This window comes from Oryzias latipes, chromosome 17, assembly GCF_002234675.1.
Source record: "Oryzias latipes chromosome 17, ASM223467v1".
In the NCBI taxonomy this organism is placed as follows: Eukaryota; Metazoa; Chordata; class Actinopteri; order Beloniformes; family Adrianichthyidae; genus Oryzias; species Oryzias latipes.
The window spans coordinates 24,100,898-24,385,768 of NC_019875.2; the positions used below are offsets into that span (position 1 = coordinate 24,100,898).

The 284,871-nt window shown below is 38.9% G+C and overlaps 18 protein-coding genes and 1 long non-coding RNA gene across 39 annotated transcripts; 7 read left to right on the forward strand and 12 right to left on the reverse strand.

The window, feature by feature from the left end:
• Nucleotides 1–1,303: 1,303 nt before the first annotated feature.
• Nucleotides 1,304–31,000, reverse strand: LOC101173579 (fibroblast growth factor 12; the record flags this gene model as incomplete). 4 transcript variants are annotated; one of them, XM_023965235.1, is given in 5 exon segments in its annotated part: nucleotides 1,304–1,502; nucleotides 10,532–10,635; nucleotides 15,776–15,886; nucleotides 18,862–18,909; nucleotides 20,119–21,146. In XM_023965235.1, coding segments are annotated over 5 exon segments (658 nt in total), but the record flags the coding sequence as incomplete, so codon positions are not given.
• Nucleotides 31,001–33,531: 2,531 nt separating this feature from the next.
• LOC111949084 lies at nucleotides 33,532–42,668 on the forward strand. 6 transcript variants are annotated; one of them, XR_002875118.1, is made up of 10 exons: nucleotides 33,532–33,563; nucleotides 34,082–34,189; nucleotides 34,330–34,401; nucleotides 36,225–36,398; nucleotides 36,475–36,562; nucleotides 36,678–38,633; nucleotides 38,706–38,788; nucleotides 39,886–40,031; nucleotides 40,451–40,580; nucleotides 42,217–42,668. It is a non-coding gene; the product is annotated as an uncharacterized LOC111949084 (long non-coding RNA). The 6 variants fall into 6 exon arrangements; XR_002875120.1 differs by lacking the exon at nucleotides 33,532–33,563 and adding an exon at nucleotides 40,191–40,259 and having other exon boundaries at nucleotides 33,829–34,189; XR_002875119.1 differs by lacking the exon at nucleotides 33,532–33,563 and adding an exon at nucleotides 40,191–40,251 and having other exon boundaries at nucleotides 33,829–34,189.
• Nucleotides 42,669–46,184: 3,516 nt separating this feature from the next.
• Nucleotides 46,185–50,714, forward strand: LOC101173974 (presenilins-associated rhomboid-like protein, mitochondrial). The gene is made up of 10 exons (XM_004079232.3): nucleotides 46,185–46,341; nucleotides 46,962–47,145; nucleotides 47,408–47,512; nucleotides 47,595–47,727; nucleotides 47,816–47,911; nucleotides 47,997–48,146; nucleotides 48,363–48,433; nucleotides 48,521–48,622; nucleotides 49,408–49,505; nucleotides 49,901–50,714. Exons 1-10 carry the CDS (start codon nucleotides 46,262–46,264, stop codon nucleotides 50,031–50,033), a joined length of 1,152 nt encoding a protein of 383 aa, XP_004079280.1. The 5' UTR covers nucleotides 46,185–46,261; the 3' UTR covers nucleotides 50,034–50,714.
• Nucleotides 50,715–51,070: 356 nt separating this feature from the next.
• extl2 (exostosin like glycosyltransferase 2) lies at nucleotides 51,071–53,331 on the reverse strand. Its single transcript, XM_011486799.3, has 5 exons — nucleotides 53,164–53,331; nucleotides 52,393–52,838; nucleotides 52,229–52,299; nucleotides 51,999–52,114; nucleotides 51,071–51,908 (listed from the first exon to the last, which is right to left on the reverse strand). The coding sequence occupies exons 1-5, from the start codon at nucleotides 53,166–53,168 to the stop codon at nucleotides 51,512–51,514; spliced, it is 1,035 nt and encodes a 344-aa protein (XP_011485101.2). The 5' UTR covers nucleotides 53,169–53,331; the 3' UTR covers nucleotides 51,071–51,511.
• A 164-nt stretch (nucleotides 53,332–53,495) lies between these two features.
• On the forward strand, nucleotides 53,496–56,568 carry LOC101157888 (uncharacterized oxidoreductase ZK1290.5). 2 transcript variants are annotated; one of them, XM_020711068.2, is made up of 9 exons: nucleotides 53,496–53,645; nucleotides 53,733–53,803; nucleotides 53,902–53,982; nucleotides 54,340–54,588; nucleotides 54,740–54,841; nucleotides 55,057–55,148; nucleotides 55,481–55,663; nucleotides 55,752–55,811; nucleotides 56,184–56,568. In XM_020711068.2, exons 1-9 carry the CDS (start codon nucleotides 53,620–53,622, stop codon nucleotides 56,277–56,279), a joined length of 960 nt encoding a protein of 319 aa, XP_020566727.1. In that variant the 5' UTR covers nucleotides 53,496–53,619; the 3' UTR covers nucleotides 56,280–56,568. The 2 variants fall into 2 exon arrangements, with proteins under 2 accessions (XP_020566727.1, XP_004079383.1); XM_004079335.4 differs by having other exon boundaries at nucleotides 53,506–53,645; nucleotides 53,879–53,982.
• Nucleotides 56,569–56,767: 199 nt separating this feature from the next.
• LOC101158138 (roquin-1) lies at nucleotides 56,768–74,396 on the reverse strand. 5 transcript variants are annotated; one of them, XM_011486803.3, is made up of 20 exons: nucleotides 74,250–74,396; nucleotides 72,690–73,086; nucleotides 70,915–71,035; nucleotides 69,525–69,764; nucleotides 69,213–69,388; nucleotides 68,855–69,055; nucleotides 68,601–68,733; nucleotides 68,344–68,462; nucleotides 65,644–65,756; nucleotides 65,268–65,504; nucleotides 64,900–65,105; nucleotides 63,522–63,931; nucleotides 63,289–63,432; nucleotides 62,968–63,126; nucleotides 62,475–62,697; nucleotides 61,700–61,787; nucleotides 61,478–61,565; nucleotides 61,059–61,259; nucleotides 60,861–60,964; nucleotides 56,768–60,760 (listed from the first exon to the last, which is right to left on the reverse strand). In XM_011486803.3, the coding sequence occupies exons 2-20, from the start codon at nucleotides 72,918–72,920 to the stop codon at nucleotides 60,607–60,609; spliced, it is 3,348 nt and encodes a 1,115-aa protein (XP_011485105.1). In that variant the 5' UTR covers nucleotides 72,921–73,086; nucleotides 74,250–74,396; the 3' UTR covers nucleotides 56,768–60,606. The 5 variants fall into 5 exon arrangements, with proteins under 5 accessions (XP_011485105.1, XP_020566730.1, XP_011485104.1 ...); XM_020711071.2 differs by having other exon boundaries at nucleotides 60,861–60,967; nucleotides 61,059–61,232; nucleotides 61,700–61,790; XM_011486802.3 differs by having other exon boundaries at nucleotides 61,700–61,790.
• A 2,359-nt stretch (nucleotides 74,397–76,755) lies between these two features.
• Nucleotides 76,756–86,919, forward strand: kiaa1614 (KIAA1614 ortholog). Of its 2 annotated transcripts, XM_011486806.3 has the most exons (11): nucleotides 76,756–77,197; nucleotides 77,539–77,687; nucleotides 77,765–78,959; nucleotides 80,929–81,001; nucleotides 82,694–82,843; nucleotides 83,475–84,631; nucleotides 85,060–85,207; nucleotides 85,494–85,713; nucleotides 85,857–85,969; nucleotides 86,070–86,260; nucleotides 86,340–86,919. In XM_011486806.3, the coding sequence occupies exons 3-11, from the start codon at nucleotides 77,798–77,800 to the stop codon at nucleotides 86,531–86,533; spliced, it is 3,408 nt and encodes a 1,135-aa protein (XP_011485108.1). In that variant the 5' UTR covers nucleotides 76,756–77,197; nucleotides 77,539–77,687; nucleotides 77,765–77,797; the 3' UTR covers nucleotides 86,534–86,919. The 2 variants fall into 2 exon arrangements, with proteins under 2 accessions (XP_011485108.1, XP_011485107.1); XM_011486805.3 differs by lacking the exon at nucleotides 77,539–77,687.
• Nucleotides 86,920–88,484: 1,565 nt separating this feature from the next.
• Nucleotides 88,485–93,356, forward strand: LOC101174459 (T-cell acute lymphocytic leukemia protein 1). 2 transcript variants are annotated; one of them, XM_011486807.3, is made up of 4 exons: nucleotides 88,485–88,641; nucleotides 89,624–90,279; nucleotides 90,572–90,690; nucleotides 91,490–93,356. In XM_011486807.3, the coding sequence occupies exons 2-4, from the start codon at nucleotides 89,744–89,746 to the stop codon at nucleotides 92,017–92,019; spliced, it is 1,185 nt and encodes a 394-aa protein (XP_011485109.1). In that variant the 5' UTR covers nucleotides 88,485–88,641; nucleotides 89,624–89,743; the 3' UTR covers nucleotides 92,020–93,356. The 2 variants fall into 2 exon arrangements, with proteins under 2 accessions (XP_011485109.1, XP_004079282.1); XM_004079234.4 differs by having other exon boundaries at nucleotides 88,486–88,641; nucleotides 90,572–90,660.
• Nucleotides 93,357–103,140: 9,784 nt separating this feature from the next.
• Nucleotides 103,141–114,712, forward strand: LOC101174949 (protein phosphatase 1L). Of its 3 annotated transcripts, none has more exons than XM_011486811.3 (5): nucleotides 103,141–103,905; nucleotides 103,980–104,439; nucleotides 110,877–111,051; nucleotides 112,273–112,434; nucleotides 112,657–114,712. In XM_011486811.3, exons 2-5 carry the CDS (start codon nucleotides 104,041–104,043, stop codon nucleotides 113,010–113,012), a joined length of 1,092 nt encoding a protein of 363 aa, XP_011485113.1. In that variant the 5' UTR covers nucleotides 103,141–103,905; nucleotides 103,980–104,040; the 3' UTR covers nucleotides 113,013–114,712. The 3 variants fall into 3 exon arrangements, with proteins under 3 accessions (XP_011485113.1, XP_011485115.1, XP_023820728.1); XM_011486813.3 differs by having other exon boundaries at nucleotides 103,141–103,887; XM_023964960.1 differs by having other exon boundaries at nucleotides 103,141–103,674.
• A 993-nt stretch (nucleotides 114,713–115,705) lies between these two features.
• Nucleotides 115,706–118,373, forward strand: LOC101174698 (ADP-ribosylation factor-like protein 14). Its single transcript, XM_011486810.3, has one exon. It carries the CDS (start codon nucleotides 117,600–117,602, stop codon nucleotides 118,194–118,196), a length of 597 nt encoding a protein of 198 aa, XP_011485112.1. The 5' UTR covers nucleotides 115,706–117,599; the 3' UTR covers nucleotides 118,197–118,373.
• A 1,814-nt stretch (nucleotides 118,374–120,187) lies between these two features.
• Nucleotides 120,188–123,427, reverse strand: LOC100049336 (ZPC domain containing protein 4). Its single transcript, NM_001104750.1, is given in 8 exon segments — nucleotides 120,188–120,392; nucleotides 121,059–121,324; nucleotides 121,402–121,487; nucleotides 121,965–122,082; nucleotides 122,159–122,336; nucleotides 122,423–122,526; nucleotides 122,813–122,928; nucleotides 122,992–123,427. Coding segments are annotated over 8 exon segments (1,380 nt in total). The 5' UTR covers nucleotides 123,400–123,427; the 3' UTR covers nucleotides 120,188–120,288.
• Nucleotides 123,428–124,806: 1,379 nt separating this feature from the next.
• Nucleotides 124,807–128,167, reverse strand: LOC101158636. Its single transcript, XM_004079338.4, has 7 exons — nucleotides 127,575–128,167; nucleotides 127,333–127,484; nucleotides 127,171–127,257; nucleotides 127,044–127,085; nucleotides 126,803–126,919; nucleotides 126,606–126,650; nucleotides 124,807–126,527 (listed from the first exon to the last, which is right to left on the reverse strand). The coding sequence occupies exons 1-7, from the start codon at nucleotides 127,639–127,641 to the stop codon at nucleotides 126,396–126,398; spliced, it is 642 nt and encodes a 213-aa protein (XP_004079386.2). The 5' UTR covers nucleotides 127,642–128,167; the 3' UTR covers nucleotides 124,807–126,395.
• A 1,109-nt stretch (nucleotides 128,168–129,276) lies between these two features.
• On the reverse strand, nucleotides 129,277–137,223 carry LOC101175351 (schwannomin-interacting protein 1). Its single transcript, XM_011486808.3, has 8 exons — nucleotides 137,093–137,223; nucleotides 135,403–135,515; nucleotides 134,228–134,337; nucleotides 131,285–131,402; nucleotides 130,987–131,193; nucleotides 130,551–130,674; nucleotides 130,225–130,318; nucleotides 129,277–130,147 (listed from the first exon to the last, which is right to left on the reverse strand). Exons 2-8 carry the CDS (start codon nucleotides 135,430–135,432, stop codon nucleotides 130,102–130,104), a joined length of 729 nt encoding a protein of 242 aa, XP_011485110.1. The 5' UTR covers nucleotides 135,433–135,515; nucleotides 137,093–137,223; the 3' UTR covers nucleotides 129,277–130,101.
• Nucleotides 137,224–138,026: 803 nt separating this feature from the next.
• On the reverse strand, nucleotides 138,027–139,620 carry LOC101175599. The gene is made up of 4 exons (XM_020711072.2): nucleotides 139,332–139,620; nucleotides 139,113–139,238; nucleotides 138,917–139,035; nucleotides 138,027–138,818 (listed from the first exon to the last, which is right to left on the reverse strand). The coding sequence occupies exons 1-4, from the start codon at nucleotides 139,591–139,593 to the stop codon at nucleotides 138,090–138,092; spliced, it is 1,236 nt and encodes a 411-aa protein (XP_020566731.1). The 5' UTR covers nucleotides 139,594–139,620; the 3' UTR covers nucleotides 138,027–138,089.
• Nucleotides 139,621–141,048: 1,428 nt separating this feature from the next.
• Nucleotides 141,049–143,826, reverse strand: LOC101158888 (protein PELPK1). Its single transcript, XM_011486814.3, has 4 exons — nucleotides 143,472–143,826; nucleotides 143,166–143,303; nucleotides 142,973–143,091; nucleotides 141,049–142,298 (listed from the first exon to the last, which is right to left on the reverse strand). The coding sequence occupies exons 1-4, from the start codon at nucleotides 143,740–143,742 to the stop codon at nucleotides 141,084–141,086; spliced, it is 1,743 nt and encodes a 580-aa protein (XP_011485116.1). The 5' UTR covers nucleotides 143,743–143,826; the 3' UTR covers nucleotides 141,049–141,083.
• A 4,536-nt stretch (nucleotides 143,827–148,362) lies between these two features.
• Nucleotides 148,363–151,572, reverse strand: selenot (selenoprotein T). Its single transcript, XM_004079240.4, has 6 exons — nucleotides 151,366–151,572; nucleotides 150,686–150,796; nucleotides 149,885–150,011; nucleotides 149,410–149,497; nucleotides 148,930–149,096; nucleotides 148,363–148,856 (listed from the first exon to the last, which is right to left on the reverse strand). Exons 1-5 carry the CDS (start codon nucleotides 151,497–151,499, stop codon nucleotides 148,972–148,974), a joined length of 585 nt encoding a protein of 194 aa, XP_004079288.2. The 5' UTR covers nucleotides 151,500–151,572; the 3' UTR covers nucleotides 148,363–148,856; nucleotides 148,930–148,971.
• A 164-nt stretch (nucleotides 151,573–151,736) lies between these two features.
• LOC101159137 (kinesin-like protein KIF2C) lies at nucleotides 151,737–161,028 on the reverse strand. 4 transcript variants are annotated; one of them, XM_011486818.3, is made up of 23 exons: nucleotides 160,924–161,028; nucleotides 160,673–160,763; nucleotides 160,480–160,574; nucleotides 160,075–160,179; nucleotides 159,902–159,950; nucleotides 159,794–159,823; nucleotides 157,661–157,813; nucleotides 157,406–157,522; nucleotides 157,186–157,283; nucleotides 157,001–157,096; nucleotides 156,151–156,205; nucleotides 155,881–156,043; nucleotides 155,609–155,699; nucleotides 155,464–155,527; nucleotides 155,209–155,300; nucleotides 154,981–155,123; nucleotides 154,656–154,869; nucleotides 154,430–154,540; nucleotides 153,020–153,087; nucleotides 152,619–152,697; nucleotides 152,438–152,518; nucleotides 152,263–152,356; nucleotides 151,737–152,097 (listed from the first exon to the last, which is right to left on the reverse strand). In XM_011486818.3, exons 2-23 carry the CDS (start codon nucleotides 160,731–160,733, stop codon nucleotides 152,036–152,038), a joined length of 2,121 nt encoding a protein of 706 aa, XP_011485120.1. In that variant the 5' UTR covers nucleotides 160,734–160,763; nucleotides 160,924–161,028; the 3' UTR covers nucleotides 151,737–152,035. The 4 variants fall into 4 exon arrangements, with proteins under 4 accessions (XP_011485120.1, XP_011485119.1, XP_011485117.1 ...); XM_011486817.3 differs by having other exon boundaries at nucleotides 157,406–157,519; nucleotides 159,794–159,829; XM_011486815.3 differs by having other exon boundaries at nucleotides 159,794–159,829.
• A 13,088-nt stretch (nucleotides 161,029–174,116) lies between these two features.
• ptch2 (patched 2) lies at nucleotides 174,117–201,434 on the reverse strand. The gene is made up of 23 exons (XM_023965163.1): nucleotides 200,894–201,434; nucleotides 199,645–199,837; nucleotides 191,786–191,975; nucleotides 191,621–191,690; nucleotides 191,443–191,534; nucleotides 189,243–189,351; nucleotides 188,815–188,901; nucleotides 188,559–188,680; nucleotides 187,632–187,779; nucleotides 186,686–186,817; nucleotides 186,450–186,605; nucleotides 186,195–186,287; nucleotides 185,987–186,112; nucleotides 184,898–185,285; nucleotides 184,290–184,814; nucleotides 183,638–183,780; nucleotides 183,366–183,546; nucleotides 183,006–183,286; nucleotides 181,805–181,942; nucleotides 181,242–181,384; nucleotides 176,061–176,466; nucleotides 175,426–175,975; nucleotides 174,117–175,314 (listed from the first exon to the last, which is right to left on the reverse strand). Exons 1-23 carry the CDS (start codon nucleotides 201,038–201,040, stop codon nucleotides 175,280–175,282), a joined length of 4,455 nt encoding a protein of 1,484 aa, XP_023820931.1. The 5' UTR covers nucleotides 201,041–201,434; the 3' UTR covers nucleotides 174,117–175,279.
• A 9,912-nt stretch (nucleotides 201,435–211,346) lies between these two features.
• Nucleotides 211,347–237,295, reverse strand: eif2b3 (eukaryotic translation initiation factor 2B subunit gamma). The gene is made up of 12 exons (XM_004079241.4): nucleotides 236,986–237,295; nucleotides 236,009–236,174; nucleotides 234,416–234,573; nucleotides 229,038–229,197; nucleotides 228,842–228,953; nucleotides 225,000–225,089; nucleotides 222,575–222,705; nucleotides 222,231–222,421; nucleotides 222,031–222,093; nucleotides 221,741–221,889; nucleotides 215,788–215,891; nucleotides 211,347–211,557 (listed from the first exon to the last, which is right to left on the reverse strand). The coding sequence occupies exons 2-12, from the start codon at nucleotides 236,154–236,156 to the stop codon at nucleotides 211,505–211,507; spliced, it is 1,359 nt and encodes a 452-aa protein (XP_004079289.1). The 5' UTR covers nucleotides 236,157–236,174; nucleotides 236,986–237,295; the 3' UTR covers nucleotides 211,347–211,504.
• Between the last annotated feature and the right edge of the window lie 47,576 nt (nucleotides 237,296–284,871).

The window sequence follows — 284,871 nt, forward strand, 5'->3', positions numbered from 1 at the left end:
TAGGTTGTGTTCAGAAATGGGGACATTGGGGAGCAGATTGAGAAGGTGGGTGTGCAGACACAGACAAGGTCAGGTGTGAGGCTGGGACAATTATACCAGGCTGACAGGGGAGATAAGGGAACGAGAGCTCTGTCAGCGCTTTTTAGCACATTGCTTGGCAAGTTTTCATGATACAACTGCTCTCATCAAAAACCCAAACAGGTGACATTTAATATTCAGCATGCAGTCATGTTGGTTAAAATAAACGAAAGTGCATTACAACAAACATGCTTAGCTTTGAGAATAAAATCAGACCATATAAATCTTAAAAGACCCACTCTGATGAAAATTGCACACTCTGATGAAAATTGCATCTTGTGAAATTTTTCTGATGAAAATCAAATTGCATTTCTGGGTATTTCTTCATTAAAATTTTTGTGAATCAGGAGCAGATACAAAACTGCTGTTTGAAAAAAAGCTTATTTGTTACATTCAAAATACTCTGGGTCGGCTACAAGCTTCCTTTTCTGCTCAATTTGGATACATTAGCCCAACTAGATCAATGTATGTCAAGGTTTTTCTTGTCTGAGCTGGCATCTCGCTAAAAAGTGAACTGCTGGAGCACCAATATTGCTCGCCATTTTCGTTGCATCAGTGATGTTAGGTTGGGGTTGTGAGTGGCTGTCAGCTAATGAGAGAGCATGTAAAGAGCTCAGTTATGGGTGATGGGTAGGGGAAAAGGGGTTAATCCCTGCCAACAGTCCCGCCCACTACTCTGAAGCAAATTTCTAATAAGCTTTTGCTGTTATATGTTATGTTTTTTTGGCAAAAAAAGGCATAATCATAATTAAAAGACCACTGGGAACTCTTTTACAATAGATCCACAGATAAATGGAGTGGCTCTTTAAAAAAACATTTATTCAATTTTGTTTTAAAATGTCATTATTTTGTATAAAATAAACAAAGAAAACAATGGCAACACAAGCAAATAATAATCTATGAAAAATCATCAAGTAAAATATATTTAATGCTTCATGTTTGATAACTCTTGTTTTTTGGGGAAATTTTACAAAGTATGGGGACTTTTTTTTATCTTTAAATCTCTAGATCCTAAAATCTAGTTATCATTAATCATTAATAAAGTAACAAAAAAAAGTCAACACCACTACATTATTTGAAAGCTGATATGAGGTGAAGGTGATCGCTTGTTGTGCTCCAAAGCACCTGATATTTTCTGCCATTAGAGGATCGGTTGTAACCACCGACAGAGAGCAAAAAAGCATTAAAAGAAGACATCAGATCTGCTTTCAAGGCACTTACTTACCTTCAATGGGCCTGGGCACAAAATGTGATGAGGGCTTAGTCTTCTTAACCCTGTTGCCCTTCATGACCTGCCCCTCCTTGGTAAGCCCAAGGAACCAGGCTCGGCCTGACTCTTGCTGTCGGTACACAGTGGATGAATAGATCACATAGTAGTTCTCAAAAACAGACTCCTTGAACCTGCACTCTGGTGTAAACATCTCCTGCAAAGAGTGAAGAGCGGTGTGTAAAAATAAAAGCAGCACAGAGACAGTCTATCTCTTGTCTGTTCAATGCCAGCTTTGACCCTCAACAGTGTGGGGCCATTTCTCAAGGTCAGAGAACAAACACTGTCCCACACAAAACACAGACACCCACTCTCTCAGATCGAGGTGATGGGGAATTTATGTGTGGAAAGAATGCAGGTGAAAAAGGGAGGATCTTATCTTCCAGCTTCATTATCAAAGTGGTAAGTCAAACAGAAAGTCAAAGGGACACAAAAGAGATGAATGACAAATAGAAAAATCTTGGGCACAGTGTCATGACTGTTGGGTGTCTGCTCGTGACCATTACGGTGAAGGAAAGAATTTCTGTTTTTGCTGTAATCCATCACAGATCTAATTGGTCATTAAAGATATGTAACAAGGTTAATGAAGGCCATGTTACTAAAAATATTGCAGCAGCAGAGCGTGAATCTTCTCTCTATCAAAATCTTTGTGCATTCAGCAAAGTGCATTATTTCATGTCTGCTTCTGAGGGGAATGCCAGGCTCATCTTGTATCCAGCAAAGAGGCAAAACTTTAGTCCTTGATGGAGGCGAGGCTTAACAGCTGTTCTGAAGGACCATCCCAGAATTTGGCCGACTTTTCTGAGCCAGTGTGTGTCCGTGATTTTCCTGTATTTCATTCATTAATATCCCCATAGAGCTAGGTGTCCTTTTAAGGTTGTCTATTTGACTCACAGCCCAATTCAACTTGGTGCCGCAACTCAGGTTGTGTGTAGCATTGGTAGTTCTTCTAATCTGTGTTATGTTGGGATGTTTTTCAAGGGAAGGTGAGCTTACATGGTCAGCTGTATTCAAATGTCTTTTAGCAGCAGGGGAACGGACTCAGAGGAGGAGCGCAGGCTGAGTTTATCAGGACATGCTGACACACTGTCAAAAACCAGACATCTCGGTCACTGTTGGGGCACCAGGGGTCACGTAGAGCCTGTCTGCCTCTGCAAGCACCAACATATGGGCTTGGGTTGGGTGGCACGAGGCACGTATATACCAGCTTGTTTGATCTCTTTTTCATCTTTTTCAGCTCCAATTAGACAGAGCGCACATATGCATTCTTGTTTTTATTCTTACTATTAAGTCAGCGGCTTGGCTTTGCATACTTGTTGTAAAGTCCTATCCAGATTTCTCCACAAGGACAATGTTTGGGATGTTTATGGAGCGACTTGGAAAGTTCAGTGAGCATCCTGGCTGTAGCTCTGGAATGATAGGGGTGGAATGTAAGTGACTTTGAAGTCTTTGACAAACTACCTTGTTCGTGGATGGCTGAGTAGAAATATTAGGTGCTGAGACGGGGTAGGAGTTTCTTTTGATTAATGAGATCACCTTATTGGACATGAACCACAGAACCAAAAGGACAATGAAAAGAATAGAAAAGCACAATGGTGAACACACATACATGCTCCATGCATGACACAGGAGGTCACACATACAAGTACACCAATGAGTTTGCCCAGTCTACATCACCAAAAAAAAGGAAATTCAAATTTGGGAAAATACTTTTGTTTTTATCAAGGTTTGCTTTGAATTGTTTTTGCTTAAACAAGAAGTGTAGCTGATTTAAAAATAAACAGTACAGACCAAAAGTATGGACACACCTTCTCCTTCATTTGAATGAAAACTTTTGGTCTGTGTCTGTATTTGTCCTAAAGGCGAGGGGCACGTTTAAGTTCTGTTTTATGGGGCATGTGCATGGAATTACTGCAGCAGAAAAACAAACAAATGTATTAAAAAAAAAAAGGTAAACATGCTGAAACCTATCGTGAACAAAGCCTCCAACATAGACTACAGAATTTAAAATTATTCGCTTTTTAAATCATCTACCACAATTCTTAATTAAACAGATATTTAAAAAAAATGTAATAAAGGTTTGAAAAGCAGATTAATTCAAACTTTATTTCAAAGCACATATGGGTTATTTGTGAAAATGTAAATATATATATATATATATATATTAGTGCTATACCTGAACTTTGAAGTAGAACTGGGAGTAGTTAAAGTTAAAACCTTTTGTTTTATTTATTTTTTAAATACTAAAAGCTCTAAAACAGTTTTGTTCTTCAAACTTTTAGTGGGATATTTTAAAATGAAAAGATGCTAAAGCAATTCCAATTTCTAAAAATAAGCAGAGTAAAGAGCAGAATTTCAGTCCATAAAGCAAATTATTATTTATTACAGTTTTTCTCAGTCGCTTTACTACAATTCTCAGATCAGAATTGAAGTTTGCAAATACGTGTGTGCATTTCTCAAAACAATTTGTACAAACAGCAAAACACTATGGATTTCTTGCAAAAGTCTGTAACTTGCTCAAAATCTTTAGTTCATCTCTCAAAACTAAGTCTTTATGTCATTGAACATGGCAGTGCCATCAGAATGTCAAGTCCTTGTGTCATTGTCTACGAGCAAGACAGTCAAATTACTTAGTCATGTTGTCAATATAACTGTGTACTTTAGAGGGAGGTTCTGATGTAAACTATGGCTAAAGTTTGGATGAAAATTATTGTAAAATGGAAGTTACACCTTTTTTGTTTGATTGCAAGAGACTGGACAAGATTCCCATTTACACTTTTATTGTTCGTATTGTAATTTGTTGACAGACCATGTCATACCAACATAGAAAAAACCCACTGCAAACAGTAACACAAAGGGAAAAAAAGATAGGACAATATTCTGTACAACAGTACAGGCAGTGCAGTAGGAATTGGTGTGGTCTTCCTACACCTCTTGTCGTTCCTGTATGTTAGGACACAAATTCTCATCCACATCACAGCAAATATCCTCTCTCACAATGCAGCGAAATATGTTTGTCACATTATGACAACTTGGTCAACCATTTTGCAGTTAATGACTTATACGATGAACTAATGACTGGGTGTTTTGAGGAGAAAGACTATTGCACAATGAACTATATAATACATTTTGATCAACATGACATAAACAATTGATAATGTAGCAAAGAGCAGAGAATTGTACATAATCATTTGCATGGATGAACCAAAGCAATTGCAACTTGTTCAAAGAAGTGAGAAACTGCTTATTTGATGTGCACAAGTGACATCATGATGTGAAGATTGAACAAATAGTTTTGGGAATTTCATTCTGATCTTAGAATTTTACTAAAGTGTCTGAGAAAAACTGTATTATTGCTTTGCCTATACAAATTGCATTTAAATTACTTCTATAGGAAGGTGCTCAGAACTCACAGTCACATTTAGCAGACGTCAAACATGTCTTATGGAAATGTAAAAGGATATAAAGGTTTCTTATTTACTCGTAGTTAAATGTTTTTATTGTTTTTATCTGATTTTGTTTCAGATTTTTCAGATTAGTTTAATCCAGCAATCATCCTGCAATGATAGTATAGTTTGTCACAGTCCCAGTGGAATACAATCTATACATTAAGAACAGTTGTGACACTGGCTAATCTTAGATTATAAATTGAAAATAAAATACTGTGTGACATCTTTTGCAAGCTATAAATAAAGTCTTGGTTAAATGACAAAGCTGTTGTGGCAATGCTAACTGTGTTTTGAAGAACTGTAATTTATGAATAAGTAACTACAAATGTCAATCACAGAAAAACAAAAAAAGAAGCCGTGTCTTATCTGATTTTATATTTAAACAGATGGTACCAGAGTGATTCATGAGACCTTTAAAAGAATCATAAGAAATAAGAAAGAGATAAAATATTTATAGATTTAACCACAGTCTGGCAGAGAGGTTGAGAATCTCATTTAAAACATGACCTAGGAGAGGATGGGAAATTACCCAGAATACCAATGTTTTTTTCCATTAAAGTTTTTCAAGAATATGAATTTTAAACAAATATGATATCAGGCACATTTTAACTATCCTGTGGTTAAACTTGATAAGAAATTTGCTTTACCTTTATTATTTTATGCTCTTATTCTGCAGGGCTTCCCATACATCCATCTTCTCTCACGGCACACAGTAAACACTTCAATGGAATTACATGATGTACGTGCACACAATCATAGATGGACAATGACTGATAATCAGTGGAGCCGAGGATAATTATTCAACAAAGCCATGATCCTCTGTCCAATGAGTTATTATTCAAACAACAGTTTAATAATACGTTTTCTAAAAGAGGTCATGGATGGATGGACGGATGGACAGAGAGACAGAGAGACAGAGAGACAGAGAGACAGAGAGACAGATAGACAGATAGATAGATAGATAGATAGATAGATAGATAGATAGATAGATAGATAGATAGATAGATAGATAGATAGATAGATAGATAGATAGATAGATAGATAGATAGATAGATAGATAGATAGATAGATAGATAGATAGATAGATAGATAGATAGATAGATAGATAGATAGATAGATAAAGAGAACAGCGGCTGCTGATGTGCAGTAAAGTAGGTCATATTGTGTGTTATAAATAATGGAGGGGAACTCTTCATTGTAGATGCTCAGCACCCACACACTCCTTCACTAAACACCCCACAAAAGCATTATCGTCACTCTCAGTCTTTGGTTTCTATCAGCAACAAGCTTCAGCAGAGAGCTATGAACTGCAAACTGTGAAAACAATTTAGAGCCTGTGATTTTTAAGCACTTAAATGGTCAACAGCAATCGTAAAGCAGCTACAAACTCATCATGTAACTGACATAAAGATGAAAAGAAGGGCATCTTCTGGCTGCATCTCGACTTGTCAGACTGATCGCAAAAGAAGATGAAGCATGCCACATTCAATCAGAAACACGACGCTGCGAAGGGTATCTTGAAGAAGGGAGAGGGAAAAAAAGAGAGGGAATGATGCAGACGTTGGAGGATATCCCACAGTAATTATCTCTCAAGAGGAGAAACATAGAGGGAAGCACATTCTCTCCAATGGCAGAAAGGGGAAACAAGACAAGCAAACAAGCACTGAGAAATTCCTGTAGTTTGCAGAAATCACAGAGTAATGAAAAACATGGGGAGGAAAAAGAAAGCAAGGGAAAAATAATTTAAATATGAGCAGAAAAGAAAAATTCTATTTGAAGCTGACTACACTATGCGAGTTTATATGTAAAGTTAAAAAAATTGCTGCCTTCTTTGTTTTATTTTTTCATACTGATGCATTAAAAATGGGAAATCGTGGAATTAGTGATACTTTGCCTTCCCCCTTTTATCAAAAAAAAAAATCTTGCTTCAAGGTATTTTATGTCTCAGTGTGGTTCATAAGCCTCTCTATGCTCCACTTGACTGGACATGCTGGACGTGATCAAATCATTCTAAAATTTAAACTGAAATGGTCCTTTAAATATTATTGTATAAATGTCTTACCTTTCCGAAAAAGGGCAAAAATTGGAACTTCCTCTTATAAAATGATGCTATAATTATATACTGAAAGCTGCCTTTTGACACTGAGGCACTCAATCCCTTGTGTTAATAGTAATCAAGGACTGGATGCAGCTGATGATTTCTTATATGGATAGAGATGAGTAGAGGTCATCCCAGTGACGTGCAGTCAGGAGAGGCAGGTGAGGCACAGCCTCACCTGTCATTATGGGAAGAAAAGAGAAAAAATAAATTCAATTATTATATTTAATCAGTAAGTTGTGCTTTGCGGTCATTTTCCATTTAAATGTACCATTTTTGGGTGTTTTTTCTTTTCAAAATCGCTGAATTCCCGCATTTGCCGTTCAGATACTAAGTGACCTGCGATGAGGCACCAGCCCGCTGAGCCTCACCTTGGATTGCGCAATACCTATGCAGTCAGACGGTACTGCTGTCTCTCTGTATGTCGGTTCAATCACTTGTACTATATGAGCTGAGTTTAAATAATTTAGCAGATGTATATGATGCACAGTGCTTGTTTTTATAAATAACTGTATGTGAGGGACGTGTTTCTTGTGCTGAGCGCTAAACGACGGCGAAAAAGCCGCTGGGTGAGGCCAGACATTCTCGTGCCTCATGTTGCAGTTCTCGTGCCTCATGTTAGGGGGCGCCGGTGAGCCCTGAGATTATGACGCTAAAAATACTAGAAGAAGTGATAGCAAGCGGCAAGTCATTTTCTTCAGAAGGAGCGGCGTATGGACTTTATTTACAACTAAAGGTAAGACGATAATAACGTTTGTGCTTTTTTCTATGCTGCAGTTTGTATATGAAAAAAAACATGTTGAAATTATATTTTAAACAAAACGTTAACTGTTGTCAATCAAATGGTGAATAAGTTACTCAGTTATTTATACTCATGGTTCATATGTTTGTAAATCTGACTGATGACGTCAGTGCCTCACCAGCCATTAACCTCACCGCACGTCACTGGGTCATCCATAAAAGTAATGAAATCCATCAGGTCTGCATTTAGGGGAGAATGTAGATCGGGTAGAACTTAACTTAGAATGGGCTTGACAAATTAAAAGACCCGAGTCTGGACATGATTAAACATTAATTAGACATGGATTCCTGGGTGGGGGGCTTGTTATAGGCCTTGTGATAGAACTGTGAATGCTGCACAAGCCTTTCTGAATAATAAAACTGTCTGAGTTACAACTGCGGTGAATGTTTGTCCTTCCCTGAACTTGGGAGTGGCTCATTTGTCCGTCAGGTTGTGCTCAGACGGAAAAAAGTAAAACATTTTACAGCCCATAAATGTGCTCGATGTAGAAATTATGCAGTTAGTATGCACTCTTTTTTTTTGTCAATGTAGAAATGGCCGGCAGTGGCTTTAGTGTGTCCTCCAAGTATTTATGAGCAGAAAGTTTGACGGGCAGTTTCTGAATTCAAGTCATGGGCGGTCGTTTATCACAGAGTTTTCAGTGGGACAGTCATTGCCTCTGTCTTACTGAGATTTGTGTGTAAATACGTGATCTGGTGGATTTCATTAAAGCCATTGCAAATTTACTGAATTATAGTCATGATAGTTAATTATACTTAAATAAAAATCAGTTTATTTTCATTAAGAATTAGCGCTGAATTGAGATCATCAACTGCAAGCAAAAACAAAACAAGTTGATTGAATTCTAAGACAACTGATTTCACCTCCATGTGTCTGTGAAGAGGGAAGACCCACTCTGATAAAAAACTTTTGTGTTTAATTTAAATCATTGTGAAACAGGAGCAAACAAAAAAAATGCCTTTTAAAAAAAAGTGTATTTGTGATGTAAAGAAAATACACTGTGTGGGCCACTTGTAGACGTCTACATTTAATGTATGTACGTCTGTTTTTCTCGTCTGAGCTGGCATCTGCCTCAAAACTCTACAGCTGGATGGCTCCAACATGGCTCGGCGTTTTTGCTGCACATGTATTGTTAGGTTGGGGGTGGGAGGGGCTGTAAGCTAGAAAGAAAGTGTGTAAAACATATAGCTCTCAATTATGGACAACAAGAAGGAGGGTTGGGGTTGCTCTGCGCCAGTGGTCCCACCTACAACTCAGAGGCAGTTTCTAGTGAACTCCTGACGCTCTGCAGAAACTATGCCCTTGAAAATTACAGGTTTTTTTTTATTTAGGCTAAAAATTGCATAATCATAATCAAAAGACCACAGGGAACACTTTTAAAATAGATCAAAATGTGATTAAAGTGTGTCTTTAAAGCTTAATAGCAAGCAAAAGTATAAACTACTGTAAACCTTGCTAATTAATTTAACACTAGACATGCAGAGCCAGTCATTATGACAGCTTTTAAAATTTGCCACATCATTGCTTGGTTTAGAAAAACTGCACAAGATCAATATGATCCTGGCTTTTCCAGTGTATGTTTAATTCTAAGGTTGTTTTATCACAAACATTTCAAAACACAAAGGAGATCTGAGTCTTACCTACCCTGAATGACCATAGCAGTGAAATTGGCTGCATGCCTTTTACAAGAGGTGTCATATTTCAGAATTTAATTTATTATTCCTGCTCTTTCCTCTGCTCTATCCTTTAGTCTTTCTGACTTTTTTATGCTTTCTGAATCTAAGACCTAGTCATAGCTTAACTGTAGACTATTGACTTTAAATGGGAACAGGATTGAGCGAGTGTAACGTCACCCATAGAAAATGACTTGCTTCCGTTTTCAATGAAATTAAGTAAATTTAGTCGGCATTTTTCGAGGTACAGATGTCGCAATGTAGGAACCAGAACTTATCAGTAAGCAGAGATTGATCCGAGTTGGTCTCAGTTTCTATGGCAACCGCTCTCGCTAATCAGGTGTGAGGTTGTTGGAAGTTCAAACCTCCACCACTTGAAAGCGGGCTCATTAGAATCTGCTTTGAATGTTCTACATGAAACCAGATACTTTTATTGAGGCATCTGATTTGGGCAGTTCATAACTTGGATAACTTTGACTACAGACAAACGTCATGAAAAAAAACTAGGATTAGCAACACCATGTTGGAAAAAAAAGGTAGCAGAGCAAAAAATGGCTTTTGGTTATTCTGACAAATATAATGACAGAGTAATATAATATTCTTTATTTCTCTATGGACATCTATGAGATTTAGGCCTCTTGGAGCCTGTAGCTACTTCCTATTTGGAATGTGAGGGGGGAAGGGCCACGCAGTCCAGTTTTCGTATACCATTAATGGTCTTAAGCCAAGAGTGGCAAAATAACGAGTAGAAAACGATGACATTTAAGGAGGTTGCCATGAACTGGAAAAGGCCTGATAAGGTGAATATTTCATGAAATAAAGATAAATAGGTTTAAAATTTTGGTGACAGTGGAAAACTGAATGATAGTTTTCATTTATTATCCCAATGTGTTTTTATTTATTCTCCCAAATAGTCTAATATATCTTTTCACTATAGTCCAAATTATACATAAATAATCTCGGAGCAGGCAAAATACTGTCAAGTCATTTTAGTAGAGCTCCAGTAGACCAAGTGTGAATGTAAAACCCTTCAGAGAAGTGGTGCAGTGCAATACAAAAGAACATCTGAAAGGCGCTTAAAGTGAGATCAAAGGCTTAGAAAGTTCTATAAGTAAATGTGTAAATAATTAATACTGGCAAGACACATCTTTACTTTGAACTTACCGAGCTGTAGAGCATGCCTTCCCCATTCATGCCAATGTATAATCCACTCTTCACACCTTGGATGGCCACCACTCTCAGACCCACAGGAATAAGATTAAACAGAGCTGAGAAAGGAACAAGAGTGGCAGTTAAAAACAAGCAGGGACAAAGGAACGACAGCAGCCAGGGAGCACAGGACAAGACATTTGACTTTTAACTTAACTCCTGCAGACACTACGGTCTCGATTTACAGTCTTTTGGCTGGGACATGTCAGTGGAAACCCAAAACTTTATTTGGACAGCTAACAAATCGGAGGATAATAAGGTTTTGAAGTTTCATCCACGTCTCTTTGCACATCAATTAACTCTGCTACTTAATTTTCAAAAAGTAATCTAAGTGATTAAACTTTTGGAGTGAAAATAAATGATGCACATAAATATTCATAATCATAGGAAATACATTTTTTAGACAGAAACCATGTTGTGTACTGTTGTGATACATCTTTCATAATTGGATTCAAGTCAATTTAAAAATATTTAACAGCGTGTTATGGGATATTAAAAAGATTTTTAAAAAATCACTTTGATGTCTCTTAGAAGAAGTGTATGAGAGAACTTTGATTAGTTTCAGTAAAAGGGGCATAGATAAAATATCAGCTCCAAACTGCCACAACTATTACACCACCACCATGATAAATCTTCACTCAGTAAGCTGTTTTAGCTGGGAGTTTGATTATTTTTGGCTCAATAAAGGTTTCAATCATTTTAATTCACCGCATTAGTAACTGGTACTGACAAAAATGATCCAATAAAGATTGTGGGAATAAGCAAATGTTTCAAAATGGGCCTGTCTTCTGAAAAGACTTAATTTCCCTCAATAAATATTGATGCAGTGTTGTTGCCTGCCAGAGGTTTAAATCGGCCCTGAAGGCACTGGAGTAGGTGATGCACACTGACCGCTTTTGCACAGCAGATCGGTGTCCTTGAAGCCTGCTCAGAAACGGATTCGCACATTCAGGCTTCTCAATCTCCTCCCTGGTTTTACATCATTTTTCTCCTCCTGTTTGTTCACCCTGTCCTCTTTTCATTAGCATTTGATGATGGTTGCCCTTGTTTTTATGTAACGGTGCCTAACAGAGGTACAACCCACAATTCACCTTGATGTAGAGATAAAAACAGCTTTCCGAATCATATTTTTTTAATCACTGCCTGCTTTTTCAGATCCAAAATACCTGTAAAACAAAACAAAAACAAAATAAACAAAGATGGACAGGATTCGCCACTTCCTATCCTACTTTTCAGTAAAGCTGAAAGACTTAATGGATTTCATAATTACTGCAGCATTGGCTGCTGTTACGAATGACTGTCCTCGGGGTGTTTCTCCTCTGGGCAGGAGCAGAGAGAGATTTCCAAGGATCTTCTGTTTTGTCAAAGGGTAAGACAAAATGGACATAGACACACAGACAGAGCAAAATCCTTAAAACGGCAAGTCATAATCAGCTTGAAACAAATCCTGCAGACCGACTAAGGGTAGAAATTCATGTAAGAACTACTGGTTAATGCAGAAACCCTGCAGAAAAAGTTTTGAAAAGTTAAGCCTAATTCAAAAAAGGCTAAAGGAAGTGAAATTTATTAGGAGACTAAAATAAAAGGTTTGGAAAATGGAAAGTCTACTTTTCATGTCAACATCCTTACTGACATAATTGTTGAAATTATCCTTTTTGTTCAACTTTTAAAGACCCACTCCGATGAAAATTGCATTGTTTTTAAGATGTTCTTGTTGCATTTTCTCATGATGGGGGACATATAGAAAATTATGCTTAAAATTGCATTTCTGAGTAAATCTTTTTCAAATCTGTGTGAATGAGCTGACAAAAAAAATGCCATTTGATAAAGAGCGTATACTTGTTTGATGGAAAATACACTGGGTGGCCAACAAGCTCCCTGCTCTGCTCCATTTGATTGGAGAACGTGGGTCTTCGTTTTCCTCGTCTAAGCTGGAATTGGGCTCAAAGTTGTAAGGCTGTATAGCTCCAATATTGCTTGCCATTGTTGTTCGTAGGTTGGGGTTGTGAGGAGCTGTAAGCTAGAGGGAGAGTGAGCAAACAGAGAGCTCTCAACAATGGGGAGGGGAAGAGGCCAAACTTAGAGGCGAATTTCTAATGAACTTCGAATTTTGGCTAAAAACAGCATTATCACAATTTAAAGAAAACACAGGGAAGACCTTTAAATTGCTCAAAAGATCTCGGAGTGAGTATTTTATATAAGAATGCATTTTGATCTGTGAGCAAATATAAGATATTCATGATTTTTTTTTTACTGTCAGAATCCCACAAAATTGCACAGGATAGAAAAATGGGCATTAATAAACATCATTAGTGAGTCAAGATTTTCAGAAAATGAATTGAGTTCATATGTTTGTACATAGGCAGAATATGTTCTTTAAAGGTGAAAATCCATCTTTAGTTACCTCAATCCTTTGAAGCCAAAATCTAAATCCACATAGTCAGTTATCATTGTTATCTTAGAACTATAGTATGTTTCTGGAGTCTGTGAGTGTGCAAAGTGTGCACATAAACTGCACTTGATCAAAGGATTGTAAACTAATTACAGCCTGGTATATTTCAAGGTGTCCATTTAATGAGCTGTTTTTCGTTCCTATAAAATCACTTAAAAACCACAAGCCATCCATTCAATAATTGAACTGTAATTTGTCTTACAGAAAAAAGACAAATAATTGTATACTTTTTTTTATCAAGCACAAGCTGTATTTTCATCCGAACAATTCTTTATTTCAGAGTCTTTCTGTGTGGTTCAATAAATGTATTAATTTTTCACAGAAATATGAGGTATGGTGAAGAAGCCTTTTTGTGTTTCTTAATGGTATCAGTTGCACTGATCAATTGCCTGAAACTAAATGACTCTATTCTATCTGCAGCTGCTTAGGATGCTGCAGGTCAGGGGGTGTTGTGGTACATGGGGGCAATCTATTATTCTAATAATCTCCACATTCTCCTTTTCTCTCCTCATGTCTTGTATGTCGTTCTCTGGTGCATCTTTAACTGTTGCTCTGAATAAATTCCTTTTGCAGCACCTCGTGCCCCCCCCCCCCCCCCCCGTCTCGTCTCCTCTGCGTCTTCCTTTGGACTGTCTGAGCTTCAGGCATCTCTTATAGAGAATTATTTATTGGGTACAAACAGAGAAGGTGGTATTTTTAGTTGTTTGGGGTTAAATTATTTAATGCTTTTTTTCTCTCTTCTGTGGCCAGCAGGACTGCTCAACTAAAGGATTATCTAAAGGTCGGGAAACCCTCACAGAGAAGAGTCCTTCACCAGCAATACCCTTAATATTTCAATGTTCTAAGTTGCACAGGTAAAAGGCACTTTGATGATCTTGATTCCCCCTAATGGTTTAATCTCCTTTGTCCTGAAGGCCTCCCCTTAATGCTGAAAGTACCTGAAGGCCTCTTTTATCATAAAATATAAAAGGACATGTGACGAGGAGAGACAGCTCAATTTTACTGCAACCGTCTAGCAGTTTGGCTTCCTTAAAGATTGGCAGGATGTTTCAGAAAAAGGAAGGTCGTGATTTGTTTTCCAGACAGGCTTCACTCCAGCCGAAGATGGTCATCATCATCACTTTAGTGACAATTCTTCTCTAACATATGTCTCTTCTTTGACACCTTACGAAAACTCTTCCAAAAGCCTGTGTTTTAAGGTAGAACAGTTACCCCACAGGCTTGATTCATTTACCCCCATTTTTGATTTTGAGGATGTGAACGGTGAATAAAAGATTACAGATAAAAAAACGATAAAACCATTTATTCACTTATAGGCTTCTGTGATAGATAATTTGCCTTATTTTTATCTTCTTCTTCCACTTTCGGCTTCTCCCATCAGGGGTCGCCACAGCGAACAAGTCGCATGGTAAATTTGGCAATGTTTTACGCCGGATGCCCTTCCTGACGCAACCTTCTCAAACCGGGCTTGGGACCGGCACAGAGGTAGAGAAGGGAACAGGGAGCAGCCCGGAGTCGAACCCTGGTTTCACGGACGGAAGGCGCTGCAAACCAGCACGAGCTAAACCAGCTCCCAATTTGCCTTATTTTTATATCGTGCATTTTTTAAATACCACACCATTTGGCACAGTATGATCCCAGAGGGATAGATAATTAATAACAATGTTAATAATAATTGATACTTTATTTATCCCACAATGGGGAAATTCTTCTCTGCATTTTGATCCATCCCCTGGGGGGAGCAGTGAGCTGCGGACTAGCCGCGCTTGGGCGGTGACAGCTGAATGGGGAGAGCGGGAATCGATCCGCTGTAGGTACCATAGCCGTTCGGCCTGGAACTTCCGTTCGGGGTCCTTTCGACTGAAGGTAACGTCACACTACGGTAACCCCACTTGGACAAACTACGTAGCGTCGACATCTGCTCGGGCTCTACAAATTTTCATTTCACGTTCCCTTTTTAACATAAAGTTTTTTTCCTTCATAAATTGTGTCTGACAATATTCTTTGTAATTTTTATAAAGACATGTTGCCACAATCCGCTTGTTATTCCAGTTTAAGTTCAGCCGTGGCTGAAAATGTTGTCAGCACAGCTAAATGTTGTTCTTCCGGGACCGTCCTGCCAATAATAAAGCACTGGGCCCACGGATTAAAAACTCTATAAGCGAACATGCATTCAATAATAATCATAACAATAATAAAGGCATGTTTAGAAGACAATCTCGCTCTATGTCAGAGCTCTGTTTGTTTATAAAAAGACTTCATAATATTTTCTTCTATCGTAGTATCGTAAGTTGTCCAGACCAATCACTATCTGACACGTCATCGGACCAATGTACAGCCAATCACATAATGTGATGTCAGCATTAGTCCGAGGACCCCAAACAGAAGTTCCAGCCCGAACGGTTATGGTACCTACACCGCCAACCCTTCGGTTGTTGGACGACCTACTCTACCGCCTGAGCTAAATTGCCACCCTAGATAAGTGATAAAATGCCTTTTCGTAAAGAAAATCTCATTAAAAATGCCCAATTTTGAAATATTTAGGATGAACTAAATGTCATTTGTCAAACAACAATGTAAAACCATGAAGTCATCAATTTAATGTTGTGAAATGTTAAAATAAATAGCTTTTGGAGCATGTGGAGCTGCAGCATGTGGAGCTGCAGCATGTGGAGCTGCAGCACGTGGAGCTGCAGCATGTGGAGCTGCAGCATGTGGAGCTGCAGCATTTGCGCCGCTCTACTCACTGTAGTCGCTGTTCTCGTCCTTGCTGCCGTCGATGGTTCCATTCGGCTGCATCTGCAGGTAGAAACCCTGCTGGCTGAACAGTCGTGTCACGATGCCTTTCAGCTGTGGCTCTGAAATGCACAGACACACACACAAACAACATGCGGACAAACACACACGCACAAACACAGATACACAACAGGCAGTAGGCCCCATCCCCACCAAGAATATATTAGCGCTCCTTACTTGATATACTGATCATTTTGCTCTTATCTTCAGAAATGTTCAAAGCTCAAACAATAACAGAGAAAAAAAACTGCAAACAGAAAATATTTTTTGCAACAGGATAAGCTGAAAAATAGACAAAGTATGGGTAAATAGCTGAGTGCTTTTCACTTTAAATGTTTTATTTTTATGTAAGATTATGTGTATTTAAGCCATTAAATGAGCTAAATGTTAAACATGTATACTAATTTTTCTTAAAATGGGAAAAAAGTGACTCAATTCATTCTACTAAGCTGCCAACAAATAAAAAAAGCTCTAGGCATCAGGCATTTACATTTCCTTCTTCCAGACACTGAATATCAACGGAGCTACTGTACATTCTCATCTGTCATGTGACACACATTCAAGGATGGGGTAAAAGCGCGTTCTTGAACATGCATAGGGTGGTCACTGGCCAAGCAGGGAAGGGCTTCTCCTTCTTTTTTTTGTTGCTGTTTGCTAGCGCATGTCTGCGACCTACAGTTAGAAGAGGTTTTGTTGCCAAATGTCAAAGCGGTACAAATCTTGCTCCAAGCATTTTTCTTTCACTGCTCTATTCCAATATAGGAAATATTTGATGTCATATGATCTGGTCAGACACAAATCATAATTATTAATTTCTCCTCTATGATCAAATTTCAAACAGTTGGCACTTCGTAAACTAAAATGGTCAGCGTCTATACGTCACTACCAAACCAGAGTTCCTGATTGGTCGCACGTTTTGTACTTAGTTTCCGAAACGCACATAGGCGCACATTTTAACAGACTTTTCATTGGAAGTGGTCGCTTGAACACGCGCTGCCAAAGATGGTGTGAAAGTAGATTCAAGCAGAAATGGAAGCTTTGTCATAACTAATCTGTTACCAGACATACTATGGTTTTTACCAAAGGATAAAGCCACCAGATTATGTAATGTAAAAAAAGCAACTGTTAGTTTTAAAAATATCTACTTTTATTGGAAAGTGATTTTTTTATCATTTTGCTCATCAGCTAACATCTTTACTCAGTCTGAGTCTTTGTGTTTCTTGACCTTAAAAGACTTTTTCTTTTTTTTGTAAGTGAAAATAACCCTAAACTGACCTCCAACTCTTGAAGGTGAGACTTCTGGAATATAGCCAGAGGGCTGCTCAATGCTTCTTCCACTTCAAGCGGAGCAACAAGATTTAGCTCTGGGCAAGAAAGGCCACTCAGCTTCAGGCAATGCCAGAGAAAAATACGTGTTCGGAAAATAATCTTTTAGTGTGGGAAAAAGTGCGCTCTGCGTCAATCTGAGGTCCAGCATGTCTTTTGACTTTGAAAACGGCATCAGATGTATAATTTTCAGATAAAGCTAAAACTATAAGAAAGATTAGTAAATACAGCATTTTTGTTTCCAATAGAAAATAAACTGCTCAACTAGACAAATCTAATGAGATTTAATCTAAAAAATGTGTTATTTTTTGTTTATTTGTGTGACCAAAGAAATAAATTCTACATGTTGTCACAATTTAATGGGGCTTATATTCTTTTTATGTCCGTTAATAAACTGCAAATGGCTGTCTTGCAGGTATGTGTGCTCTATTAAATGATGCATGTGATTGAGATTAAGAAAAATGGGTGAACCCAACGGTTATTCAAGGTCATAACAAGACTATGAGGACTCACAATTTATTTCAGTAGAGCCAGGCGCACAGTACACCAAATAATTTAGCGCAAAAAAAGATAAAACTTTCTTTCCTGAAGGAGAGAGTTGGTTTTAGCCAGATATGAATTCAGCAGAATTAAACAGATGTTACGTAATTGCTTGAAAGTTGATCACTGCAATGATTAGACGCGTATAAACTTTATTTATTCTGTACAGAAGAAGAAAGCTAGCTGAGGAACTACACCGAGCATTGACCCGCGGTGAAAGTGGGTTCATGTCTGCTCAACTCTACATCATCCTGACCATCAATTCCCAACTCACCTACCCCTGGGTTAGAATCATCAATCCCTGGGACAGGCACTTCATCATCCATCATGGGCAGCTTGAGAACAGCGTGGGTGTGTGGGTATTTATGTGTGTATGTGAAAGCACATGGGAGTGGACATATCAGTAAATCACATGTGATAACTACACTTCCATAAATTCCTGCCACACCACGTTCCCTGGGCAATTGCTGACGGCTCATCAGTTCCAGTCATTTAGCAGAGAGTGCGTGCACTGTGCATGTTTGTGAGTGTTTGTGTGCAGGTACCGCTGCTGTTCCATGAAAAATGGCGTTCAACGTTTCATGAAAAATGCCTTTCGCTGACAGGAAGCGTAAGATCTTTCTTTTGAGTCTATAATGGACCATTACAGCAACAATAGGTTTACATCATACCAATACAGATAAGACAAAAACATTCATGTACGCTGACAAATGACATCACGACTGTGAAATGGTGAATGATCACTCGTTCTTATAGAGTTTGACAAGGAGAAGAACATCATACCACAATAGAAACTGCAATCACTGTAGTCTAACATGTACAGACAGAACAAGGAGCGGGGAGAAAGACTGATCTGACATTGACAAAAATAATGAGACTTATAGGAAATGAAGAGACAGACAGCAATAAACGGCTGAGCCTTTGTTCGTACGGCAGTAAGAAATCAAGCATAAAAACTGAGAAAAGCCACAATAAAGGAGGAAAAGAAAAAGAATACCAACAAGGGAGAGCGTCATCGGCTGTAAGACAGGTGTTGAAGCCCCCAGCCCCTTCCCACCCTCTGCCTCCCCCACCCACTCCTCCCTGGCCGAAGGGGCTGACGACATGGGCGCGAGATGGGGTGGAGACGAGGAGAAACACAGCATACACAAATGGAGGCTGAGCTACTGACCTAGCCTGCAGCCCTTATGGGACACCTGTGGAGATTTCGAAGGTGCATCTTACGAGGGGGGAGGATAAAAGGAAAAACAACAGTCTTTTAAACAGGCAGAATTCATAAAGGCTTGAGTTTATCGGCTGTTTATTAGCAAATATAAGGCAAGGCATCAGTGGAAATGAAATCAAAGATAGGATATAGAGCATTCATCTGTCCATGTGTGAGTTACCTTCTGACCCAACCATATGGAGTCCTTACTTCTATGTCTGTCTTTCTGTCTGCTCGGTAACCCGAACATGCTTTGGCACAGAGGGTCTTATGAAGCAGCGGGCTTTTACCTCTGTCTGTCTGTCTGTCCGTTCGGCTGGCTGTCTGGCAGGTGACATGTCTCTGTTGCTGTGCATTAAACAGCAACGCAGCCCCCTCTCATCCATCATCAGTTTGTCTATAAAACTGAGAGCGGATCGTCCTGAGGGCAATTCATCACCAACCAGAACTGTCTGGATGCTGGACAGGGGGGGGGGGGGGGTTGCGGCGGCTTGCACTGCTGAGTTGTGCACCATGACGGAATAACCAGTGGACTAAAAAGAGAGATGTCTGTGTCGTGAAATGCTATAGGAAAGGGGCCTGCATGTGGCAATTAACTCTTAATGACAACGCCTAAACCTCTTTTCTCTGCAGCAAAGCTGCCTCTGCAAAAAAAGAAAAACCAAGACATCTACTCTGAAAACATTTAATCTCAAAGGAGCCTTGGTGCACTGCAGAGCAACTTATCCCCCTTCTATAACTCATCCTGCATTAATATAGAATTCTACCAGCTTTATGTGGTAAATTTAAGTTTCGTTTGTATTTTATGATGGGATGGATTTTCCTCATAGTGATGGGCTTACATACTGCTATAACCAGATGCATGAAATCAATTTGGTTTGGGAAAAAAGTGTTGCTTTGATCAGAAATCTGTGCTTAGAGGATGGCTTTTGCATGAATGCAGGGGCTCCAGCTCGGAATAAAGGGGGCTGCATCGTGCAGCACCGTTAAGCAGACAGCAAAGTGTCTCACAAGAATGGAACATGTGGATTTTTTCTTTTTCTTGCACCTTGGAAAGGGTCTACTTCTTCCCCGGTAAAAACGAAGCCCTTGACTGCAGTATACTATAACGCCTCTGCTGCTCCAAAAAGGGGAGGGGTGGGGGTGGGGGGCGCTTCCCTACACACATAAGAAACGTCGGTGGATGGGGGGGGGGTGAAAAAAAAAAAAATCTACCTCACTGACCTGGTCGCCGCCGGACGGGTCTTTTCTTGCCGCTGCAGAAACGGACTTTGCTGAAGACCCCCAAGAAATGCCTCTCGCACAGAGAGCGGGGGTCTTTGCTGGGGCTGGGGCGCCGTTTAGAAGTAGAGACCCGATCACTGTTGGACTCCCTCGCCTGGCGTTTCTGCCGGATCAGGGAGCTGGCGATCGCAGCCATCTCCCCGAACCGAGTTTCAGAACCGAGAGTCTAGTCCGACTGGTCTCGGATCTCGACGCAGCTTTTTGGCTCAAATATAAAACAAATATATATTTATAGATAAATAAACAAGTGCAGAGGGAGTCTTTGCTTGTTAACCAAATGTCATCCTGATCAGAAAATCCTCGGAGTCCTGCATGAGCCTCACGGCGCGCCAGGCATCCTCTGGACTGGAGGAGACGGACGGCAGCAGCAGCAGGGAGAAGAAGTCTGCTGCTTTTGGGTTTCAACAGCTCTAAATCTGCGCCTTCAAGATCAATGTCAGATGTGAAAACACACTAAAGAGTGTGGAAGTGAATGCGGCTGCATTGTCATTGAAGAGCCTCAGGTAAATCCAGGTGAACAGCGCCGCGTCTGACTAACACGAGTCCTCATCTGCACATCAGCCTGGATCCCTGACTTCAAACAGTCAACATGAACCCAAGCGCGCGCCTGTGCACCAAACATGCAAAGTTTGGGAGGTTTTGCGCAGGCTGCAGCTGATCTACAGGACCCCCCGTTAACTTAATGGTCAGATAAGCAGCAGGAAGCCCCCTATGTGTGAACCCATTCCTCGGTTCCGTCGATGTCACCCCCTCTTTTAAACGCAGTCCTGGAAAATGGAATCTGCGAGGATGCTGCAGAGCAGGAAGTGGAGCCAGCAGAGCAATTCCCGCTTGAAAAGCAACAATTAGTTGTGCCGAACACGCGCCGAACACGGTGTTTGGTCCCAGAGCCCGAACAGTAAATGCGCGTCCTGAACCAGCGCTGTTGACTGTCAGAGCTCCGACACAGAGAGCGCGCGTTCGGTCCAGAGCCTGCCTCCTTACCCCTCCTCCCCCTCCCCCCACCGCCGCCGCGCGCTCTCCAACTCTTAACGCAATCATACGTGATTGAGGTTTGTATTAGCAATTCTCACGGACGGCGGAGGACACAATTGATCATCTAGAAACAAAGTTCATGACAAACAGCTGTTAAGGAGGAAATGTGTTGTATAAGGTTGTGATAGGTTCTCTGTGGAGTGGAGGGTTTAAGTCCTCAGTTTATCACAACTAGACGTGACTGATGATCTTATCAGGAAGCAGAAAATACTGACGGTACCCCTTCGTTTAGTCTCATATGGTTGAGGTCAGAGCAAAAATCATTTAAATAAGATGATTTTTGGAAGACAATTTAACACCTTGATGCCTACATTTATTTCCAACTATAAAAAATAATTATCTTTTTGATTTCATGTAGAAGCCAAATTAAGGTAATTTTGGAGCCGATGTGGTTTGACGCATTAGCCTACAAGAAAAATATAAGCACTAATTTACTTCCATATTGTTTTAGGTGTGTAACGATTAATCAATTAATCTTTTAATGTTCCTACAATTAACCAGTTCGATCTGCCTGAGGCAAGTTGTTGATTGAACTGATATATGCCATTGTAAAATCATTTCAAAATGAAACAAATTGATTATAATCGAGATTGGAAAATACTATTTGGATTGAGGCATGGTAGGTTTATTTTACTGTAAAATAAAGCCGACCAGGTGTCATCACAGCGGACAATACACACCTGTGATGCAGCAAAAAATGATCAAGCCATCATTCCAGTCCAATTTGTGGAACCACTTTAAATATTGCAGATATGTGCCAGTGTGTTAGAATGTTCTTGTATTATATTGATGTGGAAAAACAACAGTGGGCTGAACTTTAGGAAACTAAAATTTGAATGAATTTGCCATTTAATTCCAATTTACGTATTTTTTTGTATTCATATTTAATTTGCACTTGTTTATCTACAAGAAATACAAGGAATGTGGAAAACTTCACCTGCACTCTTCAGTATTTATCTCTGAGTCACACGTGTTGATTTTTTGGCTAAAGATGTCCGGGATCGATATTAGTTCAGTAAATCGGATCTAATCGGTTCATTAAAAATGAACCAATATCGAATCGAATCAGCAACCAAAAATTATGATCTATATTGAATCGCTGTTAAAATGAATCATTACACCCCCAATGTATTTCAGGCCCTGCAACAGACTGGTGACCTGTTCAAGGTATACCCTGCCTTCAACAGTAACTGGGTTGGTGCCAGCGGCCCCATGACTCTGAGAAGGATTCAGCAGGTTCTGATAATGGATGGACGGATGGATAGATAATTCACAACAGCCAGCCACATATTTCAATGCAAGGAGAATGGAAAAGATTTAGACGGGATGTATGAAACAAGTCATCACAGAGAGCACATCAACACAAACATTTAACAAAACAGAATTTTGCTGCCCTTGTTTTTTTCCTCTAAAATCCTAACATTCATTCATATATTTTTCCCTTCATTTGAAACAAGAGCAGTTTCAAAAATAACCAGTGACCATTTCAAGTTTGGCCAAAAGAAGGTTAAAACCCCTGTAGGTACTTTGATGCACATGTGTGTGGGTGTTGTTCTGCGGAACATGGACTAAAAGAAATGTCAGATACTTTTAACCATTAAGGGCTAAAGGAAAAAATGAGCATTGCAAACCTCTTTCATCCCATGATGAAACTGAATGAAATATTTAGAGTCTTTCTCTGCGACTCTGACATTCTCTTCTCAAACCAAATCCACCGAGACAGCAAGAGAGGGAAAAGTTTTTCTTCTGACTTCCACCGCATGCTCCCCTTATGTAAGATTTGAACAAAGTAGACAAGGGGGCAGAATCTAAAAAGCTATTAGCCTAGTTACAGTTTTGCATCTTTTTCAGCATGTCTGTGTGTCTACGAGGGAGAAAGACTGACAGGTAGACAAGGAAAGAAAGGAGAGACAGAGTTTTTTTAAACATTTTTCATAATTTTATAAACTGAATCATTTTTTTATCAGTTATATATTAGTGCTTAAATCTCATAGCACTCAAGTATAACTGAATATCCATAAAATATCAATAATAATCATATTTGCAAATGTGTGATATATTTTTAAATGCTTTGAAATTAAAGTAAGGAAGAGCTTGTAGTGTAAATCAAAATAATCGTTTGTTTTTTAGAAAAAAAAAGTATAAAGAAGTTGTGTATTTCCCTTGTGCTATCCTATGGGGACAAGATGACCATTGACGTGTTCTCCCTACCAAGGCAAAGGTGGATGAAGGTGGAGAGGATTTCATGTAATCCATGGAAACCAGTGAAGATCACAAATAATTGAAGACAAAAGTTCAGCACACTGTCTTGTGGGGTCTAGATGACCCCACTCCCAATGTTAAAGTGCCTAGGATAGCACAAAGGATATACTTTATTTGAATAAAAAAAGAACTATTTTTGACCGCTTCCAATTGCTATTTCCTTCAATTCTGTTAGGAGAAATCAATAAGCTGTGAAAATACTGCTTGTGCTATGACATTCACAAAAAAAATATTTTTTATATTGTCTATTAAATCATCTTAAAATTAACAATCATCCCAGAACTAATTTTTAAAAGTAGTTCTAGTCTGAAGGGGAAGCCTGTAATATTTGCTGACATCATGTGGCCATCTTGTTTATGACAATCCCAGGCCTTTTAACTTCCAAGACAACAGTTTGTACCAAAGAAGCCTTATGCACCCCATAAAGGTAGCAAACAATGTTGGAGTAGCCTTAAACTACACTTTGATGTACTTTCAAAAACTTAGATCTGCATAAGTAGTTTCTAACCCTTGTTCCCTTCCAATTTTGTATGTATTTTCACTTTTGATAGCTGATTTCTTGATTTCCTGCTCTTGTACCATGCTACAGAAATGATCTACAAACTTAGGATCTCAAACAACACACATAACCGGTTGATGCTGATGGATTCAGACCTTTGGAAGCAATTGAGAAATTACTTTTCTTGTTGCAAATTGACATGGTTGTACTAGTTGTGTGTATGCAGCTGAGGCCTCTATATATGTAAGTACCTTTGCCAACTGCTGAGAGTTTGCTTCCATCTTGTGGGGGACAAATGAACCACAGACGCTCAAAAAAGAAACTGGTGTTGCCACTTGAAAGTTAACGTCCTTGAGTTGCCTCACAGCTTTGTTGATTCACAATGGCTGGAACTAGATTTGATGGTGTGTTCTTGTACTAATCATCAAGTCTGGAGGAGGTGATAAACTGACATGTGATAGAACAAGAGCTATTTTGTGACTAACTGCCCTTCAAACACAGTCTATTGTTTTGCACGAATTGTCCAATTAATGTAATCGGCTTATGTTATTAAAGAGTGCATCTAAAGCTAAATGGATCAAACATATATCTGCTGAACTGTCGACGATTTTCTAGTTAGTTCAAACGTGTCTTTTCTTTCTCTTGTTAACCTGTAAAGCACTTTGGTGAGCCTGGGTTCTTAAAAATTGCTATATAAATGATAATTGTAAAAAAAAAAAAATCCAATTGTGGTGAACTAAAAAACCTGAAACATGATGAGTTAAAATGTCATAAACCTGGAAATGTAAGAAGTCGTCAGGTATCTGTTTAGGGGGAAAAACAAAGCTCCAGAACAATAATATGTTACTGTTTTTAAGACAAAGGGTCAAATCAAGATTTAATTTTAACATTAAAAATGTATTTATGAATATATGTTTTGCCACATCAGACTTAGAAAAATATATCCAAGACGTATTGCTTTAATGTGAAGAATACTTTTTTTTTATTCTATGCCTTCTGATTTCTGACTGGTTGTGTGTTGAAAGATAGTAGGGCAGCATAGAGTGCAAAGTAAACTAACAGCATTGTGGAAAATTTTAACAAAATATCTATTTCATAATTATACTCCATTAGAAAAAAAAGAAGATTTGGTTTTTAATGGAATTTGAAATAGAAAAGCAAGTTCTTAGTGTGAAGAACCTAAAAATAATTACAGATTTAAAAAAATTCAATTAAAAAAAGGTAAATGATAGACTAATATCCCTACACTCATGTATTCTCGCATTTGGTATCTGACTTTATGAGCAGACATATGAAGTTTTGATTCAGGTCACAGGGTTCATATAACACTGAGATGCAGGATAAGCACCGATAGTACTTTCTGTGAAAGTCCTACAGATCCCAGTGTGCCACTACTATGCTCCAAAGACCTCAAAGGAAATCAACTAATGGAGTTTCTAATTGTCTGCCCTGAATTTTAGAGCTGAGATACTGTGAGAGGAGACAGGCGAAGGTGTTACATCTGTCCACCAGTTACACATCATTCCGTTTTGCTCTATAGATACAGCTCTTTAATGCAGTGGAAGACAGTGTGGAGCTTTATCAGGAAAGAACAATAGTAGCAATGCAGTCCACTACCTGAGAGATAGAGGACATGACATGCATCTTAGGCTTGATGCCAAATACTGCTAAGCGGTTGCGTGAACGTTTGTGTGAGCTCATGTACGTCAGTCAGTTTATAGATTTTTAGGCAGGTTGAGGTAAAAACAAGTTCTGGCAAACATGTAAACACAATTTTAACATGCTAAAAAAATAATGGTGACCTAAAATCTAATTTTGAAGGCATTTTCTTTTGCACACTATTCAATAAAAGGCATGTTTAGCTGCATTTCAATCAAATGTTCAAGTTTGCACAGTTTCTAAAAGGGTATTCTTCACAGTTAAAACAATAAATCAATCTATTGGATCACAGGAAAAGTTGGAGGCGCTTGGCAGGAGTGCGTAAACCATGATGCTATCCATGGTGCTGAAACGCTTGTTTTGGGGCCCTCACTGCTGCCGCTTCCGGTTCCTGGAGTTTAAGGACTTAATCTCTTTATTGTCCCTGTTTTGGCTCGCTTTGAAGGCCAAACTGACTCATGCAAATACAGCACAATCCAGTAAAGTATCTGGAACAGTCTTCTCTCAGGAGTAGTGCGGGTTTCTGCCGACTGGCAGCAGTCATCCGCAGCTAGATGAGACTGCACGCAAAACTCTGAGAAAGATATGAAGAACACATGAGTATGCTCTCTCTGCAGCAGACTCAGGAGATATTCAGTAAAATAACTCACCCTACTCTCTTTATACATTTTTTTCTATAGTGGAAAAGCAAATACAGCCGTGAAGCTGCTCCACTCTCACCGTCGGGGATAGTGGTCGACTTCGATCGTTGTCCACAGAAACACTGCAGCATATGCGCTCCTTTCTGAAGGAATGTCCTCAGAATCCTCATTGATTTGGGTTGATGGGAGCCTTCCTCAATCCAAACAATCGGACAGGGCTATCACAACACAGGAGGGTCAGGCTGCATAGCGTCGCCAGCCAGCCAGCTTCTCTCTTGCAGGCTCACACAGCAGCCCTCAAACCGCCGGAAGGGCACAGTCTGCAGGACAAATTACGCTAAAACGAGACATCTTCAGTGATCCCCCCTCTCTTCTTTGCCTTTTTGGCCTCTCTCTACGTCTACAGCTCCTACTGTCCACCGGCGGTCATTCGCGTTCACTGCACCCTCCTCTTCCGCCACAGCAGGCAACGCAAGGACGTTACAATGTGCTCTTAATTGTACACCCCCTACCCCCTACCCCCTCCCCTCAGCGTCTTTACCAGCAGCGGACGTAACAGCAGCAACGGAGGGGAGCGGGGAGGGAGAAGCGAAGGGAGCGCGCACGCTGAAGTTAAACTGCAGGCTAAGTGGCCACGAGTGTGGTAATGCAGGTGCGGAAGCTCCAAAAGCCATTCATTTTTTTCTTCCCTTTTTACAACACCAGAAAGAGATCCACGCACGCGTCGACGTCAGCTGTAGCTCATTGGTTCAAAGCCAACGGTGTTTCTCCGAGATGTTTGATATCATCAGAAAGTTTATAGTTCAGTTCTGATGACACAAAGGTCCACCTCATTTTGCAATTTTTAAAGTTTTTACTAAACTGATCCAGGTGCAAAAGACAATTTTTTTTAAAGCTGAACTGCTTGTTGCACGTTTGCTGCAGATTTCTTCCAAAAACTACACTGCAAACACTGAATCTAAAGTAAAAGGGCCATTGTCACAAAAAATGTCTTATATATAGTGTCTTCCAATATTTTATAGTTTTTTAACAGCAATTTCAAAAAAATATATCTTTAATATATCTTTTTCTTAAAGACCTACTCCAATAAAAATTGCGTTTTTTGTTGTCGTTTCCCCATAATGTTGGGTTGGGGGTATGAGGGCCTGTAAGCTAGTGAGGGTGTGTTAACAGAAGGGTGATGGGAAATGGGGGTGGACTCATTCTGCACCAACAGTTCCCCCCACAACCCAGGCAAATTTCCATTAAACTACAGCTCCTCTGCAGAAACTATGTCCAATAGAAAACCATGGGGTTATTAAAAAAAAGATTTTTGCTAAATATGGTAAAATCACCTTTAAAAAAAAAACATTGGAAATGCTTTAAAACTAGATCAACAGTTGATCAGAGTGGAACTTAAAATGAGGATTATTTGTAAGACCATTTATTACCAATTATTTTTCTAATTTTAAGAATTTCTGACCTATTTGTATAGTTTTTGGAGTGTAAGCATTCAAGGTGACACAACTTGGCTAACTTAACCAAAATAATTATTTAAAAAAAATTAACTAAACATTTAAAAAACAGAGAACTTTGCAGCTGTGTGATTTAGATAGACATGAAGTTGATCACCATGTTGAAACACCAAGCTATAGTCTATGTAGCTCAAGATTATAATAAAAACCAGACTGTCAGACATATAGAAATGGAACCAGAAACTTGAAAATTTGTATAAACCATAAATTTTTATCCAAAGATGATTAACAATTTCAAATAAACTTAATGGTAAGTTGATAAAAACCATGAGTTAAAAGCCAGAGTACACTCATTTTATTTTTATGACCAAGATGACTGTAGCATTCCAGCACTATGTGAATTCTGCTAGTTTTCCACTAGAGGGTGTCATGATATAAAATTAAACATCCAAAGAACAGAGAACAACAATTTTGGTAATAATTCAAATTACTTGTTTATGTTAGCATATCTAACCAACAACAATGTCTAAATCTGCTTTTATCATGTATCCCCCACATTTTTTACACTCTTCTAAATGATCTCTATGCATCATTGCACCAGAGATGCACCTCATTGTTCAGCATAAAATAATGTGAGAAAATGTTGGTGCTGTTCATAAAATGCACTATAGTAATATGCATAAAGAATGCAGCAGGTCAGCAAAATGCTTCAACATCAGCAGCAATGCAAATAACAAGAGGTCAGTGAAGAATAAAGGCATTTATTAAGGGCTGGCCTTAGACCCAGCGTGACAGTTATGATGATGCTGCTCTATATGTATAGCAATCATTATACTCTTATTGCAGAGCCAATCATAACAAAAGCTAAAGGGTAAGAAAAAGGTCTTCGACTTACCAATGAGTTTCAATTACAAATGAAGCTACATGTCTAATTAAAAGTGATCAATATTGAGAATTTGAAATTATCAACGTAAATAAATGATAATTTGTGTTCTTTTGATAAAAATACAATGAATAAAAAATGTATCAAAAAAGATCCGTTTAGTCTTTGTTTCCTGGAATAAATAAAGATAAAGTCTAAAATGGACACAATCAGTTCTTACCAGCTAACACTTCCAATAATCCTAAGCATAAGTATCTCAAAAAAGTGTTTAAATATATCATTTAATAGACCCAAATGTGTGCCGTGTTACAGTATAAGCTTAATTTATGTAGACTTTGGTTTTCTTTTTTTTTATTTTCACTTTTACACTTCATTTGTAAACTTTCTCTGATTTTCTCAAGGTTTCTCAGATTTGCAGCGTAAGCATTCTTCTGGAATATAACATTGATTGCTATTTTTGGACTTCTGCTTTTGGATTTCTGTACCTGATCTTAAGTATAACTGAATATGTTAAGTCATATCTCTGTTTTGCTTTTCCCTGTTGGACATTTCCGAGTTATTCCCTTGATGTCATTCAGTTGCATTCTTCTACACTGATGGGCCAAAAAAAGGCCAAATAAAGTAATCCAGGAAGTAAAAAGTTATCTTTTTGAAAAAGTCTATTACATCTTAAAAATGAGGGGGAGCAGTTAAGAGACATTGTACTCGCCCGGAGAGTAAGTTAGTGTAGAACCGCCGCTGTTTGAACCTAAAAAGTGTATCTCCACGACAACAATTATATCTACATTTAAACATGTAAAGTGTCAAACATCAATTAAACTTAAGAAAGATGTATTGTTTTATTATGTTAAATGCAGGCATGAGCCAACTGAAAGGTTTTTCTTCATCCTTACATGCTTATTAACAAATAAAGACTTTTCTGAACTTTTCCTTTTTTTGTATACCTAAATCAAACTGAAACAAATCAGGAGCTAAAGTGAATTGTTGTATAGTGCCAATAAAACTACTTTTTCTTTGTAGTTCCATTAATAAAAATGTCCCTTAAAAAGGAAAAGAAAAAAATTATATGTAAGCCACTATTCATGTTGAATTGCTTCTCAAATTTCCCAGAGAATTATAGACAAGTGTGCACTCTTATTTTTTTTTATTTGTTTTTCAATATGAACCCATGCTAATGCGACTAAAGTGCTCACACAATGTTCATTCAGAGAAATCCACGCAGAACTTTCAGCTGCCTTTTATAGACTTCAACACAACCATGTGAACACTTGGAGAAAAGGAGCCTTCCTCAATAAAAGATGTCATGTTTTTTGGGTAAATGCAGCTGTGACTCTATAAACTTTTTAATTTAGACGCCAAATTGAAACTGAGTAGGCAAACATTGCTGAGTTCCTTCTTCTGTCTATGGCTTTTCACTTTTTCACCTTGTTTCACTTTGACCTTTACAGTAAGCAGGGCTAAAACAACACATGATTAGAAGGTTACCCTACTTAATCAATGGCACTCTCTACTTTATCCACCTATGTGATCTGCAGGTAAAGTTACTTCAACCTCATTAATCTTTAAAACGCTTACAGCAGCACCAGTCACAACAAAGACAAGTAAGAGGGGAAACATTTGCTGCGTGCGGCTTCTATAGGAGGCTTTGACTTCACCCAGTGCAGCAGAATTTTGGATGGTTTGATGGACCATAGGACCCATTTCATACAGTCTAAAAGCTGTGTCAACAGCACGCCGAGGCCACACCGCCACCACTGCACAGGGAACAGCAGCGCACAGTGGCGAAAGTGGAGAGCCAGCAGTTTTTGCCCAAAGCAGCTGACAGCACTGACAGAGTAGAGCAGGGAGCACGCAGAATGAAACGTTTTCCATGCGCAACTCTCCAGGGGGAAACGGACACATTTCAACTAAAGTCGCATTTCATTCACAGTTAATGCATTTTAGTGTGGGGAAAAATGCGTCCAGGACGATGGTGAGGATGATATCTGAAGAGGTGAGGGTGCACGCAGGAGTGGGCAAACTATTCGAGGCTGCAAAGCAGGTATACAGCAGCAGAATCAAGCTGCAGCGCTGAATAATCCAGAAGAGAAATTGATTCCTTTTCTGAAAACGCATCCCTGTGTCTTTGATAATAGGAGCAGTGGGCGCGTTTGCAGCCTCTGAAAACTCACACGGCGGTGTAGTAAACATACATTAGATGATCCAATTTGTCCATAAGTTCTTTAAGAGCAGGGGTTTCTTACCGGCGTTTTTGTCACCCATGTCCTCGTGCTCTGCAGGAGTTGCTGCGTAAAGTGACGCTTGCGCGGCTCTCTGGACGGGAAGTTAGATGAAGAAAGTTCAAACAATAGATGGAGAAATTGGATCCTCAGAGCAAAGACTCTCGTTTATCTCGCAGGAGGAGCTTCACTGGATAAGCCTCCCTCTCTCCTGGTCTGTCTGGAGTTCTCCTGGGTGGACTGGGGACCCAGGTAAAGTATGTGGGGAGGGGCGGGGGAGGGGGGGGGTTGCAGGCTGGTCTTTGTCTTAATGCAAAAGTGTTGTAGTGTTGGCTAAACTAACATACTATAATATGATGATGATGATGATAAATTCAGTATGTCAAGCCATTTTTAAAATCTGCTGGCATTGGATGCCAATAAATATTTGTGACATCTTTTCAGGCGTAGAATTTAGAAGGTGACTAACATTTTATTTGGTACCAAATTCACTTTTAGCTTGGGTATTAATACACAAAAGGGCGTTTTTTTTCTCACATTGACCATATTGCTGAACTGATACCTTCTGAAACATCAGTTTTTCATGCAGAAATCAGATCATTTACATGTTCTAGTAATTTGATGGTGCATTTTTCCATGGTATTTGATCACAAAGCAGTAGAACTTTGTGTAATCAATGGCTGCTTATCCAGACTGAGCTTACTTTCAATCAAATTAACTTTAGTTGAACAGTGGGGAACTTGTCATGTTGGTTTCAGGAAAAACCAACTGTATTCATTTTGCTCTTCTTCTTCCAACTTTAAAGGCACTGCTATTGCAGTAACTTTCACTTTTGAAAGGAGTTAGAGGTTAACACCAGCTGGATTTAGTATCCTCTGAAAGAATAAATATTTGACTGGTCACCCAATGCCCATCTCTGCTGCCCCAAAATACCACAATTATGCTCCGAACACCAAAATTGCACAAAATATGCTGGACAGGACATAAAAAACAAGTGTGGTACTAACTGGCCCATTGATCAGTGTCTTAGAAAGCGCCCCGTCAGCACCCTGATGGGGCGCTATGACAGCAGCTAGAGTTTCCTATGATGGTATAAAAAGAAAGTGCTGCTGGTATAAGATGTTTCAGAGTTTGTGCTGAAATAGAAGCCTCAAGGCCAAATGACGTTGACAGCATCCCGTTCAAATCCAGATTCAAATCTCAGCACATTTGCAGGAGGAGAGCATCAGATTTGGCTTCATTATTTTGTCCGTGTGGATATTGTTGCAGTGGGATAAATGGTTGTCCTACACGAATGACAAGTTGTTCTGATTTCACACATAATGCTTCCTGTCACATGGACAGGTGGCCTTGCCTCCGTGCTGCCGCGGCGTCGGATCTCAGAGAATCAATGAAAGGAACTGAAAGAGGACACCTCTGTGAGGTGAGAAAGAACTGCAATGAACAGAAACTAGTTTGAGTTCCCACTGAATCATTCAGAAATCATTGTACTGAAGATTCTGACGTATTTCAATTAAAAATACATTTCTTTTCACTTGACTGTATTTTACTTCTAGATACCCTGACCTGTGCTCTGTTACAGTTTCCACTGCTGCTCTTCATCTGATCACCTCTAACTGCTCTTCCTCATCCCAGTGTCCTCTCTGCCCCAGACCTGCACCCAATATCATCTGACCTGCCTGTATGTCCTTGGTCTGTACAGTGGCAAAGGCATAATTCTCTTCTTTCCTTATATCTTTGTCCAACAATTAATTTCCCTGCAAACTCAGAGACAGTGTTGTACTGTAAACAGGGACACATTGTCACATTTAGTGAAGATAAATTACTTGTTTTGTTACTCCAAAGCATTAATTTTTTTCACACACACCCCCCTCAACACCATTACAGCAGTTCTTTGTGCAATGTTATACAGAGTGGAAGTAACACAGCGAGTGCAGATTTTGCATTAGGGGAGAGCTCTACTCTGCAGATACTGCAGTGCAGACTTCACCCCACAAATTCTACCTTCTTTTTCTATTTCTAGAGTCTTTGGCAAGTTGGTGGACAACCCAGTCTCATCCTAAAATGTGTAGTAGCTACATTTGTCCACATGGAAATGCGTGAGAGTTTTACAAAAACGCCCCCTAAACTGTGAGGGGGATACGTTTCATTTTTCTATTCATTTTCTACGAGCCTTCTCAGGATCACGTGACTTTGGAGGTTTGGCCTGCCGTGAGCAAAAAACATGGCGGATGCACGTTCATTTTTTCGGTGGAATATCCCATAAAACAAGATATTTTGAGGACTAATTTTTATTTTGACAACATTTCTAGTGAGAAATATACCATTTTCTTTTAAAATATGCTTTCATTTAGGACATACAGTTTGTAGTTTGCTTGTTTCGTTCAACTTTTTCTCCCAAAAGCTCTCTGTTACGTTGGAGAAACACGTTAACTTTCATTCATATCTGCAGACGTGCGCGTGGGTCACGTGACTAATATGTTTCTCTTTTTTTCCGCAGAAAATTGTAAAATATGAGTGAATATGGACTGATTTTTTTTTGAAAACATTTCTAGCAGTATATATCCCCTTTATTTTCGTAATATTGCAGACATGAAGTTGTTAGTTTGTTACGTTCAACTTTTCCTCAAAGGATCTGAAAGCGTCTGATCTTTTCCATTCATATATGCGGGCTGACGTGGGTCACGTGACGTGCCTTTCTCTTTTTTTTCCTGTGGAAAATCTCGTAAAAAGGTACGTTGCGATTTATTAATTTCATTTATTTACATATCTAGGGACCCGTGTATAGGTTTTCTCTTTCCGTGTTGCTGTTGCGGCGATCAGGCTTTGATTGACATGTGACAACAAACCGGAAAAATGTTGAGTTCAGGGACGGACCAAAGAGTTCTTTAAATTGATTTTTCTGCATTTTAATTTATTTACACTACGAGTCTAATGGTGTGTGATTAAAAAAACTATAAATATTATGATAAATGAGATGAAACAATTATTTTGATGGAGTTTATAAAATATTAGGATCTATTATATTCTTTTTTCTTTAACTGTCAATTTTTTTGACGTATCTCATATATTATAGTATTACAATGAAGTGCTCTAATTTATCTGTTAAAAAAGGTTTCATCACTGTTTCCTGTAGTAATTCTCAATAAATTTTTAAATAGGATATATTAAATAGGATATATTATCTAAAGTAAACAGGCTTTTAAGCCTTCAATTTGCCCCAATTGACATGAAGTGCGCATTTCGAAAAGCCAGTGAACGCAGCGTCATACGGGCACCCCCACCCCAATCCACCGGAAACCCCCCCGGATGAACCCGCAGGAAGGCGCGCGGCTGAAGAACTCTTGGACAGCTGGAAGGTGGGCGATGATTTGAACTTTTCTCTGTAGAAATGTAATGTTTAGATTTGGGAAACCAGAGATGGTTTTTAGTAAAAACGTGTTGGCTGTTTAGGATTAACGTTGAATGACGAGGCGTTTTTCCATCTTAAATTGAAAAGGCCGCAGGATCACGGTGAAGGCCTCTTCTGTATAGAGGACGGGGGCGGAAACGTCACGTGGTCTCCGCAGAGGTAAGTTTCCTTTTGGGTCATTTAGCCAGAAACGGGGGTCTGCAGCCCTTTAAACAGCTAAGAGCCTTTGTAATGTCTCACTGTCCAGAACTCAGTAGGACACACAAGGTGTCTCTTCAGCTTTTAGAAAATCAAACACTCATTTGCATTTATGTTATTTTGGAAACTTGATAACTACTGGGGTTTACAAAGGCTTTTTCTTTTTTACACATTGTAGATTTTATGTTGTTAGTACATCTCAGCCAGTATTTCTTTAAGGGCCTATATCATGCAATATCAACGTTTTAAAATTTTAAGTGTATTGTAATGTTAATTCCTCACAAAAACAAATCCACAGTAGTATTTTGATCCATTCACGCATCTCTCAGCATTCCTCTGAAACCCTCTGAGCACCAGCCCCTCCCAAATCACAATAAGAGGGTCCTCACATTGTGACGTCATCATAAGTGAGGAGCAGCCTCTTCTAGGAAGAGCCTGTGCAGCTAAACCGCCTCCAGGCTAACAGACACGCCCACTTTCTCAATGGAGCTAGCGGTGATCAGCAAAATGCTTTCATTGCACAATATTCACATCCATCTTTGCAAAAGTTTGGATGGAAGAAACGCAGAAACGCTGCCGACGCCGACTCTAGGTTGATGTCATGAAATAGGCGACACCCACAAGAAACGAAAGGCGGAGCCTCAGAGATCAAGGAAATAGTTTATTCTAAATGGCTAGCATGGTATAGGCCCTCTAAATTGTGCGTATTGACCTCAAATTGATTTTTTGTGGTACGTTGTCAGGTTTAAAAAAATTTGTCATAAATGCTGGAATTTCTTAAAATATTGTGCATCACCGCTTGATAGATTATTGAAGCATTATGGGTACTGTAGTCAGGAGCCTGGCACAGTAATACTTTGCTTCAACTGTTGAGTAGATCACCAAGTTGAGTAAAGTTTGACTTATCTGACTGTTTTGTTTTGCGTGATGCGCTGTGTCGTCTGAAAAATAGGATATTTGTTTGAATTAAAAACATTTTTATTTTTTGTCAGAGAACCGCAAAGGAGGGGTCAAGGAGCCACTTGTGGCTGTGGAGCCTCAGGCTGTAGACCCCTGGTCTAAACAATTATGGCTGATTTGGCTGACCACATTTATTTATCCTAGCGTTGTCAACAAAGTTAAAGAGCCGCTCCAATGGAAGTCATGTTTTTAAGATCAAACATTTTTCTCATTATTGAGAACATTAACAAAAATATAAACAGATACACAATGATATAAGATTAAAACTGTTTCTGAGTATTTATTCAAATCTCGATGGATCAGGAGAAGATGAAACTCATTGTCTCAAAAAGCTCTTATTTGTGACGCTCTAACTGCCATGAATGGGCCAAAGTCTCTGCTCCACTCCAATTCTGATGCATCCACTTGCAGACAAAAACCAGTAGATCCATTAATGTCCTGAGTTCCCTTGTCTGAGCTGGTATCTGGCTCAAAAGTGTACACATGGATAGCTCCAATGTTGCTCATTGATTTTTTTTTTTGCTATGCTAATGTCGGCTAGGGCTTGTGAGGTGCTATAAGCTAGCGGGAGAGAGAATCAACAAACGGTTTATGGGAAATTAGCAGAGGCAAACATCTGCACCACAGCTCTGAGGTGAAATTCTTATGAGCTGCTGTGCTGCAGAAAAATGTCTTTAAAAACAAAATGATCGTAATTAAAAAAAACACTGGGAACGATTTTATAATAGCTAAAAATTCTGTTAGAATGTCTGATTCCTGATTCTTTTGTGTGTGTATGTATATACATAAAAGAACCTCATGTTTTTTTCCCTTTCCTCTCTCAGACTGGTCAGTTATTTGGAGACAACATGTACAAATAGTTCCTGGACTGATCTGCTAACTTTGAGGTGGAGAGGCTGTCAGGTTCATCTGTTTCAGGGTCCTGCATGCTCTCCCTCCATGTTTGCCGTAGCAGTGGATGGAACTTGCAAAATGTACTGTTTTGAGAGCCAACTGGGGTGTGTAAATTTTTTTTCCACCTACATTTTTGATGGTATAAATGTTTTTCTTATGTAAACTTTTCTGTTCTTTTAGGCTCAGTGGTTATTTTGAAGATGCGTTTCTGACCAAAAACACTGTGGAGACCTCCTTTGTGAACTGCATTCATGGGGAAATAGAAAATGTAAAGCTATTTTCATGTCTTCTTCCTCAAGAAAAGGAACACGCCTGCATATATGTTTTATTGTATTTTGTGTCATATCATCATGTTAATATACGACATTCATTTGTTTTGATAGAATCCTGGAGATGGGAGATGTGGAGCAGGAAAGTTTGTGGCAGCACCAGAGTCCTCCAACAAGTCTTCTGGCAAAGTAAATGAGGAAGGATCGCAGTCTACCGTCGTGGAGTTTTGCTGAAAGGACTGAACATGTTCCATCCATCCATCCATCTTCTTCCATTCATTCAGAACCAGGTTGTGAGGGCAGCAGTCTTAGCAAAGATGCCCACACTTCCCTCTCCTCCAGCTCCTCTTGGGGGACCCCGGGGCCAGCTGAGAGACGTAGTCTCCCCAGCGTGTCCTGGGTCTCCCTTAGGGCCTCTGCCCAGTGAGACATGCATGTCAGGGTACAGACTACATTTTAATTGTAGCAAGACTGAAGTAAAATGTAGCAAAATGACAATGAGTTATCTTAAATTAGGGGTAAATGACATGAGAAATTAAGAATATTAGAAGTGTGGAGTGATACGTGTATTTATCAGTATGTTAGCTGCAGGAAGGGTGCTGTCCTTGACACGTTCCTTTACTCAGACAGGATGACAGGTAGGGAAGGGGGTAGCCGATGATCTGCTCCAGTATCTTCAGCACAGAAGCTTCTACTGCTCTTCTTCAGTTTGATCTGAGAGCCAGACCATGATACAGTTGGACTGGCTGAGCGGTAGGTTGCCAGCAGCTTCAGACGTGCTGATGTGCCTTGTTGATAACGTCCTGGATGTTAGGAAACCAAGTTAGATCAGCTGAGATGGGGATGCCCAGGAAAGGGAAGCTGTGAACCCTCCTCTGTGCCTACTAAAGTCCAAGATGACTTTCATGGTCTTTTATTTGCCGATCAGCCTTACACTATACAGTTTCCGCACTTGTCTACAAAGTTCACCTCAGTGACCTTTAATAAGTCTTTGTTATTGGCAAGTTAATTACTTATATCCAAGACATGGAGATGTGGGTCCAGTATGAGCAGGATTTGGGAAATGGCAGTTGCCAAGAACTCACATGAAGTTTCAAGGTTTTTGCCTTTATTTGGAGGAAAAAAAGTTTTTGTCCTTTGTTTGTTGTGCAGAATTGCAAACCTAGAAAGAAATCAAGTTGAAAGAATTTATATAAATGTATTTGCCCTTCTTTTGACCCTTCTACATCATGAATATTTGGTGGCTGTTGCTTGGCGACTGTGAGATCTCTCCATAGGATTGACATGGGCTGGGCCTCTCCATGACCTTGATATGATTGTTCTTCAGCCATTCCTTGGTTGCCTTGGCTGTAGGTTCTAGGTCACTAACCTGTTGGAAGACCCATTCATGACTGATTTGAAGGGTCCTGGCTTAAGGAGGGTAGGAAGTTCTCACTCAGGATTTTCCATTAATGGCTCCATCAACGTGGTGACGTAGCTCTGTGCAGAAAAATAGCCACAAAGCATAATGCTTCCACCTCCATGTTTGACAGTGGGGAAGCTGTTCTTGGGGTCATAGGTAGCAATTCTCTTCCTCCAAACCCAATGGTTGAGTTGATGCCAAAGAGCTCAGTTCTGAGCCAAACATTCCATTATGCAGAATAAACTGATAAAGCAAACCCTATTTTTCAGTGTGTGATTTTCATTTTTTCATAAATCTTAGGACAATTTAGATGATAAAAGTAACAAATAAATGAAAACAGTATAATACAGCAAATATGTAAATATTTGATGTGATGAACAATGCTTATCTGATTTAGACCCAACATGAAATATTTTTTGACACACACACATCAAGTTGTGTTATTTAATGCTCGTAATTTAGACACAAATGATAGAAATGTTAGGTTTATATGCCAAAGATATGCCATGTGAAAATTTTAGTGCAAATACGCATGCGTGCGCGCCGTGCACATAAAGCCACCCCACCCCCACGTATCCGCGCGCCGGTCGGTGGGTGCTGGGCGTCAATAAAGGTAATCTGGTTGTCGCGCGTTCTGCATCTCTGCACGAGCTAAAGAAGTCTCAAAGGTAAGAAATGTGAACACACGAGGCATTAATGAAAATACTTTATGATCATCTAAAAGTATTTTCATCTGACAGATGAATGCCGCTGTTGTTATCACTGTAGAGCGGGGCTGAAAAATACGGCCTCCATCGAGAGACTGAACGTAACACGACTGCAGGTTACTATGATCATCATAGAAAAATGTATTAATTATTTGTTTCGACTGTATAGTTATTGTGGTGGAGCAGAGGAAGGGAGGTTTGTGAGAATCGGGGTTACATTAGCTAATGATTATGGCAGCGCTCGCGCCACCGCCGGTTTCCCGGCAAAAAAAAGGAACAGTAATTTACTGATATATTAAAGTGTTATGATTGACCTATTTAGGGTTTTTCTCCAAATTTACACAAAAAACGTTGTAACAACGATCATCTGGACTTGGTTTTGTAAATATTTTAAAACAGTCTCTGTCTCAGAGACCTGGACTGACTGACTCCTCCCCCTCACGTTCCAAACAGGAAGTACCCGCTGGCTCCAAGGAGCCAAAATCCTATAGACTTCTAAAGAGAAACAAACAGCTGTTAGTCAGTCATTCTATGGGTCAGATTAACCATTCTTGTTGTGATACCCTTTTAAACATGTTTTTGCTAATTCCAGTTATTTGTTTTACAAAACTGTTTCTTTATCACAAGTTATTCAAATTATAGACTGACCAACAGATGCCTCAGTAATAGCATGTGCCACCTTGAATGTTTGTTTGACAAATTCCACCAAGCTCACTTTCAGTGGAAGCAGTGTGGACTTTCAACAAGCTTACTCCTGATTGGCGACAGTAGTTGCCATAGAAATGTTGACTCAGATCAATCACTGTCAACTGGCTCCAACGTGGTGACGTCTTTATCACAGAGAAACGACGACAGAATTGAATTTGTTATGATGGATCTGGAAGTAAATGGGTGACGTCACACTCGCTCAGACCTTTTCTCTGATCCAGTCAAACTGCTTTTTTACCAGTTTTATTCCAGAAATCATTTTGGATAAGAGGAAAGACATCTTCAGCTCAAAACCAAGTCTTCATGACCTTTTTTTTTTATAACTTTTCTTTTTAAAATTCAGAACTAATAACCTGCACATTCTTACAAAACTGTTAGACTTCAATTGCTACCTTAATTTAATTGTAAAACTAACAACCATTGTCATTGATATGGCAATATTTTCCCCAAATCTTATCAGAATGTGGAACTGGAGACATAAAAATTCTGCTTTTCCTATTTTCAGCTGAATCTGCCACGAGGCTCGACAACGTCTTCCATCAACTGCAAAGCGGTGATCGCTGTGGCCACCAAAACATCCAAATGTCAGGCGGGCTACAAAGATTTCAGGCCAAAAGAGAACGCCTCACATGTGATGAAGTGTCTGTATTGGTATGTATTTACCATCTGTGACTCAGAGTCATTAACCAATTGTCGATCTGTTCACAGTGTTGTATGATAATTTAAATTTTGACGATGACGATACAAAAATTGCTGCCAAACCTGCCAAAAAGTCCCGCCTCTTACCACACACATGTTGTGCCCCCTAAGGTGCCCTAAGTTCCCTGATCAAGCAGAAACGTGCTTTGACTGGATGAAGGCCTTGTATCAGGTATACTGGTAATAATAATTTTACATTCACCTCAGTCTGTTGTTGTTCCTCATTATTCATGGAAGCTTGATGACACCACATCTTCAATCTGCATGAACTCTAGTTTGATTAGAAACTTTCATTTGTGAACCGTCAGCAGATCTGGTCATGTCTCACCAAAACAACCACACTAATCATTTTATCATTTTCATCCATTAAGGTTGGAAAAACCAGCAGCCCTCCAGTGCTTCAGCCGTCCAACCATCAACCGTTTCAGACATCCATCCTCCCACCACTTCAGCCCCACAGCCGTCCACCAGTGTGCCAACTTCGGACATTTTACTATCCTGGTACAATCTTATTTTTCTGCACAGTTAGCAAAAATGATATGTTTTTTAGATATTCCTGTGTTTTTTATCCTCAACAAATGTTTCTCCAAAGAAATATGAAAATACAGAATAATTCATCTGGTGGTTATTTTTACTCTTTTCCTCAAATCTTTAATAAGAAAAAAATAATTCAGTTCAAGTTTACTTGTGCTTTTCTTTTTAATGGGCATTACAGTTGATATAAAACATATAACATGCAATTAAAATGTTTTGTAGTTAAAAACATTTTACACACTATTAAAAGATTCTATAAAATATTATTTAAATAAAAAAGGATTCCTTTCCAAGAAAATGTTGACTACCGTATATCTTACAATAGTAGCCCTGGCGTTTATTCCATCACAGACAGAACAGTGATGGTTAATGGGTTTATTTTGCAGCAAAATTTCATCAAGAAATGCAGACAAACACCAGCAGATGAACATTTCAGGATTTATTCAAATGATGAGAATATTGGATTGTGTTCTGATCAGCACTGGCTGTTGACGTTTCTTTTCTCCTTGAAGCATCAGCCTCCGTATCAAAAATCATCTTGGTTGTCATGAGGATCTCTTTCCTGGAGACACGCCCACCTTTCCGTCTTTGTGCAATAATTCATGTTCAAACCAGTTCTTCTAATTTGTCGCTTTTCTTTGCATTTCCACCAGTAAAAAGTAATACGACAAAATACTTGCAGAATTTGTAAAGATTTGGATTTTGTATTATTAATTTGCCTTTTTTAGTCTTTTATTATAAAATAACTATGCATTATTACTTTATTTTAACTAACACATTTATCTTAGTTTACAGTAGTCCTCTTAAACATCTCTTAAACAAGTTTACACTTTTCATCTTTCAGAATGCAGCCGTGTGATTGGAGGAAAAGATTAATATGCAATGAGGACATTTAAAGAAAAAAGGAGCAGTTTTTATTTTACATTATTACTATTTTAAAGTAGAACTCTAATGTATATAAATGCTTTTTTATTAATTTGTTTGGCATATTTACTGTGTTAGAGTTCTGATGATTGTTTTGAGTGGTAAACGTTTTTATTTTATTTATGAAACCCAGATGGAGTTAATGGAGTGCTCGTCATGTTTTATGCTGTATATATTATTAATGAATTTATTTATTTATTTTGAAGTGCCTATTTGCAAGTAAAGAAGGCGGGGTTATGGTTAAAATACGTACGGACAATCCAGCAACGTGCCTCTTCAACATGAATTTCCATCAGTTTTTTTGCTTGGTCGCAAATAAATAAGTCCAAATAATAATCAGCCTAATTTGTTTTTTTGTTTATTTAAAATTATATTAATATTTTCTAATTTTCTTTGTCAATAAAAGGACAAAAGGGGTAGATGATGGATGCATGTCCAAGTTTTATTATTCATGTTCTACAAGTTGTTAGATATTGATTATTTGATGCTTTTGTGCTATGCGTTAAAAATCAATGTAATATTGTAATTATTCATAAATATTTGAATAATACTAATATTTCCTACAAAGGATAACTGACACTAATCAAATTAAAAACAGTCGTCCTGTAAGCACTGAGTGAACAAACTGTAGCCCATCGTCTATCACTGTTTGATTGAACCTTCTCTACTTTTCTTGCAGGGGGGGGTCATGGCCTCTACGCTGGATTCCAAAAAAGAGACAAAAAAAACCCCGACCTCAACCCCCACTCTTAGTCAGACATGTTTATTTTTTTATTTACAATAATAAATAATATACTATGTACATTTATTTTGTTTTACTTTTTTATACTTAGTTTCCTTATTTCCTATAATATTTATTAGTAGTTGTTGTTTGTTGATGTTAGTTCTTTTTAGACCCTTTTATGTTAAAATAGACGTAAATGATCCAGATGCTGATATTCTAATATATAGACAGATTTATGAATGAATTATTCTCAACAGAAGTTCAACGCTACTGTGGTAGCAGTTTGACTGTTTTACTGTTTAGTTTTACTGCAATCTGTCGTGCCTCACCCACTGTCCATCCCATAAAAAGAACAATTCTACATCATTAACCTTTTATTATTTTTATTCATATGGCACATTCATAAATACAAAGTTAGAAATTATACCCCCCATTTTTCTATCTTTATCAATGAGTTCAAACAAAACATGAACACAATAAGAAACTCTGACCATAAGAAAGCATTTAAAACATTCAATCTGTGCGTCACTTTCAATGTTTTTGTGAAAAATTTCATAATAATCCTCTGGTTTGTTTCTTTCTTGTTGCTGTTGGGAATTGTTGTTTTGAATTGTTACAGTCAATAAAGTTTGTATAAAAAACAACTGCAATCTGTCATGCGACATGATACCTGCAAAACAAAAAGTTTGCATTAGTAATGGAAACATTAATTTCTGTAAAAAAAATAAAAATAAAAACCTGTTTGTCGCTGGGCTTATTTTTAGAACTTAACCTTCCCGATAAACGTGGGACCAATCACAAAACCAGCTTAGAGCCAAACGTCTTTTTTTATTATTTACAGTGTATTTCTAAACTCAACTAGTTGATGTTGAAAAAATACGCTTGCATGGACTTTACGACAGAGTACATCGGTCCCTAGAAATGTTATTAAACCTAAATATTAAACCTCAGACGATCTTATTTTACGAGATTTTTCCACAGGAAAAAAAAGAAACTCGCGTCACATGACCCCGCGTCAGCCCACAGATATGATGGAAAAGATCAGACATCGTACACAGCATTTAGACTTGTAGTGTGAATACTTTAACATGTAAAAGAATATTGAATAAAAAAATCGCTAAGTAAATTTAGAGAACTCTCCAGTCCGTTCCTGAACAACATTCTTCCGGTTTGTTTAAATGTCCTTCAAAGTCGCAACAACACAGCATGAAACCTATACACGGGTCCGTAGAAATGTAAATAAAAATAATTAATAAATAGCAACGTACCTTTTCACGAGATCTTCTATATGAAAAAAGAGAAACTCACGTCACGTCACGTGACCCACGTCAGGCTGCATATATTTATGGACAAGATCAAACGCATTCAGATCCTTTGAGGAAAAGTTGAACGAAACAAACAAACTACGAACTGCATGTCTGCAATGAATGGATATTATGAAAATAAAGGGGATATATACTGCTAGAAATGTTTTCAAAAATAAATTAGTCCACAATCACTCCTATTTTATGGCATTTTCTGCGGAAAAAAAGAGAAACATATTAGTCACGTGACCCACGCGCACGTCTGCAGATATGAATGAAAGTTAACGTGTTTCTCCAACGTAACAGAGAGCCTTTGGGAGAAAAAGTTGAACGAAACAAGCAAACTACAAACTGTATGTCCTAAATGAAAGCATATTTTAAAAGAAAATGGTATATTTCTCACTAGAAATGTTGTCAAAATAAAAATTAGTCTTCAAAATATCTTGTTTTATGGGATATTCCACCGAAAAAATGAACGTGCATCCGCCATGTTTTTTGCTCAAGGCAGGCCAAACCTCCAAAGTCACGTGATCCTGAGAAGGCTCGTAGAAAATGAATAGAAAAATGAAACGTATCCCCCTCACAGTTTAGGGGGCGTTTTTGTAAAACTCTCACGCATTTCCATGTGGACAAATGTAGCTACTACACATTTTAGGATGAGACTGGGTTGTGGTGGAACTTGTCAGGATGCCAGCAATTTTCCCCCAGGCCTGTCAATACTGTTTACCTAGTGTCCAAGGCTTACATCAGTGAAAAAACACTAAAAGTATTTAATTTTTTTGGATGTTGGAGATAATATAAAGAATTTCCAGATTCAATAATTCTGGTCAAAGCAATTGTGAAAAAAACTGTTTAGTGTATTCAGAGACGTTTTAGCCATTTTTGTGGTGAAAACTAAAAGGTGCATAAAAAACACATTGACTAGAAATAATGGCTCAAAATCGAATATAATAATTGATAATAATTTCTGCAATGCAACTGATACTTTGCCTGAGTTGTGGGGGGAACTGTTGGTGCAGAATAACCCCCAGCCTCCATGTCCCATCCCCCTTCTATTAACACACTCTTCCACTAGCTTACAGGCCCTCGTAGCCCCAAAAATCATATTTGTTTAAATCCTGAAGACAGCGATCTCTCATGATTTGTTCATCAATAGAGGTGTCATGATTAATCTTTTTATATTCCTACCATCCAACTACATCAATCTGTGCGAGGAAAGTTGTTAATCGAATTGACCAGTGTCAGTAACAAATCTGTTATAATCGATCTTGGAAAATACCATTTGAATTGAGGCACGGTACGTTTATTTGACTATTGGGAGCAAAAATGGATCAGTCCATCATTCCAGACCAATGTTTGGAAACACTTTGAGTTTAGCTAAGACGTGTGAACATACAGTGTACTACAATGTTCTAATAATGCTCCCTTTTACATTATTTTGATGTGGAAAAACAACAGTGGGCTGAACTTTAGGAAACTAAAATGTGAATGGATTTACAATTAACTCTTGTTTACATATTTAATTTACACTTGATTAACTAACAAGAAATACAAGGAATGGGAAAAAACTTCACCTGCACTGTTCAATACGTAGGTATTTATCACTGTGTCACACTGGTTGAATTTCTGGCTAAAGATGTCCTGGATCGATTTTAGGTCAGCGAATCGGATCAGTCCAGTGAAGCAATATTAACTATGAATTGTATCAGCAATGACAAATGACGTTACAAAATGAATCATTGTTTAAATGAAACATTACAGCCTTCTTCAATAAAATAATCTATGAACAGGAAATAATATTCCTCTTACAGTTAAGTGTTCCATCCTTGAATCCTTGAAGTTTTGTCTTCATCTAACTTTCAGCCTTTCTGTTCCAGATTCAGTCACTTACTTTGGTCACAGTTGTGAACGATCTTTGCAAATCATACAGCTTTTAAAGAGTAAACTTTTCCTTTTTCTTTTATTTTATCATCTATGTTTGAAAGCAACAACAATTTCAGTCTGTCGACTAATCTAATAGTGTGTTTATGTTATATTCTAATGCAATGACCCAGATTCATAGTATTTTAAGACTTAAAAGTCCATTTTCTCTCTCTTTTTTAATATTATGGATCAATAAATGACTTGAACTGAAAACTGAGTTAATCATAACAGCACATAGGATAAAAGAACATTGTAAATATATTTATTGACAGCATACTTATTCAAAAGAGTTGATTTGTCTTCAGAATACATGACTAAGTATCTTAATCCTTGTGCAGGTAATTCTGCTTTTGTGCTCAGCTATTATTTTCACGTCTTTTTTAATTCCTGCTCTCTCTTTTACCTATTAACCTCTTTTTTTAGATCATTTTAAAACAGAATGATTGTATTGCTTTTTGCTATACACAATTAATGGGGCACTCTTCATTAGATATTTGCTGCCGTTTTTGATTCATACAATTGAAACAGATTCAAACGCTGCTCTAAAGAGTAAAAAGAAGATATATTGAGAAAAGGGTGATTGGCGGAATAACAATTTAACAATCATATGTTTTATATAAGTCTATGATTTTATCTTATATGTCCGTGAATTTACCACGCAAAAAAATGAACTGCAAGCTTTCATTTATTGGAAAAGTCCGAGCTTTCAGGAAAGTCCGTGAATGCAGCACTACAAGTGGGAGTGGCTTCTTTGAGAGGTCACAACAACAATCATGGCGTGGAGGGGGTGTCTTGTGAAATGGTCCAAAATAGAGTCCATTAAATCGCAGAACACGAAGCCCTGTAGTTCGAGGTGAGTAAATGGAGCATCCCCTCAGCGGACAAACGTTAGATCGGGGAAAACGAAGACACGTTCGATGTTTGTCCGCGTGTTTGTCTCCTCTTCCGACAGCGGATAGTTATCTAACCGCACTGCTGCGTTCAGTCAGTCAGTCAGTCAGTGGGCTTTCAACAGCCATCAGGGTTACTTAACTGATCAAAGCACATTCATTTAAAATTAGTTCAATTATTATTTAAAAAAAACACAATTATTCAACGCATATTCATACATTTGTATGACTTTGGATCTCTTATGTAGCTGCAAGTGTGTCATAATCGGAGGTGCCATATACTGCCTTCTGCAATAATAGAGTTGGAATAATTAACCATGACCAAGCCAGCGATTGTATATTTTGATAATAATAGCAGATTAATGAACATACTTACATAGAGATTTTAATCAGACAGAAATTCATTACAAATAATGTGTTTTTATTTTTTTCTGGATGGAAAAATATATATATTTTTTTGTTTATTTCTTCAGCTTCCCGTTACTGTTCAAAAACACTGATGTAAAGTCATCAGACTAATCGTCCTGTATGTGTGCACATGATTAATTACGGTCTTTACATGCTTCCATTGTCGTAACAATAGATTCAACCCCTACCACCAGCAGAGGTTTGGTTTTCGTCGTGAAGCAAAAAGGTCGGACACCAAAAGAGGAAATGACACCAAAGAAACAAAAGCCTTGCCTCCCGAGGCGGGGATGCCAGGATCCCAACCTCCTCCCAAAATCCGAAGGCCGAGTCTCTTCAGACCGTTCATGTTCACGGTTGGGGTAGGTCGTCCTTTATTTTTACTGAAATCAGCTATATCTGGTGAGAAAACAAAAAAGAGGCACAAATGAACCACAACGGCTCATGCATGAAAAGAGCTACAGAGGTCATGTGATCACGCTCTGGAGGTTTGGAGCTAAGTTGATGAATTTCATTAGGAGCCAAAGGTCAGGGGCTTTTAATTTGGACTGGTGTGGATTATTTCTGATGACATTTAGTACCGAGGGGGGTGGTTCCCTTGGTTGTTTTCTTATTCCATGTCAGTTTACAGGCTGCTCCTTCGGCGCAGCGGCCATCCTGCAGTACGAGACCCTGAAGTCAAGAGCCCGGGCTGCAAAAGATGGAGAGGAGTTAGAAAAACTGGTGCTGGTGAGAATCCCTAATGATACTTGTAGTTTGTGGCGTTTTGTTGGTCCAGTCCTTCACTAAAATACGTTTTTTTTGTCTCCAGGGTTCCCAGGACATGGCATATTGGCACGACTGGTGGAACCAGCTCTCCGGTTTACAGCGACAGGCCCTCCTCCTGATGTCCATGTTGGATGATTTTTGGAGCAGCCTATCAGAAGGCCAGAAGACGGTCACCGGTAAGCCGTCGAGCTATTTCAAACTGAACTGATGCGATTATTGTGCAGCATGTGCCGATTAAAAGCATTCATTCCCTTCGTTTGTTAGGTATTATTGCAATAAACACTGCAGTTCTTTGCTGCTGGCGGATCCCATCAATGCAGAGAAACATGATTAAGTACTTCACGTCAAACCCAGTCTCAAGTAAGCACACCAGTTATTTACTCTGCTGTTCTAACCTCTGTCATAAAAATAAAGACGCTGTTTTGTTTTTTTTCTTTACTGACAGAAACCCGATGCCTTCCCATGATCCTGTCCTCCTTCAGCCACTACTCCATTATCCACATGGTGGCCAACATGTATGTCCTATGGACATTTTCCTCTGGAATCGTCTCTCTTCTAGGAAAAGAGCAATTCCTTGCAGTTTATCTTTCTGCAGGTATGTTTAAATGCATTTCTCCTAAAATAGTTCAACACAAAGGAATTATGTTATTGTAAACATATATTCAATAACTTTGTGCAATTGCTTTCTGTCATTTCAAGTCAAGTTTCTTGCCTTGACTTTCATTTTGCAGACACACTCTTCAGTCGGATCTAATGAAACCATAAGTCCGGTTGTCTTTAGGTAACTTCGTGTCTCTTTGTGTCATTTTAGGTGTGATCTCTACAATGGTTAGTTACATTTGTAAAACAGCAACAGGGCGATTCCATCCATCGTTAGGAGCGGTAAAGAATTGACATACGTATTTACATTTGACAAGACTTCAGAACATGAAGCACTGATTCTGACCCAGGACTGTGCTCTGTCTACAGTCAGGTGCTGTCATGGCTGTACTTGCTGCCGTCTGCGCAAAGGTACCAGAAGCCAAGTTAGGAATAATCTTCCTTCCCATGTTCACATTCAGTGCTGGAAATGTAAGTCGGCGTCTTTGAGCGTAAAAGCTGCATCAGTGTTTCTATTAGAACAGATGCAAAGGGTCTCATTCCTGTTTTTTTTTTGCTCTTTTTTGTCATGATTCCACGTCGCTGTTTGTCTCTCCTAAAGTGCAGTCATGTAGGCTAATCAATGAGTGATCAAATCAGGAAGGTGCAGGTTCTCATATAATAATATTTATTAATAATAAGACATTTTATTTAATTAGGTACCTTTCTGAACACTCAATGTCACTTGACCACTAAAAGAGTTAAAACATAAATAACTAAAATCAATTAAAAAATACATGGACATTTGCCTTTAACTATTAACCCATTGAAATTAAATCAGTTCAAACATATCATCTATTAATCAAATCCATCAATACATTTATTTTGAGGAAGTTCTCCTGTTTTTGAGGGCAAAAAAAATCCTTTCAGTTAGTTTTTGGGTGTAAGAAGTCCTCAAATCCACCTTTGGTTTGTTAAAATCTCTAGTTTTGTGACAAGTTTTTTGGTGGAATTTTGAATTTAGATTTCAAATGTATTTGAATCCATTTTTGACAGTGACACCCAGTTCTTTATTCTTTATAAAGTGTGCAGATTATGGGCAAACAAGGGAAAAATTAATAAAGAAGATGCTTAAATTTCACCTGATTTTTTTTTATATTCATACAATTCCTTTTACATAACTAATATTTGTTTACCGCATCTAAAATGTGTAAATCTGCACATCATTACAAGAAATCTTTGTGCTAGTCTGCTCATTGCCCTGCTTTTACATGTAGGCCCTTAAAGCGCTCGTGGCCCTGGACACAGTTGGGCTAATTTTGGGATGGCGGCTGTTTGACCATGCGGCTCACCTTGGTGGAGCTCTCTTTGGAGTGTGAGTCTCTTCTTACTTTTATAGTCAACTCCTCCCTGATTTGCATGTTCAGTTGGTATAAAACCCTGTGGAAGGTGGAAATAAAAGTCTAAAGTTAGGATCTGTTTAGCTTGTTTCTATAATGTATAACTCACTCATGTTTTTAAACTTATAAGCAAGTTGTTTTTGACTAAAACTGAAATTCCTAGAAAGCTCTAAGAAGAATTGAAAAGATAATCTATGATGATGTAGAAAAAGTTTTTTTTTAATTATCAGATACGTTTATTTGCTCCTAATAAACATGTTTTCAAATACATTTTTACCGTCTAGCCTCCATTCCAAAGAAAGATGTTAAATATTGTCGTAAATACCTTCCTGCAAAGACTCATTTTGACACTTTCTATCTTGTCACACAGATGGTACGTGGCATACGGTCACAAACTGATCTGGAGGAAAAGGGAACCTCTTGTAAAACTCTGGCATGACGTGCGTTCCCCAGGCTCTAAGGGATCCAAACCTGGCGCTGGTGGAGGAGCTGGAAACCCCTAAAACTCCCAGAGATCCAAAACTTACTGCTAAATATGCAAAGATTTTCATTTTCTTTAGTGACATACAATGGGATATCAGGGGATATTGTTTGAAAGGTCTGTTAAAGACAGAACCGCCTAAACTCATGACTTTTTCAGAGTTTTCTGTCTAATGGTTGCATGTAAACTGTTTTTTTGGCAGGGGACAGGCAAAGGAAACAGTGGTCCTATAATGTACAGTTGAAACAATTTAGCAGTTTGGTTGATTTTCAAGTGGAATATTCTTAAAAAGCCAAATACTATCCAACAATCATGCACCCCATTTTTTCTGCTTTTGGTGTCCGTGTCCAGTGCTCATGGCTTTGAGTGTAAAGTGTGACTTGTCACTGAAATGTGGCATTTTTAGGTGAAAAAAAAAGAAAAGATGCCTGAAGTTGGTTGGCTTTTCAATTCAGTTTTGAATAATTTGTTCTATCCCGAATGGTTTCTTAAGGTTGAATACTTACTTTAAATCAAGAAACCTTTAGATGAAAGACCTTAAGAAAAAGATGTGATGTTTAATGCTTGTCAATGCATTTCCAACTATTTTTAACAAGACTCTATGTTAAAGACAAAAATATTTTCTTTGTCTCAAAATAACTAATAAACATTAAAGTAACATTTTCCACTAAAAAACTAAGCTGATTAAACACACATGAATTTATCCTAACAGTCAGAATTTCTAGAATTGCCTCAACTATTAAAGTTATTTTTTCCAGTTGAAAGTGGTACAGTCCAAAAGTATGGAAGATGATTAGGGCCACAGAGAAACAAAAAGGGGCATAGAAAATTATGACTTTAATCTCAGAATTCTAAAGAAAATAAGTGAGAATTTTCTGATTTATTTTTCTTCTATGGCCCTAATCCTCTTCCGTACTGACAAAAAGTTTCTGATTTCAGACATACACAAAAGCCTTTTCCATGGAAAATGAACTAGATTAACTTCTCTACCAACTCTAATCTTTATTTTTGGGCTTCTGTTTACATTTTAAAAAACTTGGGAACACATTTTTGTTTTTTTAAAGGTTTTATTCAGCTCCAAGTTACCAAAATATAATTCTAAAAATCAGTCAATTTAAAAGAGAATAGCTAAATTGTTTACACATGTATGGCTGTAAACAAAGCTTTATTTGCTGGTTTTCTTTTAAATAAATGTACATACTCTTAACTATTTCAGTAAATCAAAAGTGGACCTTTTGGTTGTAGAGGTTCCTCTTCTCTCAAACTAACATTTCCCTGAAAAAACTGAAAACTTTGGGGGGGGAATTCCAAAAGGTAACAGCTAATGTTATTCCTCAAGTTTGTCTTAAATACATTTGCATTTTAAGAACATGGAGCTGCTCCTCAGAGGTCACCATCTTTGAAACACCAGCTGGTCACCAAGTGACACTTAAACTAACTTACCAGCGGGTTACTTCAGTTCAGCTGTTTCATCTATTTATTCTGCCAGAAGGCAACTCCTCAGCCTCTAGTCTTATGGTTGGCATAGCTTGGAAAACCCATCTGGGACACCATCAGGTTGGAGTAGCGGAGTGGCATGACGCCATAGATGTGTGTCAGCCTGTTCAGACAGTAGGACCTCTGGAGAAGGTGTTCCGGACGGTGCCACATTCCCTGATATCCACTGCTGGCATCTTTTTCCAGGTTACGAAGGTCTACAGGTTTGACAAAAACCCCAGAGGGTCTGATGCTCGCCTTTGACTGTTTCCCTACATGCAATGCTACAACAAAGTTCAGAGCAATGTCATCACAGTTCTGCGTTTGGTCAATCAAAGAAAGGACTTCCTGAGGTTGATCCTGGAAGAGCTTCAAGTATTGGCGGTGGAAGAAGGCCGCGCCGATTAAAACCATGGAGTATCTGCATATGAGTTCATGTCAAAACACGGCTGGTAAGAGAATGTCCAAGAAAAAGATTTAATTAATTAATACAACAAAGAAAACAACTCACTTATCTCCTCCAGCAGTTTCTGGATCCTGCAGCTCAAAGCTGCCGTAACTATAAACTCCTGCCGCTGTGGAAACATGTTTTCGCGGAACAAAACCAACAATTTGGTCTGTAAATTGCTGGGGGGGGAATGCAGATATTTTCATGCTTTACCCGTTAGATCAAAAGTGTGTATGTTGAAGATATTGTATCACAAAATTACAACATATAAGTCAGAAAGAAAAAAGGATTACCTTCCAGACGGAGAAAGCAAAACTGATGTCAGGAACGCTGATGAGCGTGTCATCATCCAGCATCAAAACGGCTAGAGGATTAGGAAAAACAAAGGATTCAAATACTTTTAAATATTTTTGGATTACCAACACCTATTGGGGTGAGTTGATTTAGATTTACAAACCATCTGTATCAATCTCAGAGAATGGCTGTAGTCTGTTCCGCATCCGGTTGCTTTTCTGTTCCTTAAAGATCACAGGTACTGGATGAGGACTGAAGGAGTCCCATAACTTTTCTGGGGTCTGCTCGCCAACGTTGTTCCAAATGATGATGATCCGCTGAAGATGAGGCACAGCCTGGTAATGGTTCAGAAGTTTGAGCAGAACATCTGTGCGGTTATAAGTCTGGATGATGATGGTGAACTTCTCCTGTGGGCCCTCAGGGCTGTGGCCCTGGGCAGACTCGGGCTTGTTCTGCAGCGATGCCCTCCTCAGAACTCCCAGAACACCATCACCTCCATGGTCTTCAGCGGGTGGAAGCAGAGAAGTCAACGCTGCTCCCACCAGGAGGATGAGCAGGATGGGGAAGACGACAAACTTGGGCCGAATTCCGAGGCAGCAACGGGAAAGCCTGCATAAACATAAGGAGTGTCTCAGATTCCATTCATGCGATGTTTGTGAGCACATAAATGTAAAATTTTGTCTTAATTATGTTAAATACCCAAGAGAACAACGCCACAACACAATAATTTGAAAATTCAAGTCGGTCAGTCTCAACATTTGCGATTTAATTTTAAAATGAATTTTTGATTCTACCAAATAATTTGTTCATTTTTGTTTAAATCTCGTTTCTTGCGGGATAAAACCCCGCCCCTCCCGTAAAATACACGAATAATTATTGTTTACGTCGCGCTGTCTTTTTTTTTTTGGTTTTTGTGTTTTTCCCCATAACTTACCTCATTTTGTGCACAATCTTGACATCTCAGTTCGCTACATGGACGCCATGTTGGTCACGTAGCCGCAACGTCACATCTGGCGTCAACTCTGATTTTTTATGGAGTCCCCCCCCCCCCTCTCTCTTTTTTTTTTTGTTTTTTCCCGTTTTTGAATTTTGAAGCTTCTCTGAAAACAATATGTTCGGTCAGTTCGGTCAGAAACAGGTATAAAAAGGAGGCGATGGTTTGTGTGTGTGTGTGGGTGGGTGTGTGTGTGTGTGTGTGTGTGGTGGGGATTTTACTTCCTGAAATGTGATTGGACAACAACGCGCCCCGCCTTCTGGCGTTGGATAACGAAATTTGTTTTTTGTTAGTATACCTTTTACTTTACTATTTTTATAAAGATTTTTTGCCTTTTTGTATCAAAAATAACTCTGGTGGATATTGCGGTAATTGCAATAACAATGCATTAACTTTATGCTGCTTTTTTTAAACACAAAACTGTGAGTCACCCTTTCTGCATAGCTGAAAGTTCAAATAATTCGCTATTTTAGAAGACACATTTTCGATTTTCATTTATTTCTGTTTAGGTTGTGGAAGAAGCAGATCCGCGTTCAGAAAGTAAACTATGAAAACTTTCCTTGTCCACAAATAATACCAGGTAAGTTATGCAATGTTACTTTAGCAGAACTTCCTGCGAGTTGAAAAGCAAAACAGTTTCCCCCTCCTTGACCAGCCTCTACAATCCTCAATGAACAGAAAATATGCCTTTAGTTCCGGAATTAAAACACTCTACAATCCCGCTGTCCAACGGTCTGCAGATCCCAATTCTTGGATTGGGTGAGTTTTATTTTGAAAGCAATGTTATTTAGGTCACCGGAAGTGGATGAATTCATACATTAGGACGTGTTTACAATCTGCAGAAATCCAAGACGTAATGAATAATTTTATGTGATTTTTTTTATATCCAAATTTTAAGTTGTGAGTCCTCACATTGATTTAAAGAAAAAGTGTTGCAAAGTTTGTTGCATGTTGTTTTGGCAAAAACATTGGAGGAAAACAGTATTACAAAGCTACAGCAAATGCTGGGTTGCATTAGTGGATTATCTGTTATTTAAAAAAAACAAAAACAAATTTGAAGTGAACATAACATTTCATGTTATCAAAGTACATATGTAATGACCTTGTTTTTTTCAGGGACGTCCCACGATGGTGGATATTCTCACAAGGCCATTGTTTATGCGCTCAATGAGTGTGGCGTGCGGCATATTGACACCGCAAAGCGCTATGGGTGTGAGGAGGATCTGGGCAAAGCCATTAAAGAAAGTGGACAAGAGCGAAGTGAACTCTGGCTTACAAATAAACTCTGGCCAGGAAACTATGGATACAGAGCAGCCAAAAAAGCTTGTCTGGACTCATGCTCACAGATGGGAGTTGAATATTTTGGTATTTCCATGTTAAACTCTATACTATACTAACCACAGAGGATTTTCAAGTAGCCCTTTTAACATAAAAATTCAAAAAAGTAGCCTCAAATAGTTAAATTCTGATTTTTTTTCTGTGTTCTTTATTAATCCCAGTCTCCTTTTTTTTTTAGATCTGTACCTAATGCATTGGCCAGAGTCACTGAGTCACGGAGGCTCCAACAGAGAGGTGAGAGCTGAGACTTGGAGAGCTCTGGAGGAACTTTACACAGAAGGTAATTTAGTAAAACATTACTTTTGATTCCTTCTAAAACAAATCAAAGTTGCTTCACAAACTTAAATTCACATTAAATTAAATTAAAACTCTCTAATAGTTAAATCCAATCAACCCTAGTTATATAATCACCGCTGCACCAACTGTTCCATAAAAACGTGGTACTGTTGGTGAGATGCATCTCACTGATTGATAAATACATTTTTGTCTTCATAGGTGTTTGTCGTAGTATTGGCGTGAGTAACTTTCTGATTAACCATCTAGAGCAGTTAAAAGAAGACTGTAGTGTGATACCACATGTTAACCAGGTATGTTTTTATTGTCACTTCTATTTAAATGGATTATTTGTTTTTAAGTGTCACATTACTGATTAATAATCAATGAGAATGATGTTTTTTCTACACTAGTAGGAACAAACACTGTTGGTTTTATAAATAAATTGGACGCTTATAAGTATCTTGGATCATAGAGATATATAAACTTTGTGCAAAAACTGTTTGCAAAAATGTCCCTCTGAAATAAGTCTGAAGTATTTATGAATACAAAAAGAGCAAATCTAAATGAAATTAATCAAACATAATTATGTTGGTAACCTTGTCCTCTGAATCTTAGAATATTGGTGGTTGTGCTGACCTGTTAGGTGGAGTTCCATCCATACCAGCAGCCTACAGCCCTGATGGAGTATTGTGCTGAGAGAGGCATTGTGTTTGAGGGTTATAGTCCTCTGGCCAAGGGTCAGGTCCTCAGCGATCCCACTGTTTGTCACATCGCACACAAGTACAGACGAACGCCAGCTCAGATCTGCGTCCGCTGGAGCATTCAGGTTGTTGAGGAATCCTTTTAGTTCCCTTGAATGTTTTTGAAAATACTTTTAAACACCTTTGCCTTTGGTTCTACATTTTTTTCCTCAGAATGGGGTCGTCACAATACCAAAGTCTACTAAAAAGAACAGGATACAAGAAAATTGTCAAGTAAGTCAAAAGACACTCATCTTTTCTTTTTCTTTTTTTATAATAAAAATTGCTGTAGTTACTCACACTGTGACATCTTTAAGCAGAAAAATTCTCAACTTAATTGTAGAGATGAGTTTTTGGTTAATAGGTTAATTGTTTTAAGATCCTCATTGAGCCAGCATCATGTAAATGCAGTTTACAGATTAAAAAAAAAAGTAATGCCATTGGGTAAAAGAGAAAAGTACAGAAAGCACCGAAGCAAATTCCAATTCTGTGAAACTGCTCTGTTCACTGAAAATGGCAATAAACACTCCTTGAATCCTTTTTTAAATTTGAATTTAAAAAGTTTCTTATTTTGCTAGTTCCCCCTTTTCCTCTGCTATTTCATAGGTATTTGACTTTCAACTGGAGGAGACAGACATGACTGCTTTAGGAAGTTTGCATGATGGAAGACGCGTCACTTGGGATCCAACTAATGTGAAATAAAAAACTGTCCTGAAACCCTCTTTCAGTAAGGAAAGAACTGATCTAATGTGTTGATACCCTTTCTGTGGTTGCTTTTTTTAATATAAAGCATTGTGGATAATGATAATAATCACAGCACATGATTATTCCTCTATTTCATGCGTTTTTCACAAAGTACTTCTGGTTTTAACTTGCTTTGTTCAGCAGAAAATCTACACTTACCATGCGTGTTTATGAAAATTAGAATTTGAAATTTAAAATGTGAATAATCCAAGTGTAGTGAATGTTAAAATAAACTTTTTTCCCACAATTACAAACTTTATTTTAACCTCGATCTGATAGCCAGTTCAACTAAAAAGCAGTGTGGGCCTCATAATCAGAATCTGAATCCAATCTATATATTTAAAAAAAAAGGACTTTAGTATTCATAAAGAAAATTGAACTGAAATGATTTTGAAAAAAATGTTTCAATAAAGCAAAAAGGTGAAATATTGAAAGACTCCCGGTACTCAAGAGTTAGCAATATCTTTTATTCTTTTCCCTCAGCTTAGAATCACTGTTGCACATACTTTACATTGTGTTCAATTTAACAGGATCTTTTTTTTCCTCTAATAAAACATCCAGTTTGACCTCCCCCTCATATCAAACAAAACAAAAAAGCAGATTGTATTATACAAAAATGCAAACCAATTTTCACACAGTGAATTCTCTTACAAAGTCATAAAATGGCATTATAATGGCTACATCCACATTGGAGGAAGATAATTCTAGACATTCCTTAATGGAGTATAATATACATATAAAAACTTTTCTTGTTGAAATCAAACCTGTACCTTAATTTAAGAGATATTTTACAAGGGATTCGTCATATAAAAAGCCATTTGTGAATTTTTCCCCAGGAAGTCCAGGAAAACACTGTGAGCCTTAAAGAGCAGTAACAGAGGTCAGTGGTCAAAGGCGACGGGAAAGGGGGTTCACTGTCTGGAAGAGGTGTAGGCCGCAGTTCCACTCAGAAACAAACAAATAAGACTGGAATACAGCTCCTTTTTCTTATTTACGCCATGCAGCCCTGTGAAAAGTAAACTACTTCTATCTTTTTTTATGACCACATGTGTACTTCAGATGAACACACACAACTTTGGGCTAAAGGTATTTCTATGCACTATTTCAAAATGGCATGTACACAGCTTTTTGCACAAACTGCCTCTGCCCCTTTTCTAAGCAGGTAAATAGCAGTGCGTTGCCATCCCTCTGAGGTCATTTCAACCCGATTTAAGGGCTAAAAGACCGCACACTCTCCCTTCACACAGCTGTGGTGAGCGTTCCTGTACATTACTGGGAGGAGATTCTCCTGAGCTAAAGGAATTTTAGTTTTAAGATGTGTAATCAGCTTTTCTGACGTTGGGGTTGACTTGCATATAGAAGAATTATTTAAATTATCATAAATTAATTTAGCCAATTTATAATAATAAAGTCCTATTCCTTTAATTATATTTTATGGTAAGTTTTGGTAGAATCATTTTATCCAAACAAGAGAAATAAGAAAAAAAAAAAAAACCTTAAGCCATTTACCTCACTCAAGTCACTCTTAAAGCTGTCGACTATGAATAAATCCTGACGATGCATTAAAGACTTGCAGGTCAGTAAATATACTCAACTACTGCAAAACAAGCAAAAAACTAAATTTCACCCCTCCAAAAAAAAGAAAGTTGTATCATTGCCATTTCAGTTTAAATTTGTACTTTTTGAAAGGAGGAAAAGATCTTTTAGAGTCCACCTATGTTGTACTATTCGGAGTCCATGATTGTATTGATCTTCCCCTCCAAAGCCAGGTAGAATGGAATGAAGCACTAAAGAAGGTTTTAGGACGACAACTTTAGCAGATTTTCTTCCTGTTCTTTTCTTGAGTCAGTTACTGGAAAACCCAAAACCTGCTTTCTATCTTCAACACTATCGACTGGTACAGCACACTTTCAAGGGAGTTAAGAAAAAAAAATAAAGAAAGCTGAATCAGGGTACAATTCTACAATACAGTCTAGCACACACAAGATATCTCCATTTAAATTTTCTGAAGTTACAGATTTTGTCGTCTTTGAAATCATAGCCTATAAAGAACAACTTTGTTTGAACACAAAAGTAAGTGAACAACCATCAATAAACACAGAGGTCCTTCATCTTGAAAAGGATAAAGTCTGTGCTGGCAACCACTGGACAGAATACAAACACGCACACGGCAAATAAAAAAAAAAAAAAAAAAAAAGGATTCTAAGTAGAGATCATTTAATATAAATGCTGAGCGAGTAGAGTAAGAGGTGGCACGTTAATAGTGCTTTAGTATATTAATGTATGAATACATACTTGTATGTATAAGTGAGCTGTGTACCTAAAAAATGTAGCAGAGCAGCCAAAGGCTTTAAGAGTAGATGGAAGTATGAAAGAAAAAAACATGAAAAAACAAAAAGGTAAAAATTTGCCATAATGATGGTGAAAAAACCATTGAGCACGTCAAACACAAAGATTTGTGTCTATTAAAAGTTACTCATTGGTTGATAGAAAAAAAAAAAATGAGTCAGTTTCTGAGGGCCCTTTGTTTGACCAAATGACAGACTCAACGTTTAACTTTGTCTCATCTAGAGTCCATCTTCTAACCGTTTAATCACAAGGACTCCTTTGCTCTTAGCAGGTTTCCAAACTGTTTACAAAAAGGCAAAGAGCTCCATGTTGAGCATCGGCAGTAAACAATTTATATTTAATGGAGAAAGAGCAAGAGTAAGTAATGATGGTGATGGTGACAGCACGTTACACAAAAAGCAAGGTTTTGTATAATACGTATAAATAAATGGTTTGGACATTTAAAGCACTGCAGTAAATCTGTTCGGAGCACACATAGCTTTGAAGATCTGGTTCTTTTTTTAATTTATTTTCCAGCTGCAAATATAAAAAAAGATGTAATGTGGTTTTCTGCACCGCCCAAAATCTTACTAATGTAAAACACAAGACCAAAAAAAAAGAAGTTTTAAACAATGCAACACCAATAAAGGCAACTTCATAGAAGTTAGGAGGACATAAGACAAGATGATCCCAATGGGGAGGCTTTTTCATGTGGCCAGATTAGAAGCTCTGAGGAGGGAAATGATCAACTATTGAAGCAAAGATCTGCTTTTTCTAACCCTGCAAATGCACATTTACTCAACAAAAAAAAAAACTTTGTAAAAATCAGACAATAAATTATGCATTTAAATGCAACACACGGAGGAAAACAGCTGGAAAAAGAAAAGAAAGATCACTTGTTTTTGAAGCTTTTGAAGTTTTGGTGACCATTTAAAAGCTTTGTAGTCACTCATACAGCAGCTTTTTTGCATGAGGCACTTTTTTTTCCTTCTTTTTTTTTTTTTACTAATTCAGTGCTTTTTTTGTTCTCTCCCATCAAACGCACATTAAGGGCAAGAGAAATTCAGTGCATTGCCCAAGGACCCATGACCTGCCGAGGGTGAAGAATTCAACTACAGACCTTCTGATGAGCAAAGTGCACCACCTGAGCTGCAGCTACTCCAAATAATTATTTTACAAAAAAAATATATATATTAGGTTGGCATTTATTGTTTGCCGCAATCTTTAAAACAGAATGCTTTCATTAAATGTCCTAAATAAGAACAGATTGTGTTTTCATAAAAATGCAGGAATCAAAAAATTTTTTTACCGTGAGGAATGACCAAGTCCAACTCTTAAGACCCCCTAAAAAATAAAACTGAATGTAGGTGGTACAGTCTGATGTTTCCCTCCTCAGAAATCTACGTCTGGAGAACCTCTAACGATTTTGGGGGCGAGTACGCAGCCATAGATGTCGGTTCGTTCCTATAATACCTTTGTAGACCTTGTGATGGTTAGAAAAGTTCTGAGTATGTGACAGGACAATGCTAGTTAACTTGTGAATCGCTACATTTAACAGGTCACTCACAGGAAAACGTCTAAACCAAACCTAGCTAGTGAAGTCCGATACCTTTGCCACCTCTGTTGTGTTTCAAAAATGCAATGGCCATTTCTACTTAACACTGTCAGCATCACCATCATTTGTTTTCTCCTTGTATATCAATCACAAGCTTTGCTGATCTAATCCAATACAAAACAGTTAAAGAAAAGTAACATACACAAATGTTGTCATATGCTCTGGTTTCCAGGCAAGGAAAGTCATTTAAAAAAAGCTCATTCACAGAACAAAAAAAAAGAAAATTCTTCACGGCAGATACTGCTCATCTTCTAAATAGAACGGCTGTATGTGTCCTGCTTTTTAATTGACTTAACATTTGTGTATTCATAAAATCTGCATGTGTGTGTAAATGAGTACTTCTTAAGAGCATGAATGGACACCATTTTTCTGCATTTCTGAACCAGCGGCATCTGGATCAGAACACAGGCTCAAAGCAGAAGTCTTGTTTGCCAGTGACAGCATGGACCCGCCCATTGCACTTTCCTGCAAATTGCTGGAACCATTGGACACCTCGCTGAATTAGGAGGAGAAAAACATTCCAACAAGAACAAATATGAGAAAAAATCAATAAAGAAAAATATATATTTATTATGTGAAGTATATTTTACACCTACCCAAGCGCCAGGGAAATTTCTTCCAGCTGAGTCTTGTGCTCTGGTTGTCCATTCTCTGCAGGCTTCATCTTGTACTGTTGAACATCATGGCTTACTTGGTTTTCCTGCTTTGTAAAACAGACAAAATTAACTTTCAGTATATTTGCTTACAATATTCCCTTCAGCAAAGCTTGGATTTGCTCAACAAGCTCCTCCTACCATAGCCATCTCACGGGTTCTCTTGCCAATTTCTCTCTCCACCTGGTGGAGCTCCATGCTGAGTTGCTCACTGGAAACGGCTGCTGCACTAGCACCACCTGCTGGCCACTTGGGCTGTTGCTGTTGTGAGGGCATTGCTGCCTGGCCCTGGCTGGACTGTGCATTAGCTTCTCTCTGCAGGAGTAGAGAGTTACTAGCAGCCTGGAATAAAGGGGAAATAAGTGTGATGGGGTGCAATTTAAGAATCATGAGCAATATTTACAAGAAGTTCAAAATGTAATATCCATTTGATCCAATCAAGGCGACATCCCATGAAAATGTACTTACCCCCTCACAAACCTTTCTAAAAATGTTCAAAGAATGTCAGACTTCAGACTTATAGCTGTTGTTTGCTTTTTGAGTTGTAAAGATTTACACACCTCCATATTGTGCAACTGAGTCTGTTGGTTGATTTGCTGGTTAACCTGCTGAAGCTCAATCTTTAACTGTTCTCTGTCAGGGGCAAGGCTGTCAAGAAAAGGCAAAACAAAACAAAAAAAAAAAACCTTTACTTTAGTTTTCAAACCCTTTTTAAGGTAAACATGTTTATTAGCAAAACTATTGAAACAACTAGTAACAGCAGACAGAAACAGCAGGCTCACCGGTCACTGAAATGTCCCTGAGAGGAGGTGGTTTGCTGAGGAGGGTATGACGGCCCACTCCATGTGCCATGACTCCCATATGAATATTCTGCTGTCAGCAAAGCAGTAAAATGAAAGCAATGAGAATTTTTTCAGGAGAAAGTTAAATTTTTTAGAGGGCAGAACCTCCTCGAAAGGCTCAGAAAAAAATCCTAAAAGTCCAGGAGTGTCATCAAAATTGTTTATGTACATCAAAGTTTTGGGTAATAGTTTTAATTTGTATATCTGTAAAACCAAAAAAAAAAAGGCTTCTCATTTTAATTCCAAAAAAATTCCAAAGATGAACGAATCTCCTTTAATATTGAGAACCAGTGAGGTTGTGAGAACTTAACATAAATATAATAGACCCAGAAACCAAAACATTGATTATTTATCTACTGATGTATTTAATAATATTAATAATAATAATGGATTTGATCTATCTGCGCTTTTCCAGACGCTCAAAGCGCTTACAATGTGTCCATTATTCATTCACTCCTCATGTATACTTAGTGATGGTTTTTATGCAAGAATCTCAGCACACAAATCTTCCAAGAGAATCCTGAAGGGGTTTCTGCATAGAGAATATGGTGGCAGCTCACCTCAAATCTTAGTTATTAATAAGACTTAGAAGGATTAAAACCACATCAACCGAATTGCCATTGATCTTAGTCACCAAACTTCATATTCTCATTGTACGATGGACAGTGACAATAAAGCAAATCTAAATCTAATCTAATATTTCACAGTAACATACCTGACATAGCCATGTGTTTAGAGCTGGGATTCTGCGGGGTGGAGGCCATAGTCTGCACAGGGAAATTGGTCTGGTAACCTGTCTTTGAAGTGCGAGAGATGGCGCCAAAGCGCGACACAGTGGGCTGGGGTCCAAACGGGATAATAGGGTCGTCATCCTTTACTTCTGTGCCCCTCCGTGGAACGTCCAATGTTAGATCTCTAGAACCTTTTGCGTCCACATTCTGACAAAGGAGAGGAGCGATGCAGACACAAGAGGTTACTGTGTGTAGGTCTGAAAGGGTGAAAAAACACCATTTGTGTTTTTCTTGCTCGTTTTTGTCAGAACGTGTAAAAGGTCAATTCTAACTATACCATCAGGTAAAAACATGATAAAAAAAAATCACAAAGATTGAATCAAACTAGTTTCACAAACTGCAATACTCATTTAAGATGCAACATTTCCCATCTCTGATGTTGACAATTGGAGCATTTAAATCTGTATCAGCTCTTACCATCATGTCCATGGCAACAGTAACCATAACATCTTTGGGTTTGGCATCCTTTGTACCAATATATGAGCCTATAGTCTCACAAGACCAAGGGGAGTACTGGCCCGCATAGTCAGGCTCTCTGAATTTCATCATCGGTTTGGAGCCATCATCATGCAAACGCTGCAAAGACAAAAATATAAAAAACATTTTTACCTCAAAGCAAACATTTGTACATCCCAACAGCACAGTGAGTGAATACTAAACTAAAGTTATCACTTCATTCATATTTGTGTGTGACCTGAAACAGTTTCTTGAATGACCTAAATGTGACTTTGCACCCACCTCTGTGGGGTAATCACTGGGAAAGGTGTGGGAAAGAGTGGGCGAGGGGGCGAATGGCGGTGGGGAGATGACTTTCCTTTCCTCAAGCTGTGATATCAGCTCCCGCCGACGTTGATGCAGGTAGTCAAGGCTGGGCTGTGACGGCTAGGGTCAAACAAAAACAGAAAACATGACAATGAAGCTGTAGTTTGGTTTACAAAAAATAAAAATGACTAAAGATAAACAGGCCTTACCTTGACAAAAGGCCTCATTGGGGGAGGCTGGGCTCCTGGTGCATAGTAGCCATCTGGTGGGTAGCGATCGCGGGCATTTGTCTCTTGGTGGTAGACGGAGCCGGACTGTCCTCCTGTGGGTGGGGCGACGTCTAGAGGTGCTGGACTCTGGATTCGGACATGGTCATCCCTCTGAGACGGATAAGGCTGTGGGGGCTGTGGTGGGCGGCTGTAGGAACCGGGGTGATTTCTGTCATAGTGAGGGTGGGGATATGGGAAATGCTGGCTGGAGTGAGGGGGCTGATAGTTATGCTCTTGGTGGTTGTAGTTAGCATAAGGGTCTTGGTAAGGCAGTCCTGACTCATTCGGGGGAGGCGGGTTACGCATGAACTCCCCATGAACATACTGTGGTGAAGGTTGGTATGGGTAACCTGAAGAAAGACAACAGTTGATATTAAAATCGCATTTCTAGGTGCAAAAATGACTTTTTGAACAGACAATTTTCAATAATAAAATAATCTTTAATATAAAAAAGTGGACAGGTATGTTTAATTTAATATTTTTCTTATTTTTAACTGCCACGCATACATATATATATATATATATATAGTTTATGTAATTTTTTGTCAGCTAGTTATTTTTTGACCTTTTCTTTTCCTTAGAATATCTAGTTTTTCTAAACACAACTTTGATTCTGTGAAAAATCTCTAAACTTTGGACGAGCCTGGAGTTCCCCATTCTTTTACTTTAGTAAACAATGAACTTGAGTCACACACATGCATGTCTTTATTTATTATTCTGTTATTGGAAGCACCAGCGGAAAAGATTATGTCACTGGTTTTCAGATAAAATATAAAAGGCTGATGACAAATCAAACAATGATAGACTACTGCGACTCATGCCTCTACTCAACTCATTTCTTCTCCTTTCCTTCCAGGTATTTTATGAAGTATTTCTTGGTGAGAGATTACATTTAGTCTTTTTCAGCTAAATGCTCTGATCCTTTTTTCGATTCTTTTGTTTATTAGAAGCTGGCTGTAGATTTTCCCGTTTGAAAAGGAACAAGTATTTGGATGCGAGGCGAGTCTCTGAAGGTGCATAGCCGACTTCATTTCTGGCACACATATGACGACATATTTAGTCCTCGCAGTTGCAGTTACAAAGGAAATCCAATTTCTTTTTATACCGTTTTGGTGGTAAAACACCAGAAAACGAAACAAAACTTGTGTTAAATGTCAGTATATAATTTTAAAAAAAGAGCAGAACTTGGATGGTAACCGTAGCAACTAACCACTAAGGGTAAGAACCACAAAACATAAATGTCAACATCCCATTTTTTCACTTGCTCAACCTTTTTTTTTTTAGAATAAATAGTAATGAATTCTTTTTATGGACTTACTTGGGGGGTAATGAGGGGGCTCATACTGAGAGGCAGGTGGTGGACGAGTGTCATAGCACATGTCAGGATGTCGCTGAGGATACACCGGCGAACCTCTGGCTACCACAGGCATATGCTTTACCGTTGGGAGGTGATCTGCAGGCATCCGTGGGTGGCCCATTGCGTGAGGTGGGATCGGCATGTGACTTTTCGGTCCATGGCCCAGGCTAGAGTAATATTTAAATAAATTTGTGGGTTTTCTTACGCATTTAAATGAGACACACTTTGGCATATTCAAATACGCTGTCACTAAAAATCACTGTCAAAGTAATGAGAGGAAAATCAGCGCAGCTGGTATTTTCATTTTTTAAATATAAGAAATAACTCACGCATCTGGTGGTGATCCAGGGGCATTTGAACTTCTTCCATCCATCTTGAGGGGATCAGACAGAGTCTTATATGGGACATTGTCGGTGCCACGAGGAATAAGTTGGGGTAGATTTGGTGTCCCAGTGCCATTGGTGAGGGGGGAGGGCTTCCGAGTCACTCCTGCTTCGAGAGGAATCCCCTCGTCTGACATAAGCCCACCTGACCGGGCTGCCAGACGCTTATTCATTTTACGATACCTAACAACAGAAAACACAAAATTAAATGTTGGACTGATGACAATAAATAAAAGAAAGAAATAAAACAAGAAATAAGAAAGAAATAAAAGAATAAAAGAAAGAATCCAGCATTATTGCTGTAGCAGTATCCTAGACTCACTTCTCCAGTTCTTCCTGAGAATGAGCAAAGGTACAGCTGGCTCCACGAGGACAGCCTCCCTTCTGCTTCATGTCACGACACATGTATGTCTTGTATTTGCTATGCTGAGGAGGCTGGAAGTAAATGAGTAACATCACACATGTTTACGACAGAGTAAGCATCTGTTGAATTAGGTTTTTGTTAGACTAATTGTATTCATCAACATGAGCACATGCAGCGAGTAAAACAATTAGACTAATTGTATTCATCAACATGAGCACATGCAGCGAGTAAAACAAACCAGCAGTGGGGTCACCACCAAATCCAGCTTCTCTGAAAAACTACCGTAATTTCCGGACTACAAGCCGCTACTTTTTTCCTGCGCTTACAGCCCTGCGGCTCATTCAGTGACGCGGCTAATTTATGGATTTAATTAGCGGCAGCCATGTACGTAATTTCGAACTCAGTGAATAGTTTGAATTCTTTATCTAACACCAAGCACAAGGCATTTATATTCAACACACCTCTAAGCAGCCAAACAGCATGGACTTGACTTCAGGTCTTAGACACTTCAGTCATGGTTCAACAAAATGAAACACGCATGCCCAGCCGCATCCCAGAATCCTTTGGGGCCATTAGACCCAACGTGCACGTGATCGCCGCTACAATATGATGAAGCTTTCAAGTTAAAAGCAATCGTTAAAAGCAGCGTAAAAAAGTCCACCGTCACCAACGGGTTTGGAAAAGCCGGTTTGCTGCGTGACGGAGAGAACAGCGCATGGAGTGAATTTACACTCCATTTACGGTTTCTAAGGAAACCGTAAAAGCGGAATTTTGCTTTGAAAAACTCACAGCCTCCGTGTGAGCTGGAGACATCTTCTCCTGCTGATTGAGCTGCGGGGCCGATGGCAGTCTGAAGGCTCCCACACGTAACAACGCACCCGCCCCTCATACACAAAACGTACAGTATTAAGTCCGATTGCTTTGCACAGAAACGATTTGCTCCATCCACCGGCGCAACGGGGACGAAGTGCTCCTCCTTGAAGCCGCCCTGGCCAGAGGTGTCGGAGTAGATAGGAAGGGGAGACAAGGAGCGCGCGGGGCGGGAGCGGAGCGCAGAGGCGTCCGCGGAGTGCAGAGGCTTCTGAATTCTGACGCACACGCCGCACGCGCCGCACTGAGGCGCGCGTATCACGCTGAGGCGCGCGCTTTTCAGTCGCCGCTGTATTTTACCGGTGTGTTTTTTAACCAGTCCTGTTACTCCCATAACGCTGCCGCGACACAAGCGGAAGGAGAGCTTTTCCCGTTCACCCCTCCATGCACTGCTGCTACTTGCTCATTCTTAAACACGTACAACAGTATGGCGAGCCGGGCATTGGCCCCGCCTTTAGCCCCTAAGACTCATGGGAAATGTGGAATCGCGGATGTAAATTTCCTCATCATAACTGAGGGATGTAATGTTGATTATATGGTTACTGTTTGTAATTTTATGTATGATACCTAGATTGTCAATAAGTTAAAAAAAATGAAATAAAAACACCATAACTGAGGAACTTGTGAACAGAATAGAGGTCCATGCTGTTTGACAGATGTCGATACTCAAATACGTGAGCCTGAGGCAAAGCTGGCACCACCCACAATGTGCTAATAAATTGCACTCACTCTGGGATGCTGGCCGTGATCTGTCAGGATGACAATATCGGCTAACACATGCGCGGCTTGTACTCTGACGCGGCTTGTGTATGTATAAAACTAATTAAACATGTGAAAATGGGTGGGTGCGTGCGCTTTGTAGTCCGGAATTTACGGTAATTAAGCTGCAAATACTAAAGATACACTGTTCCCTCTCTTTTTTCAACTTTTTTTCTTTGCAATGTTTCTTGTTTTTGCTTTTTTCTTTCACAGCACACTGTGAACGTGTCCTTCTGACATTCTTAATCCATCTTCTCTGTGCCATGTCTCATGTACAGAATACCTTCAATTTGCTAAATGTATATAAACCTTTGCTTTTGAGCAAATATTTTCATTCTATAAACACTGGACATATTTTTCTACAAAGCTTTGAACTTTCAAGAGTTTAAACAAAAGAGAAAAGTGTGAAAAAAAGCGTGAAAATGTTAATGTATGTTCTAAGAAAAGCATATAAAGTGTGTAGTGAGGAGTTTTATAGCCTTAAAACATCTGGACTCCAACTTTAAGGATTTCACCATTTGCAGGTCCTTTTTACAACATAACCCTGCGATAAATGAACGAACACTGACCTTCATTCCTGAAGATCCCATAATTTACTACAGCATCCATCTATACATCAGGTTGTAAAAATAATTATATTTCAATGTAACCGTTTTTTAGGTTTAAAAGCCAATATTTGTTTTAATGAAATCATTCTGCCGACATATTTGTTTTGTTAAGACTTCCAGATTTGATGGACAGCCACAAGAAGAACAACTATTTTTAAAGGGAGCTTTTGGCAACAGCTGACAAACTTTATCATTTGTGAAACATATTTAGTGGAAGCAGTGTGTTGATTCTCCAAAAGTCAACTTAACACATTGCCAATTGTTTTGCCCAAGATGCTGGTATTCAAGGAAAAGAAATTACTTAAAAAAAATGACTATTTAAACATGAATAGCGTTCGACCTTTTAGATCAAAAATCCAGATCCATCCATCTGACAGCGTTTCAATATTCTTTTGCAGTGTGCAGTCACTCAAACACTGACCTGTTGAGGGTCAGCTCCCTTCTTGCTGTGGTTCTGGATAAAGTCAACTAGCCCGTGTACCACTGTTTTCACTGCTACAAGCCCTTTCTCTAGCTGCTCCCACGTAGGAGGAGGAGCATCTAAAAAAAATTAAAATAAATCAGAATCAATCAGTTAGAAACCACTCAAAGTCTGCATTATGTCATGTAATTCCTTGAACTGGCATGCTCTTGCTTCACTGTGTAACACAAATTTATAAAAAAAAATAGTTTTCTAACCCGGGCTGGGGTCGATGTTTGCCAGCAGTTCCAAGTGGGGCCGCAGCCTGTTCAGGTTGGCTGGGTCTCCGGTCCTCTGCAGTGCAATTGTCAACTCCTGGACACTTTGGGCAAAAGATGCTGGGGTCTGCAGCTAAATGAGAACCAATTAAGTACAGAAAATGCAAAACAAAAAAAACTACAAGTGTAGCAAAACAGGCATATCTATGATGTATTTTGAAATAAACTGAATGCAAAATCAAACTGTTGTGTACCTTATCTATTATAGACTGCATGTGAGACTTGTGAGATTGATCTCCATATAACAGAGAAGACCACTGGTCAGGTGCTATGCGTAATCCACCTTCCATGGCAATCTGTACGATCTGAGAGTCGTGCTCACGTCTTAGAGCCTCGTAAGTACGAAACTCTTCTTTCAGCTGCATCAAAGATGAATCTTCATCACGTTTGGTGACCTAAAGGGCCAAAACAGACAACTCTGTTCAACGCTTAAAGAAATTATTTAATGACATGATTACTGAAACATTTATCTCAACACCAAGACAGAATGATTTTATTTGTCCAATATTTAAAAAAAAGAGACATTCGTTTAGTTGACGGATGGAGACGTACCTTAAAGCAGGAAGCCCTGTAAAGGAGCTGTACCACGTGGCCTATGCTAGTTTTAGAGGCCTGAGGGAAGCGAGGCTCCAGCCTCTGGACCACAAACAGAACCAACACTTTCCTGGACAAAGCAGAACCGTCTTCTAAAGCAAGGAGGACCAACTTAAGAGCTTCCTCTTGCATTGCTATGGGAGGAGAAATCCACAATAAAGATGTTACATGGCGAAAGACTTAAGGAAAAAAAAAAATCTTTAAAAAAATTATTAATTACATGCACAGTCGCATTCCCGGTTAAACTTCAGAAATTTTTAAAAAAATTACCTGGACCTAAGAACTGACATCCCCGAGCACGAACAGCTGCCCAAAGGTTGGAAGAGAGTTGCTGTGGATTCTGGTGCTGCAAGATGAGTTCAGTGACAGTTCGTTCACCCAGGGAGCGGGCAGCTCTCATGGCTCTGACGCGGCCCTCTTCCTCCACCAGCTGGCAGTGGACTAGAGTTACCAATTTCCTCTGCATGGGTCGACTCAGAATGCTTTGGGCTGTACTGCTCAGACCCACACCTGCAGACGCATCACAGGCTAGGTTAATCAAAAAATAACCAATAAGAAAACAGCTCAGCACAGAAATATCCCTCTACATTTAGGTCGATGCAAACATAAACGAGTGGAGCACCTAGAGTATAACCACAATGAGAGAACAAAAAAGTCAATAGAACATGAACCCAAGACTTGTAGTGGAAACGTTCTTGTTATGAGCCATTAGTATTAACATTGACATCACAATGCTTAAAGTAAAAATCTAGTTTCCAAAGTACAAAACTCCTTGAATTCCTTTTTGTGGACGAATCAACTAATTAAAAAATGCATTGAGCTCTTTCTAGACACTTAGTTTAGTCTAGATTTTTCACAGAGTAACTAAATATTATAAAAATAAAGTAATGAAACTGCACCATAAATTTTATAATAATGGCAAAAGTTAAATGAAAAAATACATTAGATCAATGATTTCTGACAAAATACACCAATGAGCAAAATGCTGCAGTTTATAAGTGTTGTATTTGGTCAAAGCACATTAAATTAAAAAAAATAAAAAACTGACTATGCAAGGAGAGCTACTTAAATACAGAAAGTGGAAAATGTCATCAAATGAAAGCAGCAAAATCAATTTGTTCTTCCTTGTAAAAAAAATAGATTTCATGTGTAAACAATATTGGACCAATAAAAGTGAATTTGGTCTTGAAAATATTTTGGATGTTTGACAATATTCAGATAATCATCAACAACCTTTTTTTATAACCATCTGATGTATCATATAAGTATTTTACAGATTTGTTTAGGAAAACTTTACAGACGCCACATGTCCTTTGTTTACGCAAAAACACTATTATTGTTTGGAAAATCATATTTATTTTAAAAAAAGCTATTAATTAAAGCTTCAAATCTACATTTATTATGCACCACATTAGAATGCTAAGGATAATTCTGCATTCCTTTTTTCCTCGGGATATTGAACTTTTGCATTGCATTTTGAAACTGCTTTTCTATTTTTGTAAACAAGTAGTACAATTGAAAACAATACTGTACATATAATGGCAGTTTCCATGAATGTGTCTGAACTTTTGTGAAGGTTATAAAAGAAAATGAGAGCAAAAGTTGTGCGTAAAGAACTAATAAGGATAGAAGGAGAAAGTTGTTGAAAGTATTAAAGTACCTCGGCTGTTACTGAGGGGTTTGAGATAAAGGGCCAGTTCCTCTACACACTGCCTGGCCACCTCATAATTCTGTGAGTCTTCTGGACTGGTAATCAAGGCAACTGGCTGAGCCTTTGGAATCTACAAGAGAAAAACAACAACCAAAATTTAGTGCAGGCTACACAAAATACATATAGGACAACTTTTTATTAAGCTTGTATGAATGAATGGGTCAAATCAACAGATACGTTTTTAAAAATCTAATTTAAAGGCTATATCCATTTTACTTGTGAACATCTCTAACTGAAAAGAGTTGTTTGTGAACCAACAACAACAAACATGATTTCAATTTCTCGCACTAGTTTGTAGCAGGCATGTCATTCTGCAATTTCACTTTCATTTGGACAAGAATTAGGATAAACTGGTTTCACCCAAAGCATTTTAGTACCGTCAGCAGAGTCTACAAACTCGCATAACTACTTTATTTTGGTGCTACATTCTAATGCATAGTATTTGCTCATTTGTGCAAAGAACTGGGTTAAGACATTAGGCTACGTTCACACTGCAGGGCTTAATGCTCAATTCGGATTTTTTGAAAGAATCTGATTTGTTTGCTAGACCGTTCACATTTCCAAGTAAATCCGAACTTTTGTGATCTCCAGTGTGACCGTGATACGACCCAAACGAGACCCGCATGCGCAGAAGCCAGAAGAATACTCAACGGTGAACGACGTCACTTGCTGTTTGAGGAGCAAACGTTACCAATGGATGTCAACAACAGTGTTGTCAAAAGCGGAGCTCTTTTTGTAATATTAAATTTATTTTCACGAAGGAGCAGCACAATTACAATCTTCTCATTTTAAGAAGGCATTGGAATCGAGATCGTCTGTACCCACATTTGTGGAAAGGAAATGTGCATGTGTTGGGCCCGCGCGCCCGCGTGTGTGTGCAAGCGCGTGCCGCGATAGAGAATGGGGGGGGGGGGGGGCAGTGTGTGCGCGCATTCATGTTGTGTGTTACGGAGGAAGGATGACGGTGATAAAAGAAGGTTTCCCCCAGAATAAATGCTATGGACTCTTTATTAACCCATTCCGGAGAATCTAAGGATCAGAACAGGGAGGAGGAGGAGGATCGCCTCGGGTCCCCTGCGCTTCTGAGCACGGTCGGAAAGGGAAGAAAGAAAAAAAAGTCATCGCGGGAAAGGTTAAACACCACGCTCTGCCATTTATCTGGAAATTTTTTCAAAAACCGCCCAGTTGCGATCAGAGCCCTGGAGTTTGGCCTGAAAAGAGCGATCAGCCCAAATATTAATCCAATCCGTGACCTCCCTTCTCTTCCACTGACTGATCTCAGCAGCATCGTCCACCATGGTTGATGTTTACGTTCTCGTTCCCGCCTACTTCAACGCAAAATGATGACGTTTGTTGCGTGTCGATGACGTACAGTTCGGAATCAAGTCGCCTGGCCGGTCAGACGGCGGTCGCAATTGAAAAGAACGGCTACAATTCGGAATCAGGACGGCAAATCCACGGGGCCTGGGTCGCAATTGAAAAGATCGGATCTGTGTCATTCAGACTGTCATGAAAAGATCGGAATTGGGCCGCTTAGGGGCAAAAAATTCGGAATTGGGTCGTTTCAGCCTGCAGTGTGAACGTAGCCTTAGTCACAAACATTTTTGTTCAATGAGCAAAACACTCAAGTCACACACTGCTGCAAAAGAGACACTGGTTAAAAATAGCTTTTGTGTCTCACCAAGGTGTTCCAGCTGTACGGTGACAAAAAAACAGTGTCTTACCTGGCCTCCCACCAGCTGTAACAGCGCTGTGTTCACAGGTAGCTGCTCAATGTCTGTGCTGATAACTGTCTGGTCAAAGGGACAGGCCTTTCGGTGCAGCTTGTTCAGGCACATCTTGCAGACAGTGTGTCCACAGCCCAAGCTGATCGGCCTACGGACAGTCTCCTCAAATGTTTGTGTGCAGATTGGGCACAGCAAGAACTCTGTCCATTGTGGTGCTTGAACTGGCATGGTTAAAGGTTAATGGGACGAGAATAAGACTTAACACAAAAAGAAAATATAATTATATATATAGAGATATATGAAAGATTCCACTGGAATCAATTTTTTTCCGAACTCAAACGTTCTTAAATCTCTTCACACATTGTGGATATGGGATCACATCTCGTGATGAGTCCTGAAATAAGAAAAGAAAAAACAGAGAAAAAAAATAGAAAATATTAAAGAATCTGCATTATAGAAACATGAGTAAACATTTTTTTGGAAACATTTAAGCATAACAATATTAAAACAAATTTGAACAGAATTTTACTTTAAATATGTAGAGGAAGTAGCTAAAAACTAAAATTAAGAGCAACCTTTTCTTACAACCTAAGATTAGTTACACGCAAAGGTTCAATCGATTATAACAAACACTTCTACAAGTTCATATTGTTACAAAAACAACAACAAAAATGGCTAAAACGACTGATGTCTGGCGTACTTGCAGAAGCTTGTTAACACTATGACTATGGACAAAGGGTCTTGAAAGAGCTAACATAGAAGACTTACTGCGACAACAAATGCATAAAATACTTCTTACTAGGAAGAACAAATTGTATGAAGTCATTTTAAAGCATTATACATTTCCAAGGAATGAGGGACAAATTCGCTGACCCGGTGACAAGCATTCGAATATTTTGTTGATAAAATATTATCAAGCTATGTGCTAGCTTACCTTTAGCCATTTCGGCTAAGGGTGGCTAGTTTGTTAGCATTGCTAACGAGTAAAAGTGAACAGATCAAAACAAATTAGTTCCTAATTAAAGCCCAGTCTTTTGTTGATCAACTTCTAACATTTTTTTAAATATTACTACTAAAGTAGCTTGGCTAAACTTTCAAAAACATTGATGGATTCTTGGCGTTGGCCGAGGAACCAGAAGCGAGAAATACGGGACCGTACTACAAACAACGACTTCAGTTGTAGTGATATTATGTAACGTTAGCATTTCAGGCTAACAAGCATATTTTGCCTATTCTACTGCAGCAAGGCAAACCTGTACGACCTAAATTCAATTCAACGTAGCCTACGCGTTATAGATTATGGTGGCATGTTACGTTTGTTGCATTCTAATAAGCTCAAAAGGTGCCGCTAGTTAGCACAAGAGGCTAAGAAGCTAACGAACAAATGCTAGTACTACTAGCTGCCGTCTAGCCGTTAGCTTGTTAGCAAAATTTCTTCATATTGGAAACAAAAAACATCGTTTTAATATTTCCATACGACTTAAAACAAAACCTGTCGCGTCTTGTCTTCACCTCCGACAATTAAGAACATCATCAACATTAGCATATATTACTCACTTATTCCAAAAGAATTGGAAGAACTTCATCTTTCTTTAGAAAACTGTTGCTATATTTTCTTGCCATGTCGACTGCCGAGGTTTTGGGAGGGTGTCATCTCGGCGACGGACTCCCAGCCGGTTACAGCAAGCTGAGCTGGGCAAGATGTGTGTACGTGCCCGTGTTTTTTTTTTTTTCTGTCCCAATGGCTCCATCTAGTGATGCTGGAATGCATTACGGGGCGGTTTTATGTCCCCATCTTTAAAAAGAGATTGTTTTTACAATAGATTGAATTTCGTAATTGATTCTTATTTGTGCCCAAAGTATTGATTCAACTCAGAAGTTTCTTAGGATTATTTTTGGGTAATCAGTCAAACAACACATCTTTAAGGTGGCTTTTGCTGGCCTCAATTAATCTTGTTTCCAAATATTCCCACACTTGCAGTGTATGCAGTACTTATAAAAATGTATATTTTGCATTATAAAATAAAAAATAAAAGTGCTTTTCAACCCGACTTGTTCAAACATTAATACTTTTAACATTGTTGTTTTGAGTTTTTATTAACAGAAAACAACATTATTTATGAGCCATATTTTGCCTATTCTTTTTTTTTTTCCATTCTTCTTCTGATCCCTTTGTTCCCTTTTGGGGTCTCGGGGCTCCTGGAGCCTATACCGGCAGGGGACATTCTGGACAGGTCGCCAGTGCGCAGATAAATCCAATGCATTATTATTATGATTATTATTATTTCTGTTGCAGGGCCAAAAATCATACACCCATGCACTCTCACATTCACACCTGTGGACAATTTGGAGTAACCACTTAACCTATGAAGCATGTTTTTGGACGGTGGGACGAAACCGGAGTCCCCGGAGAGAACCCACGCATGCACGGGGAGAACATGCAAACTCCACACAGAAAGGTCCCCCATTGATGTTCTGTTTCAGGTCCCCCAGCCGAGACTTGAACCAGGGGCCTTCTTGCTGTGAGGCAAGAGCACTAACCACCGTGCAACCCAGTTTTTTAAAATTTCTATTGAGTTGATGCATACATTTCGCTTATTAAGTTTTATTAAATAATATAAAAAAAAAACATGGTGTTTAAAAAAACACCATGAAAATCTGTGGCCATAAAAAAAGCTATACTTATTTTCCCTTTTACTTATTCTTCTTTGCTATTCTTCTTTCCTTTCCTGATCAGGTGTGTATTCACTATGTTTATTATTTATTTTCCCAAGCCCTGTGTTTAGTAAAGATTTTTTTTTTCCTGTAACTAACTTATATGATCAAGTAAGATTTAGAGGAGAGTAAAACACAGCTAACATCTGGTTTCCTGTCTGATTTCCATCCATCTATCCATTTATCGAACCTGATGAGTCCCTTTTGGAGTCACAATGTTGCTGGAGCCTTTCCAGCTACTGAATAACAGGTCACCAGTAAAACCATATTTAATCACGTGCACGCATAGAGGCGATTTAGAGAGACTAAATAATCCATGAAGCATGTTTTTGGACTGTGGGAGGAAAGCCGAGATCCCGCAGAATACCCACACATGCATGAAGAGAGGAAGCAAATTCCACACAGAAAAGTACCTGATGGGCTTTGAACTACGGCCTATCCTCACAGCTACACCAGTGTTTGTCAATGGGCCAAGGTATTTAACAAAAATCCCAAAAGCACATCACCAACCGAAAATATAAAAAAAGAAAGCAAGAAACCCTGAAGTCTGTATTAACAACATAAAGTCATTCTTATCAAAGTTTCCTCAGATAAAAGTCTTTTTTATGATCCTTCATATTTCTACCTTCATATTTCCACAGAACTGATATCCTGCCAATGGCAAATGTTTTTTAGATCAGTTAAGTAAAATTCAATAATTTCCCACAGCACACCAGTTGACAAAAACTGCACTACGCCACCGAGCAGGCCCTGTCTGGGCCCATCTGGTGAAAAGGAGTTGTCCTAAAGGCATTTTGACATCAAGGGTCAGATGTGCCATGGGCACATTGTTTGATTTGGATGTGTTCATGTGTGGATATGATGGAAAGAATGGACCTTCAGAAAACACAAAAGGTCCCTTTTTGGTCAATAAAAAAATATGTCAATCACAAAAAACGACATGTTCTTAATAAAATACAAACTAAATGGTCTGTGAGAAATAAATAGAAAAGAAAGAGTAAAGGAAACACTAAATCAATTAGTCTAAATGAATTAAGACTTGACAGAAAATCAAGAAGTGCAACATTATGAGACACAAAATGATCAAATTACTTTAATTATAAGCCAAAATATAAATCAAAATCCATTAAAAATCAAGCTGAAATAAAAAAAAAAACAATAAAAAGTGGATGATATTAAATAAAGGCTTATAGCACCTTTATCATTATAAGCGTTGGAAAGGTTGACAGAATCCATCTGACTGCTTTTGAGATTAGATGTGTGGTTCATTTTCTTTGGCTTCACATTGTTATGTTGTAATAAGATGTAAAACATTGTTGTTGTTGTTTTTCTACAGGGTGATTACTTCCACTTTGTCGCTCCCTAAACGCACAGGACGTGGTGTTATCTCTGCACTTACGTAACACAAAGCATCAGTCGGTTCCCGAGTCAAGGGCGAAATTAAAACAAGCATTTTTGAAATCCATTTTTTCTACATCGTTGTTAATCCCAGTGATTTCTGAAGGGATTACCGGACCAATCATGGTAGAGGGAACGCGGCTCGCCTGACGCTGCTCGGATAGGATGATGGACGCACAGAGGGACTGGAAACAACAGCCACCTTTGGACCTGGAGATGCTTTAAGAAATCTTACTTTTATTTACATTTTCGATTCGGATTACAACGTTTTTTCCTGCCTTTTTCTTCTTTCTTTTTATTCCCCCCATCACACCGCATGTTGGAAGTAGACCCGAGCTTGCGCGCTGCAACGTCTGCGTGGCTGCTTGGCGCAGGTTATGTTAACATGAAAGGTAACTTGAATTTGTGCAGCTGCTCTTCTGTTTCGGTAACTTTTTCTGGATGCTCATCACTGTAACTGTGCTTTAAGATCTCCAGACATGCAGGTATATCATTAATTGTATATTAGTCCTTTAAATTTATAGGTTGTTTACATAAATCACGTCGGTTTCAATATACTCTAAGTGTTTTGCATAATTCTCTGTGAATGAGGTTTGCTTAACGCTCTTATGTATGGATGAGTTTTTATGGGTGATTTAATTGCAATCTTTCTGTTCTTTTGACTGCACAAGTGACAGATTTTTAGGTCTTAAATTACTTGTAAAAGAAATATACCACATATTGTGTTCCTTAGGCTTGAAAGGTCTCAGTAGCAGACAGCAGTTGCTTATTCTCATTCTGAAGGATTATCCTGTGCCCTGCAAAGTAATCACAGGATAAGGCAACGTGACTGAATCCACAATACATATCTGCCCCCACTGTAAGGAGCAGGAGACAGTAAAGGTATCGGTGTTGGAAAACTGGTTTCACATTTTCCTGTGTGCAAAAAGAAAGCTAAATTATTTGTCTTCTTTTTTCAGACTCGGTCTGGACCTTTTCCCCATGACCAGCAAATGGAGGAAGAAAACACATTTAATAATACTGACAAAAAATTCAGCCCTGTACCTGCTGGGCTTCCCATTAACTGGGGGCTCATCACTGGCCCAGTTCCAGAACCAGTTTTCTCCGCTTCGTCCTTCAACACTTCACTCCCTCCTCAAAGTTCAGCCGTGCACGCGTTACAGACGAAGGTGAAGTCCCTCACTCAAAGAAAGACAAGAGGGAGAGACAGAGAGAAGGAAAGGGAAAGGCTGAGTCCATCAGAACAAAGTCCATCCGAAGTTTTTATGCGGCACAGAGCCAGAGAAAGAGAACAGCTATCTGTGCCGGCTCCTTCGTGGCAGTCAGGTGTCAAGAAGCACTTGAGCAGCAGTGATGAAGAAGAGGAGGTAGAGGTGCAGGTCAGGCTACAGATCCATAGTCCACCAGTTGATGTACAAATAGAGCATCAAGAACAAGATGATGAAAATGAAAAATTTGACAAAAATGAGCACCAAAGTGGTTGTCAGCAAGGGCGATCTCGTGGTTTCAAAAAGAGCGCCAGTCTGGAAAGTCTTCTCTCTGACAACTCTAGAAGGAAGGACAACCCATCGCCTCCTCCACCATCAACTTTGCTCTCCTCTTCCTCTGCTTCCAACAATTCTGCTTCCACTTCAAGCTTGTCCTCAGCAAAACACTGGGCACCTCCAAAGGGCTTCTGGAGAATTGCACGTCCAGAAACCTTGCTCCTAAGTGGTGTTGCCCCAGATAACATCTCTTCTAGTTTACCTCTAAAGGACTACACTCAGGTAGAAGAACGCACAGAGCCTCGGAGGAAATTAGAACAACCTGAATCAAGCAGCAGAAAGGAAGCCAGAAGTGGGTTGGATGACATCAATGCATCTTCAGAACTGAAACAGACAGGGAGTGAGGAGTGCCACCTGGACAGATGGAAGCAAAGGGAGTCAGATTTGGCTGAACCCGTCAAAGAACTGTGCAACTCAGACTCCTGGGAGAGCATCACTTCGCTACCTTCCCAGAGCGGAGTGCTCTGTGCTGATTTGAAGCTTCGGGTGAAGGAGAGGGCCTACGCAAAGTTGAGGGAACGACAACAAAACTGCAGGGAGGAACAAGATCAGTGTGAAGGAGAAAGTGTGGGCTACTGTGGAGACATATCATACAGAGTGGATTATAAAGGTAAGCTTTTCAATGCTTTAGTGGAACTTTATAATTATTCTTTGCCCATGTTTGAAGGACTTGTGAACTCCTTAGCTTTGATTTTATGCTTTAAGTCCCACTTAGATCATCTTTTGAGGTATTTTAAGTGTGCTGTGGTCTTTTAATTATGATTATGTCATTTTTAGCCAAAATCAAGTCTGTGTCTTTTTCTTGGACATAGTTTCTGCAGAGCAGCAGGAGTTCCTTAGAAATTCCCCTCTGGGTTGTAGGTGGGACTGTTGGCGCAGAGCAACCTTACTCCCCCTTCCCCTCCCCACTACTGAGAGCTGTCTGTTTACACGCTTTCCCGCTAGCTTACAGCCTCTCACACCCTCAACCTGACATTACCAGTGCAACAACAACGGCGAGCGAAATTGGAGCTATCCATGTTGCCAGCTCAGATGAAGGAAACAAAGACCCACATGGATCTAGTCATCTATATCCATGTTCACACCGGGCCTATAATGCTGGGTCAAGAATGTGCTAAAAGCACACATTTTACATACAGTTTTCACATCGGATTGTTGCTTCTCAATACTGGCGCATGTCCACCATCTGCAGTTGGAAGAGGCTTGATGCAAAATGTTAAAGTGGTGCAAATCTTACTCCAGGCTTTTCTTTTACAGCTCTGTTTCGATAAATTAATAACTTGGTGTCAAATAACTCTGGCATTTCTCCTTCTTGATCAATTGTCCAACAGTTGGCACTTCAGTTAAGTACAACGAACGCCATCCAAACGTCATTACCAAATCAGAGTCTCTGACTGGTCAAAGTTCAACCTAGCTTAACTTTCTACAAGCGTTCAATGGATGTGCGTTTTGTACGTAGAGCCCGAAAATGGCAGCAGAAAATTTACTAGCAAAGCATGAATAGGAAAGTTCAAAGTGTTTACGTAGACTTTTATTTTTGGAAGGGGCTCCTTGAACATGCGCTGCTGAGGGCGGTGTGAACGTAGCTTGAATGGATGCATCAGAATGGAGCGGAGCAGTGAGCTTACGGCCCACCCAGCATATTTTATACATAAAAAATACAATCTTTATCAAACAGCTTTTTTTCTTTAGCTACTGATTCACAATGATTTGAATAAAGACATACTCAGAAATGCATTTTTACCTTAAATTTCTTAATGTGTGTCCTCCATTATAAAAAAAATGCCAAAAAATACGTTGTAAAGTAAATACGACTTGCATAGAAGTGGATTTTTAAGCATTGATTCAGGATAAGCCTTCCAAAATAACATCTGCTATTAAAATGGTAAGTAAGCCATGACACATACATTATTGTGCATGTAAAATCATTATGGAAAAGTTGGAATATTAGTCTTTGTTGGGATCATTTATTTAAGACAACATAAACATTATATCAAAAGAGTTTGTTTATTTCCTTCATATGAGATGTTTTCCAGCTGTTATGATTTAGATTCTGTTGTCAACCCATCCAAGATGATGTGTTTAAGGGCAACATGTAACCTGGCAGGTTCCCAGCAACGAGCAGATGTTAGATGTGCACATGTGCGTGAGCCTGTTGCTATTATTAGCAGACTGAGCAGTGGGGGAAGTGCCCCTACATTTATATCTATGTCTGAGCCCTAATGGAGGGCTTTGTATGCAGGCTGGATGACAGATTATCTATTTTCACTTTTTTTTATTTATCATTTCTCTTGCTTGCAGTCTGTCAGTGTCACGAACTTTATTTGTTAGATCAAAGTCTGTCTTGTTGCAGAGCTTTTTCACTTCAATAAATGAAGTATTTAATTGTGATGGCTTAAAAAAGATAATTGACTGAATCTATGGGCATTAGGCTTTAAAAAATCCCTATGGTATGATGCCTAAGTAGTTTAATTACTAAGAAATCTTGTTACATGTTGTCACAACTTTTTAAAAACCTGTTTAGTTTCCCAGATCAGCTCGCATGACAAATGTTGTGGATTTTTCTTTTTTTTCTTCAGTTTCAGGTAGCCACAGTGTTTTGGACAACACCAACACTGCCTTTCTTGCTCAAGAACTTGAGCCCTATTTAAGGTAAGTAAACACATTTCTTCTTACATCAATTTTCATCAACCCAAGAATCTAGTTATCCTTATTTGATTCAATCAAACAATGTAAAAAAACCTCTTATTTTAAGGCATTAGAATACCATTTAAAGTCAGTTAGCTTGTTTTAACATGTTTATCCCCTCTGTTCTATTACACAATACGGCACGTAAAAAAAAAAAACTTTTACCTCTTTAGGAGATTCCTATATTAACCGGCTCCAAATAGTCTTTATTCTGGCATTCAATAAAAATAAAGCTGTGCTAGATTGTTTGGTTATTTCGGCAAACGCGTCATAATGTGCAGACTGACAGTGCTGTTTGATAGATTATCCTGTCTCTGTGTACTTATGTATAACTGTGAAAACAACTTTGTTTTGCAGAAATGATAAAAGATAACAATCTCTGATTACTGCAGTGTGTAGAAAAAGACACAGTATTTATTTATTTTAATTTAGCAACAAAATCTGTTCTGTACACAGAGATTTTTGGAATAGTTTGCCAAATCAGGCAAAATCATTTTTGGAATTAAATTGTAATGGAACAGTTTCTGTGTATTTTCAGTTAACCCTTGTGCTATCCTAGGCACTTTAACATTGGGAGTTGGATCATATAGACCCACTAGACAGTGCGCTGAACCTTTTTTCTTTTATGATTTGTGAACCTCACTGGTGTCCATGGATTACATGAAATCTTTCAACCTTTATCCACCTTGGTCATGGTAGGGAGAACACGTCAATGTAAGGGTGGGGTCATCTAAGATAGAACAATGGTTAAGTATTATTTCCAATTTGTTTTTTTGTTTTTTGCTAATCTGGTGGTGTAAATGAGAAAAATGCTTTTTAATAACTAAATTTAAAAGGTGAAGACCAAGACGGACATTTTGTTTCCATGTCAAAGTTTGGAATATCCTTAAAGTTTCTGTGATGTTGCACAACTTACAAACATATAATGCCTGCTGTGGTTATGCTGTACCACTCTGGGATTTTAAGGAGTTTTAATCAATTGAAACACAGTTGTCTTGTGTTTTAGTCTTCACACACAGGAGAGAATGAATCAGACTCAGTCCACAAGGATAATCCATGTGGATGGTATATCATGCTATCTTTATCACAGGACCAGAGGATAAAGGCAGGAACAGACCATGGAGCACAATGCAGAGCAGCTTAGTTTGGGAGGATAGAAAGATGGATGACGTTTCTCTGACCTGTTCACCAGCACAACCACGCCCAGGTCCATCTAGCTGACGTTACATAAAACAGCTTAGGAAGATGCAGCTTGATTCATTCTAAGTCAGTCTTTGGGAAATATAATACTACTGGATATGGATCAACTGAGACCAGACTCTCCCTATTTAACACTCAAGCACTAACTACTTTAACCCTTGTGCTATCCTAGGCACTTTAACATTGGGAGTTGGGTCATCTAGACCCGCTAGACAGTGCTCTGAACCTTTTTTCTTCAATGATTTGTGATCTTCACTGGTGTCCATGGATTACATGAAATCTTTCCACCTTTATCCTCTGTTGTCATGGTAGGGAGAACACGTCAATGTAAGGGTGGGGTCATCTAAGATAGCACAAGCGTTAAATGAATCATATAATTTCCTGATTTGTTAGAACGCCCTCATCTAAGTGGCATTAGTCTCTGCTGATTAATGATTTTTTTTTGTCAAACATCAGGTCACTTCTTGTAATTGGAGATGAACTACCTCTAAGCCCAAGACACGAGGAAGCCAAGCGTCTTCTGGAGCGTGCAAGACTCAAAGCTCGCTCCAGTCACATTAAAGGCGATCGCCCCAGACGCTCCCATTCGGATCAGAGGTCCTCTGTGTAAGTTGCACAGAAATGTTCATATTCATGACTTTTAACCTTCAACTTCTCTTGAACTTCAGTTTTCACTTATCTTTCTTTTTAACCCCTTTCTATCACTTCATGGTTTGAAAGAAAAGTTATTATATATGGGGCTCACCTTCTCTCTGTTTTGTCAGTCACCCTGTTGAACTTGCATTAGCATCCATTGAGGCGTTTTATCCTCATAATTACATCCAAAAAGTTAATGTAAAAAAAAAAGCATTTATGCCTTTTATGTAAGAGAGAGGACATCACGTGGTCTTGCTTTTAAAATCCTTTTTTTATAAACAGGAAGCCTTTGTTTAATTTAGGATTGAGATTATTTGCAGAGGATTTTACATTAAAAACAAATCTGGCCTACAGAAAGAGACAGAGGGTAAATCTTTGATCATGACATAATCTGACAAAAGATTACAGAAAAAGTAGGTTTTTATGTCAGATGTTAACGTTTCCTGATGCTTAGAGGTGGTTGAATCGTTTTTTTTTAGATTATCAGCTTTAGCTTTTCTTCTATAAAATCCCCAGTTGTGTCAAGTAACACACAAAAAACCGTTTTAAAAATGTTTGCCCCTTTTTTCTGTTTTTTTATGTTTATTTTCATTTTTTGCAGTAAAAAACACCATAGTGAATCATCATGTCCAACCACAGTACAGAAAGCTGTTCAAACCAAAGAGGATCTTTCAACCCAGACCGTCTCGGGCCCCTTCCTTGTCCCGCTGCGCAGAGAAACTTCCCCCACCGACCAAACAGGCCGTCCCAGGCGTCACGGTTGTTCACCGACACGTGTACGTTTCGAGGATGAATCAGAGAAAGAAGCGGAGTCTCGCTATTTGGACAGAGTGAAACAGCGAGAAAGGCCAGGGATGCCAAAGTTCAAGAGTAAGGAGAGCAATACAGATTCCAGCAGCAGTGGTTCAGAGAGGAGCAGAGGCCACAGAAGCGTCTCTATGCCCCCTCCTCCCAAGCAAAATGAGGTGTCAAAAAGTGAAGAAACGGCTACAGTTGTTAAAGAAATAATAGTGCTGGTCAAGAAATGTGAAGCGTGTGGCTCAGTAGTCCGAGAACAGCAGCCTGCGTCCACGCTAGATCCACAGAGCAGTGAGCCGCAGCAGGCAGGCAGCACAGAGGACATACGGGGAAAAGCCACTCCTCGCTGGGTACCTTTAAACAAACCAGATACAAGCACTCGTCCTAAAGCTTCACTCACTGTCACATTTGCTGGGGCGTATGTGTTGGGGGAAAACAAAGAGACAAGTTCAGGGTGGAAGTCTTCTGGATTTGGCAAACTTAGGAGAAGGAGCAGGAAAGGAGAAAGTAGATTGGAGTCTGGCCACGGCCCTTACGGCCCGTCATGGGCTCAGCGACGTAACTCAAATCCACGGAACAGAGTCAACTTGTGCAGAACCGTTTCATTCGCACCTGGCAGTCCCATTACCCTGGAGCCACACTCACAGCCGCCCTCGGGTGAGCCAAGAGAGTCACCTACCCCATCGTTGCCCATAAAGTCAGCCCTGAAGTCAAGCTCGAGGAACCGTTCTGCTGCAGGGCAGTCCTCAGTTCAGTTTCAGATGTCATCAAGTCAGGGAGATGGTGGATCGCCGCCCCTCCTGGACTCTTCAGAGACATCTGCGTCCCTGAGCCAAGGGGGAACAGCATCAAGCAACCAAGTACCCTGTGCCAGACCCACTACTTTAAGATACTCTCCAGCTAGAATCCCTGCAGATCTACCATCTGCTGACCTCTGGGAAACCACTCCAGATGCAGCAGGTGATGTGAAATGTATTTCCTGATGTGTTTTTTCCTCCTCATAGACTATTGTTATGATTCACAAAAACACGAAATTCTTAACAAAAATATCCATACAAATCAAAGGTGGAAGTTCAATGTGACTTCAGGAGCCTCAAGCTACTTCTGGGTTTGACAGGGAGAAATTTTGAATTAAGTTTATATGAGATTTCAGTTGATAAGGGACATATTGTGATAAAACCCAATCAAAAAATGGTTATTTTTAATGGAGAAAGAAGGAAAATATGGTTGAAATTGAGTTGAAGAAATCAAAATGTAAAAGATTTTACTGGACTTAAGTCTAGTTTTTAACACAGTGGAAGCCTTTACCCCCAACTCATATATATATTTTTACATCAAAGAATCAATATTTTGAAGTTGTTTTTTTTAACAACAGTTTTTCTCTTCAGGTCTGAGTGGAGACTCTGGTTTTGGTTTGGACAGCCGCTCTGTGCGAGGCCCGGGTTTGTCGAGGGCTGAGGACCTCAGAGCCGAACTGCTGCGAGCAGAACATCTGAAAGCTGAGGCCTTATGGGAGGAGAACAGTGATGGTTCTAGGTGAGCCTAGATAAGAGTGTTTTTTTTTCACTGCCAATTAGATCCCAAATCTCTGGTCCCCCATCAGTACAGGTCCTAACTTCAGCATGTTACAGGCAGCATTTGAAAGAGTAAAACCTTGACCTACAGTCCACAGGGTGTCGCTGTTTGAAACGTTTTTAATAATCTGGAGAACCCTGCCCCCTTTTGGTGATGAAAAGCAATGCACCTTAAAGCACATGAAGAGGAGAGCAAAATAAAAGGTTTTTAGTTTGAACTGGAATGCAATTGCAATGTGTTCTTTCAGAAAACTCGATGGGAGGCCAAAGCTGTTCCTGCGTCGCTTCTTCTCCTCCATCGGTCTGAACAGCGTTGGCAGACTTGTGAAAGGAGGTCGCTCCAGTAGTATGGAACAGCTGAGTATCCCTTCAGCTCCCCGAGCAAACTCAGCTTCACCGAGTCCTACACGCAGACCCCAGCCCTCCATTCGTATACAGAGGACACCGTCTCTGCAGACCCTCCACACGGTGAGCCAGACAACCTATATTTCTTTATACCAAAAAGGTTGCAAAGTATCAAAATAAACATTATAAATACACAATCTCTTTTCACAAAGTACACCTCAGTTCTCTCACCTCACATCTTTACAATACCACCCTCTTGCCACTAGGTGCTGCCGCTGGCCCAGCTGCGTAAAGCCTCTTCGGTGCAAAGTTTGGAGAGAAGAACAGAGCGGTCAACTATTCTTGGAGAGGTGCAGATACCATATGGCCTGGCACCCAGGTGAGTGTTACACCACCAAAGCAAGAAACAGGAATATATACAAAAGTGGTGTGGTTTAGTTGGACACATAGAATTTGACTTTCAGTATCTGCTTCCACAGCCCAGATAGCCCACAGCTTGAGCTTCACAGGACTTTGAGTGTGGAGGACGTGCTTGTCACTAGAATAGTGCGTCCGCTGGGCCGTGTGACCCAGGCTTTTCCGGATGGGTCCCTCCTACTGGAGCTCATTAAACCACCAAATGGTCCCTTTGGTTTTGTGATTTCAAGAGGAAAAGGTCGTCCAGACACAGGTAAGATTTGTATTGCATTTTCTAAATCCAAAATACATATTCTCTTAAATTGACACTGATTCATTTTCTGGCCTTGTAGGTGTTTATGTTGAAAAAGTGGGCGATGGCAGTGGAGAGGGCCCGTATGTCGGCCTCCTCGGTGTTGGGGATGAAATTCTGCAGGTGAATGGAGAAGCAGTGGCTGGGCTTAGTTTGGATCAAGTAACTCGACTCATGACTCGAGACAGCACTGCTTCTCTGCGGATTCTGCCAGCCCGACGCAATCAGCGCTGACAGGCAGGACAGCACGCCTCACAGATGCTTCTTCCAGCAACAAACTGACTGATGAACGGACTGAACAAATGAATTTATTTTGTAAAACAGTGAACTGAGGAAATAGATGCACCCAAAGGAGTTAGATATTGTTTTGCTGTTTATTGTACAAACAAAAAGCAGAATAATGGGAAACGTGTGATATCTATGGATTTTAAACTTATTTTTGTGATTAGAATGAATCAAATGCATAATTGTTTTTTAGCTCTGGACATGATGCAATTTTGACACACATTTAAATCTGTAAGATCTTGCTTCTATTGTAAAGTTTTTAAAAAAGTAATTTATTTTCGCCCATAGACTCCTTAGCTAAAAACATATGAAAAACTAAATCTTTTTAAAAACGATTTTATTGTTGTTTTGCTTGACTTAAAGTAGTGTATATGTTTGGCTATAGTATATTTTATTTTTCCAATGACCTAGCGTGAGATTATTGCTTCAAAATAAAACAACAAATAAAAAAACAAGTCTGATGCACATTTATGCCCACAAAGTTATCGAGCTTCATTTATATTAAATGAAATGTCAAGAATTAGAACTACACTGGGTCAAAAATTCTTACAATTGGTAAAATGTTGTCTAAATAAGCAACATAATCTGCCAATAGAGTAAAGAAAATACTCTTACCAAAATATGAATGGTATTTTAAGAAAAAAATTCCAGTTACTAAAAAGTGTTTTCTGAACTAAGATTATTGTGCTTTTCAAAAACTTTCTTGATAAGATTATTTTTTAAACGTAAATAAGACATTTTTTCTTGAAACAAGGGTTTCATAAGATTCCGTTTTTGCATTGTATGTTTTTATATTGATTGCCGCATATATCTGTTGGCCACATTTGTTTGATTGCTCATGTGCGAATGTTGCAAAGAAGGGACGAGTGGCAGCTGCAAAAAGTTAGAGCTCACGCCAAGTGGTTAAAAACGCAGGATGTAGGAGAAAGATCGTGACTGCTGTCGTGACTGAGAGCAAACTATCTATCTATCTATCTATCTATCTATCTATCTATCTATCTATCTATCTATCTATCTATCTATCTATCTATCTATCTATCTATCTATCTATCTATCTATCTATCTATCTATCTATCTATCTATCTATCTATCTATCTATCTATCTATCTATCTATCTATCTATCTATCTATCTATCTATCTATCTGAATTGAATAAACAGGAGAAAATTGGTGTATAAAATCCGTTATTAGAATGTCCATGTTCAGATTAGGGCCGTCCCGCGTGTGTCCCGATAGTGTGTCGGTTGATGCTCCGCTCCTTTATCTGATGTCTCCAGGGGCCGAGCGAAGTTATTTTTTATCTCCAGGAGCCATGACTCTGCATGGAGGCCAACGTCCCCGGAGCTGCAACAACGCCTCTGACACAGAAGATGATATTTTATTTCTTTCTTCCAGTCAGGATATGATGATTAATTAAATCGGGAGACGTATATATCATTGCGCATCATGGTTTAAAATAGTTAAGCATTAATAGACGAGCGTGGATTGATGACATACGAAAGAAACAGACAAGAAAAAAAAGACTTTTTTGTATAGTTAATTGTAAAATAAGAAAAAGGGAAAAAACATATGATTTGAGTATATATTGTTCAAAAGCTGCAATATTTTGTTTATTTTATAAAAAAAAGAGCCGACTTTAGTATCTCAGCCCTACAGTATGCAGTCCACTGCCTCTTGTTACAGGCCGTTGCTCTGTGCCTGTTTGCTTTTTTAAATGCCTTGCCCTCCACAAGACTATATAGCCCACGACAGCCAAATAATAATGAATCATTTCATAAATAATGGGTTTAGGGGCTTATCGGTAATGAAGAGGCCGCTGCCGTGCGCTTATCTCACTCGGCCACATTGCGGCCTGTGTTCCGCTCCCCATGCAGAGGGAGCGCACTGGATGCGGCGAGGAATAACTCAGAAAGGCGCGCACGCCCATACACACACAATCTCTCACACACCCTGCTCACACACTGCTCCTAAACTGGTGGAAAAAAACCTCAGACATGGATGACCCACTCACAAAATGGCTCCACTTACACAGTAACATCAACAACGCGTCTGGAGCGGTAAGTCCGAGAAATATGCGCTTTGTTGGAACCGTCGTCTTTTAACGCTAAAATCCAGCTGCTGTCGGACACTTATTAGGGATATCATGGAAGAAATTTGATGACATTTCCTTCGGTTTTTTGTGCGATCGTGTGAGAATGTCCTGGATAACGGATGCGCGGCCTGCGTATGCATTCACGGGGAAAAGGAGTGCGCTTTTTTCGACGAAAAACCATCCATCTGCGGTCTTAAACGCGTTTCTGTTACATTTAATCGAATATTTCACTCGAACACCTGACGCCGGTGTGTAGTGCAGCGATGACCCTGTTAACATAAGCAACACTGGCCTTCTTATTCTAACCAAATGGACGCAGCAGTTTTCTCATTTTGCGCGTAAAAACCCAATCCACCCGGGTTCTATAGGTTCTTCTAGGGATTTCTTTGGATTAAAAACGAAAGAATAGTTTTACTTTGACAGGCACCACTCGTTACTCAGCTCACCGTGTGGTTTTGCTCTCCAAACTGTCTCTACGAGGAGGTTTTATATCTTTGTTCCCAGCAAAACACAACGAATTTCGATTTGAATTCATTAACTTTAAATGTTATTTAAACATTAAATATATAGTTACATTTACACAAGTATATAAAGCGATAGAAACTGAGGTAATCTACGTTTTATTTAAAAATGTTTTTATATGTAAACTAAAATGTCACATTTAAAATATGTCTCCATTTTGTGGTAAAAACGTTCAAAGCTTTTCCGAAACTGTTAAACGTGATGGGCCCAGCTTTTAAACTGTTCCATTTTTTATATGTTCCAAAGAACCAAACCCAGAGAAATGATTTGGATTTTAACTTTAGCAGTGCAACTCTTTAAATAAGAACTGAAAGCAGCAGCACATCGTCGATTAACAATCATGTTCATTTGATTAATTATAGACTCGTAATTAACCGCACGATATAAATGAAAGTCTGGTGGTGACGATCTCTTTCTTTCGATAGGTCTGTAAGGACACTGAATGATGCTAATATTTGACACGGACGCCTCAAATCATCTTTTGATAATGAAATAATTGTTGAGAATTAAATGAAGGACTGCAGGGCGGACTTGAACGATTAAAAATGATGGAAAAACGGCAGCAGGAGCTTTGTCCTGGAAGTCCCGATGCGGGCTCCGGTCCTGGAAAGTGGGAGGATTCCGCCATCATCTCCAGACAAAACGGATACAAGGAGGACGAAGAGCCTCAGAGAGAGGAGGAGAGAGAAGAAGAGGGAGAGGAGGAGGAAGACGATGAGGAGAGGGGAGGGAGCTTCAAAGGCGCTGAGGAGACGGATGACGTTCCTCTGCAGAACTCGAGCAACGGGACCAGCATTATCATCAACGGCGTTGCCAAGGAAACTGCCTCTCACAACGCCCTTGACCTGAAAAGGGAAGTGCCGGTGATCGAGCTCTCCAGGAGGGAGGCTATAAAAGTGCTAGAGCCGAGGACTGAAAGCCATTTGGTGCCGATCACAGAACTTCGCAGACCTCCACCGCTGCCGCTCCCTCCGCCGCAACGAGACGACGCTCGAATGGTCCAACTGAGCCCAAACGCGTTTCCTGTCCCGGCGCGGGCGATGCTCTACAACCTGGCACAGCCTCTTGCAGCCATCAACAGGTAAAGCTGCAGGCAGGAAGAGAAAAAACTAATGATTTTATGAAAGCACAAGCATCTTTACTGTCGGTGTTCAGCATGAAAAATATTGTGGCTCCATTGTGCATTGCAGAAGTATTAAATTCTGCAAAAAAAGTGGTGCACTTGAGTTTTATTTAAAGTATTAAGTCACCTTGCTCTCTAAAGCTTCAACTTGTGAACAGGTTGCAACCTTAAGAGTTGGTTACAATATAATGAATGATGAAATGTATGTTTTTTTTTTTTATAATGCTTTTGTATTTTGTTGTTGTTATAGTCTTGGAGGGGAGTCGGAGCAGTACAGCATGTACCCCAGCAACAGGGTAAAGCGCCGCCCGGCGCCTTATGAGGTTGAACTCGACGAGGGTAGGCGCATTTTAGATCTTTATAAGTATGGTAAGATGCACTTCTGCTGTGTCCTCCTTCTGCCAGTATAGTTCCTAAATTTCCCTTCCCCATCTCCATCTTCATCCATCCACTGACATGGACCTGCTGTGTTGCAGAAGATGCCTCACCCAAAAAAAAGTCAACCAAAAAAATGAACAAAATAAATCATGACTCAAATTAGCTGCTGCTAATGCCAAATGTACCTGCATGCAATTAAAGTAAGCTCTTCTCTGGAAGATTTGGGGTTTATTTCAGAAATAACGTTTCCACTGCTGCCCACTCGCAGCCATGTAGGGGAGGAGAATGGGGATGCTGCTGCTTCCATGCCAAGGTTTTACTGCAGAGTGGGCTGAGGGATTAAGATAGACTGGGTGTGTTCCAAGGGCAACAATAGCCCAGAAGACATCATTGTTGGAGGTGGGAGGATGTGACTACCTGCAGTGAATCATTTCATTATGTCTAAATAAAAGGTAGGGTGCAGAAACTACTGAGTGAGTGGACACCCCCTATCAAATGTGGTTTGGCAACATGAACGTTTTTCCCATCCCTTTTAAAAAGTTTTGCACAGACTTTTGGCAAGAAAAAGAAAAAAAAATACTTTAATGGAGGACTAACTTTGCAGTTTTTCTCAAAGTTGGGCATTTGTTTTGGATTTGCAGCTAATTCTTCATTCCTTTTTTGCACTTGTGATGCTTGACCTCTTTGGCAAACCACATTTTCTGTTCCAGCTCTGCTGGTTGTTTTGTATTCTTTTCTATGTGTTCACTCCATGTCTCAATTTTCTTTTCCCTTATTCCGCCTCTTCTAGCCGGCCAGCCGAAGATTGTGCGCCGCATCTTCACAAACAGTCGTGAACGCTGGCGCCAGCAGAATGTAAACGGCGCGTTTGCGGAGCTCCGTAAGCTCATTCCCACTCACCCTCCAGACAAGAAGCTGAGCAAAAATGAGATCCTGCGGTTGGCAATGAAGTACATCAGCTTCCTCTCCAACCTCCTGGAGGATCAAGATGGTGGGAGAAATGTTGGCAGCACAACTGAAGGGGACACAGGACTGCTGGTTGGTGTTGCAACGCATGAGGGGGGCCCTCAGGGTGCGCCGCACCAGGACACTGTGGTAGACTTGGCGAGGGACGATCTTGTAGAGACAATGTCACCAGGTTCTAGCTGTGGAAGCCTCCCCGATGGGGATGCTGAAGGGAGTCCGGAGAGCTTCATGGAAGACCAGGACTCGCCTCCAGCTACGAGGACTCTAACAGCTTCACGTGGGGCCCCACTTCATCTAGCTGCTAGAGACCTAAGGCGCAATGGACGTCCATTAGATGGTTCCAGTCGCCGATGATAAAGATGCCAGCGAACCAACAACATGACGCAAGGCAATGAAAATAAGCAAAGAGATTAACTAAAATCAGAGGGAAATCATCAGAACACTGTTAGTTTTGGGTCATCAGTGTGGGAAGGAGAACCAAGGCACTTACGTTCTGTAAAAAAGTTGTCTGACTTGGATCCAGAACTGGCTTTATTCTCCTACTCCAATCCCAGACAGTACTCTTGAATAGTTTGCTTTAATTTAACCCCGAAAAAGACTTGTACATTCTGTTTGCATGTCCAACTTAACTGACCTGCAAATTACGATTTTCATGTGCTTAAAAGTTGCAAAGTTATAAGAAACTTCAAAGAAAAAACCAAGAAAGAGAAAACTAAATAGATCCAACAGCTTTCGTTGAAGATCGAATTTGCTCTAAGTTTTTTTTGAATGTTTAAAATTGCAAAGTTGAACCTCAATTTTGAACGGCAGACACAACAGGTCTACTTTGCACATAGAATCCCGCTGGTTGACACATAGAAAATTCCAACTAAAGCAAGAACAAGAGAGACTGTTACACCAGGATGGGGTGTTAGCTGTACTTTTACAAGCGCAGTTATGTATGTATTGTAAATAACATTATATTTCCATGGCACAATTTAAAAACTATGACAGAACTCAAGTCGTGGTTTCACATGTACCATAGTGCGCTTGTCAATCAGTTTACTGGGAGAGTAGAATGGAAATTAGAAGTAAAACAAAAACTCACAGTAAAGTACAGCAAATGTGGTACCTTCTTTTCCTTGTTAGACTTTGGTGATTGAAAAAAGAAAATGTTGGCTGACCAAATAATGATTTTGTTGTCTAGAATAAATATACCTATCAAAACTATTGTAGAGGTACAAGACGACGAGAGCTCGAAAAGTGTACAAAAAAATGGGTCAAATGAGATCACTAAATGGCTCATGCGGTCTTTTTGATATGAATGTTTCAGTGTTTTTTAAACTGTAATGCAGATGTAGTTTAGTAAGGTACACCGATGAATCCCTTTTTGACACAAACACACACTAACACACACACACACACAGCAGCAACACACGCTGTTAATACCCTAAGAAAACCAGCAGTTGTCTGACAGAGACAGTTATGTGTTGCTCACTGTTGCTGTTAATTCTGCTTTTTTCAGCAGGACCTAGTAGCCTATATTGGTACCTTTGACAATTATGGTATTTTATGAATTGCAGTAAAGGGACATTGTACATTTGGTAAAGGCATCATTGTTGTATGATAGCTGTATCTATAAACACTTCCAATGGTAAATTGGTGAATTTTATATAAAAGTCCTAAATAAAACCTTGATGAGAAAAACAGTTTATACTTTGCCATCTGTTTCAAAGCTCTACCTATGTTGTCAAGCTCATAGAGAGAATTAAAGACTGACTCCAGTCATCTTTTGAGGTGTTTTCAAAGCGTTTCTAATGGTCTTTTAATTATGATTATGAAGTTTCTAGCCTAAATCTAAAAACCTGTGTCATTGGAGATAGTTTCTACAGAGTGGCAGGAGTTCATTAGAAAATTCCCCTCCGAGGACCGCAAAGCAAGTCCACCTCCACTTCCCGTCAACCGTTGATTTAAACAATCTTCCACTAACTTAAAGCCTCTCACACCCCACAATCTAACATTACCGGTGCAACAAAAATGGCGTGCAATATTGCAGCTATCCAGCCGTACAGTTTTGAGCCAGATGCCAGCTCGGACGTGAGAAATGAAGATATACATGGATTATTCGCAAGTGCATGCATCAGAAGGGAGCGAAGCAGGAAGCTTGTGGCCTGCTGACTGTAGCTTCTACATCATATCCACAAGCTTTTTCAAACTGCAATTTTTCGTCTGCTCCTGATTAACAACGACTTGAATAAAAAAATACTCAGAACTGCAATTTTGAGTTTAATTTTCTTCATTTGTGTCCTTCATCATCAGAAAAATAACACGTTAAAAACATAAAAAACACTTGGTCTTCATCAGACTGGGTCTTTTGGTTATGGGAAACCACACAGTCAACTTAGTTTGGATCAAATCAATTCAATTCAATTTCAACCTACTCAGTATGATTTGATTTCTTTCGCTTTAACTGCACTGCGCATAGTTTCAGCCACATTCTCTTTGAGAAGCTGCTCCAATGGACGCTGGAATCCTGACTTCCTCTCCAACAAATGACAACTTCCTATGGAGGTTACCATGGCTCGATGACCCTCAGGATTTCCTGCCATTGTGAAAGTGGTTTCGACGGCCTTTACTGCGCTCGTTTACCCGCTGTTGTGCCTGTGCACTTTTCCAAACAGTCACAATGATAAAGGCACATTCCTTAAATGATTTAGTCATGTGGAGGAAAGGTTAAACTATTTGTAAACTTGTGTTTGCTGATGCAATGATAGGGGAGAGGACTCGGTAAAACGTGGCACTTTCTGAGGCCTACTCCTTTTGCTTCACACATACCAAGCTTGGCCAGCAGTCCCACCACCCCAGCAGACTCAGTACTCAGACATTTTTGAAGGCTGTAATTGCTTCCAGAGAGCATCAGAGACATCCAGGTGTTTGGAGACCTCTCCTGTGTTTTGCTCTGGCTGTGCTGTGAATCCACCGAAGGGCTCTCTGGGTAAATGCCTGCCAAACATTTACCTGCTTCAGTGTTCCTGACTCAGAAAAGACGCACAGCAACAAAACAGGGACTATTTGAGGGGTTGAAAGGCAGCGAGTTAGAGGATGTGTGTGAGAGCGTTCATGTTTATGTGAGTGAGAGTGCAGGCTTATGTGGATGTGTGCGCATTGCATGGATCTTTGTGTGTGACAGAGAGCTGGGCTGTATGTGTGCGTGTTTATCTGTTCAGTGCAGATGGGTGGCAGAGTGGCTCTTGCAGCCAAATGATTCAGTATGCTAATGAGTTGTTATCTGTGGTGCTGCAGGAACAATATACTGTCTTTCTCACAGTGGGAATCCAGCCTGCTGGGAACAGATTACACTGCACACGCCGCCAAGGTAGTTATTTATATTTTTCGCATAGAGTTGTTGAAAATACATAAAACAGAGTTTTCCGCGTACACACACACACACATATACAGATAGGCCTATAAACAAAAAGGGGGAGAAAAAAAATAAAAATTTTTGCAAACGCGCACACAAACCACCATCAGCACAAACAGTAACATAAACACAAAATGTTACAGAAATTGCGCCTCTTTTCCACAGCAGATGAAGATGTCATTCTCAGCTTACTCCTAAACAGGTATCAGTGATATGTTTCCATCACATTTACAGAATTTTCTCTGTGGCCTTGATTGTGGTAAACATTTAATTTATATAAAATACTTTAGGATTTACAAAATATAATTTTTTATCATAAAGAGTGAGACCTTAGCATGAAAGCACAGATGTTTTTGTCTGAATAGTTTAATAGAACTCTAAAGCTATTTATTTTCTCATTGTACTGTAAGCTTTTTTATTTCACTTTTCTGCGATTTGATATTATTTTCTTTTTTCCATTAATGTTGGACATCAGGAAAATAGATGTGATGCATTCTTTCATAAAGAACAATTTTTAAACCTTTTTAATATCCATAAACTCAGAGTTTCTTAACTGAAATGACAGAAATTAAATTAAAATATAATTTTAGATGAAAGAAGGTGAAAAGAAACATCTCAGGTAAGAGTCATTTCAGTTAAATAAGATTCAAAAACGCTATAGAAAATAAAATTGTAAACTATGATTAATTCAAATGCAATACAACAATACAACAAAAAATGGCTACATAAATTAATTCAGGGTGATTTAATTAAAAGGTGATACATGTCTGTCTAGTTTTATTTTACTTAAAAATTACAATTTGAGACAAAATGTCAATTGTTAATCATAAAAGGAAAAATTCAGCAAAAAACTAAAACCACTGGATTTTTTTTCACATTTATTATTGTTTCTTGATAGATTTAATACTGAATTATGATGAAATGTAAGATTTCTTTTTTTAAAAACTACATAAATAAATATTTATACAAGTAATGGAATTAAGACACATAAAGTGTAGCAACAATCGAGCTATTACTGTAATGGCAGTGCTAAAAATTTTAAAGAGAAAAACTCTTTTAAGGGACTTAAAAAAGTTAAACAGAAAAACGCCTAGGTAGGTTGATGTATGTGGTGTAATAGTCTGCAGATATGAGATTTTTTTTTCTTTCATTTGTGTCTAGGGAGGAGGCCTGTCGTAGATTGGCAGCACTTCCAACACGTGGCCTTCCTCTCACTCTCTGATCTATGACAGCCTAGACAGGTTCCAGCTGGATTTGCTGAACTGAAGTGAATTTGATGAGCTTAAAAGGTGCCAAACAAAAAAGAAGGTAGAGAAAGATAAAAGGCGCCCCCTTTTATAAAACGGAAAGTATCTTGAGATGCTTCTTTTGTTATTTGTGTCAAATAATGTGCCTGGATGAGGCTTTCAGCACCAAAGTAATTTCTGTTCCAGAAATGTTTGTTTTAACCTTTTAAAATAAGTGTTTGCATGCATAATTTATTTAAACAAGAGAACGCTCCTGAGCAAAATATTTAAGAATCTGCAATTGAAATATTTGTAGAAATCCAACAGAAGTTTTATTTGACAAATATATAATTTAATTAATTTGTAAAAACATTCATCAAGTTGGCTATGTCTGTTATTATCTCATAAGTCCTCACAATGTTGGACATATTCAGATTCAACGTTTGGAAAAGTCTAATTTAGTGCTTGTTAAACAAAGTCTGGATCAGGAAGTAAACCTGACAGTTAAGTTTAGTTTTGTTCTCTTATTCCTAGTTAATGTGGGCAAACATTTTTAAAGGGTGTTAAACTTCAACTTTTCTTTTTTATAAATCATCAACAAACAAGTTGGTGAGTTTAAAATTCCTTTAAAATCTAAAATGTATTTAATTCCTTTTAGTTTGCTTAAACTTTCACTTAGGTTCTTCTATGACCCCATATTCTCTCATCGTACAACACAAAATGCCACTGAACATAAATATAAAACTAAAAACAAACAAAAAAATTCTTGTTTCAATCTAATTCATGCCAGATGATTCAATATTGTTATTGTCCAGTTCAGTCCAACCAATAAATTTCAAATATTTGGATATCTAGCAGAAGAAAATAAAATAAATATGAACATGTTGGTACTTTTGAAAATAAAAATGAAAAATAGATTTTAAAAAAATACTCCTAGTTAACCTTTGATTTAATAAAATATTCACTAAAGTTTGGAATAGATGGTTCAAACAAAATAATTAGAAAAAAAAGTGAAATGTTGCTATGAAGTGGTAAAGATTTAGTTATAATACATCTACTCAAGTGAACGGTAAAAAGATGGTGTTGTCAAATTTCTCACAATTTTTACAAAAAGCTTCTTAAGTAAACTTTAAATAAGTTCATAATTATTAACTACTTCAAATTGTAATGTTTTGCCCAAAAACCCAATCTCCATAGTTTAGTCTAGCTTTTGCAGTTATGACATAAGCTAAACATAGTTAATGATTGTTTTTATTTCTGGCATTGAAAGCTCAGTGATTGCATTAACCTCTTGTTTTGTGCTAGCAATAGCCAAATACATGTAGTCTTTTAGTTTGTTTAGAAAAATGTAAATAGGAATTCAACATATCAGGAGGTTAAAAAACTGTGTTTGCTTTCATTTGCAGCTGTTTCATGCAGCCTAGTTGCAAATGAAATTTATCTCAAGTAATTGAACAAATTATGCCCTCTAGTGGGAGCAAAGACACATGATTTACCTGAATGTCTGTGGAGATTCACAGTCAGGTCATATTATCATATAGTACTCTGTTCTTAGGGGACACTTTTCAGTGTCTTTGAAAAAGAGAAAGTGATTTCAGAGGAAGTTCCACTGAAATAAATTCATATGTAAAGTGGTATGCTGGGCCAAAATAACTTTTATCTTTGTTTGTTTTGTTGTGTATCTGTCACCCAGTATGCCGTGTTTGACCAGTCACAAAGAAAACTTTTGTTTAGGTAGACATACCAGTACAACCAGTGGCACCTGTGTTATTGAATGCAGCTTCTACTCTCTGTCTTCTTTACATTTTCTGTATAAAAGAAACAAGATAAAAAATTAACTTTGTCTTCTTTTTGTCGATTCCAGAACCTTTACTAAAGAAACACAAACCTTGACAATCAGGAGAGTTTAGCTGCTGGTTCAATTCTTGCCCATTATATAGCTTTTGTCACTGATTGTCTTTGAGAGAGACACCTAAGGTCTTCGTTAACCTGGTCTCTTCAAAAATAACAGAAAAGGGAACAACACGCATTATTAAAGAAAGTGTATTTGGTTTAAACTTGCTGGTTACATTCAACTCAAATGTTTCCATCCCTATTCAGAAGCTGCTGATTCCCTTTTGGGGTCATGGAGCTGCTGGAGTCAGCCCAGCTATACTGTCGGGGGAAGACAGGGTACGCCCTGAACAGGTCACCAGTCAGTTGCAGGGCTCAGGTGTTTACAATTAACTTTTTTTATTGCTGTTATGTCATTATCAAATACGTGAGGTTAGGTCAAATTGAAGAGGTCGTGAGTCCATTAAAGTAATATTTTGGAGGCTTTTAAATCAATACATCATTATGAAAGATCGACGCAATTCATTCTATTTTTTACTGTCAGTCTCCTATTTTCTAAAATCTTTTTTGATCCTAAATATTTCTGTAAAATAATTTAGTAATCAGAGGTGAGGATAGTGGTCCTGCTTTTACAAGTCAGACTTTGTTGCCGAATAACTAAGTGAAATTAAAACTACAAAAATAGGCACCATTCTAGAACTGTTAAAGTGGAGGAACTCTTAAAAAAAAGGTAATTTTGATTTATTATTATTCTGTTAATTCTGTGATACTTCCTTATAGTTATATCATCCTTAACGTCAGAAGATTTGACTACATATGAATTATTCTTTATAAATTCACTAGATGGCAGCATAAAGTGTGTGCACTGACTGAAAGTGGGTACCGGTATATACAGTTTCAAGCAGCACATTTTTGAGCCAACATGAAAGAAATCAGATTACCCTGCAGGGCTTAACAGCTATAAGTTGTAAACCAGCATTTTAATTGACTTCTTTCTTTTTTTTTAATATAAATATAATTTTTAAAATCTTAGAATAGCTTTTGTCGTTAAAGTAAAAGTTCATTTGGTTCACTCTTAATTACCGGTATTTCTGTTCAAATCACAGATGCACCTAATTTCTTTTGAAATAAAATTATTTACTTTCAACGAGTTACAAAAAATTGAATTTTTGCACATTAAAACATGTGCACATTCAAATCATTTATAGTAAATTATACAAACCCGACAATCTGAAAAGATATAAGAACATGAAACGTCATTAAAATCCACTGTAAATTACACCCAATACATTAAATACTATATTGTCCATTGATATGTTAGTTCACTCAAAAAACATAAGCCTAACGTTGACTTAACATAAAAAAAGAAGGAATCCATCGTGCTTGCCTTTGTTTGGATTCACTCAACATAAATAAATAGTTTAGTCGGCTATAACATTTCACTTTATTTCCATCACTTACATTATAGTAAAAAAAACATCAGACACATGACATAACTTAAGAGGTTTAAGTTTAAAAAAGCAAATTAATCATTTTTTATGAATTCAATGAGGAAAAACACATACAAATGTTCTTCATTTTGTTGTAACTTTAAATATGTCCTTGAACTATTCATCAGTTCTGAAGAAACTGCTTATTTTATGAATATTTAGAAAAATACAGCACAAAAATACATTACAAGAGTCCAGCACAACCAGTGGCAGAGCTACAACAGTTTGTATGTTCTTAAATGAGAACGTGTTATTTTAATTTAATGATTTAATATAATGTTAATTTAATAATCTAGCCAGAGGGGTTGCAAGCCAGTAACTTCTGTGCCGGTCCCAAGCCCGGATAAATAGAGAGGGTTGCGTCAGGAAGGGCATCCGGCGTAAAAATTGCCAAAATAACCATGCGAATCATCCACAACACTTTAGACATACCGGATCGGTCGAGGCCCGGGTTAACAACGACCGCCACCGATGCTGTTAACCTACAGGGTGTTGGTGGAAATTTGACTACTGTTGGTCGAACAAAGAGGGGAGGCAGAAGGGTCCGTGGCCAGAGAGAGAAGGGAAAAGGCAGGAACATAGGTTTGAGAATAGGGACTCTTAACGTTGGCACAATGACAGGGAAAGGCAGAGAGCTGGCAGACATGATGGAGAGAAGGAAGGTAGATGTACTGTGTGTGCAGGAGACAAGGTGGAAGGGCAGCAAGGCACGTAGTATTGGAGGAGGATACAAACTGTTCTATCATGGTGTTGATAGGAAGAGAAACGGGGTAGGAGTGATTCTGAAGGGGGAGTTGGTAAACAGTGTTCTAGAGGTGAAAAGAGTCTCAGACAGGATGATGAGCCTAAAGTTAGAAATTGAAGGGGTGATGGTGAATGTAGTCAGTGGGTATGCGCCACAGGTTGGCTGTGAGTTAGAAGTGAAGGAGAGATTCTGGAGTGAGTTGGATGAGGTCATAGAGAGTTTTCCCAGAGGAGAGAGAGTTGTTATTGGAGCAGACTTTAATGGGCATGTTGGTGAGGGCAACAGAGGTGATGAGGAGGTGATGGGCAGGTTTGGTGTGAAGGAAAGGAATCTGGAGGGACAGATGGTGGTGGACTTTGCGAAGAGGATGGAAATGGCTGTAGTCAACACTTACTTCCAGAAGAGAGAGGAACATAGAGTGACATACAGAAGTGGAGGTAGGAGTACTCAGGTGGACTACATCCTATGTAGACGAGGTCATTTGAGAGAGGTTAATGACTGCAAAGTGGTGGTAGGAGAGAGTATAGCCAGACAGCACCGCATGGTGGTGTGTAAGATGACTCTGGAGGTCAGGAAGAAGAAGAGAGGGAAAACAGAAAAGAAGACCAAGTGGTGGAAGCTACAGAATGAAGAAACTTGTGAGGAATTTAGGCAGAAGTTGAGGCAGGTCCTGGGTGGTCAGGATGAGCTTCCAGAGGACTGGGAAACTACAGCAGAGATTATCAGGGAAACAGGTAGGAAGGTGCTAGGTGTGTCATCTGGAAAGAGGAAAGACGGTAAAGAGACTTGGTGGTGGAATGAGGAAGTACAGGAATGCGTCCAGAGGAAGAGGTTGGCTAAAAGGAAGTGGGATGTAGAAAGGACTGAGGAAGGTAGACAGGAGTACAAGGAAGCGCAGCGTAGAGTGAAGAGAGAGGTGGCAAAGGCCAAACAGAAAGCTTACGATGAGCTATATGACAGGTTAGACACAAAGGAAGGAGAGAAGGACTTGTACAGGCTAGCCAGACAGAGAGACAGAGTTGGGAAGGACGTGCAACAGATAAGGGTGATTAAGGACAGAGATGGAAAGGTGCTAACAACCCAGGAGAGTGTACAGAAAAGATGGAAGGAGTATTTTGAGGAGCTGATGAACGAGGAAAATGACAGGGAAAGAAGGGAGGAAGATGTGGTTGTTGTGGAGCAGGAAGTAGCAGAGATTGGAAAGGATGAGGTTAGGAAGGCTCTGAAAAGGATGAAGAGTGGAAAGGCCGTTGGTCCTGATGACGTACCTGTGGAGGTATGGAAGTGCCTAGGAGAGACAGCAGTGGAATTTCTAACAAGGTTGTTCAATAGGATTTTAGAGAGTGAGAAGATGCCTGAGGAATGGAGGAGAAGCGTTCTGGTCCCGATCTTTAAGAACAAGGGTGACATGCAGAACTGCAGCAACTATAGAGGAATAAAGTTGATGAGCCACACAATGAAGCTGTGGGAAAGAGTAGTGGAAGCCAGGCTTAGGAAGAAGGTGGAGATCTGTGAGCAGCAGTATGGTTTCATGCCCCGTAAGAGCACCACTGATGCCATTTTTGCTTTGAGAATGTTGATGGAAAAGTACAGAGAAGGTCAGAAGGAGCTGCATTGTGTGTTCGTAGATTTAGAGAAGGCGTATGACAGGGTGCCGAGGGAGGAGCTGTGGTACTGTATGAGGTCGTCTGGAGTGGCAGAGAAGTATGTCAGAGTAGTTCAGGACATGTATGAGAGAAGTATGACGGTGGTGAGATGTGCTGTAGGTCAGACAGAGGAGTTCAAGGTGGAGGTGGGACTACACCAAGGATCAGCTTTGAGTCCTTTTTTGTTTGCTATGCTGATGGACAGGCTGACAGACGAGGTCAGACAGGAATCTCCCTGGACAATGATGTTTGCGGATGACATTGTAATTTGCAGTGAGAGTAGAGAGCAGGTGGAGGAACAGCTAGAGAGGTGGAGGTTTGCTCTGGAAAGAAGAGGTATGAAGGTCAGTCGTAGTAAGACAGAATAAATGTGTCTGAACGAGAGGGATCAAGGTAGAAGCGTTAGGTTACAGGGGGCTGAGGTGAAGAAGGTGCAGGAGTTTAAGTACTTGGGGTCAACAGTTCAGTGTGATGGGGATTGTGGAAAAGAGGTGAAGAGGCGAGTGCAGGCAGGTTGGAGCGGTTGGAGGAAAGTGTCAGGAGTGTTGTGTGACAGAAAAGTGCCAGCAAGACTCAAAGGAAAGGTGTACAAGACAGTGGTGAGACCAGCTCTGCTCTATGGGTTAGAGACGGTAGCAGTGAGACAGAGACAAGAGGCTGAGATGGAGGTAGCGGAGATGAAGATGTTGAGGTTCTCCTTAGGAGTGACCAGGTTAGACAGGATAAGGAACGAGTACATCAGAGGGACGGCTCATGTTGCCTGTGTTAGCGACAAAGTCAGAGAAGCCAGACTGAGATGGTTTGGACATGTTCAGAGGAGGGATAGTGGATACATTGGTAGAAGGATGTTGGAGATGGAGCTGCCTGGCCGGAGGGCAAGAGGACGGCCAAAGAGGAGATATATGGATGTCTTAACAGAGGACATGAAGTTGGCTAACGTTAGGGTAGAAGATGTTCATGATAGAGTGAGGTGGAAAAGGATGATTCGCTGTGGCGACCCCTGATGGGAAAAGCCGAAAGAGAAAGAAGATAATGTTAATTTAATGTTATTTTTTATTTCAAATTTTATTTCTGCTTACAGAAAATTATATTGATATTTTTTAATTGTTGTCAATAACGATACCAGTATTGACTGAAGATTGGGAGGTAGCTCCGACCTTGTCTGCAACTTAAAACACATTGAAATACAAAATTCTTCTCAATTACTGTGCAAGATAGAGGAAGAGGAAGACAAATAAAAAATGACATTAGAGAATAGCATATATAAAAAACTGCGAGAGTGTGGTTTTAAATTACTAGCCCTCAACAGTTTTATCATTTGACCGAAACTACAAAATCGGCATCGAATGACATCACACACGTGTGTCTCACAGCTGCGCACTTGTCATTGGGCTTTGGAAACGAGGGTTCCTGCTACAAAACCTCTGTTCCGGTTTAGACCTTCAAAATAAAGGCGCGACGCAGAAATAACCAAGGCAATATAACGACCCCAACAGAACCTTGTTGACCCCTTTAATCCCTGTTTTTCTGTGAATGAAAAATTGAGTTTTTGCATTTGTTGGACGCTTTTCCTTCAGGATGTGAAACCTCACAGGAGAGCAGAATGTGAAAAAGCGCGAGGCAGCTGCGGAGGCGGAGAGACACACGAGACGAGTGGAGGAAAAACGGGGTCAGCCGCGGAGACCAGGACACTTCTAATTCTTTTTCCTCCCCCTGATGATTCCCAGTTGCCTTCTGGGGTTGTCGTTGTTGTTTTTAATCTAAAAACACCCTGTCTTCACAATGAGTCGTGGGAGAATGGCCCGACCAGAATCCTGGTTTAGCGCTCCAGGAAGCTAAAGGCGATCGGACACAAAGTCGCCTTTTGTCTGTGATCCTATAGGTGAAAGGGGAGACCGGGGTAAAGGAGAGAAGGAAAACACTTGAGGGGGGAAAAATCAGTCTCTCCTGTTATTGATTTCTCTCTCGTTCCAGCTGGCGGATGGAGTGAAGCGAGCAAAAGGGAGGGCGTCAGACTGCAGCTTGGTTGCGTGTGATGATAGGAGACACAATGACGCTCCTGTCTCTTCTGGGTCGGATCATGCGCTATTTTCTCCTCAGGCCGGAGACGTTGTTTCTGCTCTGCATCAGTCTGGCGCTGTGGAGTTACTTCTTCCATACCGACGAGGTGAAAACCATCGTCAAATCTAGCCGGGATGCCGTGAAGATGGTGAAGGGAAAGGTGGCGGAGATGATGCAGAACGAGCGGCTGGGAGGCCTCAGCGTTCTGGATGCGGAGTTCTCCAAAACCTGGGAGTTCAAAAACAACAACGTCGCCGTTTATTCCATCCAAGGGAGGCGAGATCATATGGAGGATCGCTTCGAGGTGCTGACCGACATCTCCAACAAGAGCCACCCGTCCATATTCGCGATATTTGATGGTCACGGCGGAGAGGTAAAAAAAAAAAAAGTGTTTTTTGTTTTTTAAATATATCCACTGCATTTAGTTTTACAGATGTTAGATCTATGAGCATCAGTCAGATCCAGATGTGTCAAAAAATGAGCGTTGGAAAGATCTCCAAAATATTTTAAATAAAAGCTCTAATATGTATTATTCCATAAAAAAACAACATAAGTCAGCATCATTCGTGAAACACTTGGTGGGTTTGGTTTCAAACCCTTCCCCTCCCCACTGCAGCATTGTGCTCCCCCCCCCCCCCCCCCTTTGTGCAAACCTCCTCTTGACTTGGGCTTCATCATAGCAGAGCTTTGTCTGGGTGCTCTGACAATGGGTGGGGGGTCCTTCATTCGCTGCATGGTTATGGGGGGTGTAGTTTCACATGATGGGGGCAGAACAGAACAAGCCACCATCTGTCCCCAAATGTGAATTTTATGACAAATGAGGTTCATTAGAAAACTTTGAAAATTCAAACTTAGAAATAAAAACTTCTTAAAAGTTGAAAAATCAATGTTCTTCTTTTCTTTTACTCTTCCTGCCAAAACTAGGAACTGAGCCAGAAGGATGAGGATGCTGTTGGTGCAGTTGGTTTTGATCATTTACTGTTGTTTGCTTTTGCAGAAAACTATGAAAAGTATTTCTGATATCATATTTTACAGAATTTGGGATCACCAAAGCCTCCAACACAAACCTATCAAACTTCAGCCTAAAAGTTTTTCCATTTCATTTATAGCAAGATTAGGTTTAGTTTCTGTGACGCAACAAATTAATGGAGCTAAGCCAAATCCTAACCCTAATACTGTAGAATACTTTTATATTAATATTTTTTAGAATTCTGCAAAATAGAAACTTTTAAAAACCCATCTTGATGAAAATCGTAGGGGGGGTTTGTGGGGGGTTTCTGATGTTCACCCTCATTTATGTAGTTTGCTTTTACTTTGGATGAAATAGTATTGATTTTTTAGAGCCTACTCACCTAGAAAACACTTCCAGAGTTAAAAACCCACTTTAATAAAAATTGTGTTTTTGGTGTTTTTAATGTGTTCTTGTGGCATTTTTATGATGACGGAGGACATATGTAAAGAAAAATCAGCTTAAAATTGCATTCCTGAGTGTGGCTTTTTTTTCCAAATCATTGTGAATCAGGATCAGATCAATGAACAGCGTTTAAAAAAGAGCGTAATTGTGACGCTTGGTGGGCTACAAGCTCCCTGCTCCACTTCATTCTGATGTATCCACTTGTAGACGACTAGATCCATGTATGTCTTAGTTTTCCTCGTCTGAGCGGGAATCTAGCTCAAATTATTTGTTCTTTATTTGTGTAATTTTAAACTTTCTTTTCTTCCTTTTATTTTGAAGCACTTTGGTACCCTCACAGAGATGTAAAGTGCTATATAAATAAAGTTACATTAATTTTTTTTTAATGGTTTATTTCAAGCAATCAAATAGAAATAATACACAAAACAATACAATCATCAGTTATACATTCATAAAATAACTAATCAAACTTGGGATAATTAGACATATTAATAAAAATTGCTTGAAAGGGAGTGGAAGGAAGCGAATTTATATAATCCCACCCCTGTTCTACTGGAACTATTTTATTACATGATTTATGATTATCCGGTTCCTAACTTTTATCAGACAGGATTAAGAATCTTGAAGTATCAATAAAACACATGACAAAGAAAATTCATTCAAAACTGTACAACTGGATAGCTCTAATATTGTGCAACATTTTTGTTGCACAAGGTTAGCATGTCAACAGATAGCTCAGTTATACTTGACAGGAAGGGGGTACGGGGCTGCTGCCCTGCCAACAGTCTCGTCCACAACTCAGAAGTGAGTCTTACTCAGAAACTATGTCCTAGAAAACGACACAGTTTTTTTATTTTTTTATTTTGGCTATAAACGTCATAATCATATTTAAAAGACCACTGGGAATAGCTTTTACAATAGATCAAAAGATAATCAGAGTGGGTCTCTAAACTTAGTTAAGAAGGTTTATTAGTAAGTAGTTTATTAGTGTGTTTTTTTTCCTGGCTTGGTAATTTTTTCACATTTTTTGTCCATCTTTTTACAAGTCAGACTTAAGCAGAGCTGTTCCAACATACCATAATATTAAAACAGACTTGATCACGGTGGATTACGGAGTCAACCCATTTACCTTTTTCTGTCTGTGAATGCAAAAGCTGCCTCGGCCTTTGGCCATTCCTGCAGACGGTGGCAACAAACACAGGTTGGATGGTGTTTACCCACCTGGATATCAGTCTATTCCTTTCTCATAAACAAATATTTACTTCTCTAACATCATCTTTGTTTTTTTGTCACTTTTCTTACATGTTTTTTTTTCTTTTACTATATAAAATTAACATAATTGACCTTCTATCCCTCACTTCCTTCCACAGTTGGAAGTGCTTTGGGTCATGGTGACATCTTCCTTATCAGTGGCTTTTTTAGTCAACTAAGAGCTCAAGACAGCAGATGTGTTGAACTCTCATTATTATTTTTAAAGACGCACTCCAATGAAAACTGTGTTTTTGGTGTGCATGTTTTTGTGGCATTTTTTCTCATGATGCAGGACAAAAAAATTAAGCTTAAAATAACATTTCAGAGCATTTCTTCTCTCAAATTGTTGTGAATTAGTAGCAGATGAAAATTGCAGTTTGAAAAAGCTTCTAGCAGTGTTATAGATGCTACATCTATAGCATCTATGGGGAGCCAGTTTAGCTCGTGCTGGTTTGCGGCGCCTTCCGTCCGTGAAACCTGGGTTCGACTCCGGGCTGCTCCCTGTTCCCTTCTCTACCTCCTCCGGTTCCAAGCCCGGCTTGAGAAGGTTGCGTCAGGAAGGGCATCCGGCGTAAAACACTGCCAAATTTACCATGCGACTTGTTCGCTGTGGCGACCCCTGATGGGAGAAGCCGAAAGAGGAAGAAGAGTGTTATAGATGCTACAATCAGCAGGCTCTCTGCTCCATTCCATTCCAATGCATCCACTTTCAGACAGATAAATTCATGTACATCTTTGTTTTTCTCGTCTAAGCTGACATCTGGCTCAAAACTGTACCGCTGGACACTTTGCAAATACAACAAAAGATGATCAGAGTTGGACTTTAAATAAAACCTTTTGAGCCCTGGTTCTTCCATGATGCATTTATTTTGACACTAAATATTTGTAGGTTTTTAATGGTCTTCTTCAACAGGAAGCTGACCCTCATTCCACACATGTACCAATTTTGTAATAATTTTAAGTCTTTGGGTCCGGATGTGTCAAAAGATAGAAGAGTGATCTTTATAGTTACTTTTTTGTTTGGTTTTTAACATCTGTATTCTTTTTAAAGGCATTGATTGTTGTGAATGAGTTTAGTTTTAGGATTATTTTTGATACATTTAAGAATGTGCAGGAGTCATCACATCCTTTTTTTTTCTTTCCAAATGTCGAGTTTATTTTAATCACCTTGAACTGTGCCTGCAGTTTGAACCTGCCTCCCCCTAAAGTGAATAGAAACGGTTTTAAACGTCACCATGTGTTTTACAGCCATAGATACAAACAAAAAAAGGAAATCTTTGGGGTTACCTTATTCTACAGTCAAATGTGTAACCAGATGTCTGTTAAACTAAAGCTGTAGGAGAAGAAAGTCAGTTAAACAACTGCTCAATGTTTTTCCTTTTTAAAGCAAACTTGGGATTGTTCATCTGTGGAGGTTCACACTCGTTCACACTTGTAGTTAATTTGATATACTTTGTCCAACGGCAATTAAATCTAAAAACATATAAAAAGGAAAAAAAGAAAATGATTATATCATTATTAAACCGGACTTGCATTTATATAAAGGTTGATTCTTTTTTAATCATTTACTGAAATGAATTAAGCATTAAAAAAGCTTTTTTTGTCCTTAGAGAACAGACTAATGCAAAAGAGCTGAAGTTATGAAATGAAATGATGTCTCTTTAACTAAAAGTTATTAAAAAGAGAAAAATCTTTTTGGATTTTGACATGATTCCACATCATTCGCCTAATGTAAACCTTGGCAAAAGAAATGACGAAGAAGCAGAAAAAGCTGGGGAGGAGGATGTTCAATAATTCAGCTCTTAACACCTGCTACATGTTACAGAAAAAGCACTTAACTAAATTAGATTTGTATTTCACCACATATATTTAGTCTTTCCGTTTCACCAAAAATCTGTCTTTAAACCAGAATATCTGCAAATAATGAGATGTAACGTATTCATTCCTATTTTGTGTGGACTTCTACTAAAATCTAATTTTAATTTTACTGTGAGAAAGTTTTTTTGGCACAAAGAACTACAGTTATGTTATGCACGGCAAGGCAAAAAAAAATGTTTGCGTAGCACCTATTGCACACAGAGGCAGTTCAAAACTTATTTTGAAGTAGTTTTAATTCAACCCAATTTTGTTTTAAACTGGTAGCCAGTTTAAAGTCCCCCTAAGACAATAAAAAGAAGAAAATGTTCCCAGTGGTATTTAAATTATAACTGTGAAATTTCTAACCAAAATCCCACAACCTAAATGCCTTAAAAAGCCACATTTCATGTTTATCTGAAACCACCGTTTCCAAAATCTCCTCTATATGGGCGTGGCCATTTGCCTTTGAGCCCTCCTTTCTAATGACGATAGCTGCAGTCTTGCATGAGTGACACAAGGGGGGCACAAACTACACCGACTGACAGTCTCTATTCCTACAGGTGTCTCTTTAGCGATAAAAAAACTGTGAAAAGTGACACATTTTTGGTTCCAAATCGACTCTTTTTGAGCAAATGTGCAGAATGACAAAACTAATGTGTTAACCAGACTCTGCAGTTTAATCAAAAGAACTTTGATAAGCCCATGATAAATGCTTTGAAATACATTATAATTTAAGCTACAATGGACTAGCAAGCAGCACAGGCTGTGGCTCAGAACTGATTTGATGCTTGCACATGCAGACTGTTGAATTACCTTGCACAGCAAATAAAATGAAATGCCAGAAAAAAAAGTGACTATTCTCACGCAATTTTCCAAATACGTGCGGCCAGTGCTGAACTTTTTTCTTGGCTGCAGGGACCCAGAGGAAGGGTTATGTTTAGGATTGTTGAGCTCCAGAAAGCCCCAGGCTCAGGAACCATTTGCTGGTTTAACCCGAACCGTAACTCGCTAATGGGACTTTAAGTTTAATTTGAAATTCGTGCAACCAACAACAAAATCCAGCCTTGGACGCATCTAAAATATGCCCAGAAAACGCAGCAAAGTGCCATATTTGTGCACGCTGGACGGGGCAGGGCATGGAGCTTGCACCCTTGGGCCGTTGTTGACATCAACAGCTCATTTGTTTCACAAAGAGCGTCTTTGCGACAGTTTGATTGACAGCAATTTCAAAAGAGATATACTCAGAAATGCAAAAATGAAATGATTTCTTATTACGTTTGTTCTCTTTCATAAGAAAAATGGCACACGTTCACAGCACAAAAAAACAACAACATGATTTTCATTTAAGAGAGTCTTTAAGGACTTTACAAAAGGAATGATTTGATTGTTTCCTCTAGTTTTGATTGAATCTCTGGCAGTATCGTTCTGGATAATCTGCCACTTTCTGAGTCTTTTGGAAAAGCAGACCAAACTGTTTACTGTGAAGGTTTAAATGCCATTCAGGAGTTTAGCTGCTCCAGGCACCAGCAGATAATAAAGCAAATATGCAATTGTAATACAATGATTGGAAATCACATCAATCTTGGATTTTATGCTCTCCAATGAAAAAAAAAAACATGTCTGCCCTTTGAGATATAATCTGACCCAACTGTGGACTGAACCTGATAATCCCTCCCACTTTTCCAGCTGATCAAGAAAATTTTATGCTCCAGTAAATCAAAAGTTGCTGTCAGATCAACCTTTTTTTTTCTTTAAAGAAGCAAGTAAAACCAAAATTCTAGGTGCAGTTATAAATGTAATGCTAAATTATGTGTAAAAAAATCATCATTTTTAATTCTATGGTGCAATAATGGCAGTGGTATTATGATACAGGCTTAACTAAATGGCTTACCATTGTAAAAAAATATAGTTAATTTGAATTTTATGAACAACTCCTTAAAAAAAAGTTTGGGAAAAACAGTGGATCACACAGCAAGATATTTGGTTATCGAGCATATTTTTAGTTAAGTTAATTAATTTTAAACTCATTTTTGTTAGCTTTGTTGGTTAAAGAGCTTGCATTGAAACCATTCAGTAGTATTTAAAAACTAGCAACAGGAGAGCTACTTGACACAAAATCTTCCATTTATTGCAGTACAGACATAACTGAAAATGTGGCTTTGATATTTTTTTTGTTTAAAAACCTGTTTTCAAAGAGGGCTCTGAATCCCGCCTCAGTCTATCCTTGGTCTTCTATCTGGATCTCTCTGTATCTCATTGTGTTTTTTTTTATTTCCTCCTCATCTAAGGCTGCAGCTGACTACGTGAAGGCCCATCTGCCCGAGACACTGAAGCAGCAGCTGCAGGCCTTTGAAAGGGAGAAGAGGGAGAGCTCTGTGTCGCACGCCAACATTCTCGAACAGCGCATCCTGGCCGTGGATCGTGAGATGCTAGACAAGCTCTCTGCCAACCACGATGAAGCAGGTCAGACGGGGCGAGGAAGGTGTTAGGAAATGTAATTATGTGGCACACTCTGTAAGCCAGGAAGAGGAGATGGCCAACTTCAACTTTTTGGAAAGTTTTACGACATCCCAAGCAAAACAAAGTAGTCAATACTACAAGTATACTTAGTCTGTACTAAAAGTGATGCAGTATGCTGGAAGTTTACTTTTTAAATATTTAAATGGTTCCTTAAGTCTGAAGAAATATTCACTTAGTATACTTCCTATACTACACCTACATGGTCTATAGTAGAGTTCTTATACTTATACTCAAGTATACTTGATAAAATAAATTTCAAGTATATTAATTTCTGCTATGCAGGGTGCTAAATTACAATTTAACAAAATATAATATACACTATATATAGTATATATACACTAAAAGCAGATTAAATAAATTTACAGAAACACCTTATGCCTTGTGACATTAATTAACATATAACCATTAACATTTATATATATCAATTAGGTACATAAATGAATTATTTTTTCTACAGTTTTTGTCAACCTATAAATTATGTTGCAGCATTTACCAGTAAACTTTTTTATTTTGCTTAAAGAGCTGCTGGAGAAGTAAAATAAAATGCTAAACTTAATTTAATCTAACTTTATTTTGCTTAACAGTTAGCTGTCTACTTTTTCTACTTCTATTCTTTCATCTTTCTTTCATCTGCTCCTGATTCACAAAGATAGAAATACACAGAAATTTAATTTTGAGCCTAATTTTCTTAACATGTTTCATCCATAAATCAGAAAAAGAATAAAGCAAAACATATTCACATGCACTGAAATGGGAAATATGTTTGGGGAAGCTAATCGAAGTGGATGATTTGATTTTTGATACAGACTCTTCAATTCTTAAGAATTATTTCCAACACCTTACAAAAAAATTCCAATTAAAAAATGTAGATGGGTTTCTTTTTTACAAATTGCACAATTCAAATAAAAATAAATGACATTTCTGTGTTTCAAATAGCACATTAAAGTTTTTTTTATTTGTTTTTATCATCAGCTTTAACAGTGAATAGTGTTAATTCTCCTCATAAAGCATTACCGTAATAACATCTGCAAAAGTCCCTTTTATCTAGCTTTTCAAAAACATTTTAAATATATCCTAAATGAGAATAGTAATATCATCTGGGTAGTTATGAGAGAAATGTTGGAATAGGCAGTATTTGGTGTCTTATCTGGGTTTCCTGTATAGGAACAACATGCCTGGTGGCGCTGCTGTCCGACAGGGAGCTCACCGTGGCCAACGTGGGAGACTCTCGCGGTGTGCTGTGTGATAAAGACGGAAATGCCATTGCACTATCGCATGATCATAAACCCTATCAGCTTAAAGAACGCAAGAGGATCAAGAGAGCAGGTACAAGCTGACATCTACTATGATAAAATCTATGCAGAGGTGGCCTTTGCTCTTCATTTGCAAATTAGAGTCCTCTGCTTCCACCTATTGGTGCAGTCTGGAAAAACAGTTTTGACAGATTTTGACTCTCATGTGCTTTTGCCTTTCCTGTCTTTTTTATTTTAAATTCTTCACGTCTTATTTTTTTTAAAAACTTTCTTGTCTTTTTCTTTTGTCTTTCAGGAGGTTTCATCAGTTTTAATGGATCCTGGAGGGTGCAGGGTATCCTGGCTATGTCCCGCTCCCTGGGAGACTATCCCCTGAAAAACCTCAACGTAGTCATTCCCGATCCTGATATAATGACCTTTGACCTGGATAAGCTGCAGCCGGAGTTCATGATCCTCGCCTCGGATGGGCTGTGGGATGCCTTCAGCAACGAGGAGGCGGTACGGTTCGTGCGCGAGCGTCTGGATGAGCCTCACTTCGGTGCCAAGAGCATCGTCCTCCAATCCTTCTACCGTGGTTGCCCCGACAACATCACTGTCATGGTGGTCAAGTTTAAAAGTGGAACTGGGGGGAGCAGCAAGGCCAGTGATTAGGACTGGATCATTTGGATGCGGAAATGCAACATAGAACAAAAGGAAAGCATCAGGAATCTGCAAAACAAACAGAAAAATATTGTAATTTTTACACACTAACACGTCTGAAAATTGAATTCATCATTACATCTAATCCACCTAGTGGAGAAAAGGGGCATTGAACCACAAAGCCCATAACCATCTTCTATATTGTTTTATTTAAAAAAAAAAAAAAAAGACTGAAACAGGAAACTTGTTTTAACCAGCACACATAAGACTCTGATTGCTTCACTTTAAATGTGCATGAATGGTACGGCTCCCCTTGGAGGCATTCATTTTTATTTATTTTTTTTCTTTTGGAGGAGGCTTGAAATGTGCCTACGCAATATTTACTGTGCAACGTACTGGAGGTGCTGAAAATGCAACTGCAAAAAACAAGACAAACAGCATCCAGCTTGCAGCGCCTCCATAAGTGTTGAACGAGTCTGTTCCCCTTCTGATCTAAAGAAATGTATCTTGTTAAGTCCTTTCCTAAATCCAGAAGGATGCAACTCCCCAAATACCGTATATCCTCTGGATATCAAACCTCTGCAAACTTTCTGTTATGGCATTTGTTTGTCGAAACTGAACAAATTAAAAAAAAAAAATAAGCAGCATGGAAATGTTAGGTCAAAAACATTTAGCAACGAACTATCAGTTCTCAGTAAAAGCTTGATCTGTCTTTGGTTTTTCATTGACTTACTGAATGTTTCAGGTGGCACCCATAAGGAAAAAGGTTACTGATACATTTAAGGAGTTTTTAAAGCCTTAAATGCTTGTTTTCTGAATAATGTATGTCACAGCAGTTTGATAGGTTTCTGTGAATATTTTCTTTCCTCTTTAAGGAGGTAAACTCTTTATCCAGCATGATTGAAACTTTGAGACCAAGGGTGTAATAAAGCCACATTTTAAGTCTGCAGAAGGAGTGTGATACCCAAAAAGAAACCGTATAGGGAGAAAGTTCTGCATTAAATGTCATGTTGAATTCATACATATCAACCCACATTAGCATCGTGCTGTTCTGAGTAATGCAAATGGGTTTTGATTTATGTAAAACCCGATTTAGAAGCAGAAATGACATTGCTCAAATGTAATGGAGCTAATGTGACGTGTTCCCTTCACTGTCGGTCGCGGGGTGTGCGTTTGGACCCTCCATAACAGAAACACTGCATTCGTCGCTGGACACTGGAGGCCGCCTTTGACCTGGAAAGCACACGTGACTTAAAAGTGACTTAATAAAAATGACTCGGTGCATACTCCCACTGGAGCCAGAAGGCAAACCTGATACGCTCCTGAAGCAATACAAACTGGCGTCATCAACAGGAGCCGCAGTGAGGAAAGTTCCAGTAAACCCATACTTGATTTACTACTGTTTTCAGTTCAGCTGTTTACCACTGTGTTTTATGATCTGTCATCAGCTGAGAGAAACGCTGAGACGTTTTCTTTATCTAATAATTTACCCCAATGCCTTATTTATTGAGGTTTTTTTTCTTCTTTTGGATGGAGATTGCCACATCAGAATATACCTACTGTGTGTTTTTGTTTTATTTCATTCTGCCTATGAGCAGAAGTTTACAATTTAAAAAGAATCATTTTACTGTGAAAAGCAGTTCATATCTAACACTGAGTGAATGATCTTCTGATTCATAAAAACAGTATTAAACAAAGGTCTTCATGTCAAATCTGTTTGTCTTTATTGTGCCAAAATGATCTACAGAAATGTGTTTAATGCTTTTTAAGGTGATTAAAGGCTTTGTTTAAGAGCATAACATATGAAATATTTCTCTGTATTTAATAAACTTTATTTGAGTTTAAATCAATTTTGAAGCCAAGAATATTAGGAAAATAGGAGTTTCTAGAAGGGGTGTAACAATTAATCGACAAATCCATTTATATTCATGTGATAAAATAAGATTGATCTGTTTGAGGCAAGCAGTTAATGGAATCAACCTGTAGCATTATACGATTGTTTCAATATGAAATAAATTGAATATTGGAAAATACTACAGTAGGTTAATTTTACCATAACCTAAAAACAACTAAGTGTCATTACAGTGGACAACACATGTGTAATGGCAACAACAAAAAACAGCCCCTCACAATCCAAACTAACAAAAAAGAAGAACACTAAAACAAACTATAAATAAGAAAAGATACATAGCAAAAGGATGGACAAAGAGACAGACATCAAAATAAACAAAAAAGATAAATGCTTCCTCAGCAGGACACAACATTTAAGACACGTCAAAAAGCTCAAAGGAGAATTTAGATATGAACTAATATGATGACAGTTTTCTATGCGTTTTAGGGGCTCACAGGGATATGACACTCCCAGCACACCCAGACTTGCCCCTCCTTGATATTCTGCCGACACGCAAACTGGATAGTGCTGCTGGCTAAATCCGGACTAGTTTAAAAGTACCACACATGACATACTTCTATAACCCTTATTTTAATTTATATCAGTTTTGACGGCAACAATTTTAGGACAATAAGAGTTCTCTTGGTGGCCACTTAACTTTGCATGGTTGTGCGCGTTTGCAGCTCTGAAGGGTGCGCAACTTGAAACCGCTCAAAGGAAGGAGGTTAAAGACAGCCAGCAGCAGGTGGGCACTCTCAGAATAGCTGGGACTTACCCAAGAGCTTTGGATCGTCATATATATGTGACTAATAACTAAAAGCAGGAGTCAGTCATCGTTACGGGAAGGGCGCGCGCAAACACTTTAAAACAGCTGTTTGAACCACAGGCACTTCAATTTGTTCAAAGGGAAAAACAGCACGTCATCTCCCTTGGAATCTACTTTATTTATTTTTAAAGTTCAAGGCATTATGGGGCAGCACGGTTCGAAATCCTCCTTCGAAGCTCGGGTGATTTTCCAGCGCGCCGAGGAAACGTGCGAGAGAACGGATTCATGCTCGACCCCAGCGCCGGTTGTCCGCATCCAGAGGGAGGCGTCCACTCCGACGGCCTGCTTTTGCTCCTCCGCTCGAGTCCCGGAGAAATCTTCACCCCACTCATCATGGCCTCATAGCCGCCGTGACGCCGGGGCTCTGGTGTATGTGATGGACAACCCAACCGGAGGCGTGTGGGTGAAACCCAGAGAGAAATGGACCAGATCTTGACACAAGAAAGTCTTGATTTGAAAAGCCACTACTCTGCAGGAGAAAACAAACGCATCCATGAGTTCAGCGTCTGGATGATTCCTTTGTGCTTCACGTTTGGCGTCCGCACCCACTTCTCAGTTGGTGGATGAAAAGGAACTCCATGCGTCGAGCTGGATGCTAATCACTTCCTTTTGGTGTCAGTTTGTGAGGAAAGTGCATAAAAATGACGAGTATATGCGCACTGGGAATCCTTGGTTCCTTCGAAAACGCTGTCTGGCATTGTTTTTTTGTCAGTTAAGGCGGCAAATGAGAAAAATGTAGAAAAAGTAAAAGGTGGAAACTTGGATCAAGTCAGCAGCAATGCCAAATATTGCACTTCAGTTTGTCTCAAACCTCGCCATTGGCTGACTAGCCCAAAGAGCCCTAGTCCTGTCTTTTATTTTACTTTTTCGTATTCTGTATTGTTTTATCACGTTTAAAGATGTTGGCTGCTTGATTTAAATCGATTTTAAGATTATTTTAAATGTCTTAAATGAATTGGTCCTTCATTTTCAAGAGAACTGCTTTTAGTTTGTGACCCTCCGCAGAGCCCCTCGGGTCCTCAGGTGAATGTTTGCTGGTGGTCCCACCGATAAAAACCCACAGGAGGGCACATTCCAACACTGGTTGGTGAGACCCACACCTGTGGAACACCTGAGGAGGTGACGGCTTCATCCACTGTGGAGGTTCTAAAAACTCAAAGCTCATCTTTTTATCTTATCTTTCCTCGTGTTTTAATTTGATTTTATTGACTGTTTTTCCACGATTTGTTTTCGTAGAATGTGTATGTTGGGGCATTTTTATTATGACTATTTTTACCATTACTTTTATTATTTATTTATTTTATGCAAAGCACTCCGGGGTTCTGTTGCAGCAAAAGTGTTCAAGATGATTTTGAAAGGGAATAGAGAACTTCCAGTTTAAACCACATCCACAAATCTTTTTTGTGAAAAAAAAGATTTGTGAGAATATTATTGATAATATTGGAATGTTTAAACTATTATTTATTAGATTTTTCTATTTCCCCTTTTTGTTTCCGTGCTGCTGGAAAACGTATATTTGCATTTTATTGATCACAAATGTGAAATAGGAATCTACTTCCATAAAAAGGATGAAAAAAACTTGTGCGTAAAGATTAAATCAATTTAAAATGTATCAAAGGCGATGCGCACATTTGTTCTATAAACTTCTACTTTGTTCCGTGTTCACGTGTGTATTAAAAGACACGTTTTAGTGGCGTTGATAAAGCTGAGTAGGGATTTGCTAATCTTAACCTTTGCTCCTGGTGTGGCACCTTATCATAGCGTGCGTTTTTTCCTGCATGGAGCTACTGGTTTATCTATTAAAACTCCGGGCAACGCATTGAGCAAACAGCAGTTGGAGTGAGTGCCCGGACCGAGCAGGGCGCACGCGTTTCCCGTCGCCATGGGGCATCTGACGTCTAAACAGCCAGAAGTTCATGTTCTTCTTCTTGGTCTGGACAATGCTGGAAAGTCCACCCTCCTGTACAAAATGAAACACGACGCGAGTGTCATCACCGTGCCGACGATTGGCTTCAACGTGGAAATGTTTGGGGCCAAGAAGAACCGGAAGAGCATCTCTGTGACCATGTGGGACGTGGGGGGTCAGGCGAAGATGCGGGAACACTGGCACGATTTTTACCTGAACGCTGCGGCCGTCGTGTACGTGGTGGACAGCGCTGACAGGAGCCGCGTGGACGAGGCCCGCGTGGAGCTGGAGCACATCCTGAGGAGCGAGCAGCTGAGCCACCGCCCGCTCATTCTGCTGGCCAACAAACAGGACGTAAGTGGAGCTCTGACCGTCACGGAACTGAAGGACAGGATCAACATGAGGACAATCTGCTCAGATCGGGACTGGTTCGTGCAGCCGTGCTCAGCCACCACGGGCTTTGGAGTTCAGGACGCTTTCAGGAGGGTGGTACAGATGGTCAGACTCCCATCCGAGGTCAAAGAGAACATCAAAGAAAAAGTACAATTCATCCGGTCAACCAGGAGGCCATAAATATATTTGAGCCAATTTTAAACATTGTGGATTTATCAACCTTTTATCCTAAGCAGAACTGATGAAGAGCTTTGACTGTTGAATGTTTGGCTTTAACTTCATGTTCTCATATTTATAATTGTGTGATCTTGTAAAAAAATATGTTCAGTTGGCATTAAAACCACTTTTATTGATCTAGCACCACTCCCACATCTATTTGCAAACATTCCCACTGATATCACGAAAAAAGGGGGAGGAACAAACAGATAAGTGGCTTGGGTTGATTGTATAGCCCTTCACATACATATCCGATAGAAAATGTGTTCAACAAAACTCCAACAGTTCCAGATCGCCAATTAACTTATTTCCCCATAAAAATTTAAGTGACAAGGCAGGAAGTGAAAAGAGCTTTCAAACATCACTAGCGGATTGGTAAAACTTCCTTTGCTGGTTGTTGTAAATCACAGACGTGTCCATGTATCCAGACTGGTTAGTCCCACTTTGGCGTCCTCCATCCCGCACAGTCTCCTCATAAGTTGGCAGTTGTTTGCACTCCTCGTATGTGGGCAACTGTGGAAGTGGATCAATGGAGCCGTCCGGTGTGCAGCTGTTCACCAGCAGCTCCTGTGATGCGGTGATGGTCGGCAGTCCGTGCTGTGGCGGTGTTTGCGTTCTGGATCTGGCGCACAGTAGTCTGTGGAACACGTAGCCCAAAGTGAAGAGGAGCAGCAGGATCAGAATGCCGGACAGCTTCCGAGTGACCACGCCAATGCTGTAATAAGTGTGGTCCACCACCTGCCGGCAGCAGGCGGGGTGTGTGGCGTTTTTCGGCTTGCAACACACCCAGTCGTCGGGACAGATATCCTCATGACACTTTCGGATGGAAGAAACAAACGAGATGTCGAGAAAATAGACGAGGAAAGCCGCCAGAGATGTGTGGAAAAACATGGTTGCGCTGTGCTGAGATGATCCAAACAAAGCCAGCTGGAAGGAGGCGGAGGCAGGACCCTACGGACTGAAACACTTAAGTATTCGACTCACCGCATACTCAGGAAGACTTCATCTGCGCACATTAAAACAGAACGCGCTGGAGATGAAGGCGAGCAGCATTCTACTCCCCCTCCCTTCCCCTGTGCGCTTTTACTGGTTATAAAGCTGCAAACCTTGAGGCTCATTTACCTCAAACATGGGGCAAGAAATATCCTAGTTATGTTAGAGACAAAACTCCCCAAAAGGGATCAAGTTAATAAATTGGGGATATTTCAGCACTATGGACAGCATCCAAGCCCTCCAAAGGGGGATATATATGCTAGACACTGTCCAAGGTGCTGACCAGCTGAGGCAATAACTCAAACGTCCTTTCTGGCAAGACAAAGAAATTCCATTTGCAGTAGCGCTTCGTGTCAACTTAGGTCATTGCTTTAAGAGGCTGCAGTGGTTTCCATGTCCACTTATCGTTTCCTGTAGAGGCTGCCAACTAAGTGCAGTCAAGATTTTTCTGCCAAAGCTCAATAAAAAAAAAAATAGAAAACAAGTTGGAATCTCATTTTCAGCTGATTTAATCATATGTTATAAAGGTTCCAGAAAAATTAAGGCAAAGCTGCGATTGATCACTCGAAGAAGCTAAAGCAAACATGTTACATCATAGCCTTTCAGATAATCAATACTGTGACTACATGATTAGGTTGTGGGCAGTAATGGAAGGAAATGCTCCCTAATAGCATGTCCCTGCAAGAGACATGAGCTAGGATCACGTTTCTCCAGTCGTCTTTCAATTTGTCATAATCCAATATCTAGTTATGTTCCAAAAGTTTAATGAGGCCAAGTGCCTGATATACAATACCAATGAAGTTGTTCGCTTTAGTTTTATAAAGTCCATGGACCAACAGCTTCTCCACACAAATTGCTTTAGTCGATATTATATACATTTAAAAGGTGACACAAACCAGTAATATTTACTGGAGAAAGAGTGGTCCACAGAATAAGCAGCATCATTTTTACAAATAAAGTTTACATTAGAAACTTAATTTATTGGATTGCAGCAAAATTCTTTAGCCCAACAAGACCAAATCTCTCAAACGAACTCAGACTCCTCCATCAGGTGTTCCAGGTCTCAGGAGGTGTTGTTCTTTTCTGACCATGTAGAAAAATTTGTTGCCACTGAAACTACTTTTCTTGACGGTAGCACAACGAGGGGCCCCAGTTGGACAGCTTGATCTGCAAAGTAAGACATTTTTCAAAACCAAGAGTCAATTTTAAATACTTTCCAGCTTTTACCATAGACAAACATCAAATTAACACAAACTCTTCAGATTTATTTTAATTAAAGGGGCCATTTCATGCTTTTATTAAGCCTTTAAAGAGTCAACTGTATCCATATGTATAACCTTTAGCAGACTCGAAAAAAACAATTTTATAAAATTAGTCATTTCCTCAGATCATTTTCCTACCCAGAAGTAATACACGATCTGATGCAACGACTTTCACTCCGTGTGGGTGCCGCCCTTTTCACGTCAACCTAGAGCCGCAGCATGTCTGTTTCGCCCACGAAAACGTCTGAACTTTTGCAGAGACAACTGAGCATATGACAATGAAAGCGTTTTTGCCGATCAACCAACACTAGTTCCATGTATAAAGTGGGTGTGTGTTAACCTGGGGGCGGTGCTGGCAGCGCAGACTCTTCATGGAACGGGCTGTTCCTCGCTCACAATGTGTTTTTGTGGATTGGCAGGGGCTGGTGCTCAGAGCAGGTTTTTAAAGGAATGCTCGGAAATGCGTGACTGCATCAAAATACTGCTTTGGAGTTGTTTTTTGTGAGGAACTAACAATTTAAAAGCTTAAAAAGTTGATTTGCATGAAATAGGCCCTTTAAGTTCTACTCACGAAATTTGTTGTCAGCATCCCTCTTCATAAATCTGTTGGACTGCTGAGGTTTGGAGTGATGGCTCTGATATGCTCCCGGCCAAAAATGGACGTAAGAAGCCGGTTGATGCTCGGCTTTATTGTGGACTATATTTTTCTGTGAAAGACCGATTTGGTCTTTGGCGTTCACTGGCATTTTAGGAGATGGCACAGCTTGCGGTTCCTGACCCCGCCTGAACACGTCACAGCTTCTGCACACCTGATCACCACCGTCTATGGATTGCCATCTGGAGCGAGATGGTAGCAGTTAAGATTTGGGCAACAAGTACTAGAACATTTTTGCATTTCTATTCCTATAGATCACCTGTTCTCAATAAAGGAGCAGGCTCGGTTCTGAGAACTGACGGCCTGTACAGCAGGAACAGCCTTCACAGCACAAGTAATGTAGATCTGAAAACAATTGGGAAAAGTGGTGACTCACAAGCAGTTTTCCCAAACCAGTCAGCAGTAATTTTGGATCAAGCACAATAATTAGACTAGTGACTGATCGTCCAATTGCTTAAGGCACACGGGGAATCAGGGTTCAATTCCCATGGAACACAATAAGCTTCATCCAACATGGGTCCGTGGGCAAGACCCTTTGCGCTACTGCTGAACTATAACCAACAAATAAAAATTGGCCAGGTAAAAATGCATGGTTGGCTGAAGGGCATCGGGCATAAAACTCTGCCAAACCACCTGTGCGACTCAGTGAAGGCTGATTTGCTGTGGCGCCCCCTGAAGGGATATGCCAAAGGGGGAACTACGCAAAACGCCAAGATCTGAGTTCACAAAGTGTCCGAGTTACCTTGTGTCGTGCAACGACAAAAATGGTTAAGCAGTATGAAAACTTGTATAAGCGTACAAATGTTTCATTTGGAGCCACACCTGGTTGCTGGGTTCTTGATAGAACCTGAAGGCTTCCAGCTGAAACCTCAGTTTATGTTCCTCAGTTCTTGGTAGGAAACGTGCGCCGGAGTTTGTAAGGTAAGCATCAACGAGGCAGCTAGTTTGGCAGAAATGTCAGATGAGTTATAAAGGCAAAAAAAAGTAACTTTCAGTATGCTTGACTTTAAGCTCACCCCTTATGTTCAATAAATTCATATCTTAAATTAGCCTCTGCATCAGGAGTTGCCGTAGCAACACAGTGGTCCACATACACCCGCAGAGGGACGTGATTTTCCACTATGGCAGAGACTTCAAAATTAATGGGATCAGCCAGGAAATATGTGTAAGACTCCCTCTCAGACTGCCAGTCACCTGTGCAATTGAAACAATCAGGGTGTTGAAGCCGCATATTGGCTTTGAACAGACAAAATATAATTTCCAAAGCCCGCCCTGATTACCAGTCATGAGTTTCAGATTGAAATCTATCTGGTCGTTCACAGAAGTTGTGGAGACAGAGGGAACCCAAGTTGATTCAAGGGAAATGCCATCAACAGAGTATCTCCTATAGAGAAAATAAAATTTAATGTTGTTCCATTAGTCGTCAATACAGCCAGGCGTGGGAAGTGGGAAGCTGCAGAGACAGCCATTATTGGGAACCATTTGGCAGTTTAAACCCCCAATCCAATCCCTTGATTCTGAGAGTCAAGCAGGTAGGATTTGGGTACCAGTTTTGGTATGACTGTCATGGATTTGAGGCTCACGACGTTCTAGTCTCAGGGCATTCACTCTTCCACAGGGCCACTGTTGCACAAAATAGGTGTATTTATAAATATGCACGCAGGACTCACCTGTCATAATGACATTCAACTGGAATAGTTGCAGCTTCCAATCTTAACAACCCATCAGCAGAAGGTTCGGGTGAGTAGATCAGAACGTTGGAATAAATGATCTTCTCTTCTGTTGACTAAGAAGACAGTCTTTTCATGCTGGACTCATTGCGCGCATGCCCGCTGTGTTCGAAACTTACTGAGAGTTTGGTTCCGCAGTCGGACAACAGGGCCCAGATGGTGAATTCGTCCTCTCCTTTCTGGACCGCCCCGCACTCACCGCCCGCGCCCAGAGTGTTGGAACCCAGTCGCAGATGTCCACCGTCCACATTCAGGCCCGTTTCAAACATGTCGGCCTTCACCACAACCTCCATGGAATCCGGGTGGCATATGACCGTGACGGGGCGGTGCTGTTCGGGTACCTCCGGGGCCGGCTGCTGCTTCACCGAGTAGAGCCGAGGCTGCAGACCGCCGTGCGTCCCGACTGGAGGTTGGAAGTGCCTTTCTGTAGAACCTCGGCTGTTCGTCTGGCGACTCTCTGTAAGAGGGGAAACCCAAGAAAAGACCATGATCCAGCAAGAAACGGCCAGCCGCAGGTTGCAGTCCATCCTCAGAGTTTGGAAGGAGCGACGAGGCCCTGCGCACTGAAAAAAGTCCGAGCAGCTGCAGGCGATTAAACCTGCTGCTCAAGCACACCTGTAGGAGCTCAGCAATCAGGGGCCCCTCCCCGCTCGTGTAAGTGCGCTTATACCGCGAGAAAGGGGCGAATAAAAGAGACCAATGATTGTTTACTGTTCACTCTTATTGTTGACTGTTTTTCATGGACTGTATATTAATTGAACCAGTTTAGGTCCACCTGGCAGGTCATTACCCTAAAAGTCCACAAGGTGGCAGTAAAACATGCCTGTACTTGAAATAATCCTTTATTTTTGTATAACTCGCAATCTGTTAATTTCTAGCTTTTCATGTCATAAATGAAAGTGCTATTAAAATGTATGTTGTTTTTTTTCCAACTTTGAACATAAACATAATACATTTTCTTTGGCAAAATTATTAAATATATATATATAAAATCTTGCTTATCTGATTTTAATATTAATTATATTAATAATAAAAACAACCAGAACAATAAGATCATTTGTAATACTGTATGACAGAAAAAAATTGTACCAATTCTAAAATAGCCCTTTATTTTATAAGTTAGATGATTTTGATTTTGCATAACAAAACATGTATCTCAAACGTGTCAAACCAATTTTAACTTAAAGTCCCACTCCAATCATCTTTTGATCTATTTTCAAAGCGTTCCCAGTTGTCTTTAGTTATGATTAAGACGTTTTTAGCCACAAAAAAAGCCTGTGTTGTTTTCTAAGGCATAGTTTCTGCAGAGCGACGGGAGTTAGAAATTCGGAATTAGAAATCTGGCTCTGAGTTGTGGGCGGGATCTTTGGCTCGGAGTAAGTCTGCTCTCATTTCTCATCATCCATCTGTTTACACGCTCTCCCGCTAGCTTACAGCCCCTCACAACTTTAGTGGTGCAACAAAAATGGCGAGCAATATTGGAGCAACCCAGCTGTACAGTTTTGAGCCAGATTCTAGCTTTGAAGAGAAAAATTAAGATGTCCACGGATCTGGACGTCTGCAAGTGGATGCATCAAGATAGAGCGAGCAGGGAGCTTATGGCCTGCCGACTGGAGCTTCTACGTGATACATACAAGCTTTTTCAAACAGCATTTTTTTTCTGGCTGCTCCTGATTCACAACAATTTGAATAAAGAAATACTCAGAAATTCAATTTTAGGCTCAATTTTCTTCACATATTTCCTCTGTCATCATAAAAATGCCACAAGAACATGTTAAAAACACCAAAAACATGTATTTCATGTATTTTGGAGTGGGTCTTTAAGTCAAATAGTTTTGTGTTTAAGACTGAAAAACTTTATTTTAATAAAAAAAACACACCAATAGGCTCCTCTTTGTTACAAAAGCAAAATGGAAGATACTTTTTGGTGAACCGGTAAATGTGTGACATAATGGAGCACATTAAAGGAGGCTTTGGAGCCAAAAAACATTTTCTTTTCTTTATTTTGCAAGAACTATTTACCGCTAATTGGACGGATAATAGAAAATGTACTAAATGGCAAATAAAACTTCCTTAGCTATGGTTTTCATTTTAAAGGTAGAATTATTTGCTGCGTGACGACCTCAGATGTTTATAGATTGAAAAGTATGTTGTGGAGACACAAAGTCAAAAGATGATTGCAAAGATTTTATTGTTTTTAATAAGGATTGTTTAGAGAGCGGACATATTTTATATATTGATTTTGTTCTTTTATACAGAGGAAAAAATGTCCATTACCTCCAGCAACAGAGGAAATACTGCCAGGCTCAAATACAAATACAAAAATACAAGCCACTCGCTTAAATGTTTACATTTCAAAACAAAAAGCACTGAAAGACAACATCTCAGAACAGTCAATGAATAAAAATAAAGTGTTTTTATGGGGAAAGGGAGAATTAATTCTTACACACATCTCAATCATCTTTTCCCAATGACATTAACAAATCTATTTTTTTCTTTTTTCTATTTATGTTTTAATGCCTCAAAATAAAATTCCATGCTCATTCTATTTTGACTGGCACCTTGTAATGTGTTTTCTGTGGTTTGGGTCTTTCTCAACCATAGAGGTCACAAAATGTTAGATCATTTCCACTTGACAGGAAATCTGTACAAAGTGAAACTAAGGCAGCACAGGAAGCTAATAACCTGATTAATGATAAGAAAGAGCATCTTTTCTGTCTTTCTAAGCTCAATTTTGTTGGGAAGAAAGATAGCTTGATTCTTAGATTCTGTGTCATTTTTATCTCTGTCATCTTTTCATATCAGACCTTTTTTATTTCATTTTCCAGTAAAAGACACAATCAAAGGATTAAGAAAATGTTTGCACCAGATGACTGATCACAAAACATTTGTGCAATTTTTAGACTCGAACCTCAATGACCCATTTTGACCTCCTTTCGCATAAGACTTTCTATTGGCCCAAAAGGTCAGTGATTGTTAGTTGATCTTTAATGTGTTGGACTTTCCAAGTGGAGAGAAAGCAAACACTACATTTATGCAAGTTAACTTAGATGTTCCTATGAGTTACACACATGTGCAGTCATTTGATCTTGGCTTTTCACTATAGAAATGTCAGATTCTTTTCTTTTTTTATCTGTCATAGGAATTATTCAAGCACAATTTGTCATAAATACTAGAAAATCAAAACTTTGAATCAGCAAAATCTTTATTTTATGATTTTCAGAACCAAGTTGATAACGACATTACAATAAATAGCATACAAATAAATAAATGTAATAAATAAAAAGCACATACTTTGTAAATATATTTCTTTGAAAAATACTCTTCCCCATCGTTTCGATGTAAGATCTAATTTTCACACAGATTAATAAATATTTGCCCTAAAAAAATAATAACATTTGGTGCATTTCACAGTGTTTTTGCATTTTCCACCCAATCTCACATCCCCTGTTTTTATAGGATCCAAGAATTTGCTTTGTTCTGAAGCTTGATGAACTGTCCTGTGTTGGAGCTCGGTGAGGATTTATTTAGTGTGTTCACCAGAGCTCATGTAGCTGATGGCGCGGCTGACTGTGATGGTCCTGACTTGGAAACCTCTCAGGGTTTTGCAGAGATTTAACCTTTCACTGTAGGTGCTCGCATGGTTCACAGGAGCCTGAAGCAACACAAATTAGATTATTAAGTTGATCATGTTAATATGACTAGGAAACTCGCAATGTGAAAAATCCCTTACCTCATTTTGCGTCAGGTTTGTAGGCAAAGACTCCACAAAGCAGTTCTGTCGAGAGTAAAATATCCTCTTTGTTTCATTTTTTTTACTAGTAATCTGAACAACGTGTACTTTTTCATTTTCTTTAAAAATTTAACAATTTTCATAGTGGCAAAAGAAATTATGCTGAACAGTGAACGACTGATGGGATAAAGACTCACCTCCATCAGTTTTCTGAGGCTGTGGATAACAGTTGGGACACGGAGGAGATCTGGCTGGGCCGTGAAGAATTTGTAGTAATGGCTCAGATCCCTCCAAATGTTTGACAAACAGGATTCCTTAATGGAAAGACAATTGAAACCTTTAACTAAGTAATAGTAAAGCCAGTATATACATGTTTTCGCTTGTTTTTTTTTCTAAAGTCACATGGACATTGTCTTGTCACAAAATAAGGGATGTTACCTGATTAAAGTCTACTTTGGTTTTTCCCAAACATGTTGCCTCCTATGGGAAAATATAAAAAATGAGTTAAAGCCACTGCAACGACAAAACTTTTTTTTTATCCAACAATTTTTTTTTGAAAGCATACCTTTGGTGCACACACATACGGTGTGTTTGTGTTGGTGTTCAGCTCCATGTTCTGCTCTGTGCAGTTGATTCCCGTAAAGAGCTCTGTCTGAAAAAAACACATTTAAACATTTAAAACCAAAACTCTGAGGCAAAAAAGTTTTTCCGTCAACTAGTAGGGTACCTGTGTTAGAGCCTGAGTGATGTTTTTCAAAAGCATCCTTGCAGAATTTACACAGGAGTCGTTCATTGGTGTCGTGCTCATCACTGGTAGGGACTCGCTGATCTGCCACACTGGCAAGCTAAGCATCAGCAGCAGCAGCGCAGGAGCAGAGTCTGGGAAAAAAACAAAAAACAAGAAGCTACACGATCAATCTTCTTACCTGAACTTGTGAAAGCATTTTAGTTAAGGTGCAGGGAACTCACAAAGCTTGAACAGATGCATCTTGTCAGCAGTTGTAGAATCAGATTCAGTCTGGCTCTGCTCTGTCATCCCAAAATGTTATATACCCATAGTGATGCAGGGATTTCCCCTCGGGTATAGCACTGAGGTGACAACCAAACCTTAAACTGAAAGTGGACAGTCAGAGCTGTGTGATTTTCCTTTTCTCCCACAATCACTGAATCCTTGAGTGAAACTGAAATGAACACACACAAACACAAAAGGGTAACAAAGGGCTATTTGTTTGACCTGAAGTAAGCAAAGGTAAAGTCGAGCTTTACAGCAATGACTACAATAAATCTTTCATATTTCAAATAAAAATGAAGTGGAACATTATTATGAGTTTTGAGCTTACACCAAGGTCTAAACATGTCTTCAGCACTGCATAAAAAAACAATAAACTTTAACTCAAATATCGATTTTAACAGGTGCAATGGAAAACATGACTCCAAAGTAATTCTTTGTGAAGACCTTAATTCTGCTGCCACCGATTATGTAAACTGACAGTTAAAATGGGTAATTTTCATTCATTCATTTTTCATTCATTCATTTTCTAGCGTTTTATCCCTTTCGTGGTCACAGGGCTGCTGGAGCCTATCCCGGCCACTTATGGGCGAAGGCAGGGTACACCCTGGACAGGTCGCCAGTCTGTCACAGGGCCACAATCACAAACCCATTCACACTCACACCTAGGGACAATTTAGAGTTGCCAATTAACCTATGAAGCATGTTTTGGGACGGTGGGAGGAAGCTGGAGACCCCGGAGAGAACCCACGCATGCACGGGGAGAACATGCAAACTCCACACAGAAAGGTCCCCCACTGATGTTTTGATTCAGGTCCCCCAGCCGGGACCTGAACTTGCTGTGAGGCAAGAGCGCTAACCTCTGCGCCACCATGCAGCCCTGGGTAATTTTCATTAAGGATAGATAGAAAAATCAACATAACATAAACATTTAAAAAATCAGAGCAAATTTAAATGTATTAAGCTTTGTGTTTATAAAATTAACAAGTTCCATTTTTTTAAATCAATACTTTTATCACCTGAACTCCTGAAACTCAATCTTCCCTTTACTTTTTGTAGTCTTTAATATCACATATGCCAATAAATGCATGTTGGATGGCTCAGTTAGTGGTGTGGAAAACCAGGGTTCATTTTCCAGAGGCTGCGGTGAGCGTCATCCGGTGTGGGAATTTGACCCTTCGCACTAATGCCTAACGACAGTATGTAGCCGTTAGGGGCTGGGTCTCCCTGTGCTGGTCCCCAGCCTGGATAAAATACAGGGTTGTGTCCGGTACAGCTCAGTGGAAGCCGATTCACTGTGGCAACACCTGAAGGGATATTCTGGCAGGTGAACAACAACTTAGGACGATATAGTTGTTTGATCTCTTATTTTTGTCACAATGTGCCTCTGTTGGTTGTGGTTGTCGTCCAAGACTCCCCAATGACAAATGTGTGAAAATGAGGTCAAATGTGTGAACGAGAAGTAGATTTACTTGATAAATTTGAGGTTAACTTGAGGTTAAGTGTCAGATGAATGTCTTGGCAGGAAGAAGCAGCACTGAAGTTCACTTTCAAATAGCTCAAAGTCATTGCCATCATTTGAAATGATTACAAATTGTTTTGCAGAAATGAAATCAAATATAGAATGAGTTTTCACATTTGAAACATTTATTGCCAGAACTGTTTTTTTTTTTTTACAATCATTTTCACTACAATTATTAGTAAAGCAAACACAAAGTGTATGTTTGTGTGAAATTACATTCTTAAAAAGCAGAGCAGGAGAACACTGAAACATCTCAAGGTGTGTTCTTTTATTCTTTTTTTAAAGTAATTTTTAAACATTTACATATAGAATGTGCATAAATCTCTTACACAGAAAATTATTTTAGCTTGTATAGTTTATGATTTCTGGTTCACCTTTTCCTAGATTAAGCATTTAAAAATAAAGTCTAAAAAACGATTTGCATATTTTGTGAAATTTCTATGATTAACAACTTTGAAAGCATATTTTGTCATCATTTTCCTGACTACACTGTGGCATACTAACAGACATAGGTGGTTATTTTTTGTGCAACATTATATATATATTTTTTGCAATGTAGTGATAACTGAAAATATTGTAATTAATTAAAAACATCCATTTGAGTGAGTTTATGTAGCCATTCAGATATGGTGCTTTTTTTAAACAGAGCTTCAGAGAAACAAGCCTCAACCAAGCTTTACCAAAAATATGTGTAAAACTGAAAAAACAAACCACAAAGCAGTAAATGAAGATGAGGGGGGTAATTAAGCTTAAAGAATTTCCCCTGACTCTCTGAATTACAACAATAACAATCATGCTGAGTGATAGTGAAAGCCACCAAAATAGATGATCTTTTGGATTTTATTGGTTGGCTTTGATGCAGTGGTATTACAGCTGTGTTTATCCGGTAATCGTTGCAAATGCCCAGATGTGATGGCGACAATCCGTCGAGTAGGAAGTTGAAGGAAAACAGACTTATGGGAATGCTACTTTGCTTTGTCCACTTGGGGCCTGTGATGGCTGTGTGCATGCCTGTCAAAAAACAGAGTTGGGGTTTGTAAATTTTAGGACATCTCTGTGGGATTAAGCCACATTGCTGAATGGTTTACCTGGTGAGGTCTTCTACGTCTACCAGCATGGCATCCTGCTCCACATGCAGCTCATCCCTCATCAGCAGCAACTGCACCAGCTCCTCATTTAGACCTGTGTTGAAGAGATGCTGATGTCACTTCCTCATCCAAAAAGGAAAAGCACAACTAGACGGTAAGAAAAAAAAAATGCATTGAAGAAGCTTCATTAATTAGTCAGCTTTCAGATCCAAGTTCTGTTTCCTCTAATTAGTGGGGGGGATGGAAGAAAAAACTGATGTCTGTCAGCAAAATCAGAGTCCAGTCCAGATTATGAGCATTTTTCTTTTGTTTTTGTCATAACTTACTCTGAATCTGGGAGTGGAAATCGTTTGTGATCACTTGGAGTTGTCCGAGGCTCATGTCTCTCATGTCCCCTCTCTTTAAATTCCTCTTCATCAAGCCCTCGCTGATGTGGGGCAGGTGGGGAAGCTGAAAGTAGATGTGTACAAGAAATGTACATGAACTTTAAAAGGTTTCGCATTATCAGTCAGTGGCATTGCTGTGCACATTCGGGTTTGCAAACACCCCCTAACCCTCAATCGAGGGACAAACACAAAACAATTTTCAACCAGTTTCAGGGGTTTTTTCCTAACACGTGAAAGCCAAATTAGTGACCTTCTGCTGAGGTTATGCAAGTCCCTTATGTCATCTTTGTTGTGTTTACTGTAACAGCAGCTTGCTTATTTTATTTTCACTTTGTGTTCCTTTACATTTGGATAATCAATTTTTAGTTGAACTAACCAGGTCTGCCACAGGCGAACGTCTGTGCAGCTGGATTTGCCTCTCCACCTCCACCTGCATTCGGGCCATGGGTCGGGCCAGAGCCAGCGCCACCCGGGCCTCCTCCTGTAGCCGTCTTTGCACTCGCCAAAACCCCCCACAGTCATCTAATGGATCGGAGTCCTCTTCTGCAGTGTCCCGGTCTGACAGCGATGAGCTCTGCTTGCTCTGTTCAAATGCATCGGCCAGAGAGGTTCAGTCACGCAGTTCCCATGTCATGTGACCAAAAACCGCACACTGAGACTCTACAGGTGCGTACCACAGGTGACAGCGGTGTGTCCAGACTGGTCTCCGTCCTGCTGTCCTCGGCATCACTGTCCTTGTCGCTGCTGCTATCATTGACAACACACACCTGGAGGTTCACTCCACTCTGCCGCCTGCGAAGAAAAAAAAAACGGGTTTTAGTCATAAAGAAACTTAAAAGGTGAAAAGGGAATTTACTTATAACAAACATTGCATGTTTGACATACAGAAACAATTTGAATGCCCAAAGCCACAGCAATGGCAACATGAGAGGACTTTAAGTTTCATTTCTGGGTTGGTGAGTGTGCTAAACACAGCAGCTCCATTGATAAAACAGAACAGGAAGTGCAGTAGGTGCTGTGGATAAAAATCCTCTTTTTTTTCAAGTTTTAAAACATCAATGAAATTATTTTCATTGTCAGAAGTCTAGATATTTGTTTAACTGTTGAGAGAGTGTGTGAACTGCAGTTTTAAAAAGCTCTAAAGAAGTAGCAACCAGTTTTTTTCTTACCAGCAAAATGTTGCAATTTCTCCAAAAATGGCACACAAAAGAATAGAGGTAAAATACCAAATTATCTTTGTGAATTTTACCTGGAAATTTAAGCTTTGATCCACTTGATTACACTTTTAAAATTCGAATGCCAATGAATTGCCCATAAAATTTATCTTTCAAATGTCCTGGTTCATTCAAAATATTCACAAGTATTCAAATTGGACCGGGCGGTGCTGGAATTTCCACCCACACTAAATGTCGCTGGATTCTCCTTCGCACAAGTTAAATAATGATTGGAACTGCTAGCTTACAGCAGGCATCACTTCCTCATTCATGCGCAGATAGAGAAGCACTTCCTCAAGCATAAGACAGTGCTCTGTGGGGGGGGAGTCCCACTGTTTGGAGTGGGTTCATGAGGCTAGATAGAAATGTCAAACAGCCAGAGGTTCATGCCGTCATGAAAGAGAAATCTGCAAAAGGTGCAAGGAAATAAATCATTGAATGGAAATATTTCCAGGCTGGGTGTGCAAAGAATTCTGTTGCAAAAAATAAATGTGATTTTGGAAACATGGGTAAGTGGGAAATGCCGGGTTAGGGTCTGTTTTTAGCAAACCAGCTTTATCACGTGTTTAGCCTATATTTTATCATTTTTTTCTAGGACATCAAAATTTACTTAACTGCTTAAATTTGCCGCATTTTTAACTTTTTGTATTGTCATGTGAATAAGATGAACAAACATGCTCTAAAGCTGACAGAACAATCCTACAATATTAATATGTTTTACATATTAACATACACAAAAATAAAACAGAGCAGCTGATTAAATACATACAAAGTTCACATTTAAATCAGATCAATTTAGTAACTCTCATTGTGCTGATGCGGTCAATAGAAGGATGGCTTTATGGCCATATTCACAATTCCTCATACTGACCAGCATTTTGGGGTCTTTGTTTGAATTTTGATAAGCCTTTTTTAATACTAGTTTTCAAACAAGTCTGGTCATCTCTCAACTTCCAATTCAACATCCTTTTTCCAGAGTTTTCCCATTACAACTACAGCGGTTAAGCGGTTTTTTGGTCACAGTTCCTCTAACATCAATCTGAACTTCAGCAGTTTCTCCTTACCTTGTTTTTCCATGCATCAGGCAGCTCGCCACGTGGCTGATCACCGATCAGTGAAACTTGCAGTTGAGGACAAAACAAGTGGCTGTGACCAAACATCCCACAATGTGGATATCTTTCCCAACAGCACTAGACGCATTCTAGGTTAACCACCGTCTCACATGAGGGATGTCTACTCTTCACATATTGAGTTCCTTTGTTCAGCTGTTGATTGTAATTCTATGACAGGCTGGCTGTAAATTAAAAGAAAAAATTCCAGGCAGCTTTTTTATTTTTGTTTAGATAAATGACACACACACACACACACACTTTTTTAGCCAACAAATGGAAAATTCCAAAATATACGTGACAAATATACCTCCATGATCTGGATAATTCCGTTGAACGCAATAATTTCAACTTCACTAATGCATTGCACAAAAAGTGCAAAGAGTTGGTCATCTTTTTTGCTCAATGTGGTTTTCAAATGAGGTAAATATATTTTTTATTATTTATTTATTACATGTATTACATGCGGAGCTATTATTCATGATAAATAGGATGAGAATTGTTGTATTGCTTTGACATTTTTATTTTAGTTCTTAATAAAATAGTTGTTACTCCTGTAGCTTCTGCACTTGGTCATGGACCCTGCCTCTGGCTCGCCCCGCGCCCCCAACTTTATCTGGATGAAGCCCATTACCTATTGAACTCTATGACTTCATGCTCTTTATGATTTCATGTTTATTATACAATTAGCTGTATGAAACCCAGTGAGACTATTGTTGTAATATTGGGCTAAATAAATAAAATTGAATTATGTTCATGTTATTGAGCCATGTACAACTAATCTGCAACATTTTAGGGGGATAAAGCAAAAAAAAAAAAACATCTGTAAAGGTTTCAATCTGACCTAACAAGGACAGTCTAAAATCCTTAACTAATTAAGGGGTTAGTTCCTTACTTTGATTCTCTCATTTTTTGTTTTTTTGGAAAGTGATCCAAAAATGAGCCAGAGCAATGCATTTGTGTTGTGTGTGTTCTATGACAATGTAGTATTCCATTTTTAGTTTTATTTTTTCTACTCCTAAGAAATTTTAGCAGTAACATTTTGAAACCAAATTGTTTTAACGTTAATGCTAGAACAAATACATGACTTATAGATTTTGGCTGTTCTGTTTTTTTATAGCACTTTCCTTTTTTTCTGTTCTGTGAAGAAAAGGCTCAAAGACCCTGGTTGTCAGCGAGCAGAAAAAAAGAACATTAAAGAAAAAAAAAAAAAAAAAAGGTGGTGTTGGACTTCAAAAGGTACATTGATCAAACCCTGAAACATGCACCACTAATGCACTGAACTGAAACGCACCGGGAGGACGGGCCGTTTTTGCTGCAGCTGGTGTAGATGACTGGCTCGTCGTCATAGAAACTGCCGAGTGCAAGTTTCTGCCTGATGGACTCTCTCTCATTCCTCTGTGCCTGACAAACAACAAAACAACACTTTACTAGTATAAAAAAAAAGACTAAATATGAAAGACATTTATTCATCTTTTTCTTGCTACACAATCAGATTGAAACAGTGCATTTACTTGAAATACAGGCAATGGAAAACATTTAATCTGAATAACTTTCTGATAATCCAGTTTTAACATGAGATTTCAATTAAGCAACTTTTTTTAAACAAAATTTTTTTGACAACGTTTTAAATTTTACATGTGATCTTCACGGCGGCGTTCAAAGAAATAAAACTAAAATCGCTGTTTTGTTGTGTTGTCTGCTCTGTTGGTTTTAAAACGCTGTGTCATTGTTGGTTTGACTACTTTCCCTCTTTGTGCTTAATAAATCACAATTTTTCATTTGTTTTTTTTTCCCTTTTTGCCCAAACTTTCCTCCTTTCCTCCAGTTTTCAACATAATTGACTTTTTTTGAGAATTTGAGTATTTTTAAACATAAATTCTGCAAATGTGCAATTTATAATTTCTTCCACCACAAAAAAAAATTATCAGCATATTAGGATTGTGCTACATACACTCTGCTGTTTCCTGATGAATAACACCAAAATTATATATTTATCTAGTTGCTCTCTGTAGATAAACTGCTCCCACAAATAGACACGCATGCAGGAAATGCAAATGAGTGTCCTCTTTTTTTTTGGTGACGCATTATCTGATGTGGATGTGACGTAGGTACATTACTGAAAAAAATGGCCTTCAGTCACAGAGGAGCATTTATTCCACCTATTTTAGACAACCGGATATTCTGCTTACTCACAGACCATCCACCCACTCACCCACCCATACAAACAGATACAGCGACCACAAAAAAATAATATATCAAGATGTTTCCTCTGAAACAAACGTGTGGATGCATGTCACAAAACATTCTCACTAAGAGCATAGAAACAGACAGTAATCTTAAATGAAAACATCCCCTCCCTCCTCACTCGCAAACTCATCCAGCATGGCTGACCCATCTCCACCACCCATGATGGATACCCATCCTGAGCACCTGCTAGACGCTTTCGAATCGAATGCCAGCACAAACCTGGTAAATGCGTTTCTCCTGGTGCACCATCCTTTCAGCGCATCGCACTAAAACAGCCGTCCTGCCTTCCTCTACGCTGCAGTGAAGCTAGACCCAGGAGACCCTCTCATATACTGCAGGTCCATGCAGGAGAGATGAGCGAGGATGGGAGGAGGAGCGAGTGTGGAGGAGAGAAAACGCATCGAGAGAGGAGGCAGTGGGAGGGGAGAGGGTGATGTGGAAGAGGCAGAGGAAAGAGTGGGAAGAGAGAGAAGCAGAGGAGGAGAGAGAAATGGAGAAGACACACAGAGATGCTCAGTGCTGCAAGTGCTTTCCTGATCTGATATCTGTTCCACCATCTTTGCCACTTTTCCTATCTACACATTTCTTTTAAAATGTAATAATGTGACTAAATAAAAAAACAGCATTCATAAATATCAACCAAAGTTAAAATCCCACTCCAATCACCTTTTGATCCACAGTAAAAGCACCCCCAGTGTTCTTTGAATTATGATTATGCAGTTTTTAGTCAAAAAACCTTGGACATTTTCAAGGACAAAGTTTCTGCAGAGCAGCTGTATGGTGTTGGGCAGCAAGCTTTCCTTCATTTCCTATCATCCCTTTGATTACACTTTCTCCCACTAGGTTCCAGACCCTCATACCACCAACCTAATATTACTGATGCAACAAAAAGCAATATCAAAGCTATCAAACAGTACAGTTTTGGGCCAGCTTGGATGAAGAAAATAAGGTGTTCGTGGATCTATTTGTAGGCTGATGCAATAGAATGGAGCACGGCAGGAAGCTATGGGGCCCGCCAACTGTTGATTTTTTCAAAAAACAACCTTTTTTAAACTGCATTTTTTGGTCTGTTTCTTATTCATAAAGATTTGAATATACATTACTCAGAAATGTAGTGTTAATCTTAATTTTCTTTTTAAATAATCATTAGAAAAATGACAAGATCCTGTCAAAAATACTATTTTTATTGGAGTGTTTTTTTCACATAGATTTACAGAAGGACAAAAAAAATAAAAAAATAATAAAAAAACAGTGTACCAAACAGACTTTTGGGACAAAACGAAACCCTGTCAGGCCAAACTGACACTGTAAAGACTTCTCAGATAAATTTCAGCCGCTTTAAGCAATCTGGGCCTGTCTTCTGTCTATCCACCATTTCTGTAAAAAAATAAAACAATCCTTAATTGCATATTTTCTGCCTCCTCTTCCGAAGAAAAGTCCTGCAGCCGCCATTCCGCATCACAGATTCAAGGGCTGTGAGCAGAATAGACCAAAAACAACAGTGCGTGTATACCCACACAATTCAGAAACACAGCAATTTTCAAACAGCTCTCACAAAGCTGTCCCACAGTCAAGCAGGGGGCTGAATAACAAAATAAACACTTTACTCTGTTGTCATTCTATTCCTTTAAAATTCAAGTAAAACATTAAAAAATATATATTATAAAAGGAACCTGAACGCACAAATTTTTCTGCAGGTCAAATCTAAAACAATTCTACTCATTTTATATTAGCCTAAAGTAGCAAGATCAACAACTATTGGGACAAAAAGCATTAACAGTTAATGGGTTACATGCATTACTTAGAGACTTATCGGAAGCTTTTCTCATTTTCTATTTTTTGCATCTCCAAAATTACTGGACAAAATCTGCTTCATTTAAAAAGGGTCAAATGTGAAAGATTTACTTACAGAAATGCTGGAAAGCCTGGTCCGTGCTGCATTGTAACAATCCTCAGCCTGTGCTGCAAAAATATCCTGCAGTTCTTCGGCCCAACTGCGACTGTTCACCATGCATCTCCTTAATCCTTTCTGGTGCCGAGTGTCACTGCTGCCATCACAGCTGTACCAACAGTGGTCCATTGTGTTCTCACTAGACAGGGCTTTCTTCTGTGTCCACATCATAATCCTCCATCGTGACAAACTGGAATGGTTGAATACATTTTAGGGTCATGTAGTCTGGAATGAAATAGCAAAATAAAAATTCTAATTGATTTTTAGTCTTGGGGCACATTTTAGGGAGTAACTATAGAAATTACATGTACCCCATACTTTGCTTTCATCTGGTGCAAAAAGATAAAATCTATATTCTATGCACCATTAATTGTGAAAAAAATATTCAGAGCATTTGCAAAAGACTTACCGTTCTTGAGCTTTAGATGCTGGAAAAATGAAACCTTAAAATTGTTCTGTAATTTTAATAAGTCATGGCTAATGCATGGTTGGTAAATGGAAAAAGATTCTGACCTGCATCTCCAGCTCTAGATAATACACGACTGAATAGTCACGTGTGACTTCGTGTCAGTGATGTGTGTAATTCTAACCATGCAGCATCAGAGGTTGCCTGAAGGAAATCGGACTGAGGAAAATCTACAGGAAGAGACAGAATGGGGTGTACAGCGTGTACATACTGAATTCTTTCCAGAACTGTAGAGGCAAGGCTTAACGCAAACATTTTTACTAAAAAAAAAGTTACAAACCAGTCATGACCATAATTCAGAAAGGTGTCACCTGTCATTTCATCTGCAGCCTAATCCCTCAATCTCACCAGGTTTACTGAATTTATTAAATATAAAAGTAGCAACCACCCCCAGCCACCCCATCCAGAAATGAAACAACTCAAATCTCAGTTACAAGGTTAAGGAAGTTTATTTACAGTCTGTAGGAAGATGCAGCTCCCCTAGTTTGGTTAGTTTTTAAACCAAGGAAGCTGATCCCAGATTACATTTGACTTTCGATTGACTCTACTGTAAACAGGTTTCTGGTCACCTAGGTCTTTATTTTTAAAAGACAGGCTTGAAAGAGGGAGGTTTAAGATTTGCCCAACCGAGTTATCGGAGTCCAGACAACTCCCATCAAACCAGCTTCTACGACAAGGTTTAGGCTTTAGTAGTGGAATGTTGGAAATTGCATTATTGAGAGGATGAATTTGTGGCTGAAACCCTAGTGCTTTATGCAAGTAATTTTGAAAAATTGCTTGCTGTGCCCGATTCCTTAGTTGATGCCAGTCTCCTGGCCTGGGACGGACATAACGATCTATAGTATTTTGAGGGATAGTATTCTGGTCACGAACAGTGTTAAGGTTAAGTACCCTGCGCCAGACATCAGGATTTAACAGTGGGCTTGTCGTTGTGGGTGGTGCTGTAGTAGTTGTAAGTGGCTGCATAACGAAACAAGGCACATAGGGCATGTAGGGCTGATAATAGTATCCTTTATAAGGACTATGCGGATAGGGATTCTTGAAGAATCGTTTGGTCCGACGGAGAGGCCATTGTTTGGGAGGCGAAGTGGCTTCTAGGAACTGCTGTACTGGCTCTGGTGAAGTGGATGGAACTGTAGAGTCAGGGCTTGGCAACACCGCACAGGCAAGCTTTATGGCCGTCTTTCGCCAGCTTAAAAACACCACAATGCTCCCATTCTGAAAATTAGAACATGCATTTAGAGTGGTTATCAAAATGTGAGCTAGTTTTGCTTCTGCCACTCTATATCCACACAAGAGGTCGTTTAAAAACATACCTCTTGTTTGACATTGCAGCCTTCATAGTCAACAATCAAAGTAAGGCTTGTGCTGTTCCCTTCTACTAAAAAGCCACACACCCGTGGCACTTTGCTTAGAGGTAAAGTGCAAGAGTCACCTACAAGAGAGAAACAAAGATACATGGACTTTCACATACAAGACAAATGACAATTTATGTGGGACTTTATTTCCTACCAAAGTAAAGCTCCAAGTCAGCAGAACCAGGTCCTTCAACTTCCAATTTCATTTCTGTACGGCCGCATTGGAGGGAGGTATTCAAGAGCCTCCATTCTGCTTCCTTAGTCAAGTAATCCATCCTTTCTGGAGGAGTGAAAAAAATAAACACATAATTACCGTTTATTGGCCTAAACTATGGCTGATAGTTCAGATTTTAGTAGAGAAAAGACATCTTACCAATAAGATCAGTTTTAACCAGTTCAGTTTCTCCAGCAGAACTGCAAAGCTTATCTAGTGGTTTCAGATCAAAAAAAATACTTCCTCTTGTCACCTCCACAGCTGAAGACTCCTTAGAATCACCAAGCTGAGCTACTTTAGCTGATCCACGCAAGCTTAAACACAAAGCACTAATGGCTAAAAAAGACACAAGCAAAGCACCTGCAAGAGTTTGCCATTTCTTGCATCTCCTCCCCCCTCCTGTTCCTTCTCCTGCTGCCATTTTAAAACTAGAAACTTGATAAACGAAAACTTCATTTGATCATTTAAGGCTTCATATGTTGAAGCAACAGGTGAGTCAAATGAAAGAGGAACCAATTAGATGTGACTACTCCACTCTAACATCTGTGGTAATCATGGTAACACAGCTGTACTCATTAAGGATCAAAATGTCTCTTGTTCCAGTTCCATCTACATACTTTAAGTCATGACAAACTTGATGTTCACATCATTTCCTGGCAGTTTTCCCATTGGTTTAAACATCCATAGCTATTACTAATATCTAGAGCAAGGATGTTAGCAAGTTTCAGATGTTTTGATTGATTCACTGGGATAAATTCAAAAAAGGAAACTGCTCGAGAAACCAGGAAATGACAGGATTTCAACTCATTTTGAGAAATCCATGCAACAGAAAACTCTATCAAACTTAAATTTAGGAAAGTATTTTTCTAGTTTTTTTCTAAATGGCAGACTTTCCAATGTTATTTAAATGTTTTCTAACCTGTTGCAGTGACTGCCTTGACTGCAGCTATGGACATGCAAGTCAGTCATTCAAGTCTTAGAACAATTCCTAGTGCTTGCAATGCTGATTAGATCTGCTTTCTGTTGTTTTCCACAAAAATGGCTCTAAAACTGACATATGCACTTAAGATTAAGTACTTTATTTTGAAATCCATTGTTGCAAGAACTTTTCCTCCCTACAGTTAAATTCAAAGTGTTGACATGTTCATTAAGAATTAAAGTCAATCCCCACTGGATCTAGACTACAAGAATACTTCAGGTATAATGCCGTACAATAATAGACACGTCAAAGGGCATTATTCCGCTTATACTATGGTGACTTACAAAAAAAAGTCTATTCAATAATTTTTAAGACTTTAATCTTTTTTTTTTTTACATTTTCAAAAAATGTGGACCATTTGATACAGGGTGAAACACAGTCATGGTTACAGCCTCAACTGCAGTGGCAAAGGAAAGCAATATGCTGATTTTTACAATTTAAAAAAAAAAAAAAAAAAAAAGTTCAGAGGGAAATTTCACCTCTTACCACTTGCTTTTGTCCAAAACTATAAAACCACTTGTCTTTTCTGACTTGCTGTTTTAATAAAATGTGGATCATATGACAACCTTTTTTAATTGTTGTAAAAAAATGTTGATTGGAACAATTGCCATTTAGGCCATGTGACCGGAAGCTTTTTCAGTGTGTAATCACTTTAATCCCAAACTTGCAGCCAATCAGAATAGTTTCACACAGATCATGGTATAACCCTAGTTAAATAGATGGGAGCAAGGTTAAATAATTGTATCAAGCCAAACTTGTTTTTATCAAGTACTCACTTTCGGAGAACTAAGCAGTTATTAGGTGTTAAATACTTTAATGGCACAACATATTCATTTAAGAATATACAAGAGACATGCCAGTCAGGCTTGTACAAGCCTCCCCACAACAGAAGACAAGTTGTTATTCAAAACATTTATTGCAGTCCTTTCAGATCAGCCTAGAAAATATGGATACATCTGGGAAAAAGGCATACGCTCATATGGAAAAAACTGCAAATTGTCAGGAACATAAAACTGTAAGGGAACATTTTTTGGAGTCTGTGTAGTTGTAGTTGGAGGTGCTGTCGTCTTCACTTCTGGATATTGAGCTTCAGGAGCCAATTCTGAGAGGTGGTGGCCATAGGACATGGGGAAATGTGAGAAGAAGGCATCCTGGGTAAGCTTTACTTTTGGTGCTGCAGTTGTTTCTGGTGCTGCAACTGAAGTTTGGCCAAAAGAGAACTGGAGATGAGAGTGAGGTGGATACTTGGAAAACTTTTCTGCATCAGGTGCCACGCCATAGAAGTAAGGGAAAAACGGGTATGGAAAGAAGTTACCTTGAGGAAGGTTGTAAACTGGTGGAGGAACGTTAACTTGAGGGCTCTGAGGCGGAACCTGAGGCATGTCATAAAACAGTGATGGAAACTGAATTTTGTTTTGGTCTTGAGCAGGTGGTAAAACTTGGACCTGGGGATCTTGAGGCTGGGGAAGATTTGGTGACAAAACCTGAATAGGAGGATCCTGAGGAGCTGCATTAAATGGTGGAAGAGACTGAACCTGGGGATCTTGAGGCTGTGGAAAGTATGGCGGTAGGATTTGAATCTGGGGGTTCTGAGGCCAAACTGGAGGAAAGCTCTGAATCTGAACATCGTGAGGCTGCGGACGGTTTGGGGGTAGGACCTGAATCTGGTGGTTCTGAGGCCAAAGAGGAGGAAAGCTCTGAACCTGGGGATCTTGAGGCTGGGGAAGGTTTGGGGGTAGGACTTGAATCTGGGGGTTCTGAGGCCAAAGAGGAGGAAAGCTCTGAACCTGGGGATCTTGAGGCTGGGGAAGGTTTGGGGGTAGGACTTGAATCTGGGGGTTCTGAGGCCAAAGAGGAGGAAAGTTTGGAACCTGAGGATCTTGAGGCTGGGGAAGGTTTGGGGGTAGGACCTGGATCTGGGGGTTCTGAGGCCAAACTGGAGGAAAGTTCAGAACCTGAGGATCTTGAGGTGAAACTGGTGGCACAACATGCAAGTGGTGCATTTGAGGCCAATAATGCCTACGAGGCCAGAGATGCTTATGAGCCCAGTTGTGGAAGAGGTTCGATAGAAAATTTGCTGCTCTTTTTGGACACATAAGTGACAGAGGATGCCCCTTCCAACGCAGTGGCAGCTTGTAACCTCCACCCTAGAAAGAGAAGGAAAATAAAAAATTCTAATATTACAATAATGGCCATTTATACACAACTCATTTTAATGTATAGATTTAATCCAGCATTGTGCCTAGAGAGACCATCCATTTAGTACAAGGGAAATTCTGACCTAATTTCTTAAAATCCCAGTCCAATCATCTTTAGAGCTCCTGTAAAAGGCATTCCCAGTGGTCTTTTAATTATGATCATGCAGTTTAGTAAGCAAAAAATAAATAAACTGTCGTTTTCTAGAATAGTTTGTACAGAAAAAAAAAAAACTGAGTTGTGGGTGGGACCGTTTCCCCCTTGCGCCAGCTCCCATCATCCGTCTACACTATCGCTAGCTTACAGTTCTTCACAACCCCAACCTAACTTTAGCTGTGCAACAAAAATGGCGAGCATCATTAGACCTATCCAGCCAAACATTTAAGCCAGGTGCCAGCCTGGACGAGGAACACAAAGACGTAAACTGATCCATTTGTCAGCAAGTGGATGCATCGGAATAGAGCAGAGCAGGGAGCTTTTGGCCCACTGACTGTAGCCCATTGACCCACATCACTGTTTGACCACAACATTTGAATAAAAAAAATCAAAATTAAGTTCGAAATGTAAAAAAACAAACAAAAACAAAAAAACATAATTTTAATTAGGCCTACTCATGAAAACGTACCTGATGACGCATGTGGCAGCCACTGTAAGGAACAGTCAAAACAAATGCCAGGGAGTTTCCAAGCATGTTGTAGCCACATTTTTGGGGTACCATGGACAGAGGTAGGGACTGTTTGTTTGCTAAAGAAGATGAAAACACCATCATAAGGGAAACTTTATTACCAATGCGTCAGTCTTTGAGAATCCTTCTTTACCTTGCTCGACTTCAAACTGTGAAGCACCTGGACCAAGTGACCTGAACTTCATGTGATCCCCAAAACAATACAGGGATGTTGCCATTTGCTTCCACTTGTCTTTGGATGCAGGATCCTCCATATTTACCTTATACCATCCTGTAGGAAGATGAAGAAAAAAACTAAGCTAAACCACTTGTAATGTTTCTTCACTTGATGGTCCCAGATTCATTCAACAATTTCCAGTTCTCATAACTAAATGTTAGTGTAAAGAAATTGTCTCATTGCAGAAACAAATGTCACTAATGCGGTTAACCTTCAAAGTACCTGGAAAATCTGCTTGGTAAGCCGATTCATCGTCTGCAGAAGCGTTAGAAGTTTTCTTGCTTTTATTATCTGTGACCTTCTCGGAAATTTCCCCAAAGATGACTTGCCCCTCCTGAACGCCCGCATCGGTGCGGGGCCCGGGCTCCCGCTGCGCTGCTCGTCTCTCCGTTTTCCTCAAGTGAAGACACTCTGCCGTTTGGAGCAAACAGGATATCAGGAGAAGAGCTGCAGCCACGCACACAGCGGAACCTGCCGTTTTAATTCTACGCATCGTTTATTTGTGCGCAACCCCTGGAAACCGCAGCACATGCGCAGCGATGCTTTATGTACGTCCTTTGATCTACGCCGCTTTCTGGATATAGGAACAGCTTAAATGTCATCGGCCAATCACAAGCTGCGACGATTTCTACACTATAATTGCCTGGGATTGGTTGCACCTGTAAGGTGTGACCAGTGAGAGCTCAGATCAAAAGAAAATAAACTTTTTTTCCCCAGTACAGCTGTAGAAAAAAGACCTAAAATGTAAAAAATTATATTAAAAAATTCGGCTTAAAGATGATTAAAATCTAAACCTAAGTTTGATTTTATAATCAAAAGATTCAATCAGGTATTTTTCGAATGAAATGAGTGGCTGCTCTGCCACCTACCGGAGAAACAGGAACAAAGTCTCAAAAGTGATGGTAAAATCATCCCAAAAGTATTTCATCACCAATAAAATTACAGAAATGTCTTTCAAAATTCTTCATAATTTTTATCCAGTGAAACACTTCTTTACCAGGTTTAAAAAAGATCTGAACATAAACTGTTCATTTTGTCATTCCTCACCAGAAACTGTGCATCATCTTTTTTGGTATTGCTCCTTCACTCAAGTATTCTGGAAAGATTACATTTTTTAAGAACTCATCTATGTGAAGATTAAAGATTATTTTATGAGCATATTATTTTTGGAAATTTTACACAAGGGAGACTTAATGCAGAGAAAATATATGTAGTTAATTTACTTATAATCATGGCTAAATACTTTATACACAAGTGTAAATATGATAACAAAAAACAGTATTTTATGTTTTCCAGAAAGAAATGGTACTGTATGTAAACAGTATAAAATCCTCCACTAACAAAAAACTGTCAGAACAGTTGAAACATGGTCTCTTTTGAAACTTTAACAGATTCCTTTGCCTTTATTATTTTTGCTTAACCTGTTTTACATTGTCATTATTATGTTTTTTTGATTTTTTGTGAAAATTGTATTTTGCACACTGTGTGGAGTTTTTTGTTTGGTATTTTGTATGTGTAATATTTGTTAATAAAGTTTAAAAAAACTCAAATCATGTGAGATGAAAGCATTCTGGGTAAACTTTACTGTTGATGCTGAGACTTTCCAGGAGCTGATCTGTAAAAAAAAAAAAAAAAAGAGTGAAATTGAGGTAAAAATAAATAGCTTTTTTAAAATTCAATGTGTTTCAAACATGTTAATAATTAGAATACTATCTTTATGATACAAACGTATGAGTAAAAACACAAAACCCCAAACAATAACAACAATGCAAAATACATGAAAAAGACCAGGCAGAACCTTGGCTTATTAAAGCCTGACCATTAACAAAACTCAATACTTTTACACTCAAAATTAATACAAATGTAATAATTATAAATAATTGTGTCCATCATCATCAACGATGTTAATAATAATCCTCATTATAACAATAATGAGTATCTACGGAAGCTCTGAGCTGCCACCGCGAAAAATATTTTTTGGAAAAGCTTCTCGTTATAACGTGATACGTTTCTCGTAATAACGAGAAGCTGTTCCAAAAAATATTTTTTGCGGTGGCAGCTCAGAGCGTCCGTAGATCTCATTATTGTTATAATGAGGATTATTATTAACATCGTTGATGATGATGGATTCCGTAAGTATCCATGTTTACCATTAAAATCTTTTTTTCTTTTAATGAAAATCTTTTAATGAAAATCTTTTTTTAATGTATTTATAATGCATTTTTGTATAGAGCCTATAGTGCTTGTAGCTGTTTTTATACTTCACAATACATTATTTTTGATCAACCCCAGATTTTTAAATTTTTTGTTGTGCACACAGACACTCAAAATCCCCTATGGTTGGTTTGTACTTTTGAAGCAGGTTGCAAAGCTAGTGGAGGAACCTTAACCTAACCCTCCTGTTATGTTTATTTGTGAGGAACAGAGATTATGTTCCTGGGTCAATTTGACCCGGTGCATGTATTATTAATTACAACAATGTCTGAAACCCAGAAAATCCTAACAAGCAGTGTGAATATATCATCTCTAACTCCATTACCAATTATTCTTTCAAAAACTTAGTGAAATGGTGTTCCTTACCTCTAACAGGAAGTGGTTAGATTATTAGATTATTCACTCGTTTTTCTTAAAAATATAATGTTCAAGCTTTTTATTTTTATTTTTCACTACTGTATTACTTTTGAAAGACTAACATTTAAAATAAAATAGTTTTACATAACATTGAAACATAATCTTGAAATGTTGTTTCACATACATGATCTATAAACCAGAAAAAAACAAAATCACAATACAACAGATAAGCAATTGCAATATGAAGTTGTGTGTGTGTCTGTACATATACACAGCACAAGAGTGACCAGGTATCACACTGTCCTTTGTGCAAATTAATTTTGCACATTTCGCACAGGTCATGATTGTCTTGACCTGGATCCTGTCTCCGGCTCGTCTCGCTCCCCCGGCCGTCCCCCAACTATATCCGGATGAAGCTCATCTGCTGGACTTTAAATATGTAGTTGTAGTGTAAGATAAATTCATTTCTCTTTATGAGTTCTGGTAAATTGCCTGTCCGTCCTGGGGGAGGATCCCTCCTTCATGTGTACACCCCGTGAGGTTTCTTAGTTTTTCCGGAATCCGTTTTTTTTATTAGGAGTTTTCCTTACCGCGAAGGGGGGTCTAAGGGAAGGGATGACCGTTTCAATTTAGTATTTTCCTATTGAATTCTATGTATTCATGATCCTTTTGATTTTATGTTTTACTTTTTCAATTACCGAAATGAAGCCCATCGAGACGACTGTTGTTGTGAATTTGGGCAATCCAAATAAAATTGAATTGAATTGAATTGACATGGTCACATGAGTCACTGCCATCCTGGTGGGCCCTGGCACTGTCTTTATTATGTTTTCTGCAGACAAGTTTGTCTGATGCATATTTGAGGATGAAGACCAATGTATTTCACCATTCTTTGATATGAATGTCTTGCTTGGAGGAACAGGATTAACAATTCCCTCATCTGGTTCAAAATCAGAATCATTAGAATCAGAATTTAGCTCAAGATAGTCTTCTTCTGATCATGATCAGTGATGACTTCCAGAGCCTCCTGGGCTGTCATCTTTCTGCTTTTGTTGCTCATTTTGTAAAGGTCTGCCTGTGTAATGTTGGAAGGACTCCCATACAGAGAATCTTTTAAATGTTATACCCCCTCCCCTGTTGAGTGTCGACTGAATGTGGGTTGAGTTTTCCCGCTGGAACATAAATGGTTCCTGTCAAAAGTCATAACACATATGCACCTGTGTGTGTGTGTGTCTATGTGTGTGATTGGGGTGAAATATGTCTCACAGCTGCAAATAAAGGAAAACTAATAATAATAAGACATCCTTGTACCTCCAGTTTGACTGCCGGGTCAAATTGACCCGAACAGTATTTATGTGATATAAACATGCGGGGGGGGGGGGGGGGGTTGCATATGTGTGAGATGAACCATTTTCATAATATATGTTGATTACGCAAATTAAGGCAAGCAGAAGTTTCATGCAGAAAAAAATAATTTTAACTATTTTTCCTAGATGTTCAAACATTTCTCAACACAGTTAAATACAAAACAACATATGGGCTTTTTGTTGAAAAAAAAAAAGTTATCTAATAATAATAAATCCTTTAAAATGAATTTGGTATAACTGTGGGATAAAGAACTATACTGAGTGTCCCAAAAAGTACAAAACATTGCAAACTTACCATTTAATAGAATGAAAAGCAAAAATATGTTGAAAGGTAAATTTACCTGAAAGCCTCTCGAGTTTTTGATCATTTAACTGTCCCCAGCACAGATATGTCACGTAACAAGCTGCAAAAGCAGTCAAGTGCTTTGTTTTGCACTTGACTGCTTTATTTTATGCTCCGGAAAACTTTCTACAGATGATTGCCAGGCAGTGTTTTGCAAATGCACATCTAAGAGCTTTGACAACACAAGTGTGCAATAGGATGCTGGTTCTTAGCTGTTTACCAAACACTTAGTCAAAACATTTTTATACTAACACTCCATTATCTGACAGGATTCTTTTTCATTTTAGACTAGAACCAGGTGGTTAATAGTTAGATTTAAGTCCCTTTAAGTCTAACATATTTCTATGAAAAAAAATGATTTACAATTTAGAGTGGTGATGCTGAAGTACGGACACAGATGTAGGTGAGAGTGTTGGACTAAATCCCTGTATCCAACCTTCCCCCTCTCCTTATATATGTGCCCGATCCATTTTGCAGTCTGATCCAAGAGGACTTGAGCTTAAAGATCTTTGAGCGACACGGTTAAGCTTTAGTCTCCACGACACTTGACTGTTGTATTCAAAGAGAAAGACACTCCAATTCAACTCAGCTACACTGTTTGGGTTTGAAATAATGGATGCATTTACAGCTCATGAAGCTCAATGTTTATATTAGGTTTAAAAATGTCGGAAAAAATAAATTGAGGGTGCATGATGCCAACACTTCCCTCAATGATCTGAAGTTTGGGCCGTTTCTTCATCCCTGCTTTTAAGTTCTCTGCGCTTCTGATTGAAAACATTTTTTACCTAATGAAGTATGTATGGATCTCCTTTAACAAACCACAGAATCTGTGTCACAGTTAAATAGTTATGATTTATTCTTTTTAACTTCATCCAACTTATGCAAATATAAAAAATAGTCAGAAATCATCCCAATACACATTTCTCCAATGACAAATGATGATGGCAAATCTTAAGAATTTTTTTTATCAGTATGGTTATTTGCGTTTTAGGACATTTAATCTGAATTCCACACGTGGCTCAATGGTACAAACAACACAAGTTTATACTCTCACTGATCAATTAAATGCAACAGGTTAGAGACTAGAACATAAATGCAAAATCTGTTCTCATTGGACCACTAATCTCCTGGGTGAAATCTGCAGTAGTTTGAGGAGGAGAAGAAGAAATGGCCAGCACTGTCCCCACTCTGACGTCCAGGGCAGGACATCTCCAGAGCCCGGTGAAAAGTGATGAGGGCATCCAGTCTGTGCCAGCAGTGTTCCTGCCTTCAGCGCAGACGTTCATAAACATCACCTCACAGCTCAGAGAGAAACCCGCCTCAAACCTAAAATAGAAGGAAAAAATTATAAAACTATCAACTGCTAAAGTGTAAACCCATGAATGTTGTTTTTACTTACAATGAGGGTCAATCAGCTCCAGCCAGGAATGGAAACAGTGGGTTAAGAGTGATGGTGTGGTCTGCTGTTCATGTGAACATTCATCTTCATCTCATTGTCCAGGATTTGAACCAGCTGCTGCATGGAGGGAAGGTGACCGGACTCCAATTTTGACCACACAGGTACATCTAAAATAAGAATATACATTTCCTTTACCTCAGTGGATCTTTGCCCTCCCCATACTTTACAGACATAATAGATTCAAAGAAAGACTTTTTAGGACAATTAGAATTATCTGACATAGCAAACAAATGAGTCAAATCTCGATTGTCTTATGTACAGAAAAGGAAAATACCTAGAAACGTTTGTTTTTTTTTGGATGTTTTAACTTAAACCTAAAATAAGCAGAACCTTTCACTTCATTCAGCACCCAAAACACAAATGTCTTCCCACCAGCCAGTTTAATTCCTTCACAGGTCACTTTATGGAACAAAAACTCACCATTTAAAGTGATTTCAAAAGCTCCTGTTGACAATAACTGGTTTTCAATCATATTGCTGAAGAAGAACACCATCATGCAGGCATATATCTAAAAGAAAAATAAAGGAACTGTTAAGGATTATAAACAGAAGAGGACTACTCCACTACTACTCTTATAATCTCTTTAACAACAAAAAAGTTCAAAGATAAAAATGATCAAATGTTGCAGCTCAACCAATGTTTTAGGGTTTTTTCCCAGCAAGAAATAGGGCTGTACATCTTGTTTGGACCAAATACTCAAATAAATTATTTAGCATCAGCCACTCAGACAAAAAAGAAGTTTAGCCTTAAGGCACCATCATTCAATTTCCTTTTTCAAATTAAATAATGGTATGAATTGTTGAACAACTTTCAAACGCAATCATTATTAACAAAACATTAAACTCACACTTGTCTTTTATTTTTTAAATAAATCTAAAGAAACTGAAAATCGTACCTTATTTCCCTGACCCCATTCCCAGAAACCAGGGGGCTGCATACCAAAGAGGGCAAACGGGTCCTTGCCAATAATAATCACCCCAATCACAAGCAGTTTGAACATAGACAAGAAGGAGGCAACATGTCTAAAGGAAAAATAAAAACTGTTACAACATGAAACACTTTTGATGGAGATTACCCTCTCCAAAGTCTGCAAAAAATATCTAAATAGACATTCTTCTGTTAGTCTGCACATTTTAAAAAGCCTAAATGTGGTCAAAAAACATGATCAATTTGAATTGCATGAAAAAGCTGTAAAATATTAAATTAGAAGATACTTTTTAGAATAACCTGTTTAACAGGTTCAACAAAAATTTAATCAGTAGATATGTCATCCCTCAGTAGCTGATAAAACACCAAAAAATGATAGAACATTAGATAGTAAAAGAAAAACAGTTGGCGACATGATGCACTCCTAAAAGTAGTCTCTGGTGTGTTTAAGGACCTGAGACTCAGGTTTAATCACAACACTAGAGATAAACAGACCTGCCTCCCATTAACTTAAGGCGCAGTCATGCAAACATAGCCTAATACAGATGGGACTGAGGCTTCAAAAAACCATGAGAGGGTGTTGTATAAGATTTGAATATATTCAAATTACAGTCTGTGACACTGTTCAAGACAGAAATAATAGTGTTTACAAGTTTGTATTTTATTTTTATTTAATAACTAAACTACATAAGCAAGAGGGATCTACCATTATAAAAAGATGGGGATTAAGTTATAATGAACACATACAAAGAATATAAGTATTTCTTACCGATACATGGGTATTGGCAGATAATTCTCCCCTTCGATGCGGATGTCTGGGTACCGCTGGTACAAGGCCTGCGTGTACTCCTCAAACACCCGCTTGTACCCTCAGGAAATGCTAAACACAAAACACGTGATAAGGGGAAATGCAACCAACACTACATTCATGGCTTTAAACAAAAATAGGCAACGATAACATTTACTTTAAAAAGGTACTAAAGAACCGGCTAGTGTAATGTTTATTTGAATTTTGTGTACGTGACTACGTCTATAGCTGCTTGCAAGATTTAACAAATCTTTTGTTTTTAAATAAAATACTAATAAAAATTAGTTCATACAGTCCCCGTGACCAATGACTTACCCTCTGCGCATTAGCTAAAATACGTCTATCCAATTAATTATCCAAAGAACAGTGCGTCCCTCGAAGGATTAAACATTAACAAACAAGTTCAACTCCGGAAGTGAAGTCCTGTTAAGCTTGTGCAATATAATTTTAGAAATTCATAGCATCAACCGACACAGATTGATGTTTCTCTTAAATAAAGAATCGCGTGTTTAACTGAAGTCATCTAAATTGATCTGAAAATAGTGATATGTCGGATTTCTGGCCTATTGCGTCGTTAGCCGATAAGTTGAGCTAGCATGGAATGACTCGCCAGATTTTCCACTTCTTCTTGGCCTACTTACCAAAATTGAAACTTGAGTAGAGGCCCCGTCGCAAACTGCATCTTCATCCTCTTTATGCCACTGCTGTCACCAGACGTGGAGCATAACAGCGAAAAAAAAACCAGAATGAGGAGCGAAAGACGCAACAGCTTCATGTTAGCCGAGTGCTGGTTGTCTCCCTCTGCTTCTCGGTTGGACACAGGTGGCTTTACGGTTCCGTCGCTGCGTTCCCTTCTCAATGGTAAATTGTAGGTGGCTTTGCTTTGGCGCCCCCTAACGTTGGGATGTTATACATGTTGCAAATGTTTTGAACTTGCGTCCTGCAAAATCATTTAATCAGATCTAAAAAGTGCTGCAATTTCAGTCTTAAAAAAAACGCAAATACAATTTTATCCACCGAAAATTGGTTTTATTAAACTATAAACACATGCAGAACAACAATGCAAATTTAATCAACAAATGGAAAAACCACAAACAGCCCTGTATATTTTGCCAAGGAAGTTAATGTTACAAGTAGTGTAGATGGATAAATTCAATGCAGGGCCAGAAAAAAGAAACGGATATGTATGAGTTTTTGCATATAGAAAAAAACACAGAAATCAACAAAATGTTCCTAAATTACTTGCATTTTATTCAAAAGTAATTAATATGATACAAATTTAATAAAATCGTTTTTATTTCTAGCTTAGTTTCAGTGGTTCCGTCTCGCCATCCGCTCCTGGTCCACGGCAGACTGAACAGCCAGAATGGTCTCTGGATGACAAAGACACCAAATGTTATTATTTAAACTCATTTACTAGTTTTTCTGAAAAGGTTGTAACACAAATTTCTACATTATATAACACATTGCACATCATGAAGGGGTTTCATTTTATTTATTATTCTATTAAAACTAATAGAGTTGGGGTTTGTACTAACCCATTAACTTTTGAGAATAATCCAACAAGTCTGGAAGTCCCAACTCAATGTTGTATGAGGTTTGATCCATTTCTTTGATGAAATCATTTCCCCTCTGGAAGTAAAAATAAATTATTAAAGCTTCTTTGCTTAAAAAAGTTGCAAAAATAAATAAATAAATAAAAAAAATTAATACCTTGAGCTCAGCATAGACTTTCTCCTCCAGTTCTGTCACTTTGGATATGGCATCATATACATTGGTGTCTAAAGGAAGTTCCTGAAACACATAAAAATAAAAATTTGTAATGATTTTTTCTTAAGTTTACCACAAGTTTTATGACCGATTATTTAGACTTGACAGTTAAAGGTGAACTCACCTCCTCAGAGGAACTGTTTAAAGACTCGTGTGTCTTGGGTGCATCATTACTTTTGGAACTGCCTTTCAGCTCCTTCACTCTGCCATGATTTCAAACACAAACAAGCAAATAAATAAACAACAAACAGTTGAATTGTGTCACCATCATGTCCCTACTCTAAAAGCAGCTTTCTGGAATGTTAAAACAAACCCATTTAAGAGACTTAAATTGACCCATAACTTGTATGTTTCTCACCTAGTATGGGTCTGATTTGAGTTCTAAATAAGGTTGAATGCATAAAATCTTGCAACACCAGAGACGAATGGAAGTACTGAGCCATTGTTTTTTATCGCTATATGCCCAACATTCTGGAGACCAACGATATTTGCCATCATTTTAAACCTGTACTGCCCAAACATTACCTGTCAGCATAACGTAGTGTATTCATGGTGTAATCACAGGAAGCCATCCCTGGAGACACCATGGCAATCTGTGCAAGGAGACAAGTAGATCAGATATAGATCATTATTGACAGCATGTGCATGCAGTGCGGCAAATATGCATTTGTCAGTCGTCCATTTTGCATGTTGTGCTAATTTAACAGATAAGGTCTGCAATGTTCAACTTTGTGAAACAGAATATAGAATCCAGGAAATCAAATTGTGTGATTTCTTAAAATAATTTATTTGTATAATGAACCAGAATTTAAATATTTAGCTCCAATAAACAAGGAAGATTTCTGTGCCTCACAGACATGTTACTTCTCTTTAAGAAACTTTTCTATCCTCTACTTCTTACCTGTATTTATGTCACCTGTTTGAATCTGTATAAAAATAAAAGACACCTGTCCAGAACCTTAAACAATCAGACTGCAACCTCTACACCATGACCAAAGAGCTGTCAAAAGACATCAGAGACAAGATTGTTCACCTGAACAAGACTGGGATGCACCAATCTGCAATAAGCACGCATCATGGAGAAAAGAGAGCAACTGATGGATGAATTATTAGAAGATTAAAGAAATACAAGATCACTGACAATCTCCCTCCACACCTGGAGCTCCGTGCAAGATCTCACCTGGTAGAGCACAAATGATCTAGAGAAAGTGAACTGTGAAGCATGGGGTGGAATATAATGGTTTGGGGATGCTTTTCCACAAAAGGGACAGGAAAACTGATGCGTCCCCTCAAAAAAGGATGTGACTGGGGCCATGTGTGGAGAGATTTTAGGATAAAACCTCCCATCTGTGAGAGCATTCAGGATTAAATGTGTCCAGATACTCCAGCATGACAAAGATCCCAAACCCATCGCCCAGGCAGCGAAGGAGTGGCTACGTAAAAAACATTTCAAGGTTCTGGAATGAACTGGCCAATCGCTGGAATTTAATCAAATAAAGAATCTGTAAAGAGAGTTAAAAATGGTTTCCCAGCGACAGCAGCAAAGCACCACAGCTCTTGAGAAGATCGGCATGGAAGAAGGGACCAAGAGACCAGCTACAGTTTAGACAAACCTGCACGGTGAAGATCTACAGGAAACCTGACCTTTGTCGTTACTGAAGAAGTACAATACAAAGTATTAAGATGCACTTTTGCTACTGACCAAACACTTATTACCTGCACTAATATAGAAAATCTATTTTTTAACATTGTGCCTCTCTCAGTTGAAGTGCACCTAATGATAAATATTACAGACCTCATCTTGAAGTGAGACAACTTGCACAATTGGTGATTGTCAAATACATTTCTAGTTATATTTCCATAGGTCTCAATTTTTTTACGCAGATCATCAAAAAATTTCTAGAGGTTAATGACATTTGTTGTCCGGGTGCTCACCATGCAGGTTCTGGACTTCTCCCCAATGAAGGAATCCCTCAGCACTTTGGTTAAAGTGCTCATTCTGAAAGGAATGTGATCACTGTTCATTCCCAGCGAGCGAATGCACTCCTATAGGAAACAGCATCGGGTTTAGTTAACAAGTTATGAGGCAAGAAAAAAAAACAACAAGTTGCCGTCTCAACCAATTGTGTAGACATCCAACACTCATTCTCAAAAAAACTACCTTGAGGGCGAGTAGGCTGCGGTTGATTTCTGCAGTCTCGACCAGAGTGCTGCGGTCATAGCTGTTGACATCAGTGCCACGCTCATTGCCAGCTAGATCAACCAATGAGAATTTGCCATGTAAGGTTGTAGCACGATCATTGCGCCGCAGCACAATCTGGAGGACGGCATGGGACCGTGAGGAGTTGGCATTGGCTGAAGTCTGGCCTGATGTTCTGAGAAAACAAAAAGAAGAGGGCAGAAACATATTTTTAAGTTTTACAATCTTAAATATGTTATGTGTTGTTATTTATTTATATCTATGGTATATAAAAACAGCTAAACACCTGCATGCACTGCCCGTCTGTAAAATCTTGATGACTTCTTCTGTTGTGGACACATAGACCTCCTCCAGTCCAACCACCTGAACCTGCTGACGGTCATCCTCCAAAACTCGGAGTTTGGTCTTTTTGTTCAGCAAATCGTACACCTGTATGTGATAAAATATACTTTGCTGGAGTTTACAACGAATACAAAATGTGAAACCTAGTTAAGGAAAAAGTACTTTTTCTTACTTTTCCATTGTAGATTTCAAAGAAAGTGACATAGACGGACAAATCCAGATTAGCAAACTTCCTGTGGTTCAGATGGGCGAAAACATCTTGGGCTAAACAGAGAACAAAATTATATTGAAATGAGAAAAGTTCAATACTTTCCAAATGTAAAAATGAAGCAGATGGAAAAATAATACATCTTTGGATCTTCAAAATTATTTTTATTGAGGATTTACTAAAGAATTCAGAGACCAAGCATTGAGGTTGTCCTCTAACCTGCAAGTGCATATATTCCTTTGGAGCTGTTCTGCTGCCTTCCTGTGAAATCTCCTCCCATTGTCTGCCATAAATAGAGAATGCATTAGTCTTTCAGTCAGAAAACCTTATTTTAAAGCTGCTCCAAATCAGAATGCAGACTTACATGCGTCTTTCCACTTCCAGTCTGCCCATAAGCAAAGCAAGTTGCCACACCGCCTTCAAAAATGGATTGCACCAAAGGTTTGGCAGTAAACCTATGCAAGGAAAAAGCAATAAATAAATTGTGCACATACTATTGGCATGTAAAGCAATGACAATGCATTTTGAAACATCTCAAAGCTTCAGTAAAATTAGAATGACAACATTAAAATAATGCACCCCCCCTCACATTAAAACCCACTTTTCGCTAATTACAAAGAGTAAAGGAAGGTTTACTTGTAGACAAGCTCATTGGTGGCACTGTCATCAAAGGAGTAGTCAAAGTGGAAGACTTGGTTGTCCAAGTACTTTGTAAGGTCCACTTTTTGTTTTGGTTCGTGGACCAACAATGTCCCATTTCCAGGAACAGACACTACGTCTATCTCCTTCTTCATAAGTTCTGGAACAGACAAACACACAACTCAAAAGCCAACATTTTTTGTGTGCATGTGTGAATGACCTTTAAATAAATTTACTACCACACGGATCTATAAATATTTAACAAACCTTGCTTGTTTAGGGGCCGCTTGCGAACACACACACAAATTCGGTGTGGCTCAATCTGTAAAAATTGAGAGAGAGCCATTTAAAATGTAAAAGTATCACCAAAAGAAGAGTCCTGCATCAACCAAAGAAAAAAAATCAATTACTTCAGAAGCTTGGGTAAAACCATTTTCTTCCAAGTGTAACAACAAAAATATCGTTTTTCCCCTACACCTTGAAGTTTTTGCACATTTTGGTCCAGGTGATTCAGATTGGCTGCTGGTCGTACATTAAAAAGTGATAATCCACAGTGATAACGCACGCCTAAAAAAGAAGTTCCGGTCACATAGCTTAAATGTTCTATATCACTGCGCTGGCTTCTTTAAAACAAACTTTAGCTTCATCATCTGGACAAAAACAAGCAGTAAAAGGGGGAACTTATGCCTTATTTAACCTATCGTGATGACCAGTGTGTGACGCTACCATGACACGACCCGCACCACGTAACAAATAGTCCGCTTTTTTGTGGGGAGAAGAAAAACGAGAAGAAAAAAAAACAAAAAACGATCCAAACCGAAAAAAATAAAAAAAAGAACAAAGAACTAATAACTGGTTCAATATGCATTTCTTTTTTGAGTGACCATGGTATAAGCGGGTGAATGGCCTTCGAAGTGTGCATTATCACAGTTAATGCACTTTGAGGAAGCAACCTTCCTCCGCTTCGAGTCGGATGCTTCAGGCTTCCACGACATGCGTTAATTTCTGGTAATGGCCACAAACCCTCATCTTAAAAATAAAAACCTTCAAATATTAACTCAGAATTCTAAGAATTAATTTAAATACTTTTGGTAACCCCGTCTTTGACAAATCTCACCAAGTCAGCTGCTGATAAGGGAGTTATTTCCAACGTTTCTCTGAAATCTTGGATCATATCATAGAATTTCTGATTTGGTCGAGACGGCTCTCCGAACTAAAAGAAAACAAGAGGAAACAACTTTCAGATGAGTTGGAATTTGCCTCGAAGCTTAAGTACGGTAAATATTAATAAATGTATCTAACCTTTCCCCTCTTGGTTTGCACGTCAGAAGGTTTTACGACACAAGACTGCCTTTTGTTGCCTTTATTTAAGTCCTGGGGAGCCACAGATTTCCTTCTGCCTATAAGGAAAGTAGATGGAAGATTTCTTCAACTATATTTGTTTAAGCTCTGCACGTTTGAGTGAAAACAAAACTCAAAGAAGTGCACAGTCTTTGATTTGTTTGATAAATCAGACGTGGACCTTTGGTTGAAGGTGGAGGCATCTCCTCAGGTTCATTCTCCTTTTTCGACTCCCGTAGAAAAGGCAGCGATGGCGCCGGTTTGGCCTCATTCCCTCTGCGATGCTGTTTAGGAACTGCTGTACAAAAAGAAACAAAGACAAGTAATAAATACATCGATATGGAAAGAGATTAATATCACAAATGTCTGCCGTTGAGATGCATCAAATATACTGTACAGACTCCATTTTTTAAGCTTTAAAAAGCGTGATACTAACCAGTACCAGAAACTTTGAGGGCGGCTGGCGGGTTAAGATCTTGATGAGTGGTCTCAGGGTGAGCCGAGGAAGACCTGATGGTTGTGCTGGGTGTAAGTCCAGGTGCTGGCGGCTGGAAAAGACACGTCTGTCTCACCTGGGATCGAGTGGCAACTAAAAGAATGTACAAATGACACACGCACACACACACAAAAAAAAGAAATCCAAGTTATTTCAAGGTGTGGGGCATCTCCTAGTGGATTTTAATACAGGCTGTTTGGTATAGGAATAAAGGTTGCACAATATTTGGAATTCTTTTCAATCCTTTTGCTGAATCAGCGTGAGGCCCGTCTCCCTGTCATTAGAACCTTTTCCACTTCTGTGCCATTTAGTGAAGACTCAAAGAGAAGAAGCAACTATTGTGTGAACAAGTGAACGGAAACATGCAACATTGCATTAAGATGGCTGCTTCTGAGCTGTCTTAATGCAAGTAGTGTTTAGAAGACAACCGCGAAGGGTTTTTATTCTAAGGTAGTTTAACTTTAAATCAAATCATCTTTCTGTTACACATTAGATATTATGGTCAAGATGAACAATTAGATCAACCACTGTGTTGTGAAAAATAGTCAGGTGTGCTGTGGGGAAATTATTCAAAAATAGTAAAGCTTTGTTTTCCAAGCAAGCCCAGGTGACCAGGTAGAAATATGACCAATCAAAGTACATTTTTGGTGTTATTTTGTTTTTATAAGAACGACTATAAAGGTAATACAGACATCAGCATTTGATATTTAACAGTTTCAACTGTCATTTATGCCTTGATATTGCTATAAAAAGGGATGAATTAACCTATGCTCAAAAATAAAAAAGGTTTAAAAACTGTGACTTAAATAATTTCCCAGGGCACACCGTTTTTGATTTGACTTGACCCAATCACAAGCCTCTAATTGTGCAGAGCTTGATAAAGCAATTAATCAGCTAATTTTATCTAGAGCAGTGTTTTTCAACCTTTTCTGAGCCACGGCACACTTTAACCTTAAAAAAATCCCGCGGCACACCAGCATCCAAAAATTAAAAAAAAGGAGAAACTCATAGTCTGTATTGATCTACAGCCCCTGCACAATCTCACATGCATTTTTGAGATAATTGTTACAGAAAAAGCTGGAAACTGCAGCTGTTTTTTTCTAAAAGATGCAATAAAAGTTAAGTTAGAAGATTTAAAAACAGTTTGTGTGTTCGTTAGTTTCAAGAAGTTTAGCAACAGATCTCCTTTTGCGCTGTCACTCTCACAACCCAATGTATCATGGGAAATGTAGTGCATAAAACGGCCGAAGATCGGTTTTCGGAGCTTCATTGTTTTGTTCACTTGTTCCACGGTCTGATACCGGATTCTGTGGAAAGCTACACCGCTAAAGACGAGCTTTAGCTGGTATTTTTGTTAGAACTGAACGACTTTACGAGCTAAATCGAGACAAGGAAGTGAAGACTTTAAGCACTTCTGATTGGTCAGACCGATGACATGTGATTAACCCCCCCAACACGGGACTTTTCCAAAATACAGCCGAAGGTGCAGCTGAATCGCGGTACGTCATTCTTATCAAAATGTCTTTAATAAAATAAAATAAACGCAAAGAAAAGGTATTTTACGATCTTTTATATTCCTAACTCCTCAGTGTTTTATCAGGGCCTGTTTGGATGAACACAGAGCTAAAATCCTGGAGATGGGAAATGTTTTTAGATCAGTTAATGAGGGCAATTTCCCACGGCCATCTCCCACGGCACACTAGTGTGCCGCGGCACACTGGTTGAAAAACACTGATCTAGAGGCATCATAAAAAACATCAAGAGCAGTGTGGTCTGTGGATCAGAGTAGCAAAACACTAAGATCATCTATCTGCTGGCACAGAGAAAGCTAGCAGTTTTGAGCAGAACTCCTTTACGCCTGCCAAACACCCAGAACCGAAAAGTCTGTAAAACACAAAAAGCTACGTGTGTTGTGTACTTAGAAAAGCCCAGATTTTGATTTTCACCCCAGTGATTTATTAGAAGCAGATCAAGTAAAAATCTAGTTTAGTCAGAGGCCAGCAACCTTTTTGCTCTTACAACCAGCAATTTGAAATACTTGTTCATCTGCTTCCAACAAAGCAATATGCTGACCTGACTCTTGAAGTTTTGAGTTCGCTGTATCTGTAGCTTTGGAATAAAATGAGCTATTAAGACAGGTCATTGATAGTTAGCATATTGGTGAGAAATAGATCTACATACAGGAGGAAGGTGCAGGAATCCTTGAAGATCGAAGCTGTCGTTCATACTTCTGCAAAAGTAACAGTTTAAGATGTTCCTGCTGTTATAGGTGACAAAAAAACTTCATCTTTTTTTATAGTTTTTGGTTGTAAATAAAATTCCTCCTTTCAACATAAACATGCTTCTAGACTTACTTTGTCAGTAGTAGCAGCAGTGGGAGGCTCAGCAGCTTCTTTGTTGGCAGTGTTGACTTGGTACACAAGTTCTGGATTTAGTGAACATATTTCACTTATTTCAATCTAAAAATAAAAACAAGAGACAATATCTATTAGTTTTTTTTTTTTATTCCTAAAATTAAGAAAGACCAAATTAAGGGACATTTTCACACAAAACAGGGGGGGGGGTACTTTATTTGTTGACAAAGAAAAAAATACACATTTTTTTTAAATTTTCTTTACTATAACTAAGATCTGTGTATAAGACCTATAATAACAAATATTACACAATTGTCACAGTAAACACTCGATGAAGCGCGTGATTTGGCAAACAGAGAATACAGTTCAGCTATGTTGTTTTGATGATTAGAGAAAGAAATCGACCTCTTTTCCTCGGCATACGTTCCTCTCCAGCCACTCCACCATAGCCGTGGATTTCACAGCATCTACGGATTTCACTGTGGCTGAATGGACTCGACCTGTTAGGGCAGGAAGAGAACAGAGAAAAACTAACGTCACGCAGGGACGAAGAAAACAACAACTATAATAAATATAATAGGTGGAAATATGAACCTACCATCACTGCGACTGATTTGAATAGACAGTCCTACAAGTAACCTGGACAGGTTCGCCTCCATTATAACTCTGGGATGCGATACGAATCTGATCTAAAAAAGATACCGATAAATAATAATTATGGCAACAATGCGGCGGTCGCTGTCAAGCCAAACTATCTTTATACTACAGTGATAGAATACTTCCACTTTATTGAGTTACCCGTTCTAATTTATTAAAAAGAAAAAATGTCTGAAGACGAAACTCACATACCTACGAGCTCCTTTTTCCAACAACTCTCAAGATTTGAAACTGCGCCGTTGCAAGTTTTTCTGTATTCTGATTGGCTACCCTAATTTGAAGCAGCCGGTGCATTTCTTCTTCTGTGTTAGCTGGTCTGTAACACGGAAGTTATAGCGCCACACAGTGGAACGAGGAGAAGATACTACTTTAATAAAATGGAAGTGGAATGTGCAATGGAAGTTTTTATTTTTTTTAATTTTCTTGTTAAACATGAGTACAATGCTCCTGGGTAGGCAATACAAGAAGTTAGACAATATGCTCTACAAAAAAAAAGAAAGAAAAAAAAGGTGTGTGTGTGTGTGGAGGGGGTACTTGTTAAAAGTAAACATACATTTTAAAAATAACTTAGTTATGTTTAAACATTTTTACCCTTAACAAGTAGTCTATTTAAATGAACTGCAAGCATACTTAATACTACATATACAATATATTATATTGTAAACCTAAAATGTTACAATTCAGTTTGAAAAAGTAGTTATTATACTTCTTACACTACTTATACACGGTCTGTAGAATACTTAGAATACTTATACTTAATAAAATCATATTCAAGTGTAGTTCTTTTTGCTATGGGTAAATACTCTTTTTAAAATATTTCTATAAGAGGCAAAAGTGTTTTGAAACCAGTTTTAAAAAGCATAGTTTCCAAACCAAAACATAAAAAGAGGCTCCAAGTAAATGCAAGTCCACGACAGTATATTGATACTGATAATGTATGATTACTAATATTATAACACATGAAAATACTGCTGGATGTTTGTAATATGCTGATAATATAAGAAGAAAATAAATTGGGATATGTTTTATATTTCACTAAATAAAAATTCTGTTTAAATTCTACCCAATGACGAAGCATTTGGCTCCATGCCTTCCCACCATGTGACCTCAGGAATCCTGTGTTTGTCCACATGCTCTTTATGTCTTCCCATGAGATCACCAATGAGGAACAGCTGTTGTGGCGGTTTAACCAGATAACACAAAGTATTAGAATTGTTTTTTTTTAAATCAATTACACTTATCTCTTAAGTTATGCATACATTAAATTCCTCTAGGAGGTGCACATGTTTAAGTAAATTGCCTTTACTTGAACTGAAATAATTATTCATCTTTGTTTTGTGAAACTTAGAGATGGGGTCCATCTTCAGACTAAATGTATTACATTTTTAATTAAATAAATGTATTTTTACTTGTAGTTTTTCGTATTTTTAAAGTCAATAAGTTTACAATAAAGTATTACTGAAATAAATTGTAAGTCAATGTCAGACCTCCCCCCAGCTAGCCTTTCCAAAGCATCATCATAAAGGGGTCAGTACTATTTAGTTCCTTCAGTCTTAGTTGTGACCAAGTGTGTGTTACTTTCCTCGTTTTGTAATCCACTGTTGGAACAAATTTCCCATCTTTATTCAAATTTGGACCACATTTTACACCTTTGTCCCGGTCCCTGGTTGTTTGAACCCCCACTCGGGCCCCCCATGACATCACCAATGAAGAACAGCTGGCAAATAACCTGTCATGCAGTTCAGCGTTGCCTTCAGCGTGGGAGGCTCCCAATTTTTCCTCTTTTTGTTTTTTTTTTGTCATTTTGCCCCCCATTACACCCTCTCAGCTTCCAAACCTGCTAACTATACACAAGCTGGACTTGTGTATACACATTCTCCTTAAGGGAACTCTCACACATGACAAATCAAAGGTCTAATAAACAGCTTGTGTGGAGCAATTTTCCTCCCTTCCACCACAGGATGAAAAATAAACAAATCCCTGTTGGTCGACTGTCCAGGCCATTTGGTGGGTCTCTCTGCTGATGACTGGGTGGCCCAGGACTGCTTGGTGTGAGGCCTGGGACGGAGCCACAACTGTTTCCTGTGGGCAGCCCCACCCCCCCTAACTTCCCCACAACTGCCTCAGTGGGTGGTATTCCCCTCCTTCTGTTTTCCTCTTCTCCCTCCTCCCTTCCTTAATTTTCTCTCCTCCAGGCACCTCCCTTCTTCTTCTCTCTTTCATCTAATTTGCCTTGAAAAGGTAAATTGAGCAAAACTTTTGTTCGTTTTTTTAATCTGTCTAATGATTAGCTATGTTTAAAGAGAGAAAAAAATGTCTGTTGTGTGATGTGGTCATCAATGACCTTCAGAGTTCAAATATCAAGGTGTTGAGGAGCACTTTCATACTATTTAGGATGATGAGTTTAGCAAGAAAGTCAAAGAATTTCACGTCATGGCTCCCTCAAGGCTCCCAAACTATATATATATATATATATATATATATATATATATATATATATATATATATATATACATATATATATATATATATATGTTTTTAAATGATAGAAAAACAGAATGACTGGTTTCTCAGGTGGGCTCATTTGAAGGAGAGTCTTGTAGGGCTCAAGTTTGTTTAACTCCAATTTTTTTTTTTTTTTCATCAGTCCAATTGCATTTTTCTAAGTGTGAAGAATATCATTCTTTTTCAGACCTTCCTCTATAGAGATTTAATAGATTCTGGCGAGGTGTTTCAGGCATGTCCCAATAGCGAGAGGCCCCTGGAAAGACCCAGGACGCTGGAGAAACTACGTCTCTCGGCTGGCCCAGGGACGCTTCGGGGTCCCCCCAGAGGAGCTGGAGGAAGTGGCCGGGGAGACGCAAGTCTGGGCATCTTTGATTAGATTGCTGTCCAGATGAAGAAGATAGATGGATGGATGGATGGATGGATGGATGGATGCCAAACCCTCCAGCAAAGATAAAATATGAGAAGGGGCAATGATAAAAAAAAGGAAAATAAATGTTGCACACTTTCTTAGTGTAAATATTGAACTTTTTTTTTTTTTAATTTCTTTCTTTCTTTCAGGATTACTCAAAAGATACAGACATTACATTGTTTTGGCCCAATTTCAAACATATGCTAGAGCAGGTTTGTTTTCAGTTCCTGCTTCCTTTCTTTAATGTAATATCTGCAAAAACAGTAACAAAAAGGATCTTTAAAAAATAGACTAGGCAAAAATATAATTTTTAACAAACAATTTTTTATCATATTCAATCAAGATGTTAATCTTCAGAAATAGTTAAGTCATAAGTTTGACAGTGCGTTTACCAACCAGGTTAAATAATAGTTTAGGAAATGTTTACCCTATAAACATTTTATGAATGAAATTTTTAAAGATTTGGTATTTTTTAAATCTAAATTTAATACCCCCAAAATTACGCCTATCAAACAAAAAATCTTCCATTATGAGAACTCGAGAGTTTTTGGTGAAATCTCTTCACATTGATTATTTATAAACTGTAAATATTCTTGTTTTCTTTGCCAGATACTTTGGGAGAAATTGTCCGGTGAATGATTTTTCTCAGCTTAAAATATAGACAGAAAGTAAATGTACATGTTTTTAATCAAAACTGTAAAAAATAATTTACAATACATATGTTTAAGTAATAAAAAAAACCCTCCTTTTTACATTTTTTAATTTTTTTGTTTTTTGGGGATTTAAAAAAAAATGCTGCTTAGGATTTTTGTTTCTATCAAGCACTCACAGCGTTTAACCTGCCTCACAGTGGCTGTTTGGTAAAAGTTTTCACTTACAGGATAAAAATGTAGAGAGCAACTGCTTTATGCAGCCCCGCCAGCAGAGTGCAATATAGAAGCAAAAGAGGACAGCGGTGGAGGAATGTTTAATTCTGAGTGTGATTCTCAACAACATGGGTGGGACTGAGTGCATCAATGCTGAATATTGAGTGTCTAACAAAGTTTTAATAAGGCTACAAGGCTAAGCAAGCTTTTTCTGAAACAATTACTCATCACTGAGTTTTAGTCTTGACATTTGAGAGTTTTAGTAATCTTAGCATGTTTGATATTCTAACACATCCTAGTGGGCAGTTATGATCCTTTTTTTAATCTTTAATGACTTACATTTCTTCATTTTGTACATTTTTACAACATTTTTTCTGTTGTAGCTTGAGTTGAACTACAGTGAACTGTGCATGGGTGTTGGAATAAGCCCCTGCACCTTCTATAGAGCAGAGCAGTAACAAAAAAAAAGATTCATGGATGAATTTTTGCTCTTTTATTCTTTCCAGTTACTGTACAGCTGAAAATACAGAACCACTGGGTCAAGTTTGAAATTATGATGACAAATGCTGGTAACATTTAAGTAAGCATTAAAGATACGGAAAAGAAAAAAACAGGTACAAATTATAATTTATTTATTTAGTCTATTAAATATGATCTAAACAGTTGATAGTTTTTTCAAATCCCCCCCTATAGAAAACCTATTGAACAGTATTGTACAAATTGCAAAATGCAAAATCTAAGCAATTACATCAATCAGTTTGAAACTTTAGATGGTCAGATGGTTGGAGGAACAGAGTGGCAATAGTGAAAGCCACATTGAAGACAACTTCACTTAGTTAAGTTATGACTAATTTGGCATATTTTCCTAAGAAAATGTTAAAACAGATCACCCTTTAAAAACCATTGAAATTGCAGGATTAAAGTTGATATTCCACACTAGAATTCATAGAATAAAATAGTTAGTAGAAACCAACTGTTTAGATACACGATATTTGGGTAATTCTGTAATTTAATGGATTTGTCCTGTGTACATTTTGCCCACAGAGCTATGAAATAACTAATATTTTCTTCCAACATTTTCCCATTTAAGTATATTAGCTTACTTCACAGCAAAAAGCTAAAGCAAAAATCAAATGAAGTTTTTGGGTAAAATGCAAACCAGAATTTTACAAATCTTGAGAAAAAAACGGTAGAAAACTTTAGAAAAATAAACATTTCTGAAACAAGGCTTTAGGAATCACTGTAAAATTAAGTCATAAAGTTCTATTCTTGATTTGAACCAGTTCCTCTATGTAGAGTGTGAAAACTGAAATACAGCAGGCCTGCACACAACCTCTTTAAGGGAACTCCAATGGAAACCACAAACCATGAATAGAGCAGAAATGTGTCAGTGTGCTTTTGAAATTAATCCTTAAACCCACCAGTGTTTCTCTTCCCCCTTTTTTTACAGGACTCACCAGGGGAGTCAGACATTTAACTGCAATGTCGTCGACTGAAACATGTGGACTCCAGAGTTTTCACAGAAAAACGTACACCTACACCGAGCTGAGATCCACCATGAAGCTTCTGTTGTGTACATTACCAAATTTTTCACTCAACTTTAGAAGTCCAACAAGTTTCAAATCCACCCGTCTGTGAGCAAAAATGTAAATACTTCATTTTTTAAATGCAAAGTTCAATGAATCAAATATTTATGGAGAGAAAAATGCCAACCAACTTCACAAAATGCGTCTGTAAATTAAAAGAAACCCTACTTTATTTTAGTAAAACGTCTTTTGCAAATCTAGTTCAATGCTTTGCTCACTGAGACAACACAAGTCTATGTTTAGTATAAAAGAAAAAGTTGAGAAGGCAAAAGCTAAAATTATATGATGAGGTGCTTCAGAAATTAAAGAAACCACATCATTGGCCACGCTGTGTTCTGATTTGTGGTTGGAAATCACCACAGCAGACGTTGGTTAGTCTTCAAAGACAACACTAAATCCAAGAACAAAGCAGTGAAAATAATAATTCCATTTTGCTACTGCAGGTTAGAGCTTTATAATTTTCAATAACATTTATCAAGCACATGCCCCAGCTTAGAATATTAGGAACAAAAGGGTTTTAAAACACAAAAAGTCTTGTATTTCCTTGTCATAGAGATACATTCGAATTCATAAAAAGCACATCAAATCAAACTATTCAGCTATAATCATTCTCAGTTCTGAAGTTTGGCTTTGTAGAAGATTCAGCAAAAAAACTACTCATACCCCAAGAGTGCAACAAAAACAAACTGCTAGCTCTATTTAAAATACACCTTCCGTCTATGTTTTGTTTTTTAAATTGATCATGTAAGTTTATTTTGTAATGTGTGATCCTTAGCTGATTTTTTTTAGTTTATTTTACACGCTACCTACAATGTGGTTTTACTTTAATGGCTCTTGCCACCTCCAGATGTGTTAATGCTATTGTTTGCCTTTTCCGTTGAGATTGTAATTGTCTGGCAGAGCCTGAGACACGGGGTATTGAAAAACCATCCTAGTGCATGGTGCCAATTATAGTATATCTGGTTTGCCAAACTCTCTGGGTCTGCCTTTTTGCTCCTGCTTGCCCCATTCCACCTCCTCCTCCTCTTCCTCTTCTCCTCTACACCACATGAAATGGCTGTCTGTGCCAGCCTAGCACTGAGCCTTCATTAGCTTTTACTACCCCACTTCACTGTGTTTAGTTCTGCTTCTTTTCTTTCACTCTCTGTACATTTCACTGTGTGTGTGGGTGTGTGTGCGGAAGAGAGTTTCACCCCTCATGTAAGTGTCTGTGTCTGCATATGTTTAATTACCAGCTCCCACTCTCCCTTTAGAGTACCCCTCAATGCCATGCTACTATATCATTACACCATGGCGGCAATTTCAGTCACACAACCATCAACACACACCGGCCGGAGACAGAGGGAGGACTGTGGAAAGCTGCCCCAGCCCAAGACGGAGCCCTCAAAAGGAGCCATACAAAGATAAAGAAAGCAAATGAAGGTCCGAATATGCAGAAAAAAACCCACTGTTAAGTTGTACACAACACATCACAACTGATCTACAGCTACGTCTAGTGCTCAAACTGTTTGAACAAAACAAGCCACTTATAAACACAAGGCCTCTGGCTTACGAGGCTCACATTTAGCCCTTCTGTAAACAGAAAAGCACAGAATGAATCAATTAAAATGGCATTATGCTGGTTCCTGTTTATTTAAAACATGTTTACACTATATGGGCCCTCCCGCCTGTCTGCATGATTGCCTGGAACTTCATATCCCTCCTTCTCCACACGACAGGCTCGGTCACGGCCCAAGGTGTACCACACTCACAATCTCTCTTCACACACACATATACACACAGGGAGACACAGGCATAGATTACACACACATATTTGTAATGCTGAGAAGATGTTTGAGTAAATATTGATCTCTACTTCCTCTGTTTCTGCAAGAGATGATTAGAAAGAGTTAGGTGATGCAGCAATGTGAAGCACTGTGAAGTCAGAGCACATGAAGCTCAAAGAAATGCAAAAAAGAAAAAGAAAAATGGACTGTCTGGGTTTGCTGTGGTGTTAGAACAATCCTTGCATAAGGAGTGAGCACCAAGGTCATTACATGTGCATTTCTGAAGGAAATTGAGTTAAGCACATCTTAAGAACTGTCTTATGACACATCAGACATGCCATCACACATAACATAACCTTATTGAAGCGAATTGTGACACCACAAATGTCCACTTTTCGCATGATCTTTTTACCACTTACTGTGTTTATCATGTACTACTGTTTTCTTATATTTACATTGAGTTTTTACACTTTTGTTCCTATTTCTCATTTATATTTATTTTGCATGTTTACTCTTTTACAATGTTGTTATACACTCTAAGTCTCTGTTATGTATTTACAATGCATTTTTGTTGTTAATTTTAACATACCCTAGTCCTTGGGGAAACAAATTTGCCACCCATCCAGGGACTATGGATGAAAAATAGACTTTTGGCTAACTCTGGAGCGTTTGTTAAAGTACAACGTCTCTTCTAAATAAACTAATGTGAAACAACATTCAAGCCTTTCATGCATGATATTCTATAACATTACTTGCAAGAACTGCACTCATTCTGACACAGAAGCACATCTTAAGCCTAACTTTAAATGTTTATCCATTGAACGGATTATTGTCATTTTGAAATTGGGGAGCCAGTTTAGCTCGTGCTGGTTTGCGGCGCCTTCCGTCCGTGAAACCCGGGTTCGACTCCGGGCTGCTCCCTGTTCCCTTCTCTACCTCTGCCGGTTCCAAGCCCGGTTTGAGAAGGTTGCGTCAGGAAGGGCATCCGGCGTAAAACATTGCCAAATTTACCATGCGACTCGTTCGCTGTGGCGACCCCTAATGGGAGAAGCCGAAAGTGGAAGTAAGATTGTCATTTTGAAATTGTTTAAATTAAGCAAAATAATATTAAATAAGTGGGATCACTTATTTAATAGAGTAAATTCTTAGAGAAATTTAAAGTATTTTGATGCAAAGTACATGTCCCTTAAATCTAAATTTCATCCATTTTCCCCCCTTTTCTATCGCTAATATTGTTGTAGAGTTTCAATAGCCAGAACAGTTAGTGAGATTTGTTCAATCACATCCACTAATGTGTACATGTCAAAACGAATTATTAGAGCAAAAATATCAGTTTTTTGTCAGTGTAAACCTGCTTCCTCTTAAATGATGCAATTGTTGGGGCTGTAAACACTCGCATAGAGATGGGACACACAAAAAAGTCGGACATTTTTACCAAAACATATTTTTGCTCCTAAAAAAATCACTCATAATGATGTTACTTGTGTGAAGTTTTTATACAATGGAGATGGTGTTTGTTTTTTATTGGCTTAAGCAGGATGGTGGATTGCAACATGTTTCAAGAGTACAATTGTCACCTTGTAAAAAACACTGCTTTCATCATTTGAATGCTACTTTACTTTTACATCAGTTTACATCAGTTATCAGCATTATGAATAATTAATGGTCACAAACACCCACCTTTTTGAGTCAAACAGAAAGTGCACTTGAGTTTTGGTCAGTCAGAAGAGACAGACATTTTTCAGGATGTCTCTATCAGATTTTGTAACCTCTTGTATTACAGGTTTTTTCATTTTCTCTGGCTATCCAGGCTATCCATATTGTTGTAGTTAGCATAAATGCCTGCCTGATTGGCTTTGTTGGGATTAGTGGTGAATTTGGTGACATGTTCAGGTTGTATTACAATTTCTTTCCTAATGATGTCAGGTGCTAGGCTTTTGCTGAACATAATGCCATTTTAGTTCAGGAGCAACATTGCACCTCCTTCTGTTTAAAGTGTTTGTGCTGAGGCTGCTGAGAAATTCTTCTGCAACATTCACATTTTGCATATTTTTATCGTGTTTAACCCTGAGCTAAGACTGCTTTCTGTATCAATTTGAGTCTTCATCGCAGTGCAACTTTTCCACAGATGTGGAAAATATAAAAAGCCCAAACTGCAACACCCAATTCTCAAAGGGACGCATGCCGGTTCATGTTTTAGACACCTTTTACTCTAAACTAATCAGCACTATTTATTCCAGCAACAATAGCACCCATCCTTTGGCCACCCAAGCAGACATGTGCACACACAGCAGCACAGCATGATCAGGATTTCAGCCTTCTGTTCTTTTGTTTTGTTCTCCTTCTCTTTGTTGCTCTTACCTTCACACAGGTCAAGAGTTGTGTGAAGACTGTCTGATCCCACACAGCGAATTCACACCTAGAAAAATAAAAAGACAAGGATGATCAGGCAGTGCAAAGAATGTTCCTTGATACTGAGAAATTAGGCCGAATGTTTAGCAAAGTATTCGGTTCAAATTGGTTATTTGTCGACAGTCTTCTTTGAAACATTTGTCATGACGGGTGGGATTAAACACAACCTGAGAAGGACTTAAATGCAGAGCAGAGAGATGGGAGATGAGGAGCCAAACAGAAGAAAAGGAAAATGTGTCATGCAGGAAATTGAACAATTAATGGCAATAGAAATGGGACAATTACCATAACACTGGTGAGCAATTAACATCACCCAGTGAGGGCAAGACTCTTAACGCTACTGCCTACCTCACAACAAGAGTGACAATGAATCACACGTCATGCCGGCTCAGACGTCGCCTGGCCAAACAAAGTCTGCGTCAGGTGCTGGGGGACAGAAAGTGGGCTACTGGAACAAGACGGAAATGGACTAGGTGTCAGAACAAGGTTCTGTTAAAATGCTACTACTCAGAGGGGTTACATACAGAGATTGTGAAATGAATGGATGCTTCGAAACCCACAATCAAGGCTAACTGCCAAACAATTGCTTGCCCAATGCTCAAACATACACAAACGGCAACTCCTATCACAACTTGAGATTGAAGCGATACAATCCTTTGGTAATTGGGGCACTTATAGGGCAGTAACCCCCAAGCTGGAGGAGTGGCTACAACAGATACCCGGAAAGACCTCAGACCTCTCAGTCCAGAAAAGCGCAGTGCTAGGAACAGCTAAGATACTGCGCAGGACCCTCAAGTTCCAGGCCTCTGGTAGAGGACCCGAGCTTGGAGGAGAAACACCCCCGCGGAGGGTGAGAGGGGCGTTTTTTTTTAATATATACATTTTTTAAACATGTGAAACACCTTGTGACTCCTGTCTGTGAAAGGTGCTATAGAAATAAAATTTACTGACTTACATACAACCTTGCATCTCTGTCTGAGTGTCAAAGAGTGATCGCTAAACACTTATGCCTCAAAGGAAAAACTTCTTGGGATGCTGTGCCATCTTTAAAATAACTATAAGGATCACAGAGCACAGACAACAAATGGAATAAATAAATGAAACAAACCAAACCAAATCATCATAAAGTCCTTTTTGTCAAAGCTGTTGTGTGAGTCGACTGCTGGGTTAAGATCTACAACTTCAAAAGAATGAGATATCAGATTGAGACATACCCCACGTATGAAAGGCTGCTGTGTGGCAAGCAAAGGAATTTACAGCATCTACCTTTCATCTGCACAGGTGGGCCTGTGCTTACGTTTCAGTGTACCAGGAAAAAAAACAGGTTTTACTCTTTTTGTGAAGTCTAAAATTGCAAGGCTTACTACATTTATGAGGTTTGGCATACTATTATACAAAGCCTGATTGGCTATGTTAGTTAGTGCTGAAGTTCTTTCTGGAGTGCCACAATGTTCTTAGGTGTTACCTAGAACAGTGCACAAATGGGACCCATGTTTGTGTGCGCTCAGAAACAGGTTTTAGACAATAATTATTTAAGCAGCAAATGACTCAGTTACAGGAAGTTTAGTAAACCAGTTCATTGGTTTTGAAAAAGTGAAGATGCCTGACACTAGACCATAATACTCAGTAAAATCATGCAGATTTGTGTAACAACATAACAATGGAAGACATTTGTAGGTCATACAGGTAAAAATGGGATCCTATTCAGTTCAATTCAATTTTATTTATAGCTTAATATTACAACCATAATCGTCTCAATTATTATTATTAGAATATTCCTCAGTCACATATCCTTCAAACAAATCTGGAATTTAATGTGAAATCGCATTTAGTTTGCGTATTCCGAAACTTGTTCATTGCTTTGGAACAGAAACATTTTTAAAAGATGGGTTATCGTCAGTCATAGGTTTTTTTTTTATTCCTTCTTCCCTTGATGCATGAGGCATTCTCAAAAAGACGCAGATCTGGACATCAAGTGGGCCACCCAAACATACTACACTGTGCCCGTGAAGCCCCAAATACCCTGATCAAGCAACCACAGAACTCCAAAGAAAGAAGCTTCACCTGAACACTATCACATCTTTTTAAGAAATCAGTTTGAACCCAAACACAGTTGCAAAACATGCTACAGACACCGAGGCCCTCTGACGTCAATCCAAGATAACGCCCAGATATTTCTGGGCTCAGTTTTTACTTTTATATTTCAACTCATACAACAAGAGTCTAACTTACACTTGTAGATGCAACAATAAAGCTTGCTGAATGACGAAGAATGTCTCACATCTTGCCAAGCTAGACAAGTTTTTTCATGCAGATGAATACGAGAGCGTAGCGTCAATTGAGTCTCTGGTTTCCCAAATGATATTTCCTAACCCTCTAAAAACCTTTTCGCAACAATATCAAGCTAAAGATGTCAAAAGAAAGAACTTTATTTACATAAAAGCATGTCTTTAATCCGATTGCTAATTAGTTGGAGTTTTTGTGATTATTATACAGAACAATCTTACATTTATATTTCATTATATTTTTAGTTATGGCATTGTAAAGTTTTTGATAATCTAACGCCTCAATAAAACTTCTCATGTAAGTCGTACATTTCTATTTCTGACATTTTCATCTTTCTTACACCCTTTTCTGTAATAACATAAGATGTTAGTTAATACTTATTGTGATTTTGTTCTATAAAATCTAACACTATGCCATTGTAAAGTTTTGGTCTATATGGACTTATTTATTCATTTTTTGTCTTTTCTTGCCTAAATAAATGACCAAATAATAATAATAAACAATTTTTTTTGTTGTTGAAAGATTTACTGTGTGGTTTCACATAAAAAAAGAATTAAAAAGTTTTTAAAAATGATTACTGGGTGAGTTTTAAGTGCACACTTGGTAAAGTCTATCAGTTTGTTCACGTGATTAATGGATGTAAAATGTGTTGAATCTGACTCGTGCAATCACACAAAAAAGACAAGCAGAGACGAGATGAACACCTTTTCTTTCAATTTATTTTGTTAGTTAATCTTCTATAGCAGGTGAGGAAACATAATGGTCACTCATGGGTTTGTAACTGAGCATAGTTTTCAGAAGTCACAGTGTTTCAGACAAAATCAACAACATTTTAAAAATAACAACAAATGAGGGAAGGCCAAAAGGGAACAGAAACACAAGGTGTAACAGTGAAAAATGACCGCACACCTTCTCCTTCATGGTCCTCCAAATGCCCTCTTTGCTCCACAAACACACACACGTACCCACACGAACACACACACATACACACTGCCAAACATACAAAGGCCTCTCATCTAATGTGTCGTCATCCCATCCCTCCCATAACCCCCCACCCGATCGCTTCCAAAAACCCAAAATAATAAAACAGAACTCAGCAACAAATAGATATTTTTATATATAATATATATTTACTCTTTAAAAATAGAACTTCAGTCTAGATACTAACATCTGTACAAACTACAAAAATATTTTTTTTTATATAAATAATTTATATGGCAGGACATTAACAGTTCTTGTGAATTAAACTAGAAACAAGAGCACCCCCCCTCATTTCCTCACCAGTATCTACGGTCACTTCCTCCGCTGGCTTACTGCTGTCTGCTGTTAGACTGGAAATGCTGGGCTGCTTGCTTTGCTAAGAAATTGGATCAGATATATATATATATATATATATATATATATATATAAAAAATATATATATATATATATATATATATATATATATATATATATATATAAAATATATATATATATATATATATATATATATATATATATATATATATATATATATATATATATATATATATATATATATATATTTATATGTGTGTGTGTGTGTAAATTGGCGAACCCAATTGAGACATGGAGTAGATTGAATCGGTTCACATAATATCACAATTGCACAGATTCAAAACAAACAGCCCCAAAGCAGCCAGAAAGCAGAAGAAAGAAGGCAAAATAATAATCTGCAATAAAAAAAAAAAAAAAAAAAATCCCTTTGCTTTATATAATTCCCTTTTAAAAAATTCCAAGAGGGGGAGCAACACTTTTTTACAAATCTAAAAGTGACAAGAAGCTAAACAAAAAGACCCACTTACAAAAACAGCTGAAGGACATAAAAAAAACATCATATTTCCTTCCAAACTGTTGAGGATGTTTGTACCATACAGACTTTATAGAAAATCTGAATTGGTAATGCCAACATGATGGCGGAGGGATCACGACTCGCATCAGGCAGGTGGTGACAACTGACAAAATAAAGTCAAACATGCCTCTTCACAAACATTCAGTCGCTTGATGACACATACACACATTTATAACCTAAGGAAACATAATACTGAACTCTATCTGCTGTGAGGAGTTAAAAGCGTGAAGGCACGGTGGTTAAGCAAACAAAATCTGTTGTGTAATTCAGATTCAGTAAACACTCTAATAAACAAAGTGTACTTGTCCAACAAAGACTGCTAGAAGCAAGGTATCTCACAACTGCGACAGATACTTTCAAAGAGGCGATGGAGGGAGGGAGAGGTACTGCACGTTTTAGGGCAAATTGCTTAAAATCATTTTGAAGTGTAGCAGCAAAACAGAACAACACAAATAGAAATAAAACACTGACCATGTATTTTCAATATCCTAATACCTTAATAACATCTTCTGTGAAAACATATAGCTCATTTCTTATTCTATACAGTGTGAGAGGAGGACAAAAAATCCACCCCTTCCACGTGAAAATAATATTTTACATCTGAAATTTTACACAAGAGCATACCAAAGTTATACAGTACTCTTTTAAATAGCTTCCCTCTTTTTTAGTATTAAAATATATACTCATAGATTTATTTAATTCTTACAACTCAGTTTTCTTGTCCTTGACGTGAATTCTCTCCTGTTTATGTGCAGTCAAAATACATGTGAGAGGTGAGGACTCGATGTAACGTCAAGGTCAGACCCAGAAAATTGAAGAGAGAAGGGCGTGGCGTGGGAGAGGTTCTAGCAATCTTTGGATGCCTGGATCCTCAGTCCACCTGTGCCAGACACAACACAGAGATTAATATCCTAGAACGGTTCTAAAGCTCCTGAGCTGTTTTGACATTTTATCTATGATATAAAGAGTTGAAGAGCTAAACCTGGCTCACCTTGTGTCTTGCAGAGTTGATGCTCCGTCTGGCCCAGAGTAGCTTCCAAGTCCTGGAGCTCTACAGAGTCTCTCTTGCATGAAGAAAAGTTTGTTTTGTCACAAGTCCTTTTAGTCGCCTCGAAAAAGTCCGACTCATTGTCCGTGTCAAAACCTTCATGCATGTAGCCATGGTATGCTGCTCCTGGCAAAGTTGGATGCACCGCCACAGTCACGGAGGCTGTGGCTGTAACCATAGTAACAGGCCCCCCAGTGGAGCCCTGCTGTGCTGGCAAGGCAGAGCTGCTATGGCTTGGCCCTTTAGTCCTGTTTGGCTGAGGCCCTCTGCTGCTCTGCAGCCTGGGGCCGCTTTGAAAAGTTCTCCCTGCAAAGTGGGCTCTTTCGCTGGAGGAGTGTGGCTGAGCCTGCAGTCTCTGCTGGTTGTTCTGCTGCTTCCGCTTGCTTCCGTCCCAGCATGAAAACTGGGAGCCAAGAGGCTGGGCATTGTTCAAGGGTTCACATATTGGCTCGATTTTTCCACCAGCAGTGGTTTCTTTGAACGGCTTTACCACCTATGACAAACAAGAGTTTCTTGTTAATTCCAGAAAAAAAACCCACTGTTTCAGAAAGTCAACTGAATATTTGCATGCAGCTCACCGTGAGTTTAGGAAAGCTAGGGTTCTTGCTTGCTTCCAGCAGTATGTGAGAGGATGCAGGCGGGCTGCTGGTGTGGGATGCTGTACAAGTGCTGTGATCACAGTACTTGTAATCGTCCTCTCCGATTCCAGATGTGGTGGTTATCTCAGAATAGTACTCAGAGTCTGATGACTCAGAAAACGCTTGCTGACGAGCTGACTGTAAGTTGTGGTGGCCTGTGTAGTAGCCGTGATGGGTCATTGGTGGAGGCAGCGGGGGCTCTGGGGAAGGTGTCGGCAGACAGCTGGCATTGTCAGCAGGAGTGACTTCCGCTGGAGGCCCCATCATGGAGAGGAGAACTGGGAGAAGAACCAAGCCATTCAGGATCCCCAAAACAGTCAGGATGGCCAAGACGGCAAAGAAATATCTGGAGGATGAAGATAAAACATCAATTAATAAATGTGTTAATATAAAACAAAGGTAATTATGTTTCTAGCACAGGAAGATAATTATTTACTCTATAACAAGAATACGATTCACCAATGGTGGACATAGTGGTCAGATGTATTTATTATCACACATTGATTGGAAAAATACCAAAACAGGACTCTGTTCTTTGGAGCAGATAGAGTTTAAAGGTTCATGGATGAACTCACACACCTGAACTGAACCCAGGAGGACACTCAGATGAGCAGTACATTTTTTTCCAAAAAATCTTTAAAGTCCCATGCCGATCACCTTTTGATTTATTTTAAAAGCGTTCCCAGTGGTCTTTTAAATATGGCCGTGCTGTTTTTAGCCAAAACCAAAAACCTGCGTCTGCAAAGCGGCAGTAGTTCATTCGAAATTCACCTCTCAGTTGTGGGAGGGACTGTTGGAGTGTAGTAAGACCGCCCCCTTCCCATCTTCCCTTCAGTGGTCTCCCACAGGCTCACACCCCCTCACACCCCCAACCTAACATTTGTTCTGCACGAAAATGGCGAGCAAAATTGGAGCTATCCAGCCGTACAGTTTTGAACCAGATCCCAGCTGAGACAAGGTAAACAAAGATGTATAGGGATCTATTTGTCTGAAGGTGGGTGCATCAGAATGGAGCGGAGCAGGGAATTTATGGCCGACTCTGCGTATTTTCTATGACATAAATACGATCTTTTTCAAACAAACCTTTTTTATCTCCTGATTTAAAACCATATATATGACTAAATACACAGAAATGCAATTTTCATCTTAATTTTCTTTAACAGAAGATGCCACAAAAACATGTAAAAAAAAAAAAAAAACATGGTGTTCATTGAACTGGGTCTTTAAAAATCTAGTGCTCTTGAAAAACAGAATCCTGAGATAACCTGACCCAGATGACTGAGAATCCAAAAACACCAAAGCATAAATTAGAGAGAACCTTGAAACATGTTCACTGAACTATTCATTTGACCTTGTTTTCTTTAACATGTTTACATTTTAAACGGTTCCAGTGTGAGCCACACAAAAAAAAATATGAAACATTTGACAATGATTATCCCTTTATTAATCAAATCTCTCCTGTTATTTATTTATTTTTTTTGTTTAACCACAAAAGTGCATGGTTTAGAGATCCCACACATAGTTGGCACACAAGAAAGAGAAGCTCAGGGGAAGGAGTCAGGGAAAGCCCAGTGTTTGTGTATCAAAGGCAGGGAGGAGGAGCATTTCTGATTCCCCAATCAGGCCAAGTATAACATGTTTAGGTGCCTCCAGTGCTGCTGCTGAAAGACTTTCTCTCACTCTGTTTTTCACTCATATTTAAATGTGTGTGTGTGAGTGTTTTTTCTTCGAGGGCTGGTCGTGGTGCAGAGATCTAGTTGGAGTTCTGAGGAGGCCAGGGGCGGAGGCAGGCCACAAGAAAGAGCTCAAGAAAATTAGAGAGGACGCCATTTAAACACTAACAGAAAGCAGAAAGAGAGAGAGACAGTGTCATGTACACCAACACCCTGACTTAAGGAGGTAAAAAACAGAGGAAGGAAGAGAAGGATGATGTTGATATCAGAGGGGAAAGAAACCTGCAAGGACAAGAAAAAACAACTGTGTAGTGGAAAGGTAACACGCTTCTTAAACCAACTGCTAAAAGGATGTATGCTACAGTTTTACACGTCTAAAGTCTCTTTAGGAAAAATTTCTAAGCTAATGTGTTTGAAGTAATCTTAGCCTCATATGCTATGTTCACAACAGTCTTAGAAAACATTCAAGTGACCATTTTCGTTATTTTTTTTTTTTTTTTTTTAAACTTGTCCTGTCCAACAGCTAGGCAAACAGATGAGAGCTGAGGGCTTGTGTTGGACATATTTTATTTTAACAAGAGGGGTTATTCATCTTCAGACAAACCAAAGGTATGTCTGAATAAACCCCTTTTGTAATTGAGGCCAAACTTTATTAATTTCAATCATGTTTGAAAATCTTTGGTGTTGGACCGGACGGAAAAGGAAAGAGGGGAAGAAGAGAGAGGGACGTTAGAGAGAGAGAGAGGGGGGGGGGGGGTAGGAGGGTGATAATAGGAGGAGGAGGTAAGACCATGAAGCAGCATAGAGCAGACAGGTTTACTGGTTGTTTATCATTACGGTACGGTTCAAATGTAGTACAGAAAGGGCGGGGCCTGTTCACACACACTCAAATATTATCAACACACCTGCTAGCTGCAAAAATGTCCACATGTCAACATGTACACAAAACAGATAGTGTTCACGAACGCATACCTATGGCTTTAAACCAACTAGTGTGAAATCTTTCATTCATTCAATCATGCAAACTATTAGTGCAAAGGTGAGCTAACACCAGTGCTCAAGTGAGTGTTTATTTTCTTCTAAAATGGATGGTGGAATGTGAAAAGAAGGAGGAGGAGCGCCCAGCCACCCCCACACCCAGACCCCCGCCGCAGCAGCAGCGGCAGCCGGAATTCCCCCAACGCCATACGGGAACAGGCAGGGAACAACCGCCCCCCGGGCGACCAAGACCGCCACCCAGGCCAGGGCCAGCAGGACCGCCGCGAGGCCCCCAGAGCCAGAGAGCAGGGAGGCGCGGAGGGAAAGAGAGCGCCGCCCCAGCCCAGCCAGGAAAGCAGTCCCCCCGCCGCGCCGGAAGAGCCCAACGCAGGGCCCCACCGGAGAGGGACGCCCACAGCCCCAGACGAGCACCCTACCACCACCCAGGAGTTCCGGGCATCCCCCCGCCCGACCCCAGGTACGAGCCAGGACCCCCCAAGGGAGACCCGCTCCGCACTCCAGGCAGCCACCCACCCGGCCCACGGTTGGTCCAGGTAGGAGCAAGGCAGGGGCCCGCCGCCCCCGCCCAGGAGGGGGGAACCCCGGGGAAAAAAGGGCGGCCCATAAGGGGTGTTATAAATATGGCCCGACCAGGCTCGGCCATGTTGGAAGTTTGGCGGGGCCCAGCGCCCAGGGGCAAGGACCAGGACCCACCCCCCAGGGACACGAACACCCCCGGCTCAGGTGTAATATGAACCCCCCCACCGTGCGGAGAGAGCACCGCCGGGCCCAGGGAGCCGGCACCCAAGTGACCAATTTCAATTAAAAGTCTAAGTAACCATGTGTATATCTGCGTTCCTGTGTTCGAAACTCTTGTGTTCACGCATCGCTACGAAGATTTTTAAGTCTGCTTTTAGGCTTTATGTACAGCAGCCATTGAACGCGCCTCCAATGTTAAACCAGAGAAGTGATTGACAATTCATCGTAAAAGAGAAATGAATAATCGTAGTTTGTGCTTGGCTGAAAGATTGTTGACATTTCGCACCAAGCCTCTCCAACTGTCAGTACATGGGCGAGTATCGGGTAGCAACAGTCCAGTGTGAACACGAATATGCTAAAAGCATTTTTTAAGAATGCCTGTTCATCGCGTTCTTGATCGCGTATCACATGCCCAGTGTGCATGTAGCATAAGATTGCAGTTATTTTAATTGATCTGAACCTTTTCTACTCCAGAAACTTTTTAAAGTGGCGGAAATCAAAGTGCGGAAGATAGACTTTGGTGGGATCTCCAACAGCTTCTCCATGACAAGAATTTTACTGTTTATTTAAACTTTAAACTCTTCCAGTCGTTGTCAGGCCTGGGGAGTCCTGTGTGTATATGTGTCTGGCAGTGTTTACATGCCTGCATATATATATATAAATGTATTTGCATTTCTAGCTGTACGTGTGTGTATCTGTGGGTATGAGTATTGACGTATTTGTGTGTGAGAGAGGTCTCTGAGCTGCGTTGAATGGAGCTTGCTGTTTATTCAGTGCATTACAAGGCCAGGAGATGTTTACAGCAGAGTATTTATGCTGCTCCCCTGCTAGCCAGTTTCGACTCACCCTATTTACTCAACCACAGCGAGAGTTACGGCTAAACAAGACCTCCAACAGAGACTCGACCCTCTGTCTCAACCCATCTTTTGACATTGATGCTTTGCATGGCAAAGTGGGAACCGACAGGCAGAAATTTGGATTTTGAAAGCTCTCATTATTAATCTTTGTTCACTTCTAAATCCAATTTGGAACCACCCACAAAGAGCCCATACCCCTGCATGGCAGTCACCTTTTGAACATCTCCTCTTCCCTCCTCTGCTTCTGTTTCTCTCCCAGCTGAAACTCTGTGCTTTTTTATGTCATGGAGGTCTGCTAGAGTCTGTGAGCTCAAGGCTGTGGTTTGGGCCTAGACCACTTTAAGCTGAAAAACATGGAACTATTTGCCTTTTTTCCACTCTGGCCATGAAGCAGCGGTCAGGAACATACACATGGCAGCGCACATAGATGGGTTGCAGACACGCACAAAAACATAAAGAAGCAGAGGGGGTGAATCCTGGCTGTTGGTGGGCCGCAGCGCCCCCGACTGCCTGACCAGTTCAAATTTAGCTTTTAATATGGCAAAAGGATGACAGGAATTTTTACAGATTTATTTGTGTGTGTTTGACAAAGAGAAAGAGAGACACCACCCTGTGGGTGGCAGAATACTTCCATGTTTACAAGCAGCTGCTGAACACTCCCCCCATTCGTTCCACTCTCAGGTTAGATATCTGTTTGTTTATGCTGTGACACAACCAGATGCATGTCTAAATAGGGACATAATGTTGCATGCAGGGGTTTAGACACCGGTGCTGCGAATGAATCTATTGTTGTTGTGTGCAAAAAAACGAAAGCTTTGAAACGTATCCCTCTTTAAACATGCTCATCGACTCACCTCATGATGAAGTCAAACTCTGACCCTGCCAGCATCAGAACTCCCAGCAGAGTGGAGATGGCTCCGTCAACCACCGGGGCAAACATATGCTCCAGTGCGACGGCTGAGCGCTTGTTTCTGTCGCCGATCGCTGTCAGGAAGCCCTGTGACAAAGCGGAACATGGGAAAGACAAATGAATTGGAGGTTGAACCCAAAACCCCAAACTTTGCTCTGAGGAAAACTTCTAAATGGATGCATTTGGTTTTTATTACAAGTTACTACGCTTCCCCAGATGAAAGCAAATGATGCTGGGGATGAGGTTCACCAGTATGGAGAGGAACATCAAGAAGGATCTTAATAATAAAACTTTTAATCTTTAATTTTAATCAAAATTACTATTTGATTTAACCTCAAGTTGAAAGCCAGAGAATACTCTTCTGTTTGAGCATAATTTTTCACTTATTCTTGCAATGCTACATAAATAAATAAAAAAGCATTAAAGCAGGAATTTGTCTGTTTTTGCTTTTTTATTCAACAGGTGATGCGTGTTTGCTATTGCTTAATGCAAAATCTAATAACTTACCAGTGCAATGTGAACAGTAAACTCCACTCCAATGCCAACTGAGCTGATCAGGATTACCACAGGGATGGCACTGAGCTTGATACCAATCAGACCCATCATGCCAAACAGTTCCACTGTCATCATGGCCAAGATAAACACCTGGAATGGAGACAAGGAATAACCGTGCTTTAGCACTTAAAAAAAAGCCTGTTGTGATTAGACAACACTGAGCAAAACCATGTTTGAAAGTAATTTGTGGGGACTTGATCTCTATTGTCTTCTCAGACTACACAATCTTTAAGCAAGATCCTTAACTTTAGAGGATCAATTTTCTGACCTTCAGGCTAATACCTCACCCCTCCTCTTGGTTTTCCCTCCCCCTTTTCACATTGCATTTTTCCCTGAAAAGGCTGAAATGACTGAAAATGCTCAAAACTGAGCATTTTGTCACTCCCTTAAAACATTTTTTGGGACAAATTTACAACCCACGTCATTTATTAAAATATTTCTGATTATTCAGTTTAACAAAGCTCAGTTTGTTTAGGCATTCATGCCAAAAGTAAGGCGTTACCACTAATTGGAAATAGGAACAACGTTACTTAAAAAAACAAAGAGGAAAAAACGGGAACCTTTGATCCCTGCAGGAACTTTGATATTTGAGATGATAAAATTTCAAAAGATAAAAGGTGTTGCTGTGTAACCACATACAGGTGGGCGGAAACGATCGCAGAACCGGAGAGGTTTGGACGCCTGTGGTTTGTTGTGTTGCAGGTCTACAGTTAGTGTTTACGGGTACTTTCCTCAGTCTTTCTCACACAAATACAGACAAACATCCCTGATGGATGGATTGAACAAACCAAGGTTGAACAAATCCAATCTGTTCTCAAATCTTTCCCTCTCCTTCAGACAATGGCCATGAAGGAGAAGGACATGGAGGCTTCACCGAGGCAAAGCCTGTCTTTCTCCTTTGCATTTTCTTTTCTAAAGATGGCTGAGTCTGAATTTGAATAACAATGCTCCTCTATGTGTTAGTGTGTGTACGTGTGCTTGTGCATGTAGTGACCGTTCACAGAGCATGATGGGAGTAGGGAAAAAGCCACGGATGTTAGAGTGAGATGAAGTGCTCAAAAGTCTAAATTTAGGATAGATTGGTAAGAAATGAATTGAGAGGTGACAGACGAGTTGAGGAGATGATAAAATTGTGTGAAAAATCTAGACTTACGATGAGACCGGCAGTCCAGGGGTTGAGAAGGAGAATGGCACAAACCAGGAAGGTGCAGGCCAGCACCACACTGATGGACAGCAGGAACCAGTGTCTGAGACCAATGTACTGCTCCCAGAACAGAAAGGGGTAACCATTCGGGTAGTTGAACACGCCTTTGCGGCTAAACTCGTCGCAAATGGCCCGCACACTCTCAATGGTTTCCACAAAGTCACTGGCTTGACGAAGTCCATTCAGGTAAAAAGGAAACTGAGCGAACTCCAGAGGCTCTGCTGCTGGAACTACAAACAGGGATGAGACGGTTTATATTTATTTCAATCTTCGTTTGTGGTGAAACATTTTTAAGGTAGAGACACTTACTGCGCAGATTTTCCCCTGTAGTATCGTACTTGTCGTGTATCCATTCCCTTGGATGAGGGTAGAAGTTGGCCTGAGAGGCGGCATAGCCCAGAGGATCGTTACTGACCCATACAGTCAGGTAAATGTAAAACACCTCAGGCGGGATCAAACCCTCGGCGTCCAACAGCTGACGAGAAGTCAACTGTAGAAGAACCAAAATGGATTTTCATGCAGTCGGTTCGTATGGGCAAGCTTGTGTTTTGAAATTGTGTTTATACAAGTCGTCAACATACCTGGCTGTAGTTAAAAGGATCTTTCTTGGAGCCGGTCTGTATGAGAAGCTTGTATGCCAAAGCTCCATCCTCTGTGCCATTCCTATAGCTGTCAGCAGTAATCCTGCCTTCTTGCCAGTCAGCATCAAAGGCAGCTTGAAGACCTATAGGATCACACAAGAAGATTTATTTAGGTATTTTCTTGTTTATTTAAGCCTTGATTTCTTATACCTGCAATATGCAGAAAGTGTCCCTGCATTTCTGACTATCTGACCTGCGAGGGTAAAAAAAAAGCTAAGCATATATTCTCCTCTTTGCTGGTTTCTGGGCTAAAATAGACCAGTTAGCTATTACTTCCTCTTGACTGGACTGTTGACACATTCTAACCTCAGGACACACACACACACAAAGATAACCTATGACCTTAACCCATCTACTATGCCACCCCCTCAGGCTTAAGTGGAGGGGGTAGAACAGAGCAAATGAACTTTCACTCACCCTTAACACCCGCTGCTCACTTCTATGCTAAGCAAGGATCGCACCTGAACAAACTAGCTTTGTCCCTCAACGCTTTTCCATCATCATTAAGGGATAAGCTCTGAAAAGTGCAGATACTTCTAACCTGAGGTATTATTCAGCATGCACCTAAACATTTCTGGGCCTGGAGTGTTACCTTTGAGCCAGTCTTGAAAGTAGTGCAGCCACATGCGGGGCAGTTTGTTGTCGTTGTCTCTGACCACATTTCTTACAGAGTTGAAGGCGTTGTGTAACTGAATTAGGAGCCTCTGAGATCGGGCGTAATCGAATCCATCCATGGTTACCAAGTACATGTTGTAGAAGGAGAAATACTTAAACTGGGCTTCGATGAAATCGTACTCCTTTGTGTCACGTGGCACGATATCGGTCAGGTAAAGGCCGTCGTGCACCATGGTGGTCCCGTACAGGCTGAGACCCAGGAGGCCCAAGAAGAAAACAACCACGATGGCTTTACTCTTTGGCTGGAGGAGCAGGGGGGCATATTTTTCCCTGGCAAAACTGGACAGGTTCCAATGCAGGAAAGGGAAAGGGACACACCTCTTCCCTGATTTAGAGTCTTCCACCTGGGCTAAGAGGTCTCGAGTGGAGCTAGAGGTGGGAGTGAAGAGTTGGGAGCCATAGGGATCTGGTACAGAGGTGGTGGAGGGGGAAGGGGATATGGCTAGAAGAAGAAAAAGAGGTAAAAAATTTTTTATAATTTGTTCGTACCATTATCAAGGTAAACAACAAATAGTTTTTCCATACCTTGAGCCTGTGAGGTGGGGCAGACAATTATGGAGGTGGGGCTGGTGGAGATTTGCGAGGTAGGTGGTAAGATCGTAACGATATGCTGGCCTGCTGCGTCACACTGAGTAAACGCTTGCACTGTTGTGGTGATCTGGGTGCTGGTGGTGATCGTGGACCCCGCTGTGTACTGGTGAGCGTGCGCCGTGCCCGTCGTGGCCACGTAAGGCTGCTCCCCAGAATCAGACAATTCTTGTGGGGCTAGGTGGATGACACGATCAGAGCAGGGGCTATACAGGCAGCAGAGGATATCCAAACGCTTGTCCTCGCGCCGGTGGAGGTCCAAACTTAGGATTGCGGGAAATATAAGCAGCACCATGGCAAAGTTGAACACAACCACAATGGCTGCCTGGGGAAAGAAAATCAGGGAAAATGAGAAGAGAATTAGACGTGAGTATGCAACATTACAGCCAACCTCCAACCCCTGATGGGGAAAGTCTGGACTTTCTTTAGGGTCTGGGACCTCAGCCCAGTAAGCAAAGAAAAGCCTTGCTCTAAATCAACAGCAAAGAATACTAAGAGAGCTCGGATATTGTTTGTGTCTGCACAAAACGAGCACTTTTCACCGGTACTTCCACTGTCCTCCCCCACTCACCTTAGCACCCGAAACTGACGTGATACTTTGTGCTTTTCAGTGTGCACATGTGTGTTTATGTGTGTGCTTGTGTCAGACCACCCAGAGTTAGTCACAGATCAGAGAAAACCGCCATGACAGGGCAGTGATATACTGATCCACTCCTCCCTCCTTCTCATTCTCTCTGTGTCTGTCTCTCTAAGTCTGTTCATCACTCTCCTTGCTCTGAATTTCCTCACAAACACACACATACACACACATTCAAAGAAATACACTCTTAAAAAAGTGTTGCCCCTGTAGGTGCAGTGGTAATAAAACTAGGAACAAAGGCTTTACTTTTCCGAATAAACGTCACCTCTTTAAAATTATCTCTTTCGTTTCAAAGAGGCCTAGGGGCTCATGGTGTGCAATTGTGTGCTTGTTGTGTTTGTGTGAATGCACGTGGTGGTGAGGGTGTGTGTGAGTGCAAAGCATACCTGCAGCGAGAAAGCTCGCAAGGCAGGAATGGGCACCAGGGCAGCCATGAAGAAGGCGATCATGTTGTTGATGGAGGTCAGAGCGACGCTGGTGCCTGTGCGACGTAAACAATCTCCAGTCCTCTCCTTTTACAACATAAAAAGACAGATAAGAGTTAGAGGGCAAAAGAGCCGCTTAGAAGATAAAACAAAAGAGTTTTAAAAGTACCTTAAAGGGAATGTTGGTTCCACTCTCTGTGAAAGAGTGAGCCAACAGAAACATGTCATCCACACCAATCCCTAGTGCCAGGAAGGGAAGCACCTGGGATGGGAAACACATCAGTGGAAAGCAAAAGGTCAGAGTCTGTATTTGAAGTGAGTAAGATCAAAATCTGGCCTTTAAATCAAAAGAATATTACTCCAGGCTTTAGGGTCACGTAAGCTCAAAAGCCATATAATGCACATAGCTTCCTCTGAGTTGTACCTGTGTGGTTGCAGCATTGAAAGAGAGGCCAAGTAGGGAGCAGAGGCCCAGTCCGGCCGCCACCGATAGGGCAACCAGCAACACCCCCGCTAATCCAACAGCTCCCTGAGATTTTGAACAATCCCACCTCAGCATGGTTACACAGGCATAGGCCAGCTAGAGCGGAGAAATGCACATAAAATGTTTCAGAGAACAGGCAATTGAATAAATGTGATAAAAAATATTATGAAACTCACCATGAGCAAGTATCCACCAGCCACCCTGATGACGCTGACGTCAGAGAAGGACTTCATGATGTCGTTAAGGGTGGTTGTAGAGAAGGCATGGATGGACTGACTGGAATTAGCTGGAATACTCTGGTGCACCTCCTACAGAGAAAAGCATATTCTAACTTAAAAGCTCAAGCCGCACACATAGCATACAAGCAAAGCCTTAACTTCTTTTTCATCTTGCCGCCTAAATGCATTCTACTATCTGAACTTTAAAGTGAAAGGCTCCTTTCTCTTTGAAATGCACATGTGTTTAAAAGTGAGTATCATCGTGTGATGGTGTTTTTACATGTGGCAGCGCGTGTGTGTGTATGACAACTAGGAGTAATGAGCACAGATGCCAGAGGTTGTGAGGTCAAAGGTGAAAGGGATGGGATCATATGGCTCATGCGGCTACTCTCTGCTGCTCTGGGCCATGAATGAAGCAAAGCTTCTCAAAACGTTCTTTACCTGTAAGCCTCCACTCGACATCTCAAGCAGATTTGCTGACGTTTCTTTTTCTTTTTTTTATTTGCCGGGACGACGTCTTACATCTCTGTCAGTTTTTTGCCCCCTCCTCCCTAGTGCAGACCCCTCCCTTTATTCCTTTTCCCTCACTGTGGTGGGTGTCAGCTATCACAGCAACAGCTTGTTCCTATAACTAGGGCTCTGACAGAGAGAGATGATTGCCCTACCACACACACACATTCAAACCTGGCGCCCTGGTCTGCCCTGCGATACACTTTACGAGGGAGCTGAAGACTGATGGAATTCAGACACTGCAGAATAACTCCTAGTGTGTGTGTGTGTGTATGTGCACCAAAGCAGAACAAGGCTGCATAGGGAGAAGGAAATGCCTGCTCAAAACATCTTTATATCTGCCCTTGTTTACCATAAAGCATGAACATTTAACTGTACAAAGGTGGGTTCGCACCTCCACAAACTTCCTCTGCCAGGACTCAAGGATGGCGGTAGCCTTCTCCTCATTCCAGTTGATGTCGTGGATCTCGTAATCGTCTTTAAAGTGCTCATACAGCTGCTTGGGACTCATCAACAGGAACATCGTCTGGAGAGCCTCCGCACTGGAAAACACAGGAAAAAGCTTAGGCCAAGTCACAGATGTCCAGGCCCCCCACCACTGAAAACATGACTTATTGAATGTTGAGATGAGCTGAAACCCCAACTGCATTATCTATCACATTACTAGCATATTAAAAGTCCTCCACGTTGGCTCTAAACTATATTGACACATGCCTTTATTTGAGTGTATAAAAGCAGGTGCTGTGTCTTCTAGGATTTATCCGCCTGTCTGCTTGTCTGTTTGCCAATTCAAACAACTAAGAGCAGGTGCTATGCAGCCTGTCTGCAGATCTCTAGGCTGCGATCCCAGATGTCCGTGTTTTTCTTTCTCAGCACCCATACAACAAGCAGCAGTGCTGCTCAAAATGGGAAAAGAATTACGATAAATCAATCTGAAAAGGGATTGTGCGTTATGCAGATGGAGCTGGAATACTATGTGCGAGTATTGACCTCGACTGTTTGTATCCATTCAAATTAGTTTTTGAACCGATGTCAAACCGATTGACAAACCGACCGTGTCAATTCAGAAAATAATCTAAGTAAAGGTTTTGGGCTTCAGATCAGTGCAAGTGTAAGCATTTTTTCCTCGTTATTGCTATATCTTGGAAAAAAAACTGTAATGTGATTAAATATTTTAATTGCAGTTAAAAGGCAATCGACGAAGCACTAATTCAAGTAAGAGTTGACACCGCTACTATCAAATCCACAAGTGAGACAAAAAAAACAAAAACATTTATGAAATGAAAACAATTTTACGCTACAGTGTAAAACATTCACACACCTCAACAGAGTACCCTGGCTGCTTTTGACCTGGCCTCCCAGGATGAGCTCCTCCTGCCAATGCATGAACTTCTGGCTGAAACCATGGCAACCGCCCTGAAGACCCCCAGCAATGTCAGGACTCTGAATAGACGAGCAGAAGAGGAGGTGACCAGATAGCAGACAAAAATGCAAGATGTTTCTTGTAGAGTGCTACAACAGCGTGTCTACCTCATCAACTAGAATTCAACAATTACAGTCAAATGGTTTCAGTTTACCTCTCCTTGTTCCTTGTTGGGTGCGCTGAGTGGGCAGTCAGAGTCTGAAGGGTTGAGGCATGGTCTGTTCATGTAAGCATGTCCCACCTGAGGAATCAAAACGTGTTAAGATCTGTCGATGAGTATTTAAAAATGCATCACTACAATGTAGGCAATTATCTATTAACACTGTAGAATCAGAACCAGTGACGTGAAGAAGCTTAAAAAGTTCAAAAATTAAACTTGGTCTGTACTGAAAACTAATTATGCAAGCACAAATGTTGCACAAAAGTTTATGATGAATCCCTACGAAGACTTTTATTTAACTTGCAAACCACATTGACAACTAAATACTCCTTACAGGAATAAAAACGAATGTTTCAAATTTGTATTTTGACCTTGAGGTGTTAATTTCTCTTAGTGAATGAGTGTGATTTTGGGCATCTCACCTGGGCTTTGTCCAACATCTCTTTAAATCCTTCAAGAGAAGTGAACTGACTCAATTCCTCCATTAGCTTGACAGGATCTAAATTCATCCACTGGATGTCGGGCATACCCCTGCAGAGCAAACAAATACCAAAACCAATTGATTACAATAGAAGAATCGTGACAAGAAAATCTAATATCTAATCTTTGCTATAAGCAGGAATACTTTTAAGTTCAGTTTCTTTCTTGCGCCTTTGTTGCACCGGGCCACGCATGAGGCTTACTGCAGTTACAAGATAAAATAGCGTTTATTATCCTGTTTCACGCTGCCACAATGCCCAGGGAAAAGGCACGGTGGCTGCCTGCTCACTTTCATTCCTCAGTGCCCTGCATTGAGTCATAACAATTACCTCTGCCTCCCAAACATCTTGATAAGGAGGTTCAGAAGATGAGAAGGTAGGAGGAAAGTAAGTGAGGAATGATTGGAGAGAATTGTAGCCTAACAATGTGCACTGACACCCTATGTATGAATCTTATTGTATTTCAGCTTTTTTCTTTTAAACTTATAGTGAGTATTAAATGCCAAAAGAAAATAAATTTTGTCCTGTTGGTAAAAATAATTCAATTTTAAACACAAAACAACAATTTGAAGAGTTTATTGGCAAATTTGCCAAACACGCTAATATAAAAGAAACATTTGTCTTCAAAATAGAATTTCCTTTTAGAACAAGTAGAATAATTTAGGGAAAATTTTAAGAATGACAATAAAATAAAGGACTTTGAAAGTATCTTCATTAGAGGGTTCATTCTTCCCAAGGGGAGCTGCTTTCGTGTTCCCACATACCAGTCTTCTTTTTTTGCTGCTGGTTGCAAAGACACTCCTTTATCGGGTGGTTTGTGCTTGACTGAACCAGGCCTGGGCCCTTTTGTTTTTTCATAGATTGCTTTTTTTTTGTTCTTCAGAGTTTTCTTCTCTCCATCTCCATGTCTTCCTCACCCCTTTTCTAAAACCTACCCCAATTTCCCCCCATGTATCACAGTCTTTTTTGTTTACCCCCAACATTTAAAAGGGCTCCAGTGTAAAAGCTGCCTGAAGCAACACTGCTGTAAGTGACCGCTCCTAGCTTTATTAAATATTTTCAAAGGAAAAACGAGTATTAAACACTTAATAAATAACTGCAGATGTTGGAGGCTTTGTATGGATTACAGGAATGCTGGGATAATGTGTGAATCATCAAAGACCCCCTTCTCTCCTTCTGGTGCCTTCACACAGGCCAACTGGGAGATGCTTAGGATGGGAAACTTGTGTTTGTTTCTGTATGTGCTGGCTTGTCATGCAATAGAGTGCCGTCGGTTCAAATGGATGTATAAACAAATCATTTATTTTCAAAAGAAACATCTGCTATGATCTAAAGGATCCCATTTTTTTAAAGTGCACAGTTGATTGAAATATCACTGTGGACAACAAATATGGACATGCCTTTCAGCAACTCTTTTTCTCAAGAGAACTTTGTCATTTGGAGAAAAAGGAGATAAAAAACAGGGGAAAAAAAATCTGCAAATACGCCCAGACTGCGCTGTTTAATGTCTTGTAGCCGCTCTCTGTGCTTCTCGGGGGACTTGAGGTTTGAATACTGCCCATTTTATTTGTTGGACAACTCGGGAGCTGGGAGCCTGGGGCATTACCATGAGAATGCTGAGTGTTAGCCGTGAGCTGACAAAGCCGCCCTCCCTCCCTCTTCTGGGGCCCCTGCACTGATGGACACTCACTCGTAAACTGAAAGAATGCTTACCATTGTCTGGCCCAAAGGGCTCCCCTGCTACCACCACCGCCGCTGCCGCCACCGCCTCACTGCCTCACCGCCCTCCGTTCTACCAACCTGCCACCCAGTTGCCACTGCAGCCATCTCCTCTCCCTCCACCCCTCCCTCACTTTGGTGCATCTCTCCCTAACCTTCTCTTATTGAAATCCTGTGTCAGGGTACCCCCTCCTCCAGTCCTTTTCGGAGCCCTAAAAGAACTCTATTACTGAACGCCGCTGTCAGTCACAGCACCCACTGACAGACTACTGAAAGCCCAACTGTATGTCTCCATCCAGCATGCGCTAAAAGCTCCACACAGATGAGATGGAAGCAGTGACAGCACAAGGAGAGCCCAGGCCTTTTATGAAATGTTTTAATGTGCAAAGAAGATTTATGTTAGGTCAGAAATTCCAAGACTTACGGTAAATAGGCAGAACCTCCCTGTAGTTTGGCCCCCTCCCAGAAACAGTCCAACGGGGTGATTATCATACAGGGGAACAGCTTGTCAATCATCTGGGATGAAGAAACAGAAATGAAGAATAATTAAACCCCGCAAAAAATGTGGAAGGAACAAAAAAAAGCCTCCTTTGTCAACGTACCCTTTCAATCATGACGTTTTCTATAATTGGCACTCCTGATTTATAACATATTTTATTAAGGTCCCACGATCTGCAAGAAAAAGAAAAATTTAACATATAATTTATGGCTTTTATAGACGTGGGCATAAGTGTGAAAAGCCTTTTCTCATCTCACAGTCCACTTACTTGCCAAACAGCGACACCTGAACCTTGCTGGCAGACAGGGCGGCTTCCATGTGGACCAGCAAAGCCTCTTGGGTAAGAATGTTACTGCCTTCCTCTTTGGGGGTCTGGATGAGCATTTGTGAGGTAAATACTGACTCTTCTCCCTGCTTCTCCTTGGTGTAGCGAAGCTCCGTACTCACTCTACTGCCAGCTAGAAAGCAACAAAAAAAACAACAAAAAAAGGAATAAACATTCAAAGTCAGCCATGGATACTTTTAACTTCTGTACACACAAAGATGAACACATTTGCATCCTATTACAAAGTCTCATGCATGCACATTATGCACACATATTTTCACAAGAACACACACATAATGACCAACGCCCTTGGCCTACACCAGTGTTGGTTTTGAAGGCACTTCATACACGCCAATGTCTAGCCAATGGAAATGACTAATACAGCTTCTCATTGGCTCTTTCCTCAAAACAGATGTGCCCTGTTAGCAGAGCCAGCCGTTCGATGCCACTAAAACCCGCTGCTGTACAGCTATTGGCAGGATGCATGGACTTAGAAGAGACAACCTGTTCATCTTGATCTCCACCGTGTCTACTAGACAAAGGCAGGAATGTTCATTTAAGTCAGGGATAAAGAAAGGTGTGTGAATTCAAAAAGATATACGAACATGCAGGTTGGGATGAGCAGAAAATAGTTAGGAGGAAGACTGAAAGCGAAGAAAGATAAAGAGGGCAATGCTGTTCTTTGCGGTAGACCCCAGTCCCCTAATTACAGGAGGTTGCCCTGAAAAGAGCTTGCCAGCCGGGGGGATCTGTGCCTGTGCCAAGTGGACATGAAACATGCCGCGCTGGATCACAGAGAGCCCGTCTGCCCCTCTTGCTGTCCCCGCATGACAACCCCAGAGAGAGAGAAAGAGGAGGGGGAAAATTTGGAAACAAGAACCAGTCCCTTCTTTAGAATTTCATCGGCCCTCTACCTGCTTCTGTGCTGCGCTCCGTCCTGCATTTATATCTGCTTCACCTTTACGCATCTACCACATCGACTTCCTTCCTTCAACCCTTTTGCTTTGGTTTCTCTCTCCAGTCTAAGTGTATATCTCGTTCATGCTGTCTTTTTTCCCCTCGTTCCTTCACGCTCTCTGCACCTCCCCCAGCCTGGAACAGGCTGTTGTAATTGATGGGGAGAAAAGAAAAAATAAACTACTCAGCCTACCTCACTAAAGTGTGAGATCAGGTTAGAACTTGGGACCTTAGAGACACAGTCCAATATTTCTAGGCTTAGTTTTCAAGGCTTTAATTGCATTTGCAGGGGCTTGAGAATATCACGCCGCCTTGTTTATTTGCAGTCATTGGTGTGAGCTCTGGTGCATCTTGAAAACAAAACTCTTAGAATCAAAGAAAGAAAGATGAATATTGTAAGGAAAGCACAACAAAGATTTGAAAAAGTCACGATGTAGTCACTAAGGACCTCTAATGTTAGGAAAAAGATATCTAAATTAATATTTTATGTTTTTTTTTAGTAATTTCTGTGACAAAACTGCCCCACTAAAAAAAATCACGTATGAAATTAAAAATTTGTTTGTTATCTCTGTACAGTCACTTTGAATATGTCTTACCCCAAATTGTTTCCTTCAATTTCTAATCAAAAGGTTACAACTAAATTGAACCTTTTCTGTTTGTGAGCCTCTTTGACATCTGTTAAACCTTTTTTGACATTTCGAGTGTTAACCTCTGCAGTGCTGGGTTTTGATCCCAACAGGAACTGGGTGGCTCGGAGAGACTCTGGCTCTATAATTACAGGCCTCCTGAAGTAAATTATAGCTATTTGTGTCTCGTTCCTCCCATCTGGACCACCCAGGCTGCGGGTCCTCTCTCTGCTCTCTTTCTCGCCTTCTCTCCTCAGCCCCTGGTCCGGCCTCCACCACCCCACTACGCGGAGCTCAACAGCAACTCTGCTCAGGACTCAGCTCACCGCTCGCTACCTCAGGAGCCTCTCTTATTCCAAGGTTTTTCTTCTTCTTAGCTTCCCTCTTCCTGGCGTTGTCTGCTTCTTTTGCACTCTTTTTTGGTTACCCCCTCCATAACACACTCCCCCTCGACTGAGCCTGTGCTCAGAAGACCCTTAAAGAGACAGCTCCCCGTGACTTTCCCACCCAGGGATGAAAAAGCTTTTGAGTGTGGAAACTGTGGTTTGAACATGCCAGCGGCTGTTCGTTTTATCACATGTGCAAATCTGAAACATACAATATTAGTTTGTATAAACTGCAAAAAACAAGACATTAACCTAACTGTGTATAAATCAAGGCCACTCCACAGTCATCTTACAGATTTTAGTCAAAAGCTCGACTTTGATGGGGGAACATTCGAATCTGTTTACTGGCTTCACCGCCGAAGGTTCTTTCACAGCAGTTAAAACATTTGGGAAACGAGGAACGAAGGAAAATGTCATAAACTGTAACGAAGTTTTATGGCCGGGGTTCTACAAATGCTTGCCGAATGTTTGCGCTCTTCTGCTGGTTTGAATGTGTGGGTCTGTATCTGGTGAGTACACTGAACCCTGACTTCACAAAATCTATTGCTTCTGGGACGATCTTCTTGGTTCCATTTCACTTTATCTTCATGACTTCTTTATAGGAACAGTCCCGGTTCCAGGCCATGCTAGGTCAGACCAGGCCGCCTTCAAACTTCAGTGTGGTAGATTAGCTGGATTAGGGGCCTCTGAAAGGCCCCACGCTGCTACAGAGGAAGACCCAAGACGAAGAGGGCTGAAAGTGACATGTCTGCTTTCATTTGCTATATAGGTCTTTGCGCGTTGTCCCTCATTTGAATAGTGTGTCAACATGAGATCAAGAACTGGAGTCTCCCATTTTATCACAAAACCAGCAGCTGACCTAATATCTACTGGAAAATATTTCCAACTCTAACCACAAACATTAAAGAGGCCAAATGAGACATTCATTCCCCCCGCCATTGTACTTAGTATAAAAAAAATCCTTTTGGATCTTTTGTGACATGTATACTTCCAGAAATGTTTGAATCTAAATCCCACGTGCAGCCCAGCCCAGTGGCATTCCCCAGCCGGGGCACCCACTGCCTGAAACAGGCTGCCCCCCAGCAGATGGGCTGTTCCTCCACACAATCCTTCAGTACAGCTCCAGACTGAATGCAGACCCTTTTGTCATTCAACCCTTCAATTTCTTTCAAATGTTTCCCAACAAACAGCAGAATAAAGAGCTTTTTTCCACAACAAAAGCAAATGGACCAAAACTTTCCCAGCCTGTGAAACAATGCCAGGGTCGTCTGTGGGAGGGTGAAGCATGGGGCGAGAAAGAGAAACTGGCACATTGCTACTTTACCTATAGAAATACAGTGTATCTGTACAGGAGCCAACAAAGAGAATGATTTGATGAGATAATCCCGATCAACTCATTAAAGCCAGAAAACATCCTTAACTTCCACTTGTTCAAAGTCTCCAGGTTCATTACGAGGAGCCATCCTGCAGTCACAAGTTAAAAATTGAGTAAATAAAGCAAAAAATATATGAAAGATTAGTTTAATTTACATTCTTTTCAGATGTGCCAGTGGTGTTAGCCACCACACACAAATTTCCTCCAGGGTTGGCATTTAGGTACTTTCTATTTCCATATGTATAGGCTTGCCTCTGCTAATTATGCTAATCATGGGCAGTGTTGGCCACTGTGAAAAATAGTCACATTAGACACTCCACTGACCGCTAATACTGCCTAATGTGTGGTTGAAACATACATTCATCCCTGCTTGAAAAGCAAAATTTTTCCACATTGCTGGTCTCATTCAGATGAGAAATGAATTTATTGAACCCAAGGAGCATTTCTTTTTTCCTCTCCAAGTAAGAAAATGTTCAGTCTCTATTTCGCCCTCGCTTTACTTTTTGTACTTTGATGGTGTAAGGACAGACGTAAATGGTGCAAACTCTGAGGTGACTGGTGTTGCTTTATTTTGCCCAGACGAGAGACAAAGGTTGCTCTTCAGCGAGGAGAGAAAAAGTGACTCATTATACTGATTGAAGTTTGATCGCTTTTGGCCACTTCGCAGATCGTCTAAAGATATTGCATTCAATGTAGCAAAGTGGCTGATGGTTTAGTGCTTGTCTCATAAAGGCTTCGGCTCCAAAACAACACAAACACACCAGTGTGCATTAAACTTAAAAAAAGACTATTGTAGAACAATCTTTGTGTTTCATGTGTAAAACCCAACCTCCTCTTGGGTGCGTGTTTATTTGTTAAGGGGTGGTCCTGGTCTGTCTGTGGAAGTGTGCATAGGTGTTGGGGGCACTTCTGAGAAAGGGATGGAATGAGGCAGAGTTGGACTGAAGGATGGGGGGAAGGGGGTGAAATAAACATTTAGAAGTGACCCAGGTTGACTCGAGTCTTGTTTGTTCTCTCTACCAGTGAGGTCCTGAGCCCTGAACGCTGGGAGTTTATTTATCTAGCTGGGGCGCCACCGCGCACTATTCACCTCCAATAATGCCTCATAGAGCTCCCTTTCTCTGTCTGAACTGGGACGCTGTGTGCACTCCAATGAATTATAGCATTTACCTGCTGCGCCGCTCTGAGGTTTGTTTAGAGAAACTGCTCCAAACTTTGAATTACCCACATGTGCATTCGTTCATTTACATAAACTCTGGCGTGTTTTTTTCTCACCCCCCCCTTTCTTTTTCTAATTAGTCCAGTTCTTGATCTCCTCATATCCTGTCTGATTTCACCGTCAACTTAACTAGCACTTCACTCACTATTCACTTTACCTCCACTTCTCCTCGCTGACTTTTTTATGGAACACGTGGTGAAACTGCGAGGCCTTGTCTCGCCGCATTCATATTTGGACAGCTTGAGTCTGTGTATACGTCTGTCATGCCTCACCCAAACTCTGCCAAGAAAGATGAGTTTAGTTTATGTCCAAGTAAACACCATCGCTCTGACAAGCAGGTCCCCTTTTCGTTCTTTCTTTCCTTCTTTTCCTTCCTAAACAATCTTTTCGACCTCGTAAATAGAGAAGAACCAGATCAGAAAAAGTAAAATGAAGAAAATCAAAAGACACGGCACAACAAAGAAATCATGAAGTTCTTGTTAGCAGAAGACAGCAACCCTCTTTTGTAAAAAAGTTTTTTTTTATGATTTCTCTGTGAAATAGAGACATGCCAGTGACTCCTTCACACTTGATGTTTGTTCAACTGAGACAGGGAAAAAAAACTGTAAAAAAAAGCGTGAGCTAGCCATAAACCACCCTTTTCCTGCCCAAACCCCCTATTGTCTCTTCTCATCCCTGCCTTCCTCCTGCACCTCTTTTTATGATCTTTCTTTTCTGCTTGTGGACAAGACAGACTGAAAACAATGTTCACACTCAACATTACGAATATTTGCCTTGAGCAAACTTTATAAGACAGGTGGGGGATCCATGAAATGCAATAAAATCCAGGTTCTTGTTTATGAATGAACCCCAGAAACATCTGTTGAGACTGCAGGTCTTCTTAAGTCTTGGTTTAACTGTTTGAGGTTCTTTCTGAGCCAGCAACAGCTCTTAATCCTCTTGTCAGACTAAACACCCTGATACAGTGGCTTTTAGTCTCACCTTTGCAGGTGTGAGGACTGAAGATTAATCCAGCGACTTCTATATTACATCTGCCCGTCGCAGGTGCACGACGTGCTTAAGACAAACAAGCCAATGTGCAGCAGAGTGGAAGAATATGCATGGATTCTACAAAAAAACTAAAGTTTATTTCAAGATTTTGTTTTTCTTCTTACACAAACTGCTAATCTTCATCCTCCTGTGGGGAAGAGGAAGCAATAAAATCCCCAAAAATGTGGTGGCATGGTGGTATGGGACACACACAGACAGGTAGAAACAAAACAAAGCTCCAGCTCCCCGAGAGAAATTCCGTTTTGAACTTAAGGCAAAGGTTCTGCAAAAGAGGTAACATGTATATGTTTCTGCATGTGAAACCAATGGAGGTACGTTCTAGTAGGAATAACTGATGGCAAGCATATGCTCCTAAAGCAAACAGTAGGGAGGCATGGTGTTCACACATGCAGTGTTGATTCTCAGCTAGTTCATCCTGAGCAAATGAGGATACATGTGGAAAAACTTGAATATGCTGCGGTCTGGTCTAGGATATTTATTTTAAACATGCCTTTCAGTTAAAAAAAAAAGAACACAGGAAAATCTAATGACTGATTTAGAACAATATTTTCACTCTTTTTTTATTATTCCAGTTTAGCTTGTGAGCTTTGCATTCCTTGTTTCTGGCTCAAGTACAATGGCGCATGAGTGTGTGTTGCTCTGTGTTTGTGTGAAAGAAAGACAGAGAGAACTAACCTGTCCTTGTTACCCAACCACTTTACTCTCCATTGAGGCCCTTGCAGCTTTGTCAATGGGCTATTGGTGGAAACAAGGCAGGAAGAAACTTTAGAAACATGGCCACGGCCTCTTAAAGGCACAGCGCTCCCTTTCAGCTCTGCTGCCTCAGCTCCCTGAATCCCACCAAAACAATTGGCACACAAACATCTAAACATCTCCTTTAAGAGAAAGCTCGGCCAATTAGCTCAAGAGGTAATCCCACAGCTTTACACTGACCAGAATGAAACCAAAGAAAAATGGAAACAGTGGAAATCCAAATCTTTGTTTTTGATTTAGGCTGATCTATCCTCCTCACTCAGATAATTTTAGCCGCTTTATTGGTAGATAATTTTATCGTTTTTTTATTTATTAGACCATTTTAAAAGTAGTCTTTTAATGGAATTCCATTTGGAAGTGGAAGTGGAGCATGCAGTCTGTTTGATCGCTCCAACACCTCCAGGTTCTGTGGAAGCTGCCTGTTGGCGACCTCCAGCAACACGGTGGGCTCCAAAAACCCTATAGAGTCTGTTTATATTCACCAACTGCTGTGGCTCTTTAGAGCGTGCAAAACAGGTGGGTAAACTTCAGCTGCATTCACTTATATTTTTTCTTCTTGTGAGGAGGAGAGAAGGGGGAGGGAGCTGGGCTGGGGAGGTGGTGCCTGCTTGCCTCTTGTTGAATGGAATCCAAGAATAGTTAGGGACCACACAGGGAGCTGAGGGTGGGGGGGAGGGGTCAGAGCCCTTAAAGATGGCTAACCATTCACACAGTCCATCTGCTGCGGGGATCAGGCTCCGTACTGAAAGCCTGGGGGTTTAAAAGGAATTTGGCCAGTGTGAAAAACCAAATAAAGTTGCCTCTGGCTCTGAAATAATACGGATAACTTTAAGGTAAGATAAGATGAAATGCAGAGGAGATGTCCAGAAGCTCCTGTCCTGATTAAAGAATGATGTGTGACAAACACAAGATGGAGAAGAAGCTCTCCTATTCAACAGAATTACAAAAAAAATAATGAAAAAATATGAGAATATGTGAAAAATGTCCATGCTGCACTGGAGCCTCAAGTCTAGCAGATCAAAGTTAATTTGAGTTCATGTTCCTCCTATACCCAGATAAGCATGCAAAGAAATCTATCAAAGTGATCAAAGTGCTGATTGCTTCCAACAAACGCCTGAAAATCCTCAATTTGCCAACAATGCTGTCATGTTTCTAGCCAGACATACCAGTGCGTCAGTCACTGATCGCCCAGTGCCCTCCCAAGGCACTAAGATGACACTAATGTGACCACCCTGCCTCTTGCCACAAGCCATTGTCATTCAAACTCTTAGCACTGGAGCTGTGCCCCCGTGTCACAAGCTGTCTGAACTCAAGAATCCACACGCTGAACCAAAATGACCAAACTCGAGGAGCAAACAAGCAAAAAAAATTGTTTCTCGAAATGTGGTCTTGTTGCTGCTTCAAAACTACTGAAAGAAGAAAGCTCTTCAACTCACCTTCCACCCAAAGCTGCTCGATGTTTGTTTCGATGTCTGCGACCCGGAGTCCCACAGAAAGAGCCCCGAATACTAAGAGTCCAATAAAGAGGACCTTCCCACAGTGTCTCTGGATGTGGCAGCCCAGAGAGAACAGCAAGGCCTGGAACCTCGCCCGGATCCACAGAGGAGCTTTCTGACCCACCGCCTTCCCCTGGATTGCAAACAGTAATGAGGGCAAAAGGAGAAATTTGTTAGATTACTTCAAACGCATTAAATACTACTGCAAAAATGTAGAAAGTCATGTTCCAGATTGTGCATCAATGGTGTACATCATGATGCAGGAGCAGTGACAGCTACTAACTTTAACATTTCAAAGACACGATTGTTGATTACAATGAATCTTGGACATGTTTGTCCATAACATTTTTTTAAATAATTAGACATGTCATGTTGGTAAAAAAGATGCTCTAAAAGCTCAAAGTCAACTTCTTGGTTTAAGTGTGCAGGACTGGCACACTTTAAGTCTTAAACTGAATGAAAAGTCAGAGAAAGCTTATTATTAAGTGCCAAAAACCTCTTCTGATTCATAAAAAAGGAAAACGTGCTTCAGCACATAGATATAACTCATACTCTGTGCCTTTTTCAATTAGCCCCACAGTCATATGAGGCGCAGCTCTCCAAATCTGTGAACCAAACGCTTCAGAGTTACAAATGTCGCTGCTGCAGAGGACATTGCTCTGGTGTTGTGGTTTCTCTCAGCACTGCTGTAACACGTCCAAGCATCCGGGCGGTCCAAAGATGCTTTGTCAGATCAAACTCAATCAGTGGATTCCTTTACAGGACCCACCACATTTCCAAACAGACCCGGGGCCAGTGCGCTCTCCGCTGGCTGCACAAAGCCAAAGAAAAGCGCACAGAAAACAAGGCAGGACCGGGCTTATTTTTCAGGAAAAGTGAATTAGAAGATGAAATTCAAACAAACAGCACATACATGCTGTTAGGTTGTTATTCCAAATGTGCTCCTATAATGGGCTGATTTTCTTATCCGATTTGACTTAACAAGATGAGAAAAAAAAAACCAATTTCTGTCACTTCTAAATCATGGACAGCCTCTCCTCCTTTAACTGCTCTAATCTTCTCTCATTCGTGGAGATCTGGGTCTGAGTTTGAGAGCTCCATTCTAAGTTCCACCGTGCGCCCTCAGTCAAACCACTCTCAGAAAACTGCTTTTTTTATTCGAGTTTGCAGACCGAACCCCCCGCATCACCTTGGATATCTGTTTAAGTGCGAAAGCAGCGTGGCAGTAGCTGGGTCTCCGGATGAGGTCTGGGTTCGCAAGCGGCTGGGAGCGCGTATAACTCGGGGGTAAATCTCCAAAGACGCCAGCCCCTGGGACCCCGCGATCCGAGGCCATAGTCCAAAGACGGGTAACAGGAGGCGACGCAGAATCGGTGCGAGTTCAGCAAAAGCGACAATAATCCAACATGTAAGAAGTGGGGCTCATCCAACACCTCCGGCGACCACTTAGGGATTCTAGTCTTCCATGGAGCCGCACAAGTCTCGAAACTCCATCCCAACATTATGCGCCGAAATCCGTAAAGATCCTTCAGTCTTCATTCGTCCAGAGAGTTTGTGAAAACACGTCTAAGAGGAGCTGCAGCGGTGCGCGAAGTAGCCCGTCTCTCTGAGGCATCCGTGTCAGGTCTAACTTCGATCCCGTAGTGGTAACATTTGGAGGAGCTCGCCTCTCGGCAAATCCTGAAAAGGGAGGTTTGATGGAAAAGTGCTCCGGCTCCCATTGGCCAAGGAAGAGGCAAATTACTTTGCAAACATCGCCTATTATTAGCTGCTAAGCAACAGCTCGCCAAAGTGGAGAGAGAGGGGGACCACCCAGGCTGCTGCAGCCCGGGCTGCAGGGAGGGGAGGAGGACGAGGGGGAGGGAGGAGAGGAACTCTTTCAATAAACTTTGCGCGCTTGCGCACGCCCGCACATTACACACACACTGGGGCGTGTGCGTGCGCACCGTCTCACGCACAGCGCTCCCACTGCCTGCCCCGCTTCACTTGCTCTCCCAACAAAATTCCCAGTGGCCGGACCCTCCAGCTAGAAGAAGCAATCGCACATGCCATCTATTGATGCAACAGTGAGGCGCAAGCGCGCACGCATACATATCTGTTCACTTTCAATGAACAGAAACCTCATCTTTTCAGAGAAGAATGCAAACACGTGACTTCCTTTATTTGAGCATGTATGTGGGGATTACAGATCTTTCAACACTTTTCATATCACTCCGGGCCATCTCATGTTTTGGGAAGCCTTTGGAGCCTCACGTTTGCAGCAGACCAACCAGACCAGACGTTTCTACCCAGATCGGAGTCTCTGCTGCAGTGGGAGCACTTTGTTTCCAGACAGCTGGAAGCATGTAGGATCTTTGCAGCAACAGCTGTAACCTCACCTCTTGTGGCTTCTAAAAAAGACCATTTTCTTCCAGAAAATGTAACCTCTTCCCCCTGTGAAACAAAACAAAACAAAAGGCACATTTTTCATCAACACCTTGGTGCAGAGTCTCCCAGTGTGACAGCCTCACGTCCAAAGAGTCTTCTGGAAAGTTTCCATGTTTTGCTACGCTTGATTTAACAGGTTCAGAAAACATTCACCTTGTAAGAAGGCAAGAAAAGAAAGAAAGGAAAAGTTTAATTCAAATGAGTGATCCACTGATGTAAGCCCTAAGTGCACCTATAAGGGAAGAGAACTAACACTTGACTGTTATTCCTGCCCCAGCATCAGTTTGTGATACGTAATGAACATTTGACAGACGACTGGTGCTAATTTGAAGCACTTTGGGTGACAGTAAGACAATCTAAAACTCAAGCAGAGCAATTGGAATCCAAGTGACAGAGACAAGCTCAATTTGGTCCGTGACAAGATGCAGGTAAAAGACCAGTGTCACGGTTCACTCCTGAGCTGTTACATCTATCAGCGCTGTGTACACCCGGCCTGCAGGACGAACAAAAGGGCCAATAATGCCATGTTTTGCAATGTGTCAGAAAGGAAAATCCTACTTCTGTTTTGCTCTACCTTTCCAAAAGAAAATTCTCCAAAAATAAAACAGTTTTTACCATAAATCTCTGTAAATGCAAAGATAAATACAGGTATTTTTTAGATTTAGACAAGATATCTCAAATACTTTCCTAAATAAATCTTGTTATTGTTCATTTTATTCCAAATGTATCAAGTTTAATTATGTCAAAATAAACTATTCAATACATTAAAACTCACCATTTTTTCCAATACTCTCCATCAGACACAGTTTTACATGTTTTTCAGAGTTTGAAAACACATGGATATATATTTTTATACCATCACACACAATTATTTTTTCACACATCCGTGAAATATGAAGCAGAAGTGAATGGCAGCACCCAATGCAGTTATTCTAAAATCTGACCTTTGGCTCAACTTTTAAAATGTATATGAATTGTTTAAAGAAAACACACAATATTTTGCAGGATAAATCTGATCTTAAGGCATTAGCTTATTGTGTCCGACTGATTTTAATCATCAACGCTCATTTAAAAGTATATGTTTTTGCTTTAATGTAATCTAATGTCAAGAATGTCAATTGGTTTAGCTGGTATTTATGAAATCAGACTATTATTTTTTTAAATCAATGGCTGACAGCAGTTCATTTTAAGGCATAAAGTAGATCATTAATTTATATTATTTTTACTACGTTGCCTAGTACTAAAGACTTTTAGAAATAAAAAGAGATGTCAAGTTAAAATTTAATTTCCCTCTATTTATGGATTTATTTTTCTTATTGTAATGTTTATATCATATCTTTATTTTTTTACTCTATTTGGAGCCACATTCATTCAAATTAGAATGAACTTTAATCCTGTTCAGTTTACTCTTCAAATAAACAAAGTAGAAAAACTGATAAAATGTGATTTATAGATTCTTGTCTGACTCTTCTGAAGTTTTCAACATAAAAACATTCAAACTTAAGTGTGAATTATTTTCCTTTTGCTCTTTTCACAGCTAATCCTTAATGTACATGGCATCAGATTAGTGGCTTTGCCCTCTGCGTCAGCACTCTGCGGAAGCTCCCTGACACACTTCCATATATGTTTACTCATTTATCCGTCTCAGGACCGGCTTAATTCCCAGAGTGCCACCGTTTCTTCACTTTACTGGAACTGGTTCTCTTGGACTGGGCTGGTTTTTGAGTGGTAGAGGGAAAAAGGCAGCTGGAAATGGGAGCTAATGTGGAATGTGAGGAATTGGGCTGTGTGGTATGGGGCCCCTTCAAGCCTAACAAACTCAGGGAGGTCCGAGGCCTGGTCTGGAGGCCTTGGATAAATAAACCATCTGAGTTGACCATGCGCTGTGCAGATATCTGCCATCACACCTCCCTGGACTCCAAACACAGCCCCTCGCTGCTTCCCTCACTTCTCTTTATCCTCATGCTCTTTCTCCCTACTTTCATCCTCCATCTTTCCTCTTCTTGTCCCTCCTTTACTCCTCTGTTTGCATCTGACTTTTTTTTCCCTAACACTTAAACTGTCTCTTCAGTTTTATCTGGTACTGCCATCCCATTTCCCCCCCTGCCCTCCCCTTCATCCCCCCATTTCATCTCTCCCCAGTGACCCCATCCATTCAGTCGTTCATCCATGCATGGCTTGCTGTCCCTCCAGAGCTCTGTATGTGCCATAGGCAGAGCCGCGCAGCGTTTTTGGCACTCAGGCATCTCACAGCAGATGAGTTTGGGCTCAGAAAACTGTCTGTTTTGTAACGCATAGATTGGGAGACTACTTTTCATCCCTTCATGGGGAACAAATCCAGGAAGAAGATTTTGCATGGAAGAGACAGCTAAGCTTTTACTTATTTTGAAATTTGATTTGAAATGGTTTATTTCAAGCAATCAAGAAAGAATAACACACAACAACAATACAATCATCAATTATACATTCAGACAATGACAAATCAAACTTAGGATATTTAGACATATTAATAAATATTGCTTGAAAGGGAGTAGAAGGAAGCAAACTTACATAATCCCACCCCGTTATACCGTAACCATCTTATTAGATGATTTTTCATTATCCGGTTTCTAGCTATTATCAGACAAAATTAAGAATCCTGAAGTATCAATAAAGCACATGACAAAGTCCGTGCTGTAACCCGGAACCGGGTATAACACCACAAAAGCAGAAAAACAAAGAAAATTCTAGTTACGGTAATTTTTAAGAAAAAAACTGTAAGTAGCACCTAAAGTAAGAGTAACTAAAAAGTCAAGTGAAATAATTGAATTTCTCTTCATTTCTGAAATGAAAACAGTGCCTGTTACAGTACTGCTGTACTTGGGGTAACAAGTCACTTTTAAAACACGTATTAAAAATTCCTATATTCACCCATTTTCATTCATTAATGTTAAGAATAGCAAAACTAGATCCTTGAGCACAGGAAGCACAGCTTTGGTTTGACAGGAATAGCTCAAGTACCAAAAAGGACATAACTGTGTCACTTGTGGTCTCAGAGCTCTTAAGTTTAGATTGTTTGAAATTTCAAACGTTCCAAAGATATAAAATATTTATTTGTGTAATTTCTTTAGTGATCAAAAATAAAACATGTAAAACAGTTCTTAAGATTTTAAAGTGGAAATCTTCAAGATGTATTTTCCATTTTCCTCAAGCAGAAGTACATTTGAAAGAGAAATTATGTATTTTTGCTCTTCCACGAATCATTCTCTAATTTTTTTTTCTTTTACCAGACAAATGTAGGCTACCGTTAGTAATCTAAAGCACAATAATCATATTTGATTTTTTTCACTGGATCTTTATTTGGAAAACATCTAAAGTAAAGTCTGCACATTTTCAAATTAGGTTTTTATTTGCTGGAGGAGTAAAAATTGATCAAATTCTGATTCATTAAGTGAGATAAGGATGTAGGATTAAGCAACAACATTTTTTCTGTGTGCAAATTTTTCTTTCATTTTGGAAAAAAAATCCACCTTTCTGGGTGTTTCTGCTAAAAATGATCACTAAAAATTTCAAAGAGCCACCAGATATTTGTGGAACATCAAAGAAAAGATTGTATATGTAAGACGGACCATCCACGTGTGACAAGCTGTGTTAAACAAGCAGAATAAAGTGGAAAAAGACAAAACCCACAAAGTGCATTCACACCTTGGTTCCTTTAGACATCATTGTTAATATGAGGTCGAAGTTTTGTTGCTGCTGAAATCCAAAGCAGGGAAAAAAAATAAAAGAAAGAGTCCTAGTGTAAGACAGATGGACTGGATGTGTGGAAGGGACAAATGTGCGATACACAGACGTACACAGATGTGCCGAAAGGTGGGGTGGAGTTGCAAATCTGAGTTGGGGGGTTGTCTGAGTAGATGGGTGGCTTCGTTGCTTGAGGGCTGATTGTGGGTGAGCAGGAGACACCCACACACACAGAGCCAGCAGGCCACCCAAGTGGCAGTCAGTCAGAAACCTGCGTGTGTTTGCTGCTGACCCCTACACATTAGCACAACACTTCCTCAATTTGTCTTCTGTGTTCTTTGACCACAAATGAATTTCCTCCCTCCTCTTCTTTTTCCACACTACCTTTCAAGAATCTAACACCCCACTGCCACCACCAAACACATACAGCCTCACTGAAACCAATCTATCCTCAAATTAAATGTCTGATTAAATACAGACACTTTGCTCTTTGCCTAAGCTCCAGTTTTTATATTGCTCCGCCAACAGAGAATGTGTGTGAAGACACAGATCCAGTGTGTGGGATAACAAGCTCCGAGCCACCCCTTAAAGGCACAAACACTCGCAAGCTAGATATTTTGCAGAGCACCCTTCGCTAATTAACTTAACATTGAGTGAGTCTCGATTGGGATCAAGCCTTGTGCGCTGAAATCACAGGAAGGAGCAGAAGGTGTCCAAAGGTGTCCCTTTCTCCTTAATCTTATTAGTTAAAGTGGTTGAGGTGGAAGTGCCAATAAATTGGATGTGTCAAACTAACAAAAATAAGATTCACTCATTTCCGTTAACTTTCAAACCAATTTATTGCAGTGATTCCCTTTGTTGCTTGATGTGGGTCAAAATATGACACAACTTTAGTTCCTATCTCATCAAAATAATGTTACTTATGGAAGAAGAGAAGCAGAAAATAGATTAAATTCTGTTATCTCAACGTGTTCAGATGGGAGGTCCTCTGATACGGTTTTTCATCACAGTGTTCTTTTGAAAAGCCACCGCATTTCATCGGTGTTTGCTCACAGACATATATATATATATATATGCACGCCGCCGCTTGTGAGGTTCTTTGCTTTCTTTTCAAGCTGCAGGTCTAAGTTTGCATTACCACCTGCTAGCCGCATCTGACAAAACCACTGTTACAACATCGCAAACAAAGACTTAAAGAAAAGTGTGTTTCTCTGTCTCTGTCTGTGTTCTGTGTGTTTTGCTCCAGAAAGGCAACCATTCATTACGATGACAAAGGGGTAAAGAAATGCATTATCATAATTAATCTTGTGTGAAACTGTGGGTGGCAGCTTCAACTCTGCTAGGTCTCTGAAACAACTGTTCAGTGGAGAAAGAGTCGGTATGCCACTGGGAAACTTTTTGCCTTTTCACTTCGATCTGGGAAAATTTAAAGACCACAAATCTCACAGGAAGTTTCCTCTAAATAGTTCAGTGGAGTATTTTTTAAGCTTCAAAGGAACACGTTTCACACAAAAAGGCATTTTTGGATAGTTGATAAGCTTTAGTTTTATTTTATTTTTTAAAACAAATGCAATTCGGCTGGATCACAACAAATAAAGCTCTACTATTTTTGGGGTAAAAAGTCATTTCGATGGCCAAAATACAAAACATCCTACCTGAAAAAAATCCCTTTTTTCAGAAAACAAGAAACATGTTTCAAATATTTCAGTCAGTGCTGATAGGAGGTTATTGTCGTGTGACCTTTATGTCATTAAAAAAGGGCAGAGTTCTCTTGAAGATTCCATTCAAATTTGGAGTTATCCTTGTTATCCTCACCTTTTAATGTAAAAACTCAAAATCAAGACATTTGCAGACAGGACGTTTTACATTTTCGCTATTGAATTGATTTTGCCGTTATCCATCGAGCTGAAAGAGGACAAATTTAATTCATTTTTTTTTCCTTCAAAACTGAATTAAAATACAAAAATGTAAACTCTAAACAAGCGCTCAAAACAAGCACAACCCCAAAGGATCCGATGAACAATCTGAGAGTGTACTGTTTGATTTTACGGATCATTTATTTCCTGATGCTGCTTGAATTTGTTTGGGACCTATAATAAGTTTTCAAGCTTTACATGTCTAAAAAATAAATCAGACTTGGATAACAACACTGCTGATATGAACATTTGTGCACACATACGCACATGACCTGAGGATGAGATGAGTGTGACATACAGATGTCCTACCCTCAGAAAGGTAAGCCTAAACAATTTGCCTACCTATACATGAAGAGACAAAGAGATGTGTTTTAGGAGGGGGTTTACATGTGGCGGGGTGGTGCAAAGCGAACGTTGAGGTTTTTGTGCAAATACACAAATTACTGCTGAAACACACCCAGCTGCCAGATTTCATCATGTGGGTGAAAAGAGAGAGATCAGAGTGGAGTTTTTTCATTTAGATCAACACACAAAAAAACACAGAAGTGATTTCTAACTGTTGTTTTTTTTCTTTACAGCTTAGATGACAAATGTGCTCTTTTACTAAAAACATTATGTTTCCCTTAAAGTGCAAGGTAGCAACATCAGATTTATGTTTCTGCAACCTTATTGCCTTAAGATGCAAAATTACAGGCAAACATAACAGTAACAAACAGTAACATGTCGAGATTGGACATCCTAGCAAGTGCGGAAAAAAAATAAAAATAAAATCCTAGATACAGATGTGCAGTGGGGGTTATATAACAGTATACATTCAGTCCAAAAATCAATTTTCAGCTAGTTGGGCAGTCAGACACTCCATCAAACAGACCCATCTAAACGTTTGTATCCACTGAGCCACAAGTGGTGGTGGGGGGGCTAAACCAGTTTAGGGTAATGGACTTTCTTGTAACCAACAATAGTGAAGCTTTGGGACTGTTTCAATAAGGAAGATCTATCTCACTATCAGGTAAGCTGGGTTCTTACGTCCTTCACCCTGCACGCCACTCATCAATTAAGCCTTCAATCTAAACCGCTAAATTCCCTTCTTTTTCTTCTCAATCAATCACAAATTTTTAATTTGTGGATGTTTATCTCTCTACATTTTTGACCATTTTACCGGCCCTCCTCCACCCGATCTTCCACCTGGGACCAATGGTTTGTCGTGGACTGGCCCTCAACCACCATCAGCGTCTGAGCTCTGGGGTTCATTCATGTATGGTTCGAGGTCATTCCCAGGACGCCATCGGCACAGAGCCGAACCGCCCAAGACTAAGGACTTATTTCATGCACATCTTTTGCATCACAAATAAATCTATCTTTATTTGCATTCCAGAGATCTTTCCTTATTGAAATATACCATTGATCTTTGGTGAGTGGATACTTGATACATAAATCCACAAGAAATATCAGAGGATCCATGGAGAGATCTGTCCTTAAGATATTTACTACTTGATAGTCTCCCAGAATGATCTTACTTTATAACGTTAAGTTTTATATGGTTGATTTTGTGCTCAAATCCTGTAATTGTCTTTAGACTTTGTAGCTTTAAATTAAACTTCAAAATAGATTAAAATGACTGACTTTTGTTAACATCTGTCACTCAAAGTTTAATAAATTACTAACATTGTGACTAGTTCACATATCCAAAATGTCAATAGTTCAATGTAATGTAGGAGCTCCGAGTAGAATTACACAATTTCTCCAGTTTTACAACCAACTATTATCCCCACCCAACTAAACAAAATCCAGCATTTGTTCTACCTTATAGTCCAACAGATTTTCTTCTGTCATTACTATAAATTCTCCTCCTAGTTTTTTTCCAGAGACTCATTACTTTTTTCCTCCTCATAGTATGACGCAGATGCCAGTTTCTTTGCTGGTTTGTGGCATCTTGTGGTTAAACTATCCGAGTGATAAATGCCCTTTTAGACCTATTGGCATCTTTACAGAATTGGAAAGATGGAAAAGCATTTTAAGTTAGAACTGTACGTTACAAATCGAATAGAAAGATAACTGCGTGAGAAATCATGCAGGATTATCAAAAGTCAGAGCTCTGCCTCCCCCTCTGGTCACAGGCAGAAACTGTCTCCAGACTACTGAATGTACTACATCTCCCAGCAACCCCAGCACAGTTCCTGGATGCCACTCACTTGACTTTCATTTGCAATCACTCCCAGTTTACTTAACGATGCACTAAGCTTCACTCCCTGCGAAACATTGTTGGTGCCGCTCTGCCTGCATTACTGAGCGTTATAGCCCGACTCAATCGTTTGATTTCCTGACTCAGTTTTGTCGTTTGCCTGCCGCGAATCTCGCCAGGATCCTGATCAGTCATGTTTCTTCTCTAATGCTCCCATGCTTGATATCGACCCCTGCCTACTTGACCCTGATTTTTTTTAAATCAATTTACAGCTGGTGCATTCCAGAAAAAAAAAGATTTTTTCTTTCAAATATTTACTTACATTTTACATAAAATAACTGGCAAGTATGTCAATGCCAATGCCATTTCTATGGTGGTATTTCAACTGTTAAAGCTTGTTTTTTTCAGACTAAGCTATTAAACAAATGAGTTAGTGGGAATTATGAGGTGAGGAATGGGGGATAAATCAGTGAAAAAGTATTTGTTTATTTTCACATCTTAAACTGAACAGTGTTGTGATACTTTGGTTTAAAAAAAAACATCTTTTCAGATAATAGTATATTATCTAAATAATTGATTTAAAAGATGTATGTGTAATTAAAGGAGCTAAAACAGAAAATGGATTCATATTCAATGTCATACCTGCATTTGACGAATGCTTTAAACTTTTTCCACATAAATCATTGCAAAAAGGAATATGGACGGCTGCAGGGCAGTGAATGAAGAAAATACAAGATGATGATCTCGACACACATGGGTCGTAAAATAAAGCCACAAAAGACGTCTTCAGTGACTCACACAATGCCAACGACAAAATAGGACGGACAGTAAATTAGATATGGACACATAAAATAACTCTGCAGACATCCCTGTCCTTGTCAGTCATTTGTGACTGAAAAAACCTTAAACCTGTAATTTTAGAAATGAAGCTCCACTGATGGAATGCAATAAATTTTGTGACAGCAAAAGGAGCAGAAAAGGGAAAATGATAGGGAAAAAAAAAAAAAAAGCTCCAGGCGCGAGTCAGTTTCCTTCTCTGCTGTCTGTGTTTTTGAGTGTGAGGGCGGGGTGTCGGTGCGAACTGATACAGGATCGAGCTGGGTGGTCCAGGCCTAACATATACACCATTTTTGTGTACAAATAAACTTAACCCCCACGCCATAGTGGTCACCCCTCCCACTGCTTCTTCTCCCGCCTCTGGCCTCACAGCTGCACGGCATGCATGTGCAAACACCTACTGACTTTCAGTTAGACCATCCTGTTGGAACCCTGTAAACCAAGAAGCTGAGCTCTGTCAGTAATGACCTGATAATAACTGAGGGAGTCACCGATTGTTAAAGCCAGCTTCGTGCTGTCAATCACAATATAAAGTGAAAGCAGGAAAACAACGCACAGTAAGTAGCAGCGCATTTGCCTTTATTTGAACACAGCGCTTAAAAAAAAAAAAAAAAAAAAAAAAGAAGCGAGAGCAGCACTGTCAATCCTTCAGAACTCTGGGGAATTTGTTTTCCTCTGGGTCAGCGAAGGAGGCCATTTCTTTCCCTAGAAGAAGCTAGATCTCCATCAGCTGGTCCGTTCCAACGATGACCTCGTTAGTCCTCTCGGCTAAACAGGAGACACATTTATAAATGGGAAGCGGTTAAGATGACATCAACAGCACAGCTTCCAGCTGCACAAAGACAAAGGCAGGATGACAGAAAAAAATAATCCTAAATGTGTGATACTTTTGAGGCATCAAATAATAGTGTGTAGATTTTAAAAAACCTCTCTATGCATCCACTTACACAACTAATAAAGAGAAAATATAATGCATTGAATTTATTGTAAACAAAACAATTGATTTTAAGCTAATTTAGCTTAATTTAACATTTAGTGTTTTGACTAAAGTATAAAACAAATGCAAATTTAGCTTAGCTTCTTCTATTGCAAGCCTTGAAAACATGATTATTTCTTCCACTGCCATCACAAACTGATCGGAACATTAGGAATGATGGTAAAAATGTAAAAGTCCAGGGTCCTCCTACAAAACAACAATTTTTGTCTCTTTTCCAAACTTAATAAAGCTTCCAGGACACTAGTGTATTCAAAGAAATCTGTTAAAATGCAACTATGTATTTAAACTAGAGGCAGATTGAAGTTATTTCAGTGTTTGTGGGCTGCTTTGTCCATATCTAATGTGTCACTCTCAACTCAGTGCAGGCCAAAATCGACGTTAGTATCAGAAATTGGCAAATAAAATTTAAAATTTAAAGCGCTTAAGAATTTTTCAGGTTGGTTATTAACCTCTAAAAGTGTGAAAACATATTTAATCTATTGTAGCTGCTCTTAACAACTGTGTTTTTCTTGCATATTACTACCACTTTGGGTTATCATGCCAATATCCAAATAACCTTCTGTCTTTAGTTAATTTAAAATGATAACAGGATAATATTTTAACCAAACTTGCTTTAAAATGCAGAAAATAAAAAAGAAAGGATCAATATAGCAAAAGAGATAACTTGGTTCTTGTTTTTTTGTCTCTACATGTGAAGTTATCTAAACTGTTTATTTTCCCCATTCGTAAAATAGATTTTAAGCATTTACAAGTTATACAAAAATCAAGAAAAATGGAACAATTAGAGCTAAAACATATGTATTAATGCTAAACTTGTGTTAAAATCATTATTTCATCTTTACTTTAATATTTTCTTATATTTATTTATAAAGAAAGGGACATTGCATATTACTGAACAGTCAAAATCAAATTTAGAATATAGCCACATGCTAATTTCCATCTGTAGTCCCCTGCCAGGTTGAAGTCATTAAAGAATTAAAACCGATTTAAAAAAAAAGAAACTACACATAAGAATATAAAACAATATAAAACAAAATATTAACAGATGGTTAATATTAACTACATTTCCCTAAATTTCCCTTCGGGGATTAATAAAGTTGTTCTTGAATCTTGAATCTTGAATAGTGTTAAATTCAAGGACATTAAAACATTCTTTAACAAATAATTTATTATAAAAAAATAAAAATAAAAATATGAAACAGAGCAGACCTGACTGTTGTCCCTGAAAGGAAAGGTGTAAACATTAAGACGGTATCCAGGTGCAGATGTTTAAGTGAAGGTCATTCATTTATTAAACATCTCTGTTAAAGATTTTTTGCCATTTTTGCGTAAGCTTTTATGAAACATATAATAGTAATCATCTAAAAGGGTCATGGGGCAATAGAAGAAACTATCATAAAGCAGTCACTTGACAGATTCTCAGGATGAAGACCTTTCCAGAAGTGGATTTTCCAGCAAGTTTCCCATAAAATGCCAACCCTGTAATTATCAGGGGGGCTAAAAACAAAAACAGCAACAGATCTCAGACTCTGCATACAGTAAATAATAGAAAACCCTCACTGCTTTTCAGGAAAGATATATCGAAGCATTAATGAGATGATGCACATTCCCCGTTTGATCATTCGAGTTTTTGGAAATCACTTTTGAGACCTTTAATGTTGCAAGGATTACATTTCCCCGATTGCTACATTGAGTCTTACAAAAGAGGCAGATGAGGATTTAGACAGAGTGAACTTTTCTCCGTCTTAACCCATATGCAGCCGAGGATGAGGAGCACAGCCACAACTCCACCGTGGATACCCTCCTTTCTCCCTCCCATCTGCCAAGCACCAGTCTGGTTCCAAAGCAAATGATGGCAGAGCGCAATGTTCCCTCCACACACAGCTTTTAGTGTGAAGGAATCTCAAAGTCTAGAACGAGCTTATACAAGGATTTGTGTAGGAGAGGACAAATGAAGCACAGGACAGCAGGAGAAGTAAAAGGTGGGGAGTGACTGGAAAGAAAAGAGAGGAAGCGATACTTTGTGTGTATCAAGTGATTTCCAGAAAACTCATTTAGACTGCAGATGCATGAAAACCATATGTATTTACATATTTCTCCTGACGGGGTGGTGACATGATTCAAAGAGGAAGTCTTGTATGTTGAAAAGAATGCCGGATTGTTTTACATTGAGCCAAATACAGATGTTATACTGATATTTCGCCATAAAAGCAGAGCATGCTTCAGCGCACAGAGGGAGTGTGGGAGGAAAATTCTGCTCCCTCTCGTTTGACTATTGTAGCAGAGCAGGTGAGTATTTGTGAAAGTGTGCAGACAAGGGGGATGTATCTTTAAACATCAACACCCAGTGGACTGCAGTGAAGGATTGTGTACGGATGCTTGTGTTTGCATGTGTGCCTCGGGCTTTCAGGGTGGTCTTTGGCTGTTAACAGCTTCAGCAGTAGAGTCGATGTGTAATGTCTTCAACAGCAAATGATCAACCGCTCGACTGCTTAGCAGAAAGAATAAAAAAAAAACAAAAAAACGGTTTTTTGATCTTGACATAAAAAAAAAAACGATTGCTAAAAAAACAAGACAAGAAAAATGTGTAGCTTTGCAGTAGATTAGACAAAAAAAATCAAATTAAAGTAAAAAAAACATTTTTATTAGGGTTTTTAACAAAAACACAAAAATACATATTATTCAAATAATGAAATATGGATTTAAAAATAAGTTGTCAATTGGCAAAAAAAAAGTATTTTGTTGGATAAAGTGTTAAAATTGGTCAATATTTCAGTATAAATAAAACTTAATAAATATTTTGTGCTTTATTGCATCAGACAAAAATAAAATAAAAAGTTTGCGAATTTATTGTAATTTGTTCGCACCTTTATATATTATATATTGTATATAATATATTATGTACTGTATACATTTCAATTAATCCTCAAACAAATGTGTACAAATCTGACAGAAAGAGGCCTCCACTGTTTGATTTCAGTGTGGCTTTAGCCTAAATTCAAATATTTTGTATTTTGGGCAGCCTGTTGTTCAGTCGGTAAGGCCGCTCTGCCTGGCAGCCGAGCTCGCTTGCTCTTTCTTTGGTGTGTGTGTGTGTGTGTGTGTGCGTGTGTAGATGTGGCTGCAGGCTGCTGCTGTTGAATTCCGGGTGGTCCTGTTCTGGCCCTGCTCTCTAACCTCTCCATCAATGTGACACACATACACACATGTATATACACACACACACAGCCAGCTCTGGGGACAAGAGGATTAAGGAAATTAAAAAAAAAAAAAAACTTAAAAAAAAAAAACTTTGTCAAGTCAGATTTTAGAAAAGAGAAACGTTTCTTGTCGGCTCAAACGCTTAGCTTTTCTAAACGGATACCACACACGTTCATTAACACCTTCTATGATTGAGTCAGAGAGAGGAACTGAGTTCATGAAGTAATGGCAACAACAGAAACTGCACATGACAAAACTCTGATAGAAACATTTATGAACTTTTATACAGCAGCCGATGACACACTTTCCAAGATTCTCTTCTTCTTTTGTTTACTCTGGCTGCTGCGGTATTGTTTTATGTCTAAGTAAGCCATCCTGTCTAGTTTAAATTTAGTGCCAACTGAAGTGAGAAGAGTTGGATCCTTTTTTCTGTGCCATGTCATTTCTCTGTACCTCCTTAAATGCCAGAATGTGACAGCTAAAATCTCCCTCTGGCAGATACTACGCTATTCTGACGAAGTCATACGCTTCTAAGCAACGTATCAAATACTTCAAGCCTCAATATGGCTGGAGTTCTTCTGCACAGAAAAAGAAAAAACCTTTCTACTAATTGAGAAACATTTGGGATATAATATCTATTAGCGTCAAGGGGAAAAGTGTTATCAGTGTAACATTTGCGGAAGTGGGCTGTTACTAGATTTTACATCGTGTGCCGATGACAGATAATGAAATGCTAGAAAAGTGGAGAAAAGCAGAAAAAACAGACCTTTTTTTTTAAAGTCTAAGTTGGAGCGTCTCACCTTCTGGTTCAATCCACTGTCCACTTCCAACCAGGCAATATTTGAGGTCTGCTCCTCTGCCAATTACTGCATTACTGCAGATCACGCTGCCCTGGATGTTGCATCTGGAAGCCACACAAAGACACAAAATAAAAAGAATCGTTAGATATTTGTTTAATCCATTGGTTTATGATTCTGCTGCACACTGAACCTCCACAGTCAGAGGTGTCTGTCTGTGCACCTTGGAGAGCTAACATCAACAGATTAGCACTCTTTCAGGTGGAGAGGAGAAAAGTGAAACCAGATGTGGAAGTGCTTGGTACGGGAAAAAAAAACGCATTCAGACTCCTGGTTCCCCTAAGCTACATGATTGGTAATTTTTAAATTGGGCTTCTCTGCAGAAATCTGGTGCACCTCATTTCATATCCTTCCTTTTGCGTCTGAGGCACCAGATTTTCGTGTAGCGGTCCACAGGAATAGATTCCGGGAAATTCTTTGTTTTTCCTGTCACTCATTTTAGGGCTTTTTCCTAACAATTTTAGAGGAACCCTGTTTGTTTTGTGGGATGTTGGCTTGTTCATTGTATGAATGACTGAACCATACAAACGGATGAAGCACTGTTGTCTTTAGGCAAATAAGATAAACGGACAGAGAAAACATTAAAACCTCCAAAGGGGGTCCTTGACAAAAACGATGCAAAAACAAAATCAGACTTCTTTGAATGTTTTAATGCAGCATATCATTTTTTACTTTTTTTTGCAAATGAAAACAGTACAAACACTTTTTATTTTCAAATCCGTTTTTTTCCCTTTTCGGGGTCACGGGGCTGCTGGAGCCTATCCTAACCACTCGTGGGCGGAGGCAGGGAACACCCTGGACAGGTCGCCAGTCTGTCGCAGGGTCACAGTCACAAACCCACGCACTCTCACACCTATGGACAATTTAGAGTGACCAATTAACCTATGAAGGATGTTTTTGGACGGTGGGAGGAAGTCAGAGTTCCCGGAGAGAACCCACGCATGCACCGGGAGAACATGCAAACTCCACACAGAAAGGTCCCCCATTGATGTTCTGGTTCAGGTCCCCCCAGCCGGGACTTTAACCAGGGGCCTTTTTGCTGTGAGGCAAAAGCGCTAACCACTGTTCCACCGTGCAAGACTTGTATTTATAATTATCCATTTGAAACAACAAGCCATAAGGCAGTTTTAAGGTTGTGTACACTAAGGGAAATCTCTTTAAAGTCCCACTCTGATCCTATTTTGATCTAATGTAAAAGTTTCTCAGGTCTTTTAATTGTGATTATGCTGTTTTTGGCCAAAAAACGGTGTCATTTTTTTAGTACTTAGTTTCTGCAGAGGTGCAGGAGTTCACCAGAAATCGGCATCTGAGTTGTGGGCGGGGCTGTTGGCACGGAGCACACCCGCCCCGCCTTCCCCTCCCCACTGCTAAGAGCTGTCTGTTTACGCACTCTTCCGCTAGCTTACAGCCCCTCACACCCCCAACCTCTCATTAGCAGTGCAACACAAAAGGTGAGCAATATTGGAGCTATCCAGCCGTACAGTTTTGAACCATATGGCAGTTCGGACCAGGAAAACAAAGACGTACATGGATGTAGTTCTCTACAAGTGGATTGATAAAGGGGGTACTTTTGTCCCGCCCACTACATAACAAATCAAATGAATCAAACTTCTTTTTTTTTTTTTTTTGCTCCTGATTCACAGAATAAAGAAATATGCTTGAATAAAGAAATACTCAGAAATGTAATTTTAAGCTTAATTTTCTTTATATATGCGCTCGATTATCAGAAAAATGCCACAAGAACATGTTAAAAACTCAAAAAGAAAATCCTCTGAGTGGGTCTTTAAAGCGCCTAGAAAGGGTGAGTCAGTGGCACAATTATGTCAAAAAATTATTTTTCAACTCAGCTACCTGTCATCTTAGATTTTACACACACATTCTGAGACACACACACACACGCTTCAACCAGATTGAATAAAGTGCCACCACTAAAGAGCCAAGACTGTTTCCTTCAATGACCTCCCCACCTGCTGTGAAGACTATGAATTATCCAATCGAGCAAACTTAATGACAAGACATTAGCATATTTATTAAGCAGAGGTCTGTGTTTTGCATGTCGAGACCTTCCTGGCCCTGGACCGTGTTCCCACCTGAACTGGAAGTGCCAACCCTCCGTCCATGCTCGCATTCATCCAAACCATCACCGTAAAATTTTTGGAGACACACACAGACCGTCTTATGTGTCAGGCGTCGGCTGACTGTGAAGGGGTGTGTAAATGAGTACGGGGCAAAGAATGTGTGTGCTTCAGCTGCTCGGGAAGCCCAGCGGAGAACACATTTTGGTCTTGCCCAGGTAGTGACGCACTCACATTTGGCCCTCCGTACCCCACACACACACGGGTCTGTATCGGCTCCTTTTTTTTCAGGTTGTTTGGAACTAAAAGGGGGTTGCGGGGGTGGGGAAATGTGTGTGTTTAAGTGACTACCTTGGAGGTGGTGGCAGTACTTGGTGATGGGAGATTACAAGATTCAGAGTTTTGTAACATTAGAGAGAAAGAGACCACCAAAGAAGCTTCAGAGCTGAAACACCACTAATTACTAACACCAGGGCTCCTCCTTGTCATGACCCCCCATCCTCCCTCTCTATCACACAAACACACTCGTACACAAACACACACATCCACCCCCACCTCCTGTGCCAGCCCCCTTATAAAGTTGACCCTTAGTATCCTTCTCCTCAAACATGCGGAGCTTTGTCAACAAGCTCTGGTCAGCTGCAAACAAAGAAACCAGAAATGTGAGGGGTTTCTGCGACATGGCTGGGGTCTGCTAATCCCCTCATACTGGCTCTTTCTTTTCTTTTTTCTCCTTCCTTCGGTGTCCTCAAAGCAAGAAAAGAAAGAATTGCAATTTCTTTCTTGCCTACTAGCTCACTTTCCCCCCGGCTTCTTTCTTCCCTTCTCCCAGCTCTCTTATTCTTTCATGGCTTTGTGCGTGCGCCTACATGGTCATGATGAGGGTCCCCAGCCAGCACGAGGACCCTGAAAGGCTTAAGACGGGATGGCAAGAGACAGAAAGAGAGCAAGATGGTGTTGAGGCCTGGATGGGCAGAGGCCACGTAAGAAATTGAGATAAAAGGAAGTGAGCTTGTGAATTGGAAGTATTAAAATCCAAATTTCAGGCCAAAATTATTCTCCTCTTGATCAGGAATTCCAGTTAAAAAGCTGATCGAACCAATCCACATCTAAAGAACGTTACCAACGCCCTCTATATAAACTTGTGTGAAAGCACATTTCAGGCTTCCATGTTGAAATCTCACGTTCACGCATGGCTACGCACGTTTTTAAGACATACAAAACACTATATGCACGTTGAAAGTCAAACTTTGACCAGCCAGGGGCTCGGACAAACATCGTAAAGGTAAAGGCTATCAAACCATCTCTAAGCAGCTTGAAGTTCCTGTAACGACAGTGGCACATATTATTTAGAAGTTTAAGACCCACGGGACAGTAGTCAACCTCCCTGGACGTGGCCGGAAGAGGAAAATTGAGGAAATTGAGGACACGGATAGTTGGAACTGTATCCAAAGAGCCCAGAACAACCTCCAAAGACATTAAAGTTGAACTCCTAGATCAAGGTACATCAGTGTCAGATCGCAACATTCGTCGTTGTTTGAGCCAGAGTGGACTTCATGGAAGACGACCGAGGAGGACACCACTGTTGAAAGGAAATCATAAAAAAGCCAGACTGAAATTTGAAAAAATGCATGTTGACAAGCCACAAAGCTTCTGGGAAAATGTCCTTTGGACAGATGAGACAAAACTGGAGCTTTTTGGTAAGCCACATCACCTCTATGTTCGTAGACTCAAAAATGAAGCATTCAACCAAAAGAACACTGTCCCTACTGTGAACATGGAGGAGGCTCAGTTCTATTTTGGGGCTGCTTTGCTGCATCTGCCACAGGGTGTCTTGAAGTTGTGCAAGGTCAAATGAAATCTCCAGATTATCAAGGCATTCTGGATAGAAATGTGCTGCCTAGTGTCAGAAAGCCTGGTCTCAGTCGCAGGTCATGGGTCTTCCAACAGGACAACGATCCAAAACACACAGCCAAAAACCCCCAAGAATGGCTAAGAGAAAAGTGTTGGACTATTCTGAAGTGGCCTTCTATGAGCCCAGATCTGAATCCCATTGAACATCTGTGGAAGGAGCTGAAACATGCTATTTGGAGAAGACACCCGAAAACCTGAGACAACTGGAGCAGTTTGCTCATGAGGAGTGGGCCAAAATACCTGTGGACAGGTGCAGAAGGCTCATTGAAAAATACAGAAACAGTTTCATTGCAGTGATTGCCTCAAAAGGTAGTGCAACAAAATATTAAGTTATGGGTACCATCATTTTTGTCCAGCCCTATTTCATTAGTTTGTTTTTAAAAATAATTCTGTTAATCAAAAACTCAAAGGTAATGGCTGATTTTGGTGATTTAATTTTCAGTAAATTTTAGTTTATTGTTACTTTTGAACGTTTCAAGTCATTTCAGTGAGCATTGTGGACTTTGTTTAACTGAGGGGTACCAACAATTTTGTCCACCACTGTATATGACATCAAGTCTTTCATATATCGGAGTAGAGCTGTGAAAGCAAAAGCCTGGAGCAAGATTTGCACCGCTTCGACATTTTGCACCACTGTCTGTGCAGATTTTTTTTGGTGGATTCTTTTTTAAGCAGCGCATTCTGCCTCCTGATTGGCTGTAGACCACTGTGAATCAATCCCCTCCTGTCTCCTGTACAGGATGCATTCATCTCGCCAATTTTACGAAAATCTACAATCGTGAGCAGATCTTTGTCATACTGGACTTATTTTCTATTTAGGTTTGAACTTTGAGGATTAAACAAGAGAGAAAAGTGTGAAAATGTGAACATTTTATCAAAAATAAAGATGACAGCTTAGCAGATTTCAATTATCACTAGTTATTTTTGAATGTAACTTCAACGATAAACAAGGGACAACTGTATCTATGTATTTAAAGACAAATATATTTTTTATAGTTTCCCCACCTAGGCTTGGCTTTGGTCGTAAATGTGGAATTCAAACTTCAAAGCAGTTTAAATGATGTAACTAATCATGATCTGAACTCCTGATTTCCCCCAAAAAATAATAATGATAAAACAGAACAAATATACAAGTTTTTAACGCATTCTTTTTGAGTTTAGTCGCTGTAAACACTTTAAAACCAGAAAAAAAATTCAAACAAAGTCAGTTCACTTATTAAGCTATAAACACAGATGTCCCAATTTAAAAACAATGATTTGATTCCTCAGTGAAGAAACAAAACAAAAAAGAAATAGTTAAACATATTCACAAAAAATTAAAAACGGACCTATCTTAGAGAACCATTAGGAGTCAAAGGTATTTCACTAATTGTACAACAAGGGTGAAACTTGGATAAAGGTGTGTAAATGTGACGTGGACTGAAATATACGGACGTTGTGCTTCACTTGAGCAGCTCTGTTTGTTTGGAACTGGTCTCTGGCTGGCTGCACACCAATACATGCTTTGTTAACACGATGATCCCTGTTTGACCTGCGAGAGGCCAGAAAACAAAACCTACACCTCCTATCAGCAGACACACACATATCAGTGAGCATCTGCCCTGATGCACAAACAGGCTCCCACACACCATTAGCATAGCACTGACTAAACTGGTGAAAGGTTCTGCTGGGATTTAAAAAAAAAATAGCCATTGTTCTGTTTATATTTGAATAAAATCTGACATCCAACTGAAATTTAAAAAATTAGAAGTGAAGATTAAACTAAAAAGGGAAAGAATTCCAGGAACACAGTGACAATTTACTAATAATTTCTAGTAGGAGTGACAGTTTATGACTTTATAAAGGTTATTCTGAGGCACATTCTTATACTTGACAATATGTACCGGTACATAAATGTGTGTTCTTACCCCTCCTCGATAGCAACTCCATGCATAATGATGGAGTTGGCGATTTTGACTTTTTCTTTTACTGTGGTCGAGTTTCCAATCGTGGATCTTTTTATGGAGGTTTTATCCGCCACCTGACACAGAGCCCCGATGATACTGTCTGATCCCATCTGAGGGGAGAATCCAAGCAGTGATGTGGATCAGAAACAAAACAGTAGACATACAAATCATTTCAGAGTGATAGATTTGGGGCAATTATTATAGGACTTGGTTAGGTGAAGTATGTCAGATCGTTTGTGTGTCACATATACCTGACATCTCTCTGAAATGACTGAAGATGGGTGGACCGCTGGTTCTTCAAACAGCTTTGGAGCCTAACCATGAAAAAAAGGTAACAACATCTTCCAAGAAAGGCCTTTTAAGAGTTAAAAGTAAAAATATCTGTTCTTCTATTAGGAGTAGTGCTTTACAGAATTTGAACAGACTGTAAACGGGGTCATTTGTCACTAACCAGCCGGTTTGCCTCTATATAAGCAGCCAGCGTGTTAACGCGGCAGCACAGTCCCTGCTCCATAATGTGGACGTAGCAGCGCAGCTTTCCTCCATGGTAAGCTTCACTCATGTCCCCACGATGATCATTCCAACAGGAGAGTTCCTGGGCTCGCTGGAGGAGGGATTCATCCCGTGATGAGATGACAACCTCTGACGGGAACAAGGGAACCACCATGAATGTCAGAATTACACAAAGCAACATCAGAAACAGGAATTTGGCTGCCTCTCCTTCAGAATTGAGAGGTGACTAAACCAGGTAGCAATATTTAAGCTACTGATGTGATTTTCTGTGCAGAGGATTACCGTCGTCTGTAGAGCTCTTTTTCTGCGTTTGGTCTTCGCAGTCGTCTTTTATTTTCTCATAGTTTGCTGTTTTGGAAAACTGCTTACGCACCAAATATGGCAACAGCTCTCCACGGATCGATGAAATGGACCTGAGACAGAAGAAGAAGAAAGAAGAAGTTAACAGTAACGCTAAAAATAGGTGAAGCTGATGACATTTTATCAAAGTGCATTGTTGTGACTGCAAAGATAAATTACTTCACAAGGGATCTTCAATATTGGATTTTGATTTTTTTTCAGATGTCTGATAATGACAACCGATTGTCTTTATTTTATTTACTATATAACACAAAGTCTCTCCTGTTTTTGGGTAATTAATGACTTCAGGTTTTTAATCAAAAAAATGCTTTACAATTTACCCCTTGGAGTTTGTTGCAGACTAATAATTAGTCAGGCTGAACGATACGAGGAAAACTATTGCGATGACACTATGACCTGCGACACATGAACAACGAGCAAAAACCAAGAAAACAAAAAATAACTAATGCATTGTTTTCATTTCACTGCAACAGTTCTGTTTAAAAAAAAAAGGTAACATAAATTACATAGAAAGTTACTTCAATAGGAGACTGGAAAGAACTTGTATGGTGGGAAAACACACCAAAGAACAATTTTCTACCTTTCTGGTAGTACTGGCTAAAACTAAAATGGGCAACAATAAAGAACAATGTACTGGGTATTGTGCACTTAAATGAAAATTAAAGGCTTCCCTGTTTATGCAAGTGTGTAAACATAAAGGTAACCATTTATCGCAGTTTACGCTGTCTTTTGCAATACTTGATCGCACAGGCTCATTTTGCAATAGCGATCAATTTTCCATTTTTTGTGCAGGAGCATTGTTGTGTTCACCGCCGTTGAAGCAGTTTAGTCAATGTAGAACTTTTGATTGACATCATCCGCTGATATTTTTGGTAAAATTGCTGTGCATGTGAAGTCATCACATCATTTTGCTTAATGGATTTGAGCATACAAGTGGATGTCTATATTATTTAGCATTTACAAGATAATTTAATTAGTAGAATTTACAGATTTATTCCTTGTTTGTTATTTTTCTAAATTAACATTTGGGGTTCATGTGGCTATCTTGCCCCAAAACACAATAACTGTTAAGTCTGGGAGTTATACCGCTGGCTAACCAACTGATAGTTGGCTGCTCAAATCCACTGGAATATAGTCTCATCATTTTTTTATGGGATCAATAAAACAGCGATCAATTTTTAAATAGAAGCACACTGGAGGAAAATATACCATCACCTCTAATTCTGTTCAATTAACATCCGATTTTCTTCTCTCCGCACCACAATCAGTGTTCTTCTCCACCATCCCACACCACCCTGCCCCCCTTCAACTTTCCTTCACTTACTCTCTTTTAAAGGGAGATTAGAATTTCCATCTGAATAACAGGAGAAAAACAACAGTTACTCTGTCTACTTCTCTCCTCCAGCGATAGACAGAGAAAGAACGGAGATGAAGCAGGAGAGGTTGAGAGGGGCAGTGAAAAGAAAGTCCAAGAAAGAAGCTGAAGAAAAGAATGAGTCATCTAACTGGACGTAATATATGGTGGCAATAGAAGGTGCATTAGTCATGCAATGATTGATGAAGATTTTACATCTACATCTGTTTAACAAAAACATCAACGGGAGGATGAGAAATGAGGATTTGACGTTACAGTTTGCAATCAAAGAAAAATGAGATTAAACCCTCTACAGGCTAACATTCAATTTTGAAATGATTTATCTTGGTAAAGCACCTTTATATGAAATGTTTTCGCAAATACTTTCAGAACAAATGGGGTTACCCCCATTCTACTTGCTTTAGAAAGTTAAGCAGCACAATCTGATAAAGGTAGAAACTCATCCATTTACATAATTGTCACAAATCTGCCTTTATTTAGATGTTTGTTACCATAAAGAAGATAAAAGGTGAACTTGAATTTTTTCTATTTTATTTTAAAAAAAACAAATATTTATTGTTTTCAATTACCTCTTAAACTTTAACAGAAACTGCATTTTACAGGCTGATTGTCCACCTGAAGACGCTGGAGTCCAGGCAGCCTCCCACTTCCTGTCCCATTGCTTCACTTCAGAGGCTAAAGGCCTAACAGCTTGTCTCAGTGGCACATAGTAAAACAAATTAACACCTTGCTGGAATACCCAGCTCACAGAGCATTTTCAAAGCCATGCAACTACGCTTAACCCTTGCTACAGATTTACCGGGGATTGAGAGTTCAAGTCGATAGGACTGAGGGGCACACGCCCTCCTTTTGTTCGGATGAAAGTTTGTTGACAAGTTGTTAATTGTCAGTAGAACAGTTTTTTGTAACTTCTAGAAACGTTGATCAAGTTTAAAGATGAACTGCTGAGACTGTCTGAAGTTTTTTACTCACTTGTTTTCAGATAGAAAGTCAACCACAGCTTTTTTCAGACAGTAGAGGTGAGCATCCACTAGGCCTGTTCTGATGTGCATTCTGGGATGTCTGCAAGAAAGAGAGTACAAATAAATCAATCAATCAATCAAGAAAACAGAGACGTCTGTCTATCGTCATCTTCCAGCTACTGATGCTGCCACGAGCAGGTTTATGGGAACTAATGGACAACACGCAAACATGCATTCACTCATTCCCGTACAGAGACACAGTGACCCGAGTTTAACGGCGACATTTATGGAGCGTGAGCAAAAGGAAACCATGCCATCTTTCCAGGTTTCAACTAAAAAAAGAAAGAATATTAATCTTTCACCCTCTCCGACTACCTGTCTTCTTCCTTTTTCCCCTTTCAATCCTTCCATAGTAAAACTTTGGGGTGCGTTGTTTCTAAAGGAGCACTAAAAGTTTGATACATACCCACAAACCCTTGCCAAGTACTGCTATATTATTTTTTAAGCATCCATGAATTAAACTTATACAAATTAAATACTCTCTCTGTATTACATACTAACACCATGACTTTGTCATGTCTACAAAGGTTTAAATGCAGTTTCACAGTTAAAGCGGAAGAATTTAGCTGGTGATTGTAGGTCGTGGTGCTAACAACATACTCCGACGAAAATCATGTTCTTGTGGCAATTTATTTTCTTTATTTTATCATAAAGAAAATGAAGCTCAAAAATGCATTTTCTGAGTATTTCCTTATTCAAATCAGGGGCAGACAAAAAATGTGGTTTGAAAAAAATCTTATTTTTTATGTAGGAAATATGTTGGGAGGGCCACAAGCTCCCTGTTCCGCTTAAACAGACAGCTGGATTTCTGGCTAAAACTGGCATAATCCCAATTAAAAGACCACTGGGCACGCTTTTAAAGTAGATCAAAGATCGAAGTGGGACTTAAATGAAACCTTTGAGCTAATAAGCAGGTAGTAACATTTTTGCTCATGGGTAAATGTGAAGCCACAATCACTCGTTTCCCTTAAATCTGTGATCTGAATATATTTTTGGGTTACACTGTGGCGTATAAGTGGGTGTAGGTCATGTTTGTATTTATACCCGATTTATCAAAAACAAATTGGAAAACTTGATAAGTCAGTGTGATCTAAAGGAAACAGGCAGATATTGTAAACGGTCTAAAGAGGTTTGAAATATTATCACTTTTCTTACCTTAATTCGTTCTCACCGTCTTTTCTAGTAACCAGAGCTACTCTAGAGGACTATTGCTCGGTCACACACATTTTACAGCCAGATGCTGAAGCCATGAATCAAACTGAGTGTGTCTGTTTATCTGTTTAAAGGTATTGCATTCAAAAGGATTAAAAAAAAAAAAGTCCTGCACTGAGTTGCTCTGCAGGTGTTTGTCAAATGAACAAATGTATTTATTCACATATCATTTCCCACGTGTATGTCTCTGTGAGAGCAGAATGGGTGTTAATATTACAGGAACACCCAGCCTGTGACATCACCGTTTGGCAGGCGGTCAAAAACTCTGGATAAGTCATAATCAGGTGGCCGGCCCATGCGATAAGACTGTGCAACTGCTTTTCTTTAAACCAGCAGAAACAAAATGTTATTTTGTGTTGTTGCGGATAAATTAGATTTTTTTCCCAACACATTACCTTTCCTCCCAGGAGAAGGACGCACCTTTCAGTATCAACAAGCTCATCTGAGCAGGGATTTGAAATGGCCTGAAAGGGCATTTTTCCTCACAGAAATCCACTTTACAGCATCTCACTGAGAAGGGTTCTGGGTTCTCTTTTCTTTAGCTCTGTCATTTCTCTTTTCTTTGTGCTTGTTTTTTGTATATTTTATTATGAGGGGCTTATTTAATTATTTTATTACATGTGTGGGGATTGGTTTTATTGTATTCTTGTTTGTTTTATATGGAAAGCACCTTGAGCTGTCTGTTTGACATGAAAGGTGCTTTATAAATAAAATTAATTTGAAAAAATGGCCGTTCACTGACAGAAAAGTCAGATGCAGCTAACAGTTCTATCCCCTTTTTATTTATGTTCCAAAAATCATTTAACCTTTATTTAAGGGTCAAACTCACATTACCACCTTAACCTATTAGTAAGCTTTGCTGTGAGTGGACTTGAATTGAAATTGTAGAAAATCCTGCCGTTTCTTTTCTTTAATTTGTTTATAAATCATTATTTTTGTTTATGAATATGTTTAAAAATTAAAATACAACAAGATTTGCTTTGATCAAATGAGCTCCTTTATAAAAACCTCGCACACTCCAGCTAATAAAGACAATAATATGAAAGAGAATCAAACCACTGCAAGTAAGATTTAGAAAGTGATAGGTCTCAGAAACTAAACATATTTGGAAGATTTGGCTTTAATGAACCATATTTTGAAAGCAAAAAAAGACACTTGACAGGGCTTTCACTAGTTTTTTTTCTTAGGGAAAGCTTTAAACACTTTTTTCTGGATGTAATCTGTTTTATTTTGTCAAATTTTTCAAAAATTAAAAACCTTTTTAGAAAATGTTTGGAGAAGACACTATGGGTTCCTTTTATATTTAAAACATTGATCCTGCTATAATGTTGCATAAAGAAGTTAAAAAACATTTTAAAGCCATGTTGTGATTGGGAAAGCTGTTTTTATTGTACTGGTTTACAGGAAAACCTTAAACCAGTCTGTGTATAAATAATGATGGGGGTCTAAATAAATGTAGGGTTGAACCTTTAAACAGAAAGCCAATTGAAACACTGTTACTATCTCACGCTGAAAAGTTAACCAATTACAAAGGAGATGGCGATGGAGTGGGCGGGACATCATCTATGATGGATTGCTTTCAGAAGAGAGGTAAACGAATAATTATGAAAGTAATAAAGTAAAAATAAAGCAATTATGGTTTAAAGCTTTATAGGATTAAGATGAAATTCCTTTAACATGGCATTATAGTTTATTCAAATAAAGAGACATTTAGTCAAGAAAAAAATCCCTTATTGCAAAGCAATCTTGGATATTTCAATCTTATCGGTTAGTAAGATCACTAAAACACAGCGGTTGTGCCACCATCAGAGAATTTTCATTTCTGTAGGTTATAAAGTGTATTGGGTCTTTAGGAAGGTGGAAAAGTGCTTTACAAGTATACACCCATCAGCTACCATCAAATTTACAGTAACCTCAAAAAGTACAGCAAAATCATTTGGACTAAGACTCCCTTAACTGCAAAAATAACAAAGGTGCAGCTATTTACAGGTTCTGTGAATCAGTCTCCTTGAAATTATTTTTGGAAATTGACAAATTGTGTTTGTATGCCCTGCTGCTAAAATCAAAAGAACAAACACACAAAAAGCAGGTAGACGTGCTAGTGTGGCTCTAAAGTCTGCGTGCCAGAGCATGCCGAGCAGCTGCTCTGGTCAGAATTTACAGTGGCTTTGGCTCCATGAAGTATTTACGAGCTCCCAAACACCCGCTCTCACACTTCCATGTGTTTTAGCATTGAGAAAGGACAATCCACCCAGAGAATTTACTTTAACATCTCACACACTCATACACACCTTCAGTAAAAGCCTTGGCACAGTTATATGCTGAGCCCAAGGACGACTTCTAACAAGCAACAGCAACTTTAGGTACAGATTTAGCTTATTTAAAAAAAAACAATGCGATTAAATGTTGGAGGCCTTTTCGTTGCAAAAGGTTTCAAATCAGTTTGATCCACCTGATACCACTTGAGCTGAGCATCAAGACAGACCTGATTAGGATTTCACGGGAAGGTGACACATTATCTTGTGGATTCAAAACTGTGCATGCTTTGTCAAATTTGTCATCACCTTTTAGCTGACTTACTTTCTAATGACAGACTTCCTAAGGGAGAGGCCGTCCTCTAGGTCTGCTTCATTGGCCATGAAGAGCAGCCGCTGCCCTGACTGATCCACACCCACAAAGTCTCTCTGCTCCGCTTGAATGCCAGACAAGTCGACAAAAAAGAACGTTAAAAAAAAGTTGCGTTTGTAAAAGGGATTTGTTTGTTTTTTCCTGTTACCTGTCTTTTTCTTGCCCTTCTGCCCCGGGACAGTCTCTGTGAATTCATGGGCTTTGCTCATTAACATGGCTAGTGTTGCATTGTGGGCCCTGAAAAGGTCGACCACCTCATGAAGCGCCACATCCGTTATCAGGTCACAGCTCACAACAAGGATGTCAGTCTGGAGAGAAAGTTTGGAGACAAAAATGTGACGGTTAAGCAATCGTTTATTTACTATGGTGTAAAATATGATTGCATGTCTCAAACAAACAATAAAACTGTTTAATGGAACTCAGGAAAACTGTAAAAAAAAAAAAAAAACACATTAAATAAATTAACAAGTTTATACTAAAGCAGGTTCGGTTATTTTAAGGGGGCCTTAGTGAAAATGTTTACTGCAGAGAGAACAAACTGTTCTATAATCTCTTAAAATAAAGTACAAACTTACATTGATTATACTTTTGCCTGCTTTGTACTATTTTCTGTATTTTAGTTTAAGAGCAGTGCAGTATTATAAATAGTTTATAAAATATTGCTTGTTACTGGTAATGTTTTAAGAAAATTAGCATTAAGGAATCAACAACAAAAAAAAAGAAAAGTTTTAGAATAGATTGATTAAATCAGCATAAAAGTTAAAAACCCAGCAGAATGATTTGTTTAGTTTCTGCAACATTTCAATTATTTACAGTATCTGTAAAAAACAAAACAAAAAACGGTTAAGAAAAAGTAAAACGAATATTTTTCTGCAATCCTGAACTTCAGCTTTAAAACAAACGACTGATATTGTTAAAGTCCCTTTATTGTAAAGATGAATTCTAAGTGGCAAATCCTAATCCAACATACGCAGAAAGTAAAATAAAAACAGACTCTGATCAGTCAATTTAACCGATTTCAATGGAAGCCACATGTCTGCACTTGAGCGTGTGTGCTCCTTGGTGGGCGTGCCCAACATTTGTGTGTCTGCGGTATCCATCTGCCTGTCCAGTGATGAATGCTGTCAGCATAGAAACTAATCCCACCATTAGCGCCAGCAGCTTTAATGACAGAGACATTGTTTTCCTGTGTGTGACAGGAAAGACAGAACCGAATACCACCAGGCAACTCATGAAAAAAGGCAAATACTGAAACAAATGGATGTAAACACATTCTGATATGTGTATCGTAATACAATCTGACTGGGGGGGGGGCAGTTTTTGTCATTTAAACTTAGAGTGAAGTTTCATTTATTAAAGTAAAAGTTTATTAAAGGTAAAATCATTGCAACGATTCACGTTACCCATGATTCACTTCAAACTTGATCTTTAGGTCACAGTTTGTGTATTTCAGAGCAGCAACAACACCAACAACAAAAAACGAAAATATTCAGAAAACATTCTTTTTAAAATTTGCTTATAAGCAAGTAACAACAAAGAAAAACCTTTTAGTTGGCTTATTCTAAGCCTGGTTTAATAAAATAAAACAATAAATAATAAATCCTTCTTACACACTTGTTTGAAATTTTCCTCGTAAACGTTCTGGTAAGGATGCAACCATTCACATTCCCCACGACTGGGTTCAATGGTGTAACTTTACACAGAAAATTGTGGCATCCCTTGTTTGTATGTAGCATCACATGCAAGAGATAAGCTCCTTTTTTAGTCTTCGACATTTTGAAATGAAAACGGAATGATGGAGGCAACTACCGAGAGGTAAAACTTCTGGTTTTCAAAGAAATGCAGATTACTAAATAAATGTCTGTAATTTGATTAATGAAAACTCGGCTCTTATTCTGTGCGCGTAAAAGGGAGAACTGAGAGAGACGGCGAAGGGTCGCCAAGTTGACCTCAATTTAAATCCAACCTTAACCTGCTGTTGGCGACAGAACGCTGGACGTGTCTGCAGGACATCAACTGACACAGAGACTCAGGTTTTTCAGCTTCCCTGACAAGCGTGCACACATGTTCAGAAACAAGAGCGCACAAAGCTACGTGTGACTCCGTGCACAAACACATGTACACACAGACATCAATGGACACAAATGTGCTTGTATATAGGCCACACACAGGCGACAGCAGAGTGGAGTCAGCTGGAGAGACAGAGACACTTTGGCCTTTCAACAGCCAGGATCAGTGGACAGGTCAGGACCACACACACTGATGCTCACACACACACACACACACAACAACAAAAAGAGAGTCACATACTTGTCCAAATGGTGACCAATTTCAGCCACAAACTCCTAACAAATTACACAATTTTATAAACTTTGATGTTTTCTTCTCTTAAAGCTTTTTTTCTATATTGTTTTCCCCAAAACTGCCCAATTTTAAGGCCTTTAATTGTTTGCCCCGTAACCCTTCCTGCATTGATAACAGTAGCAACTCCCAAAATGTATATTTTTAATCATTAATCCTCATTTACAATCGCTGCAGAAGCGATTTTATGTTAATGCTTCAACCATATAGTACCTGGGTTTGTCTTCTTATACTGTGCCTTAGCAGGTTAACAAAAAAAGAATAAGAGACAACAGATGGATGGTTAATGCAACATAAGCTTAATAAAAGAAAAAAAAAGAAAAAGATGGAAAGAAATAAGTTGAGTCTTGTATGTTTGTCGAGTTCCTCCCATGAAAATCCTCCGCTTTGTCTCCCAAGCCGTTCTTTATTCCTTGCTACTCTAAAGTTTTACTAGCAGACTAACATGTCTTTGCTACAGATGAACCTCTGAATCAGAGCATATAGAGAAAAGTTTGTTTTGTTGGCTTATGCCGACTCATTTTACCAGGTGGTTAGGCGGGAAAAATAATGGAAATGTCAAAAGGCTTGAAGCATGCGAAGCACAAAGTGCTTGCAAAGACCTCCTTTCACTAGTTGAGCTTATTGTGAAAGATCGGAGCATTAATCAGTGCATCCGTCTGGATTTGTGCAGCGAACTGTTTGAAGTCAGGAAAAAATAAAGTATGCCGCCAGTAATCTCTCTTTTCAGCAATCGGCAGGAATGACGTACCTCAAGTTTACACTGATTCCTGTAAGCATTTTGTTTGATAGCTTTCACCAAATCCTCAGTGAAGACATGAGGCTGTTTTTCAGTGTCTGCCCTGTGCCGATGCATGAGTCTGACAGATGGATGGATCTCCATGCTGCGATGGGGTAGAGTTCTTCACTCGTCACCATGCAGTGTGTGAGCGTTTGTAACTCAATGCCTCTAATCTAGCGAGATGCTTGAGGGATTAGGACCTGAACGCTTCTCCCTGGGAGCATGCAGGAGCAGGAGTGCAGTTTGGTGTGCACACATGTTGACATACCGAGCATCTATCAAGGAAATCTAAAGCAAAAATAACACCAATCTGTAAAGACACGAAAGAAAACATTTAAAAAAATTTCCATGTGGAAAATGTATGATTATGAACAGACAAAAATACAATCTTGTATTCCTAAATGTGTTTTTATTTGAGCAGATTTATACGCATAAAAAACAAGCCTCCAGAACACCCGTATTTTGAAAACCCCACAAGTTGACATCATATTAGAGAAGAAACTGAAGGTTCCCCCTAAAAGAGGTCTGCAATGATTTAGATCAAAGTTGTTCTGAGTAATAAAACACACAATTACTTCCTAGGTTAGACGTTTGGCACAATTGTATCTAAATTAGTAATGCAAAATATGTTAAACAAGTTAGCATAATTTGCAAAGTTCACATCAATGAATTTTACTGATAAATATTAGAATATTTGACTCACTGGTGTGAAAAAGAGAACTTAACCGTTTTCTAAACAAGATAATTTCTCTTTCAAGTGAGTTGTTGAATTTAAAAGAGCTATTGATTTAGATCTACAAATAATCAAGATTATGGACATTTATGATTCAATTAATTTAAGTAAACATTGTCATTTCAAAACCAAAATAGTTGGTAATGAAAAACAGTTTTCAAAGGACAAAAATGAACAAAGATGGAATTTTCATTAATACACACACAAAAAAATCTTGATTAAACCAACAGAATAAAAAAAAAAAAGAGCAAGAAATTCAATTTGTAAATTACATCCATAAATATGCATCTTCCAAGGGAGGATCATATTAATTATCATCTTAAATCCAGTTTAGGGATTCAGTGCACATATTTCATGAGAACTCCAGCCCAGAATTCCTCTGTTATTGCTTCCCGCTCCTGTTAAAATCACTGCAACTCATCACGTCTCTGCAGAACTGATGAGCTGGATCAGAGGTACCTGAACACCACAATCATGGTGCATCTGCAGCTCCTCAGTGGAAAAAGGGCTGCCCAGCAAGATGTGACATGCAGACAATTTGTGTACCTGTTTTGGGTTTTTAATAGAAAACAAGAGGCTGCTGTTTAGACAATGGCTGCCTTACCCTGGTCCTGAGGCTCTACTACCCTGCCTATACTTTCCAGTTCTATTGATTACCTAATCTCACGTGTCTCATCATTCTGATTGACTATACACACCTGATACAGATAATAAGAAGCAAAAAGTCCAAAAAATAAACAGTAAAAACTAAAAAGGCAGGCTGGGCAGCCCTGGTCTGGAGCAATAGATTTCAATAAAACACTGCCTTTCCTAATAAAGGCTTACAGTTGCAAAATGCAGTTAAGCTCCTGGAGATGCGGATTGTCGTGAGATTATATGAAATCCAGGCAGAATTTAAGGATTATAATCCAAGTGAGTTAGAGTACAATAATGCTCCCTAACTTCAGGAGACTGCAGCAGGACTGATGAAAACAGCTTCAAGAGTTTCAGCACAAATACAGACCAAATCTGGTGGTCCAAAGGAAAAAAAAAAACAAAGTAAAATATCACAAGACACAAATCAGTACTTTTTTTTCATCCATTCCTTGGCTTTGGATGGAAGAAAAACAACCTGCAACACCAGCATAACTGCTGAGTTTATCTTTCATAGTTTTCATTGATGTTGGCTGGTAATGAAGACTGCAGGATCTTTCATGCTCCAGTTTCATCCTCCATCAATATTTTGACCCAGATGTATCTTTTTTTTAATCAGTTATTGCTTTTTCTCAGATTTACACCACCACTCTAAAGTACAGCTATTTTATCTTTGGTCTTCAGCTGAAGATCATTCACTCTGCAACAGCAATCAGCTTTATTCACATTATGCGGCGCTTGTGTTCCTATTTTGTTATTTTCAGAGCCACTTCGCGAGTTCTCAAACAGATTCACCATAAAAACAGTCAGTGAAAATCCTACAAAATAAAAGCCTGTAACCTATGAGCAGTTCAAACTGTGGTTGATGATGGTTTAATCCTCCCCTTCTTATTTATCGAATCAGGAACAAAACGAAAAAAATGTACAATACCAACATTGAGTTTAAATAACTATTATGACCGTACGACTCAAAACTCAAGTTTCCACTAAACCTATGCAAGAAAACACACACACACACCTTAATCTTCTGCTGAATGTGTCGGAGAGCATCAGCGGTGCCCATGTCTCCATCCTCCTGGATGCAAACCACATCCAGCTTCATCTTCACGTCCACCTTTATTTTGGGGTCCATGCTCATCATCTTCTGCACTTCTTTTGTGGTGATTATAATGACCTCTGAAAACACAGATATGATTTTTTTTTTTTTACATAGAAAAAGTTGCCAAATGCATTTGCTTACTTAAAATCTAATTTGGCAAAATCAGTCATCTTCCATCGAAGCTGAGATTATACCTCCAGCCTTTTGAATGCACATATCAATCAACACATACCAGTCTGTCTACATTACTCAGCTCCATCTGCATAAATAGTTTTTAATGGGGATTTCTTCACTCTAGCTGTGACAGGCCAGTAAAATCTAATTGCATAGCTTTGGTTAGGAGGCTGCAGCCAGTTAACTGTCGGCCACACAGGATGATTACGCATTGAAAACAAGTCTTATTTAGGTAAGTAAGAAACTACAGGGTTTTACAACAAACAGTCTGGCTTACTGTCTGCAGGAAAAGATCCTGTATAGATTTAAAAACTTGCAGCACAAAAAAAAATCCACTTTGTAAATCAAATGTGGACATTCACAAATCAAACGTGGACATTCACACCAGTCAATGGATACAAATTTCCTGACACGCAGATAAAAGCATTAAATTGAATGTGCTTGATGATGTAAAGACAGGACTTGACAGCAGAGCTATCAGTAAGCATTACAGCGGAATACTGTCAATGTACTAAAGCTCGATTTAGCCATAAATGGTGGTTAAGCTGAAGCTACACTTTAAATACGGTCACAAAACTATCAATATGTAGTTTTACTTCTCCGCATATTACAATGAATACAATAAGGTAAATAAATATTTTGATTTCAATGGTTTAGTTGGATAAAGGGGAAGCAACATACTAATCTAAATGTAAAAAATGCAATAGTTTTCGGTAAAATGTGTTGCATAGTTCTATAGGTGTGTTGTGGAAAGTGTAATCTAAAGTCAAACCGATGGAGGGAAATCTCTGTTCTGAGATCTGCTGTAGAGCCTGTACATCTATACAAAATGTATTTTCAGATTATTCAATCGATTTTGCAAAACCTTGATCTTACTAAAGAAAAAAAGCATTCAAGCCATTCTTTTGAAACTTAGCTTAAGCTTGTAGAGTCAATTGTCATTTTATCACTATTCACACAAACCTTTTGCCGTATTACATCATTTTATTTTATTTTTTGTTAGTCTAAAGAATACAAAATGTTCTGTTCAGTAGCATTTAAAGTTGTTGATCATTAGAAATAAATGTACAAGCGATTTCTTTGTATTACTTTTCTCCTATTATAGCAAATGTATGTCCTAATATATTAAACATGCAAAAAAATAAAAAATAAAATAAAAACTGGTTGATCATTTTCCAAGTAATTATATAGAAAAATTGAAGGTGGTTTCAGTGAGCCTGTAAATTCAAGGGGTATTTTTTGTCCATGGTGAAAGAGTATGGATGGAACAGCTAATTGACTCTTATTGTAATATAAATATATATTTTTTGTTTATATATTCTTTGGTTTTGCCCTCACCTTCAAATCCTACCCTTTCCAGCAAGTTCAAGGGATACCAAATGAGGGGCTTGTTGCCAACGGGCAGCATTGCTTTAGGGGTGTTGTATGTTAAATCAGTCATCCGGGAACCACCACCCGCCGCCATCAACACCGCTTGGAGCTCCATGATGTCTGCAGCAACGGGCTATGGAGGACAGTCACCACCAACACAGAAGGACAAGGGTTAAAATGATGTTTATTGTTCAAAACTCCTATTCTGGACAGTCTGAACTATAAATACTGAGCCGTTCTCCAACAAATTCAGTACAAAAAGTGATGCTTTTAGTGTTTTCTCTACTGAAGAAAATAAATAAATAAAAACTAAACAAAGACAACAGTATGTCATCCACTCAGTTAAACCCTTAGGATGATTTTTTTTTTACTTAAGGAAAACTAACTTTAAGAGGAAATAAAATATCATTAAAGTTGGTTGAGCTGATTTAAACTGTTGATGAACTCCACTAGATGAAGTTAAAATATACATGTATGGTTTAATTTCAGATATATCAGTTATTAATATATTTGCTGCTTTTACTGAGTAGCAAATGAATTGTAAACTGAAAAAGACTTTGGAAGTAGATTCTGAATTAGTAAGAATGACTTAAACTTAAACTCATTTGTATAAACACAATTTAAAAATCAATCAATGAATAGAGTTTAAATCACATTTATGATTACTCTCTAAGAGAGTCAAGTGATTGAGATAAATTAGTAAAAATTAAACATCCGTTTATTTGTGCGTCTTTTTTGTTCCGTATCCAACTGAAGGATTCAATTATCTTCAGTTGTACTAATAAAAACAACAGCAACAAATCTGTGGTAATCCAAGTAAAGTATTGCTAGCAGGGAGAAGTCTCCGAATTATCAACATGACAGTTTTTTATGACACGTTAAGACCGTTATGCTATTAAAGACTTAGAAATATTCAAAATATTAAAAGTGTCTTTCAAACGTACCTGTTTCTTTGTTTTGATTACCGGCGTGGTAGGGGAATGAGCTGCAGACGCATGGAAGACGTGTTCCTGTCACTGTCAATTGGCTAACTCTGTTAGCAACTAGCCATCAAAGTTACCGCCGTTCTGCAGATAAATCAAACCCATTTAAATATGACTCATGGACGATAAACATCTAATCGGATCAGACTGGGATCCTGACTAAAATAAAGCTAAACAGTTAGGTCATTTACAGCAAACGCTTAAACAAGCTAACAGCTAGCATTGCATGATGACACATTGTGGTGTTCAGGAAAATTCATCCGTAGTTAAACAGTTTCCTATACAAAGTGGTTCCTCCAGCCGCCACCTTTGGTTAGTAAATAACAGTACACCCAAATTACTGCTAAAACAACAACAACAGCAATAAAAACAACAACAACAACAACAACAACAACAACAACAACAACAACAACAACAACAACAACAACAATAATAATAATAATAATAATAATAATAATAATAATAATAATAATAATAATAACGTGAAACATTTTAATTGATCAAATGCTTCAAAAAAAAAAGATGATTTTTATGTATTTGTATTGATTGTTGGTTCAGTATAGTTTGATTTAGTAACAATGCATCAAACCGAAGTTGTTGTCTACAGACCCACCACACTATATTTGTTTGAAACTAAAGCACTCCATCAACAAAAGTATATAAAAAACAAAATAAAAGTATAAACATATTTTTATACACTTTTGCTGATGGAATGTGGTTTCAGCAACCAAATGTAGTGTGAGCAGATTACCAGCCAGAAGAAGCCACCCACCCATCTACTGCTCCACACTTCAAGGTTGAAAACTCGTAATTCACAAAGCTGAAACTTAACAGCAAATTGAGCTTGGGGAATGTGGCTTTGGTTTTGTTTGCTCTAGCCAGGAGATGAGCTTGACTGCTCATTATGACTTGCTCAAAACCAGGCAAGCAACTAGAGAAAGAGAAGGAGAGAGGAAATGAAGGACAAAGAGACAAAGCAGCTTAGCTGCTTTAGCCCCCTAAAACAACAATACTCTCCCACAAAGATATGTGAATGCGAGTTACTGAAAAAGTTCATGATAAAATGTACTGGTTTACTGAATTTTGCTAAACTGCATAACACGCATATGTTTAACTTTTACAAAGTAACAACATCATTTCAAACTGAATGAAAACTGAAGCTTTTTAAAGTAAACTTCGTACCATAGCCAAATAGATCTGGTTATCATTAAGAAGTTTCTCGCAAAAAATGTTTAAAAAATGTTTGTCCAAGGTCACTTTCCTTGATTGACTTGTGCAGCTAACCCCAATCTTTGGAAAGAAGCGCATTTGCAAATCTGAAAAGGAATAGACTTTAAAATTGTGCTGTTTAGGGAGTACTAAATTTACCAACAACTTTCACTAAATGGAAACTTGAATGTCTGTTATTTTCTCCAATTTTACCCTTTAGAAGACCTTTTCCATTTTTCATGTTCAACCACAAACTTTACAAGGTGTTGTCAAAGTACAGGTGACATCTCGCTTCATAAAATAAAAACTTTTTTTTAATCTGGCAAAAAGTGAAGTTCTAATAAAAGTCAAACTGAAGTCTAAAAAGCTCACAGACATTACTGCTCGGCTGGTTAACCACAGGGAGCTGACGTGTGGGAGGCACTGCACATAACTACACCATGGAACCAGGCTGTTTCCACTGAAAGCTCACTTAACAGGATGAATTTCACAAAGGGCTAATAAGACTTCTTATAAGCCTACAGATATTTTTATGAATGGTTTCTTGCATTTTCTTTACATTACGTTTCTGGTTAAGATCTCCACTAAGAACATTTAAACCAGCATGTCACCTATCTTCATTTACATTTATACCTAACTTCTTCGTCTCTAGCCACTACAGTTTATGCACTGTTTTTTCTTCAGCCTATGCACACTCACACATCAGTTACATCACTCTTTCACCATTTTGCAGTTGCTTTCAAACTTTTGTGCTTACATTATTTTTTGCATTTAATGTTACATTTTATCTCTGTTTAAATAGTTTGTTTTTTTTTTTTAGTTTTATAATCCATTCAAAATGTTGTTTCATCCAAATATTCTTCAGTTTAGACCTTTCAAAACCAGAGCACGTTTTTCTATATCCTAAAAGTTTATTACTGTAATCCTTCTCTTTTGCTTTGCAAGGACTCCTCTGGCAGCTAAAGGCATGCACTGTACAGGAAAGCGGCAGTATATATTGCAAAGCCCTTAAAACACTTTAAGGGTTTTCCTTTTGCTAGATACAACAATGCTATTACAGCATGAAAATTTACATTTTATTAAATCAGAACCAACATTTTCTGGATTATGGTTTACTTAGACACAGCCTTTTGAAGTAAAAAAAAATCCTGACGTGTTTATTGCATGACAGGTTGATAAATGAAACTATAGAGCTAAGAGAAAAACTTTGAGTTTGTACTAATGTAAGAAATTTGACATTTGAGATTTAGGAAATAAAAGGCAATCAAGGTATATGTGCTCGATTTTTTTCTAAAAAATCAAACGATTTTTTTCTAAAAAATCAAAACGTTTTTCTATGACAAACGTTTTGTTCCATAATAGGAGTAAAAGAATAAAACTAAGCAGTGGCTGGAGGATGTGCAATCCCTCTCTCTATAAATGGAACCTCAGCTACGAGCACTGCTTGGGCTCACCAGTAAAAACTTCAACTTTCAATTTAATTACACACAATTCAGCCATAACATCAACAATTCAGACCCACAAACGTTCTTCGGCTTGTTCAGCTTGGGTTTCACGTGGAGGTTATTGTGACACTGAAACATTTTGCAGAGCTGAGGTGCCTCCCTTAGAAGGAAGGCAGCGAGTCCTGCAAAACCAGATTCTACCCTTCAACCTATAGAGCTTGATGATCTGCTGTCATAGCAGCCCTACACTCTCCAGAACACCCATCGAGGTTTTTTTTTAGTCCACAACGTTTGCTCCGCAACAGTTTTGGATGCTCCATTTCAGACATCATGAGTTTCTGTAGTGTCAGTATATTTAAACTATTTATACTTCATTGTTGCATCTGAGGGCTGTACAGTGGGGTATAGTGGTTAGCACTCTCGCCTCACAGCAGTGAAGCCATGGCTCGAATCCCGGTTGGGACCTTTCTTGGGTTAGTAGGTTCTCCCTGTGCATGCTTGACTTTTCTCCTAGAACTCCACCTTCCTCCGACAGTCCAAAAACATGGGATGTCTCTAAATTGCCCCTAGGTGTGAGTGTGTGGTCCTGCAACATACCCTCCCCTTTGTCCAAAAGTAGCTGCACTGGCTCCTGCAGCCACATGAGCCCAAAGGGAATCAAGAAGATGGATGGATGGATGGATGGATGGATGGATGGATGGATGGAAGTATGTTGCATGTCAAAACACAAATCAATCATCAGCCTTTGACAAATAGTATTATATGATCTTTTATTTCTATGTTTTATTATACACTTTAACAACTAGTATTTTAAAAGCTTTCTAAAATCAGACTATTGTAACAAATTATTCAGTAAAAATGAGAATTTTCTGTGTATAAAGACACAACTAAAATATAAAGTTAAGCAGTCAAATCTTTTTTTTTTTTTACATCATTGCAAACATCTCCTTTCAGTTTTATAGATAGCAAAATGAAAACCAGTTTATTCTGAAAAAAAGTCAATTCCACCAGAGCAGCAAATACCCATTGACCACACAAAAGAAGATGATATGAAAACATATGTTTGCTTTATTTATTTTGTTGTAAAACGTGTATTGACTGTACGGCAGACAGACAGTGACAGATTGTACATGAAATGTTTGTCCCTTTGAAATACACAAATCTTTATGTGCTGAGACAAAGTTCATTTATCTGCTGCTTTTTTCTTTGAATCAAAGCCAGATGTATTTGTAAAATACAGACACATAATATAAAGAAATGAATAAAAATGTATGGACAAAACTAAACACAATGCTGGTCCTCATACAGGACCAGATGGTTGCAAGAAACCATCAACAATTTCTAAATATTTTGGACGTTTTTTTCTTTTTTGTGTCAGAACAGCAATGATGGTGTTTTTTTCTTCTATATGTAAAGTCACACTTTTAAACGGTCATTGATCAAAATGATGTGTCTGTAAAGAAATCAATCCAGACAAAAGGTGTTTTAAAAATAAATAAGTAAGTGAAAAAACTGTTTTTTTGGGACAATTTGTGTTGTTTTCATCAGCTTTTATGGGACCCGACAGTCACTCGTGCACGTCTGATTACAGATTGATTTGACATGCAGCCATGAAAGTTCCTGAGACTTCCTCTTGTTGGCCATGCTGCAGCATCTTGTAAATCATTCTCAATTCACTGAAACAAGCCAGTTGGATTAGCTTGGTTTAGATCATAAACATTTGCAGCACAGACCACCAAGGAAGAGCGCAGAGCCAAGCAAGATTGTTCGTGAGTGTGCGTTCATCTGTGTGTACGTGTGTGTGTGTTTGAAGCGTTGCTCACATTCAGAGGTGGGTATTGCAGAACATAGAAGCTCATATGTGGTCTCAGACATGCAGTGGCACAGACACACACACCCACACTGAGGTTAGTGTTCAGGCCTCTTCCAGGGCCGGTGCACTGTGGGGCCCTAACCGCTGTTGTGGAAACCATAACAGCCTGTCCGCTCGGTCAGGGCCAAAATGAACATGCACTCACAGTTCAGAGATAAAGATGTCTCCCTGCTCTGCTGCAGAGGCCCATGCATTTCCTTTATGGCAAAAACTGAACTGTCTGACTGCATCGTTTGTATTGGCTTTGAATGACAGTCACTCTGATTTGCTGTGCAGCACGAGTCAAATTTGTTTGGATTTATTCAACTTAAAACCAGCCTCCAAATGTCAAACAACTGTGACATGAGGCATGTTTTCCAGGGACTTTTACACCAGTCTTCTGCCCCCCCCCCAAATTTCAACAATCCGTGTCACCAGACCTTGAAATCCATTCTTTTTTCACTTGAATGCGGCTGGAGTAAGTCTTTTCCCCCCAAATACAGAGGGGTTTCAAGAGCCAAAGGGCTGTCAGAATCAGGAAATATCTGGGTTGGGTTTTGAAGAGCAGAGAAGAAAATCCTGGTAACTCCCTTCAGATGGCCATGGGCTCTCTTCTCTGTAATCTGCCACTTTTAGTGGCTTAGCTGATGATTTACCATTTTTGTGTGCTCTGTTCTTCTGTATATGACACCGCAATGTATCACTACCATGGATGTATTACCTTTTCTGTTTGATCAAGGTTCCACCTTAAAGACCTCACAGTTTGTTCTAAGAGTTTTTTGCAATATGGTTCACATATGTCTTAAAATGTAGCATTAACAGTAACAACAAAACTGTTTATATTCGGTAAGAAAAAAGCGCGGAAAAAAGGGCTTGACCAATTGTTCTCAGCAGCATTGAATAGTCCGTTTTTGTGTATTTTTCTACCAACGTTGTGTTTGCAGGACTCTCTGGGAGGTCTCAGAAACACTCGGCCCAAACACACATAAACAGAAGAACACACAGACAGCCTTTGTATTCCATAAGCATGAAACATGAAAAAAATGCTGTGCACGTTTTAGCAAGAAATACCTGATAAGATCATTAGCAAAAATGTGTGATGAACATAAAAGAATATAACTGATAAAAGACAAATAAATTAGGGATAATCGTCTGGTTTAAATAAAGTCAGAAGTCCTGTCTTAAAAACAAAATATGTAGATGATGTACATTACATCTACGCAGACTGAAAGGTTTCCTGGATGAAGTCACTTTATTGTGGGATTTTTTAGAGACTGTTTAATTTGTGACTTCTCTGAAATCAAATTAAATACAAGTTACAACTTCTTTTTGCCTTTAACTTTTAGCACTGTGGCTAAAAATAAAAGATGCAGGAACTAAAAAAAAAATACAAACAAATGGTGACATTTATTGTCATGTAAATATTGATAATAAACAGTTTTATTGGTAAAGTAAATTTTAATATCACATAAAGACAAAAGATTACTTGTCTATTTTGTGTCCATATCTCAGTTTTTACCCCTAAAAAGAACAAAGAGACGTGTTTTTGAACATTGCCTGACTGTTTGTTGCTTATAGTTGAAGCCTTTTTGTTAAGTAAGTTGGCTGTACTTGTGATGAACTCCAAAAATGATTAGTAAGTTCTTAAATTATCATCCAAAATAAAAATTAAAAAACACAAAGACACCATGACTTAGCACAATCTTTGTTAGTTTTTCTATTTCTAACGCATTAATCTTTTCTCATTTTATTGACAGCGGCCCTAAAATATTCAGATTACTATCTGGTGGCCCACATGTGCAGTTCCACTTTTCTTCACACAGTCAAAACAGCATGGATGCATATACACACACACAGACACCCACACACACACACACACACACAATATACCCTTGAACCAGAATAAATGTTTATGGCATACCAAGCATTTCGTGTGAGGGACAGTATGTGTGGTCCTGTCTGCACCTAGCAAGGGGTTTGAGGTTAAGGTGTTTGTCTCCTGACGTGTCAGCATGTCATTGAAGTCTTTTAGCATGTTTGTGTGTTTTACTGAGTGTGCGTAAGAATGTTGTATATCTTAAAGAGAGGAAAGACCAAATGAGCATGCCTGTTTACTTCAGAAACTTCAAAGGGAATAGTTGTGTTCTTTATGATTTGAGATGAGAAATAATCAGAAATCCACATCACAAAAATGGAGGAGAAGGAAAGTGATGGAACATGGAATTATGATCGGCATCCACAACATTTCTGTATGACTCAAGTTCTTCTACACCTGCACCTCAGAAATCTCTCGTGGTGCTTTTCTTCTTCACCACTTCCATGTTTGGAAAAATACTGTAAACATAATGGAAATTTGAGAATTCCTTTGCCAGTTCTTTTTATTGATATTTAGGAAATGCAGGTGGACATCATGTTTTTTCTGTCTTTGCTTCTTTCATAAAAGTTAGACATTTCAATTAATTACTTTTAAATGTAAAACTTATAAAAAGAATCAGTTTTGAGGCATCTATAAGCAAACAATGGACCAGTGATGGATCCCAGATCTTACCCGGCCGGTGTTTAGAAATAATTCCAACATGATTAGGATTGTGTGCTGGCTGTTATGTTTTTGCAACCTTTGCATCTGTCTATCCCTATTTCCTCAACCTGAGCCAGTTCAAAAAATGACTCATGAAAAGATTTGGTTTCATAGATTGATCAGTTCCAGCTGTCTGTGAAGGAGCTGCAAGCAAGGCGAATGAATATAACTAAGGATTTCCCTGTCAGATTGGAGGTCATTGTTTTTTATTTGTTTGTCCAATGCGCAGTCACACATACATTGTTTTCACACACATATAATAACTTGTGCTTTTATAATAATCTGTTTATTTTGCCAGTAAAAGTCTTTAAGGACAGAATTAGTTTGATAAAGACTATTAAAGATATGTTTTTTTTGAAGTAGAAATAAGGTAGCGTGAAAATCCCATTGGTGAGGGTTACTCAGTTTTGCAAATAAATCCTTAAAAGCTATTGTTAGGTTATTTTTTGGCTAAACACAATCATAAATTAAATAAGCATTAGTCACCAGAGTCAGTGCAGTGGTGAAAGCTGCTATTTTAAAACTGTTGACCATAAACTCGTTCATTTGCAACAATAATTATAACATAATAGTATGTTTTAGCGGACTAGCACACTATGCATCTGTACATGAGTTTTTTATTATGTGTTAAAGTAAAAAAAAAAGAAGAATGTAGTAATATACACATTTTTTGGTGATCCTGAATGAATGCAGATCCTCTGTATCCCCCCTCTAAAAATAAATAAAGAAAGATACGTTGAAATACTATTATTGCAGAAAATAACAGTAGAAGCTCATGTTTCAGATGTGGAGAACCTCTTAAAATAAAGTATTTTATGATGCATAAAGAGAAAAAATGACAAAATAGAACATTTGAAAACAGTGAAGGAGCACCATCTGCTGGCTAAACTTGAGAAATGCCTTATCAAAAGTTATTTTGTGCTTTTAAAGTTAAGTGGTTACATAGAAACCTTCTAAAAATAACACTTTTTCTCTTTTTTCGGTGGAGAATTACTAATTTTCTGTGATGGAAACAAAGTTGAACTTCTTTTTTTTTAACTTGTCTTCTAAGATTTTTTTTGGGAGGAAAAAATACGAAAAGGATTTCTTAAATATTTGAAAAGCCTTTGAAAAGCAGCAATAGAGAGCGAAAAGGCTGCAAATAATCTAAAAAGAGGAAAAGTTAGAATATAATTACTTTTCCCCCAAAATGAATATTTACTGTAGCAACAGACAAGCCAAATACCTCCGTTTTAGGCATTTATTCTTTAGCTTTTTGGTTAGTTTCCTTAAATTAATTTATAATTCTGTTTAAAATGTGAAGACTGCACAGTGTTAAATTACCTCACTGTCATGAAACGAAAGACTAAAAGTGCAATTGGTGCCAGGAAAGAAAAGGGAAATTCTTTGGACATGATGGCACTGACCTTGCTGCCTTTAATCTGTTCACACTTCTGCCGTCTCTGGTGGATGTCACTGTGTCACTGACACTGACTGTCTCTGACAATAGAGAGCTAATAGACACATACAAATACACAGACACAGCACATCACTGCATCCTCATGTAGAGCCAAAACGATGCAACTGCTCCTCCATTGTCAAATCCCCAAGTTTCCCCCCTCCCTGTCCAGCTCTTTCTCCTCACCACCCCAGCATTGCTGCAATCCTTAGTTGGCCCCCTGTTCTTTTCTCCTGTTGTCATAGCGATGGCTAACAAAGCCATCACTTTTACCAATTTCCTCAGAGACAGGTGCTGGCACAATGACTGCTTCCTTGTCGACTGAAAGGGGAAGGGGCAAGAGAGGTCCATGGGAACTCCAGGCGGACACTCTGAGGGTTGTCCAAGTGTCCTCCTCCCTGGGCCCAGCTGAGAAAAGAAGGCTAATTTGTTGTCCCTGTTTTCCCAGGGAGGGGGGATGCAGGAGACAAGAGGAGGGGAAATGGTGGCTGGGTGTGGAGGGGGGCAAGTGGGCAGTAGAAAATGTGGCAGAGTAGGAGGCAGAGCATATGCAAAGGGGTGTTCACCAGTTTTCAAAACAGACCGCCCAAATTCTGTCCCTTCTCGTTCCGTCTGCCAGCAGGTCCGCCTTTCCTGTTCTTGTTGTGTTTTTGTCTCCTCTCACCTTTTAGCGCTCAGCTGCTTAAAGTCTTTGAGCTTTCAAAACAATGGCAGGCTGTGGCATCATGACTGTGAGATGGTTCACTTCTGTCCTCAGGAGGCATTCACGTCCTGCTTTGGTGTTTCCACGTGTCTCTGTTGTTGGAATTTAAACGAGTCAAGTGTCTAGGTCATTTTTTCACAACCAAAAACTATTTTCAACTCACTAACAAGAAACTTTTCAGTGTCTTACATTATTTGATTTATGTCTCATCAGTTTGCAGCAAACATTTATTCCTAACCCAGAGGAAACAAAAACCTGTTTAATGTTTTAAAAATCCAAATAACATCAATATTTACAGTGTCTCAGATGTTCTGTGTCACAGCAGACATCGTCACGATCTTGTCACTGATGGTGTTTTCTTCCTGTTACTGTTTACTGGTGCCTTTCAGATCCCGACTCTCTGAGAGGGGGGCTGTCTGTTGGAGCTGCTACTGAGCATTTGTTATCCTTTAGAGAGGAAAAGCTTTTATTTATTTTTAGGGAGGTGTGCCTGCATGTATGAGTGCATGTGTGCTGCTGATAGTGGTGGGGGGTGGGGGTGGGAGGGGGCTCGTGTGTGTGAGGTAACTCTCATCTGAATAGACCATGCAGCAGGCTTTGTTGGTGGTCTGGAACTTTTGAAGCACCATGTTGAGAGCTTGTGTTCTGTTTCAGAATGTTCAATTTAGCTGTACAAGACCCGAACAGGGACCTAAATAGAGTTAGACAGTCCCATTATGGGGGTCTCTTGTCCTTCCTGGCAACAAACAATAAACTATTGCAAGTACTTTATCATAGCCTTAACCTAATAAGTTTAATCTTTTTGTACTTTACACACAGGACATATATAGCAAATCCTTTAGTAGGACGATTAGAGTCAGAAGGTAAATATTTAAACTTCAAGCCTTTTGTATCTGTTTAAAACAGTAATTCAAAAGATATTTCTACATAGAATGAATGCACATTTTTTTGGCAGAATATTAGCTATAATAGGTAAAATGTAAAGTCTTGTTAATGCATGTGCTCTAAATTTCCCAAAAAAGTTGAGGAAAAGCATTACAATGTATATGTTGCCAAAATGTTAAACAGAACATAGATTATAAATTTTGATTTGAAACCACCATTCATAAAATCATGATTTGCTTAGTAAAAATATTTTTTTGTTTTGCCTTCTGTCACTTATTAAGGTTTTGCTCATCACACAACACAATGGTGGAGTACACAATAACACCACTAGAGGGGGACAAACAAACCACTCCTTTGCCTGAACCTAATAGTTATTTTCTCATCTCATTCATTAACTGTCTAGACCCCATGTGTCAAACTCAAGGCCCGGGGGCCAAATGTGGCCCGCCATGTCATTTTATGTGGCCCGCGAGAGCATCAAAGTTTTTAATTTCTTAAAATAATAAATAAATAAAAAATTGGTGTGTACTTATTCATATTTGGGGAAACGGACTTGAAATATCAGATGGGGCAACTACACATTAGGACTTAAACACTGTCCATATAATCTAACCTGACAGAATCAAATGTAAAAGGATTTATGCTAGAATAACAAACAAACATTTTTTCTATTCAACTGTTATTGTCACTTTATAAAGTTAGAATAAATAAATAGATGAGTTATTTAACATTAAGGAGTAGTTACTTTTATTTTTCATTACACTTAATTACATTTATAAATTATATCAGGCCCTTTGAGGGCAACCACTATAGTGATGTGGCCCTCAGTGAAAATGAGTTTGACACATGTGGTCTAGACCATGTTAAAAGGCTTTCATGTGATTTTTTTGTTTTCTGTCTAAAGAAATTAGAAAACCTCCTGAAGCAACTTTTAAAGGGAATTCGATCAGAGATCCATGAGATCGAATCAGCCGCAGAACAGGAAGTTTCTCATTTGCCTGGGATGTTCTCAGCAGTTATGATCAGATCTATTTTCTTTTTTCTGATTGAATATGCTGTGGCTTGAAAAGTAGAAAGGATTCAGTAGGAAGACTCAAAAGCCGTTTAAGAATTTCCACAACCAAGACCTCTTCAAAATTCTGTATTTCATTTAAAAAGTGTGAATAACAATCCTAAAGATAAAAAAAGGTGATAAATAAAATGCAATGATGAAAAAACCCAAAAAAGGATCAATCAAATTAATAAAGTGTCATTTTTTCTTTTTTACAAATAAGAATCTAACAATTAAATGTTGATGTAAGTTCTTGTTACCAAACCTTTTCTTGTTCAGTCATGTTAAAATCACTATTTCCTCCTACTTTTGGGACATATTTGTGCTTCACTGGGAGGAATTTGTCTTTTATTGGTAGGATTTGTCATCATGCAAACAGCTATGTGTCATAAAGATATTCCATTTTATCCTCCTACAGGAAGGGAAGGACCTTCCTTGATGATAAAATAAACAAAAATGTACAGTTTCTATAAAGGAAAACTTACCAAATTGTTATTTAGTCTAAATTTAAGCCACTCTTTTAAACAATGAAATCTATACAATAGTTTTAGTATTTTACATATTTTTGCTGTAGTCAATGCCTGTCTGTAAGGAAAAATATCTATCTTAATGTCCATCTCGATATCCAATTGGTAAACATTTAACTGAATCATACTTGCTTTTTTAAATTGCATGAAAGTATGGGCTTAACCGATGGAGTCCAGCATCTAAGTGTCTGTGGGTTTTAACTCAATCAGGGACACAGACTGTGTGCAAACAGAGGTCATCATCATCATTATGAGAATTACCTCACAACAGCCTATAAAGGAGTCAAGGCAATTAGTCTGTTCTTCTTACGAAAGCTCTCATAATTCCTCCAGGTGAGAAGCCACAGTGTCTCTTTAAACAGAAACCAGCACTAACGCATTTCAAATCATTTCATTTATTCGTATTTTTGATTTAAATGAACAACTGATATTTTTTACTATTAGAATTTCTATGTTTGACAGGAAAAAAAGAGAAACAAGACTAATTAAATAACATTTTTGTTAACAATGAAATATAAAAAGAAGGCAGTGTTCTTATTTTCCAAATGTGTTTATTTTATTGCCCATGAAAAGGGTTCCATTTAAATCTATGCCTTATATCAAAATACTATTACTATAGTCATATTTATTGTTTCTGTTAAAACCCCATCAAAGAAATCACCAAGCCAAATTAGGCCTAATATGAAATCTATTAAACCAGGATCAACTGTTTATTAATCTTTTAGCCCCAGTGAGGTACTTTTAGTGCCAACAGTGCATATGATGTCACTTCTTGTACTCTCCCTTGAAGGTATTTGCTCCATAATACATTACATGCTATTAGATTTCTTTTCTGCTAGGTCTTTGTTCTTGAGCTTTTTTAATCTCTTGACTACTCACTTTATCAGCATCAAAACAACCCAGCTCACCTTTGGATCAATTACAGGATTGAGTTGCAGGTTGCCTTTAATGATGATGACTATCAGTGGCATGGCTTTGATAAAATATCCTTGAAGTTGCTCTTCAAAACCGCTTGAGGAAGACCTCCAGCTGTTTCTGAGATAGTACTTAGATTGATTTAGAATGCTTAGCACTCTCTTTACTGGTGTTGGGAATCCTCATAAAAGTTATGTTTTCCTCCCTATCATGCTTTTAGGAGAGATTCATGTATGTCTATTAATCTGTACACAGACCTGCCAGTTTTTATGTTTTGATTTTTTTTGGGTTATTTTTCAATCTTTCTGATTTTATTTATTATGTATTGAGTCTGAAATAAAACAAATCACTATTACAGTTCACTGGCATTGCAAAACTACAAGCCCTGTCTTCTCTGCTTACCTTTTCAGACGTTTGACTTTGATTTCTATCCTTTTAAATATTTAAGTTGGCTGACCAACCAACTGATGATCATTTCTCTGCCTTCGGGAAACCGGATCACGCACAAGTTTCTCAACAATAACTACACAACTCTCCACCTATTTATGGAAAATGTTATTTATATAAGCACTCAGTAAGACACCTACTGTCACACAAAATGGTATTAGCAATGGTGTTTTCAGGGTTTTTTCTTGTTATATCAAAGCAGTTCCATTTGACAATGACTTTAAAGAAAAATGAATAGTAATTGAACTAAAAAAAATGTCCTTAAGGTTTGAAAAAAAATACTTTTGTTTATGTGAAACTGTTATTTCCTCAAGCTGTTTAAAATTGTGTCTATTTCATATTTTTTATGATTTGCTGTAAAGTTAGACCAGTTTTTTTTTCGAGTCCTCAACAATCTTTACTCCGTCCAGCAGGTGTCACTGTAGCACTTTTATAAAAACAGCTCAGTATGTAATGGCTTCTGCTTTTCATTGCAGCAAAACGGTATCTCTCTTTTATGTAGAACTTTCTACAACCTCTGGGCAGTGGCAGTAAAATGTAATCAATTTCAGTTTATAGCATTCGGTGGCTTTCTGCTCATTGTAATAGACAAAAAACAAAAACACAACCATGTAGTGATGACGTGTGATTCATCTATCACACATATAATGACAGTTCTAATGACTTGAAACATTAAAAAAGATCTTTATCACAAGTGACTGCATTACTTTTAGTTCACCTTTAAGCTATTTGTCCAACTGCATATAAGGGAGCCATGCTGAAGACCAGCGTGTGGGACTCTTGTCAAGGACAACAAGTTGCAATCACTCGCACTCTGGGGTGGTGCATGAAGCAAACCACTTCTTTAAATTTCACTTAAAGAATTTCTGGCTAAATCAGTGGTGATGGCCAAAAGAGTCACGTTTCAAAGTATTTAATATGTAGACAAATTGGCTAGGGAGAGGGAGATCTTCTAGGCAAACCTCAATTTTAGATAGGAGATGGAAAATAAATGGAGCAATGCATGGATGGATTTCCAGGTCAGAGGCAGGGGGAAAGAAAAAAAGGAAGAAGTTACAAATCAGAAAAATTACAGGAGGGAGGATTCGGTTTTTTGTTTGTTAAATACATTTTTCAGATAATTAAAACACCTTTTTTTCTATTTTTGTAGGTCTAATGACTTGTGTTCTGGGAGACTTTGGGTCAAGTTGCTGTTCCATTTTCAGATGTTTAATTAATGATAGCTGACAGAAAGCATAATGAAGCCCTGTGCCTTATTTAATTCTCAGGTTGAATGACAGCTGAATCCCAAGTATATCCCAGGCAGCAAAATTACTGTTGCCGAAAACACACAGAAGAGGGAAAAAAAAAAGAAATCTTCATCTTGTAAACCTTGACTGTTCCTGGGCTTTAAAAAGTCATTTCCCCCCTTCCTCCGTTTGGGGATAGCATGATGCAAGCAGTGTTCCTTTCTCCACAAGTACCTTTTGTGAGTGCAGCTGTGTTGCTTGACTCCAGTCTTCCATCTCCTTCCCTCCTGGTTCCATCCTTCACTGAACAGTCAGAGGACAGATTTATCCGATTTCCAAACAAGCACATTGATCAGAAAACAATGACACTTGATTTAAGGGCACGATTATCCTGTATTTATGGCCATTAGTGTGTCCATCTGCAACACCTGACTCTTGATACTGGCTTACATCATCTTTTGGTCCACTCACCCAGAACCAACAAGGAAAAAAAAAACAAATAACCTAAGCAGCAAGATTCACTGTAAGAGGTTCTTGGTGTTGTCAACCAAACTATATAATATTTAAGCTTATATAGATATACCAGATTTTCGTTTAAGTATAAAATCCCTAAGTGTTTTTTTTAATATAAATATTTAGTACCATAAGACTGATGGATGATTAAAAAACACGTGCAGAAACACTAAAGGCAGATCGTCTGTGAATGTACATAAAATTAATGGGTTTTAGAACAGATTATTCCAGCAACATCATCGTCCCCTCTCATGCTTTCACCGCATCATATCAACTGCGTGATCCGTCTTTATTTCACCATCAGTCATGACCTCGTGTGTCCCTAGAAATAAACAAGCAAAATCGAAAAAAAAAGGAAATCCTTTTGTGCTTTTTAATGTGTCTGTCAGAAAAATCCTCTTTGCTTTAACCTAGCAGAGCAATTTGAGGATGCAGGCGGAAACAAACTAAATAATGTGTCACAATGAGATAAAGTAAATGTGGAAAGTGGAAATTCAACAAATTCCTCATAGAAGGGGTATTTACACATGAAGAAAAGCATTTTTGAATTTTTTGAATTCTTTTTTTACAATGTTGAACTTGGCAGCATCATCAGCAATCAACTGGAATGAAAAAGGGGATGCAGGCAATCAACTCTTTTTGCCTCTTGGTTTATTTATTAGGAACAAAAGGTTACAGTTTTCACAACAAACAGCGCACTCAAACGGTCAGTCTAACTGAACAGTGGTCAAAGACGTACTTCAATGAATATTACGTTTTTAACATGTTCTTGTAGCACTTTTCTCATGATGGAGGACATATATTCAGACAATTAAGATGAAAACTGCATTTTCTGAGTATTCATTTAGGGTCCCGCTCTGTGGTCTAATAGCCATGGAGTGGGCCCTGGGCTGCTCTGTGTTGGGTGGGCACTGTGGTAATGACCCCTGTGGTCCGGCTGGGCCTTGGAATATATGGATCCCCATGATATCGTTTCCTCGCAGCAGTACCAAGCCAGACCTTATTTAAGCTGCAGTCCTTTGTTTCTGTTCAGGGTTCTACGGGGGTAATTGGGCGGGTGGGTGACCTGGTGAAGGAGGGGTCCCATCTTTGTGTGATTGTCCTGTGTTTTCTTTTTTATTAATTTTCATTTTTTATGACTATTTCATCTGTTTTTATGTTAAGCGCTTTGTGTTTTTAACTGAAATGAAAGGCGCTATATAAAAAAATAAAGTTTGAGTTTGAGTTTAAAAAGAGCTGTTTTGTACAAACATCAATCGGCCAGCTCCCTCCGCTTCATGATCATCCACTTGTAGATGAATAAATCCATGTGCATCTTAGTTTTTTTCTCATCTGAGCTGGCATCCGGCTCAAAACTGTAGCTGCAATATTGCTCACCCTTTTCTTTGCAGCTCTAATGTTAGGTTAGGGTTGTGAGGGGCTTTAAGCTAGCAGGAGACAGTATAAACAAAAAGTTCTGGCTTACGTCCTTGCCAACAGTCCTGCTCACAACTCAGAGGTGAATTTCGAATGAACTTTTGCTGCTCTGCAGAGACTATGTCCCAGAAAATTGTGAAGGTTTATTTGATTTTTCCTAAAAATGGCATAATCATAATTAAAAGACCACTGAGAATGCTTTTAGAATACATCAAACGATGATTTAAATGCGATTTTAAATGCATTCTATTGGGGAATATAGACATTCCAGGTTTAGGTCTTGAGCGCATACAAAGTAACATTTTTCAAAATCCCGACTTGTACTAAAAATCCAAACAAAGTGTACAATGCGGATCAGTTCTGCTCTTCGAGAAACCAAATACGACATTTGGAAGCTTCCTCACTTAAACAGGTCTAGGTATGTCAGCAACCATCTCGTCACATCTACAATACACCCTAACAAAATTATTTATCATCTTCACATGTTTGGAGGTTTGTGTACGGTACTATGTTTTTTGGCTGAAACTCATGTTGTTTTTCTCCTGTTAGTACATATTTGTGATCATCCACACCGTATGATAGCTGCTCTAAATAGAAGCGCTCTTGTAGGCTGAAACCATATGTTCTGGTTCATTGCTACACAGTGCTGCTGTAGGCTATTATTTTCATTTATTAAAACAAAAAAAACTATTGAGGCTCACACAATACCCTGAAGTGCTGTGTCTGTACTGTCACCTGCTCTAGTTATTGTTTCCCCTAAAACCCAGCTTCTCGTTTGCAGTTCCTCTGCGATATCTTAACACATGCTTAACTGTTCGTTATTGTTCCTCTGTTACCACAAAACATAGGTCAGATGAGTACAACTCAGGTGACTGGAGGTTTTTTATATAGCCTTTCTGTACAAATTAACATCCTCAATCTGAAGAGCATCTTCTGGGTCACCATGTCTGATCATAGTCTCTCCAGGTTGTCAGTTCTGCATTTTGAACCTTTTTAGCATCTTGTTGATCTTTGTTTCTTTTGATTTTGTTACACATTTATTAGACTTAGTAAAATGTACTTAAAAATAGTTGAGTCTCACCAAAGTCCATTTTAATTCTGTCTGAAAGCATCTCCTTAAAACGTTTGAGTATTTCTCCATTGATTGCAGCAGTAATCGAGTCATCAACCCAGATGATTACGATAACATTTTCAACCTTCTGTCTCTTTGCTATAAACTCAGTGACCCACTGGGTTCAGTGGGAAATTATTTTCAATAAGAGGCTCATTGTATAAAATCTTATTCCAGCAGTGGCCAGATGGTTTCAGCCCACAAAATGATTTTTAAAGCTTAAATACCAAATCTTTCCCTAATTCGTGACTTTCTGGCAAGCCAATGTGGATCTTGTAATCATTGTATATTTACTGTTCTCCCATCCATTTGGTTAAAAAAAATCCAAACTGCCTTTTAATTAAAAGTAGTTTTATTATTAAATGTAGTTGTTGGGAGAGCATGTTTTATCCAGCAAAATAAGTTCACTTTTCCCCCATAGCTTTGGCACAGAACTTTGAATAAAAGTGTTTTTGAATTGACATTTTCATCTTAAGCAAAAATCCCAAAATATCTAATCACAAATATTCAAGAAACACCAGTAAATTAATCAATCATTCAGCAGAAAGTGAGATGGAAATGACCTAAAAACAGAATTAGGAGACATTTACATTTGTGCTTAAATTCACAGTAAACTTATAGCTAAAAAATGTATTTTTCAGATTTACTTGAATGTGTTTGAATCAGTGATGAGTCTAACAACTTAATGATGCCTTTTGTGTGTCAGACTCATCTTTTTGTCTTTTAATCTATTCTGCCTCAATGTCCCACTTTTAGTTATGTATTGTTCTATTTTTATACTATACACTCAGGGCATTCACTTGCAGGCAAGTAGGAAAAGGCTGACTCAAAGAGACTGCTTGAGCACTAAGACTAAGTTCTGTAGATATGCCAGGCACAAATCAAAAAACAGGAAGAAACTTTTTCTTCTCATAAACACGTGTTCAGGTAAGAAAATAATAATAAGAAAACAAACATTAACATTTAAAAAAACAATTGGCTGTTGTGTTTAGTATACCACATTCAGTAGCCCTATGAATATTATTTAAAATGACCCAAATCCAAAATTCAAAGTGAGAATTACAAACTTAATAAGAAAAATTCTATTTAATCAGTGGAACCATGCATGAATAACTTAGAGAATGACTAAAAATATAGAAATGGGCCAAAATGACAATATAACAGATAGATCCTGCAAACAGTGAGGACTAATTAGTCGAATGGGAAGCAGCTGCAGTAATTGGTAAATCAAATCAGGTGTGAAAAGAACAGAGCGAAACCAAAAACTGAGAAAGAAAACCTGGCATTTTTTCAATGTTTTGTCTTAAATTTTCATTAAATTAATCATACCTGCTGTCAAAACGTATTTAAATGTGTGTGTTATATCACTTTTTTTTCCAGATATCACTGATTAGCTGTTTGATTGACTTTGTTTTACTGTTGATATCAATTCTTCATGAAACGAAGGATATCTTTGGACTGCAGCTGGCTCAGGATTAGTAAGAACTCACACACTGACTCTGACTGATGAGGTGCATGCGGCCATGCTATCTATTGATAAACTACAAACATTTATGCAGTTATTTGTGCTAAAACCCAAAAGTAAACATAAATATCTGACAAATCCAACCAGTCCTTTGTTCAAAACCTTAAATTTTTGTTCTTTTTAGCATAGTTAAAACAAGACATGAACTCATTTTAAAAATGAATCTTAATTTCATTGTTTTTTTTAAGTAAATATACCAATTATATAATTAATATGTCAAAAAGCTCTAAAACTTTATTAGACAATTTGAATAAATTATACTCACAGACACTTCTGTGTCACAAAAAATATTGTTTACTAAAAAAAGAAAATAAATGAAAAAAGAAGCATATAACAGTACACATCTAAATGCCATAGTTACTCCACTTTATCATTTGTCAGTCAGACGAAACTTATCTGAAATTCTGCTTAAAACACCAACTACAGCTCAGACAGAGTCAAGCTAAACTGGTTGGATGTGTTTTAGCTGGTTTTAAGAGCCCAAAACAACAGCAGTGTGCTGGGAACATGTGACAGTATGTTGGATTTGTGTTGGTGAGTTTCTGCTGCATGCATGTGAATGCATATACCTGTTCAGTATCATAATTTCTGTATGATTTACTGCATTACTGCTGATCAGAGCCCAGATCCACTTCTGCTGCTGAAAGGTTTTCCTTTTTGCTTGAAATATTTCCCCACACCCAATGTGGCGTTTAAACAAAACACAGCAATAAAGTAGGATTTCACAGAAACTGATGAAAAGGATTTCAGCAGAGACTACAGACCTTCAGGATTACTTCAGCCTACATCCACTTCATGTTAAGTCAATTTTTCCTCTAAGCTATGATTATGTAACTCAGTATGTATTCATTTTCTAAGATCCTTTTGTATGACTGTGAAAAGGTCTTGTTTTGTATGCTGTGGAATTAGATCCCTCAACATATTTTTCCATAAAAACTTGAATCTACAGCAACACTTTCCTGTAACCAAGAATTATTTCCTTGTTGACTAAGCAGTGTTAACATTTTATTCCTTTCAAGGTAATAGGAAAATGCCTAAAAAGCTTAAACAAACAAACAAAAAAACAAGCAGTGGCCCACATTTGGTAGTTCATAGATAAGGGCGTTTTTTTTATTTAGGTAAATCTTAAGATAAAACTACATGATTTGCTTCGGGTTGCAGGTCACACAGGAACATTAAACCTTACTGGTTGTTGTCATTTCAAACATTTGGTGATTTCCACTTCTGCTGGTGGAACTGCAAGAATTTTCCGCCCAGATTGGAGTGACAATAATGTGTGAAAAAGTTGGTTGAGTGGTGTGATTTCCCTTACATTGAACACATGCTCATGTATAAATTCTTAAATGCTTTTTGTTAGATATTTCTACTATTATGCATTAAGGTCAGTAATTACTGTGTTATGAGGTGGAATCAGGTGGAGTATTTTATCTAGGTACTACAGTAGACAAAACATTAACATTCACAAGGTGAAGTGAGTTCTTAAAAAAGCTTTTCCATTTGTTGTATAACAAAATAAGTGAAGTGAAGTGCACTCTAATGTAACGGCTCTAAACATTACACTTAGTTTTTTTGGTTCTATTAAAAGGCCTCCAGCACAAACACAAGTATGTTGATTTAGATTTCAAATAAAAACAAAAATCCAAATAGCCGACTATTGCATAATGAAGACATGTGAATCTAAGATGTGTCAGCAAAGAGGACATAATAAATGTCCATGACAGCACTTGGCTTAACTGCGATGTTTAAATAATTCCAAAAAAAACAAAAGAAATCAGAAATTTATTAACATTAACATTTAGCTCACATTGTCTTTGTTTTGCTACCAAGCTAACAAGTCAGGACTGCAGAGGATAATAGATTCATTGCAGTTCTGAGTTGACCTTAAAACTGCAAATTATCCAAAAATATTTAGCTTAAGTGGTGTTTTCACAGACTTTTGCCTTATTGTACCATCCTGTTTGACTATGATAGTCTATGTGATCTAACTGGATAAAGAATTCATCTTTCAAGGTCTGACAGTACCATTTTATGGAGCAATTTTGAATGCTTCATCTATTCCATTTATATATATTCATTCAGTGCATTGTATTCTGCACTATCCTGTCATCGGAACATGTTATAGGTTTGGTTGCATAGTAAACCACTGGTTGAACAACACAGCATTGCAAGAAAGTGAAAGTATTAAACTACCACAAAAGATTCTGAGATTTATATCATGCTTTACTAAAACTCCCCTTCTGCAACAACCCTAACCCACCAAAAATACAAGCTTGAACAGCTACACAAATTAGAACATTCCACCGATTTACATAGATTTTAGTAGATAACTATTTTTTACCGTAAAGTCCCACTCTGATCAACTTTTGATCTATTGTAAAATTGTTCCCAGTGGTCTTTTAATTATCAACACAACGTTTTTAGCCAAAATAAAAAAAAAAACCTGTGTCATGTTCTCGAACATACACTATACTGCCAAAATTATTTGCTCACCAGCCTTGACTCGCATATGAACTGAAATGCCATTCCACTCCTAACCCAGCTTCAGCTCTTCTGGGAAGGCTGTCCACAAGGTTGAGGAGTGTGTTCATAGGTATTTTTGACCATTCTTCCAAAAGCACATTGGTGAGGTCACACACTGATGCTGATCGAGAAGGCCTGGCTCAAAGTCTTCAATCTAATTCATCCCAAAGGTGTTCTATCAGGTTCAGGTCAGGACTCTTTGCAGGCCAGTCAAGTTCATTCACACCAGAGTCCATAAAGACATGGATGACAGAATCCATGTCTTTATGGACTTGCTTTGTGAACTGGCGCACAGTCGTGTTGGAAGAGGGAGGGGCCCGCTCCAAACTGTTCCCACAAGGTTGGGAACATGGAATTGTCTAAAATGTTTTGGTATCCTGAAACATTCAGAGTTCATTTCACTGGAACTAAGTGGCCAAGCCCAAGTCCTGAAAAACAACCCCACACCATAATTCCTCCTCCGCCAAATTTCACACTTGGCTCAACGCAGTCCGAAATATACCGTTCTCCTGGCAACCTCCAAACCCTGACTCGTCCATCAGGTTGCCAGATGGAGAAGCGTGATTCATCACTCCATAAAATGCGTCTCCACTGTTCTACAGTCCAGTGGCGGTGTGCTGTTCACCTCTGCATCCGATGCTTTGCATTTCACTTGGTGATGTGTGGCTTGGATGCAGCTGCTCAGTCATGGAAGCCCATTCCATTAAGCTCTCTGCACTGTTCTCGGGCCAACTTACCCTTCAGGATCCGCTGACCCCTCTGTGTCAGTTAACGTAGTCTACCAGTTGCTTTTGTTCCCAACCTCTTCCATTTGATAGAGCTGACACTGGAATAGTGAGTGAGGAAAGTTCATGCCTGGATTTGTTGCACAGGTAGCATCCTATGACAGTTCCACACTGGAATTCACCGGGGTCCTGAGAACTTTCACAAATGTTTTGTTTGAGTGCTTGATTTTATACACTTGTGGCCAGGCCAGATTATTAGGACACCTGATTCTGATCATTTGGATGGGTGAGCGAAGACTTTTTGTAATATAGTGTACTTTCTACAGAGAGGCAAGAGTTCCTTAGAAATTTACTTGGGAGTTCTGGGCAGAACCAATGAAGCCCCATCTCCCCTTCCCTTTCTGGATGCTGAGAGCTTGGAGCAGGGAGCTATTTGCCCGCCCAGCATATTTTCTACGTCACAAATACGCTCTTTTTCAAACGGTATATTTTTTTGTCTGCTCCTGATTCATAGCAACTTGAATAAAAAAAATACTTAAAAGTGCAATTTTGAGCTAAAATGTCTTTATATAAGTCCTACATCTTTACAAAAATGCCACAAGAGCAGATTGAGAACACCAAAAGCACTATTTTCATTGGAATGGGTATTTAACCATCTCTGGTTGATGCTAACTTTAACTTAACCTTTCTTCAAAATTTAGCCCTAAATCCAAACACTAACTTTCTGTGGAAATCTGTCAACATGTCCACTTACAGCTTTCAGAAGTCCTGACAAGTCAACAAATACAGGTACTCTCTGTCTCTCACACACTCACAGCCCCCCCCCCCCCCCCCCCCCCCCCCACACACACACACACACTCTTCAACAGAAACAAGGATGTTTACAACTTAGCTTTGGGTTGGCTGCTCTCTGATTCCCTTTTAATCACATTGTGACTCTGCTGGCCTCTGATCTTTGGCAGTTTCAACATTCCAGCCATCTGCTAGTCTGTCATTTTGCCTGGCAGCTCCCCAGCAGCACTACACCAAACAAAGCAGTCGGAGATTCCACTATGCTATACTATTCTCTGGAAAGATGGAAAGAAAGACGGCAAAAAAGAGCTGATTTTCAAACAACCTTTAATGTCATAAAACTACATAAAATCCACAAACTACCAAAAGGTCATCAACAAAGTTTCCTTATTCACAGAGTCAGCATACATGCTTGTTCAAATTCAAATTTCACATCAGGCCATCAGGCAAGCTGCAAAAAGTCTCTTGAAAACTAAAAGAGAAAGGGGAGAAAAAAAAGGGAACAAGAAAACAATGTTTGCCACCATATTTCCTGATTTTCCCACTGACACTTGACTTAGTGGGTGCAAATATTTGAATATCGTTGCTGTACAGCACTACAAAAAAAAAAAAGTGATGAGCAAAGATGCGCTGGTGAGCTGTCAGACGTTTTCCATAGAAAAAAGGTTATGATCTTTTCATTGTTTTTTTTTTTATGTCAAATGCAATGATGTGGTTGAAAAGCCGGAAGATAGAATGTCAAACTGTGGTTAAAACATTCTTTCAGTCTGTGCTCTCATTCGCTGTTTTGTTACTTTCTTTTTAACGCTTTGAAGGAATTTTCTGAACTTTTTTTTCTTGTAACACGTGTTTTCACATGACATTTTTAAAGCAGACAGGAACTAATGCAGACAGTTAACCCCAATGCCATAGCAAAACAATATTGATTTGTTTTAAAATGTCACCTGTAAATCATGTAACTTAATAAAGTCTTGTACATTTCTAAAAATAATTACCGGTATGTAAAAATGAGCTCAACCAAAATAATACAGACTCTCAGAACAACAAATTAAGACAGTACTGACAAAGCAATGAAAGTGTTGATTTATTGTAAATGCTCACCCACAGAGAGCGATATTTATCTAATCTGTATGACAAGTATAGTCTGACTAGTTCATCTTTATTGCAGGCTTTCCAAAGGTCAATCTTCAGGGAAGTTTTTAGACAACAATCACCGAACCACATGTTGAATCACGTTCCAGACGAAAGGGACCTTGAATCACAAAAACAAACACACACACCCATGCGACTTAGTGAAAACCAACCACAACACGTCACAGTGAACTGCAAGGCATGGTCTGACTTCCTGACTTTCACAGTAGCTGCCTATGACACCTCTCTGAGTTGGCTGTCTTAAGGTTTTGTTTTTAATTTTGAATTTTGTCTTTTTTAAATTCAAATGTGATGATGGTTTTCTTCTGAAAGAGAAAACGAGAAGAGCAGAAAAAGATGTGTCAGAAAATGAGAGTGAGCAAAGCAGAAAAAGAGGCAAAGCAAAGCAAGGGCCTGAGTTTACAAGAAACTCACTCTGTGATGTGAAATGGTGAGTGTGAGACTGAAAGAAAGGGTAAAGGAAAAGGTAAAGTGGAGGAGGGAGAAGACGAGGAAAGAAAGGGCTGGGGTTTTTCATACCCTCTCCTTTATGCAATCTAAACAATGACGCAGACACTGAAGATAAAGCCACACTCATGAACATAAACAATCAATCACACACATCCACACACATTTATTTTGTATTTTCTTGTGTTCTTATGTTGTATCTAATCTTTTGCTGCTCTTCATCTTTACTAATCCTTCTATCTACATCACTGTCACATTTCAGGTCAATCCTTTATGAAACTAACTTCCTTTGTGTAGTGGTGTGTGTGTGTGTGAGGAAGACTGGGGAATACTTAATAAGGCTTTTCTGTTCCTAGATGATAAAAAAGTTGAAACGAGATTTGAAAAGATGACGTTTCTTACAAAGAAATTATAACAAAAATGTACACAGAAATGTAAACACAGTTGGCTTCTTGGTGCACTCTAGAAAACAAAATGTCATATTTTAGTGAGGAGAGATGTAATCTAGGGATTGCACAGTGGGGTAGTGGTTAGCACTCTCACCTCAAAGCAAGAAGGCGCTGGTACAAATTCCATTGATGCACTGGCGACCAGTTCAGGGTCCCTAACAGTGGCTGGGATTGTGTCCAACAACTCCGTGACTCCAAAAGGGATTAAGCAGGATTAGAAAATGGATGGATGGATGGATGGATGGATGGAGATGTAATCGAACCTCTAGAGGTTTTGTTTTAATAGAAACTGGACATGAAAGGAAAACTAGCCAAAATTTAAAATGTATCAACAAACAACTAAACAAGATTACATTTGATTTGATTTTACATTAGTGTTTTTCTAATAATGTCTTCAATCCTGATCAAAGCAAACTGGAAAAGATCTAGAGCTTAGGCTCCAATCCCCAGCTTTCTGGGTCAGGAAACCACCATCTACAGAAGCATTTGGTTCCTTTTGCTGTGAGAATCGCATCAGTGGTGAATGATCTAACATCCCACCTCTGTGACGGCCCTGGACCACTTCCAGTGTGTGAGTAAACACTGAATCCATGCTCTAATTTCCTTTTTAGGCTGGTGTAGCTGAATGACACATTTTCTTTCACACCTTATGTAGCACAGACTTAAGTAAAAACCTATAAAGAAAAAGGGAACTTTTCTCTACACAAAAGAACAATTAGCATGTGTACATGTGTACATGTAGACTCTCATTCATCCAGGATATTTGTATTAAACTAAGAATTTAAGAAAAAAATTGGACTTGGTTTTTCTTTTTATTAAAGACATTTCTCTTCTTCTCCAAGAGGCGTTCTTAATTCTGAAATATAGTTGTGAAAGAGCAAGTTTATGTGCTACCAGAAAAAAGTCACCTCATTTTGTAGGTCAGGAGATCAGTATAAACCGTTTTGGGTTGTTGGTCCTTTTATCCCTATCATGGGTGAGGGGTTACAGTCATTAGCACTCCACGGCCTCATCCCCTCCTCTGGGTGAAGCCAGTTTTTGGGTTTCCAGAGATAGTTAAAGATGGATAGAAGGTTGTACCCAAGTCCACCAATTCTTTTGAGGGAAAGCCTGTTTTTTAACAAAAAACGCTTCTGAAACACTTCACCCAAACTATCCTTTATCACTAAGATTTCTGCCCATAAACAAATGATTCGTGTTCTTCAGGATTAGGTGTACCGCAGATCACTAGAGTTGGCCCTGCAATGATAATAAAGTAATCTTTACAACTGTTGTTTGGTTCCCCCAATGTACTTTTTGCTGCTGTCCACATTGGAGTGGATGAAGGCCATCACATGTCTCTGTTTGTAAATTGGGATTTTGTCCTTAAGGTAACCAGTTTCAGTCGGCAAGCACATTGTTCCTCTTTATTCCCACCTTCATTGCTTGTGGACACTTTGGGCTCATTTCTCCCCACTTCCTCAATGTTGGTCATAATGGTTGAAACTGGGGGGCCCATGGCACAACCATGTACTTGCCTCTAGAAGTGGTTCTTGGAACTGGAATTATGTTGTTTTGAGGCACATTTTCAGTACTTAGCAGATGTGGTCCAAAGTCATTTTTGTCCTTTCTCATAGTCCAAATCGTGAAGCTGTCTCCATCTAACTGTGGTGACAATTATTTTTGGGAGGCCATAGATGCCGTCTATAATAGGGTTGTTTGTCAGTAACTTGGACTGTCACAAGCTCCAGTAAATCGTCCATAATATTCTTCTTGTAGCCACTGGTAGGGCCTTGTTTTAGTTGCTCATTTATGATGGTACTGATTGTATTAAACTTCACTACATTTAGGATAACTGCATCTTTCTTTTTTGCAGGATGTTGATGATGGTTGATCATTTTACAATGTAGTTTGGGTTTTCCTTTGATTTAGGATGAGATTGCAAAGAGGTGGTTTGAACTTGGGCAGAGACATAACCAGGTTAATCAAAGGAACAAGATGTGGAACCTGGTTATTTGAAAACTAAAAAGAGTAGAGTAGACAGTTTTATCCTCTGCCTTGAAATAACTTTGGGAGTGTACACTTTACAAATGTTAACTTTGCAGCAAGAATATGCTCTCCTTTGTAGTTACGGCACATTTAAGGAATAGGCTCATTATATGGCAGCAGTACTAATTTACAAGGCTTTGGGACAGCTGGGTACAGAGGATAAAAAACACATGGTGGGCCACAATTGTCCTAACAAGCTGAAAATAGATACTGTTTATATCTTTGAGGGAAAAGGTTTTTGACAAAAAGGCTGGCCTAAAAAAACAAAAAGAAAGAAAAAAATTTGTTTTTTTTGGTCACACATTGCGCAGTTTGGTTTATAAAAATGAAATGCTTCTCCATCTGTCCCATCTTGACTGCTGAGTGTCGATGTGAAAACTGTATGCCCTTGTAAAAGTGCCATAGAAACAGTATTGATTTTACCTGCCCAGGCAACCATACTTCACTGACAGAGACCTACTCAATAAAACTGGGATTTTCCTTTGGGTAATATCAGAAAAAATAAAAAATAAAGAAAAAACAGGCTACCCGAGAAAGCCACTCATGACCTGCTACTTTTGTGCAATGTTAAGTCAGTAACCCACCCAAATATCAACTGAAATTTAAAACCCACAAGTAACCCATCATGTCAATTTGAATGGCCCACTTAGGGGAAACGATATGTTTGTGCCAAAGGTAATGCACTCTAGTTATGATTAAATTACTAAGACAGATGGTGTTAAAAAGCCTCTTTTAACGTTACTCATGTCTTCCTGTACCAAGAGAAAAAAAAAGGCGTGTAGGACTATGGAAAATGAAGAGGTAGTTTGTGAAATCTGCTAAACAAAGCAGATTTTATTTAAAAAAAAACTGCATATTCACTAGCTTGCAACTTTCACATAAGCAACATCATTTATTTAAAAAGCCAAACACATACACAGAAAACATTTTTGGGTTATGAAAGAACAAAAGAGAAGAAATTCATCTGAAATTGTTTAGTTTTGTGGGTCACAAACCTGTCAAATGTCAGCAGTAAGTGATTGGATCTGAGGTGAACAGATATTGATCATTTGGTTCCTATGATCACAAACACTATAAAAAGTGTTGTTGGGGAACTAAATATCTTCAGCACCAAGTAAGTTTAGGAAAAGTGCTGCATGTTTATCTTTGTAGTGTGACTTGAAGAACCTCAGTGACAGAAGGAAAATGATCTGTATCTGCCCTCCACAGGCATAACATCCTACATGCAACAGCAGCGGTTGGCACATAAACTCTCACTGGCAACAGCTAATGAAAGAAGCTGAGTCTGTGAGATGCTGCAGCATAACATTGTGTAACCACACAGTCTACACTTGCAGCTCTGTGTTTTGGTGGAACACTTTTATTCCAGTCACTTACTTCTCAACTTTTAGAGTCTCTCAGATTTGGGAAAAGAAAAAATTGGGCAGCAGACAACAAAAAAAAGCACAAATACTAATTCACAGCAGAAATAGGGAGAAAATGTTGGCTTTACGCATGAGGCGCTATTATTTTGACTGCTTTGGTAAAGTCAATGAGCCTTTTGGGGTTACAAAATTAAAAATATTGGTCATAAGCATTTCTTAAGACAAAATGGAAAAAAGTATATAGATTGTTTAACTGTTCAAAATAAATACCGGAGTTGTTTGAAATAGATCATCTATGAACACATAGCAAAACTTTTGCTTCATATTTGTTGTAATATTAGAAACCGGGTAAACTCTACCTTCCTTTTTTAAGCTCTCATCGTTCATTCCAAAAGTGATCCTGCAAATACTACATGATGTAATTCCTTAAATGACCACTGGAAGCTGGTTTCAAAAGGGTAAAGTTTTTTTTATTGACTTCCATGTTAAAAATGCTAACTTTACACCAAAAAGTAAAGTATGTATTGTCTGCATTGAAGTTGAGTCATACCATGTGGACTTGTTGTCCTCTTTACTCGACAGTCTGGTTTCAAAAATGTAGTTTATTGTTATATTTACTATTTATGACAACCCTGTGGGATGGTAGTGTTATAAGACAGCTATTTTCATTTTAGTAGAATTTGTGTTTTTGTTTTATTGAAGGCGGGTTTTTTCAATGGAAAACAAAGGCAAAAAACGTTTTTTCCTCACTCTATTCGCTTTTCAGAACAACATTGAGTTTGGCAGAGAATTTAGTCAATATGGCTGTGCCACTTTTTTATATTCCCTTGAATTATGTCAGACATTATTGGTCCTTTAAATGTGTGTCTATGGATTGACAGGTTCTTTTTTTTTCACCCATATATCTTTTTTTTTTTTGTGTGTGTGCTTATTTTCTTTTCTCATGTATGAAAAACAGAGGAAAAAAAAGAAAAGGGAAAAAGGTTCCTGACATTTTCTGCAGGTAGTTCTAAAATTCTCTATTTTTGTCAAACTTCAGACACAATTAGTGAAATACATTGCAGAAGGACTGCTGTCATAAACTGTTATATTGAGAAAACTAAATGTAATCAGACAAATGACATTTCTACAGTGCTTTCTCTTGAGTGGCTGTTTCAGTGTTTTGATCACCTAAGTGGATGGTTAAAATGTCAGGCATAGCCAAGTTTTTTCTAGTGAGTAGTTTAGTCCTTAAGCAGTAAACATCCTCTACTATTAAAAATGGATTGAAAAGAGTAATCAATTATTTTAATCTAGATTTGATTAGAAGTCGTTTATTCCTGTGGACAGATGAAACCAAATATTACACATAAAGGTTAATTAATACGAAATCAACGGACGCTGTGGAAGACTGCGCTTTACGTCGGACGGTTCAGGCTTCCACTACGTGCGTTAATTCTGATAATGCACACATCAAAGGCCATTAACCTACTTATACCATGGTCACTTACAAAAGAAATAAATATTAAATCAGTTTTTACTTGTTCTTGTTATTTTTTTCAGTTTAGATCGCTTTTTTCACAAAAAACTGACTATTTGTAACGTGGTGCGGCGTGTTGTCACATTAAGCGGCTGAGTGGGGACGGACCTTGACTTCAGCGTAAAAAGAAAAAATTATATATGTGCTGGTCGTCACGATGGGTTAAATAAAGCATCAGTTCTGAGAGAAAGTCCACCTCTTACTACTTGTTTTTGTCCAGATGATGAAGCTAAAGTTTGTTTAAAAGAAGCCAGCACAGTGATACAGAACCTTTAATCTATGTAACTGGAACTTAGGCGTGTGGTTATCACTGTGCGTTATCACTTTCTAACACACACCCAGAAGCCAATCAGAATTGAGAATTCACCCGGACCATGGTATAACAACTGTAAAAAAATAATGTCTTTAATAAACTTTTAATCTATTCTACGAAGTCATTAAAGACGATGTACTTTCACAGTAATCTTGAACAAAGATCCTTTTTCTTTCCTCCCAGGTTGCATGATAACACAGAAGCTTTTATTGTTCATAACTCTCAGCACAGCATTACCTGTGAAGATAATTTTATTGACCATAGCTGGACTGTGGTTTACAACTTGGGAAAAAAATCAAATATAATCTCCTGCTTTAAAAAACCGTGATAAATCACCTGCAGTGCTGTTTTGATGTTGAACAAGTGGGACTGTTTCAGAGAGGGAATGTTTGGACCTTCATGTTGAAAAAAAAAGTCGAAACTTCAGGGGAATTCCAATTTAAAATCCTCTTCAAAAGAAAACAGCTGTTAGATCATGAAAGTACAATTCGCGGCTTGGAACATATTTGAGCCAAATTCCCTGTAGCTTTTATTCTGCCTAGATGGATAAAAGTGACAGGTTTGACTTTTGTATCTGTGTTGGTTTTCCCTAAAATAAGCATGAAATGGAAATTGATGAGTCATTTTCCCCCCTTTTTTCTAGAAAAGATTAAAAAGTATAACGTTAAACATTTGGTTATTGCAATTTGTAATGGGATTCTAAACCTTAAACTTACAAACACATTGCGTCACGTTTAAGCTAAATGTAGAGCACTGTATTTTTGGTGTTATTAACAAGTTTTTGTATCATTTTTCTTATGATGGAGGACATATGTAAAGAGCATAAAATTACATTCACTGAGTGTTTCTGTAATCAAGTTGTTGTGAATCAGGTGCAGAAGAAAAAATGCCTGTAGCAGTGACGTAGGTGCCACAGTCAGCAAGTCACAAGCTCCCTGCTCCATTCCATACTGATGCATCCGCTTGCAGACAAATAGATCCGTGTACGTTTTTGCTTTTAGCCGGCATCTGGCTCAAACTGTATGACTGGATAGCTCTGATATTGGTCACCATTTTTGCTGCACCGATAACGATGGGTTGGGGTTGTGAGGGGTTGTAAGCTAGTGAAAGAGAGTGTAAACATAAGGAAGAAGGGAAGTCAGGGCAGGCTTACTTCACGTCAGCAGTCCCACTCACAACTCAGAGGCAAAGTTCTGACATTACTGCCACTCTGTGGAAACTATATCCTAGAAAACAACACAGATTTTGTAGGTTTTTGATTAATATCGGGATAATCATAATTAAAAGACCACTACAAACACTTTTAACACAGATCAGAAGGTGATTGGAGTGTGTTTTTTTATTAGATCTGTTATTATTGTGGTGCTATTCATTCGAATAAGGCTGACAAACATTCTCAACTTTGTGACTCTGTGTATTGTTGTGAACAATCAAAAAGTACTCACAAACCATTGTTTTTGTTAGAAACTGACTTTTACAATTTACCGGCTTTGTAAATGGATTTACTTGTATTTCGGTGTAAAATAATCAATAAATTAAAAACATATTACTGCATTAAAAGTTAATTAATTAATGAGATTATAAAAAATTGTTAAATGCAAAATTCGTTTTCCACTAAATTTATTTAGTTTATTTAGGTTTCACCAAATAAACTGTTTTCATTAATATCAATTCTTTTTTTCCTCTACATGTGATTTTATTTTACATTTCATTAATTTAATTCCACTATATTTTATAGATTTTTTTTCAAGACAATCCATTCTGGGTTTTATGTTGATGCACGTATAAAAGAGAGTCAGATTTAGGATATTCCCACAAAAGCTGTAACAAATGCTGAATATGCGTCCACTCTGCATGGATGACGTAGCACCAGCTGACACATGCGAGGCACCCATGCACCATGGGGGGGGATTCTTATGTTCAAACAAGTGACAACAAACACTAAACACATCAGACATGGAAGTTGTGGTGTCTGCTTTTAAAACAGCCATATCCCTTAGAAGTGTGCCAGAGACCACGAGAAAGGACAACAGCGGGGATTAACCCAGTGAAAAGAGGTGTCCCCCCACTGGGCACACAGACACACATGCAGAACCCTGACCTTTGAAGGAAGACGACAGATGGGTCCCTTTTCTTTGGCCAGGTCCACGCTGACAGCTGTCCCGGATGGGAAGAGGTGAAATGGGTGTGGGCATGTGGGTTGTAGGGGGAAACAGGGGCATGGTCAAAGGTCAAACAGTTCCTCAAAGAAAGAGCTGACCCACATGCAAATTTATATGGAATTTCTAAAGAGCACACGTGCAGCCAGATCACTATTTTAGCGTATTTGTTACAGCCATCCATATTCATAAAGGTCTCTGTCTGATTTTCTTAGTCTGTCCATCTGCCCGCCTCCTACACCCAAATTCAGCTTGGTTTTAACCCCCTCACCTGCTCAGAAATCTGGATACCAGACATCAAGGAAATCCTGAAAATCAAAGATATGTACTGTAAGTCATATGTCCTTTGTGCTTACAGATCCTGTGATTCAGGATGCAAAGTGCTTCCGCTGCATGCATGGGGGTTTCCCTTCTGGTCTTTCCGAACATGTCTGTGCATGTTCACACAGACGAGGGGGAGAGGAGATCTGAAGAAGCAGGGGGAAGTCTGTTTGGCATTAGTCTGTCAAAGATGTATTTGTGTGCGAGGAGTTTCTGTAGACTGATCTTTAGTTTAATTTAAACAGTTTTAAACCCTTTTTGTAGCAGATATCCCAGAATCCATCAGACTTGTAAACAAAGATTCAGAGATCCAAAGAAAGATGGTTTTCTTGTGCTCTGAAACCTGCAGAGTTCCACATGAAAATGAAAAGAAGAGAGACTAAAAAAGACTAAATTCCTTTCCCCCCAAAACCAAATTAAAATCAACAATTGGACAGATCAAAATGTTCTAAACACCAAACTCAATATCTGTTTGTTTTTCAGATACTTCTCTAGACTTCTACATCCATCGGTAGATCATTAGTAAACCTGCAAAGATTACCCAAACACCATTACAAAACGGGTGATTGTGCTACTTCTTTTAAAAGTTATTTCTAAACCTGTGCTCTCATTTTTTTCTTCTTGATTTTTGCTTCACTGAACACAACTCTGCTATTTCCTGTTGCTGTGTTTGCACTGTCTTCTTCATGTAGCTCACACAAAAGTAGGTTACATGAAGTTTCCATAGTCTTGCAATGCACAAACAGAAACAGGCCACACAACATTTTTACTCTAACTCAACTTTCAAAAATGGTACTTAAGACCACATTTTTGGGGGTGATATTTTGAAAATGCATTAACAGGAGATTTTCTTTAACTTTGAATCTTCAAAAACACCTGCAGATTTATTTTTCCAGACACCAGCAGATATTGTAATCTTAGCAATGTGTTTTTTATTTAGCATAATTCATCAGCATCCTCAAAAACACAGCATGAACTGGTAATGCTTCATTAAAATGCTAAAAGTGTACAGTATATATATATATATGTATATAAAAAAAACGCCCCTCTCACCCTCCGCGGGTGGTTTCTCCTCCAAGCTCGGGTCCTCTACCAGAGGCCTGGGAGCTTGAGGGTCCTACGCAGTATCTTAGCTGTTCCTAGCACTGCGCTTTTCTGGACTGAGAGGTCTGAGGTCTTTCCAGGTATCTGTTGTAGCCACTCCTCCAGCTTGGGGGTTACTGCCCCGAGTGCTCCAATTACCACAGGCACCACTGTCACCTTCACTTTCCAGGCTTTTTCCAGTTCTTCTCTGAGTCCCTGGTCCCCTAGTCCCACAGGATCTTTGCCCTATCATTCTCTACCACCTTCGGAGGTGTTTCCCATTTTGATCTTGGGGTTTCCAGTTCATATTCTGCACACATGTTCCTGTATATTATTCCAGCCACTTGATTCTATATATATATATAATATATATATATATATATAAAAAAATAAAAAAAAACGCCCCTCTCACCCTCCGCGGGTGGTTTCTCCTCCAAGCTCGGGTCCTCTACCAGAGGCCTGGGAGCTTGAAGGTCCTGCGCAGTATCTTAGCTGTTCCTAGCACTGCGCTTTTCTGGACTGAGAGGTCTGAGGTCTTTCCAGGTATCTGTTGTTGCCACTCCTCCAGCTTGGGGGTTACTGCCCCAAGTGCTCCAATTACCACTGGCACCACTGTCACCTTCACTTTTCAGGCTTTCTCCAGTTCTTCTCTGAGTCCCTGGTATTTCTCCAGTTTCTCATGTTCCTTCTTCCTGATGTTCCCATCGCTTGGCACTGCCACATCCACCACAACGGCTTCCCTCTGTTCTTTATCCACCACTACAATGTCTGGTTGGTTCGCCATTACCATCCTATCAGTCTGGATCTGGAAGTCCCACAGGATCTTTGCCTTCTCATTCTCTACCACCTTCGGTATATATATATATATATATATATATATATATGTGAATAAACTAACTGCTGGTCAAAGTAAGTTTTTAAAGAAGAACATATATGACAATGCAGATACATGTTACTCTGTACAAAAAACAAAAACAAAACAGTGTGTGACAAAAAAAAAAACAGAGAGACGTACAGTTTGGACAAATGGCATGTTTTTGCCTCCTTTTTAAAAGCGTCAAACTTTCCTGATACCTTGTTCCTGATGAATATTTTCAGGTTAGATTTGTTTACACTTGGCACAGTTTAAAATCAGATAACATGAAACAGATATGATAAACTGACGGGAAGATAAGTTTAACATTTATGTCTTTATTTTCATCCCCACAATCCCTGGAGATGCTATAAATGCTATAATGTAGTTTAGTTTTTCTTTTTTAATCTTTTCACTAGATTTTCCTCAGAGTATTTTTATGTTGGTTTTAGGTCTGCTGTCTTAGTGAAAGCATCCAGATGGCCCAGCATTGGGGGAGTAGTTTAAGGAGGCCTTAGATTCTTTTCGGCTGATAGCAAATCAAAGTTTTTAAAAAAAATCTTTTCTTCTTGAAACATTTTGGCACAAGTTTTTGTTTCAAGAAGAAAAGATAAAAAGTCCAGATTTCATGACTCCACAATATCACTTATGACTGAGAATCTTCATTGACTCATCTTTTGAACTCACCTTTTCTTAAGTACATCCAAAAGAAAAGGAAATAATCTAATTAGTACTGTATTTAAAAAAAACACGATTGAGTATTTTCAACTAAAACATCTTTCAAATATTCCAAAAAACGGCTACAAAACAAGAGGAGATCTCACCTTTCAAACTGTCGTTCCTCATCTTTGGAATTTCCTTCCTTTGGCGCTGCTTTAGATCAACTCCGTTGAGTGTTTTTTCAAACTTTTAGTTGATCTTAGTCTAACAGTAACTTTAACTCTTATCTTCATATTTAGCTGGTCTTGTCAGTTTCAGATGTTTTTGTCTGTCTGTGTTTGGATCTTGCTTTATTCTGTCTCATATTTTTTTAAAGGACTTTGTGATTTTATTTAAGTTTGTTTTTTCCCCTGAAAAAAGACTGAACGTGTTAAAGTACCCATGTCACTTTTAATCTGATTAAATCTACTATCAGGAATATTATAGTTGCAATTATGTTATTTTTTTAATTAGTCTAAGCAATTTGTTAATTAAGTCAGATTTTCTTCAGTCAGAGAAACACAGAAATTCTATTTGTAACGACTATCAAATCAACCATCACATGAAAGTCTGACCCCTGGTTGTTTTTGCTGGTTGCATCGTCGCCTGACCTTGAGACTTTGTGAACTCAACTGACGTTTAGGTCTACAGAAAGTCAATATCAATCAATGAAAACCCTGTCTGTGCAAAGAGAAAGAGAGACAATAATCAGTGGCATAAAACACTTGACTGGGATCGTTTGAACCTCTCTTTTCTTGTGAAAGTTCACAACCCCAAGGATGGAGAAGTACAGCGTTTGCTTCATTAGAAAAAAACGTCATCTGTTTGCTTGAAAATGCAAGATCTTCATGGCTAATCAGACTCACAACAAAATATAATTTAAAAAAACTGTAATGGGTCAAATAAGGGAAATATCCTGTTAATTACTGTGGTTATTAAAGGAAATAACCTAAGTTTGGAAGGGTTTTACATTTATTTCATGGTTAGTTGCTACTTGCAAGAGATTCAGGAATGTTTTATATTTCCCTTCAAAATAACTAAAATGTCATTTTTGTGTCAAGTCTTTGCTTTCACTTCTTAAAACAGAACACAAGTGGAAAGACCAGTTTTATAATTCCATGTGGTGCACTTCACAAGCTCAGCAGGATGGAACAAGGTGGTGAAAACAGTGCAACAAACAGCTGTGTAAATGCAGCTGCAGTTTCTTAAAATATAACAGAGTTAGAAAACTGCTGTTTCTTGAAAGTCAGTGCACAAGGGAAAGAGCAAGAGATCTTTGCTCAGACGTGCTGAGGGAGTTTCCAATGAAGGTACAAAGTCAGATGGCTTGAACGAGGCAAATTGACTTAAAATTTAAATCCAAGCAGAGCACAGAGAGTTCCATGGAACTATGTGAGCAGCTGTTTTTAGTTGTTTAATATTATTGCTTCTGTTCTGCATAAAAAACAATCAGTAAAACTTCCACTGACTGTTCCCTAATCTCAAATTTAACCTTCTGTTACCTTCTTATAGTTGATCTATTTAATTCATCTATTTTTCATCCAATTATTCATAATTCTCTTTAGTAGTTACTTGATTGCTGCTAGATTTTTTATTATGGCTCTAACCAAACACACTATTGTAAGATCCACTCCCAATTGGATGTTTTTTATTTCCTTGGTAAAATTAATTCGACAATTTTTTGTGTGTTTCCGCACTATAATTAGCTAATAGGGGCTTTCTAATGCAGGGATCTCCAATTCGACTCAAATTTTAAATGAACGTGAGGTTCTTTGTTTAATACATCTGTTAGGTAAAAAAAATAATAAAGAAATTAATGTACAAAAAAAGAACCACACCCAACACAAAAAAACCATAAGACATCATTTTAAAGTGCTGGTTTGATTAAACGGTTGGTTTGATGGCACATCAACACATTCATCTTTCTCTCCCCCCTCTAGTCCTCTTAAGGGGGCATGCTAAAAGGACAGGTGCATGCTTATGGCCTCCACAAATGCATACAACTGGGACTGGGATTTCAATAATGTCATTCAGAGCTGCTGAATAGCAGTCAGAGGGGGCTCTGCTCTGTCCCCGCACCTCGGGTTGACAGACGAGCAGCCGTGTTTTTGTGCTGAACGGAGGGGCCCCGATCCGTCAGCAGGCAAATGAGGTGGAGGAGGAGAGAGTTGGAGGGTTTTATGGGGGCATTAGTCGCAGTAATCAGCAGAGCGTGTAGACACACAATGTAAAGAAAAAGAAAAGAGGAGGAGAAACTGCGGCGGTTTCTGAGGCTCCAGTTGTGGCAGCCGTTGGAGCTTAAGGTCATGTGTCAAGTCAGCTCTGGCTGCTTTCGTCACAGCAGATGGAGGTTGCGTTTGGCTTTGTTTTGTTGCTTATCGTCTACTACTGTTGATTCCCATCTTGGTGATTTGCAAAAACATCATTTCAAGGAACTTTCATGCAACCATGAATGGATTCACACCTGTAAACAAACGTAGATATACTTTTGTTTCAGCCCACTAAATTCAACTAATCGTTTTTTTTCCATTTGCTATAAACATAAATCTCTCAATAAGATACTCTCATCAAAGACTAGTATTGGCTGCATGAATATTAATGCATGGCACATACAGCTGAGGTTGCTGCCTAAGCTGTTTCAGTGCTTTCCCCAATTACAAATAATGGTCCGCTTTATAAAATCCTGTTTTGCCTAAAGGGCAGCCAAGAATTAAATTAAAAGGGTCATCCTATTTATTTCACTACAGCTGCCATTATTAATGTGCATCTTGGGCTATTTAAATTTAAATGATTTCAGGAGGTAAAATGTAGACCTATAATGAAAGACGTTTAGACAGCTTTCATGCAATGTTGGTGAATGGAGGGACATTTTGGGAAAAATTTCACGATTGTCTTTTTTATAAAAATATAAATAGCAATCACCCATGTTAACCTCTTATATTGGTTTCCTTAAGAATAAAAAATTTTAAACTGTAAAATCTTAACTGTTATTGACTTACTTTTGTTCCATTTAGAGATCCATTTTTTACATTTGCTTTTGGAGAAAAATACTTATGTAGAAAAATGTCCTTGGGTTTGTATTTTTGATTTTCTTAATTTTTTTTTATTGCACTGAGTGTCTTTCTCTTTTTTTCTGTCGTATTATTATTATTCATTTAAATAAATAATTGCATTTGCTCCCGTAAACAAACTATTTGGTAAAATGCATTAAAGTAAACAGGGAAATACTTTCTGTGACTAACAAAAAGTGGCAACAGATAAAGATTACGGAAGTCTATATGGCAGTGAGATCTTTGGGTTTTTCCTTTTTTTGTTTGAAGACAAACACCAATGTGCACAAAATATATGGATCAGAGAGCTGAAGGCTTTGGCAAAACAGTGGAAAAGTTGTTGAAAGTTCATTGACATCTAAATAAACTTCCCCCAAACATTTCTAAACTCATTTTAAATGACAGAATCAAAGAAAAGTGCTGTGGAAAAGTTTAAAAACAAATATATATTCCTTAAAGTCACTGATTTTGTCTTTATATTTTGATAAAATATAAAGAATTTTTTTTTTAACTGAGCCACAAAACATGTTCAGTACACACTGATCCAATAAGAAGGCTGAAAATGATGATGGCAGGAGGTGAGGTGGTCTAATGTAGGCTAATCACATCCACACTGAAACAGACCATAACTCTGGCTCTAGATATGCAGGCAGTGACTTCCCTTCAGCTGTATTCTCAATCTAGCTAGAAGCGCCTTAAGATGCCATACGGGTTAGCTTGATAATGACTGATTATTATTTAAAAAAAAAGCATTTAAAGAAAAGGGTAGATAGAGAAATTAGTGGGAGGAAGGATTTGAAATTAATAAATAATCAAAAATTGTCAGGAACTAATGGTGTAGTAGCCACAATGCAGGAGACTGCAGAAACGTAAACAGTATATAATAAATAAACTTGAAGACAAACCCCCATGGACAAACAAAAAAAAGGTAGCAGAACAGAGCAGCTGATCTGAAAATAGACTCTTAAATAGACTGAGGGCAATTAACTAAAATTAAAAACAGCTGTAAATCATGATAAACCATACCATATGAAAAACCAAACCAAAGTTTGCAATCCTCACAAAAATGGAAGCAACAATTCAATGATATAAAAGTAAATAAAGAGGACAAGAACATGAACATGAACATGAAGACAGGAGGATTCAACAGAGGAGGATGATATGTCATTTTACTCACCAATCAACTACCAATGGCAGTGGCTTGTCTGAATGAATGGCTGCTTGGCTGGCTGTTTGTGATGGCAGTAACAACAACATGTCTCCTCTCTTGCTCTTGCAATCACCTCTTGCTGGTTCTCCGTGCTGATGATGCATGCTGTCATAATGTTCTGCTCTATCTTTCATATCTTCTTCTTCACTGTGATCTGCTCTGAACAGGAGTTCTTAGATGATGCACACTTCATCTGTGTCAACAAGTATTGTTTACCACTAATGAGAATTATCTAAGTAAATCAGCTGACCTACTTTAAAGTAGTAGTTGACATCGGCCCAAATATACACACAAAAGTATAAAAAGAAAACTGTTTTTATTGCTCCACCAGCGCAAAGACAAAACAAAAAAAATTTGACTATTTCAAGAATAAGGTAATCTTTGGTACAAGCAATTGTGCATGCCTAAGCAACCTCATTTCTCAGTCTCTCCAAAAATGTTATTCTATTTATTTAGCCTCCAGAGACTCCTAACTGTTGCAGCAAAAGAATGCAAACTAGCAATCATGGATTACTCTAATCAAATTTTCTCTTCGTTTGGCCCAACTCTGAACACAGATTCATGACGCACTTCATTTGATGCATGCATTGATTGCCTATTTCCCATTGTCTATCACCATCAGTTAGGGGGTGGGGGGTTGTGTGTAGGTCTGTGGAGGGGGCTCTATTTTACATCTTTGTGCTTGTTTTTATATTATTTATTTTGTTTTGTCTTACTGTAAAGCCCTTTGTGTTATGGTTTTATAAGTGCTACATAAATAAAGTTTGATTTGATATCTGCTTTTCTGTTGGATACAGATAAAAAACCTTGTTATTTTGCCAAACTTCCCAACTTCAAACTATGCTTTTTTTGGTCCGTTTCCCGTTCCGGGTTACAGCACGGACGCATGTGGCTCACTGCGGCCTTAATTCTGTCTGATAGAAGCTAGGAACCGGATAATGATAAATCATGTAATGAAATGGTTACGCTATAACGGGGTGGGATTATATAAGTTCGCTTCCTTCCACTCCCTTTGAAGCAATATTTATTAATATGTCTAATTTTCCTAGGTTTGATTCGTCGTTGTATGAATGTATAACTGATGATTGTATTGTAATGTAACATAATTTTGCAAATATTTTCAACTTTTGATACTTGATCTTGTGTATTATTCTTATTTGATTGCTTGAAATAAACCATTTCAAAAATAAAAAAAAAATTGGTTTCAAGATGCACCTTTCAATTCTGTCAAAATGATGACATTAAGGCTAAATGTTAAAAGTATTTTAAGTTCCTTAAAAAACGGCCACAAAGTGATCATATTAATAAATGAAAAGACATTTTTCCCCCCCATCATTCTTATTTAAGGTCACTTTTAGATATATTGTTTTTTATTGCTAGTAAAGCAAACGTTTCCTCAGTGTGTCTGTTCCAAAAGCTCCACATTTCCTCTTTTAGTGGAATACAAAAACAGAGATTTATGACAACAAAGACTCACGTTAACACTTAACGGCAGCTGTCCCAGCTGGAGCCTGAAATTTCAACTCCCCAAACCCAGTTTTGAATTTGTTTTCTCTGCCTAACTGCTTAGGTTTGGAGGTTTTATTTTTTTTACAGCAGAAAGTGTTGCAGTGTCTTTATTAGACAACCTGCAGAAGCAGAGAGAACTTGCCTAAACCAGTCAGCCAAAGATCATCAGCTCTGCATGATGTCCATGATTCACCCTGGAAATGGGAAACACAAACACACACAGGTACACATGCATCAACACGTATCTACACAACCACCTTCCAGCCATAAAACAGCATGAGGTACCGTTCACTGAGAAGTCAGTAGGGAAGAAGATCTCTGGGAAATCACTTTGACTGCACCCATACCGAGTCATTCTTGAATAATTAAACAGTTTAAATGACAAAACAGAAACTTTAAATGAGGTCAAATTGAATTTACATAAACAAGACACAAAAACAAAGCTACAACTAATGTGTTTATTCCACATTTTTTAAATAGGTTTGATTTTAACCAAAACATAAGATTTTAGAATGTGTTACATTTGGTGTGATGTTTATTTCTAACCAAAAAGAGAGAATTAGAAATTTAGAAATTTCTTAATGGAAAAAAAAGAACAACTGTCATCACTATTACACTGATGAGTTGCTTCAAATGTTATTTTCTTGCACAATCTTTTGATGATTTGTGCTGATGCATCTGCAACCTCCTTTCTGTGGGCGTCTGCATGTGTCTTTTCAAGCCTAATCATGACTCCTGGGGGAAAAAAGACTGTTGTCTCAGAACAGGGAGAAGTCAAGAGGGATTCAGCAAAACTGAAGCAAAGGTGGTCGCTGGAGAGCACGTTAGCATGTAGCGCCATGCTGATCCATTAGTTGAGATTACATGCTTCTTAATAATACCAACACTCAAAAGAACCTGTGTACTCCATATGCCCTCTTCATGGGCAATATGTGGGAGAAATACGCTCTCTGTACACGACTATATGGATTAACACCGAGTGACTCACCAAGAGAAACTCTTAGTGTGATTTGGGGTTGTCGCATCACCATGGCAACACATCCTGTAATGCGCTGTTGCATCATTTTGTGCGTCTGAGTGTGAGGTTCTGTCTCAGTGGGAGGAAGGTGACAGGAAAGTCACACATGTTCTTATCACAGCTAAATCAGTCTGTTTTAATTTTTTACATGCCACATGGGACTGCAATGTAGAATGCTGTTGAGAAGATATAAATAACATAACAACACAGCAACATTTATTAATATTTTTAAAGACCATTTGTAAAAATGTGCTCACTGCTGCAGATTTTACACCACTCCCTGACATAAATTGCTTTATTTTCTTTTAAAATGTGCTGTCCATCAATAGATTAGTAACCAACTGAAACAACTGACGAATATAGTTTTAAATGAAAAATTTACCAAAAGGGCAAAAAGGCACATTTTTGTTTAAATATTATGATATACTCCAAGTATGTTTCCTTTATTTTATAGGATGGATGAAAATCTATTGAATGTTCTGTTATAGGTTACATAGAACAGTAACAATTTTTTACCATATTTGATCATCAAAAAAAGTTAAGAATGCCTGAGGTTTTAAGAGATTCCTGAACCTTTTTTTCTAATAAAAGTGTGAAAAATAAACTTTTTAATGAACAAGAATTATCTTGGAGGTTTATGTGTATGTGAAACATTGTAACCCTTGTGCTATCTTAGATGACCCCACCCTTACATTGACGTGTTCTCCCTACCATGACAAAGGTGGATACAGGTGGAAAGATTTCATGTAATCCATGGACACCAGTGAAGATCACAAATCATTAAAGAAAAAAGGTTCAGCGCACTGCCTTGTGGGTCTAGATCAGTGTTTTTCAACCTTTTTTGAGCCACGGCACACTTAAACCTTGACAAAAATCCCGCGGCACACCAGCATCCAAAAAAAAACAAAAAGCAGAAATTCATGGTCTGTATTGATCGACAGCCCCCCCCCCCCCCCCCCCCCCCCCCCCCCCCCCGCCCGCAATCTCACGTGCATTTTTGTGATAATTGTGGCCGGAAAAGCAGGAGGTTGCGGCTGTTTTTTCTAAGAGATGAAATGAAAGTTAAATTAGAAAATTTAGAAACTGTTTGTTTGTTGTGGTTTCAAGGCGTTTCTCAAGGACAACTCATTGTGCGCTGGGACACTGGCCCTTTAAGCCAATGCATCATGGGAGATGTAGTGAGAGAACTGCCGAAAACTTGCAGAAAGACTCGCGTCTCTGAGCTTCATTGTATTGTCCACTTGTTCCACGGTCTGACAACGGACTCTGTGGAAAGCTACACCGCTAAAGAAGAGCTTTAGCTGGTATTTTTGTTAGAACTGAGCGACTTTATCAGCAGAATTAAGAACAAGGAAGTGAAGACTTTAACCACTTCTGATTGGTCAGACTGATGACATGTGATTAAGCCTTCAAGAATGATTGGTGGAGACAGTTAAAGGGGCGGGACTTTTCCGCAAACTGTCATAGCTGCAGGTAAATCGCGGTAACATCATTCTTATCAAAATGTCTTTAATAGAATTAAATAAACCCAAAGAAAAAGTAATTTTAAGATCTTTTATATTCCTAACTACTCAGTGTTTTATCAGGCAGCCAGTTTGGATGAACAAAGAGCTGATTTCCTGGAGATGGGAAATGTTTTTAGATCAGTTAATGATTAATGAGGGCAATTTCCCACGGCACACTTGACCATCTCCCACGGCACACTAGTGTGCCGCGGCACACTGGTTGAAAAACACTGGTCTAGATGACCCAACTCCCAACGTTAAAGTGCCTAGGATGGCACAAGGGTTAAAGACCTATTCCAATGAAAATTGTGTTGTTTTTTTTTAAAAGGCCTAAATGATCTTATTCTTAAGCCTTTCAGATTAAACTATATAGATCTATATCTATCTATATATAAAGAATATTCTTTTAATTAAGAGTCATTTTCGCAGTTCATTTTCTTATTTGGAAGTAAGACGACTCGATCTCTGAGGCACGGCTTTCGCTCCTTGTTGGGACCGCCCATTTCATGACGTCAGCCTAGAGCCGGCCTTGTCTGTGTTTCGCCCACAAAAGCAAATGACATCCAAAATTTTGCAGAGAAGCATGTGCATATTGTACATATAAAGTGAAAGCATTTGGCCGATCACCGCTAGCTCCACGGAGAAAGTGTTTGTGTGTGTGTGTGTGTGTGTGTGTGTGTGTTAGCCTGGGGGCGGAGGTGGCAATGCAGACTGATTCCTGGGAGGGGCAGTTCTCACTGGTCTCTGTCAGCTCGTTAGAACCTGATCGTTTTTGTGGATTGGGTTGATGCTCAGAGAGCAGGTTTTTAGAGGAATACATAGAGATGCGTTGTTGGATCAAAATTTCAATTTAGGGTTGTTCAGAGTTATTAGTAATTAATCCAGGTAAAAGCTCAAAAAGTTAATTTTGCATGATCTTGGCCCTTTAACATGTTCTTGTGGCATTTTTCTCATGATGAGGGACATACAGTACAGACCAAATGTTTGGACACACCTTCTCATTCAAATGAATGGGGAGGTCTGTCCAAACTTTTGGTCTGTATATAAGGAAAATTAACCTAAAAATTGCATTTCCAAGCATTTTTTTTTATCATTCAAATCGTGTTGAATCAGGTGCAGATGAAAAATTGCTGTTGAAAACAGCCTGTAGCAGTATCTTAGGTTCTACAGTCAGAGGGGCCACAAGCTTTCTGCTCCGCTCCATTCTGATGCATCCACTTGTAGACGACTAGATCCCTTTTGGCTAAAAATGATATAACCAGACCGCTGGTAACACTTTTTTTTTACAATAGATCAAAAGATGATTGGAGAGGCATATTAAACTAATTAACTTACTAATCAATCTTAACATGTTAAACTAAGTAATTGTTTCACAACTCTATCCACCAATATTCTCTTTGCTCTCCTATGGGAGTTACTGATGCCAATTCTAAACGGATGATAATGTGTGTTAACTTTAAGTCTTTTAAGGGGTTAGTTGTTGTTTCTCTTTTGCTTTTAACTAACACTTTGGAACAATTGTATTAAGGGATCAGTGTTTTGAACTGATAAAACTTATATCTCTGTTTCTGGATATTGGCAGTATATCAATATAAATTTAGACAAATATACAGTTTTAAAAAAATGCTTTGCCGTTTTTGCCATTTAAACACTTTTTGCTCACAAGGTTCAATTTTGCAATTTAAAAATCAACAAAAAGTTCATTTAAAAGATTTCAATGGCTTTTTTTTAATTCTTATCAAAGGTTTATCTCTTTTAAACATTAGCTTGTTGGGTTGAACTCTGAGTTTCAACAGCCTCTAAGAGTGAGAGTGCTGACTGCACTCAGGAACATTTGCAAAACAACATTGAAGAGCTTGACACAGACTAACACCCACTCCCTGAGCTGAACTCTGGCCAAATCTGCAGTTAGTTTAAGGTTAGAAGAGTTAATGTTTAATACTTCTATAAAAGGTTTAACAACATGTGGAAATACCATCACAGTACCAAAGATTGTATCCTCATAAATACCAAGCATTACATCTAGGCTTAAAAGTTATAAAGAAAGATAAAATGTGTTTTACTGAGTTTAATGGTGGAAAAATAACAACAACAATCCAATTACTGTCTCTGAACAGCATAATAACACTAGTTGTAAAATGTATTTTTATATAAATGTGTTTTTGGTTGATATTTCTTTGTAAAGCCTTTTTTTTGTACGGTCACCACCTCTGGTTTGACCAAAGCCAGTAACCTTGGCTCCTGCTTGTGTTGAGCACTTAGGTGATGGGGCCAAAATGAGCCCCGCATAAGTGGAAAAGGTGATTAGATTAGAGTTAGACTGCACAAATACAAGACAATGCAATGTCGTCACACATGGTGAACTTTGTGTGCACTTGTGTCGGGGGGGGGTAATGCTGAAAAGAGTAAATTCCCCATCATTTATAGTAAACATATCTTTCCTGAAAGTAGCTGAATTACATTCAATGAAAGGAGACATAAATTTTATTAGACATTATTTTTTTTGATAACCTCACAATTAACCCGTGTTAAATGGATAATTGTAGTAATGGTGGGATATTACGTGAAAAGATCTGGTCTTTAGGGATATGTTATCGATTTACATTGTGATTGTGATAACAACTATTTCGGTAAAGAAGGCATTGGAAAGTACTTGGTATAGGAAACATAAAAAGTGCTGTTTTTTTAAATTCCTGGATGCTTTAATTTCCATTTTGAAAACACGAGTGACATTAATAACAGCAAAAAAGCACAACTATATATAAAACATATTCTTTTGTATTTTAGATTGGTAGAGATTAAATGACATTAACATGGACTGATTTCTATTTCAAAAAGATATTTCTCCTGTTTTTACCATTTGACCAAACTTCAGATTTTAGGTTCTTGTCTCTATTTAAGGGGTTGCAGGGTGGCATAGTGGTTAGCGTGCTCGCCTCACATTAGGAAGACATGCTTTAATTCCCAGCTGGAATTAAAAAGTATTTAAATATTTAAGCCCAGCCTGTGACAGACTGGCAAACTGTCCAGGGTGTACCCCGCCTTTGGCTTGGTGGGCTCCAGCAAACCTGTGACCGTGTATGGGACTGAGCAGATATAGACTAGGGATGGAAACAAAGTCCTGCTTAGCTGCAAATAATAAGATGTAGAGGTGTCCTTTAATAATGATGCCTTGATAAACACTAATGCTACATTCACACTGGCCTCGGCAACACGTGTTCAAGCAACCACTTCCTGTGAAAAGTCTATGTAAATGTGTGTACATGTGCGTTCGAGGCTTCAAAACTCTCACGTTCAAGTGTCGCTACGCAAGTTTTTTTAGTCTGTTTTTTTGTGCTCTACATACAAAACGAGTGGCCAGTGAACGTGCATTGATAGTTGAACCACTGAACTTTGACCAATCAGAGACTTGACGAGGAGGATGCTTTCTTCCCGCAAAGTGCGTTAATTCTGATATTGCACATATCGAAGTCCATTAACTTGCTTTTATACCACGGTCCGGGTGAATACTCGATTCTGATTGGCTGCTGGGTGTGCGTTAAAAAGTGATGACAGCACGCCCCAAAAAGAAGTTTCGGTCACCTATCTTCAAATCTTCTGTATCACTGCGCCGGGTTCTTTAAAATAACCTTTAGCTTCATTATCTGGACAAAAACAACCGGTAAGAGGGGAAATTTCTCTCTGAACTGATGCTTTATTTAATCCATCAGGACGATCAGCATATATATATATATCGCTTTATATCACTGAAATCTTGACTGTAGTTATAGAGTTAGATAAGATAATTCTTCTCTAGGAGTTCTGGTAAATCGCCAGTTCGTCCTGGGGGAGGATCCCTCCTTCATGTGGGCACCCCTGAGGTTTCTTCATTTTTTCCAGAATCCATTTTTTTAGGAGTTTTTCCTTACTGCGATTTTATTTTTACTTTTATGTTTTACTTTTTCAATTTCCGATACGAAGACTGTTATTTTTTTCAGTTTGGATTGCTTTTTTCACAAAAAGCGGACTATTTGTTATGTGGAGCGGCGTGTTGTCACAGTAACGTGACAACACGCCGCTCCAACCTCCGATCTCGACTGCAGCAAAGGAAGGCAATATATACGCTGGTCACCACGATAGGTTATATAGAGCATCAGTTCAGAGAGAAAGTTCACCTCTTACCGCTTGTTTTTGTCCAGATGATGAAGCAAAAGTTTGTTTTAAAGAAGCCAGCGCATATAGAACATTAAAGCTATGTGACCGGAACTTTTTTTTGGCCGTGCGTTATAACTTTTGGAGTGGCATATT

Bases quoted from the DNA above. Each gene is read 5' to 3' on its own strand.
- LOC101175351 (XM_011486808.3), bottom strand. From the start codon at position 135,432: ATGGTGCACCAGGAGAAACGCATTTACCAG. The intron at 130,675-130,986 runs GTTAGTTCAACT...ATCTACTTTCAG, and splicing joins GTTCGCCTGTGGCAGACCTG to CTTCCCCACCTGCCCCACAT. The intron at 130,148-130,224 runs GTAAACCATTCA...GTTTTTTGACAG, and splicing joins GACGTAGAAGACCTCACCAG to GCATGCACACAGCCATCACA.
- kiaa1614 (XM_011486806.3), top strand. From the start codon at position 77,798: ATGGAGGAAGAAAACACATTTAATAATACTGACAAAAAATTCAGCCCT. The intron at 78,960-80,928 runs GTAAGCTTTTCA...TTTTTTCTTCAG, and splicing joins ATACAGAGTGGATTATAAAG to TTTCAGGTAGCCACAGTGTT. The intron at 81,002-82,693 runs GTAAGTAAACAC...GTCAAACATCAG, and splicing joins GAACTTGAGCCCTATTTAAG to GTCACTTCTTGTAATTGGAG.
- eif2b3 (XM_004079241.4), bottom strand. From the start codon at position 236,156: ATGGAGCTCCAAGCGGTGTTGATGGCGGCGGGTGGTGGTTCCCGGATG. The intron at 225,090-228,841 runs GTAAGTCAGCTA...TCTTTCTTGCAG, and splicing joins AGGAAGTCTGTCATTAGAAA to ACATCCCAGAATGCACATCA. The intron at 222,706-224,999 runs GTGAGTAAAAAA...CTTCTGTCTCAG, and splicing joins GACTTTCTATCTGAAAACAA to GTCCATTTCATCGATCCGTG.
- LOC101158888 (XM_011486814.3), bottom strand. From the start codon at position 143,742: ATGCGTAGAATTAAAACGGCAGGTTCCGCTGTGTGCGTGGCTGCAGCT. The intron at 143,092-143,165 runs GTAAAGAAGGAT...CATCTTCTTTAG, and splicing joins ACAGTTTGAAGTCGAGCAAG to CAAACAAACAGTCCCTACCT. The intron at 142,299-142,972 runs GTACGTTTTCAT...TTCTCTTTCTAG, and splicing joins GCTGCCACATGCGTCATCAG to GGTGGAGGTTACAAGCTGCC.
- LOC101158138 (XM_011486800.3), bottom strand. From the start codon at position 72,920: ATGCCAGTTCAAGCACCACAATGGACAGAGTTCTTGCTGTGCCCAATC. The intron at 69,056-69,212 runs GTACGTCTCCAT...TTGGCCCTTTAG, and splicing joins ACAGGGCTTCCTGCTTTAAG to GTCACCAAACGTGATGAAGA. The intron at 63,932-64,899 runs GTAAGTCCATAA...GTCTTTCTTCAG, and splicing joins GCCCCCTCATTACCCCCCAA to GTTACCCATACCAACCTTCA.
- LOC101159137 (XM_011486815.3), bottom strand. From the start codon at position 160,733: ATGGAGGCGAACCTGTCCAGGTTACTTGTAGGACTGTCTATTCAAATC. The intron at 155,528-155,608 runs GTAAGTCTGCAT...TATTTATGGCAG, and splicing joins CTGGAAGTGGAAAGACGCAT to ACAATGGGAGGAGATTTCAC. The intron at 153,088-154,429 runs GTGAGCACCCGG...CTCCTTGCACAG, and splicing joins AGAAGTCCAGAACCTGCATG to ATTGCCATGGTGTCTCCAGG.
- LOC101158636 (XM_004079338.4), bottom strand. From the start codon at position 127,641: ATGACAGAGCAGAGCCAGACTGAATCTGATTCTACAACTGCTGACAAG. The intron at 127,086-127,170 runs GTATGCTTTCAA...ATTTTCCCATAG, and splicing joins CGTATGTGTGTGCACCAAAG to GAGGCAACATGTTTGGGAAA. The intron at 126,528-126,605 runs GTAAGGGATTTT...GTGTTGCTTCAG, and splicing joins CAAACCTGACGCAAAATGAG to GCTCCTGTGAACCATGCGAG.
- LOC101173974 (XM_004079232.3), top strand. From the start codon at position 46,262: ATGGCGTGGAGGGGGTGTCTTGTGAAATGGTCCAAAATAGAGTCCATT. The intron at 46,342-46,961 runs GTGAGTAAATGG...TCGTAACAATAG, and splicing joins ACGAAGCCCTGTAGTTCGAG to ATTCAACCCCTACCACCAGC. The intron at 47,146-47,407 runs GTAGGTCGTCCT...ATTCCATGTCAG, and splicing joins CGTTCATGTTCACGGTTGGG to TTTACAGGCTGCTCCTTCGG.
- LOC101157888 (XM_020711068.2), top strand. From the start codon at position 53,620: ATGCTGCTTTTTTTAAACACAAAACT. The intron at 55,664-55,751 runs GTTGTTGAGGAA...TTTTTTCCTCAG, and splicing joins GCGTCCGCTGGAGCATTCAG to AATGGGGTCGTCACAATACC. The intron at 55,812-56,183 runs GTAAGTCAAAAG...GCTATTTCATAG, and splicing joins GGATACAAGAAAATTGTCAA to GTATTTGACTTTCAACTGGA.
- LOC101174459 (XM_011486807.3), top strand. From the start codon at position 89,744: ATGATGGAAAAACGGCAGCAGGAGCTTTGTCCTGGAAGTCCCGATGCG. The intron at 90,280-90,571 runs GTAAAGCTGCAG...TTGTTGTTATAG, and splicing joins CCTCTTGCAGCCATCAACAG to TCTTGGAGGGGAGTCGGAGC. The intron at 90,691-91,489 runs GTAAGATGCACT...CGCCTCTTCTAG, and splicing joins TTTAGATCTTTATAAGTATG to CCGGCCAGCCGAAGATTGTG.
- extl2 (XM_011486799.3), bottom strand. The intron at 52,300-52,392 runs GTTTGTAAATCT...CTAATCCTCTAG, and splicing joins CTCTGAGATTGATACAGATG to CCGTTTTGATGCTGGATGAT. The intron at 52,115-52,228 runs GTAATCCTTTTT...TTCCCCCCCCAG, and splicing joins TTGCTTTCTCCGTCTGGAAG to CAATTTACAGACCAAATTGT.
- ptch2 (XM_023965163.1), bottom strand. From the start codon at position 201,040: ATGGCCTCGGATCGCGGGGTCCCAGGGGCTGGCGTCTTTGGAGATTTA. The intron at 199,838-200,893 runs GTGATGCGGGGG...TTTGCAATCCAG, and splicing joins CACTTAAACAGATATCCAAG to GGGAAGGCGGTGGGTCAGAA. The intron at 191,535-191,620 runs GTACGTTGACAA...TCTTCATCCCAG, and splicing joins AAAACGTCATGATTGAAAGG to ATGATTGACAAGCTGTTCCC.
- LOC101174949 (XM_011486811.3), top strand. From the start codon at position 104,041: ATGATAGGAGACACAATGACGCTCCTGTCTCTTCTGGGTCGGATCATG. The intron at 104,440-110,876 runs GTAAAAAAAAAA...TCCTCATCTAAG, and splicing joins TTGATGGTCACGGCGGAGAG to GCTGCAGCTGACTACGTGAA. The intron at 111,052-112,272 runs GTCAGACGGGGC...TTTCCTGTATAG, and splicing joins TGCCAACCACGATGAAGCAG to GAACAACATGCCTGGTGGCG.
- LOC101175599 (XM_020711072.2), bottom strand. From the start codon at position 139,593: ATGGCAGCAGGAGAAGGAACAGGAGGGGGGAGGAGATGCAAGAAATGG. The intron at 139,239-139,331 runs GTAAGATGTCTT...TCACTCCTCCAG, and splicing joins GGTTAAAACTGATCTTATTG to AAAGGATGGATTACTTGACT. The intron at 139,036-139,112 runs GTAGGAAATAAA...TCTCTCTTGTAG, and splicing joins TGACTTGGAGCTTTACTTTG to GTGACTCTTGCACTTTACCT.
- LOC101174698 (XM_011486810.3), top strand. From the start codon at position 117,600: ATGGGGCATCTGACGTCTAAACAGCCAGAAGTTCATGTTCTTCTTCTT.